Raw genomic sequence first — 224,493 nt, 5'->3', positions numbered from 1 at the left:
ACACACACACACACAAACACACACAAACACACACACACACACAAACACACACACACACACACAAACACACACACACAAACACACACAAACACACACACACACACAAACACACACACACACACACAAACACACACACACACAAACACACACACACACACACACAAACACACACACACACAAACACACACACACACACAAACACACACACACACAAACACACACACAAACACACACACACACACAAACACACACAAACACACACACACACACACACACACACACACAAACACACACACACACACAAACACACACACACACACAAACACACACACACACACACAAACACACACACACAAACACACACAAACACACACACACACACAAACACACACACACAAACACACACACACACAAACACACACACACACACACACAAACACACACACACACAAACACACACACACACACAAACACACACACACACAAACACACACACAAACACACACACACACAAACACACAAACACACACACACACACAAACACACACAAACACACACACACACAAACACACACACACACACACACACACACACAGCTGTATAAATGAATATATTTAGGAATATGAAGAGTTGATATCTTATTCTCAGATAATTTTTATCATTGTCGACTTTATTATTCAATATTTCATTAATTTTTTCGATGTATCATTAATATTACTCAGCAATTTTTCATCAGATCAGTTGCAATTGATTTTTAAAAAGACTGAATTTTAAACAGTTCATATATGTTTTAACATATGAATAAATAATTTTCGATTTATTGTAATGTACAGCTTGTTTGTTAAAAGCACTCTGGTTATTATTAATTTTTTTTTTTTTTGTTAATTGAAATCTGAATTCCAATGTAAACTTTTGAAAGAAGTGGAAGAACTTCATATTCTGGATGAAACTGATAATCTTTTTTCCATTGCCTGGTTTGCTGCTTCATTTTTGAAGAAATCAGGATTGTTGGAAAATGACAATCTGTATTAATTTTGGGTAATACTCAATAGTTATTTAAATAAGAAAGTCGAGGGGAAAACACTCGAATTTAGAATCCATGAAAGCGGCTGCTTCTTGTGAAAGTACAAAAAAAAGTATATATATATATATATATATTCTGATTATTCAAGAAAACAAACAGTTTACTTGCAGAACAGTGGCGTAGCACAAGGGTCATAACATGATATTTTCGCCACTTACCATCATTAGTTAACATGTGGCAAATGTAAATGTCTCGCATGCATTTTCGCCATTTCATCAAATCTGATTTAAAAAAAAAAACCTGATTTAAAAAAAACTACCTAAAGCGCATTAATGCTTTATCAGCATAGCACCTCCAAGACTGACGTCAGGGACACTTATGTTCTCTTTGCATTCTCCCCCCGATATCTTTGGCGATTAATTTGTTGAGAAAGAAATCGGAATTCCTGTCTTCCCTTCTTTTTTTAAATCAAATTTACTCCATATGAGAGGCGTGGGAAATTTGGAAGCCAAAGAGTTTGTCTAAATCAAAATAATCGTTTGACATTACGTAGCACTGTATTAAAATAAAATCATTTGATGTCAAGCAATTCATATTCTCTGGTTTTTGGATTGATTTGTACAGCATTTGAACTATCTTCGGTAATGAGATAAATATCACTGCTTTTATTTTCTAATATACAAAATAAAAAAGAGGAAAATATTGCAATCGTCAAAACAATTCGATGTTTTGGCATATTTTCCATTTCACACCCCCTTGAATCTGAAAAACGAACTTTTAGATTTATGCCTGCTCAACTTCTGTCCTTCTCTTTATGAACTACTAGCCGCTTTTGGCGATCAGGCGGTTCGCCAATCTTATTGCACGATAAATTTTAATAATTAAATATTTTATGGCACTCCCATTTTAATAGCTTCTTCATTAAAATATTTTAAAACTTCAAATTTTAATGGTCATATAATTCACTCATAATATTATAAAGGCCTTCAGCCATAACGTAGTATGTATCTCTCTAATTTTCTGTTAGCTCCCGTGGAGTTTATGCTTTAAATTAAAGTGGAAATGATTAAACTGCAATTAATATAGTAATATATTTTTTTTACTGAAACGAAGCATTTTTTTTTTTTTTTTTTTTTGAAGATGAGTACTGAAAACAGAGTCGCTGAGAATTTAAATCTTATGGGCACTAAAGAATATTTTTCTTAATTTATATAATATCTCAAGAAGTTTTCAACAAAATTTTCTCAGATTCATTAAGAACAGATCGATTCATTAATAATGTTTTGTTTTAAATGCATCAAACACTAAAAAAGTAAACAGAATCGTTTGAAATAATCTGTCAAAAACATATTAAGCCTTCAAAACCAAGTCCGTATCCGTTGAAAATAGTTGTCAACAATCAGAACACAATGCGCATGCGTGAATTTTCAACGCCAATTATGATAACGCAAATGCGTGAATTTTCTACGCCAGTTGGGGTAACGCTATGCAGATTAGACATTTCTAATTTCCTTTATTCTGTGTTATTTTTATTCAAAAGTACTTCAGAATTTGAAAGATCGATTCATTAACAATGTTTCATTTTAAATGTATCAAACATAAAGAAAATAAACAGAATCGTTTGAAATAAGCGGCAGAAAATTTGTTAAGCCTATCCTCTTTAACATGGAAAAAAAACTGAAGCCGCCTTACTCATTTGGTGGTGGGGAAATGAAAAGATTTTTTGGCAGGAAAGTTAGTTTTTAATTAATAATTAAAATTCTAATTAAAAATTCAAAAAAAGGGACCCTAGGGGCACATTCCCGACCTTCAAGGTATGCATGTGCCAAATTTGGTATCTGTAGGTTGAACGGTCTGGCCTGTAGAGCGCCAACACACACACACATTGAGCTTTATATGAGTGTAGATTGATGGACTTCCTTCTGTTTATGTACAAGGACAGCACTTAAAATGCAAAATTTTGGACCAAATCCGTGGAAGGGTTGACCATCTTCGGCCAGTATTTCCGTATGCATGCAGACGAATAACTCAAAAACACATAAAGATAAATAAATGAAATTTTTTATGTGTTATTGTGACTAATATTTTATTTATGTGCCTAATTTTCTTTTCAATCAATCAGGGCAAAGATGACCAAAATACAAATACTATTTTTGGGTACTCGTGCATTAGCCAAATACCGTGGATTAATCGCCAAAGACTCACGATAGATTCAGTGGAAATGCTGGATCCACGCCAATAATTAGTATTTCGTAACAATTGTTCGCCAATGAAATGCAAGGCGAGAGGGGTAAGGTGAAAAATAACATATTGTTACGGAATTTCCCGGGGTACGTTTGGATAGTGGGAGTTATATGGTGTGAAGAACGCTCAATCACCAGGCGGCAGTAGAAAATAAAACAAAGACGTTTATTTACACGAAGACACACAGGACAGCACAAAGACGACAACTATATATAGCACAGAAGACGATTATCTTCAGCCGAGACGTGCAGCAACAACAGCATACACAGCAGCATATAACAAGACTCTCTTCTGCAGACAGTAGCGTACAGCTGCGTTCAGCACTAGCTTGACTCCGTCGCTGCTCCGCTTATCTCTGGAAGACCAGTTCTTCACCGTCGCTCTCGACTACTCTCTGGTTCACGACTGCTCGGCATCTGCGGCTGCCTCCTTCTATAGGTTTCAGGAGGCGGGGTTAGAAGCCTCTCAACCAATCAGGAACGTTCGAGGCGAACTCGGTTCCTACAGGACGGATCGGGAAAATTCTCGATGTTTCGGGTATAATCTATTTTGGCGCCAAATTCGTCGCCAAGTCGCCAAGTTTGTCGCCAAGCTCTGGGACCTCCTATGGAACCAACTATGCTGGGAAGCAGCATCACAGGTTCGTAACAATATTGTTTACAGAGCATGCAAAAAAAAAAAAAAAAAAAATGGAGAAGGGAGCACTTTCGCTGATTTAACGATTCATTACGTTTCTAGAACAAAAAAATAGATCTAATAGGTGGGGTCTTCCTATTTGATGTTTCCTGTGCTTACTTTTATAATGCAGTTAAGACAATGAATATGTGTGCTTGGACTCTTCTCAATGAGCAGTTAGGCTACTAATTTGTTATGGAGTTACAGTTTTGATTTCAAAAACACCAAATAAATTTCATTTATCTAGCTTATTTGGTTTTCGAATTATCGACTCACATGCAAGCGGAAATCATGCATTTCAACCCATGCGAGACTTTTACTCCAAAATTATAATAAACTATAAAAATTTAATAATGATTTCCCTGTAAATATGATATACTGAAATATATATTGTTATTATTATGTTTTTGAATTATGGGGACAATGGATCAACAGACAGTATTCTCTTTGAAGAATTTGGCGCAAATTCTGACGCAGTTTTAAAGAAACCATATGATAAATTTCACCAATCAAACTCATTGTATTTTTGAGTTATCGAGTTCATATGGATAGATAGAGAGGTGGATTTCCGATATATGATTATATCTAAATTTGAAATAAATTTCCAATTTTGGACTAATAACGACTGTGTAGTTTATTACTTTTTTTTTAATGATCGTGTCCCCAAATAAATGACCGAAAAAACAGATATGATATCAAAAGTATAATCTATGATCCCGTGATGTCTAAACCGTTTAGATTAACTAAAATCTCGCGAGTTCGCAAATTGTACAGACTAAGTCTATGGCAAAGGATACCGACGTGCTCCGATTGGTTTAAGTCTTGGCATCTTTTTGGCAATGTTTTGCACTCATAATAGTGTAGTTTTCGCTTATTTGGATCAAACCTTGTACCTTTCATTAGTTTTATGGAAGATACGAGTGAATATCAACACGATCTAATTTTTATTAATATAAGTGTTTTCTCTAAATATTACTAGTAATACTACTAATACTAATCATTATTATTAATAATAAATATTGCTAATAATACTAGTAATACAATTAACTAATGCTGTTTATGCACAGAAGTATAAAAACGAAATGGAAGTAATTACTCAACATATGATGCAGCAATTAAATAATTCTTATTTTTCTATGATTTTCGTGCCCTTATTAGATAATTTTATGCAGTTATTGAAACTTGTTGCTGTACGTTTGTTACTTTCCCATCAACTACATATTGGGAGATGATTACTTAATGCATAAAACGTATAAATATGTAAGCTTTAACGGAATATGTGATTTCGTAGCTAATTTTTATAGTTATATCAAAATAATATTAAGAAGAAACACACTCAAAAAATATTTTTATTAAATTGTAATTTTTATATTTCCTGAATTTAGGTTTCAGGATTTGATCTTTTCTGCTGTATATATGTTCCAGATTAATATTACATGTGAACCGTAAAAAATAAGGGGGGGGGGGATAAATTCACAAATTTTATTTATAATATATTTCGGTATGGCATCTTTCAGGCAAAACATTGCCAAACAGATGCCAAGGCTTAAACCAATCAGAGCACGTCGGTATCCTTTGCCATAGACTTAGTCTGTACAATTTGCGAACTCGCTAAAATCTCCAAGATGATTTTGATGGTCACAACATTTTTTTCCCTTTGAATGCTACCTACACGAGAAAATAAGGGATTTTAATTATTACATGAGACAGTGCAACTTAATTCGACTTCCAAAAGAAAATACGTGCTTCGGTAAAATCTTCTGACGGTAAATTCTTTGGTAAAATCATTTCAAATGAAGTAATCATGATTGATTCATTTTGACAACTAATTTTTTTTCCGAGTTTCATCCGCAAGAAATACAATAAAAAAAAGAAAGAAAAAGAAAGATGATTGCAAAAATTTCGAAATTTCATTTTCAGTTAAACAAAAGTACTTTCCAACATAGAGAAAACGGAAGCGACACTTCCAAACTGGTTCTCACTGTCACACTCACTGAATACATAAACTTTATCTACCAGACAATCTGAATTTTCTCATTATAAGCGAAAACAGATGCTTTTAATAATCAGTAAAAATAAGTTTGCTTTCCGTCATCTTTCATCTTCCATCAAATGTCACGGTCGACGAAAAATACAAAGAGAAACTGAATGATGCAATCGTCAAGAAGATCGACCTCTGTGTCCCACGTGCTTAACCTGTATAATTTCCCCCACCCTCTGTCTTTAAATAAAAAATTGTTTTTCAGAATTACTGTCTGTTTTCAGATACGAAAATTGTTGGTGCTTTTTGAGCTCCAATTGGTTTTGGTTTCACCTACTCGGTTGATTCACCAATCGAATGTATAGAGTCATTCGATTTATATCAAGAAAGCCAATGCAAACATATTACAGTACACTCCTGATTGTCCGCGGAATTGGGTGGCGCGGCCGCCGCGGATAACAAAAATCGCGAATAATCCGAAAAAAGCTAAAAACGGGTATATCAAAAGAGATAACAGTCATTCCAACTTTCAAAAATCGTTTTATGTAGAATAAAACGTAAAATAAACAGCAGGAAATGTTTAACTAACGCTTAATATTTTAATATATCACTCAAAACTAATCTAAAATGTATTTTGTTAATGAAAACAGAAAAGTGCTTTGTACTTACGAGAGGCGTCAAGGATACACAGAAAAATGAATACATATGTACTATTTTAATACTGTAATGTAATTTGTAACTACAAAAGCATAACTGTAAAACTGCACCTTTTTGAAGAAATCAGTAAAAAAAAAAAAAAAACTTTGTGCGGCAGGCGCGGATAATCGGGAGTCAACTATATTAACATATTATAACATATTGTCGTAATCAGGGTTGCGTGTATTCTGTTGTGACTCCAATTATTGGGACGTTTTAGAAAAATAATTTTATTCACATTTTAACTAAAGAAATTAAACATTTGACTTTTACTACGAGCTTCATTCAAGCAGTGCGCGAGAGCGTTCCGAAGAGAAGGAGAAATAATAGCTTTTTTAAAAGCATACCCGGATCATGAACGGTGCGACAATTACGTCACACATAGCCTCGACAAAGCCTGTAGTTTACAGATATTTGATATGATTTTTGTGATTTATGATAAATACATATATGATTTATGATAAGCATTCACTACAATATTATTAACATATTAAGGCATATTATTAACAAATATTTGGATGCGATCAACCGCATTCCAGCGATTAATCACGAAATAACTCGCCAAGGTTGATACGATAGATTCAGCAAAAATGTTAATATTTCGTTGTTGTTTTTTTAGATGGATAAAGAGTTCAAACACGTGATACAACTCGAATGACGCTATGCATTTCATTTCTGCAAATACTTGTTTCTTAAAAATGGTAAAGTTTCATTTTAGATGGATATCAGTTTGGCAACACAGCACAAAGTATGATAATGCGCATTTCAATGTTAGATGACATATGCAGTTAAGAGAGTCTTGTAATTGTGACATCGCTCAAAATAGCCCCATAACGAAGAAACAAAAATGGTGTACGAAAGCTTTTAAATCTAAAGAAATGAGACCAGTGGAAGCGAGATTTTTAGTATATTTCTCTTTATAATTCCCGGAAATAATACTGCCCAAAACTAATTTTATTTCGTTTTAAAATTTAAAAAAAAATGTTCTTTTTAATTATACCAATTTAGTTTCCGTGCTATGTTTTTCTAAAAATATTCTTGTATAATATTCTACAAATGATCTCTTGCTGCAATAAAACTGAATTTGTAATGTTTGAAGTCAAGGAAGAAAGATTCTGTTTATTGCTTGCTCAGTTTACATGTGGAATCAAAAAGTGAAATCAGATTACTGCAGATGACAATATAGAATTTTAAATTGACTTCATAGGAACTTAAATTTTTGAAGTTGTTGTAATGCCATGGGACTGGCCACAGAAAAGTTTCTGTATATAAAAGGTAGGTATAAAATTATTAAAGTATCATGGTTTTATTTTCTTCACAGTTCAATACTTGAAGTAATTGTTAACATCAAATTTTGTTTAACGATATTTAATTGAAATTAAGCATAAGCAATACACATGGTGAACAAGTTGGTCATCAAAGACGGCTAGTAATCTTATGCAAGCTTTTTACACTTTCAAGGCTATTGCATTCGTATAAAAACCAGTGGTGGTAGCCTCCCAGAACTTTCTTGCATACTCTCTAATAAATTTGTTATGACAGAGAGCTCTTTGTATAGAATTGGCGAACGATACTTACGAAATATTAATCTTTAGTGTAAATTTAACATTCTTATTGAATCTATCATGTGATCCTTGGCGATTTATTCCTGGCATATTTCCCTCAAAACTTGAAAGGTATCTACACCATAGATGCTAAATTTATGTACTTTTTATAAAATCTCAATGCCATTTAGTTTATTCAATTTCTCAGGTATCAATTCCTAAACTGATGAACAGATAGGTTTCCCCTCGATGAATGATATTTAAAATTTGATTGAAAATTTACAGTTTTGATGCTAAAGCGGCATACCAACTTTCATTAGTCCTGCTTTTGCGGGTTTGGTTTATCATGCTCTTAAACAGAGGCATATTTCCAAAAAGGAAATTTTCGATCTTGAAGAGGTCTAAAATAAGGAGATTCATCAAGATTTCAAGGGCGAATAGTTCAAAGATTGTAATACTTTCTCTTTGTAGATTGCTCATACAAAAAATAAAATAAAAATTAACTTCAAATCTCACACGAAACAAGAAACGGAATTTTATTTTAAAGATGTCTTGCCTCACGAAGTTGCACATAGTTTGTTCCTTGTTAATGTTGAAATTGGAAAAGAAAATTTTGAAGATAATCGTTAAGAACAGAATCCGTTGTGTGGTTGGGAAAATTTCATGCATTTTTTTAAAAAAATGTTTAAATTAAAACCAATTTATCCACATTAAAATATCTTCAAAGAAAGAGGAAATAATTTATTATCTAAAACTGCCATTAGAAATTTAACTGCTAAAGGAAGAAAATTAAATGGGGTTTAGAAGCAACCTTGATGCTACAATAAGGATAAACTTGCATTAAAGAAAATTTTGTGGGAACATGACTAAGACGCAACGGCGGAGAGATCGTCAGTTCCGAAATTAGCAATGACGCAAAAAATATTTTTCCAGACATCACAGCTTTTGGAAAAAGCTACTTTACTGTTAAGTAACTTGAATTTAAAAAAAAAAAAATTTCGAAGCCATGTATGAAGCATCCGACTTACATGCATATAATAGTACAGATTGTTTCGAATCTGTAATATTATTTCCTGCGGAGAGAGAGATTTACAGATATTTTAATAGCCGCTGAATAGATGCCAGGTGAATAATCCTTGCCCCAAAATTTGGCGATCATTTGGAGACAAAATGGAGATTGTAGAAAATGCAAGAATTATGGCTATATCTCTATCATATGCCTAAATCCAAAATGAGTTCTAGAAAATTCCATACCCTGTCACGGAAACTATAAAAGCGGATGCGCATATGAATATCAATTCTCTTTTTGCAGCGTTAATCGCAGAAAGAGGTCTTTTGCAAAATTGTACTATTGATGCTGTTTAATAACAATTTCCTGTTTGCATCTGTGTTTATTTCTGTAAGTGTTGCTGTTTTTTTTTATTTATTTATTTGCTATTTTTATTTACTGTCCTATTATGGAAAAACGCTTCAGTATCCGTTATTGAGCTTGTTAGACTTCTCTTCGCGCCCTTCCTCCCCACCCCAGAGGTACCTCAGATTTAGAAATAGAAACTTCCGGAATGGTGGTTACAAAAATGATGTGGGATAGACTATCCCCCCTCCCACATTTAGATTTTCCCAATCATTTCATTTTTCCGTGTGCCTTCGAGGGGGGGGGGTTGGAATAACCGTTTATGATTCTTGCCGTTCACCCACTGCATGATTTCTATAATAATATTGACGTGGGATATCATGCAGTGAGACTTAGAGGAAAGTATTACGCATTCGTGCATTGCTCAGAATAGAACAAGGAAATATCCTGTACTCATCCCACCCGTAGCGAGGAATTTTATTTAAATTGACGTCAGTCTCCCTATTTTAGAAAGATTTGTGATGGGGGGGGGTGACTCATTATATGCTTTGTTGAAAATTCATGTTCATATTCTCCAATCATGATCCTTAAAATCCCAAATTCAAATGCGTTTCAGCCCATTAGTTCTAAGAAATTATAGTCTTCGTATTATATAAAAATCTTGCTTTCTCATTTTCGATCTTAGTTGTCTTTTGTATTGAAAATACAGGCTGTTCATTAATTATTGTCGGGGTTTCCGTACCTCATAACTTTCGAATAAAAGATATTACGCAAAAACCGATTACGTATTCGTAAATTACAACTCAAAGAATTTTATTAATGGTATTAAAGTGTAAAGCTTGCACAATTTGCACTTTGTAGGCATTCAGCTGAAGGCGATTATGTATTCGTAAATTCGCTGAACAAATTTTGACTCGAATTGAGGAGGATGAAAATTACCTTCGGAAATAGTTCTTCAGTGACGAATCCACTTTTCATGTGTCAGAAAAAGTGAATAAACATAACTGTAGAATATGGGGTTCGGAGAACCCGCACGATTATCGAGAATCGGGAAGAGATAGCCCAAAGGTGAATGTTTGGTGCGCTTTATCTCATACTGAAGTTATTGGACCTTTCTTTTTTGCTGAAACAACAATAAACTCCGTGACATGCCTTGACATGCTGGAGATGTATGCGGTTCCTCAGATGCAGCAACATCAACCAGATGTGATATTTCAACAGGATGGTGCAACCCTACATCGGGGAATGATTGCAGGCGTAATTAGATGCAGAGTTGATGCAGGCGTAATTAGATGCAGAGTTGATGCAGGCGTAATTAGATGCAGTTCTATTTAGAAGCGGATCTAATTTGATGCAGATCTGATGAGAGGTGCACACATGATGCTGTATTATTATCGAAACACAAAATTAAGATATATTTTTTATTATTTATAAAATACTGCACAACCCCGATATTCAATATCAAAAATAGATAAACAGAAACACCTTAGATTTCAGACATGATGTCAAACGGCCACATTTGCTTTACCATACAGCAACCGGAGCTAAATTTTGCCGTAATATTTTCGGTCAGAAATAATTTCAATCTAAGATGGACTTGCACCACTTTCAAAATAAACAGATTTTCAATATTTTTAAGAGCTAAAACTTTCATCTCCAAAATATTAGAATCTGATTTTTTTTTTTTTTACTTTAAACTGTTTACGCATAAAAAAGATCATAACAAGTTTTATCTATACTACTATTATCTCCATTTTTTTCAAAAATAGACTTGCCCCACTTTCAAAATAAACGGCTCATATGCTGAATCAGATTTACAAGGGATGCACCATACAAAATGTTGTACAAAAATTTGGTAGAACGAGATGCTGAATTTAAAATTATCGATTTGCCACCACAACGAGGAAAACCAAGTGATTTCAAAAATATAAAATTATCTTTTATGTATGAAAAAAAGGAGATCTGTTACATCTGAAAAATTCAAGGACAAGATGGATTTATAACCATATATACCTCTTGTTCGTCATGGACATTTTAAAATGTTAAATCCTGAATAAAATTCAATTTAGTAATACTTACGTATAAATTGAAAATGCATAATTTCATTGAAATTCTTAATAAAACTGAATTGTTTTTTGTTATGTTATATTTTCTACAAGAATATTCTTTGTTTTTGTTTTTTTTCACTTTTTATCAAATGCATAAATAATTGTAAATTTTTGAATAGTATTTTGTTTTTATTATTAAAAAAACAGACTGATGTAACAGAAATATTTCCCAATTAAATGAACGTTTAAAATAATTCATTAATTTTGAAAGTGAGGCAAGTCCATTTAGTTATAATAAAACTCTTATTTTTTTAGTCAGCACTGTAAACACCATTGGATTATAAACTTATATTATCTGGTACCACAAAATACAAAAAATATATCTATTAATACTTACCAATATTTTTATATTTATTGAAATGCAAATCTTTAAATATCTCGCAATAACAAAAAATGGACTTGCCCCATTTTCAAAATAAAAGGCTCAAATAGTTTATCTATATCAAATTTTGTACCGAACTGATCGGTAGGAAAATATCTAAAATGCACAAACGATTTTCTTTCAACCACGAAACTAAAGACAAAACACATCATATTATTTACGCACATGCAAAATTGAAAATTGAATACTTCTATTGGTGTATAATTTAGACAAAAACTATTAAGTATATTATATTTCAATTATTTTTTTTGGCCCAGTATGGTTTAACTCAAAACCTATTTTTGTTTTACGAAAATATTCCGGTTCTTTTATTGATAAAAAGTTTCCGATGATGCTATCTGATGGCAGCAAAATTTTGCATTTAATATATGATACGTAGTTCCGTAGGTTTTTTTCGCGGGAAAATCTCCGAGGGAATTTTTGACATTTTACTTTTCATAACCCTGAAAACCTGTTGATGTTTACAGTATCTTCACGTCTTTTGAAAGTAGCAACAATTTTCCACACAACTGTCATCGCCAAGGTTGAAAAGTTGGCGATGGAATTCCCATTTCTCGATGATAAATTTGTATGAAGTGTAGCCATAAAATGTCATGAGATATTTGATTATAAAAATATCTATACAGCCATGTATTACCAAATTTGCTCTATATACTATCCCCATTATGGGATTAGAAATTACCGAAACGTTTAAAATAATTGGCCAAAGTAAACAATCAATCCTTCGGTGACAGTTATTGTTCAAATTCGTCCATTTGTATTTCATATAAAAATGTAATTACCCTTTATACGACTTTAGTGTTTTTTCTACTCCTTGTCGACCCTAAGCTCCCAGAAATATCGCAAAATAAAATTGGCAAAGTTCAACAATTGGACCGATTTCGCTAGTTAACTTCATCCTCGTACAAACGTTGCTAACAATTCTCAATGCTCTATGCTATAACTTAATTATAACTCAATGTTAAAATATAGAAAAGTATTTTTATTTGTTATTGTAATAATTACTTTATCAAAGAAAGTTGATATGATTAAATTAACGCTATAAAAATGGTCAGTAAACAACTGGTAGTCAAGGGGCTATTTTAAAAATGTTACTATTTTCATCACTAACTCCAATATGGCGCTTCAGATGTATTTGACTGAAGAATTTAGACGAAAAAATTGCAGAAATTACAATTTTCAAAAGAAGTTTTGTTTTGGCATTATTGATACATATATATACACTTTTTACACAGATAGTGAAAGTATTATAAACATTTGCAATCGGAGTAACGATAATTCAAAAAGCGCAAACTAATATCATTGTTTGTTTTTTTTTTGTTTTTTTTTGTAATTTGAAATCCCAAATATGCGTTCTAAACCAAAGAGTTATCGTGTTGTTGTTTCTAATGTCACTTGTCGTAGACAAGCCCACTGACTTCAGAAGTCATTGATTTTAAGCCAAGAGTGCGTCTCTTACTTTTCAGTAGCGCCATCTAAAGCTAAGAGTACGACTTAGCTACACACATGTCACAACCCTTTTTAGGGGCGGACTTCATTCATTCATTTCATTCACTCTTCCACATATCGTAATTTAGACCTGAATCAGAGAACGATCACCCCTGATCCAGCACCCCTGGTGGTATTACTCTCGATATGAAGGACGTCGTGACCACGACAGATTTATATGTTCGCCAGCCACCACATATACGGAGAGTCTTCGGCCGGCGGGGTTCATGAGACGCGAATCAAACGCCCTACCAGCCAGGCTATCCCGGCCCCAAGAATTATCGTTTACTAAATGTGTGCGTGGATCTTTAACGCCTCAGCTTTATAAAACATCTAATTCCAAAGGAAAAAGAATTTTCATCAATCTTGAACCACTATCACCACATTATCAAGACCGTATTACCCTTTGGATTAAACTGTGTTGTATTTCAGGAACACCTCTAATCTCAAAGCTGTCACTGATCTTAATATAGATTTACCTTAAGTCTGAACATAAAACCACCAATACCAGAAAACATGTTAAAACGAAAAATAATATTTATTAAGTCTTGTAGCCAGTGATAATGATTTCGAATAGTAAAAAGCATTAAAAACTATTTTAAATTATCGCTTCAGCGACAATATTAGTTGAATTATTTATATATTTTATTGATAGAATGTAACATTTTAGAAAATACTGATCAAAGCAAAATTATCGATGAGTTGATTACAAATTAAAGCTTTAAAATTTTTAGATAAACATATTTCTTTCAAAATTATTAAATGAATTGTTATATTAGTTTACATTTTATTTATATTTATAATAAAAATTGAATGTGTGTTTGTTAGCGCAGTATAAATCAACCCGTTTGACCTACAGTTACCACATGTAGCACATATATAGTTTGGAGGAAGAGAATGTGCACCTCCAGTTGATTTTTTTGATTAATTAAAATTTTCACCAATTAAAAATTGATATGTATTTTGGCGTTTTTCCGCATTAACTTCTGAAAAACTTATTGCACAAAGATAAATTTTATAACAAATTTATTTTAATTTTTGAAAGTTCAAAAAATTGTTGTTTTTTTTTTAATTATAGAAATTTACTAATCAGGGAATTTTTTTCATGAATTTTGGCAATTTTTAAAAAAATATTTTTTTTTCTTATTTACAACGATAAATTATAATGTTGCCCTGAAATTCAAACAATTTTCCTTGTTTCATCAAATATTTAACCATTCGATTTTCTTCTATTATTGAAAATTAAAAAAAAAGATTCTATTTAATATCTGCTTAGTTTATAAAACAACTAATTACAATATCGTAAAATTTAAAAGGTAGATTTATTGGATATTTGCGTTTTTAATTATGCTATGATGTTCTGAGACTAATTTTCATTAGAAAGCCTCCTGTACAAAACAAATAAAAAGTTAACCAATTAAAATAATTTGGCATTACTGTCAGTAGATTTGGCGGAATCATGAACATGAATTTATATCTGAACGATATGTATAAAATTAAATATAACCAATATTGTCATCGAGGCAGGAGGTCGCAAGAGGCAACTCGTATTGCCTAAATTTGTGTACAATACACTCCCGAGTATCCGGTCTAATGTGGTGGAAGGGCAGGCCGTATAACAAAAAAAAAAGCTGGATAGGCCGGAGTTCTATATTGTTACGAATCTGTGATGCGGCTTCCCAGCATAGCTGGTTCCATAGGAGGTCCCAGAGCTTGGCGAAAAACTTGGCGATCATTTGGCGAGTTTGCGACGCATTTGGCGACTTTGGCGCCAAAATAGATTATACCCGAAACATCGAGAATTTTCCCGATCCGTCCAGTAGGAACCGAGTTACGCCTCGAACGTTCCTGATTGGTTGAGAGGCTTCTAACCCCGCCTCCTGAAACCTATAGAAGGAGGAAGCCGCAGATGCCGGGCAGTCGTGAAAAAGAGAGTAGTTGAGAGCGACGGTGAAGAACTGGTCTTCCAGGGATAAGCGGAGCAATCGTAATTTAGACCTGAATCGGAGAACGATCACCCCTGATCCAGCACCCCCGGTGGCATTACTCTCGATATGAAGGACGTCGTGACCACGACAGATTTATATGTGCGCCAGCCACCACATATACGGAGAGTCTTCGGCCGGCGGGGCTTGAACTCGCAACTCATGGGACGCGAATCAAACGCCCTACCAGCCAGGCTATCCCGACCCCAAGAGCTTTCATTTACTAAATGTGTGCATGGATCTTTAACACCTCAGCTTTATAAAGCATCTAATTCCAAAGGAAAAAGAATTTTCACCAATCTTGAACCACTATCACCACATTATCAAGACCGTATTATCCTTTGGATTAAACTGTGTTGTATTTCAGGAACACCTCTAATCTCAAAGCTATCACTGATCTTAATATAGATTTACCTTAAGTCAGAACATGAAACCACCAATACCAGAAAACATGTTAAAACGAAAAATAATATTTATTAAGTCTTGTAGCCAGTGATAATGATTTCGAACAGTAAAAAGCATTAAAAACTATTTTAAATTATTGCTAGGCCAATGTAAGTTGAATGATTTATGTCTTTTATTGATAGAATGTAACATTTTAGAAAATACTGATGAAAGCAAAATTATCGATGAGTTGATTGCAAATTAACGCTTTAAAAATTTTAGATAAACATTTTTCTTTCAAAAAAAATTATAAAATGAATTGTTATATTAGTTTACATTTTATTTATAATTATAAAAGAGGTGAATGTGTGTTTGTTAGCGCAATATAAATCAACCCGCTTAACTTACAGTTACCACATGTAGCACATATATAGTTTGGAGGAAGAGAATGTGCACCTCCAGTCGATTTTTTTGATTAATTAAAATTTTCACCAATTAAAAATTGATATGTATTTTGGCGTTTTTCCGCATTAACTTCTGAAAAACTTATTGCACAAAGATAAATTTTATAACAAATTTATTTTATTTTTTGAAAGTTCAAAAAATTGTTTTTTTTTTAATTATAGAAATTTACAAATCAGGGAATTTTTTTCATGAATTTTGGCAATTTTTAAAAAATATTTTTTTTTTCTTATTTACAACGATAAATTATAATGTTGCCCTGAAATTCAAACAATTTTCCTTGTTTCATCAAATATTTAACCATTCGATTTTCTTCTATTATTGAAAATTAAAAAAAAAAGATTCTATTTAATATCTGCTTAGTTTATAAAACAACTAATTACAATATCGTAAAATTTAAAAGGTAAATTTATTGGATATTTGCGTTTTTAATTATGCTATGATGTTCTGAGACTAATTTTCATTAGAAAGCCTCCTGTACAAAACAAATAAAAAGTAAACCAATTAAATTAATTTGGCATTACTGTCAGTAGATTTGACGGAATCATGAACATGAATTTATATCTGAACGATATACATAAAATTAAATATAACCAATATTGTCAACGAGGCAGGAGGTCGCAAGAGGCAACTCGTATTGCCTAAATTCTATATTGTTCTATATTGTTACGAATCTGTGATGCGGCTTCCCAGCATAGTTTGTTCCATAGGAGGTCCCATAGCTTGACGACAAACTTGGCGACCCTTTGTCGACTTGGCGACAAATTTGGCGACTTTAGCGCCAAAATAGATTATACCCGAAACATCGAGAATTTTCCCGAACCGTCCATTAGGAACCGAGATTCCTAGCCCCGCCTCCTGAGACCTATAAAAGTAGATGCAGCTGCCGGGGAGTGGTCGTGAACCAGGAGTAGTCGGAAGCGACGGTAAAGAACTAGCCTTCCAGAGATAAGCGGAGCAGCGACGGAGTGAAGCTAGTGCTGAACTCAGCTGTGCGCTACTGTCATTGCAGTAGAGTCTTATTATATGCTGCTGTGTATGTTGTTGTTGCTGCACGTCTCGGCTGAAGATAATCGTCTTCTGTGCTGTATATAGTCGTCGTCTTTGTGCTGTCCTGTGTGTCTTCGTGTAAATAAACGTCGTTGTTTTATTTTCTAATGCCGCCTGGTGATTGAGCGTTCTTCACACCATATAACCCCCACTATCCAAACGAACCCCGGAAATTTCGTAACAATATCTTTGTCCACCAATACCAGAAAACAAAATTTTTATACCTAAACTTACTGTTATAATATGTAAGTACTTTGTTTATCCCCAGTCTCGTAGAATGTGAATGCGGAATGAATCATGCCGGTAATGTGTCGAGTTAAAATAGAAGTCTCTGTACTGGTAGTTTATATATATTCATATACAGCAATGCACGTTTCAAGGATTTATAAGAGAAAAAGTAAGTTAAAGGATATAAACTGTTCGCATTTTAACATATTTTTCTGACTGTCTCCTAAATTAAATGCACGAAAGATAAAGAATGTTGCCAATGCAATGCCTTCCTCATTTAATCACGATAAAAAAAATGAGGCCGAATAGTACGGAAGCCAGATAGTCGCGAACCGGATACTCGCGAGTGTACTATAGTACTTTATTTAATTGTACTTGATTAATACTTTTGTATTATAAATTATACATATTTTTATATCTATCAAATGAATAAGCTTAGAAATGAAATATATTTATATACTTTTTTTTATGTAAAGTTAAAGTTTGAATATATTTTGATACTAGCCGCCTTTGACAACCAGTCGGTTCGCCAATCTTAATGTTCGTTTAAATTTTAATAATTAAATGTTTTACGCAATTCCAACTTTAATAGATTCTTCATCAAAATATAATAAAACTTCAAATTTTGATAATCATATAATTCACTCATAATATTATAAAGGCCTTCAGTCATAACGTAATATGTATCTCTCTCATTTTCTGTTACCCCTCGTAGAAATTATGCTTTAAATTAAAGTGTAAATGATTAATCTGAAATTAATATAATAATATTTTTTACTGAAACAAAGCATTTTTTTATAATATGATTACTGATAATAGAGTCACTGAGCGTTTAAACTTTATGGGCACTAAAGAATATCTTTCTTAATTTATGTAATATCTCAAGAATTTGTCAACAAAATTTTCTCAGATTCATCATGAACAGATCGATTCATTAACAATGTTTCATTTTAAATGCATTAAACACTCAGAAAATAAAATGAATCGTTTAAAATAATCGGTCGAAAACAGGTTTAAAAAAACTACTTAAAAAATGATGTACTTAAAACTGTAAGCATATACAAAAAAAATATATAACTAACATAAATACGATTTACTTACAAAAGCATGCAACTAACCTAAAAATAATTTGAATCATCCGTTGATAGTGGTTGTCATGACAACAATCAGAACAATGCGCATGCGTGAATTTTCTTCGCCAGTTGGGTAACGCAAATGCGTGAATTTTTCTACGCCAGTTGCGGTAACGCTATGCAGATTATACATTTTTAATTTCCTTTATTCTGTGTTATTTTAATTCAAAAGTACTTCAGAATGAATCTGAAGCATGGATTAACTAACAATGTTTAATTTTAAATGCATAAAACATTAAGAAAATAAACATAATCGTTTGAAATAATCCGCCGAAAAATGGTAACCCTAGCCTTATTACTGTTGGGAGAAAAAAAAGCTGTAGTCTTACTCATTTGGCGGTGGAGAAAATGGAAGATTTTTTTGGCGAAAAAGTTGGCGGTGGGGAAAATGGAAGATTCTTTTGGCGGGAAAGTTAGTTTTTAATTAATAATTAAAATACTAATTAAAAATTCAAAAAAAGGGACCCCAGGTGCACATTCCCGACCTCTAAGGTATACATGTACCAAATTTGGTAGCTGTATGTCAAATGACCTGGCCTGTAGAGCGCCAACACACACACACACATTGAGCTTTATTATAAGTATAGATTAAATAAATATGCAAAATGAATGCGATAAATAGAAATATAATATATCTCAGAGGAATATGGAATAAATCAAATGTTTTTTTATATATATATAATGTAACTATTAAAATTTATCTTGCAACTGATCAAGATTGACAGAAATTGTGTTTGCAGCCCCAATTTTGATAAGACTGAGATTTGCGAAATCATAAAGCTTTAATCAGAGAATTAATGATTACTTTGTTCCGCAGTTTCTTTTTTCGATTATTAATTTGATATTTTCATTGAGCCGCAGGTTCTTGAATTCTTAATAACGGTTCTGTGAGATTACCAAATTATTTTTAACAAAAGAGCTCAAATTTATTAGATCTTTTATATCAGAGCAGTCTTTAATGTTACCAAGCATCAAATTTCAAAGAAAAATAAATTTGTTGCCATTATATCTTGATTAAAAGAGAAAACGCGAACAGAATTTTAAAGCGCCCAAGATAACTATTTAATTATACGAACCGTGCATAGTAAATTAATTTACCGTGAAACCTTTAACCAGTTCTTACTTCCTCAATGAAACTTTCAAAACATCCTCCATCTTGCACTTCAATGAGGATCTACCTTATTGTTATCGACTTGGGAAACGAGTTTTTCAAACCTACCAGAGTCGAAGTATGCCGTTTGAAGCTTTTACTGTTTAAATCAGATCAGTTTAAATTATCGCTCACTGGACAGTCGCCAAATAAAACTGGCCGAAAACAAACCGCGGATTCGGACACGTGGACTGCGGATGTGACAGGTAAACTATTGCGCTCAAGGTCGAAATGTAACCTTTTTCGCGTGATTTGAATATTTATGCAATAAAAACGTATAGCAAAATGAGTAATATTACAGACGCCCACTCGTATATATAAACAGATATTATTTGACTATGGTTAACGTAAGGCGGTGATTTACCACTAGGTTTACCAAGTGGCTATTTCGACCCCTCTCAGAAAATTTTTCTTTAATTTTATATAAAAATTATTGTTGTATTTTATGACAACACTTTAATTAATTTTTACTTACATTTATAAGATATATAATCGTAAATATTTTTTCTTTTTGTTTTAGTTTCGGAGGAATATATATAGTATACCTACTTTTTCCGAAGGGGTCATTTTGACCATTCGAATAAATATTGTTGGGATTACATATATTTTTATTTAGATATGTAACGGCTTGATAAGGACGCACATAGATATAGGTATAAATAAAGAAACAAGTGTGGGTTAGTAAAATTTGTGTATATAAAAAGCAAGAAGACGAAGCCGAAAGTCAGTCAGATAGAAAGTGTTATAGATTGTTAGTAAAAAGACGTGTGAGTCAGTGTTTTGGTCGAAGAATAGATGGTCTTGAAGTCCTAGACTAGAAAATAAACATTTTTTTTTAGTAAATAAACAAAGAGGAGCTGCCCTTTCATTACACCACAACTCAACAAATATATTGAAAATATAAAAGTTTTTTCCACTTTAACTTCCTAATAAATAGGTCAATTTATTTTTCCTAATTAAATACCGAAAGGGTCATTTTGACTCCTTTGGTAAAAATAGAAATATGCCAACTCATGGTAAACCTAGAGTTTGTGCGGGTTGAGGTTCGAACTCGCAACGTTAGGGTTCATAGCCGAGTAACAAAGCCACTAGACAAAAGTGTACACTCTTCTCCGGAAGTTGTTAACTGGCTCATAATGTTACCACCACAAGTTAAAGAAATTTGATTTTATATGGCGATAATGATACTTTCACATCATCAGTACCATTATTATACAATTCTGATCATTTGGATGAAGTGATACAATGGATAACAGATTTCAATATGTGTAGTTTGGCTTATAGCTGTAATGCGGTCTCGTAATATTTGAGGAGAAAACTAAATTATTAATATAGAAAAAAAAATGGTCAATATATATATTAGATGAGAATAGTGGGGAATGTTGCATGTGGATATAAAGGGTGTTCATTAATTATTGTCGGGGTTTCCGTACCACTAACTTTCAAATAAAAAATATTACTCAAAAACCGATTACGTATTCGTAAATTACAACTCAAAGAATTTTATTAATGATATTAAAGTGTAAAGCTTGCACAATTTGTACTTTGTAGGCATTCAGAAGAAGGTGATTCTTTGAGTTGTACTTTACGAATACAGAATTCTTTGAGTTGTAATTTACATATTCATAATTCTTCGAGTTGTATTTGACGAATACAGAATTTTTTGAGTTGTAATTTACATATTCATAATTCTTCGAGTTGTACTTGACGAATACAGAATTTTTTGAGTTGTAATTTACATATTCATAATTCTTCGAGTTGTACTTGACGAATACATAATTCTTTGAGTTGTAATTTACGTATTCATAATTCTTTGAGTTGTAATTTACGAATACATTATCGCCTTCAGCTGAATGCCTACAAAGTGCAAATTGTGCAAGCTTTACACTTTAATATCATTAATAAAATTCTTTGAATTGAAATTTACGAATACGTAATCGATTTTTGCGTAATATTTTTTATTCGAAAGTTATGAGGTACGGAAACCCCGACAATAATTAATGAACACCCTATATATGCTACCGTCAAAGCATGAAACGTTGGCATTCTATAGAATGCCTAGGCATTGTATATAGTACTGGACGTGTTCAGGTATGAAATACGAGAATTATTGCATACTTTCCCTAGGAATTCTATATAATATTTAGGCATTATATTGAATGACAATGCTATTTAGGCAAATATGGAAAATATTCTGTTAAAGCTATTCTATAAATGACATGCATTCCACAAAAATACAAGTATTATTTTGAAAAAATAATGAGAGTGCCATTAAAAAATTTGTTCAAAATAAGTAAAGAAAAATGAAAACTGTACAAAACAAAATGTATGCCTTTCTTATTAAGGGAAATAAAATTCTCATATAAAATTAAAAAAATTAAATTAACCTACCATTGTTGCAACATGGCAGGCTTGAATGACATTTTGAATTACGTTTCATCACGTTTTTCACGGCCAGACATTTCACATTTTGGCACTTTGTTTCATGCATACATTTGGCGGATCCTTGACCACTTCCACTGGATTAAGCAATTGCAACTGACCGGAGAGGAATTTCGTAGTCAGCACTATCTTCAATTCTAAGCAAGTTCTTATGGCATAAAGTGAATTGTGATCTCGCATGTACTTATTTTAAAATTCCTTCACAATTTCCAAGTCGGTAGAAAATGTGGGAAATATGAGTCGTTTCATACATTGCCGGTTAGTTTTAGGTATTATATACAACGTTGGATTTCATGCTTCGCCGTCAACTATCATACGTTGGACAGAGTTTAGTTATAGTTATAGGCATATTTTATAACAATTCAAAGGCTATTTTCGGGCAGCCCTCGTAATTTTGGATCTTGGTCAGATGAAGATGACGGCAACTGATTCTGCCTCAAACTCTCTAAATTCTATGTCACGCCAACAGGAAGAAATACGATTTTAATAAAATCAAGTAACATCAAGTAGGGCAGTACATATATAGCCCTGCGCCCTTGGAGGAATTGTCAAGATTGCAACCCCTCCGTCCCCGTGCTACATTTTTGTTAATATTGATACCCATTGCTATCTCCCCGTCGCTTTAATACAATATTTTACTGAACAGATATAACAAATTTTATAACTCCATTAATAGATTCAATAAAAATAATGAATTTTTGAAAAATCATTTCTTAATTAGCTATATGCATGAAACTTGTTTATAATATAGCTAATCATACAATATAGCTCAACATGAACACAACAAATTAAATATATAGCAAATAAAATGCAAAACGTGAATATTTGAAAGGAAAAAAAATAATTATGTTTCTATTTATAACTGCTTTATTACTTGCGGGTTGTATAATAGTCTTCTGTTTTACCAGTTGTTTTGGCTGTCTGATTATTGGTGGTAATATGAATTTTCTAAAAATTTAAAGGAAAATAAGCATGCAAAGAACATACTTTATTTGCCTGCAAAATAACAGTTGTAGTTGAACCGACAGCGTTGAATACATCTGAAATAATAAGTATTTGAAGTCAAACAACAGCAAACAGCAATAACTACAGTAATGTCTAAAAGTTATTTATTACAAATATATTAAATAACCATTAATAAATTAAATTAATCAATTCCTAATGTAAAATTTTCATATATGTGTATTACGAATAACAATTTGAATACGTTATATATATAATTGGAAAAGTAAGATGAAAATACAAATTTATGTTTGCTTAATATTTTGCGAGTTATTAATAAGCATAACATATTGAAATTATGTTATTTTGGCAATTTTTTTTAACTAACGAATATAAAATTCTCACAAAAGTTGCTTAATTCTGGAGCAAACTGGAAAATGAAATTGAAGCTAGACATCTTTTTGCTGTTTCAATTTCCACTAAATTCAAGACAAGGACTTGACACTATGTGATAATATTGTTACAAAATTTCCCGGGGGTTCGTTTGGATAGTGGGAGTTATATGGTGTGGAGAACGCTCAATCAGCAGGCGGCAGTAGAAAATAAAACAACGACGTTTATTTACACGAAGACACACAGGACAGCACAAAGACGACAGCTATATACAACACAGAAGACGATTATCTTCAGCCGAGACGTGCAGCATACAACAGTCTCTACTGCAGACAGTAGCGCACAGCTTAGTTCAGCACTAGCTTGACTCCGTCTCTGCTCCGCTTATCTCTGGAAGGCCAGTTCTTTACCATCGATCCCGACTACTCTACTCTGTCGCTTCCGACTACGGCACCTCAATTCACGACTACTCTCTCCGATCTGGTTCACGACGACTCTCCGGCAGCTGCAGCTCCTTTTATAGGTCTCAGGAGGCGGGGCTAGGAGCCTCTCAACCAATCAGGAACATTCAAGGCGTATCTCGGTTCCTAATGGAAGGGGTCGAGAAAATTCGATGTTTCGGGTATAATCTATTTTGGCGCCAAAGTCCCCAAATGGTCGCCAAGTTTGTCGCCAAGCTCCGGGACCTCTGACGCGATACACTGACTCCGTCCAATACAGATGACTGTAAAACATTCTTTCCGATGGTGGAACCAACTATGCTGGGAAGCAGCACTACAGATTCGTAACAATATATTAACAAACATGTTACATCAGCAGATTTATTTCATGAATTATTATGCTGCCAATCAGTAGCTTCAATTTGCATTTTTAACTAGCTTCATTTGTCGACCAATTGATTGATTAGGAATATTGGTTATATTTAGTTTCAATTAAACCTCCTATACATGGCTTCATATACATTATTCTCTCGCAAAATAAAAGTTTTAAACATCTAAAGATGACAGAAATTAAAACCGGGTGAGTTTAATAATCTTACATTTATTCCGTTTATTTTGTATTTGGACTATCCTGAAACAATCGTGTCTCATGACTTCCAGGCGCTTAAAAACGTAATTGTCCGATTCTATCTTTTTACTTTCATGATGCTGTAACTTCACTGTTAAATTCGCAATATAAACTATACAGATATTAAACATTTTTTCCCCTCAGCTTTCGCGAGTTCGCAAATTGTACAGACTAAGTCTATGGCAAAGGATACCGACGTACTCTGATTGGTTTAAGCCTTGGCATCTTTTTGGCAATGTTTTGCCAAAAAAATGCCATACCGAAATATATTTTTATAAAAATAAAAATTTGTGAATTTATCCTCCCCCCCCTATTTTTTACGGCTTACATGCAATATTAATCTAGAACACATATACAGCAGAGCAGATCAAAACCTTAAATCTAAATTCAGAAAATATAAAAATTACAATTTACTAAAAATATTTTGTGTGTTTCTTTTTAATATTGTTTTGATATAAATAAAAAAATTAGCTATGGAATCACATATTCCGTTAAAGCTGACATATTTATACGTTTTGGGCATTAAGTAATCATCGCCCTATATGTAGTTGATGGGAAAGTAACAAACGTTCATCTACAAGTTTCAATGACTGCATAAATTATCTAATAAAGGCACGAAAATCATAGAAAAATAAGAATTATTTAATTGCTGCATCATATATTGAGTAATTATTTTCATTTTGTTTTTATACTTCTGTGCATAAACAACATTAGTTACTTGTATTATTAGTAATATTTATTATTATTTATTAGTATTAGTAGTATTACTAGTAATATTTAGAGAACACAATTACATTAATAAAAATTAGGTCGTGTTGATATTCACTCGCATCGGACATAAAACTAATGAAAGCTACAAAGTTTGAGCCAAATAAGTGAAAACTACACTCTTATGAGTGCAAAACATTGCCAAAAAGATGCCAAGGCTTAAACCAATCAGAGCACGTCGGTATCCTTTGCCATAGACTTAGTCTGTACAATTTGCGAACTCGCTTAGCTTTCAACCAAATAATTGAAACTGATGCGATTCAATATTTGATGAAACAATTAAAATGGTTTGAATTTTTGTGAAACAATACAATAGTTGTATTGTTTGTTTCTATTGCTGAAAATATGAAAAATCTAAATTTACACACACGACTATTAAATTAATACAATTAAAAAATACGTTAGTTTTAAGATTATAAAAATCGTTTGAGCAATAATAGTTTCGAGAATTATCTTCGATAAATGCTAAACTTTCTTAGTTTTTCATTGATAAAAATTCTAATAGAAGTTTCAAAAATTTCTCTTAAATATTTCCAATTTCCATTGTATCTGTATGCCAAATTTGGGAGCCTTAGATCTAACAGTGTATCATATACATATTAATCTTTATTATAGTTGCACATATGTTATTAACTAATTGATATAATTCACCTATAACGATCAACAAGGTTTTCGAAGAATTCTGCACGTTTTATCATTTGAGCTCCACAGAACTAAGTTTTAAAAATCTTCAGTTATTAAAAAAAAAATTCATAATTAAGACAAATGCCAAAAAATATTAATCTTATTGCGGAATGCAACAATTTAATTACAAGAGAGCTGTGAATAGGTTAATTGAGTTGAAAGACAAGAACTATAGATATACAGTAAAGCCACTTTTATATGATTGATGGAAATGCGGTTTAAACATTGTTTCGCCACAATCCCGAATTAATAATCATTGTAATGAAAAAGAAAGTCATTCGTACGCCGCAAAAGGCGCAAAGTTTCAGTTATACGTTGTTTCCTCGCCTGCTGAAATTCACACGTTAAAAAACTTTTAGTCGTTATTTTTTCTGTATCGATTTAAGAGAAATTTATTTAAGAAAGTAAAAACAGAACAGAATCCTTTTCCTATTATTAATTTCAGATAAAAATTGGCAGAAAGTATAGAACATTTGGAAACATCCTAAAGCTAGAAATTGAAAAAAAAGCCACTTCGCCAGGATGTCCTTCCTCATAAGTAAGTCTAAGCAACGAATCAATTTTGTTCTGAAAGTAATTAATAGCTGTCTCCAGCTCGATAAAATGAAGTGGACTATATTTTTCAATTCCTACTGTTAGCTCACACTCTCCCTATATATTATATATCTTGTTCAAATTTTCTGTCGTTAATAAAATATTTCGTAATTATCCACTCACGTTCAAATACATTTTTTTAAATTTGTAGTGGATGACACTTGATGTTAATACATTTTTTTCAAATATTAATTAAATTTGTTCAGTAGTATAGTAATAAGTAAATGCTAAATTAATCCATAATTTTTGTAACAAAAAGATTTAACAATGAAACGACAGCAGTTTAAGGAAATTACCAAGCAAATTTATATAAAATCAGCATGTAGTTATAGCTAAGAAAATACTACAAAAATTGACAGGGATTCATTATGAAAGTTTTCATTCCTCTTGATATTACTTTAATACAGTTAGAGGCCTGGACATTTCAATTTGTATAAATTGCAAAATTCCAGCGAACTATAATTATAAGCATCTGCTATTTATGTGGCATAAACTATGAAGTTTACAATTTCATAAAATTTAACAAACTGGAACAGGAAAAAACTGACAGGAAAAATTCATTTTCAAGTGTAACAAACAGATTTATTAACATATTGTAAAGTTACAGCATTATTAATAAAAAATTTTTTTAATTCTATTCAGAGTAAAATGTTGCAAAATAAATTTTAGAAACGCTTATTAATGTACTGAAATTAAAAAATTTTTTTACCTTTTATTCTTCATTAATGAACTTTATATTTAAAGGATATTGAAATCAAAAATTTCTCGAAAAATAATCTATTAAAGTCATTAATAAGCAATCAAAATATAAATTGATCGATTAATTTAATTACAAGTATTAAAATAGTGCATTGACAGCAAAAATGCACAAGTATACAATAAAAAAATTCAACAGTGAAAAAAAAAAAAAAATCAACAGAATTACATCTTTGTAAGTATGCAATATTCATCAATTTTAAACACTTATTAAAAGGCTTAAAAACTCATTTTAAAAAGTTCTAGAGTGAACATTTTAATATATAATTCATTATTAAATATGAATTAATCTTTAAAAACTTAAATACAAAGTAGCACGGCTAATATGAAAAAAAAAATTACAATTAATTGATAATTAGGCAGTATTAAAATAGTTTAAGACCAATTCATTTGACCGTGCATGATCAAATACACAAAATTCAATATTATAACGCATGATAAAAAGGAAGAAAAAAAATCAATTCCAAAATTTAATCTTTACAAATATGAAACAAATTTGATAAAAGCAGATGAAAATGTAGAGATGTATTCAGAGGGCAAATATGATTAGAAAGTCTGATTTTATTGTTTTACTTAATGCAAACGATAATGAAATATTTCCAAAAAGAAACATTGATTGAAAATAGTCAAGAACGAACGAACAATTTTTTTTTAAATTTCTATGATGATAGTGAAACTAAAACTCAAGTGATTTTTTTTAAATTTAAGAATATTTTCCAAAAGAAATTAAAAAAAATTATGTAAATTCAATAAAAGTTCTTGCAAATTTCACATGTTTTAGAACTGGCATACGATTAGGATTTAATAAAGATAACTAAAAATGTGTGTGTGCCATTGCCATTCTTTGCATTTAAAACATTTTTTTTTTAGAAATGTAACAATATTTCATTCTTCAAAAATTATCCATAAACATTTATCTTACACGTTTAATTGGTCATCATGCTGATCAGGCATGATGATCAATTTTTTTAATTAAGGGAATATCCGATTGACTGGCCGGCCGAGCCAATCGGACATTTCTGCGCGAAAACGATTTAAAACGAGGGGAAAAAATATTAAGACTAATTTTTAAAAAGCAATATATATTTGTGAACGGAAGCAAAAAATGGCAATATATTTTAATTTACCTGCATAAATTATAAAGATTTTGAAAATTAGGATTAGAGGTTTTTGGACGAATGTATACTGAAATATTATTTGAACTTAACCGCTGTTAATATTTTTTAACTTCTAGACAAATTACTATACATTCTAAAATATCTATCTTATGATAAACTTCACAAGTATAAAACCTCGAAGTATTTGCCAAAAAATTTTCAAATGTTTACAATCACTATCTGAAACTTTAACGGTCTTTAAAATAATCTGCAATTAACAATTCAAATAAATTCCTAACATCCAGCTTAGTTTATGTAAACTATAAAAGTTTTCTTTCTATGCATTTGCTTATTTATGTTTGCATATTTACTATGCGAATTATTTGCAACAAGTTTTTCAACAATCAGATGTTATTATAATAAATTTTTTGTTTCATCCACATTAGAAACAATGAGTTGTCCAGTTTTCATCATCAATAGTTCTTCCTTGATTAAAATAAACGATATAAACACCAACTTTTAGAATTGATGCTTTCAAATAAGATTTTATGATTCTAACAAATTAATACTAAAAATTTAAAGATCAAACAGCCGACTAACCAATGGAAACAAAAAATGCACTTAAATACATTTGAGTTTTAAAATAAGCAACTAGAGGAGCATGAGAACATGTCAATAAATGAAATTTATAGTCAAATACAGATAAAAACCTCTAAAAAATTCTATATTTACATAATTTTTTACGAATGCAGAAATTTACAATATTTTATTGGATATTAGGCAATTAGAAGATTTACAAATAAAAAAATGTTAGTTACTAAGTGAAATTTTTTTTAAAACTTTAAAGCTCCAAACGATGCTACTTTCAAAAATTTTATATAATGGTAGATAGCAAATAAGAAAAATTTTTAAATCTAATTTTTCCCATACAAGATTTAATCTCAAAACTGCTATCATTTGCATCGATTTTTTTAATTGTAGGCTAACACGACATTCAATAAAATACGGAAAAAACCGAAAGACTGCTGAGAATTAAACGAGTCTGATTCACGCAACAATTCCTAATCTAACGACAGCTATACAATTGGTGCGCAAGTGCACAGCTATCTCAGGAGGGAAAATTCCCATTCTACTGGATTACATTGAAAACAATTTCAAACAAGGAAGTGCTTGACAGCCGGGAAAACAAATGCTTACATTGTTTGTTTTAACCATATATTATCGTAGTTCCAGCTAGCTGCTTTTCTTATTGGGTCAGCCAGAGCTATGTTTAAGGATTGAATATGATTAGCAGAAAATTTATTCAGCGCATGCTGAAACTTAGAATATCAATTATTACTGCGTAGATAAGTTAATTATTTCATCCGTTATTAAGAAAATGCAAGACTGATACAATAAAGAAAATTAAAGACTTTGTCAAGATTCAAATTTTAAAATAAGGTGTACCTGCCTCATAACTGAGCTATACAGTTTTTCTAAAACGAAAAATTCTCTCCGTAAGTTTAATAGGAGCTTCTATTTCTATTAAGCTTCAAGTTTTAAACCAGAAATGTTATTTTAACCAAATATTTTGAGTGAAAATCGGAATTGAGAAACGATTGTTTCTTGAAATAAAATATACATATTTTCAATTTTTAGACAATTCAAACACATGTAGGCTTCTAAAAGAGCATTAACATAAATATTGTAGCGCACTAGGGAAATTTAAAAAGTTAATATTGCAAGAAACTCAGAAAATGGAGCATTCAAATAGGGTCAATTAATATTTCAAAAGCCTAAATTTGCTTAGAAATTACCATAAAAAGATTGTTGACCACAAGGAACATATAACAGCTCAACTTTGGATAGGTTATATATTCATTTGTATAATTGATTCATATTGCTGGCTCCTATTTCATTTTTGGTATAATGTCCAATATCACATTTGGACGAGACACTAAGCTATTTGATAGATGAGGCCCTTGTGTAATTCCATTTATATTGTAAATTTAGCATATGACACTTGTTCGTTTGTGTCGGTACCTTCAAAATTGGACCCCTAATCCATAGCTGGAGCAATTGACACGCAAATTCGACACTACACTAAAAATGCCATAAGATTGCACATCTGTCAGCACCAGGTTGTTTATGACATTCTTCACTTCTTATGTTGTGGCAAAGAACCGGAATAGCAAGAAATCGATGATGTCCAGAAAAAAGTCTTCTCAGCTGTGTTTGAAAAGATCCAACTGTATCTAAAGACCGTGCCATCGTGCATAAGCCCAGCTTTCACGAGGCATGCGGATAAGTTCGTCTAAAATCTCCAGACTTGATAACTCTGAAAAGGATTTTTTAAAAATTAATGCATCAAAGCGATAAAAAGAAATACTGTAGGATATTATGCAGTCACTAAACTGATTATGGTTAAGTTGAATCAGGATAAATCCTACTGCGAGTTCGCAAATTGTACAGACTAAGTCTATGGCAAAGGATACCGACGTGCTCTGATTGGTTTAAGCCTTGGCATCTTTTTGGCAATGTTTTGCCAAAAAGATGCCATACTGAAATATATTTTTATAAAAATTAATAAAATTTGTGAATTTATCCCCCCCTCCCTATTTTTTACAGTTTACATGTAATATTAATCTGGAACACATATACAGCGGAAAAGATCAAATCCTGAAACCTAAATTCAGGAAATATAAAAATTACAATTTATTTTTAATATTTTTGTGTGTGTTTCTTCTTAATATTATTTTGATATAACTAAAAAAATTAGCTACGAAATCACATTTTCCGTTAAAGCTTACATATTTATACATTTTGGGCATTAAGTAATCATCTCCCTATATGTATTTGATGGGTAAGTAACAAACGTTTAGCAACAAGTTTCAATGACTGCATAAATTATCTAATAAAGGCACGAAAATAGAAAAATAAGAATTATTTAATTGCTGCATCATATTTTAGGTAATGACTTTCATTTAGTTTTTATACTTCTGCGCATAAACAACATTAGTTACTTGTATTACTAGTATTATTAGTAATATTATATTATTATTAATAATTAGTATTAGTAGTATTACTAGTAATATTTAGAGAAAACAATTATATTAATAAAAATTAGGTCGTGTTGATATTCACTCGTATCTGCCATAAAACTAATGAAAGTACAAAGTTTGAGCCAAATAAGCGAAAACTACACTATTGTGAGTGCCAAACATTGCCAAAAAGATGCCAAGGCTTAAACCAATCAGAGCACGTCGGTATTCTTTGTCATAGACTTAGTCTATACAATTTGCGAACTCGCAATCCTACTGGATATTTTTTCGTATACTTCCTAATAACGGTGTTGCCACATCCCGCCTAAATATTGTATACCTGAAGACAGTTATAAATGCCACGAAAGCTTAGATTTTTTAATTTTACGTTTCAGTATTATAGTAAGGAAAATTGATTATCTAATTTTGTAATCTTATGTCCTCCCGATTGAAACCAAAAATTGATGCAGAACTTCAGTTTTAGTAAAAATCGCATACCAAATTTCATTTATATAAGGCGTTGCGTTTTTATTTCTCGTCTTTACACGCATATGAATTACAAGCCGATAGACGATCAACGAGTTGATAAATTTCAAAATTTGACATGCATCCGTCATTTAGATCTTAAAACTGTACCAAATTTCATCCACTTAACTCATTTTGCAGTTTTAGTGTTCACTTCTCAGATTGTAAAATTTCTTGAATGGATTGGTCAAAATTGGATAAAAATCTGTAAATTTGGTGTAAAGACCAAATACACGTTATCATTCGTCTAGTTCAAGGCCTAATTTCGGGTACAAAAAGAAATGGAAAATTCCAAAAACTCATTTTTCAGAGTCTGGATTTTTTTTATATATAACAGACATTCGTTAAAATCTCGAGATCGAATTTTTTCGTCGATTACAGTACTTTTGTGTACACCTCAAAAAAAATATTAGACACGATAATTTTTTTTGATGATATGCTGCATTTATAGCAAACTTCTACAAATTTTCCCTCTTAAGATCCAACTCCCAGTTTTCTAAATCCAGCTTTACATAAAAAGACTGAAAATCAGGAACAAATATAAACTTTTAATTTTCTGATCAGATTGCTTCCAATTTTGATTTTAAAAAAGACGCTTCTTTGGCGTAAAATCCCCACTCGTTTGAGATTTCTTAATTAGCAAAGTTTTACAGTTTTTACTAATATCCAAAATTTTTTCTCCATCATAATAGGTACTTTTTTATCATGGATTATCATCATGGACTTAAATTTGCAAAGAAAACTTCATTACTAAAAACACCTCGAAACTTTACACAAGGAAATTCCCACCCACTTAGTCAATTTTTAAATTGTACCTACCTCATCTTGCTTCTTCAAAAATTTATAATTTCAACACAATTCTGGTAAAGTAAACAAGCTTTGGTCATCCTGCAATTTAAAGAAAGACAGTTAACATAAAAATTTTGGAAAACATCCAAAACTTTAAAATATGTCAAAGCATTAGTTACAAATTTTAGAAATTAGAAAAATTTGTTATTGAAAAATTAAACACGAGACAGCTCTTAAAATATTGATATTGACTATTTAAAATCGCATATACAATTACATAAAAGGAAGGCGTTGCTATCAAATTGTGCTTAAAATTAATTCCTATAAAATCTTTATTATAATCAAAGAAAAAAAATTGATAAATAAAATTTGTATCTGAAAACAATATTTCAGACTAAACCATGGATTCAAAAACTATTTTTTACATTAACACTAAGAGTTTATGAAAAGAAAATTTTCGATCAATTTTTAATTATAAATCTAATGAAAAAAATTTTAAATAAGAATCTTCTACCCAAGAAATAAATGCGCCAAATTTGGTAATTATAGACTTAAGGATTTGCCTGCAGAATGCCTTTATCACGCAAGATGCAAAAAGTTATTTACAGGTATATCAGCCTATAAATACGTCAAAAAAATTTAGTATTCAAGTTATGCATGTTACCCGAGAGTAATTATCAGATGAGACTCCGGCAACCAGAAAGTGACGTCTTGTCTAGCCTTGCAAGTTGCTTAGGAGACGCATCAGGACCCTAGTTTGGTCCAATGTTTTATTTCATAAAAGCCCGTCTTCTTTTAAAGCTTCTGCTAATATAGCTTGTCGATAAGTTCTTTGTTTTAACTGCTCAGTTTCATCTCGTTCTTTTCAGCTGAAAAGAATTATCCTAAATAGAAAAGATAAGATCATTTAGGCTTTTCTTTGTTAAGATAATTGGTTTCATTTAATAAATGGTTACAATGATACTCTTGTTGAATAGTGGATACTTGTATCTGAATATTTCGATTGTTATTTTCAGTTTTCTTCCAAATGAAGTTTCAGCATCCATTTAAGATCTGAAAAAATAAATCAGTTTGGTTATTCAGAACTCGTATAAAATTAATAATCATGAGAATATATCTCAGTTTATGTCAGTAACATGCGGATTTATTCGAGATGGAATTTGCCATTTCATTGTTAAAGTCATTGATCAGAAAAAAAAAATGAATTTAAATTAAGCGTTTTGTCATCTATATTTAAAATATAGTTAATTCGTTGTGAAGAAAAGTTAAACACATTGTAAAACATTTTTTTTAATTATACATATTTTAGAGAAAGTATAGTAATCGTCAAAAAATTCAAAATCTAGATTTTTCACGAATCTTCCCGCGTTCGAAAAGCACATTTTTGTAAAATGTCCGCCCGTCTGTCTGTGACTAAGATAACTCAAAAAAGCTTTGAGCTAAAAAGACGAAACTTGACAGGTGGTCTTAACATCAAATTGGTAGATTTCTATCAGATTTTGAACCAATTTCGTTTAAAGAAATTCTGTCTGAGTGGCTGTTCGAAATAAGTTAACACGATAACTATAAAGCGAAGAGAGCTAGATAGATAAAATTTGGTACAAAGATTTAACATCTATAGTCTATACACCTATAGAATTTTGAACCAAATCCAACAAGGGTTTGGTTATCTGTCGGTCTGTACTTCTAGAAATAGTTAAATGCGGTAACTCAAAAACGTAGTGATTTAAATACATCAAATTTGGCGTGTGATTTTGTGGCTACAAGTGAAATTTTGGATCAAATTTGTTTCAATCAAGTGGGAAAAGTGCATCCAAAACACAAATTCGGTTCTCGGGTAATATCAAACGCATTCCAGAGACTACTCGTCAAAAAAACCTCGCTATATTCCATAACTATTGTAAGCCGGTGACATACAAGGGTTCTCCAAGTTAACACCTTTATTAGAGAGTATGCGAGAAAGTTATGGGAAGACCATTCACGATGGTTTTCTAATCATTTAAAAAATTAAGTTCTTAGGAGTTTTTGATGCATTTGTAAACAATTATTAAATACTTCATAAAATAAAAATTAGTACTTTAAACACTAAATGACAAAATATTTAAATATAACAATTTTCACATTATCTATAACTTACCAAGCTTTTGAACTACCGAAGCTTCGATACGAATTCTGAAAAGTATTTCTTGAATATCCAGAAGAACAAAATGTCTACTGATGACGATGAAGAAGTCATTGAGACTAGCGTCGTGTCCTTATCCAAGATGACATCAAGGAAGGAACCAATCTCGCTTTTAAATTCTGGTCTTATCAACAATACAATAATTGATAGCAATAAGGCAAGTTCTGTACTTGATTTTTCTAGCATTACATTTGATTAAATAAACAATACAGGGAGTGTATAATCCTCATTTCTTATGTCAAAATCTCGACAATATTCATATAATCTTGCTGTCGAAAATTCAAAAGCTAAAATCCTTTATTTTATTCTATTCTACAAAAGCAGAGCTTTGTTTTCAATTTATGCAGTGCATGAAAAGTAAGAATTAAACGAGGATTCTAAATGAAATCTTGAACCACTGGATTTATAATTATTCACACTCAACATTATTCAAAACCAAATACACAATTAAGCTTACGAAGTGAATTTGTAAAAAGGCATTCAAAAAATATCCAAAGATTAATATTTGCTTCAATTTTCCTACTGCAATTTTTACAGTTAACAGTCCTAAAATGAGTTCAAAGACTTTTTTTTTACTTTCATTTTAATTACACGTTTTAGGAAAGATGCAATATCTGAATATCAGTTTTTTTTATTAAACACAACAACTGCATTCCTACAAATGACAGTTTACAACTTTTTCTAATAAATACTGGAGTATTTGTTGTCCAAAGTGTTTGCTAAATTCAGTATGATTTTATTTTAGGACATTTCTAATGCGTTTAAAATGCTCATTCAGTTTGCAGTATTTTAAGATCACTGAGCCAGCTCTGATCCTTCAGTTTTTCACTTCGGTTGATAGAAATTTAAACAAAACTAAATGCACGTATTCAATGCTTTTTGGGATTTGAATTTGAAGCTACGAAGATAAGTGGAAAAATCCAGATTACAAAGAGGTATTTCGTGCTGACAAAAACAGGAGCGATTATTCAATACTAAGTTAACAATGGCGGCTACTGACTAGACCACATTTTATATTTTAAAATGGGAATGGAATTCCAACACTTTGAAAGGAGGAAATTGGCTATGTTTATGAGATGTTTCTGACCATTCTGAAAGGACAATTCAAGTAGAAATTACATAATGAAATCAACTGGAATGTCCCACCCACCCCCCTTTGATCTCCTCGGAAGAGATTTACCCTTACCAAAAATTTGCAAAATGTTCGTTTGTTACAACCTAAATATTTTTAATTGTAACTTAGTCCTTAATTGTTTAATTTATGTTAGAAAAAGGGACATTTTAAAAGCTATGCATGAGTTTTAAGAGACCAACAAAAGATTTTTATCTGCTTATCTACAAGACCTAAACCGGTAGAAGGAGCAAGTACTGAAATTTTAGAAAATAAAGCAGAAGATGTGAAGGCCTATAAGAATTGCATGAATCGTCTTTTTGGGACTGTTACGAGTTGAATAAAATCCATGAGGGCAGCGAAATACATCTTGATTTCCAAATCCCCGAACTGTCATTCTAAAGAATGATTGTTTATAAAAATAATTTGCTAGAAACTCAAATATAATAGCACTATGCTTCCAAAACAACTAAATAAAGATATTACCAAAGAAATTATACTGTTATAATTTGGATATGAAACAATTTACTCATGAAAGAAGAAAAACTGAACGATCTTTTTCCCCAAAAATATTCTTGTGGAATTATTTTAAACGCACGGAAACCATTCTCGCCGAGTGAAAATTAAATGTATTGAATACCTAACGTTTTCAAATCAACTTACAGAAAATGAGCGAATGTTACCTGCGACATAAACAGAATAGACGACTCGGACAAAGGAATAGAAATATTTATCAATATAGAATAAATATGCCTTTTCTGAAACAAGGAAAGCTACTAAAACTAAAAACTTCTAGTTCCCATTGCATACCGTACTCCAATAGTATGATCCAAATTCTATTCAAGGCCGGGTATTCTCACTACAATTAAATTACTCAATCCATTCATGATATCCACACTCAACACTGCTGTAATCCAGCAAAACTCACTTCATACTTAATGGCACTCGAAAGTTGCATCCTCTAATAAGACGCGCTATTGCCAAGCCACGAGCCATACACACGCCACTTTTCACACCAAGACGTACACACCTCTTGCATTCCACACACCTTTTCACACCGAGACGTACACACCTCTTGCATTCCACACACCTTTTCACACCGAGACGTACACACCTCTTGCATTCCATACACTTTCACTTTTCATACAACTAAATACACACTTCTACACTTCACATACCTTTGATCTTTACACTATGCAACACACATTACACCTTTCGATCGATTCAATACATATGCTTCCATTTTTCACTTCTTGCAAAATATAGCATTTCAATCCACAGTTTTCACATTCCACAAATTTACTTCCAAATTCAACTTTCCAAATGTTACGTCCCACAACACAATTTTCATATTACATGTATTGCCCGCTGAAGCAACAAAGTGGCAGGCGGCACTCGCCTCAAGCATTACCCATTCCAACAAAGTGGCAGGCGGCACTCGCCTCAAGCATTACCCATTCCAACAAAGTGGCAGGCGGCACTCGCCTCAAGCATTACCCATTCCAACAAAGTGGCAGGCGGCACTCGCCTCAAGCATTACCCATTCCAACAAAGTGGCAGGCGGCACTCGCCTCAAGCATTACCCATTCCAACAAAGTGGCAGGCGGCACTCGCCTCAAGCATTACCCATTCCAACAAAGTGGCAGGCGGCACTCGCCTCAAGCATTACCCATTCCAACAAAGTGGCAGGCGGCACTCGCCTCAAGCATTACCCATTCCAACAAAGTGGCAGGCGGCACTCGCCTCAAGCATTACCCATTCCAACAAAGTGGCAGGCGGCACTCGCCTCAAGCATTACCCATTCCAACAAAGTGGCAGGCGGCACTCGCCTCAAGCATTACCCATTCCAACAAAGTGGCAGGCGGCACTCGCCTCAAGCATTACCCATTCCAACAAAGTGGCAGGCGGCACTCGCCTCAAGCATTACCCATTCCAACAAAGTGGCAGGCGGCACTCGCCTCAAGCATTACCCATTCCAACAAAGTGGCAGGCGGCACTCGCCTCAAGCATTACCCATTCCAACAAAGTGGCAGGCGGCACTCGCCTCAAGCATTACCCATTCCAACAAAGTGGCAGGCGGCACTCGCCTCAAGCATTACCCATTCCAACAAAGTGGCAGGCGGCACTCGCCTCAAGCATTACCCATTCCAACAAAGTGGCAGGCGGCACTCGCCTCAAGCATTACCCATTCCAACAAAGTGGCAGGCGGCACTCGCCTCAAGCATTACCCATTCCAACAAAGTGGCAGGCGGCACTCGCCTCAAGCATTACCCATTCCAACAAAGTGGCAGGCGGCACTCGCCTCAAGCATTACCCATTCCAACAAAGTGGCAGGCGGCACTCGCCTCAAGCATTACCCATTCCAACAAAGTGGCAGGCGGCACTCGCCTCAAGCATTACCCATTCCAACAAAGTGGCAGGCGGCACTCGCCTCAAGCATTACCCATTCCAACAAAGTGGCAGGCGGCACTCGCCTCAAGCATTACCCATTCCAACTACCAAGCGACTCTCGCCCCATACATTACCAACTCCAATAACGCATAGTCACTCACTGCAGCAGCGAAGCAAAGCTCTATGTATTACTCATTGCAATGTTTGACCCACAATTTACCCATTCCCTCAATCTAACAGCGCTCTTCCCACGCATTGCCCATCGAAAGTCAAGCAAAGTTTGTCCCACGCATTACCCACTCCAATCCGCTAAGCAGCACTTCTTATGCATCACTCGCATTTCAAGCTACTTTGCATATCCAGTTCCACAATTCATAGCTCCCAAATTTTCATTGGCTTCTATTCTATCAATTTTTCTATTTTAGACATTACTTACAGCCATCGTCTTAATGCTCAGATCCCATACATTACTCACTTTCAAGACTCAATTGTCTTCTTTCCACCAATGTTTAGTCCAAAATTTGCCACCCTTATCCACAAATCTTGTGCAGTATTGCATTACATTATCCTTATAAGTATCATCATCTACAGTTCTTTTGCTCCAAATATTAACCATTGACAATTTACTGTTCCCCTATTCTGTATATTGTCAGTGGATTTTTCATCCCTCATTTCCATTATAGAGCAAAGCATTGACTATATATGCGTAATTCTTGACGGTATTATAAAACAGAGGCTTCAAAGAATTATTTCATACCAATACCATCTACCCCCTCTGCATGTTTGACCCATGTTATCTCTGACTACTTCTATAGAAACATTCGCCTGTTTCATTTTCCGCATATGAATATCAGAACGAATTCTATATATTTACAAAAGCTACCTACAGAATTTTCTGCTTATTGAATAAGCTTTTACTGATTTAGAAAACAAAATATTGTGAATGGGCGATTGCTTTTTCTACAGACATTGCACACTATAGTTTTAAATTCGACTTACAAATGTCATTTTTAAACTCATCTCAACAGGGAAACATTTCAAAAATAAATTGTTCCATAATAGACTAGTTTCATTAAAGAACTTAAGTTCGTAAATAAAAAATGCTTGTTTACATGGAAAAATTACTGCTACGTTTAATCTGATTGTTGCAATTACAAAGAAGTATATTAAATTGATCCATATTTTTAAAATTTCCACCTTCGTTTGATTATATCCATTATTTTATTGAAAATTACAAGTTTTCTCATTCCACCGAACATCAAGTACTCCTGAAAACTAATCCCTTATATACATTACGCGTTTGACACGAATCGAATTACTGAATTTTTAGTTTTAAGTCTGCAACTAAGCGACAGAATTAAGTATTTTAAAAAAGCAAAAATCACAAAAATGTTTCAATATCTCAAATGCTCTTTATATTATAAGAATCAAAATAACAAATGTAAAATAGAATGTCATCTAATTAGTCAAATTCGAATGTCAAAGGTTTAAAGAATTTATTACATTATGGAGACTAATGTGTAATTTCCAGTCCTACAATCTTTACAGACATTTGAATCTAAAAATTAAATTCTTAGAATCTTGTCATCAATATAAATACGCAAATGCATTCAAAATGTAGGGCTTGCATGCTACCCGAAAAGTTTTGCTACTCGAATACAAATATTCCACATATAGGTACTAGTACAAAATGCTGAAATCAATTTAAAAATACAGCCTCTTAATTCAGTATCTAGAGGACAAAAGACAAATTTGAAACTTTAGATCAAGTCTTCAAAAACGAATTTGACATTGCAAGATATTAGAAGATCAGGAATATCGTTGCTATTAAATTGTCAATTTGATTTTATTGGATATCAAACTACTACACAATACGATAAATATTTCATCAAATTTTGAAATTGAAATTTTGAATTATAGTTAACATTAAGCCAGAAACAAAAGAGCCATTGAATCAATAAAATGATGCACCTCAGAGAATACCTTAAATTCTAAATTCGTTCAATTAATTGATAACTTCAAGCGATAATTATGATTACTATATTTTTCATTGAATATATAGATACACTCTCCAGTTATTTTCAGAATTAACATTAAGAAATATTTAAACATTCATATCGATTTTACAAAGACAAAAATTCAGATTTCGATATAATTTTTTGGAATTACTGGAATTTAATTTCGAGGAAGTTTCCTAAAACGAACTTTCTTAAAATTACGTTCCCTGAAACTTTCAGCCTAAGTTGTATACAAAATTATAAATTTGATTTCTAACATTTCACATAAAAGCCTGCAAAATTTTTGAATATACCTTATTTATAAATGCTATACTCATTCCAAAAAATTAGTCATTAAGATCAATTTCTAAATTTTAAATAACTAGTTTTTTTCATTTGTAAAAATATTGTAATAACAATGAGATTTTGAAGAATATCCATTCTTGGATACTTCTGGAATACCAAGAACATTTTGGGAATTATTTCTATGTGCGAATTCAATGACTTGAAAACGCAATGAGCTAGGACATTCTTTTCATGACCGTTAGACCCAGGTTGTGTATTTTTAACAAATTTTGCATATTCTGTTTACTGAGACGTTCAACTCGTCATTCTGACCGTTAGCACATCAAATGAACAACACAACGAGCTACATCGAAGAAATTAGGAATACGAATTTATCACAAGAACTGTAGATGCACCAATTTCAGATCTCATTGTCGAAGGTACGTTTTTTAATACTCCTACAAGTGCGAATGTGAATGCGATTACTTAAAAGCAAAAAACTGAATTTTGGAATAGGAGTTGTATTCAAAATGCAATGTAGCTTTAATTTTGGGAAATTTGATAGACAGTATCTGCCGAACATAATTTAACTCATAAGCAAGATAAGTTGATCTATGATCTTATCGCCAATATCAGATCTATATCGAATATTGGACTAGATAAGCGAACAGGAAAATGTTCAAAATATGCGATTCTTTTAACTGTAATACGAAATCTAAGAGAAACCTTTGAACCTTATTATGCACGCGTACGAGAAAGTCGAAGGAGAAAACATTCCAATTGATTTCATAATGTAATTATTTAAATTCTCTTTTTAGAATGTTCAGAATTCTCATAAATACAGCCAATTTCTTGCATTAAAGTATTAGAATTTTATTCCCCATTTTAAAATCTAAATGTAGTCTAGTTGGTACACCTTATTGTTAACTTAGTATTGGTTAAACGTCCTTTTATATACCAACACTGATCACCTTTTAGTAAGATGGATTTTCCCACTAATTTTTGAAGCTTGAATCTCAAATCCTAAAAAGCACTGAATACATGTAGGACTAGGTGGGACAAAATGCCCATTCAATCCCATTTGGAACAGTGTCTAGGGTACTAATTAAGAAACTTAAATAAAACAAATAATTTACAGTAAATACGATTAAAAGAACATTAACAATTAGGACGGGAAAAGATTATCTACATTAAAGTTAGAAGTAAAATATTTAGATGGCACAAAGGGCGAAGCCTAACAAGATGTCTGCTCATAGCTAAACTATGCAACGCTCCTCTACTCTTGAGCGAATGCCAACAGCTCGTTTTATATAAAATTTATGGTCACGTGACTTAGCACTTTCGATTAGTAGAACCCATTAATTAAAACTCTACATACATGTATCAAATTTTATTAAAACTGGAATAAACCCAACAGAGGAACCCAACAGGGAGCCAGGATTTTCAGAGCCAAGATGAAACTTATTGACCTCAAAAGGCCTCAAACTTAGGGAGTATTTCGAGCATATTAGAAATGTCCCGAAATGAAATCATTGAATTTAACTACCTCTTTGGACAAAGTATAGACTAGTATTTTTTAGAAAGTTGGAATTAGTTGCCATTTGCAGAAATTACCGAAGACTTCTAAAAGAATCGCGCAATTCTTTTTACCAAGCCGAAATTTTAAATTTTGAAAATCCTTTAAAGTGTTTAGGCTACCGATTATGGCAAATATTAACCTTTATTTCAACTGAGTGGAATTAACATTGCACCATTTCCAGGATTCTTTTTACTTGATAATTAGACCACACTTTTTATCAATTCTTATTTTGTCCATTTTAAGTTATTCGAAAGTTCTGACAGTGATCGACGAAAATTCCAAAATTGAGCTATCTTACTTGATGTGGTCCGTTGTTAGTGGAGAGAAAGTAAGATACTTCCATTGGGAAACTATCAATTTTCTGTCAATCAGTTTGCATCCAGTACTTGGTTGCGAATCGTATATTTGCAAGTACACCACGGTTTGTAGTGACGTCATTCTCGTATCTTGATAGCATTACGACTCCCACTCGAATGCTTCTCAGAAATATTTAGATGTCTGATCTTCCGGTTATATCCCTTTCTTGCGAAGTACTAGAACTGCAAAGAAGAAATTGCATTAATTATCAGGAAGATTTTGAATAGAAACATGTTCTATATACTCACTCGCTACTTTTTAAAAAATTTAAAAAATAGGAAAATTTGATAGAAAAATTCACATGCGTATGAAAAAGAAAATTTCTGGCACAATTCGGTTTTAAAAGAGACCAAAAGGCACCAAGAAATGATTTCGCCGAATTATGAAAATATACTCAAATGAATTATTACGAAAAATTTTGAACATGCGAATCACACGAGTTTGACGGTTGAAATCGCCAAATTGGCAAAAAATTCTTGGCGTTTTTCGGCCACTTTTACAACTGACAAATACAAAACTTAAAAAAACATTTTAAACTAAAATTAAATATTTCAACATTAGCCGCGAATTAACCATTTGCACTCGGATGGTGCCAGTCAAGACCAGCATCATTGACGTTTTACTTTTAATTCTGATTGTTAAAAACGCCTTCAGAATGGTAAGATGAAATCAGTCTACAACTTAATACAATTATATACATTTTGCGGAACAATAAACAAGCCTTTATGCTAGGCGATGAATTATGCATCTGATTACTTTTCTGAGTATAAAGGGTTAATATTGGCAAATGTAATTACTAAAAGCGAAACTGTTAGGATGTTACAATTATTTCCATTAGTTATTTGAAATATTTGTTGCCAGGAGACAGTGGAGTTCCACTCATATCCCCACTGCTATCATTGTTTCTATAAAGAATAAATAAATTTAAAAAATAGAGTTGAAACAAGTTGCTTATATAATCATTCCGATTGAAAATCTAACTTATTATTTTGCATAATAGTATTTTTCACATAATGTATTTTCGGAAATACGCTTACTTGGGTGCATTGCCATTCCATACGGCGCTATTTTTAAATTTTAGTTAAATCCTACTTTAGTGTGCCTCTAAATTTGTCGCCAATATGGTAACCCATAAGAAGCAAACAACAATTTTACTAGTAACCCTAATACTGCTTTGTTTACATTTTTTTTCGCTTTGAGTTGTACATTCACTACAGCAATTTTGTAAGAGATGAAAATTAAAAATAATCGACAAATAAATATCCATTAAAAATTTAATTAAATTATATTTTATAATTGGAAACATTATTACTGCTAATAAAACATTCAGTGTTATTTTTGAAGAGAACTATGAACATACAGTAGACTCCCGATTATCCGCGCCTGCCGCACTAAGTTTTTTTTTTTTTTTTTTTGCTTCCAAGCAAAGAGAAAATGCCCCCAAAGCAAGAAGCAAACACAAATGACTGATTTCTTCAAAAAGGTGTAGTTTTACAGTTATGCTTTTGTAATTGCATAATACATTACAGTATTAAAACACTACATATGTATTCATTTTTCTGTGTATCCTTGATGCCTCTCGTAAGTACAAAGCACTTTCCTGATTTCATTAACAAAATGCATTTTACATTAGTTTTGAGTGATATACTAAAATATTAAGCGTTAGTTAAACATTTCCTGCTGTTTATTTTACGTTTTATTGTACATAAAACGACTTTTCTCTTTTGCTATACCCGTTTTTAGCTTTTTTCGGATTATCCGCGATTTTTGTTGGCCGCGCCACCCAATTCCGCGGATAAGCGGGAGTATACTGTATAACATTTATCTTTTTCCAATTCTTATCGAATTGTTATTCTAATTAAAATCGTCTGTTTAAGAATTTTGTCAGAATAGAAAATAAAAATGCAAAAACATCTGCTTGAACTTTTTGAATCGTTTGGCTTTATTTCACACTTTTTCATTTTAATATCTTACCATTCTAACGAAATTCTTTGCGATTTATTATTTTCGTGGATTTCTCGTGATTATCCGGTAAGTCTGAACATTCAAAAATTCGATGTCTGATAAATGGATAATCACAAACGATTATTTTGCATTTGTGAATTCCATGTCTACATTTCGAAGTATATATGACGCCGATAGAACGACGTTTGCATCACTGAAAAGTTTTTTCTTTTATGGAAATCATTTCCGGCACAAATGAAGAATTAATTGAACCAGTAAGTATTTATTCCTTCTTAAGAAGTGCATCAGTGGAACGGATGCTTTCACTTTTTTGTGCCGTTTGTTATTCTCAGAATCCTTAAGTTTAATAAGCTAACGAAGTTACTAGGTCCCGCTTCCGCTGCTAGGAAAGACAGGATTTTTTTTTCTATGTGCCTTTTTCAGATGGTAAAAGAATCGATTTTTTTTTTTTTTTAAATCTAAAATACATACAGGATTGTCGATTTGCAAAAGTTCGTTATTTCAGAATTCAAAGGAGATTCAACAACTGTAACCCATAAAGGCTCAAAATGAAAAGTTCTTAGATAAAACAGCTGTAATCAATAAATCTCATATTAATAAAAATGGTTGGTAAACCAATTGTTTCCAGTATTTTTTTGGTCAGCTATTCTTGATTGGCGACTTTGTACTGCTGGCATCCTTGGCGAAATAAGGGACACATTAAACTACGGTTTCACCTATATTTTCCCTTTTACTTAAGATATTTAACCACTTAGACAGCAGCAACTGATCTGATGTAGTAAATATAGTCGATTTCACAGATAAAGAAAACAAACCAGCCTACGAATTGTTTCTTTAAACATTCAAAAAATTTTAACTAGTAGGTTTGCTACTATATTTGCTGATAAAAATGTATTTAAAATGCCACATTGTTATTTTTTCATCTAATATTTTTGGTAAAAATTAGCTTGAATTTGAATTTCTGAAACCATTGCCAACCCATGGCCCATTTTTGGGAGAGGAAAAAAAAAAGTCGCAATTTTTATTTTCACAGTTTAGTAATTTTTAGTTTAGCTTTGTTAATTTTTTAAAACTATGTTACTGTCAAACATTGAATAATATGAAATATTTGCAGGATTTTATTCCAATATTGTCTTACGACCATGAATCGCAGCTTTAAAAATACTGGCGTATATTTAAATACTATGCCATATTAGAACTTAATGTCATCCATTATACTCCATAGTAATTCAGTCACCCCATAATAATGTACTTCATAGTAATTTTAACAATTCAGGGGAATAATTAAAAATAGAGCATCAATGTAACTTTCCTTGAGGGCAATTTTAAATACTTTCGGAACTGAAAGAAGTCTCAAATCAATTTTTCGAGAAAATACAATTGCATATTTTAGCTTCTCGAAATTGAGCTCCAATACTAAGTGAATAATTACAAGCCCAGTTATTTTCCTAAGAGTAAAGTAATCGCACGAAAGCAATAGAAACATCGAAATTAAATTTCGTTAATTGCAGCAATACAGATACTCAAAATCATTCTATTTTCTTTTAACAGCTTTAGATTTTTTTTTTTTTTTTTTTTTTTTTTGTCATTTAAAGGCTTTAAACTGGCAAGCACCTAATTTTTAAATAAGAAAGTTTGAAAAAGGTTTAAACCACGATCCAAAACCATCGCAACATATTAAAAAAAATTTCTTCACCTTGACTGATTCAACTTTTGATATCTGCAATTAATTTTTTACAATATGCAATTTATGAAAAGAAACGCACCTAAAGATTAAAAATGCTTATTTTTAACAAACTCTTTACAATTTTAATTATTTGCTCAGTGATGTATATTTCACTCTTAGAGCACAATATTTTAAAATTTTTACTTTTAACTATAACAATATAATGTGCATATAATGTATTTAATATTTTGTAAATGCAAGTAAATATAAATCTATTAACTGAAAATTGCTAAAAATATAGTATAGTTTTAAAGTTTAATTGGAAAAGGGATGTACCTGCTCAGATAAATTCCTTACTTTAAATACACATAAAAATCAGTATTAAAAACATTAAAAAGTAATTTAAGATAAATATCTAAATATATGAAATGCCAAAAATTATAAACTCATATCGTCTTGGAATCGGGGAAAAAAACCTTTTCAAGAAGCAAATGGTTTCTAGAAGTATTTTGAAATTTCGCACTATTAGCATAATCAAAACACAATCTCATTTTTTTTGTTATAAATCCAGTGCAAACTTTTTATGCGAGCTTCGATTCATTGTTAGTTTTGAGCTTAACAAAACGCTCCATTTTCGCCGGAAAATGTTCTAAATATTGGACATTCTCCATGTAGAATTACTATTAAAAACAAAGCTTACACTTTTTTAATTCGTTGTGGATAAACTCCAGTAAAATGAAAAGTCTGATACGAGTTAAACACACCGTTCGCCGTAAGCATCTTTAAACAATTGGAATGCCTATTACAGATAAAAAATCTGTGGCAGTTTCAAATGGTTAATTTTTTTTCTTGATATCTACAACAAAGCATCATTTATGTGTTTTAATTTATACGACGTTCCATAACAAATCCAATTCATTGACAAGCATAAAAGATAAGATACTACTTAGTTTATACGATTCAAAACTTGCTTAACACATTTCACCCCTTTCTAAAATACACACATTTTTTGCCTGTCATTATTTCTCTGTTCCTTTAAAGATATGACTTGCATATCTAGAAAAATTTATAACAAGCTTTTTCTTTCTTCTATTTAATTTAATCTATCATAATTATCCCATTTTTTAAAAAAGTGGGAAAGAAATTAGCCGTTAAACTTGTCAAAATACTAATGAGAAGGAATTTTTAACGAAACATAATGTGTACTTAAAATTCAGACAATCAATACTCCAGGCGATTATTAAAGATATTTTATAATTAAAAGCAAGCGTGTATACACATATTCTGAAATTAATTATGTTAAAAAAAAGTCTCATTTTTATCATAAAGTTTCATTATTTTCAGTTCTACTTAAAGTATTTTAGTACTACTATATGGTATCAAACTACGTTGTAAACACCAATTTCCAACCACTTCGGTGAAAAAAAAATTGCCCGTTTTTGAAGACCAAATTTTCTTTGCACTCTTTGGGTTTTCCATAATGTATCAAGAAAATAACAATTGCAATATACTTTAAAGCAAAACCAAACCGGAAATAGCATTTCGAAGCTGAAAGAGATCTTAGAAAGGAAATATTTTGCTACGTTTCCTTTTCTGCATATGATACTGTGAAGGACATTTATAAATTGTGAAAAAATTAGAAAGTGTTGGACATAAAACATTTGGTATATATTTATATACATGCTTCACTTTAATTAGGTTTGAAAAAGCTGTATTAATTATTTTAAGTTATTTAAGTTTGATAATCAAAAGTTGCATAGTAAATAGATTGGCATTAATAGAAAATAACCATTTAATAATTCGAAAAGATATTCTCAGCCAAAAGCAATAACTCAAAACTTTATCCAAAAAATAAATTATAACAAAATGAAAAAAAAAAAAAAAAGGAATGTCATATCTATCATTCTGGAAAATTTTAAACTCCTGTTGTCACAAAAAGCACGTTTTTCAAGTGAAGAAATTATTTAACTTCAATTTTCTCAAAAATTTGGGGGGGGGGTCCCCATAACATTTCTTTACCATTGATTTGTTTCAAAACCAAAATATTTTCGGTGATAATGAAAATACAAATTCAACAAAAAGTATTCAACACAGCAGTAAAAATACTTAACTTTCATGTTTTCTACATTTAGAATTTCACCTAGAGAAACTGCATTGTTTTTCGAAAATTTCGTTTAATAATGATATTCAAACTCATAAAAATAAAAAATTCCTCAATAAAATCGCATTTACTTTAAAAGGACGAAAACAAATTTACAGATTAAAATTATCGCCATACTTAAAAACAAATAAAATAACTTGCCTCATCCGAAGTATTCGAATGTCCAAATTCCAATATGGAGCCAAAAAAAATTAAATAAAAAGAGAGCAACTAACTAGTTATCGACACTCCACAGAAGAATTAACAAAAAATGAATGAAATTCAGTGCAGCCATTTAAATTTCAATCGATTCCTATACAACTCAATAAACATCAAAAGAAAATATAATCCGTAGTATTGCTCTACAGGATGAAGATAGCTTTAACTGAAGTAGCGTTCACATGAAGCCGACTATTGTGCATAATCGAAAACCACGCCTACCCCAGGAAAATCACGTGGTACCAGTGGGACAGTAGCAAATAATTGTCTCATCGGAAAAACTATTTGCCATTGTGCCATTGCAGTCACGTGATCTTCCTGAGGTAGGCGTGGCTTTCTATTTCACACTACAGTTGTCCACGTGTAAAAGCTGCTTAATTCGTCATTCTCTTCTAGAAATTTCTATAAGGTTGCCACTCAGATATCATGGAGAATTTTAAAAAAATCATAAAAAGATTACATGTTTGGGTTCGAACTCTAACAAAGTACAGTTTATATGTTTAAAGATTTTAGTTTAGTATAATTGTATTATTATTCTAAATCGAAAGAACACAAGAACATTTTGTTTTGTGGTCATATAAGCAGTATATTAAGTATTGTAATTATCAAAAAATTCAGAGGGTTATTGACAAATCGACAAATTTCAGATCGCCACAAATCCGAAAAACACATTTTTGGAATTATGTCTGTGAACACGATAACTCAAATATTCTTTGGACTAGATGATTGAAATTTGATATGTGGCCTTGTGTGTTAAAATTGCAGATTTTTTTATTATTTATTTATTTTATCAAATTTGAACGAATTCTATTATCAAGAAATTTCTGTGTCTTTTCACTGCAAGGGAACTGATAACTACAAAACTTAAAAAGTTATGATAGATAAAATTTAGCACATAGTTTCAGCATCCAAATTCTATATCCTTGTCTCATTTTGAGCCCTGCATGAATTGACTATCTGTCAATTTGTACATTCTACGTCACAACTTAAAAATGCAATGATTTAAATGGCTGCAATCTCACATGTGATTTTATTACGAAAATTCCACGTCAGTAGCAAATTGGGGTTTTCGTCGGTTGAAAAAAAAAAAGAGGCATCCAAAATTTATATTGGATTTTTTCACTTTACTACATTAGAAACTACATTGAAAATTAAAATCTGAACACACGAGGCGTTGACGTCTTTATTCAATCTCTTGAACACGCGGGGAAGAGGGGAGCAGTTTAGTTATATTAACGTCACTTACAGTCGCTCAAAAAAAATATATGAGCACCGGCACCCCTTCTGTTTTTAACAAAATCCCTATTTTTGACCAACCTTTTCTCACGTAACGTCCCATTGGCAAAAGAGGCTAAATAAAAGAAAAAGACATTTCGTTTCGACGGCTCGTTACCTAGGGTACTTTGAATTCAATAACGACAGCAAAAAAAAAGAATCTGTAATTACTAACCACATATGTTTTTGCCGACCTCGGTAGCTAGGCAACGACGAGTTTTCCAATACATCGTTGATAAATAAACCTTCTATTTCTTTTTTTTTACACGCGAAATTCGATGACACAAAAAAGATTGGATCGATTTCGTTTAGAAAAAAAAAGTCTATCTACATAGGGTCCTCAGAAACTACAGAGATGTACATAAGACTAGAATGTAATCGAATCTGTCAAACACGCACATGAAACTCAGACGACATTGCAATTATAATAAGGGGGGTATAGTTTGGTAATCGAGGAACAAAAAAAAAAGACAATTTTAATCACGCAATGTAGTAGATAAATTACTTTAGAATTCTTATTCGAGTTTGTAAATAAAATTAATCGGTATTTTATCGAGTTCGTTAAACTGAAAGGTAAACAACAGTAAAAAAGTTTTTTTTTCTAAGTCAAGATTGAAATATCTCCTAAAAAATAAAAATTATTAAAGTGTTTCTAAATGCATTTTATCAAGTTTGTTAAACATTAGTAAAGTTTTTTTTTCTAAGGCGAGATTAAAATATTTTTCTCCTAAAAAAATTAAACAATATTAAAGTGTTTCTAAATTAAACATTAGTAAAGTTTTTTTTTTCTAAATCGAAATTGAAATATCTCTCTCCTAAAAAAAAATTAAACATTACTAAAGTGTTTCTAAATGCATTTTATCAAGTTTATTAAACATTCCTAGTTAAATTATCAAGTTTTATTTGCTAAAAAAAAACATGTAATGTAATACTTTATAAACACATAAAAAGAAACATTTTTTTTAAATAAAAATTTATTTATTAACAAGCAAGCATGGAAAAAAAATTAAAGTACAGGCATTTTTTTTTTGTTTGTTTTTAGTTCATTTTTTACAATTTTGTAATTGTTTTATTTTTGCTTGCAACTCTTTGATTTGTTTTCGTAAATCTTCGATCAATATCATTTTATTCAAACTCGTACCACTGGGAAACTGGGGTACCGGTGACTGCATAAATGGCATATCTGGGGACTCTGGTGCTCGAAGCTTCGACGAACATTTTGAGGACTCTGGTGCAGGAATCTCGGAAAGTTGTGAGGACTCTAGTGGTTAGATGAAAAGGAGATACATGGGCAGACATTCAAATTTTCACATCACACCACCAAGACTGATATCGGATTTAAAATCCACATATACGGCAGATCAAAGTTGTAATAGCTTGAAATCTCAATTTGCTAGATGATTTTTATGAAAGATTTATATGCAGAAAACATTCTTTTAAAAACAAAATATTAGTCAATCGTAATAGAATCATCATAATAATCAATAATTTTTATTGAAATAATTCTTTTTGGACAAAATGAATTATTTCATAAAATGTTAATCATTTATGTTGTTTTAATTAATAAAATAAAGAATCTGAAAACTAATATTTTTATGCCATAGATTGCTTTTATGCTTACTTTATAAAAAGATTTTTAGAAAATACAGGAAGAAATAGATTACAAAAATAAATAGCAATCTAAAATAGAATTGATCAATATTTGAATTTGTTCATATAAGATTATGAAAATTGTTGTTACTTTTCAATAATCTCAGCATGGTTTTTGAAGACAGCACATTTATTGGACATAGAAAACGAAAAGAAAAGAACACAGGTATTGACAATTACGCACACAGCATCTTGTTCGCGGGAGGAATGGTGCCGGAACGAAGCGCCAGAAGCGTAGTCACACAGATATTCCTACGCGAGAAAAACAGTCCGCTCGCTTCATCCCAACAAAAATAAAAATAAAAAAAAAAAAAATGTTCAAAGATTAAGGTTCAAAAAAGTTGCCAAAGGCAAGCATTGTAAGTATAAATATTGTTACAGCTTGTCAACCTCAATAAAAAAGATTAATATTATGTAACATGCATTTAATATATCACATTAAAACACATAGGTATTATTACACATAAATAAAATGTTTAAAATATCTCAGTAAAATATATGGTATAGGGTTATAAACATTTAATATATCACAGTAAAATATGTATGATGTAAAATCCTTTAAAAATCACAATTATAAAAACAATCTTGCTAATGATGCACTTGAAAATAAAAGACTATCTGCAGAAAAAAATGTGATATTTTTTCTTGCCTGTTATATCACCAGTATATTATTATTATTATTTTTAAAATCTTCTAATCATAATTGGCTTTCAAAAGTAGCATAAGCAGAAAAATATTGTTTCTCTTTGATATACGAATCATCTATCCTTTCAGCACTTCCTACTCACAATACCACTGACCTAAGAAAAACAAAACAAATTCTTCTTATAAGAAGGCATAAAAACATCTCATGATATGTTCATTTTATGGATGAAATTCAAGAAATCAGACATCAGAAAGAAAAATAGAATTGTATGATTAAGGAGAGTTATTTTTTAAATATTAAAAACCACAGTTTTTTTGCAATAATTTGTACTCCACATTTAGTAATGAAGTTTTAAGTAAGATGCAATTGTCAATTCTCATAGTACAAATATTTTGAAGCGTTATTATTTCAAATTAAATGAAAGTTACATGTTTTAATGAAATTATATATAATTTTTATGTCAGTTTTTTTTAAATGTTCATGACGGAGAAGAATTATTCGTTTTTACTCATTACTTTCAGGTCTCCTTATCCATTTGCCAGAACAAGTAAATGGCTGAGATTCATCTTCTTCAACTGAATTTCTATCAATTAAATCAACTAAATAATCAGAATAATTTGTCATATCAACCTTATGAATTTTAAAGGACTTCTCTAAGTCTTTTAAGGTTAGTTTTACTCTGTGACTGTGTCGAGTGAATTGATACGCAGTTCTAATGACTTTTCCAAGTTCCTTTCTACAATCATTATTTGAGTTTAATAGTTGTTCTTTAAACCCTTTTACACAATCACTATTTTTGCTTAGCAAAATACTATTAAGTAATTCACCATTCTCATGTCTTACATGAGAAGGAAAACAGTCACTGCCAGATGCTTGAATAGAAACTGATTCTGAAGAAGGCAAGAAGTCACTTTTAAGTGACTCCCTACAAAGTAATCTACATTTTATACCAGGAACAGAAGAGCAATCACTGTCAGAAGACTCAGTAACAGTTAATTTATGCTTTCTATGAGAAGATGGATTGTTAATTTCAGGTAACAGCATTTCAGGTAAATAATAACTTTCATTTGGGGAAGATAAATCAATTTCAGGTAATTGCATATGAGTAATTTTACAGTTTTCTGGTATAGAAGAGCAGTCATCTTTTGGCAATTGAGGATCAGATAACTTACGTTTTCTATTCGGTGAAGAAAAATCATGTTTATGAAACTGAGAAGAACTTTTTCTTTTTAGGGAAGAGCAGTCATTTTCTGCAGACTGAATACAATTTTCATCAAGTTCATCAGATTGAAGAGAACAGACATTTCCAAGTAATTCAGTATTAGTTAAATTATGTTTTTCACTTAATGTAGAAGAATTGCCATTTTTCAGAGCTTGGGTATAAGCTAAAGTACATCTTTCACTTGGACAAGTGGAAAGATTACTTTCAGGCGACTGGATATCAATTAAATTAATTTTTTCAAATGAAGAGCAGTCACTTTCGTCTGGATAATAAGAACAGATATTTTTAGATGACTCAGCATCAGTTAATTCATGTCTTTCCTTCAGAGAAGAGCATTCATTTCCAGGCAATTGAGCGTCAATTGGGGAAAACGAACAGATATCTTTAGATGACTGAATATTAATTATTTCATGTTTTTTACCTAACTTTGAACTGTCACTTTTAAGTGATTGAGAGTCAAATGACAAATCAGAATAACTAGTTTCATATAATGAGGTATCATTCACCTCATGCTTCCTATCTGAAAAAGGACAATCATCTTTGAATAACTGGGGGCCGTAAGTTAACAATTTTTTATCTGGAGAATGACAGGCACTTTCAGATAATTGTGCATTAGTTAGTTCAAGTCTTTTGTCTGGAAGAGAGAAATAATTTTCAGATGCTTGGGTTTCAGTCAATTCCTGTATTTTATCCAAAGAAGTACAATTATTTTTAGATTGCTGGTTATCAATTAATACATGCTTTTCATTTGGAAATGAAAGATTACTTTCAGATGATTCCGAATAACTAAATTCATGTTCTTTATCTGAAGAAGAATAGTCACTTTCAGATGACTGGGTATCAAATAATTCAGATTTTTTATCTGAAGAACAGTCGCTTTCAGATGACTGGGTATAAGATAATTCTGAATTTTTATTTGAAGAACAGTCGCTTTCAGATGACTGAGTATCAGATAATTCAGATTTTTTATCTGAAGAACCATCACTTTCAGATGACTGGGTATCAGATAATTCAGGTCTTTTATCTGAAGGACAATCCCTTCCAGATGACTGAGTATCAGATAATTCAGATTTTTTATCTGAAGGACAGTCCCTTTCAGATGGCTGGGTATCTGATAATTCTGAATTTTTATCTGAAGTATAGTCCCTTTCAGGTGACTGGATATAAGATAATTCAGATTTGTTATCAGAGGAACAGTCACTTTCAGATGACTGGGTATCAGATAATTCTGAATTTTTATCTGAAGGATAGTCCTTTTCAGGTGCCTGTATATTAGATAATTCCGATTTTTTATTTGAGGAACTATCACTTTCAGATGACTGGGTATCAGATAATTTAGATTTTTTATCTGAGAAACAGTCACTTTCAGATGACTGGGTATCAAATAATTCAGATTTTTTATCTGAAGGACAGTCCCTTTCAAATGACTGGATGTCAAATAATTCAGATTTGTTATCTGAGGAACAGTCACTTTCGGATGACTGGGTATCAGATAATTCTGAATTTTTATCTGAAGGATAGTCCTTTTCAGGTGACTGCATATTAGATAATTCAGATTTTTTATCTGAGGAACAGTCACTTTCAGATGACTGGGTATCAAATAATTTAGATTTGTTATCTGAGGAACAGTCACTTTCAGATGACTGGGTATCAGATAATTCAGATTTTTTATCATAGGAACAGTCACTTTCAGATGACTGGGTATAAGACAATTCTGAATTTTTATTTGAAGGACAGTTCTTTTCAGGTGACTGGGTATCAGATAATTCAGATTTTTTATCTGAAGAACAGTCGCTTTCAGATGACTGGGTTTCAGATAATTCAGATTTTTTATCTGAAGAACAGTCGTTTTCAGATGACTGGGTATCAGATAATTCAGATTTTTTATCTGAAGAACAGTCGCTTTCAGATGACTGGGTATCAGATAATTTATGCTGTATGTGTAGGTTGGTGACAGTTAGTTTTTTATTATCACTTTCAGGAGCGTTTAAATTATATTTTACATTTTGAGAGCCACAGTTGCTTTCAGAAGAATGAAGAGGAGTGAATTGAGTATGAATAGTATTATGTTTCGGTTTTAGGAAAGAAGAACAATTATTTTCAGGAGATTGTACACAAGTTATAAACTTTTTTACTGGACGAAAAGATAGCTTTTGATGAAATAATTGACTGTCCACATTTTCAATGTTTTCAAATGAAGAAGGAAATTGGTCTTTTCTAGATGACTGTGAATCATATCCTTCATTTTCATCTTCAGAAAAACTTGTATCTGACATCTTTAGGTGCTAAAAGAAATATTAAAAATATATGAAATAAGGAAACAAAGCCTGGTGAAACTTAATCACACATATAAATAAATTTAAAATATATAAAAAAAAAACACTGCCAATTAAAATCAATAAGCATCATAAAATAATTTATTCAATTATTACTATATAAAATTAATGGATTAAAAGAAGATGAAAATTTAATTTATGGATTTTTTGGATCAACATTTAAAAAATATATATATTAAAGAAAAGAATTAATTAAAAATTCATAATGATAACCAAGAAAAAAAAGGAATTCATCAGTTAAATTTAATAAATAAATTATATAATTTGCTCTAATTTATGCATTTCAGGATATCATTTCAAGATTATAATTTTCTGTATACAGAGTTTCAAAAGCTTAACTAATTGTTATGGAAGATAGGAAACATAAAAACAATCTAAAATCACACAGGAAACAAATGGTGCTGCTTGTCACTATGGCACTTGATTTTTAGTATCAATGATTTAAAATTCCAAATACACAGAAGAAGCTACAGTTTATGAATGTTGAGGTAGTAAATATTCATATATATATACATAAAACGTTAATTGCAGTTATTACTTATCATAGAATGGCAACAGGCAAATATAAGCAAAACACTATATGAACATTTCAGACTGTTTCATTGAACATTTTTACAGATACATTTCATTAAGTATTTTGTTAATTAATGATGCTGCAGAATATTGTTCTGAAAGCTTTAGAGAGGATTCATCAATATCTATATTCATTCAGAAAAAATCAGATGTAAGAGAGAAAAAAAGAAAAATGGGCATCAAACAAATCTCAACTAAGTGTAAAATAGGCTTAATCATTGCCAAATGGGTAATCGCTATGACTTATTTATGGAAATTAATGACCATATCAACCAAAATCTTTATTTCACAAAAATGATTTTTACATTAGATTACAATTAGCTTTTTTAATAATATCAATTTTATTTCAGTGCAATATTTTCTTAATTTTTAATAAATTTTTTAAATGTAATATATAATTTGCAATAGTTTTTAATGATATAAAATTTAAACTCCTCCAGCAAAACATTCAATTGCATGCTTTTGCAACATTCAATTGCTTGAATTGCATGCTACATTAAGAAAAGCTTTCTTTGGATATTAATTCTGAAGTAGGATTTTCACTTTCACTTTTATTTTGTAATATATATAATTTTTTTAAAAGTTGTACACATTATAATTTATTTTGATTTATTCAGTTAAATCGATGTTTTTTTTATTTTTTGGTGTTATCAAGTAAAATGGTAACAAAAAAAAAAAGAAAGTCATAATAGACGATTAGAAAGTCAAAGAAGCTTAGAAAGTCAATAATATGGATGAACAAGCTGGTCGCCGAAGGTGGTTAGTAAACTATAAATCTTGGAATAAAAGTGCATAGGGCATGTATACACACAAAACATTCATTCTGACAGTATACAGAATGAATAGGCATGTATACACACAAAACATTTGTAAATTTGTATCAAATTTATGTAAATGTGGAGTACTCTGTATTAAGTGTATAAGCACCTTCTGCTTAAATATAAAGCTTTGTCAAGCAAAGAAATAACATTTGTTATGACATACAATTTCTGTTTACATAGAATGATATACCATAACAAGCAGAACCGAGTGTATTTTAGGTAATTAATTCTTAATGTGATTCTTATTTATTTTTCTCATTTTTTACTTACTTAAAATCTGGCATGTTGAATTCTAAATCATCATGTATGTTCATCATTAATAATATTTAATTAAAAAAAACATAAATGTATTGATGGACAAATACACTATCTAAAATCTTTAAAATTCTACAAAATATTTTTTCTTCCTTATATTTTTGCAAAAATTCATAAACAGTTGTCAGCTTATTATTCTTAAATACAGATATGCAATAAACAAGAAATTTTAATTTTTATATAGTAACTGTGGTTTGAACTGAATTTTGATAACATTATCATTTTATAATAATTGAATTGGAATAAAATCAACTACATTTTTATCATAATAAGAGAAAGGGGGGAAATAACTTCAGGTCTAGCTATAATTTATTTCAAAAAACAACTAAATAATTTTGGTTGTTGCTTATTATTAATTATTCTTTAGTCATTAATTTATAATTCAACTGTCCATACTTGCATGATCCTTTTAAAATGTAAAATGATACCTGGTATCTGAATGGTGATTCCAGTTTACAAAATATTAACCTGGATTGGCTCATTTCAGAATTGTTAGAAAATTTCTATAACTTTCTTTTTTGTTAGAATTATAAAACATTTATTTGCTAAGACTTGCTCACAAAAAGTTCATAAATTTTCAATATTTTACCAAGAGACTGTGAAATTTTCAACTGTACCACAGAGTTGTATTGATATTTTCAGGGTAAACTTTTGTACCAATAAAGAATTTCAATTTTGTCTTGAATTTTGAAATCAGTTCTTTTTTTAGTCATTTAGCTTTCATAACTCAATCACAGAAACAGTGATTTATGGATTTCAAACAGATTTCAAGCCAGATATGGTAGTGAAGTTATTCACTTAAATCAATCCATATCATGAACCCTGTCCCATGGAAAGGTGATATTCAGATATTTCCATGATGTTATGTTTAAATAACACAAAATATTTTCATAAATTTCATTTTGACCTAAAATTTTGGAAGAAAAAATGCACCTACAAGTTATCTGCAAATTGATTTTTATTCAGAAATATGTGGTATTCAGTTATACCACTTTATAAAATTTACAGCGAAAAAAATTTAATTTACTTGTAACTTAAAAGTTAACTATTAATCAAAATTTGAAGCTGTTTTGATAAAGTAAGAGAAGTGACATCTGTGAAGTAAATATTATTAATTAATAAGAATTTTTAAAAGTAAAAATGCATTTTAAATTTAATCACTTTGAAAAACAAATTTAATAACAATAAAATTTGGATTATATTAAATCAAAACATTAGAATTAATGTTGTAATTTTTAGAAAATAATTATAAAGTAAGTTATTTTTGTATTAAGGAATTGGTAGATTCTTGAGAGATATTTATCCAAAAATAATTAAGAGAAATGTAGTACAATAAAAATAGAAAGTTAAAAAGGACTGTTATAATACTTAATATGCAAACATTCCTTCTAAAATATTTAAAAATTTATTTCATACTCAAATATTTAGAACATAAAAATATAAGAATATCTAACCATATTTTTAATCTGTATAATTAACTATTGAAAAAAAAAGCATCTAAAATAACCTAGATAATTTATGGGAAAAAAATGTTGATCAGCCATAACTAAAAATGTATTTCTTATTTTTTAATGATTTAAAAGGTATAATATAAATATTACTTCTTTTTTTTTTAGTTCTAGGCTTTTAATTTTATGAAAAAAAAAATATGTTTTACTCTTCAAATCATTTTTAATAATATAAAAGGTACAATATAAATAATTACTTTTTTTAATTCCAGGCTTCTAATTTTTTTTGAAAAAAATGTTGTTTCACTTTTCAAATCATTGCAATTAAGTAAAAAAGACTTATGTACTCATCACTAGTTTCTTATATTTCATCATTTAAATAAAAACTAAAGAAATCTTCTGTGTAAATTGATATCTCCTATGCAATGGTTTCATGTATATCAGCCATCATTTCAAGAACCTATAAACAAAACAGATAAATTAATGAAATAAATTGAATCAAAATTGTTTTTAAAACATATAATGGAATCACATAAAAAATAAAATTTGAAAAGCATGGATATGAAATAAAATTAAATAAGCAAAACCTATTATTAAAATATTAAATATATCAACAGTTGCTTTCATTTGCATTTTGATTTTTATAACAATTAATTCCTACATGGACAATGTAAGAATTTAGAACTTTATACTGGCTATTAATGCTTATCTAAGGTAATTTTGATACACATTAAACAATGTTTTATTTCCTGCTAAAACTTACATCAGAATAAAATTAGTCTAATTACTATTATTTCTAGAGCACAATATTTAAGTAACATTTTATTATTTTTAAAGTGCAGAATATACATCTGAAATTTCTGGTACAAACAATTAAATTTCTAAGCATTATTTCATTTTTAACAAGTTCTGAGGCATGCATAGACAGCATTACTTTACAGATAAATAAACAAACATCCTAAAATAAACAATGAATCCAACATTTGACCAAGATGGTTTTTGCAATTGTTTTCAATAAAACTTTCTCCATAAATAAATTTAATTGGCTTTTAATTACTTTTAACTTTTCAGAAATTCTGTTTCCACTGAAATTGTAAAAGATTACATGCTATTTTTTTTAAAAAAAGAAAGAAATGATAAGCATTTATAATCATAGAGAAAACATAATTATTGCTTTGCTAAAAAAATAAAATTTGTTCATTATATTCCATTTGTTAAACAGAGAATAATTTTATCCCAAAAAGTTTGTTATTTTCAAAATTATATTTCAATTATTTTTGCAACTTAGTATTGAAAGGTTTTCTATATAAAACATTTTTTTTAATTAATCATCAATCTAACAAAAAAAAACAGTGACAATATAATATATATATTTTTTAATTTTAATATTGCCATATATGAATTAGATAAATTCTGTATTTCTTCATATTAATTATATATTCCCTCATTTTTTTTCTTTTTAGTCATTTGTCGCAAAGACATGTTTTTTAAAAAAGAAGCAAAATAATAGTAAATTATAAAATAATATCAGTTGATTGTTAAATTAATAACAGAAAGAAATCTTCATACAAATAAAAAGTAATCTAGTACTCTTAAGGGCTTATAGTTCAAGTACATTATTTACGTAAACAGGTAAATTTTCGTAATACGAACATTTGGAAGAGATCACAAAAAAAATCTATTTTCGAAAGTCATCTAAAAAAAAGGGTGGGGGTTAACACTAGTTTATAACGAATCGGAATTCAAGAACACTCAGACGAATGTCTGAATTGATAAATAAATTAAGAATAATATATTTTAAAATTAATGTTTACATTTTTCTTCCATTTCAGACAAAACATATGACACAATCTTGGTGGAAAAAAAAGTTGAACTTTACAAACTTTATAAAATAAACATCAAGAAGTAAAATAAGTGTAAATTATTAAGCGTTAAAAAAAATAATAGAAAATGTGCTTGAGCTATTCAAAATGTAGAATTATTACATAAAAAAATAATCTATCTCACGTTTGTAAAAATTCGATTCCGAAAACGCTGACATCTACTGAAATATGTTACGTCTGTATTAAAAATAATTATTTTTCTATAGATATACATATAAAAAATAGTATAAATATACTTACTGCGCGGAATCGATGTCACAGAAAAGAAATCTTGAAATGACACACAAATTTTGTATATACAATAACAAAACATGCTTTCCTTGAACTATATAAACATAAAAAGTTTGATTGTCTGATTGACGTAAATTGACAAAGAGAAGGTGGCTAAAGCTGAAGAACAAAGCAAAGTATTCGAAATACATATAATAAATGCAGCATCAATTTATTTTACTATTTTCTCATTAGATATGAACGTATGCGGAATTTCAAAAGTATTGAAAATGTTTGCGATAAAACATTAAATGATTTCTGACAAGTATCTGAAATCGTATTGTACGAAACACACAAGGATAGTCTGATATCTGTCTCAAAGAAAAAAAATTGAAATAAAATGATATTTTATGTGAATGAAATTCAAAATAGCAGATTATTTATGATGATTGGAAATAATGTTACAAATTACCTCCGGCAAATTAGCAGTCACACAGAAAAGAAAAAGAAAAAAAAGGAAGTTAATAAGTTTATGCTGAGTTACTTATATGTCTACTAGAGTCTGTTTATTTTCTAACTAATGACATCGCAAAATCAGAGAGATGAGTAATCCACGATTTTTTGAATAACAAATAATTTTGCTATTGTTATTTTTAAATATTTGTTCCACATATCTGTTGTTTCAATCATATTGTAGTGATCGTAGCGCCATCTTTAATCATGTCATTCTAAAGCGCTACCTATCTACTTTCCCTAATACAATCTATGTTATTACTTCTCCCGGGGAATCCCCGTTCTGTGTATACGTGCGCTAAGCAGCGATGTTCGATAGTAGTTAGTGTAATAAAGAGTTTATTTTTCTAATAGCGATGAAATGCTTTATACTACACTCTACATGAACATCACCACAAATGGTGACCCGGATAATAAATCACGCATCTCTTTTGATTTAATTTGATTAATATTATCTTACTAAGTTTCGTTTTGAAACGAAAGCGCACTTCATGATGGAGGAAATCTCAGCTGTGAAGATGCCTAACTTCATTCCGTCAGACCCTTCACTTTGGTTTACGATGGTAGAGTCAACATTTGAATTGGCTATTCCAGAGCCAATTACAGCTTCTCGCACTAAATTCAACTACTGCGTGAGCACTTTGCCACCTGAAATCGCGATAACTGTGCGCGATATCATTCTTTCGCCAGATGCAACTGACCCTTACAGCCAACTTAAATCTGAGATCATTTCCCGATGCGGAGAATCAAAATCTCAGGAAATTCGTAAGTTATTGGCTGGAGAGCAGTTGCATGATAGAAAGCCGTCCGAGCTGTTAAGAATTATGCAAAGACGTGCCGAAAGTCACAATATTGCCGATTCTCTTTTACTGGAATTATTTCTTCAGCAACTACCATCTAATGTGCAATCGATTCTTGCCTCAATACAACCTTTGACACCTCAAAAAGCCTCTGAAATTGCCGACAAAATACTGGATATAACACCAAACCAGGTAAGTGCTGTTTCAAATGTAACTGCTACAGCTGATTCTGAACTGTTATCAGAAATTAAAATGTTGCGTAAAGAAATTGCACAGATGCGTCGCCATTCCAGAAGTCATTCACGGAATCGCCAGCCTCGTTTTCGACGGAAAAGCCCTGCCAGTAATGATGATATCTGTTGGTATCATCGGAAGTACGACTCCAAAGCGCAAAAATGCATTCCGCCTTGCAATTATCAGCCAAACCACAACGGCAAGGAGTAGCGGCGACATACGCCTCGCCCAGTAGTTCTCGTCGCCTTTTTGTTCGCGATAGAAAATCAAATGTAAATTTTCTTGTTGACACTGGCAGTGATTGTAGTTTGATTCCTGCGACTAGAAATGATAAACTGTGTATTCCGATTCAAAAATTCTTTGCAGCAAATGGTTCCATCATAAATGTTTATAAACAAAAGTTATTATCTTTAGATTTAGGTTTAAGAAAACAATTTGTTTATCCTTTTTATGTTTGTGATATTAAAACTGCAATTATTGGTGCAGATTTTTTACATCATTTTAATTTGCAACCTAATTTAAGAAATCGTCGTTTAAATGATATGTATACACATATAAATGCTCATGCTATTCTTTATAATACTGATGTTCATTCTGTAAAATCTGTATTTTGTAATGATGATTTTTCAAAGTTATTGAATGATTTTCCTAATATTGTTAAAGCTCCATGTGCAAACCAAACTGTAAAACATTCTGTTATGCATCATATTGAAACTTTTGGTTCTCCTGTTTATGCAAAACCTCGTAGGCTAGCACCCGATCGCTTAAAAATCGCTAAAATGGAATTTCAGCATATGTTGGATTTAGGCCATATGCGGCCATCTAACAGCAATTATGCCTCTCCTCTACATATGGTTCCGAAAAAGGGAAGTGACGATTGGCGTCCTGTTGGTGATTTTAGAGCTCTTAATGCTCAGACCAAAAAGGACAAATATCCGATTCCCAGTGTTTTGGATTTTACTAGCGAACTACATGGAACCACAATTTTTTCACATATTGATTTAGTAAAAGCTTTTCATCAAATTCCGATTGCTCCCGAGGACGTTCATAAAACAGCTATTTGTACTCCGTTCGGACTCTTCGAGAGCACTCGGATGCAATTTGGTTTGTGCAATGCATCAAGTACTTTTCAGAGATTTATTGATGAAGTTACTCGAGATTTAGATGGTGTGTATGCTTTTATTGACGATTTATTAATTGCTTCAAAATCAATCGAAGAGCATAGACAACATCTCGGAGCTCTCTTTTCAAAATTAGACCATTATGGACTTACAATTAAATCTTCTAAGTGTACATTTGGTGTTCCTACCCTAGATTTTTTAGGATTTAAAGTTTCCAAAGAAGGTATTTCTCCAATTCCTGATCGAGTTAGTGCAATTCAAGAATTCCCACGACCCACTACCCTTACTCAACTTCGTAGATTTTTGGGTATGTTTAATTTTTACCGCAGATTTCTTCCCAAGGCAGCTCACATATTATCACCTTTGATTAAGTTTCTTGAAGGCCATACTAACAAAAAGAAATCACCACGGCCAGCAAAAAATCTGAAACTACTCTGCAATGGTCTGAGGAAGCTGACAAGGCATTTTCTAATGCTAAGAAAGCTCTTGCCGAAGCTACCCTACTCAAACATCCGATTCCTGGAGCTCCTTTAAGTCTGTGGACTGATGCATCCTTATTTGCTATCGGAAGCTCTTTAAATCAACTTTCAAATGGAATTTGGGAACCTATTGCATTCTTCTCAATGAAACTTTCTAAAAGTCAAACTAATTGGTCAACATACGACAGAGAACTTCTTGCTATTTATGCTTCCATAAAAAAATTTCGACACATGCTTGAAGGTAGGGAATTTTCAATCTATACTGATCAAAGACCCCTTACTGATGCCTTTAATTGAAATCAATTCAATTTCAAAGAAAAATTTAAATTTTAATGACATCTCACTTGCACAGTTAAATGATTCTGAACTTAAAGAATATCTGAAGTCTTCAAATTGTAAAATAGAAAAGCAATATTTTCCCTTAGAGGATGTAACCTTGTATTGTGACTTATCTACTAATTCACCTCGTCCGTACATTCCAAATTCTTTTCGTTCAATGGTTTTTGAAAATATTCACAATCTTTCTCATCCTGGCATTCGAGCAACAAGGAAGCTGATTACTAAAAGTTATTTTTGGCCAAACATGAATTCATTTATTAAAAATTCTGTTCAATCTTGTCATAATTGCCAACGTTCTAAAATTCAAAAACATACAAAATCTCCTATAGGCACTTTCGCTTTGCCAGATGCTCGATTTGCCCATATAAACATTGATTTCATAGGACCACTCCCACTATCTGATGGTTATAAATATTGTATGACAATAGTTGACCGATTTACCAGATGGCCGGAAGCTATTCCTACTTCAGATATAACTGCTGAAACAACATGTAAAGCCCTAATTCATAATTGGATATCTCGTTTCGGTTGTCCAGTAACTATAACTACAGATCAAGGTAAAAATTTTGATTCACATCTATTTAGACATTTTAATAATATTTTGGGTACAAATCGAATCCGTACTACGTCCTACCATCCCCAATCCAATGGACTTGTAGAACGTTTCCACAGGGATCTTAAGAGTTCTATTATAGCCCATTGTCAACCAAACTGGACTGAAACTATTCCCATAGTTTTACTCGGAATTCGATCTGCAATTAAACCGGACATAAATGCCACATGTGCTGAATTAGTCTTTGGTACAACTCTCAGATTGCCTTCTGACATTTTAACCTCAAAAGTAGATCTATCAGTACCAACAGATACTTATGTATCAAAATTCAAAGCACTAATGCAATCTATAAATCCTATCTCTACGTCTAGACACTCGGTTAAACCTATTTATATTCATCCATCCTTAAGTACTTGCTCTCATGTATTTTTGAGAGTGGACAGTGTTAAACCTCCTCTTTCACCTCCTTACACTGGTCCACACCTTGTAATCAGCAGGAAAGGTAAAACTTTTGTATTAAAAGTTAATAATAAAAATGTAACAGTTTCCATAGACCGTGTCAAACCTGCATATGTGTTGACAGGATCTAATGACTCGTTACCTTCTATACCTGCAACTATTCATAAAACTCAAGGTGAACTTTCTTCTAAAAATGAACAATTACCGACAAAACCAACTACCACTCGTAGTGGACGTCATGTCCATTTTCCAACGAGATTAATTACTGAGATATAAATTGTTATGCATATATATATATATTGTAACTGTAATTTTATGTATTTCATATATTATTGCATCTATTTACTTCAATTTCTATTTACCATTTGAAATCATTATCCTATATTATACTTATTGTATTATGTGATGTTTTATTTTTATGCGCGTATAATTATCTTGTATTATCACATTTGTCGTTCTCCTTGTTCACTAGGGGGATACTCATGTAGTGATCGTAGCGCCATCTTTAATCATGTCATTCTAAAGCGCTACCTATCTACTTTCCCTAATACAATCTATGTTATTACTTCTCCCGGGGAATCCCCGTTCTGTGTATACGTGCGCTAAGCAGCGATGTTCGATAGTAGTTAGTATAATAAAGAGTTTATTTTTCTAATAGCGATGAAATGCTTTATACTACACTCTACATGAACATCACCACAATATTATTAATTAATATTAAATATAAAATTTATTAATTGTAATTAATACTTAATTTACTAATTTAAGTAACGTGTGATTGAATTAATTTATAAATTTGATTTTTTTTCAAAACTATTTATTTAATTTCTTTATTGGAGTAAACCATTTTCTGAAAAATTGAATTAAATATATATGTCATTTCTTTAAAATGTTTACTTTAGTTCTCTATTCTACCAATAGATGGCGCCAGCAGTAAGCAGAATATATGCAATCAAAGTCATGTCACAAGCAATTAAAAATGATCCTTATAGTGCATCGTCAAATGCGAATGTCGGAAAGTCAAGGTCACTCCCATGAAGTAGAGCAGCGACTTCACACTTTCCAGTGAAGTCACCGCTCCAATAAATTTCAGTGATATGCAATTCAATGATACGATTATTCCAAGAATAACCGATCTGTTCACTTTTCAACCCATTCATTTCAACATTCAACCCAACAGATTTCTCCTTTTCTGTTTTGTTCGAGAGCTTCCATTGGACAGATCGTATTGATTGTTACTTTCTATCGTGATCCAAAACCTGTAATTGAAATATCACCAGTAAGATCGTATCAAGGATTTGAATCACACCCCTCTTTGAAAAGTATTGATCACTGGTATTTGTGACTTTATGATATTGGTTACGTAATAATCGCTCGTAAAATATTCGTCATTTCTACTAACGACATCGTAAAATCAGTTCAGTCGTTGTGAGTCGAAATTCGTAACTTTTCAAAACTATTTTATTCAGGTAAAATATCAGGTGTTCTGATGAGCCACCCGCATTAGGGTGGAACGAAAGTGGCCTTTAATTTTTTTTTTTTTTTAACTTTTAGTTTGATAATAGTGGGGAAAAGTTACTTTATAGGTTCAAAAAATATTAAAAAGTTTGGTTGCAATATTACATTATCTTGAGGTGCCACAAAGAGCTTGAAGTTTGTAAAAGAATTGAGAAAACTGGCAAATTTTAAAATGAACCTTTAAGAAATTTATTTAGATTTTAGATTGTTAATAATAGGGAAAAGTTGCCCTTTAGGTTTAAAAGGAATTAAAAAAAAGTGTTCGTGCAGTACTACAACATCTTGAGGTGCCACAAAAAATTTAAAGTTTGTAAAAAAATTGAAAAATTATAAACTTTGATTTTTTTTTAAAAATTATGAATTTTTTCGTACATAAATATTACAAAAGATGATTTTAAATACATATATAAGTATTACAATTGGAAAACATATATAAATATTACAATTGAGACGGCCGGCCTTTTATAGTTCAAGGAAGGAGGGCAGAGAAGGTTCTGGAACAATCAGGCATATCTCGCTTCCTATTGGCTCAATCGTTAAAATTCTGGAATATTTCAGTATTATCTATTTTGTCGCCAAAATCGTCAACTTTGTAGCAAAGCCTTGAGATCATTGATTCGGTATCCGATCAGTATCCAACAGAGCTAATCGTAAAATGGTCTTTCCAGTGATTGAACCAACCATGCTGGGAAGAAACATTACAGATTTGTAACAATATCTATTGGGCATACACTCGTATTCGGCATTAAAATTAATCTGAGAGCACTAGTCTTTATTTCCATAGAACTGAGGACAACCATAGTCACATTGCTCCTTCGTCACTACACGGCTGGTTGTGCTTCTAAAATGGAACTGAAAATAAAAAAAATATATATTGTTACGAATCCTTGATGCGGCTTCTCAGCATAGTGGGAACCATAAGAGGTCCCACAGTTTGGCGACGAACTTGGCAACCATTTGGCGACTTGGCGGCGAATTTGGCGACGAATTTGGCGACTTGGCGACGCATTTGGTGACTTTGGCGCCAAAATAGATTATACCCGAAACATCGAGAATTTTCCCGATCCGTCCAGTAGGAACCGAGTTACGCCTCGAACGTTCATGATTGGTTGAGAGGCTTCTAGCCCCGCCTCCTGAGACCTATAAAAGGAAGCAGCCGCAGCTGCCGAGTCTTCGTGAACCGGTCGTGAATTGAGTAGTCGGAAACGACAGAGAAGAGAGTCGTGAACCAGAGAGTAGTCGAAAGCGACGATGAAGAAATGGTCTTCCAGGGATAAGCGGAGCAGCGACGGAGTCAAGCTAGTGCTGAACTAAGCTGTGCGCTACTGTCTGCAGTAGAGAGTCTTGTTATATGCTGCTGTGTATGCTGTTGTTGCTGCACGTCTCTGCTGAAGATAATCGTCTTCTGTGCTGTATATAGTTGTCGTCTTTGTGCTGTCCTGTGTGTCTTCGTGTAAATAAACGTCGTTATTTTATTTTCTACTGCCGACTGCTGATCGAGCGTTCTCCACACCATATAACTCCCACTATCCAAACGAACCCCGGAAATTTCGTAACAATATAAAAATTTGAAACTCTGACAGAAATTGAAATGTTAATCATGTTCATTATTGCAAAGTGTTTCTAAAATCATGACACAAACTTTAAAGATATAGAGCATTAGAAAACATAAGTCTTTAAAGATGCAAAACAAGTCATTTTTATTAAAAATATGAAATCGAGATGCAAAAAAACGGCTGCTGCAGGGGACATTTTGTTAATAAATGACAATCTGATTATTTAATTAAAAAAAAAACACTTTGATGTTAAAGGAGACTTGCATCCACACCCACTCACTTAATACACACACACACTTAAAAAATGTAAAACACTGTAAAAGGTTTTGCTGCTCTTCAGCTTTTCTAACCTTAATAGGTTTTTTTGTCCCTAGTCTGTGCTTAGCGTTGGCGTCTTTCATGCTATAAGCATTACTTCAATGCCATTTGCAGTTTCATTATTGTGGAGATAACACTATAATAATAATAATAAAAAAAAATTATCATTTGAAATATTAAAATTTTTGTCACTATAGCTGCAATTATGATAGCTGACAGTTTATGACGTCATTCTCTATTACATACTTTAAAATACCTATACAACAAATTTCATTCCATTCCATTGAATAATATAATCGCTAAAATATCATATAGCACAGACAGCACAGCAGCACACTACGGCAAACAGTTGCCCACAAGTAGTAATCGATCACAGCACAAAAAGCGGCCAGACAGAATCCAGTAGGAGAGGGGACCCAAGGAGCTTCGCTCTACGGTTTCTCCAAACGGCTGAAGTTCTCACTGTCACCTCGCTTTAGCTGTATCCAACTGCCGACTCACTACCACACGACTGGCTACTCCACACACAATTTAATGTTGCTTCCACAATAGACAACAGGACTCGGCACACAACCCAGTTCAGCAATAGCTTGGAATCCACACAACACTCCGCCATTGCTTCGCTATCCTCTCAAAGACTCGTTACTTGTCTACGATTTCGATCTGGTTCACTGCAGCTTGAGACTGTCGGTCTTTTATAACTTCCGAGAGGTGGGCCGAGAACCTTCTGGGCCAATCAGGAATATCTCGGCGTATCTCAGTTCCTATTGGATGGATCGATAAAATTCTCGAAGTTTCCAGCATTATCCATTTTGTCGCCGAAGTCGCCAAATTCTTCGCCACGTTGGTCGTCAAACTCTGAGATCACTGGCTCGGCACCCGAGCAGCATCCAATACAGATTATTGTAAATCAATCTTTTTGGTGATAGAGCTAACCGTGCTGGGAAGCAACTTTACAGACTTGTAACACTATATATATATATATATATATATATATATATATATATATATATATATATATATTTGCTTTTATTAATAACTTGGTTAACTTAAATAAATGTTCAGAAATATAAAACTAAAATGGCTGTAAAATGTATTATTTGAAGGCTTTTATTTTCTCGTATAAGTAGTATAGAGAAAGAATAATAATCGTCGAAAAATTCAAACTCGAGATTTTGACGAATCTCCACGTTTTAGACCATCCTAAGTTCAAAAAACACATTTTTCGAAAACGTCTGTATGTCCGTCTGTCACAAAGATAAGTCAAAAACGCTTTGAGCTAGAAGGGTGAAATCTGGTATACGATCGTTACACCAAGTTCGTAAAATTCTACCAAATTTTGAATAAAATCTGTTCTGAGAAAGTCCATCTGTCCGGCTGTTTGAATATAAGTTACGATAATCACAAAATGAATAGAGTTAAATCGATAAAATTCAGCCCATTTAACATCTATAGAATAGGTATTGTCAAATTTTCAGCCACATGACTGTATGTCCGTCTTGAGCCGAGTTGACTGTCTGTCAGTCTGTACTTTCAGAAATATATAAATGCAATTACTCAAAAACGCAATGACTTAAATATATCAAATTTGGAATTTTTGGAATCAAATTTGGAAGATTTTGTGACTACAAGTGCAATCATGTGTCAAATTTTTGTTTCAATCGGGCTAGAAAAACGTACCTGAAACACAAAGTTGGTTTTCAAGTACTATTAACCACTTTTCAGGGATTAATCGCCAAATAACTCGCCAAGGGCCAATAGATTCTACAAAATAGCTAAATTCATGCCAAAAGTTAATATTTCGTGACTATTGTACGCCAGTGCCATGCAAGGCATTCTCTGGATAACACCTTTATTAGGGAATATGTCAGAAAGGTTTAGAGAGATCACTCACGTTGGTTTTTTTAAACAAATTATATTGCCCACCATCTTTTACCCTGCATCTCAGACGACGTTTGCACATCCCTGGGGCAAGGTAAATTTAACACACGACACTCAAAACAGGGGGAAAAATGCTTTTATGAAGTTTTGCATCGCATAAAGTTTTCTGTATTTGAAGCCAGTTCTAAAAAACTGAATTTTAAAATTAGATTTTTATTTTAAATTTTGAATCGATTTGCAATGAGTTTTTATGAACGCCAAGTATCCTTTTCAGAAACGCAAGCAGATATGAAAACGGTTTCCCAGAAAAGATTCAGTAAACTCTTGCATCGTGGTGGCACAATATCCTTCAAGATGAGATATTTGCTGCTCTTTTTTTAAAAATTCGAATTGCATTTTTTTTTTCTTTTTTTCTTTTCCAGACTATGAGAAAATTATAGTCAGAACTGCAGAAGTAAAAATTTCCAATGAATTCTGTCTCTTAACACCAAAGGAATACTTTTTTTTCTTTCAGTCTTCAAATTTTTGTTTCCTTTCAAAATTTTAAGTTTTTTGAGTTAGCAGACAGCAAAATCATTATGAGATTTTGATTTTATTTGACAACGAATTCTAAAATCCTCCGCGCTTTTGCGTCTGCGTTAGGATGGGTTTATTTCGTCAAAATAGGGGTGAGAGGGAAGATGAAAGGAAGGGATGTTTACATTTAACAATATAATAAACTCGGATTAACAGCAGACTGAATTAAAATACTACGGTCAGAAACGACATGATATTCACTCGTGAAAAAAAAAATAACATAAAAAGAGCTTAATAGGGCGAAAATCAAGGTCAAAGAATGACGAAGAATTCCGGAAATGCCCTCATCCTTCGATATCTCTCCCCTTAATTAGATAGAATCGTCGAAAAGTTGTCGTCTCAGAACATTGAAATGAACAGTAACTTTTTTGAGATATCCGCTTTTATAGTTGAACTTATTATTTACGAATTTTTAATTATTCTCATAATCCTAATTTAATTTGCCAATTGCGTTTACTGATTTGGATTTAAACGATAAAAATGAGCTTCCGACGAGGATGGGATTCGAACCCACGCGGGCAGAGCCCAATGGATTAGCAGTCCATCGCCTTAACCACTCGGCCACCTCGCCTCCTCAGTAACATTAGGAAGTTGTAGACTTTTTCAGCTACTCTAGAGCTTCCATACATAAAGCGTACAATGTTAGAAAGCCACAACATTAATGCATTTCCATAATGTGCGCAAACAAGAAGGAGACAAGTATGGGGTGTTTAGGTAAATGGGCTTGTGTACTTCAGATGCCTTTTTTTTGGGGGGGGGATATCCGCTTTTATAGTTGAATTTACTATTTACGAATTTCTAGTTATTCCCAGAATCCTAATTGAATTTGCCAATCGCCATTTACTGATTCGGATTTAAACAATAAAAATGAGCTTCCGACGAGGATGGGATTCGAACCCACGCGGGCAGAGCCCAATGGATTAGCAGTCCATCGCCTTAACCACTCGGCCACCTCGTCTCCTCAATAACATCAGTTAAATTGTAGACTTCTTCAGCTATTGTAGAGAGTAGAGATTCTAACATGAAGCGTGCGATGTTAGAAAGCTACAGCATTAATGCATTTTCATACATGTACGCAAACAAGAAGTAGACAAATATGTGGTGTTTAGGTAAGTAGAATTGTGTGCCTCAGATGCTTTTATTAGTCATGAGAGGAAACTAAAGCAAAATCCTTTCCCTTCCTTTAAAAAATTGTTCTACTGAATTTTTTTTATTTATTATTATTATTACTTTTTCGTATACGAAGTGTACAAAGAGAAATATAGTAACAAAAAAAGAAAATAGACTTTGACGAATTTCCTGGTTTTATACCACCTTGACTCCAAAAAATACATTTTTAGAATTATGTTTGCCTATATGTTAATAACATAAACAATTTCGGATTTCTGATTATGTAAAATAGACAAGTACCTAGACAGCTGTATCGAAGGTAGGAAGTTGCAGACAGTTGAATTAAAAAATGCTATTAGTTTAGTTGTAAATTAAATAAATTCATATGAAATTGAAACGTTTGTGAATTTGAATATTAAGATTAAAAACTGTTAAAATTATAAATTGAGGTAAAAATAATAATTAAAAAATGGCACATTAATATGTTTTACTTTTTTATTCATAAAATTTGCATTTTTATTTATACATAATTTAGAATTTTGTAATTCTTTATTCTTTGCTGTTTTTTTTTATGAGTGTTTTAATTTACTTTGTGGTCAGTGTTTCTTGTGTGTTTTTGATTAATGCTCTCTGTAGTGTGCTTATTTAAAATAAATAAACTGATTAAATAATTGATGTGAATTACTGGCGGCAATCAATGTATCGATTATTCATTAAGTGGTTATGTTATATTTTACTTGGCAGTTCCTGTAAAATGATATATTAGCTTGATATTGATTATTTCTTTATTATCTTTCATATTCTGATGCTTTTCTTATGTTATATTTGTAAGCAAGAAAACCATTAATTAATGTTATTATTAATTAATGATTTTAATTCATTATTAATTAATGATTTCAATTTATAATTACTTAATCATTATTAATTAATGGTTTCAATTAATTATTATAAATTAATCAATTGTGATTAATTTTTGAAGAATTTTGCAGATATTAACCATTTTTTTCCTTAATATGAATATTAAAACATAAAAAGAACATTTACACAATATTCTGAAATATTTCTTACGCAATGTTTACACAAAGCCTCTGAAATAAAAATAAACTAAAGAAACTCATTAACCTGTTAATTAATTAAAAAGCTGAAATTTTGAAGTATTTGCTTCCTCAAAGTGCCTAATTCTTCCAATGGAATCGTATAATCTTTAAAAATTTATAGATCGCTACATTCTTTTAGCGAGAGGGGACTTGGAAAAGGTACAATCCTTTTCATCTGACTACAGTTCATTACTATGTGCTCCGTCTTACAATAACTTTCTTGTAACTTGAAAAGGAGACGTTAATCTAAATAAACTAAATCAGCAATTTTATATAGTATAAAATAATAAGAATAAGTCATCTTGTATAGCAGCAATTTTTATAAAATACAGGGTGTTAATTGATTATTGTCGGGGTTTCCGTACCACATAATTTTCGAATAAAAAATATTACGCAAAAACCGATTACGTATTCGTAAATTACAACTCAAAGAATTTTATTGATTCTTTGAGTTGTACTATCCGAATACATAATTCTTTGAGTTGTAATTTACGTATTCATAATTCTTTGAGTTGTAATTTACGAATACGTAATTCTTTGAGTTGTAATTTACGTATTCATAATTCTTTTGAGTTGTAATTTACGAATACATTATCGCCTTCAGCTGAATGCCTACAAAGTGCAAATTGTGCAAGCTTTACACTTTAATATCATTAATAAAATTCTTTGAGTTGTAATTTACGAATACGTAATCGGTTTTTGCGTAATATTTTTTATTCGAAAGTTATGAGGTACGGAAACCCCGACAATAATTAATGAACACCCTATATCTTTCAAAAAGGAAAAAATGTATTGAAAGTCTTATGTGTAAATAATATGAAGAGGGAAATAATTTAAAGTGGAGAACTTTCATTGTTTTAAATCGTAATTATTTTCTTGCATACATTTTTTTTTTTTTTTTTTTTTTTTTTTTTTAGATCTACTTCTTTAACCAACGAGAACGGTTCCCCAAAACTTTCTCATATGCTCTCTGATAGTTATCCTAGAGAACGGCTTACATAACAGTAACTTACAATAGTTACGAAATTTTATGAATCTACTTATAAATCTATCGTGTCATTTTTGGCGATGAAATTCTTTACACCGAATTTGTAGACTTATATCAAAATTTGAGCAAATTCCATTAGGAGGAATCTGTCCGTCCTTCTATTCGAATATAACACGACAACTACAAAAGGGAGAGATATTGATACATCAAGTTAGGTACAAAGATTTAACATCGATTGTGTAGACATGTGTCATATTTAGAGCTAAATTCAACAAGAGGTTGATCGTCTTTTGATTTGTGCTTTCAGAAACATGTAAAAGCGATAACTCAAAAAGGGAATGACTTTAATATATCAGATTTGGTATGTAATTTTGTAACTACAAGAGCAGCTTTGTGTCAAATTTTTGTTTCAATCGGTTGGGAAAAACGCATTGAAAACACAAATTTGATTTTCGGATTCAATTAACGGCATGCCAAGCATTAGTCGCCAAAAAACTCGCCAGGCATCATACGATAGATTCAGCAAAAATGTTAAATTAATGTCAAAGATTCAATATTTCTTAACTATTGTACGCCAATGCCAAGCAAAGCGTTTTCTGAGATGACACCTTTATTATAGAGTAAGTTTCGGGGAGACAACTTCCTCTAGTTATTAAACCAACATGATCACCATTTCGTTTGCTTTAAAAACATTTATGCAATTGAAATATTTTATGAGTAATTTCTTTTTTTTTATTTTGATAATATTTGTTTTGAAATATCTTACATATATAAAATTCAAATAAATAAGTAGGTATCTTAAATATACGTATATAATAAAAACAGACAATTGGTATTTGCATATAATCATAAGAGGTAAAAAATAAAACAGCAGAAAATGCTTGCATTAATTTGTGACAGACAGTTTTCAGTTATAATTATTTTACCACCTATTTCATAGAAAGCATTAAATTGTCTGAAACGAATAAACAAAAGCCATACATGTTATTTCAATAATATAAATTGAATCAAATATTCAAAAAATGTTTTTTTTTATCTATTAATAGGCATACAATTAAAATAAATACAGCTATCAAATATATTTAAAAAATGTTCTTTGTGTGAATAGAATTCAACGAATAATTTTCACGAGTATTCAAGTTTTTATAAAAAATTCTTTATTAATATTTCAAAAAAAAAATCAAAATCACAATTTTAAAATAGCTTCTTAATTTAAATCACAAATTCTGGATAAAAGGCAAATATTTCACACATATTTTACAATAGATTTTAAAAAAAAAAGCTTATATTAGAGAAAAATTAAAATTCAGTCAATAATATAAATTTGAGTGATTTAAATACAAACAAATGATCAGTTTTCAATAGATATAATTTTTTAGTGCAATGTGAAATTTTCGATTAAAAAAATACGAATAAACACATATAAATAATATTGATTAGATAATTCTGTTAAAATCCAAACATCGTTTATTTATTTTTTAGTATTAAGCCAGTTGTTGTTTTTCTAGGTTATATTGAAACAACGACCTTTTGGAACTGCCTATTTTAAAAACTACAAAAATACCAGACAGCAAATAATGACACAAACAATAATTTATTGACAAGAACAAAATAAGTAATCTTCTTATAAATCCAGATCATTATTTAGTACCACCATAATGGTACTCAATAATTCTCTCTCCGCCCAACTCTAGCATTTTAATCCTCCAGCTGCATATCCCGCGATTTCCGCGGGTTTGTAAATCAGTCTATTTTATGTTGCATCCCGAATTCTTAGCAGTTTGTTTATTTTTACGATTACAGATTTTTATTATATTATATTATTATCGTATAACATATAGTATCAGTTCACTTTTTTTAAAAGATATTTGAACTTATTTGCAAACATCGCATCTAAATAGTGATTTTAAGGAATTAAGCAGCCAGAGGGTTAACCCTATTAATTAAATGTATCGATTGTACTTTGTCATCTGATACATTTCTAGGTACTGAAGGCACTGTTTCCCTATGGCAAATTCATCTCTTTCCAAAATGTCAGTTGCATATGAAGTAAATGGTTATGATTGTTTCTATCAATTTTCATTGTTCTTACCAGGTCCGATTTTATCGCTAGTATTCCTAGGTAAAAGCATAGGAGAGCAATAACAATGGGACTACTATCCAACACGTATAGGTCGGTTATTCTTTTAGCTTCTGCCTTTTTGATAAGTATTGAATTGCAACATATATTACAAATTATGTTAATGAATTATTAATGCTTAAAAGGCAACTTAATGAATATTACTGTTTTAGTTTTGCAATTTAATTGTTGTTTTTAGCTCATGGGTAATATGGGAATTAACATTTTAAATCTAATTCATTATACTCGCCATGCAAATAATTTTTATTTTCATGTATATTCTAATTTGTATGTATTATTTGTATTTTCATAAAGCCATGTAAAACATTTGTATGTAATATGCAAATATGTGATGGTAAATCAGACAGCTAAAATTGGGCGGAAACAGAAAAAACAGAAAACCAACATTCTAAATATAAAATAACATTTGTCAACTATAGAATATTTTATAATTGAAAAAAAAAAAAAATCTGACAAATTATAAGCAAATGTTAGACACAAAAATTAAATCAAAACATCTTTCTATATTCAATACAACCGTTCTGTACTTCAATAAATATTTTTGAAAAATAAAAATTCTTAAAGCATCTGTTTTCGAGGCATGCTCGCGTAAGGCACGAGCATCCATCAGATTCAAAATAGTCCATTGATAATTCCATTGAAAGAATGCTTAATAATTGAGCACTGTTACAAGAAACATTGCTGCTTTGTAAGCAGATGACATTCTGTTTCGAATGCGATGACTTTCTTCGTAATAAATTGTTGCCATTTCAACAATCAAAATAGCTTATTAAAAAAAAAAGGATTTTATGATTTTAATTTCATACTCTTTATAGCAATAAAAGTATCGAAACTGCATTCCTAAAATCAACACACTTTATTTTGTATAGCAAAAGTTCAGCCATCTGGAAGTCTTTCATGTTGATTATTAAAGCATCTGCTTTATAAGCATGTAGTAAACACACCTGCTTTTAGCTCGTCTGATTCGATATTCCACTGATAATTGATTCCATTTCGCTGCAAGAATTGTCAAAGATAATTGAGATTATTTTTATTAACTATATGGTGTTATTTACCTTAAACATCTGCCACTTTAGCATTTTGAAAATAAAACTATAAAGTTAATTTTTGTCAGACTTTTGATCGCACTAAAAAGTCTTGAAAATGCACTCCAAAAATGTCAACACATTGTAATTATATTTTAACACATTATATTAGTTCTGTCCCTTGAAGTCTTTCATGAATATAACAGGAATGCGAATACAGATATTTTTTCCCACATTTGTTAGCACATATGTTAAAAGCACATGCTTTATCGAAGTCTGCATAAGATGAAATCTTATGATGGTTATCAACGTTATTGGGATGTAACATGAGTGGTCCTTTGTAGCACATTATAGGTCCATCTCGAATGTCTTTAGATTCATCAGAAGTTCACTCACAATAAATATAAATATTTCGCACATTCTTATCACAATGCAGCATCACCACTGGCCATTCGGTATCCGTTTCTCTCATTTAAAGGTTCTTTTTCAGGGACTTCCTGAGGTCTTTTTCGTTTGAAAAATCCAAGCTAAATGAGACGAAAAGTAAGAATTAGTATTTCATATAAAAATAAACTATACTAATTGAATCTATTTATGTTTTAGTTTGTATAATATTACGAAAACATACTTTTTTTTTTACGGACAACGAAAATATCCAATTTATATTTTTTATTAAAATAGACATTTATACAATTAAAATATACATTTTGAGTTAGTCGGTATTAGAGTTTCATTTGTTTAGAATTATAATAAGTGTTTTTTTAACAGTTTCTTATTTGAATGAAAAATCGGTTCCAGAATTTTACTTATAAATATTTAAATTATATTAAAATATAGATTAGATTTAATGTTTAAAAAGTGAGAAAAATATTAATAAAAAAATTAATCTTTAAGTTTTTGATATCCACATAATGTAACAAGACATCATGTTTTAACAAGGATAATCATGATTTACATCCTGGATTCAGAATTTGAATTAAATGTCCTACATTTTCCAAATTTTCACTCGTCATTAAAGAACTCATTAAACTAATTTAATTAAATTTTTCAAAAATGGCGCTTATAAAGCATTCTTCTTCTAAACTTTTATAGTATAAAGAATATGGTTATTTTGTTATGCTTAATCTGGATTAATTAATCTAAAAAAAGGTTAATTAATAGCATATCGCCTTTTTAAAATCTATTCTCAGAATGTAGTTCATTATATTATTGTTTCAGATGAAAAAAAAAATATTTATTCATTTAAAAAGTTTAGCCGTTTTGTCCAATATCTCGTTACGTACACGACATATATCATATGCCCGGACAAATAACAATGGGCTGCTTTATTTAAATTAGATGAAATCGTAGCTTTTATTCCTTTTTACAGTCACTTTTATGAGCTATAAATATCAAAGTGCTTCTTAGTGTGTGACGAGGTGGCCGAGTGGTTAAGGCGATGGACTGCTAATCCATTGGGCTCTGCCCGCGTGGGTTCGAATCCCATCCTCGTCGGAGTAACAATTTTCTGAAATCTTCTATTTAATACCTGCAAGTTTTGCTTCTGTGACGAAGCATAAATCAATGTAAATAACGGTGTATCCATGTAGTCATTAAATCGGGCAAAAATGTTTTGCACTTGTATTTTTTTTAAGAATTTCTAATCTCAACAACGAAGTCTGATAAAGTTATTGTGTTAAAAACGTTATTTGTTTTATCGTCTGCGCTTTCACAACACTTATTTAGTCGCCATTTCTGCAATAAATCATTTTGAATTCATAAAATTATACCAAAATAATACAGAGTATTATTAAATACTTCCCTTAAATTTGAATTAATTTAAGGGAATTTTAATTTTTCAAAAATTAAACGAAGGGAATTTCAATTAAATATTAATTGAAATTAAATGTTTTGGAAATGTAAATAGATTAATTTTTTTTTCAATTACAGATCATATTTTAAATCCAGACACATCAAATAATCTATTGTGCATTTCAATATTGAATGAACTTTTTAAAAAATGGACCTGTTACAATAATAACATTAAAAAAATATTTATTTGTATTTTAATGTCATCCAAAAATTATTTTTTTGAGCGATAAAGAATTCCAACTCTATCTCGGAAAAACAAATTTTTAATTAATTAAAAATTTAACTAAAATTTTGAAAATCTTTTCTTATTAAGTATTTAATGCTTTAACAAAATATGTGCTGAATTTTTTTCAGTACTTTTTGGACGATTTTTATATCGAGCAATTTATGGATAGTACACCACTTTGAAAACACTATCTTGTCAACATTATACCTAGTGAAAAATAATAAACGCATTCATTACCTTCCATAATAATAAAGCCAATAGGGCTAAAAGTAGAAGACCGATGCAAATGGCCAATATTATCCACCACCATGGAATCATGTACGGGGCCAGTGCAACATCGAGAAGACTGACTTTAGAAGAAACCTAAAAATAAAAAGGATTTAATATTATAAAATTTTCCAAAACGATCCGAACGAAGTTTCTGTTTTAAGCTTGAATAATTCCGAAATATTGCATATTGACCTTTACTAAAATCATTTCTTAATTAAAACCATGAAATAGCGTTATTTATAATTAAATGTAAAATGCAATCCTGTTCTTAAATATGATACAACTAGAATAAAGTATTAATTCTTTCTTTTTTAATAAAAAAAAAATATTGAAAATGGTCTTTTGATATGCATTTTATTTTCTTTATTTGAAATCAGACGATAAAATAAAATAAGAAATAATAATTTTAAAAAAAGCAGAAAGTTGGCCTTAATTAATATGCAGCTTTGGAATAAATATGTTGATAAAGCTTGAAATTAAAATAAATAAATAAAAAGTAAAAGATAAATGTCATTTGAAGACGATTAATTGATATTAAATTAAATGCATTAAAAAGTGAGTTTGTTTTTTGTAGCAATATTGAAATTAAATCTCAATTAACTCATTCGACATCAGATTATGTTTCAACTATAATGCTTTTCAACTATTATAAAACAACTCCAATTATAATTACTAGATTTTCTTATTAGCGTTTAATTAAATATGAAACATCAACAAACACATTTCATGTTACAAGCTTCGAAATTTTCGAAAAAGAAATTCCAAACACTTTTAATATGAATAAAAAAAAATAGCATAAATGTAATAAAATTACAAACCACATATATCTTGTAGGGAAGATAACTTGGATCAACGCCATACGGAAGCTGTGTAATACGGGTTACCAATTTTGAAGAAGTTTTCACCTCACTAAGTCCAAGCTGCAAAGAAATGGAGATTATTCTAGTAAATTTTTAGAAAAATTATAAATAACATTAAAAAAAAAAGAAAGATAATTTCAAAAAATTACGTACAACTTTGGAATCGATATTTTATTTTCTTCATATTATGTCAAAGTAAATAACTGTACATCTTCAAGCCTTTGGAACTTCTTAATTTCAATTAATCAGATTAAGGATTCGGATCGTGTTATAAATTTAAATTCTTTTTTGTTACATTTAATAATGTATCTTTATTATCTTTAGAACAGCAAACAAATTATTTATTAACCTTTGCATTAACATTTAATTATTTCCTTATGGTGGCTTATATTGCATGCCAGACGAGTTTTTTTTTTTTCTATCATGCAAAGGTACATGAAACATGAAGTTGTAAGGCAGGTGATTACCTTAAAAGTGTTTTATTTTATTTTATTTATTTTTTGCAGAATTATGAATTTTTTTTTAAATTTAATATTCTTAATGTTTGAGCAGAATTCTTTATAAAACAATTAGAATTTTGTTTCTATTTTTTGGGAAATTACACCGATTGTTATATTTGCATTTTTAATGCTAGTTTACAATTTTAGAGGCTATTTTCCCAAATACAGAATATGATAGAATTTTCTTACAAAAAACTTCATAAATAAAAATCTGAAGCATAATTTTTTTAGTGCTTCACAATGTGAAAAAATTTGAGAATTTTGTGTTATTTATCAGTCGAACCCCAATATTTAAAGAATCAATAGAAATATAGCTTATTTTTTATTTCAGGAACAAGATAATAATTTTTTTAAGCTATCTGCAAAATTTTAAGCAAATCATTTGATAAGCCTCTAAACTAGAAGATTTTTATATCTCTTTTGAAACAAAAAACGAGACATCTTTTTCAATTTTGAAAAAACTTTGGGCACTTAACTGGTATATTTTGGTTTCATAGATGGATTTTTTTTCAAACTTTTTGATGTAAATATTCAAAAATATAACAATTTTCGAATGTTTAAAAAAAAATCATCTCGAACGTAGTTACATACCTTAAGGATGGTTCTAATTAGAGTATATATCTTATATTACAGTAGACACCCGATTATCCGCGGGCGGGTTAACCGCGCCTGCCGCACTAAGTTTTTTTTTTTTTTTTTTAATTTTTTTTTTTTTTTTTTTTTTTTGCTTCCAAGCAAAGAGAAAATGTTTCCAAAGCAAGAAACAAACACAAATGACTGATTTCTTCAAAAAGGTGTAATTTTACAGTTATGCTTTTGTAATTACATAATACATTACAGTATTAAAACAGTACATATGTATTCATTTTTCTGTGTATTCTTGACGCCTCTCGTAAATACAAAGCACTTTTCTGTTTTCATTAACAAAATGCATTTTAGGCTAGTTTTGAGTGATATACTAAAATATTAAGCGTTCGTTAAACATTTCCTGCTGTTTATTTTACGTTTTATTGTACATAAAACGTTTTTTTCAAAGTTGAAATGACTATTTTCTCTTTTGCTATACCCGTTTTTAGCTTTTTTCGGATTATCAGCGATTTTTGTTATCCGCGGCGGTCGCGCCACCCAGTTCCGCGGATAATCGGGAGTGTACTGTATATATATTTTGTATAGTATTTTAAATCTTATATTATCTTATGTATGATAGCTAAATCATTTTATTAAAGAGAAGAGACTAAAATTTTTAGACGACTTCGTGGAGAGTTGCAAATATGTCTTTTCATCTATCGTCTATAAAAGAGAGAAAATTTGATGTCTCCATCAGATTGGCTTTGGTATGATTGAGAAAAATAAATCAAAGTTAGAAAGTTATGAGTTCTATTTTCAGTATGTGGTTCTAACCATCATTATATAACACATGGTAGGTTGATAACCCCGAATTGGACAAATCCCATGACAGTCCATGAAGGCATATCGCAACATTGGAGTTATGAATGCTTTCCTAAGTATGTACTTCGATATTATATCTTGGAGTTTCAAGATCTATTTGACAAACAAATTATGGAACATTTTCCTTTTATTTTGAATCCTTAACTTATGAACTATATATATTCTCTCTATATATAGTGATATATATATATTCTAAGCCACATAAAGTTGTAACAAAACTATTATAAGTATATATACTCATCCACCATCATCTGTAACACTGGTGAAATTTTAAAAAATCCAAACTCTTTTTTTTTTTATATGATTATCGGCTGTACAAGTCCTTACTTCGGTTTTGAAGGCAAGCCATTCTAGGAGAGATTTTTTTATGTTTAAGAAATCATAAGAATAAAGGTAATAAGAATAAAGGAATAAAGGCGCGAATAAAGGTAAGCATGAATACAAATTAGTAATGGGAATTATTTATGGGATAATAAACTTCATATTTATTTACTTTTTTTTATGCTGTAATGTAAAAAAAATTAATAGGCAATACGATTAGAGTAGATCCCACGGCACGAAAACATAGCTTTTAATGTTACTATATATTTACATTTAAATTGTACTACAAATAATATATTTTTTTTATTTATTTCTTAAGCATTGAATGAAATAGTGCTTGAGATTTCCTAGTGCAACTTTCTTAGTTTATCTGTGACAATTTGCATCCGAAATACTGTTTATAGCCCATCTAGAAGGTCATGTTTTTTAATTTATATCGAAAAGCTGAAATACGTTTGAAAAATTAAAAACATTTTTCTCTCCCCTTAAGAATAAATTTTAAAATATTATTTATTTATTTTTAACTAGCATGTCACTTACCTCATTGTATGTTTCTCTCCAAAGTCTTGACCGAATGCTGAAAATAACCTGGTCTCCTTTTTCGAGATTCGATATGGTACAGCGAATCTGTGTACACAAAGTTGGTCCGCAAGACTGAAAAAAGAAACAAAAAGTGAAGAAAGTGAAAGATTTCTTTATTATGAAAGCTCAGAAAGAATAATTTCAGATTGACTCCTAGGCAATTTATCTGGAAGAGAATAAAAAATTTGGCATGCAACTTTTACGGAAGAGTGAAAATTACTAATAAAGAAATTAATTTTTTTTTTAATTATATGCATGTAGTATTTGTAAGAGATGCATCATCTCTAAGTGTACTTTGTTAGGAAAAAAAAAGAAAAAGAAGATTCTAACTGATTTTTCTATATTTTAAAAATAATTTTTTTATATCAGTTAATTTTATTTCAATATTTATTAAAATCCCACTTTATACATTTCTAAATACAAGACAAATCAGTTGGTTTACATAGTAACATTGAAGAATATGACAATTTATCATTAGCCCATGAAGAGTCTCTAAATAGACATTTTAAACAGAAAGGACATTAACTTAAATTAAGGATTTTTAAGCATTTCTTCCACCTCAAATTTAAAAAAAAATTTAATAAATGAATGATAAATTAAAAAAAATTAACTATTTTTAATTTTAAAAACACGCTTTAAATTAAGAAAGAAAAAATAGCATAAAGCAGGAAAAATAAATATAAATTAATTTTAAATGCGAACAATTATAAAATTGGAAATAGTCTCTCGATAATTGTTTTCATTATTTTTCCTTACTATTGTTGAAGAATTTGGCAGACTGCCAAAATTTTTCGTAGTAGTAAATTTTAACAACGCGACTACATTTGCCCATGGCAATAAAAATGGATTTACAATCGGCCAAGTTATAAGATTCCAGTATGTCACTCATGTGCAAAAGGAAGATTGCGCATGCTCTGAAAGAACGGACAATAGCAAGTTCTTGTGTTGTCTACTGCTACTATACAGTTTCTGCGCATGCGTAGTCTTATTGGATGGATTGTAACTGATTGAATATAAACCGTACTTAATAACTGAAAACTATACAGCTTCTGAAATATACGAGTTTAGTATTTCCGCAACTGCCATTTTGCGCATAAACGTAACAGAAAATTTAAATTGTAACTGAAAACCTAAAGGATGTTTTACCAGCTCATCTTGAAATGCATCTTCTCCTTCATCGCTTAAGAAATGATCCTCTCCTTCATCAGACATGAGATAATCGATATCATCTTCTCTCTTTGATCGCCGATGATGAACAGAATTCGCAGACTTCGAGTGCGAATTTTTGCTTCTCCAATCGCCTATGAGCAGCTGTTCTTTTAGGTCTTGAATGGTAATGTTGTGATTCCTCGGACGGCGACGAACTTCCTGTAAATTGAAGGTATTTGTAAATTAAAAGTACCTGTAAATTAAAGGTATTTTCAAATTGAAAGTATTTTTTGTAAATTAAAAGTACTTCTTGTAAATTAAAAGTATTTCCTGTAAATTATAAGTACTTCTTGTAAATTAAAGGTACTTCCTGTTAATTAAAGGTTCTTCCTGTAAATTAAAGGTTCTTCCTGTAAAATGAAGGTATTTGTAGAATACAAGGTACTTCCTGTAAATTAAAGGTGTTTGCAACCAAGCAATTTTGAAAATGAAACATGAAAAAACGGTGATAGTTTAAAGGGATTTTTTAAATATATTTCTTGGCATTCTAAAAATTTAAACTTAAAAACAAATCCAGTTTTCTGTGACAAAAACTGATCAGTTTATGAAGATCTGAATTATATTATTTTAAGCCAATCAAAAATCACTTCGAGTAGTTGCCAGGTTTTGCTTAGTTGATATTCCTTGTGATAATCGTGATGATGAAGTTAGAATCGGCCACTAAAATTGCTTAAAATCGCCACCTGGAAACGTATGCTTATATCTGAGGGTTTAGAAATTAGGATATGTTCAAGATTACAATGGATAGACATTCTTTGTATTCTACTCTAAGAGTATTTTGTATTTTTAAATATATATTTTTTATTTTATAATTATTATCATTATTTTTTTATAATTATTATATTATATTTCTATAAAAATAATATTTTTACCGAAAAAATTTCTTTCTGTTAAAACATTTTTTTTTTTTGTTGACATTTTTGAAATGTTTATTTTTAGAAATTGGACATTTCAGACAGACCTAATTGTTCTCCTAGTGATAGAAAATATTTCAATAATTTATGATATAAAAACGTGATCAACAAATTAATTTTTTAAGCAATATCCAACAGTAGCTTTTAAACCCTTCATGTTTATACCTACCTGCAAATTGAGAGGATTAACATCATCGATTCTTTCACATTGAGCATTGCCTCGAACATCTGGTTGAGCCATTAAATACAGCAACGATTTCCCATCCAAAGTATAGGTAGGCCACAAAATGTATACCTCTGCCTGTTTCACCGAACTTGGGCCTTGATTTCCAACCTTAAATGCAAAGCAATATCGATACATTATTCAGAACAATTGGATATTGATCGTTTCTAAAGGGTGTCCCAAGATTTAAATTTGCCACCATTCGTTCATAAAGTATTGGCAACCCAATTAAAAAAAACGTTTGACAGCTGATAGTTTAGGGTTAGTAAAAATGGAGCGTTACGCGATAGAACAATGCGTTTTATTAATTGAACAATATTTCATAAATAATGAAAATCTGGCGGCTACAGTTCGAAAATTTGAAAATTAGGCCCCTAGATCGTGTGATTTAACACCATTGGATTTTTTGATGGCGTTATTTAAAGTTTTATGCCAACAAGCATCTGTATTAACGAAAGTCAGCCACATTTATACAAAAAGGTCATGGAAAATTTCGACAAAAGATTGCGAAATGCCCTATGTGTTATTCCATGCATAACCTTATTCTGTGTGCTTTACAATTCAATAAAAAATTTAAAGAAAAAAAACTTTTTTTAAAAATGTAATTCATATGTTGCGTTAACACGTTATCCTATGGTATAACGCTCTATTTTTACTAATCCTAAACTATCAACTGTCAGATGCTTTTTTTTCAATAAAGTTGCCAACACTTTACTGCACGAAAGGTGTCCCCAATAAATGTTGCCTTTATTTTCGGTCATCCCTTATATAATGAATCTGCCTTTGAATTTTAATTGAGTAATTTTTCAGAAATGGAAAAATTAATGCATACCTCATAGACATGTGTTACTTCTGGACCAATATCTGATTCTCGAACTAACGATGAAGGTATTTCTTCAGACTTATTATAGGTTATGACTTCGGGAACTGAGATTCTAAATTGGAAGAAAGGGAAACAATTAGAAAATAAATTTATATTAGTTCTTTTACAAAAAACATTTCTAAATCATTATTAACTCTTACTAGGGCCATGTTTTTGCATACTAACTACCAAATTCATCCATTTTTGGATGAAGTTATGTAATAAGTTCTGACAAATTTTGCAATAAGACAGAAATTTAGCTGCTCTAATTCCTAATCAACAAAAAGGTTAAAATCAATTAAATTTATCTTATAAGCTAAATGAATAACTTTTCTTAAGCCAATCTTTGCGGCCTTAAGCAGTGCACATAATACCTTTTTTCTTAATAAGATGGTCAATTTAATTTCATATTTTAGTACATTTTTAACACGTTTTTTATTTACTTTAGGTTCAAATTCTTAATCTTGTTAGCTTTGTGATTATGCACTTATCTTTATTTATCTGTTCTTACTTTGGACTGCCAGTCATCCATATCTGTACACAATATTGTTACAAACCTATAATATTGCTACCCGGCACGAATAGAGTCATCGTAAAGCCGCGGTCCAACGGCCGGATGGTCTTCACAGATGTGGTCATAAAACTGTCACCCTTCCTTCGTGGTGCCACCCCCGCCTGTGGCAGCGGACCCACGACCAGAGAAATCTTCAGACGGCACGCGTTCCCCTTTCGACCGCTCAAAACCCTCAGTTTCTTTGACTCCCTTCCCCCCCCCCCATAGCCCAAACAAATTTTCCGGCTCTTTGATGTTTATCCATCTACCGACATTTTGCGGGAAACTACAGGCGTACCGCGGGCGATGGGGGAGTGTGGTCCCCTAGTGGGTTGGATGTCAGATTTATGACCAAATCCGTGAGGTCGCAGGTCGTTGGACCGCCGCTTAAGAAAGACCGTTGTACGATCGGTCCTGTACGTGCTGAGATCAATGAACTTAGAGCTTGGCGACAGACTTGGCGAGCATTTGGCGGCTTGGCGATAAATTTGGCGAGTTTGGCGACTAAATGGATAATACCGGAAAGTTCGAGAACTTTCACGATCCATCCACTAAGACACGAGGTACAGCCAGCTACGCCCTGATTGGTCTGAAGATTCTAGCCCCGCCTCCCGGAGCTATAAAAGACGGGAAATCTGAAGCTACGAGGAAGTCGTGTGTATCGTCGAAGAAGTTGTGTGGATCGTCAAAAGTTGTGTGTGTGTGAGAGGAGTCGGAGTCGCCGACAAATAAGAGAAATTAGAGGATGAGACAGCAAGAAAGCTGCTGAACTAATGAACTATTAGAGATTAAATGCGCTGCGTCATTACGATTTATCGGCGGTATTTATTGTAGAGAAAAATTTTTGTAACAATATTATTGAAGCAAATACTCGGTTTTGTAAATATTCTAATAACTAAGTGATCATGAGAAAACATATAGGAATTTGATCAATTATATTTGATATAGTATTAATATTCTTCTAATATTTTTTCATTTATAGAATTTGTTTTTTTATAAACTTATTTAATTTGGAAACTAGGAAAATTAAGTTTTTAATCGACCTGCTTGCAGCCCCCTAGTTAAAGGAAGCCACCAAGTGATTTCCAAATATTTTTATCAGAATTTTAACAGACAAGCAGCAATAATTAGAAATAGTTAGTTATCAAAAGAATATTATTCTATAGCAATCTGAAATTGTTCATGTTTGTATTATTTCTGTCAAATACATATAATTAACAAATGCCAGGGACATCAAATTAAGACATAATAAAAATGAACTGAATTTCTAAAATAATTTAAGGCATTCCCATGAACTAATTTTTCAATTAATTACAACTCTTTAACTCTCTTAGCAAATTCTAATTAAATACAAGTCTTTCAAGTCATTCATAATAGCAACCTCTTGGGTCATCCACCGCAATAAAACTTTGCGACATTCATATTTCAAGAACAGCGCAATCGAATATCACGAAAGAAGATTTCTTTTACGAGCACATTTAAAGTTCTTCTTCAATAGTGTCTTCCAATAGCCAAATCAAATATTTGACGATTCAAACTTCGCTGATTAAAGATATGCTTCGGCTTATAAATAGATTCGTTGAATAAATTTGTAGTTGTTTTGAGAAGCATATCGATAGATTTTCAGCACCTGCTCACACCATTTCGGAAGGTAAATATATATATATATTTCCCTGCTGCTTTTTTATACAAGAGCTTCCTTAACGTTAAAGCGAATTTCCAATAAAGCAGCTGTCTAGGATAATTTAGACGATCCTAGACAGGCTGTTTAACAAATGATATGAAATAAACTGCCAAAAAATAAATGAATGAAGAATTCAAAATTTACGATTTATCAAACATTAAAACTGCATTATGTGTTTACTACATTGTTGAAGCATTTGTGTATTTCAGCCATTATTAAATAAGTTAAACGATATTTTATTTATTTATTTATTATATATTAGAATATGAATTATTCACTTACGTGACATTTCATTTGACAGGTCAAAAAATAATTTTTTTAAATGTTATATTTTGTCTGAAGTTTATAACTTCCTTTTAATCTATCTATTATTTAAAAAAACTTTATGTAAAAAGTGCGTTTTATTCGCTCTGTGATTGGTAGACAACGAGTCACCTGACTCATGATATTTGAGGTTTGTTTTGCCAGTATTGTTCAAAATATTTAATAAAAATTATTATTACTTCGCAGTAAGCATTTATATTGCATTTGAGGTGGAATGGTGACAAAAAAAGAAAAAGAAAGAAAAAGAAAACTTTAATTAGCATCAAATTAATGTTTTCCTTTTACTTAATATTTCACTTAAAAATCAGCAAATGAGTTTAAAACAATATTATTTACTAATTCTACTTTTAGGCACACCGTTTGTGGCAATACCAATGAATAAACTTCCAGTTAATTTTTCTTTTTTAAGTAACGGAAATTTTTTGCCTTCTCGTTGGCAATCGTCTGAATACCTAAACAATACACGTGTTAACCCTTCATTATTTTTTGAATAGTAGTGGAGCGTCCTGCGATATCAGATGAAAAAATGCCAAGGAAGACCGAGCGAGAATCTGGCAATTTGAAAAGAAAAATTTATCGTGAAGTAGCTAAATTGGTGGTAAAATGATAAAAATCTATTCAATATTTAGATATTGGAGATACAAGCAAATATTGTTTTCATTGTGGGGTTTTGAGTTGGAAGTATGCCAATTGGAAAATGAAAGTTTTCCTCGTAGAAAGACTAAGCTTCCAATATTGAATGAATGGTCAGTGGGATTTAAAAATTTGCTAGCTGGAACTGACGAACAGCGCGTGCAGTATCAGACAAATATCGGAGTTGGCGAGCGAAAGTCACCAGGTGACAACCCCTCTAGTCTATAATTATAATAAAAACGTCCTTTATTTGTAAGTAAATGAAATCAATAACTTATAAATATGCATCATTTTTACATTTTAAAAATTACATGAACATCTTTTTCATAATATACACTGGTGTGCAAAACCTAAGCAACAACGTAAATTTTAAGCGGGTAGCCATGAAATTGCAGAAAAGGGGTTATTGCGATCAGTACAGTGAACACACAATTCTGTAGAAAGGTGATGCGTATGCAAATGTTAGTAACAAAACATCATAGGCGACGTGAGTGTAAGCAAAACGCGCACAGTCACAGCGCTCAGCTCAAGACACAAGGAAAGGAAGGAGTAGGAGCAATTAAAGACATTCGTTGCAAGTACAAGTGAGTTTTTTCGTGAAATATGGCTAGAAGAAAGCACTTGGACGACTTCACACGTGGAAGAATGATCGGAAAGCTGGAGGGGCGTAGTTTGACTAGTGTAGCTGAAGAGTTCGGAATCAACAAAAGTGTCTTTTCGCGCGCTTGGAAAAACCTTCCAAACCATAGGTATAGTTGTTAGAAAGGTTAGTGGTGGCCGCCCTAGGAAAACAAATGCAGTGGATGACTGATATATCGTCCTGCAGGCGAAAAGAGAATCGATACCAGTCAGCAAGCGCTACTGCTCAGCAATGTGTACAGCAACAGGGCGACAAGTATCGCGGTTTACTGTGGCCAAATGCCTTCACAAAGGTGATCTATTCGCCCACCGTCCTGAACGCTGCATCCCTTAGAAAGTTGGCCATTGGTGGCACTTCTTAGAATGGTGTAAGAAGCACAAAAATTGGACATCTCATCAATGGAGTCGTGTCCTCTTTACGGGTGGGTGTCGTTTCAGTGCCACAAGTGATTCTCAACGATAGTTGATTTAGAAAAAGGTCGGGATACGGTTTCATTCCAGTAACATCATGGAAAGAGACTGCTAGGGTGGTCCTGGCGTCGTCCTCGGACAGGCTTTATGCTAAACGGGCGGTCTGAGCTCCACGTTTTCAACAGAGGTTCTGTAACTGTAGATCGTTATTGTAAGGAGATAATCCTTCCCCATGTGCGTCTCTCCTGATTTGAATCGCATAGAACATGTGTGTGATGATTTGAAGAGACGCCTTGCGGCACGATTACTTGCTCCGGGAAAAATCCAAGAACTGAAATAGATACTGATTGAGGAATGGACACTCTTACCTCAAGAAATGTTGGACAGTCTGGTGTGAGTATACGAGAGACGACGCGAAGCAACCATTGCAGTAAGTGGAGAGCATATTCCATACTAAGGAACATCTGCTTGTTGTTCTTTCTCTTAGACAGGCAATCATGTGTAGCGGTAGTATAAGTTCAATAAAGCTCTTTTTTTTGTTTGTTTGATTCCATACTATATGCATTGTATTCATTTTTGCGCAACTATGCTTTCGCCATTTTTTAAGTACAAAATGCTGTCTCGCATTTCTGAATTTTATGTCTCTCAGATGATTTCTCGAGGAGTTATGGCAAAAAAAAAAAGCACCTGTTGCTTAAGTTTTGCACACCAGTATACATATGGAAAGCAAATCAATACAAGATATATATTTTCCCCAAAATTACTAAAATAAAAAAAGTTAAATCCTTAACACTTAAGTTATTAGTGCGTTGAGGTGTTAAATTAAATTTATCAGTCATTAAAAGAAAGATCATTCGCCACTGCTTAATGTTATGAGCATTTTATTGTGAGATTTATAAAAATTAGTGCTTGTCGGTTGTAACGGCGACCAAAAAGCGCCAAGAAAAAATTTCGCCAATTTGACGATTTCAATCGTCAAACTATATAGCATACTAGCCGCCTTTGGCGACCAGCCGGTTCGCCAATCTTAATGTTCGTTTAAATTTTAATAATTAAATAGGTTGAACCGGAGTTTAACTCCCTTCTTCGCCAAGTTGCGATAACGCGCCAAAGCTGGCAATCTTTATTATGCACTATAATTGAACATCTGCTCTTTTGCTTTTGAACATTTCGCTAGGCCGTTGTTGGCGATTTTTAAAAATTGTGCCAAGCAGGGGGTTAAACTCCGGTCGTACCATTAAATATTTTACGCAATTCCAACTTTAATAGATTCTTCAGCAAAATATTTTAAAACTTCAAATTTTGATAGTCATATAATTCACTCATAATATTATAAAGGCCTTCAGTCATAACGTAATATGTATCTCTCTAATTTTCTGTTTCCTCTCGTAGAATTTATGCTTTAAATTAAAGTGTAAATGATAAATCTGCAATTAATATAATAATATTTTTTACTGAAGCAAAGCATTTTTTTAATAATATGATTACTGATAATAGAAACACTGAGCGTTCAAACTTTATGGGCACTAAAGAATATCTTTCTTAATTTATGTAATATCTCAAGAATTTGTCAACAAAATTTTCTCAGATTCATCATGAACAGATCGATTAATTAACAATGTTTCATTTTAAATGCATCAAACACTAAGAAAATAAAATGAATAGTTTAAAATAATCGGTCGAAAACAGGTTTAAAAAACTACTTAAAAAACGATGTACTTAAAACTATAAGCATATACAAAAAATATATATAACTAACATAAATACGATTTACTTACAAAAGCATGCAACTAACCTAAAAATAATTTAAATCGTCCGTTGATAATGGTTGTCATGGCAACAATCGGAACACATTGCGCATGCGTGAATTTTCTTCGCCAATTACTGTAACGCAAATGCGTGAATTCTTCTACGCCAGTTGGGGTAACGCTATGCAGATTATACATTTTTAATTTCCTTTATTCTGTGTTATTTTAATTCATAAGTACTTCAGAATGAATCTGAAGCATGGATTAATTAACAATGTTTAATTTTAAACGCATAAAACATTAAGAAAATAAACAGAATCGTTTGAAATAATCCGCCGAAAAACGTTAACCCTAGCCTCATTACTGTTGGGAGAAAAAAAATACTGAAGCCTTACTCATTTGGCGGAGGGGAAAATGGAAGATTTTTTTGGCGGAAACGTTGGCGGTGGGGAAATTGGAAGATTTTTTTGGCGCAAAAGTTAGTTTTTAATTAATAATTAAAATTTTAATTAAAATTTCGAAAAAAGGGACCCCAGGGGCACATTCCCGACCTCTAAGGTATACATGTACCAAATTTGATAGCTGTATGTCAAATGACCTTGCCTGTAGAGCGCCAACACACACACACACACACACACACACACACACACACACACTGAGCTATATTATAAGTATAGATGATTCGCAAGTTCAAAATTTTTCATAGTAAATAGTAATGCACTTAAGTATATTTTTATAATTTGGCGAAATTCAGTTAAAATCGAATTGTACCTACAAATTATATGGATGTTAAGGGATGGATTAATTAAATTAGTATAATTTCGGTTGATAAATACTCAATTAATCTGAAGGGTTTTTTTTTTGTCCCTATCTACGAATAAAATAATGGGAATTTTTTAAAAATATTTTTATTACATTTTTTTAAAAATTTAATATTTAAAAAATATTCTGAAAAGCTGAGATGAATTTTCGAAATGAATCCAGCGTTTAAACACGAGTCTACACATCGAATACGAGTCTATTTTGATAGTAAATGCTTAAAATAGCAGCGCGCAAACTGTGAATGAATGAAACAAGACACTTCCAAAGTCGGTTTTGGCAACGACTTGAGAGACCTTTTCAAAACTGCTCTCCTTTACTGAGATTAAAGAGAGGAAATAAAAAAAAAAAAGATGCTGGCCTTTGTCAAAGTTCCAAGATTTGATGGACTTATTGCCAAAATTGAATGTATGTATGTGGAAAAAGAGTTGTAGCAAATGATTTGAGATTTACGGTACAAATTAAATATTTAGAGATAATTAAAGTGATATTATCACGAATTTATGAACCTTAGACTTAGATCTTATGTAGATTTCGCCAAAACAGAATATACTTTTCCGATTTTGAATATTTCATTCAACCTCAATAATTGCATATCAATGAATGAACTGAATGAGAATTTACGGTAACTCAATATACAAATCGTGCACGCCATCTAGTAGAGAAAATATCAACTTCTTAATAATAGTTTAAAACAGAATACAATCAAAAATTCAAAGCATATGTACATTTCAATTACTAATTTAAGATGTATATTAATACTATTTTACAAAGTGTACAAATAAGATATATTATAATTGCTGAAAGATACTGATCTCGAATCTTTGATTATTCTTCAAAATTTTGATGCCTCTAATCTGGAAAAAAAGCTATATTTAGAATTAGATCTATCTGTTGGTCAGTCTATCTGTACACATGATAATCCAGAAATCATCTTTAAAAGAATAAATAAAGGAAATCATTATTTAGGTCTGAATTTTCAGTAAAGCGTCTGGCGTTACTGAAAATAAGGCCAGTCGCTGGACTTCCGAATAACTGGCAAACTTACCCTCTAACTGCTAGTGCAACTTCTACACGAACAGGCAACTCGATTTCGTACATATTGTTGAACAAAGTATCGTTCTTTTCTGCATTTGTGCTGTAATGAAGTACGAAAAAAAAATGATTTAGTTTTGTATTGAATTTATAAAATAGTCGCTATTTCTAATATAAAATTACTTTTGAATTTAGTATTGTCAGATATTATTTATTTTATTACCTGTTTACGACCATTGTGAACACCAGATCGCTTGTGGAAGAGACTACCCGTGACGGTTCCAGAAGGATTTTGAAATTGAGCTAAAATAAATGATGAGATCAAATAATTTTGAAATCTGTTATGAGTTTTGGTTTCAATACAATATAGAAAAATATTTCGTTCCATTAGAGTTTTAGTAAAATTGAAATTTTTGAAATATTTTTTGCCCTTTTCTATATCATAATTAAGTCAAGCGATTTATAAGTTTCATGCAATTATTAATTTTGCATCTCGGATGAAGTTAATTTTTTAAAAAAGTCGAATTTGTTTTAATAAGTACTCTCTTCCAGATTAGAAATATATATTATTAGAAGAGTTTCTTCTAAATTATCATTTTTCTACTATTTATTTGATTCTCTTTAGGAGGGAAAAGAAAACTCAAAAAGCATATATATATATATATATTGTTACGAAATTTCCGGGATTCATTTGAATAGTGGAAGTTATATGGTGTGGCGAACGCTCAATCAGCAGGCGGCAGTAGAAAAAGAAACAACGACGTTTATTTACACGAAGACACACAGGACAGCACAAAAACGACAACTATATACAGCATGGAAGACGATTATCTTCAGCCGAGACGTGCAGCATACAACAAGACTCTACTGCAGTCAGTAGCGCACAGCTAAGTTCAACACTAGCTTGACTCCGCCGCTGCTCTGCTAATCCCTGGAAGACCAGTTCTTCACCATCGATTCCGACTACTCTCCACCGTCGATCCCGACCACTCTTCACCGTCGATCCTGACTACTCTTCTCTGTCGCTTCCGACTATGACTGGTTCACGACTACTCAATTCACGACGACTCCGGCAGCTGCAGGCTGCTCCTTTTTATAGGTCTCAGGAGGCGGGGCTAGAAGCCTCTCAACCAATCAGGAACGTTCGAGGCGTAACTCGGTTCCTACTGGACGGCTCGGAAAAATTCTCGATGTTTCGGGTGTAATCTATTTTGTCGCCAAAGTCGTCGCCAAGCTCTGGGACCTCTTATGGAACCAACTATGCTGGGAAGCCGCATCACAGATTCGTAACAATATATATATATATATATATATATATATATATATATATATATATATATATATATATATATATATATATATATATATATATATATATATATATATAAAATTGACGTCGGTTTATATCTCGATATAAGAGCAAAGTGCCAGAATTTTTTCCCTTCATTGATTTTACTATAAGATTCTGATAGGGATTTCTTTGACGTATCGGCGTAGGCAAGGGTATTTTAAGTATCTTTAAAAGAATATCGTAAGCATGACGGATTTTCAATCCCTTCACTCGAATTGTGAGAAAATGCTAAAGTCAAAATTTTTCTAACGCGCGTATTGAAAACAATTAAATAAAAAGTGGTTATGGGATTAGAAAATAAGAGAACATTTTAGAATGAGGTTAATATGGACTAATTTAAAATAAAAGTTAGGTAATTAATTAGAACTTAAATTTTATATATATATATATATATATATATATATATATATATATATATATATATATATATATATATATATGCTAAATAAAGACATTCCAGAAAAATGCACGTTGAGAACTCTAAAAATATGAAAATTTTATGAATTATAAAACATAAGAACTATCATGACTTCGACAAGTAGATTTAGTCAGGTACTAGTTTGTTTCATACCGTCCACTTAGTATATTATTTATTATAACCTAACATATGATTATATAATACTTTGTGCAAACATAGATAATATTCACAGTATTAATTCACAGTAAATCATATTTATTTTTGTCAAGTTACTGCAATAAAAAAACAAAATTAAATAATATACATATTAATTAAATTAAAAGTGTGTAGAATGTGAGGGAGTGACAAAGGGATTATTGATGTCCAGTTGGTGACAGTTTATTGAAACAAAGGTTTTTTTTTTTTTAATTTAAATATTTTTAAGTGGTGAAAAAATAATATCGCCTGGAGTCTCATATGTATTTACTAAACCACTGATATAGACTGGAGACACTGAGCGCCTGTTACATTATTATCTGAAATTTGCTGCTGGGTGATTTCTCAATACTAGTTTTAGAATAATAAAGCAGATTAACATAATTAGAAGTTATTAATATAGATAAATACAGCATTTAAAAACAACTCTCACACTATTAATATAATATGGGGGGGGGAGCATTCTTATCAATCGTTTTATAATCCTGCTTTTTAAATGTAAAACCAAAATGTCATGTTTATAAAAATAAATGCAATTGCTTGCATTGAAATATCTAAATAAATAGTTTATCAAAATGTTAAAATAAATAGTTTTTTGAAATGTTATATAGGCGAAGAAAAAACAATTTTCTACATTTTTCTACAATTTTCAACATTTTTTCTCTAAAATATAAGATTATTTTCTTACCGTTTTGTTGGCAGGCAATGGATTTCCAATATCGCATTGGAGAACATTTTCTCCAGTTAACTCTGGATGAGCACCACTACAACTCACAGGAAAATCCTGCGGGGAAAAAAAATAACCTCACTAGATTCAAAATCATTAATAAAATGTAAAAAAAGTCACTAACAATTTTTAGAAATATCATTTATTATTTGAAAAAAATAACCTCACTAGATTAAAAACCATTCATAAAATGTAAAAAAGTCACTAACTAACAATTTTTAGAAATATCATTTATAATTTGGAAAAAATAACCTCGCTAGATTAAAAATCATTCATAAAATGTAAAAAAGTCTCTAAGTAACAATTTTTAGAAATATCATTTATTATTTGGAAAAAAATAACCTCACTAGATTAAAAATCATTCATAAAATGTAAAAAAGTCACTAACTAACATTTTTTAGAAATATCATTTATTATTTGAAAAAAATAACCTCACTAGATTAAAAATCATTCATAAAATGTAAAAAAGTCACTAACTAACATTTTTTAGAAATATCATTTATTATTTGAAAAAAATAACCTCACTAGATTAAAAATCATTCATAAAATGTAAAACAGTCTCTAACTAACAATTTTTAGAAATATCATTTATTATGTGAAAAATTCAGAATATCATTTATTCATCGAACTTAAAATTTATATTTATTTCAATGATTTTATAAAAAAATATTATATTTACATTTTGTTTCTAATATAAAATTTCCAACATAGTGATTTTACTCAAAGGATATAAAGAAACGCAAATTTTTATTCTCTTAATGTATTCTATAATAATAACTTGTATTTATTATTTCATTAATGTAAAAGGTAATGCATAAAAAAATAGGCAAGTCATTAATTTTTTTTTTATCATTTGATGAAACTTCTCTGTCTTTTGATGAAAAAGAAATAAAAATATGTTGTTGTTTTTTTAAATATTTGCTCGAATTTTTAAAAATGTTTTTTTTATGTACATTTCAATTTCATACTATTTGCATTTGTTATTATTGTTAAGTAATATCATCGTTTTCTTTGACGTACATAAATGTAAAAAAAATTCTGGAAATAATAGATTAGAAATAATATTTTTGTTTTTTAATTAATAATATCGTATGCAGCACTATACTACTTAAATACATGTGTCAAATAATTAATTATTAAGGAAATGTTTCCAGTTCTTGCAACAGAATTCAAATTTCGACTTGTTTATTATTATAGAAACAAATATCGCTTTTACTTTATCGTATTTGTAATACAGAGAAAATATAGTAATCGTCAAAAAATTTCAAACTCGAGATTTTGCAAAATCTCTAAATTTTAGACCTATCTGAGTTTAGAAAGATACATTTTTAGAAAATGGCTGTCTGTCTGTTTGTTTGTCCGTGACAAAGATAACTCAAAAACGTTTCGAGCTATATGGTTGAAATTTGGTATAGTTCTTATGCTAAATTTGCAGATTTCTATCAAATTTTGAATAGTTCAGAGGAAGTCCGTCGGTCCAGTTGTTCGAATATAAGTTAATACTATAACAACAAAATGAAGAGAGTTAAATAGATAAGATTAGATACAGATTTAAAATCTATAGCTTAGACAGCTGTCAAATTTGGAGTCAAAACAACAACGGGTCCGCTGTTTGTCTGCCTGCACTTTCAGAAACACGTAAACATGATAATTCGAAAGCACAATGACATAAATATATGAAATTTGGTATGAGATTTTGTGACTATATGCGCAGTTTTGGGTCAAATTTTTTGTTTCAATCGATGGAGCGAATCGTCCTAAACCACAAATTCGATTTTTGAATACTAATAACGCATGCTAAAGATTAATCGGGATATAACTCGCTAAGGAGACACTATAGATTGAGTAAAATTGCTAAATTCACATCAAGATAATATTTCTTAACTATTCTACCCCCATGCCATGCAAGGCGTTCTCTGGCATGACAAGTTTATTAGAGAGTATGCGAGAAAGTTTAGAAGAGACCACTCTTGTTGATATTTGATTTGCATCATACCGTAACGAATGATCTGTTACTTCGTAAAGTAAAATATTAAATCTTAATAATATGTTAACAAATAAATGAAAGAATAAGCAGAAAAGTCTTGATGAATTTGGAAGTGAGAAGCTAATATTAAAGCGAGTTCGCAAATTGTACAGACTAACTCTATGACAAAGGATACCGACGTGCTCTGATTGGTCGATTTCTTTCGCACAGACTTTCTATGCTGTAGCTGTTGCAACCCTGTTGCATTGTTTGGTTTCTACGTATTTTTTTGCCTGCCGTTTTTTCAAAATGGAGGAATTAAATCTTCCAGAGAAATACAATTATAAAATAATTGAGATTGATGAGAATAGAGCTATTTTTCGTATTTCAGATCTTGTAAATAAAGAATTAGCACAGGTAGCAATTTTTCTGTGAAGTATTATTAAAATAAGACTTGAAAATTAAGCTTTCATTTTACGGGAAATGATCGACCAATTTTTTTGTTAAATTTTCACATTAAAATCATTACCATAAAATATTTATCTGCAAATATACTATATTTATTAAGATATTTAGACGACATTAAACGGAATAGAAATCATTGTAATTCTTATTTAATATTCATGCAAAATAAAATAAGGAGATATTTATTTATTAATTTCGTATTCAAATTATTACCATTAGATGTCTATCTGCAAATGTGCTATATTTGTTAAGATATTTAGATTCATATAGTTATTAACAATCTAATTATTAATCTTGATATTTGTTATTAACTTAATATTAAGATTTATAAATATATAAATAGTTTATACATTTCTTTTGAATACTTATATCTTGCATTTCTGTAACACATATTTTAGGAATGGATTCAAGAATATCAATAAAGATCGGAAACAGTTTGGCACAGTTTTGCAAGGTTTGAGCCAAATAAGCGATAACTATACTATAATGAGTGCAAAACATTGCCAAAAAGATGCCAAGGTTTAAACCAATCAGAGCACGTCGGTATCATTTGCCATAGAGTTAGTCTGTACAATTTGCGAACTCGCAATATTAAAGACCTAATTTTTAGTCCTTACCAGTTTGGATTTTTCGATGTTTATGTAGTTTACATCTAAAGGCATCTTCACATATAACATTGATTCAAAAGCGTCTTCTCCGGCATTTCGAATGGTCATATCCAACTCTAATCGCTTCTTTGTACCAATGGAATACTGTTCCATATTTCTGAAAATAAATTAAATGTGTAGCCATTTACGATTTTATCCTTAAAGCAGCAACTAACTATTATAATCATAATAATAACATCACGATTTTTTGGCATACATTAGAAGCGATAATAATTGATTTAAAAGACAATAGCAAAATACATTTTTGTCGAATTTTAAGTTACTTAAGTTATTTTATTAGTGAAATGTTGAGGCAAATTTATCTCTATGCATATGAGATTCTCTAAGTAGTCTAAAAATTTGTTCTTTTGATCAATAATGTTTTGAGGTATTCTGAAATAATTCTGCTACTTAAATTGTAAAGTTATTATTATTATTATTTTGCCTGTGTAAAAATGCACATATAATAGTAAAAAGGGCTTTATCACTTCAAATCATTATGTTTTTAAAAAAAGTAAAAACCTTTAAAGAAACACTGTTACTAGCACCAGTGATCACCAAATTAAAATATTGGTATCAGTGGTCACCAAACATTGCATTGTTACCAAATATTGGTGGTCGTATAATATAAATAGTAACCAAACATAGAAGACAAATATTGATGCCAAACCTTATTATGTTAACGCTGTTTTCAAATAAACATGGATTCTCGTTGTCATGTTAAAATAAATTTCGCTAAAGTAAATAATTGGCTATAATTTAAACTGGCGCAAAAACACACATGTAATAAGATAGAGAAGGCTTTAACACTTTAAATCCTTATTCTTTAAAAAAGTTAAAAAAACAAAAAACAAAAAAAAACACGTTGTCATTACCAAGTTAAAATGCTTCTGCCAGTCGTCACCAAACACTACATTGTTAACAAATATTGGCGAAAATGAACTAACAGGATATAAATAGTGGCCAAATATTGGCGGGAATGAACTAAAGTAATATAAATAGTAACCAAATATTGATGGTTATATAATATAAATAATAACCAAACATAGAAGCAAAACCTTATTGCGTTAGCGCTAGTTCCAAGCAAGCACGGAATTTCATTGTCATGTTAAAATAAATTTCATCAAAGTTGATAACGCCACCAATTTAAATTGGCCCTAAATATTGATGACAACAATGTTACATTACATAAATTGTATATAAATGTAGCAGGTTAAAATATCTCCGCTCCTTTCACGAGCCGATCCTTCTCTGTTAATCCTCAGTTCCCTTTCAGACCTTACCCTCTTCTGAACAAAAATTGTGTTCTGTTCTAAGTCTTAGTCGATCGTGAGTAACGGCGCTAAGGGACCGTAGGAACCACAAAACTTTTGTCCACGTCTACATAGTAGCTGTGGCGGATTGGTATGAGCGAGGATAGAACCTGGAACCTTGTGGTTTGCAGCCCAGTAACATGACCATGATACAAAAGCAATTGCTCGGGTGGCGTAGCTGTTAACTGGCTGATAAGCTATTCACTACATAGCCAAATATTATTAGCAGAAATTCGTGTCTTAGCTCTGGTGTCTTGTTAATGAAGAAATCGCAAAAGATATTTTTGTAATTATATTTGTCTGTAAATACAGTGGGTGAACACCGATAAAATTTTGAAGATAAAAGGTTTTTTTTTTTGCACCGAAATTTGAATCTTGATCAGATTTTTGATATTTTCCCTTGTGCTACGGAGTTGTATGTAAAAAGAACATATTATGAAAATGTGAGAAAATATCGACTGGAAATATCACCGCCAGGGGGTGACCCTTGAGAAAGTCTTCAGGCCGGATTCATAATTTTTTTTTATTCCTTTTGCTTATTTTAATTTAATATTTTTACTAATTTGGTTAGGTTTATTTGTGTTTTAGTAGTAGCAGTATTAGTGTTCTCTAAATACAAGTGTTTCTTTGTTAGTTTGATTCAAAAATCAATTTTAATTAAATTTCATAATGATTGTATTTTTGATTTTTCTTTATATATATATATATATATATATATATATATATATATATATATATATATATATATATATATACACACACATTGACTTCGACTTCAATGATAGGCTTGTTGGAGCTCCCGTCCTTGGAGAAGGACTATCTCCTTATTGATGTGACTGATAGAGCTTTACTTTTATTATATTGCCATGAGTTTGTTGGATTATTGGGGAATTTTCTTTAATTGTGTTTCTGGGTGAAGCTAGCGTTGTGATTGTTTGGGATGAGGAAGATTATTGAATGGCGTAATGCTATTGGTTATTACTGGTGGAGTGGGTGAGTGGGTATGCTGCCAGAGGTAAACGGGACTTTGCGATATGAATCTAGTGTAGGGTGGTTTACAGGCTTTTTTTTGTAGCACTAGATGGCGCCATGGGCATTGTCTGTTTACATTAATTTGGACAGGTGATGTTAAAGGGTTAGGATTGTTAGCGAAAGGGTTATGGGTTTACAGAAGTACGTTTTTGGGTCTTTTAGTTAGTGGATTGGGCTCATATTTAGGGATTAGTTCTATTGCTTCATTATCTATATTTGCAAGGTTATTATAATAGTTAATGGCTATTTTTTGAACGAATTTTTTGAGTGGGGGATATTTGATTGCTTTATAAATTTCAGAATTGGAGAAGAGTCTGGTTTGCTTTACAGATATTTTTTATTATTTCATTTTGTTGTTGATCTAATAGTTTGAAGTTACTTTTGGCAGCATACCCCCACACTGGGCAGGCATAAGTGAGTACTGGACGCAAATAGGCTGTGTAAATAAGTAATTTATTTTCCCTATTCATTTTGGAATTCCATGATATTAGGAGGTAGAATTTTCACGCTAGTTCACGGAATTTATTTTTGATGTAGATAAAGTGGGGTTTCCATGTTAATTTCCTGTCTATAATTACTCCGAGGTATTTCCAATTCTGAGACCACGGAATAATTTTGTCGTTAATTTTTAGCTGGGGGTAAGATTTATTTACAGGTGATTTGTGAAAAATAATAGCTTCTGTTTTCGTGACATTGATTGTAATTTTCCATTTTTCAAACCAGCCAATAAAAAGTGATAAGGAATCAGATGTTTAAATAGTATTTTATTGTGAATTTGACAGTTATTTCGCTCTCAAATTACTCAGTTAGTGAATTAATGAGTTAGAAATAAAATATTCCGAAGAAAGAAGTTCGTACGAAATCTATTAAAAACTTAATTAAGAATAACATTTTTTTTCTTCTCAAACAGAAATGGTAAAAGTAAGTTCAAAATGTAATTCGTCTTACAACCACTGACAATTGATTTAATCTGAAGAGAAGATTATAAAATATTAACTTACGAAGCAGCTAACAGTTGTAAATCTGGAATGCATATATCATCTTTTCCACAATTCTTTTCAATATTTATCTGAAATAAAAAGAAAAAAATTCGTAACTAATAAAAATGCATTAAATTTTAAAGTTGAAAACATTCTTAAAAACAAGACTGGGGGATGGGGTGTCATTATGATTTTAAATAAAGCAATTTACTTATTAGACACCACGAATATACATATATCACAAATCTTGTTAGATATCACGAATTTAAATCTTATAATTTGTTTGAATTCCCCACGGAAAAAAAAAAATTAGTCGAGCCAATCAAACGGGGAAAAAAAAAAATTTCATAATTTATTTTTTGGGGAAAGCTTTTACTAAAAGCAGGTTAAAACAAAGGAATATATGAAAGAAAATTTTGATACGAGTAAGATATTAGGTATTCAATTAATGCGATATAAATATTATACCAACAAATTTTGGAATATCCAAGATTTTTTACCTCGTTTGTTGCAGCTGTTGGAACATTTAGGTTCAGGATCGGTTTTAGAACATATCTGTAGGGCTCTAAATCAATAAGTTCGTAACTCGTTTTTATTTCTATAGGAGTCAGCTTGTCTCGAATAGCGTTCTAGAAATATGAAGAATAAAAAGTCAGAAAAAGAAAAATAAGTAATACAATGCATTTCATTCTAAAGATTCAAACTAGTTAAAAATTAAAATTCAAAAACTGACTTTGAAAACTATTTTTTTTTTCTGATTATACATTATTAGATTAATTTTCTTATTATTTTTTCTTACCTGAATGTAAACAGTGGTCTTATTGCAGAATTCGACGTTCTTTTTTAGTCTGATGTTGTTAGTTCGACTAGACACTTGATAAGGGTTGGCATCTAGGAATAAAGCTCTTGGACTCTTTAGATTGCCGTCAAGGGTGTGGTTTAAAGCGAGATCTAAGAAAAAAGCAGAATGATTAAAGACTTTCAAACTGTAGATCCTGAATAAACAAATACTGATCTAAATTGATTAAACTAAATAAAAAGTATTGCATTAAATTATTTATTTATATTGTTAAAAAATAATTAACAAACCTATTTCTGAAGCTACACCGATTCCGTTGTACATTAAACACAAGGTGGCTTCAACACTAAAAATAAAGATTCAAACATAATAATTATTAATTCATAACAATTTCAGACAAAATGCGTTTTTAAAATACGTCAGTCATTAATTTATATAAATTACGGCTGTATTTTTCTTTTCTTTTAGCATTTATTGCACATTTCAATTTAATCATGCTTGTAAAGATAAAACTTCTGATTGATTTTTCATTTAGTTCCCGACATATTAAAATTCTGAAATTTTCTCTGTTGAGTACTTTTGATTGCAGTGATCTATTTCAGTGTTTTCAACACTTAATCTGCTAATCGGTAATTTCTTAATTAAAATTTGTTTTCATATGATTTGTATTCTCAAGAAAAGATATTGATAAAAATTGGTTAAAAATTCTATGATAATTGTGAGTGAATTATGAAATACATTGGAAATTAAAACGTCGTGGATAATAAAAATAAATAATTTTTTTTTTAAAAAATGCGTTTATTTTATCATATTGAAAAGTAGATTACAGATTAATCTCTTTTAGATCTTAAAAATCCGGAGATTAAAAAAAAAAGTGAATTTATGAGACGCCGAAAATAATTCGATGAAGCAATTAAATCACAATTGAAATCATAAAAAAAAGGTTCTTAAACATAAAAAAAAAGAAAAAAAAATTAAAGTTTCTGAATGTTTCTAAAATTATAATACGAACTTTAAGTCAGACATGGGAAAAAAACTCACTTTTAGATGTATATATTGTTACGAAATTTCCGGGGTTTGTTTGGATAGTGGAAGTTATATGGTGTGAAGAACGCTCAATCACCAGGCGGCAGTAGAAAATAAAACAACGACGTTTATTTACACGAAGACACACAGGACAGCACAAAGACGACAATTATATACAGCACAGAAGGCGATTATCTTCAGCCGAGACGTGCAGCAACAACAGCAGCATATAACAAGACTCTCTACTGCAGACAGTAGCGCACAGCTTAGTTCAGCACTAGTTTGACTCCGTCGCTGCTCCGCTTATTCCTGGAAGCCCAGTTCTTCACCGTCGCTTTCGACTACTCTCCGACTCCACTGGTCCACCATTGCCCGGCAGCTGCGGCTGCTTCCTTTTATAGGTCTCAGGAGGCGGGGCTAGAAGCCTCTCAACCAATCAGGAACGTTCGAGGAGTAACTCGGTTCCTACTGGACGGATCGGGAAATTTCTCGATGTTTCGTGTATAATCTATTTTGGCGCCAAATTTGCCAAATTCGTCGCCAAGTCGCCAAATGGTCGCCAAGCTCTGGGACCTCCCATGGAACGAACTATTCTGGGAAGCAGCATCACAGGTTCGTAACAATATTGATGCTTTGACCGCCAGATGTTTGAGAAAGAAAATTCCAAACTTTGTAGTTCATCCATAAAAGTCTATTTACAAACACGTTTATATATATATATATATATATATATATATATATATATATATATATATATATATATATATATATATATATATATATATATATATATATATATATATATATATATATATATATATATATATATATATAAAGTTAATTTTTCAAGATCATTTTCTTCTAATAAATCATAGCAACAAATATCTGAAATCTTGATACTTCCACTAATAACACAAATTAATGTGTGCGTGTCTACATGTCAAGCCGTTTGATCTATACTTATGAAATTTGGTATATGCTTTGAAGGATAAGAATATTCACCTCGATATGTTTTACAAATTTTATTTAGAATTTTAATTAATGAAAAATTAAGTCGAATTTTGCAGATTTCTTACGATAACACCCGAAAATACTATTGCACAATAAATTTTTCTTCCACCATTTCCTTTTTTTTTTTAAAAAAAAAAATATCTTTTAAGTGATAATAATTTAAAAGTCTTGCAAAATTTTCATAAATTTTCGTAATTTTTAAAATAATATTTTTTGTTTAGTTTCCAATCATAGATTACATTTTTGTCCTGAAATTCAAATTCTTCGTTTAATCAAATAATTAATTGCGTGATTTTTTTTCTACTGTTGAAAACTAGAGGAGAAGAAATCTGTTTAATATCTGTGTAGTTTACAAGAAGAATGAAAAAAAAAGAAAAAAAAAAAATTGCAATATTGCGAAATTTAGAGGATAGACAAACCAGACAGTTACATCTGCAATAGCGCTATAATGTCATCTGATTAGCTTCTGTTAAAAAAGATGCATGCATAAAATGAACAAAACATATAAGATGATTAAAACAGATGACTTTAATATCTAAGACACTTTGTTACTTAAAAATTATTTCTTGGCAGAATTATGGGCATGAAGTTAAGTCTAAGAGATTTAATTGACATTAAATACAACCAATATCTCCAGTAACAAAACTAATCGCCAAAGGCGGCTGGTTAATTAATAAATTATGTCGCCAAGAATTTTTGAATATAAAAACAAAACTTACCAAGCTACTTTAGTTTTATCTTTAAGAGTACATGTTTTGTCCTCCAGGCTCAATACATCTTTATTTAGTTTCATACTGGATGTAATATTCACTACAGGACGTGACCTACAGATTTGAAATACATTATATTTTTATTAAAATATATAATCCAAAAACATACGTATATTTAAATATTTAATTTTGTAAAATGTTATGTTACAGAAATAGTGAGATTAATGTTTAATCTCATATAAAGCAAATGTACACATACTTCATGAAAATAACACGCTCCGATTCGTATGCTCCAAGAACAATATCTAAAATAAATAAAGAAATATATTATGCAAAATCACTCTTTGTTAGAATCATTTCACAATCTTATTTAAATTCTGAATAAGCATTGGTTAATTTTGATTACCTGGATATTCATTTGAATCCATATCCATAGATCCAGAAACAGCAAAGCCTAACGTATTCAGTTCAACACCTGGAAATTCCTCTGGAGTAATAATCTGCATAAAATAAAATTTAAATTCTTTAAAATTCAATATGGAAATGCAAGCGGTTAAAAAAAGATAAAAACATAAACAACTGAAAAAAAAAATTTTTAAGCATGTATTGCTGCTAAAAATCTTGTTGTTAACTAGTTGCCACAACAAGCCAGATGGAATATGGTATTAGGCTTTATAGTAATATTAATAGTATAGTATATTAGAATTATATTGCTGTTAATTAGTTGCCACAACAAGCCAGATGGAATATGGTATTAGGCTTTATAATAATATTAATAGTTTAGTATATTAGAATTATATTGCTGTTAACTAGTTGCCACAACCAGCCAGATGGAATAGTAATAGTATGATATAATAGTAAGTCATAATAATAGTATAATATAGTATAGTAATAATACAGGCAATAGTATATTCGAATTATATTAGAACTGAATAACATAAATCTAAAATAGAAATGCAAACGGTTAAAAAAATAAAAATATAAGCAACCGAAACTTTTTTTTCCATGTATTGCTGCTAAAAATCTTGCTATTAAGTGGTTGCCGCTACCATCTAGTTGGAGTATGGTACATGGCTTTATTGTAATAGTATAGCATAGTGTAGTAACAGTATAGTCAACAGTATATTAAATGCAGAATCAATTCATCCATAGTTAACTGTCTGTTGATCCGCTTCTTCATTGACATCTGCAAACTCGTTAATTTCACAACACAACAATCTAAATAATGAATTTTAATATACGACATGCAATAAAACTGCATATTTGAATTAAATTTTTTTCTTGACTAATCTACGAGAAGATGCTCGTATTCCCCGGCTGTCATGAGTTTGCGGTTGACATTCAACTTTACACATTTGCTGTGAGGGGAAAAGTACAAAATCTAAAACAAGCAGCAGACGAATGACATGTTATAAATAGATGACATAACATGTTATAACATAGTGGTGGTGTTTAAACACAACAATGCTCATGCTTCCTTATTTATTAAATAGACTCATCTGATATCCAATGAACTTATGATAGACAGTCACCATCTTCTGAAAGCCATGATGTAAAACGTAGTCTATATTTTCCCCTTTATGATGAAGTTAAATATAAAACTCCTCATAATATGAATGTATGAGAGAAATTCGACTGCAAAACATTTTCATTGGTTTTTATAGATTTATAAAGCCAATTGAAATGTCATATTTCATTTCACCTGGGACGGTTTGTCTCTGACTCCACTGGCGCTGCCATGATATATGTAAACGATTCCTTTGCCATCTTTTCCTGCGTATGGTGCTCCAACGGCAAAGTCTGAAAAGCAAAGTAACCAGTTAGTACATACATTAATTAGACAATCAAAGATATTAAACCAAATATATACAGAAATCAAATATTATTTTCCCCACTTCTCTTCCTTTTATAGGGGCCGCGATGGCCTGGTGGTAAGGTCTCGGCTTCGGAACCGGAGGGTTCGAGGTTCGAGACCCGATTCCACCGAAGAACTGTCGTGTAAGGGGATCTGATGCACGTTAAATCCGTCATGACCAAACGTCCTCCCGCTGGTGTGGTGTGGAGAGGGAGGTGCCAGCTCAGGTGTCGTACTCGTCATCTGACCGCGGTTCAAAATTAAGAGGCCAAAATTGCATAACCAAACCAAACTTTCTTGTATATTTAGTATAAAGAAAGTATAGTAATCATCAAAATCTTTGAACTCGAGATTTTGACGAATCTCCACATTTTAGATCACCCTGAGCCCGAAAAATATATAATTAGAAAATGTCTATCTGTCTCACTGTGACAAAGATAATTCAGAAATGATTTGAGCTACACGGTTGAAATTTGGTATACGGTCTTTACAGCAAATTTTCAGATTTCTATCAAAGTTTGAGAAATTCTGATCAGAGGAAGTCCGGTTTTTTTAATGTAAATTAGCACGATAATTGCAAAACGAAGGGAGCTAGATAGATGAAATTCGGAACTCAGATTTAATGTCAATAGAGTAGATATCGTTCAAATTTTGAGCCAAATCCAACAAGTATCTGTCTGTCTATACTTTCAGAAATATGTAAATGCGACAATAGAAAATCGCAGTGACGTAAATATATCAAATTTGGTAAGAGATTTTATGACTACAAGTTCAGTTTTGTGCCAAATTTTTGTTTCAAACGATTGAGAGAAACGTGTCTAAAACACAAATACGGTTTTTGGATCCTATTAACCGCATGCCAGGGATTAATTGCCAAGGCTGGAACGAAAGATTCAGCCAAAATGTCAAATTCATGTCAAAAAATATTTCGTGACTATTGTACGCCAATACCATGTAAGGCGTTCCCAGGGAGGACAACAGACAGTTTGAACAACAGTCTACATTTTCTACGTTCTATTAAATTGATGCTTTCTACTTTGCATATTAAATAACAACATAGATGAAATCTAGTTGCACAACGCCCAGAAAATAAATCTCTTTGTCAGTTGTTTTCTGTTGTAAGATTTTCCAATAAATAAACCAATTTTGACATATCAGTGATCAGATAAATCAATCATTGATTAAATGAGTTGAATAAATCAATCAAAACTTAACTGAATCAAACAAACAAACAAGTGACGAAATTTAATGATGCTGGTAAATCGGTTTCCAGGTAAATGAAATTATAAAAAGTATGATTTAAATCTTGGTCGAAAAGTTAACAACCTTGTTTAAAGTTGTTTGACAACATAAAGATTGATGGTTGGGTTGACGGGACGCCTAGCCCCGGCAGGGGCTTATCCCCGGTAAGGAGAGACTTCCCATTGCTTTGCTGTCTATACTTTGCCATGGCCATAAACTTCACTGCAGCTTGATGGTTGGGTTGACGGGGCGCCTAGCCCCGGCAGGGGCTTATCCCCGGTAAGGAGAGACTTCACAGTTCTTTGCTGTTTATACTTTGCCGTGGCCGTCTTCGACGAAATTTGGAGATGACGAGTGTCAGGACTCATTGTGATTGTCTGATATTAGGGTGAGGGTGGGGGTGAGGGGGGTACGCTGCCGTTGGGCTTAGTAAGTTTTAACTGCTTGTGAGCTAGAATTGGCTATTAAGATACTGTTTAATTTGGGTTTGAAAAAATAAAAGTTAGGAAGAGAAACTAAAGGGCTGAGATAAATTAAAGTAGTATATTACGGGGTCTTCTAGAGTTTGTAGATGGTTTATATTTAGGGATTTTAGCTATTGCTTCATTTTCATTCTTATCCATGTTTTTAAAGAAGTTAGTGGCTAGATTTTTAATGACTTTTTTAAGAGGGGGATAGTCTAGGCATAAGTACATATTTGTATTGGGCATGTAGTATTTCATATTGCAGAAATTTCTAATTAAGTTATTTTGCTGGCGTTCAATAAGTCTAAGATTAGTCTTGGCAGCATATCCCCACACAGGGCAGGCATAAGTTCATACTGGACGCAAGTAGGCAGAGTAAATAAGCATTTTATTTTGTCTACTCATTTTGGAGTTTCGAGAAATTAAGAGATAAAATTTACGAGTTGACAACATAAAGAGCTAGTAAATACTTATTTTATTGATTTAGTTCTTTAGATCACGACGACATTTGAAATTGCTTCGTTAATCACTCTTGTATCATAAAACTATCTCCCTCTTTTTTTTTTTTCTTTTCTTTTTTGTATATGAAGCATACGAGAAAATACTGTGATCGTCAAAAAATTCTAACTCGAGATTTTCATGGATCTCCGAGTTTTAGAACTTCCTGAGTTCGAAAAGACATTTTTGAAAAATGTCCGTCATTTTGTATGTCTCTCTGTCTGTAAAAAAATATAACTCAAGAATCCTTTGAGCGAGCTAAAAAGCTGATATTTGGCATACGGTTTTTACAGCTAATTTCTAGATTTCTATCAAATTTCCAGCAAAATCCGTTTAGAGGATGTCTGTCTGTACGCATGTTCGAACATAAGTTAACTCGATAATTACAAAACGAAGAGAGCTAGATGGATAAAATTCGGTACGCAGATTTAACATCTGTAGCGCAGGCATTTATTAAATTTTAAGCCAAATCTTAAAAGGGATTGATCATCTGTCGGTCACTACTTTTCAAAAGCATGTTAATGGGATAGTTTAAATATATTGTTACAAAATTTTTCTTCTACAAATATCGCAAATTAATCGTAATAATGCAACGCATTTAATCGCTATAGTTCAGCAGCTTGCTTGCTGTCTAATCCTCTAAAATCTGTTACTTGTTGGTGACTCCGACTTCTCTCACACACCACTTCTGACGATCCACACAACTTCTCTGCAGCTTCAGAGTGCCCGTCTTTTATAGTTCCGGGAGGCGGGGCTAGAATCTTCAGACCAATCAGGGCGTCTCTGGATGTATCTCCGTTCCTACTGGATGGATCGTGAAACTTCTCGAACTTTCCAGTATGATCCATTTTGTCGCCAAATTTATCACCAAGTCGCCAAATGGTCGCCAAGCTCTCAGGTCATTGACGCACAGAACAGATCTTACAAAGGGTTTTAACGGTTTTTCCCAGGATGACACTGTTCGTACCGGGTAGCAAAATTACAGATTTGTAACAATATAATGACAGAAATACATAAAACTGGATATGAGATTTTGTGACTACCAGTGTAATTCTGTCTGAAATTTTACTTGCAGTTGATTGGGAAAAACGCGTTTAAGCACAAATTCGATTTTTCGAATGCTTTTAACCGTTTGCCAGCGATTGATCGCCAAAACACTTGCCAAGGATCGCATGATAGATTCAATATTAAAAAAAATCCATTCCAATAGGTTAATATATTGTTACGAATCTGCGATGCGGCTTCCCAGCATAGTTGGTTCCATACGAGGTCCCAGAGCTTATCGACAAACTTGGCGCCATTTGGCGCCAAAATAGATTATACCCGAAACATCGAGAATTTTCCCGATCCGTCCAGTAGGAACCGAGTTACGCCTCGAACGTTCCTGATTGGTTGAGAGGCTTCTAGCCCCGCCTCCTGAGACCTATAAAAGGAGCTGCAGCTGCCGGGGAGTGACGATGAATTGAGTTGTGAACCAGTGGTGAATTGAGTAGTCGGAAGCGACAGAGAAGAGTGGTCGTGGACCAGTGGGTCTTCGTAGTCTAAACCGACGGTAAAGAACTGGCCTTCCAGAGCTAAGCGGAGTGAAGCTAGTGCTGAACTAAGCTGTGTGCTACTGTCTGCAGTAGAATCTGTTGTATGTTGCTGTTTTTTATGCTGCTGTGTATGCTGTTGTTGCTGCACGTCTCGACTGAAGATAATCGTCTTCTGTGCTGTATATAGTTGTCGTCTTTGTGCTGTCCTGTGTGTCTTCGTGTAAATAAAAGTCGTTGTTTTATTTTCTACTGCCGCCTGCTGATTGAGCCTTCTTCACACCTTATAACTTCCACTATCCAAACGAACCCCGGAAATTTCTTAACAATATTGTAACTATTGTACGCCAATGTCATGTAAGGTGTTCTTTGCATTACCCGAAGTCCACATTTTTCTTCACGGAGGGGGGAGGGGTAACATTTTTATTAGAGAGTTTGCGAGAAAGTTTTCGGGAAACCATTCTTCCTGATTTCTGCAAGCTTTCACACAAAAGAAACAGACACACACACACAAAATAATTCTGATAATAAACAAATAGAAATTAAAGGCCTAATTATTTTTTTAATTGATTACGTTAATTAAGTCATTCTGATCAATCAAACAATTTCTTTTTTTAACCTTTTTTCCACTCTGGCTGATTCTATTTAAATTTATGAGCCAAAAATAAGATTAAAAAAAATTGCTGGTAAATAAATAAAGAGATATAAAAAGCTAAAAAAATCACCTTCATATCCATCTTTGTTGATATCTTTCAGAGTAGCCAGAGACAGACCAAACCGCCCTTTTGTGTAGGTTCCATCCAATATGCTTCTGCCATCAGTATCAAAATGGTGCTGATGGATAAGACAATGAAATTAGTTAGTCCACATTTGTAAGCAAAAGTTAGTGATCTGCTGATATTTAGTTCATACTGTTCACTCTAGGTGCAAGAGTGAAGAATTAAACAAATGGAGATGCTAACAGCAAGACATGTGAGAAGCCTATTGTAATGATTCAGCTTCTTCCCTGTTTGATCATGGTGACGTTTCTTTTCCCACGCTCCATAATTAGCATCCAGACAGCAATATGAGCAATTGGGACGCCCTACCGCAGTGTAAGTGCTTCCAGAAGTGCCAGGTGGTCAACTCCTTTAAAGTAAGGACATCTGGGCAATTAGTGCGAGTCCAGATAAGGGACCCCACCTGCATTGTATTTGAAACATATGTAAACCTGCATTCTTTACATTGTGGAGGGTGGCTCCCCAACGCATTCCCACGGTCGACGGTAGACCAGTGAAGTTGTTGCTGAACGATTATTGGATAACCGGGAAAATGGTCCGATGTGAATGAGGGTGGGAACAGGATAAAAGTGCGAGGAGATTGGAAGAGGAGGATCGTGGACACTGAGGCAGAAAACGGAGTGTCCGACTAGAGTTCCACCCGAAAAGATTTGGTGGATCCCTGGAGCTACGCCTATTTGCGAGAACGCTAAGAGTCGGCGAGCAGTTTCCTTGGAAGGTTTCTCCGAAAGTATTCGAGGAACTATCCTTGCTGTGTCAAATAAGAATCATTTAACCTAGATGATGAACTGTAAATTTATGTAAATAAAGCTGTAAATAAAGAATTTCATCATAACGCTACCTTTTATTGGATCGAGACTTTACAATATGAAGAGTGATTATAAGATATAAGTATTGATGCCTTATCTTGAAGATTAAAACACACAAACTGAGGATACTTGGCAGATATGAATCTTGATCACACACTCATGAGCTGAAACTTATAAGGTCATTATATTTATGTACAATAATACTTTAAAAATGATGCTTCCTTCGTATTTATTATGGCCAGCGAATATAGACTACATCTTAGAAAAGGCTTGGCGCTAATCGGAGGTGAAATGCTAAACTAAATAATGTTTATGGGAAAGACTGCAGGCCAGTAAAAAGTTTATGAGTTGCTAGAAATGTTTTTCCAATATACAGTACACTCCCGATTATCCGCGGAATTGGGTGGCGCGGTCAACAAAAATCGCGGATAATCCGAAAAAAGCTAAAAATGAGTATAGCAAAAGAGAAAACAGTCATTCCAACTTTGAAAAATCGTTTTATGTACAATAAAACGTAAAATAAACAGCAGGAAATGTTTAAGTAACGCTTAATATTTTAATATATCACTCAAAACGAACCTAAAATGCATTTTGTGAATGAAAACAGAAAAGTGCTTTGTACTTACGAGAGGCATCAAGGATACACAGAAAAATGAATACATATGTACTGTTTTAATACTGTAATGAATTATGTAATTACAAAAGCATAACTGTAAAACTACACCTTTTTGAAGAAATCAGTCATTTGTGTTTGCTTCTTGCTTTGGGGGTATTTTCTCTTTGCTTGGAAGCAAAAAAAAAAAAAAGTGCGGCAGGCGCGCGTATAATCGGGAGTCTACTGTAGTTATTAAAATTTCCCAAAAATGTAATACACATTTAATAATTAAAACAACTAACATAATTTTGCCCATATATGAAATATGAAACAATTACTTAAAAAAAAACTTTGATGGCATCAATGGAATGGAGATTAAAGAAATGTCTTTTAATTTTGATATCTAAAATATTAATATTTAGATCTGCATTCTAAACATGTAAATTATTTTATGTAGAAAAAATGAATAACATCTTATTAATAAAAAGTTATTTATTTGATTGAAAGTTTAAAAAAATACCTCCCTTTTAAATTTAAAACAAGCTCTCTTTTATCGTTATATTTTTGCAATCAAGTGTATCTTAGTGTAACGTCCTAAATTAATTGAAAAATCAACTAATCCTTAACATACGATTTGCTACTTACCTTGCTATCTTGATAATGGACATAGACTCGGCCTTCTTCGTATTTGCTTTCTTTGGATTGCAAATCCGTAAAAAGAGGAGCTCCAACAACAATATCATCCAAACTGTAATGCAAATTTACTTTTTATATTATAGTTACAGTAATTAAAATATAAATAAGTTGTTTAAAATCTGTGGAATTGCATTTTTGAATGAATAAAAATATTTTTTTCTGATTGTTTCGTGAGATGGCAGTGTTAATGCATGACTTGCAAAGAATTATTCAGTATGAAAAGTGTATGTTTGAGCCATGGGTTGTGAAGTAGCAGGCCACCACGCGGTGTACCCTGGTTAACACTAAATCTGCTACGGCTTTGCCTCTTCCTTTGTGTCTCCGACATTTTACTAAGAATTTTTGCAAGATGTGTAAGGTTTTGAGACAGCTTCAGTAGAATGTTGGCTGCCTCTAACATAAAAAAAGGACTAACTCCTAACTGTTCTTGTTTTGGCTTGGGCTTTGTGACTCTCCGTTGTGTCCTCTGTGCAGACTTGAGCAGATTAAATTTTTGATGCTACTAATCTTGACTCGTGCTCTGCACTTGTGTTTTTAAACTGCAAAGTTCAGAAATGTTGGAAGGCTAGAGATCTAATGGCGTCATAGCCAATCTTCTGAGCATTTGCAATAGATAAATAAATGTTTTGAGCCAAAAATTGAATATTAAGATACTTGCAAACAAGAAAAAAGTACTATTAAACGTTGTTGTGATCTTTAATGGAATATTCTTGCTTATATGAATATTTTTACTTATTAATTTGTAAGTTGCATTATAATTACTTCATTTTCTGGTATGTTTAAAATTATTTTTGAAAAAAGTTGAAGAAATAATTTTACAGTGACCATTTAAGTACTGGGTCATTATAAAATATTGGAAGCGTCTATTTTATCATTTTTTTTCTGTTATAGAAATCTTGTCGCTTTAAAACGCTTGTATGTATTTTTATGGTTCGGACGAGTTTGTAGATTGAATAGACTCTAATTAAAATATACAAAAGAAATTTATTTATGGTTATTATTTACAGTCAATAAAAGCAAAAAACAGTTCGGTCCACAAAAGATTACAACAGTTCAAACCAGTTCAGTTGACAGAGTGCTGAAAAAATTCAAACTGCCACGTTGTAAATCAGCTTAGATTCTCGACCAAGTTCAACACTTTCATCTCAGTTTCCGACGATTGCGTGTTACCAGTAAATTCAGTAAAAGCAAAACAGTTATAGAATGACAGGTGATTGTAGAAAGACATTTATGCACTCTCAGGAGACTTTCACATTTTATGGAAGAGAGTAAAAATTTTGGAATTCAAGTCACCATATATGTATCTAAGTCTCTAGGAAAAAATTATCGCCAAAGTGTGGAACATAGCACCAAAAATCTCACCAAAAAGTCAAAATACATTCACTTTACAGAATTTGTAACAGTATATATCAAATACATGAAACAAAGCGGGAAAAGAATATACTAGGCGGTTACAATCATTGTTTTCTCTACTCACCAACTCCAATATCATATTCTGATTCTTTTGGGATCACTATGTGATCTCTTCTCCCTTCGCTCACCCGCCGTATAGTGCGTAGTTTTGTTTCTTGTTCAGGAAAAGAATTTTGTAGGTAACTCTAACGGAAGCTAAATAATGTAGGATCAACGATCCCTCCTTCACGACATGGCGATAAATTTAGTGACAAAAAAGTAAACTGCAGTAACTACTGGACATTTGGCTGCATCTCGATTAGGAGCGAAGATACTATATCTTTCTACAAGTTCTGTTTGCTTTGTCTAGGAAACTATAAAAAATCGAAAGACAGAGTCGTCCTGTTAAGTTTAGCTCAAGCGAGTATCTGAGCGAGTTTCCTATAAGTACTTTCTTTCAGAACTTCGTGCTGATACAATGTTTTCTTCTATTGCCTTTTGCTGTTGTATATTGTGCAGTGTAGTTGCTTTTCCTGTGAAATAAAACGTCACTATTTGCTACAGAACCTCTTACATTTTTCATTGAACAACCCAAGGACGGGTTTTGGATTTTTTCCTATCTGTAACATTATTTACAGGAAATCACTTAAAAACAAGATTTCTATCATACCTTGTTGATGTACAAGTGCCTTACTAAAATACTAGATTTATTTAGTAATTTTATTGTCTTATAATATCATATTTCCTTTCAAGTGGTATTGATATCGTATACCTCGATAATTCTAATTCTAGACATCTATTCAAGTAATTAAGTTATCCTTAACATTATAGGAATAACGCTCTACCATTTTTCAACTGACTTTTTCTCATTATTTAACGCAGTTTCCGAACCAAAACCTTCTAGTTTAAGGATTTGCCACTAGGTGAATTGTGGTCATTCTCGGGTGATAGCACAAGTCATTTTAATATAGGCAGCTATATTCTGACCTTAAAAAGATCCTTTCCTAATTTCAATATAAGAAAGATATTAATATACATTATATTTAGTCCATTTTTACTGATATCGTATATAATCTCACTTACCCATCACCGTTGATATCGGACACACAGACAGAATATCCAAAATAAGATCCCATTTGCTCGCCACTGATATTCTGTAAGTTTCGCAACAGCGAACTATAAAGCACTGCCTGAGGGAGAAAAAAGAACAAATGATCCTTTGACTTTTCAACTCTATTCAATTAATTATTCAACAGCATGAAACTGAAAGATTTGATTAAAATCGGAAGTGAGACAGTAATTGAATGTAATGGCATATATTGCTCACGGAAAAGTTGTAACTCAAGCAGGCTGAGCTCACCTTTCCAGTCAGGTTATTTCCTCGTGGCATACCAACCACAATATCCATGCTTGAATCGCCTGTAAATTCGCCTGCTGCCGCAGAATACCCTAATAAAAAAGAATTTGAAAAAGAGAAATAAAATGTTTTGTCATTGAAGAAATAGGAGAAATGTATAAATATATAACAGATGCATTCGGTGGTAGAATAATTCTAATATTGCGCTCCATTAAAGAAATTGGAGAAATTTATAAAAGATGCATTCGGGAGTATAATAATTCTAATATTGCGCTCCATTAGAGAAATATATAAAAAGACGCATTCGGAAGTAGAATAATTCTGATATTGCGCTCCATTAGAGAAATACATATACCTAGAAAAGTTGCATTTGGAAGTGGAATAATTTTAATCTTGGGCTCCTTTAAAGAAATATATAAATGATGGCACTCGGAAGTAGAATAATTCTAATACTAAGCTCCATTTGAAAAATATATAAAAAGACGCATTCGAAAGTAGAATAATTTGAATATTGCGCTCTGTTAAATATATATATAAGTATATAAAAGCCGCAATCGGAGGTAGAATAATTCTGATATTGCGCTCCATTAGAGAAATACATATACGTAGAAAAGATGCATTTGGAAGTGGAATAATTTTAATCTTGCGCTCCTTTAAAGAAATATATAAATGATGGCATTCGGAAGTAGAATAATTCTAATATTGAGCTCCATTTGAGAAATATTTAAAAAATATGCATTTAGAGACAGAATAATTTTAATATTGATCTCCATTTTATTGATGGTGATTAGAACATGTATATATTGGTTTCACAATCTCCAATTTTGAAGGACGTTTAAGATATTACTGGTATAGTTTTGTAAAAAAGTTAGCGAAATGAGTGATTGTTTAATAAATATCCAGATGTAATGGAGAAGTGCCTTTATTTTGATGGCTATGTTTGTACCAAATTTGCGTGAATTACGCTTTTTCTTTTCCTTCTGAAATTTTCTAACGTTAATGAAATGAATAGATGACATTAAAAAATAATAATAATGAACAATTTAATAAGTTTCCTTCAAATAAGTAAATAGCAGAGTTTGATTTATTTTTATTCTTTTTGTATACAGACTCATAGATTTGATTTAACCCGAGATAGGCTTTAGGAAAAATTATTAGCAGTATCAATATAAATATTTTTAAAAGATTGACTAGCCAGTGAATGTTTTACAAGTAAAGTTTCACATTTTTCAGAAATGTTTTTTCAAATTGCTCAAAAGTCAATATAGTAATCCACAAGTAATTAATTAAAAAATAATCCCCGAAGAAAGTTGTAATTTAAAATCTGGATGTGAAAACGAAAATGAAAATTTTACATAAATAAAATCTTTTTACTCCCAAAAGGTATCATATATTAATGATTAAGAGTAAAAAGCCCCCCAAAAAATTATTTTAGAAAAACCAATAATTTCCGAAAAGATCCATGTTTCCAAAAGTATTATTTAACCCGAAGGCCCTCATAAGCCCAATCTTCCTTTCAATGCTCTATTTCTATAGCTTCTGTGCAAATATCAAATTTAAATAGCCAACAGTCTTATGAAGCTTGGCGCAGTTTAGACAAGAATGGCTCCTGCACCAAAAACGCATCAAAGCCAAATCAATTTTAGAAAAATCCATAATTCCCGAAAAAATCCATATTTTCCAAAGCATTATTTAACCTGCGGGTCCTCACAAGCCCAGTCTTTTTCAGTGCTCTATTTATACCTCCTTTTCCTGTACAAATATTTTATTTCAATGATCATTTGTCTCACGAAGCTTGGCGCAGTTTAGAGAAGACCCTTGCGCCAAAAATATCAAACACACTATCTTACCGAGAAAGCTGTCATCATCAGACGCTGGTGATTCCCTGGTTTTCCTCTCTTCATCCGTAACCAAATCTTTGGAATATACCTGCCCTGAAAAACAATCCGATAAGTTATTATCTTCAAATAAAAAGTTTCTAATGATATAATAAAAATTATTAGAATAACAGATCACCTTAAAAATTTTATAGATACATTTTTACATTAAATTATAAAAGGTTATATACTTTTTACAAAATAAAGGATGACCCAAAATTAACGCAAGATTTGAATTTGCCACCATTCGTGCAATAAAGTGTTGGCAATCGTATTAAAAAAACACATTTGACAGCTGATAGTTTTGCTAAAAATGGAGCCTTACACGATAGAACAACGTGTTTTCATTGTTGAACAATATTTCAAAAATAATGAAAGTCTAGCAGCCGCAGTTCTAAAATTTTAGAACTGGCTCCTTAGATCGTGTGATTTAACACCTTTGGATTTCGTTTAATGGGTTTATTTGAAGTCAAAGGTCTATGTCAACAAGTCCACAAGCACATGTGCATTGAAGGAGGAAATTCAACGAAATTTAGCCACATTTATGCAAAATGATTATAGAAAATTTCGACGAAGGATTGCATATATGCCAGCAAAACCGTGGGGGCCATGTGCCCTTATGTTATTCCATATATAACCTATCCTGTGTACTTTACGATTCAATAAAAATACAGTACACTCCCGATTATCCGCGGAATTGGGTGGCGCGGCCGCCACGGATAACAAAAATCGCGGATAATCCGAAAAAAGATAAAAACGGGTATAGCAAAAGAGAAAACAGTCATTCCAACTTTGAAAAATCGTTTTATGTACAATAAAAAGTAAAATAAACAGCAGGAAATGTTTAAGTAACGCTTAATATTTTAGTATGTCACTCAAAACGAACCTAAAATGCATTTTGTTAATGAAAACAGAAAAGTGCTTTGTACTTGCGAGAGGCGTCAAGGATACACAGAAAAATTAATACATATGTACTTTTTAATACTGTAATGTATTATGTAATTACAAAAGCATAACTGTAAAACTACACCTTTTTGAAGAAATCAGTCATTTATGTTTGCTTCTTGCTTTGGAAGCATTTTCTCTTTGCTTGGAAGCAAAAAAAAAAAAAAAAAAAACTTAGTGCGGCAGGCGCGGATAATCGGGAGTCTACTGTATAACAATTTAAACAAAAAGAAAAAAAAAAAAAAAAAAAATGCTTTTTTTTTTATCTAATTTAAATCCTGCGTTAACACGTTGTTCTACCATGTAATGCTCCATTTTTACTATTTTTACTAACACTAAACTATCAGTTGTCAAGCGGATTTTTTAACAGGGTTGCCAACACTTTACTGCACGAATGGCGGGAAATTCAAACCTAGCGTTAATTTTGGAACCCCCCTTTATAATATTTTTATATTGTATAACTATAATGGATTTCGATTTCTAAGAATAAAATAATAATAATAATAATATTTTTTAATTTAATTAATTAATTAATTGATTGATTAATTTTTTATTTTTCCCCCTTTAAAAATCTTTGTCTAGTATTAAAGTTCCATTTCAAATTAAAATCAAAGAATAAATTTTATACTCTGTTCAAATTCAAATCATCTAAACAATTTTTTGAAAAAAAAAAGTTTAATGTTGAATTTAAGTAAATAAAATAATCAACTGATTTAATATTTAAGGATTGAAACTGTTTGAAATTCTTAAAAAAAAAAAAAAAAAAATGTCTGTTTTTATTACCTTGCCAATACCAGCTACCAGGAGCACCAACAAAAAGCTTTTGACCGTCCTGAAATTGAATAGTTCAAACAATTAATTTCATTTAGCAAGATATAAATATCAAGAATTAAATTCTTCTGAACATTTTATTGATTTTAATTTAAGAATCAATTTCTTAACACTAATTTCATCCGAAAAGACATTCAGTGCCCAAATTCTGGTGGAAACGTTTTATTATTGAAATCCCAAGGACATGCACTCATATAATAGAATATTTATTTGTATTTTTTTTATTAATAATAAGTCAATCCTTGTGCACCACAAAGTACAGCACAAGGCTTACAGAGGTAAGTTGAAACAACTACATACATAGAAAAAAAAATATGTACATATAAAAATAAGGATAAAAACAACAGGAAAAATAAACAACAAAACTAATTAAAAATTGAAGCAGCAAAGGCAATAAATTTACAGAATGAGAAAAAAGCCATTTTGTTGTCGACCAAAACATGAAGCGGAGGTGGAAACTTAATATTACAGGCATCTAGATCCACAACAAAATCTCTTCTCCCTTCAGTAAGTTTGGAGCAATCAAAAAGCAAGTGTTCGACATTTTGAACTCCACCCACGCTGCAAGAGCACAGATCAGTGTTCGATAATCCAAATTTCTTGAGATAGTAATTGAAATTACCGTGTCCAGTAAGAAATTTTGTTAAGTGAAAATCACTAAAAAAATGCTTGTTATTCAACCTTTGAGAAATTGTGGGGAAAAATAATTTGGTTAAAGAGGCAGTTGACGAATTTTGGTACAGCTCGTTTCATTAGAGAATGGTCTTTTTGTGATTCTCATTACGAATGTGAGATTTGGGAATGCTCATAGGATCAATGATGTTTAGTTTTGTAGCTTGGATTTATTTGTATTGTGGTTCAAATTGCAAAAACTCGTATATCGGAAATTCCATTTGGTTGAAAATCCTCTAGCCGGATCTCTTTATGATCTTCTAAAAAAAGCCATATTAATAGTTGCCATTCTAATTCATTGACATTTAATGTCATCTTGCTTTATAAAACAGCGATTTGGAACCCTTGGTTACCTTAAAGGACACTAAACTAATGGATTTTTTGATATGCAACCTTTCACACTTTGAGAGAGACGATATGCAGTTAAGTTAGAACACAGGACAAAATTTTAAAGAAAGATAAAGCTCAACACGGCAAATATTTTTAAGTATAGGAATCTACAGTCATATATGCCCGTTGAGGCAAAAACATAAGAAAAAAGAGATTTTATGAAATTTAAATTGTTATCGTATAGTATCATTTACAAATACTTACAGTAATGCAATCTCGGAAATGTCATTGGAGTGCTGGTTATGCGAATATCTGGTCAAAGAACGCTACTAGTATCAATAATAATCAAGATAATACAACATTTAGTCAAAATGTGTGTGTGTGTGTTTTTTGTTGTTGTTGTTGTTAAAAACAGTTTTTTTTTAAAATTAAATTCGCTTATTAATATTGAAGAATTAGTTGCCTCTTTTATTTATTTATTTATTTTGGCAACACAAAATTCTTTTATTCTGATCTATGTGAAAAGTCACGAGCCATAGCTAAAAAATTCTTGACTTAGAAGAATAGCTTTAAGTTGACGTTTTCAAGATTTGTCATCACTTCAGTCATCTGTCTTCCTCCAATTCTGTATTTATTTTTTTTCCCCTCTCTCACATTCATTTTCCCCCCTTTTCTTTGTCTCTGATAGAGTGTTTGCTCATTTGTTTTAAAAGCAATTCTGAGAAAACATTTGCGGCAAGTTTAAAGACAAACATTGGCGAGAAAAAAAAGTTAGTAAAACCGAGTTAGATTGTCTTAGGCTTCATTTTTAAGCTTTGAATCTCTTCATAGGAGTTGAGATTATATAATTGCAAGATCAATTCCAGCTATTAATAGCACAAAAATTAGCTTATTTCTTAGTAATAAAATGAATGAACGTTTGTTGTCATTTTGATTCATATAAAATGAATAAAATAATAAATTTGATACTTACTTCTGCTAACGCTGCTGAAAATCCTGCTTGACAATAACCTTGTCGATGGAAACCCCAGTATGCTGTAAAAACATGCACACAAATTTATTAAAAATGAATGTTCAAATTAATTTAATAAATGTTCAAATATTTTTTTTTATATTGTTTAACATAGCTCAGCTGTTCTAAATATTTTTCCGTGCAAGTCTTAAATAGCAACACTCACGTACATGTACAGATATTCTAAATATTTTCCGTGCAAGTCTTAAATAGCAACACTCACGTACATGTACAGATATTCTAAATATTTTCTGTGCAAGTCTTAAATAGCAACACTCACGTACATGTACAGATATTCTAAATATTTTCCGTGCAAGTCTTAAATAGCAACACTCACGTACATGTACAGATATTCTAAATATTTTCCGTGCAAGTCTTAAATAGCAACACTCACGTACATGTACAGACATTCTAAATATTTTCCGTGCAAGTCTTAAATAGCAACACTCACGTACATGTACAGACATTCTAAATATTTTCCGTGCAAGTCTTAAATAGCAACACTCACGTATATGTACAGATATTTTAAATATTTTCCGTGCAAGTCTTAAATAGCAACACTTAAAGTACATGTACAGACATTCTAAATATTTTTCCGTGCAAGTCTTAAATAGCAACACTCACGTACATGTACAGATATTCTAAATATTTTCCGTGCAAGTCTTAAATAGCAACACTCACGTACATGTACAGACATTCTAAATATTTTCCGTGCAAGTCTTAGATAGCAACACTCACGTACATGTACAGACATTATTTTAAAGGTCATTACATACAAAGAATGAAGTGCTTTGATAGTAGTTTAGATATGTACTATTTTCTTCTGTCTTTTGTGGAAAATGGTGTACAAAACGGTCGCTAATTACCTGTCAGATATCGAAACATCACGGAAGATATGTGCGCATTATTCAACAACTATTAATGTACCATATCCGTTAATCATTTTCCCCGCCTTTTATCGCTTAAATCTTAAATGTGTACACTGAACCTAAGATTTATAGACCTTATCTTGATGTAATAAGAAGCAATATTCCTTTATAGTAATAAAACAGCAGTTTTATTACTATAAGGCAATTTATTACGGTAAGGTAATGTACCCTAGGTGCACAACATCAAAATCAGAAAGTAGTGGGTTTGCGATTCGCTTTCACCAGATACCCAGATATTTATATGCGCTGGTCTGATGCCTGCTAAATCCATCGGCGACGAAAGTTCCTTCTTCTAGTGTGGTGTGGAAGTTTCAAAAGTGAGGAGAGAACCTACCAACTATTGTCTTCGCCTTTAGACCATGGTTCATGATAATCTTTATGTAGCGTTAAAGTGAGATATTATTTTAACTAAGTCAAACTAATAATCCAAGTGCACAGATATGAAACTGAATAGATATATTTATGACAGTTTAATGATTAACATTTTGGTGACGGAACAAAATTAATTGTATTACGATAGTGTGAACCTTCATGCGAAATTTCGATGTTCGTAACGTAATTAACCCAATTCCATCATCAAAATATCCTTCTAAACATTACCTTTACATCGAAGTATGGGCGATTTTCAATCCTGTTAGCGAATCAAAATGGCGGAACACACACACACAGAGAGAGAGAGAGAGAGAGAGTGCTGATATAACTGTTCTCAGATCAAATAGTATCCCAAAACGGGAATTATAAGAAGAAATAAAGTTACAATGATAAAATTACAGATGATATATGTACAAAAAAAGAAGAGTAACTTATGACTTTATTCCTAACCCAGAAATAAAAATAAGAAAATACCATCAATCCAAATTATATCAGGATATGAGATATTTCTTTCATGCTTCCAAAGGGTTGAAAGAATGCGGGAAAATAAATGCATGTGTGGAGGAATTGGAACAGTTTATAATTATTTAAAGGAATGCATAGAAGTTTCGGAACTTAGAAAGAATCTAAAAGTTGGAAATAATGACTTAAACCCAGTATTAATGGGCCAGAAAATATTAAAATGCTGAAAGATATCATGAGGAAAAGTGACAGTTTTTTTTGTTTGAGTATTTGCCTTTCTTTTGTTGTGGAACGCACATTTGGAAGGATACAGAGAATTTTGAGAAGAATTTCTCAAAGCAGTGGCCTGTTCCTTGTTAAACAGGAGGATAAGTGTTGGGGAAGATGAGGAGGAAGGTCAGAGATTGACCACTTTGTAGCTGGGGGTCAACCGCATTGAAGAGGATGTCAGTGTGGTGAATCGGCCAGTAATATGGATGAATTATGATACAGACATCAATCGGCCCCAAACAAATCCTGTCCATACTGCTTCGTTCAGTGATGCCCAGGTGGTTGGCTGTACACAAAAGAAAGAGAATCAAAACTTTTCCCACAAATGAAAATTATTCCGAAAAGGATCATCACCTTTTGCAATGTGCTGCTTTTGCAGAGAAACTGAAACCGAAGTATACATTTTGATAATAATGCAGCGACCGGGGGTGGGGCATGGGGTTATGGATGCACAGAGCGCTGGGATTCGCGGACATCATGACGGCAAAACATTAGTGCTTTTTATGTCTCTTTTTAAATAGAAATAACACGAAGGCATCAAAAAATAAAACCATTGCTCCAGATACTGTTTGTTCTCGCTACAGTACTGTATCTAAAGACGAATTTGATATATGTTTTTTTTAAATAAATTATGTCAAATTTTGCTTTTTAAACAACCGAAAAGGGGCGTATTTCCTTTTCTTTACTACATTATAAAATTCTCGCGCTACCCCTTTGAAAATAAATATCTAAGTGAACGTATGTTCACGGTTTTAATCAAGGTCCGTCTTTCTTATAAAATTTTTTTTTTTTAATTTTCATTCTAAAACAGCGTTAAGTGCTGAGCTTGGCGCTTCCGTAAAAGCTATTCTTTCATTGAAAAGTTCCTGGAAAGACAATTCGCATCGGGTACACGATCTGTTTGCCGTGACATGAGCTGGCAATGAAGGTGGTGCGCAGAAAGACAAATTGAGGAAATGAGCTAGTTCGCAGGCTGCTCGCCAAGACCTTGGTTTCAGCCCGATGCTCGGTGCCAAAGCCAACAGGTAAAAGGGTCCATGGCCGATTTGGCACTTATTCATTTTCATTTTGGCAGCAAGATAGACAGACGGAAGCCGATGGCAGAACATTTTGTTTCAATCCATTTGACAACTTCAAAGTGCAAAAGAACCAGAAAAAATGGAGACACTTAAAGAAAAATGAGGATCATAGTTAAGGGGAATATAGATACGGAATTCTTATGGATAAAGAAGGCATTCTTCATTATAAGACATTTTTACAATGTATAATATTGTTACGAAATTTCCGGGGTTCGTTTGGATAGTGGGAGTTATAAGGTGGGGAGAACACTCAATCACCAGTAGAAAATAAAACAACGACGTTTATTTACACGAAGACACACAGGACAACACAAAGACGACAACTATACACAGCACAAAAGACGATTATCTTCAGCCGAGACGAGCAGCATACAACAGCATACACAGCAGCTCTACTCCGTCGCTGCTCCACTAGTCCCTGGAAGACGAGTTCTTCACCGTCGCTTCCGACTACTCTTCGACTCCACTGGTCCACGATTCAAATCACCGTCGCTTCCGACTACTCTTCGACTCCACTGGTTCACGATTCAAATCACCGTCACTCCCCGGCAGCTGCAGCTCCTTTTATAGGTCTCAGGAGGCGGGGCTAGAAGCCTCTCAACCAATCAGGAACGTTCGATGCGTATCTCCGTTCCTACTGGACGGCTCGGGAAAATTCTCAATGTTTCGGGTATAATCTATTTTGGCGCCAAAGTCGCCAAGCCTTGGGATATCCTATGGAACCAGTATGCTGGGAAGCCGCATCACAGGTTCGTAACAATATATTGTAAACTAGGCCAATTAGTTCCAGGGCTCAATGGGCCCAGCGGATTAAAAATTTCTATTACATATTTTGTATAACTATGTCTTAATGGGTTCTTCAGCAAAATATTTTTAAACTTCAAATTTTCCTAGACATATACTAATTTCAAAGCGTTAATTCTGCTCTGTTCACTCAATTTGCTAAAAGTTCTCATTCGATTCAATTCAGCTTTCTTCCAATTTTGCTAATAGTTCTTTTATGGGACTTGTTGATAGGATAAGTAGCAGATTGAAGACTAAATTATCTCTTGATTTCTCAACAGAAACAATTAACTGCAATCCTTCAATTAATGTGGGAAAATAAACAAACATACAAATGGCAATGCATATATATGGCAATGGATTTTGAAGATCATTGAGCGGTTCAAAATTCAATTCTACATTGGAATTTAAACAAAACTCACATTGTAAAGGTGACCTGGAATATTCATTAAATTATCTGTAATTTATATTTTAAAATGTATACTTTTAAATTTTACTCAATTCGACTCGAATGAGACTGAGCAAGCATTTAGGCGATGGGGGTAAAAAAAACTGGTTACCGAAGATGGCAATGAAATAGATAAATTTAATTACTTTTTAACATTTCATGAAATTGAAACGGTCGATATACGCATTTTTTGCAAGTGAAAAGGAGACAACACAGGATCATATCAGTTTTTTTTCTTTTCATTTTCATTTCAAAGTATCAATTATGAAGGTGATACGAAAGCTTAGACTACAGAATCAGTGACGTAATGAAGAACAGACTAAGAGAGTATAGATGTCCTGGGCGCCAGTTTTAACACATTGGTTGCCGTGTCACCCATATTAGGGTGACATGGCATGAGAATCTATGGCACATTCCCATGTGGATGACATGGCATGAGAATATATGGCACATTCCCATGTGGGTGCCATGGCATGCAATGTCACAGCTTCTGAATAAGAAAAAGTTCTCATTCAGAATAGAATTTGCTGGGAGTAGAATACGAATATATTTATTTTATAGCTCTTTGTTTTAACATATAGTTCATTATGTGAATCATCTATGATTCACACTTAGTAGCTGTTTAGAAATTCTCTTCTCTACTACAATTGAGAGATAGCAAAGAATTTAATGTCTTATTTAATAGTAGTCCGAATCAGCATGAATCGTGCTAGCAAACATGTTAAGGCGCTATGGAGGCAAAGTATTAGTGCTTATTTGTCACTTTTAAAGCAAAATGGGATGAGAAAACGATAGAATAATGCCACATCCAAGACACTAGTTACCCCGGTTTTATTACTAATGCTAGTGGAAATGAAATTAAGTTATCTTGAGCGCTATTTATTTTTGTTGCGCAACTGTGAAGAAAAGGTACCTTTTGTTGCTATTTAGGATTCTAGTCTTCTGTTTCAATCACTTATTGCTTCTTTATGAATTACTCTTCCAATAGACTGGAAACCAGAATTAATCGAAAGTTATCTGTGTAAATATTATTGAAATTTGATCCATGAAATCATGTTTAAAATGACCAGTGTTACGTACACGGCGAGTAAATGGTTAATCAGTAAAATTAAATCTCAAACCTCTATCCTCCAATCTCGAAACCTAAACCATAGTCCGAAAATCACGTTGAAGATTCATCGCCATACCGGATTGCCTCTTCTGATCTTATCTATTGCAACCTCAAATCTTAATCACTAAGTTGCAGATTTCCACTTCAATTACACTTAGGTAGCCAGGAAACCATAAATACTTAAAACAGATGTCTGTGTTGCACTTTCTGAGCTGTCGCTAATTGACACCATCCGTCTCTGTCGCATAAGATACACAAACAAATATGACCTGAAAATCGGAAAGAATCATCATGCAACTAATTTTAACGGTTGTGAGTTTCTTACTAAATTGAGACATCTGCTGTACTTCTAAATAAAAACAGTTCTTAAGATTAAGACCCTGAAGATAAATATTGCCACAAATGTATTCACACTCTCAATGCATTAATAACTCAACCACGCCATCCACATTTTGCGTCAAACCACCGGCAAACGGATGTGCAACTTTTTTTTAAAAAAAAAAAAAAAGAATTTTTTTTACCTCCATCTCCAAAAAAGAAAACTTTAAGAGAAGGAGGAGATAAAAAAAAATTGTCACGAAAATACGACGAGGAGTTTGTGTTCTAAAGATAGAGCCCTACCTAAGAAATTTTATCTGCAGCAGCTAAAGTCAAGTTCCACCTTTGCTGTCTTGGTTGGTGACTCTAAAGGTGAGATCCCGAGCAGATAAAAATATTTGGATGCGAGTAAAAATGAGTAATGAAGCATTTGGGGGCTCCCGACAATATAAAGGTCGCTTTGTTCTTCTCTGGTTCTCAAAAGAAAGAGAAATAAGGAGCTTTGAGATTGAATCCATAAGAATCCACTTGAAGAATGTTGGCAAATATATAATGAAAGATGGCAATTTATCTTTTATAAAATACAATGTCGTTCGAAAGTTTCAAAGTGGCCTGCTAAAAGTGGATTGTTCAGTGTCAAAAAATAGCTGTGATGCGATGAAAAAATGCTTTGGACATTATCTCTACTAATAATAAAGATGAATGTGTGAGCGTGTTGGACAGGACTACTGGACAGACTGTTTGACCTAGAGCTACCACATTTGGCACATAGACAGGGTGTTTATTTAGTCCCGGACCCATTTTGATGCTTAATAACTCATAAAATAATAAAGATAGATTAAAATTAATAACATAAATGGTTAAATAGACTCAAAAAGTTTCATGACCCTTGTCAATGAACTTTCACGTGTGCCCCCTTCGTCGCACGGAGAATATCAAGTCGATAGTGAATTTCACGCCAGGTAGCGGCAAGCATGTCGGCATCCACAGAGCCTACTGCGGTTGTAATTCTGGCTTTTAGGTCATCAATGTTCGACACTCTCCTCCTGAAAACGTTGGAGGATCTTTTTGGTAAATTCTGAAATTTCTCTGTGCTTGCACTATCGATTTCGTTTCTATGAACCACCATAAAATCTGTGCTTTCTCTTGTGGTGTATGCATTCTCATTAATATCCGCTCGAATAAAACATCACATACAAAAGTACTACATAGAACAAACACATCAAAAGTAAACATAACATAGCAATAGTTGCCAAAAACAAAAGAGAGAAAAATGCAATTAATAAGCAGACGATATTTAGAAAAGTACAGATATTTAGGCTGGAAAATGAAATTATCTGAAGTTAACCACACGCGCAGACGATATTTACAAAAGTAAAAATATTCAAACCTGAAAAGGAAAATATATGAGTTATTCCATCGATAAATGCCATAAGTTTGTTTATATCTTCATTATTTTATGAGTTATTAAACATCAAAATGGGTCCGGGACTTTATAAACAACCTGTATATTTCGGAAGGAGCAAATGTGCGTTTCGGAATTCGACTACTCGGATTTTTTAAAATTTTAATTAATTAAAATTAATCAAAGTTTCGACTTTTTTAATATAACTTCCGAAATTTTTACGGCACATAGATAATTTTTATAACATCTTAATATTTAAAAAAATGTTGCTAATTTTTCGCCATATAGTTTTTTTTTTCCGATTTTTGAATCAATATTTAGAAAAAATTTTAAGTGTACTTTATAACAATTTACCTCGTTGTTGAAATGAAACTCAAATCGTTTTGATCGTTCATATTTCACCTTGGGTTTGGATTTCAGTCAGTTGCTGCTGATGAAGATTTGGCTTATTTCTTCAGGTTGATTAGGTTTCGGTATAAGACATGCTTTTATTAAATTTTTGAAACATTATTTTACTTACAATTAAAGTTTAGTTTCATAATCAAGAAATGTGGAAAAATTATTAAAGTCTATCCATTTTTCCCATATTGCTTCTATTTCTTTTAGTGTAACTGGATGTATAAAATATGAGAGAAAATTAAAGAAATGCATAGCACATTAATCGAAATGGTGTAAGATTTCTAATTTAATCTGAGTTATATATCTATCAAAATTTGAAGTTTAAAACTGTTTTTCGGAGAAAGCTGTTAAGACTAGATTACAAAAATATTGAGATTTAGAATTATTAATATGCTTATTTGTGTTCATGCTGATTATGATTTTTAATCTAATTTTATTTATCACTTTAGTTTAAATAAAGGAAACGTGACTTGTCGTTAGTTCAATTTTGAGATATTTACTTTTGGAATTTATCTCCAAATTTAATGTAAAGTACATTTATCAAATTTCAAATTTGTTTGAGTTGTTGAGTTAGTAGACAGATTTAATGCCCAAAAATGTATTTTTCGAACTCGGTGAGATCTGAAACTTGGAAATTCATCGAATTCTCAAGTTCAGATTATTTGATGGTTACAGAACTTTATACTTTGTACACGAATAAATAAAAATTATTAAAAAAAATTATCAAAAGTATTATTTACTGTCTTTTTATTAATAAATAAAGAATATGATTTTTATATAAATTTATGTTTTATATCACAAATAATATCAATCCAGTTCATCCAAAACATCTGTGAATGTTACCTTTGTAGCGACGAATCTTTTAAAGAGCTTTACTTTAAATGGACTTTTCTCTTACAAGACCCTAGAGAATTACTTAAGTGACATACTAAGATTTAAATCCTTAACACGAAGAAATCCGTGAACATCTTTTTTGTAATCCACCTACTCACGTTCGAAATCTATTACACAAGAACCATATCACAAAGAAGCCGTTCATGAAGGCAGGACATTCATCGGAATGTAGTTAACACATACACTAAAAACCTAAAAGGCCGTCCTAACACGAAGTCCAGCGGCGTCGTAAGCATATTGAGAAACGACCAGCCAAAACAAGTATCCTATCAATTCAACGCTTTTAAGCACTCGAGTGCAAAAAACAAATTAATATAAAAGTGGATGGAAGACTTAGGGAGAAAAAAAGCAGTGAAATACGACAGTCCAGTAATGTTGGTTCTTGAATGTCCGCAGACATAAGCCTTTCGCTGAGTTGAATTACTGCCATCTCTTTCAATTAAGAAGATAAACGAGAGGACAATAATAATGGCAGACCTTTGCCACCAGCAACAACTCCGCATTAATCTGTATATGAATAGGAGTTCGCTTACAGTCCAGTTATCATTACTGGCACGGGCACACGTCACTTCCACCCTGGGGACATACTTTATTTTTTTATCCATAAATGAGAATTGTTTTGTAATTTTGGCCTAAGGTTAGACTAAATAGACGGCAGATGGTTTTGAAATTTTGTTTGTCATAAAATATCTATGTTTGGGAAAGAGAGAATAATTGGTCTATTGTGGAATTTCCTTTATTTCTAAACTGAAATGGCAGCGGAGTCGTATATTAAAATGATGGGCAGCTGATTTATTGTTGTGGTTGGTTGATCTAGAAAATTTTAAGTCCTTAAATAAGTAGGTTTCCTGGTTAATTAGGTTTTTGGAAGCTTGTGTCATTTGAAGTTTGGTATTTTCCCTTACATGGGAAGGTCGAGATATTTCGATCATGAAATTTCTTTTTCTCTAATACCTTATAAAGATGTAAGTTTTGTTTTTCAAGATAACAGTAAAGATAAGTGACGCAAAAATAAGGATGCAATTTTTTCCTTTCCTTATCTAAAGAGATACAGGTTTAAACTATTGTTGGAAAAACCAGGGAAATATGCAAAATTTTTTGGAAAAGTGCTTATATTTGTAATGTATTTATTGTTCCTTGCTTATAACTATTTTTATAACTCAACTATCCATTCATTAAATGCATAATTAAGAAAAAATAAATAAATAAATTAGAAGAAATAAACAACGGAAATATATTTCAAAGACTTGTTACAACTTGCCCAGGATATAGGGTCAATGCTTCATTTTGCAAACTAAGCAATCATTTTTTATAAAATTATTTCGCCATTTTTTATAAATCGGTGTTTTTTTAGTGTTCATATATACGAAATTTTTAATTTTATGAATGTTATATTCATAAAGTTAATGTTATACACATAAAATCAAATCAAAATAAAACAAAATGCAAGGTACCCCCAATAAATTTGAAACAAAAGTAAGGAAGAAATAAAAATTAAATATTTTTGAAAGTAGATTTAGCAAATTTTTAAATTAAATGTTACATTCTGAAACCTGAATCCATAATTAAATCGATTACTGAGTATCTAATAATCAAAGACTGGCAAATAATTGTAACAAACACTTATTGGTCAGTAAATTTTGAAATTTTTGTTTTCAAATTAAAATAGAAAAAGAAGTGAACTGAAAAGATAATGACCGTATTAGTGTTATAGGTTTTCTATTGATATATGTGTGTGTGTGTGTGTGTGTGGGTGTGTTTTGCGATAAAATGCTCGAAAGTGATTGAAAAAGATTGTTAAAATTCAGAAAAATTCAATTTTCAATTAATTTGATTAAATTTCAATAAAACGCTTCTCTAGAAGTAACTGCACGAATATAAATACAATGGTATGTCCTGTAAAGTATTTTGAACGATATATGTATTAGTAAATATTGAAAATTGGCGAAACTTGTCTTGAGAAACGAACGCTTTTTTTATTTTTATAATAGCCCTGGTATGCAAGGATAACAATATTATCATAATATAGTCTGTGTATATTCTGTAGGTGGTTCAAGGTCACATTTTTTACCGCGTTACTGGTACCAAACAACCAATAACGAGGTAGAAAATATGACCTTGAACCGCCTACAGAAAATACAGACTATAAAAGCGTTTTACTTACATGTTCTGCATGGTGAATATTCATTAAAGGTTGTCAGTGAATTTTTTGCAATCCAGCATGTCCCCACAGGCTCTCGCCTTTGGTAATTGATCGAGAAATAGACGTATCTAGGAGCACAAGCCTGAAAAAAAAATGAAAGTGTGAAAATCTATACTTATATAAAGCTCAATGTGCGTGTGTGTGTGTGTGTTGGCGCTCTACAGGCCAGACCGTTTGACCTACAGCTACCAAATTCGGTACATGTATACCTTGGAAGTTGTGAATGTGCACCTGGGGTCCCTTTTTTGAATTTTTAATTAGACTTTTAATTATTAATTAAAAACTAACTTTCCCGTCTAAAAAATCTTTTCATTTTCCCCACCGCCAAATGAATAAGGCTTAAACTTTTTTTCCCCAAGCTAATGAGGTTAGGCTTAAGATTTTTCGGCTGATTATTTCAAACGATTCTGTTTATATTCTTAATGTTTGATGCATTTAAAATTAAACATTGTTAATGAATCGATCTTTCAGATTCATTCTGAAGTACTTTTAAATTAAAATAAAACAGAATAAAGGAAATTAAAAATTTCTATTCTGCATAGCGTTACCCCAACTGGCGTAGAAAAATTCACACATTTGCGTTACCGTAACTGCCGTTGAAAATTCACGTATGCGCATTGTGTTCTGATTATTGACAACCATTATCAACGGATGCGGACTTGATTTAAATTATTTTTAGGTTAGTTGCATATTTTTGTAATTAAACTGTATTTATGTTAGTTATATATTTTTTGTATATACTTATAGTTTTAAGTAGTTTTGTTAACCTGTTTTCAACCGATTATTTTAAACGATTCGTTTTATTTTCTTAGTGTTTGATGCATTTAAAATTAATCGATCTGGGCATGAAACATTGTTAATTAATCGATCTGGTCATGATGAATCTGAGAAAATTTTGTTTACAAATTATTGAAATATTACATAAATTAAGAAAGATATTCTTTAGTGCCCACAAAGTTTAAACGCTCAGTGACTGTTTTCAGTAATCATATTACAAAAAAAATACTTTGTTTCTGTAAAAAATATTATTATATTAATTGCAGATTAATCCTTTCCACTTTAATTTAAAGTATAAATATAAATTCTACGGGAGCTAATAGAAAATTAGAGAGATACATATTACGTTATGACTGAAGGCCTTTATAATATTATGAGTGAATTATATGACTATCAAAATTTGAAGTTTTACAATATTTTGATGAAGAAGCTATTAAAGTAGGAATTGCGTAAAATATTTAATTATTAAAATTTTAACGAACATTAAGGTTTGCGAACCGGCTGTTCGTCAAAGGCGGCAAGTATTATATAAATAGCAAATCTTGTTTTATTTCGAACCAGCTGTTCATTTAGAATATCGATTGCGTTTGATTGTCATTAATTCATGTATAACGATATTTATTTTTTAAGAAAATTAATTTAAATATTAATATTGAGATAGAAATTTAAATAGCATTAGTTTAACTGCCTTACAAATCAGATCTGTTTTTTTTCCTTTGCTTGAATCTTCTTAATAATGTCGAGTCAAATTTTAAAATCGCATAAAAACCATAATTCTCTGCATTTTGTAGCGCCTAGTTACACGTTGTCCTAAGCTGCTCTCTAACTTCACTTTCTTACTCCCCATGAGATGTTGATTGTAAAATTAAATTCGCTGCAGTTAATATCTGCGCTAACCAGCATCTAGCTGGATTCAAATAAAATGAAAATAAATAAATAAAATAAAATAAAAAATGGCAGATACAATCATTTAACATTCTATCTAGTATACTTAATAATTTTGTGGTCTATAGTTACAGATTCCATAAAAAAAATGAAAGAAATAGAAATAGAAAGCTAGATTAATAACAAAGAATAAGAAGATATATGACAGAATTTTCATTTTAGGGTTGCTTTTAATTAGGGAAGAAAAACATATGATTAATTATTATTTTATAAAACTATAAAAATGGTCTGAACTTCATTGCAACATCGAAATAAAAAGTGCTGCAAATATTGTATTAAAATATTTTTGAAATTTAAGAAAATAAGGAACGAAATTGTATCAAATAAAATTGGCATCAATAAAAGATAATTTTTTTATATTTCCAAACTGCGGAAAAATAAATTTTGTGTAATAATATTTTTTTGTTGCAAAAAAAGTGCCAAAATTTCGTTTAAATTTAATTCATTAAAATTCCCGTAAAAAAAATCAAAATATCGTTCCAGATGAACATTCCCATTTTCCAAATTATATTTGTGCCAAATGTGTTTGTCCTAGATGAAATGCTCCATTCTGTACAAAGTCAACAGACACACGCACGCACATTTAAATATATTCACACACACGCAGACACTTTTTTATTAGAAGATGAACCACAATGGCGAACCATGATACACATGGAAATAGTTATCGAAACAGGAAAAAAAAAAATGAAAATTAATAATATTTTCTGAAGAAGTCATTAAGACACAGTTACACAAAATATTCAGTTAAATTTTTAATAACTTTTAATCCCGTCAAATTCATTGCTGTCCAAAAGCGCTTAGTTATTATACGAAGTTAATAAATATTTATAGAATCATTCATTTTATTTTTAGGTCTCTTGAATAAATTATTTAAAACTCTTCTAAAAAATTATTTATTTAGTGAATGGCCAACGAAGGTTTCGACTAATAAATGTCGTCTTTAACTTTATTACACAAAATAATCAGTTCATCAACTGCACTTAGAGAAATTTAGATTAATGTTTTAAAAGAAAGTACTTGCCCATAAAGTGGAGACATAATATGTGTTTCACTTGGAATGCCATCATATTTACAAAAATTAAATTCATCTTTAAACGGTAATGCACATAAAAAGTTTCCACAAATTTAGATTTCCCAAAATAAATAAATAAAATAAAGGAAATTTTCGAAAGATTTTAAATATTTCTGACAGAAGAGTACTTTCGTATATCTTGACTTAGATTTAGCATATTTACATATCCAATGAAAACTATGTTTTACTTATTTCCGGTTTTAACCTCGTTTTTCAGAATTTATGACGATCATGTGAAAAAGAAATTGATTATGAAAATTATGTTTCTTTCTTTATTTCGTACATTTCACGAAATATGATTTGAATGTAAACATTTTCTTAACACTGCCGTTATTTGAAAACTAAATAAACAATTAAAATTTTCATTAAAGAAATATTTTAATTGGAAGTGGAAGCATACTAAAGAATGTTGCATGAACTATCACGTGAAGCAAATTGCAGACGATACTATGACGCATATCTGCAGAAGAAAGGCATTCATTTTAAGTAGATTTAAAAATGATTTTAATGTAATACCCTCTCATGGGGGTTTATATAGCTGTATGGGTTATTTGGAAAAAAGAAATTAAAATCTTAACTATGATTTCAATGCTATTTTTTGGTTCGGAATTTTAAAATTCAACTGCTTTTAACATTAAAGTTCGATAATTTTCTGAAAGACAAAGATGCAAATTTAAAAAAAAACCGTTAATGTGCATAATAAAATATCTCCTAATTTAATATGCTTTTATCATGTTACTGCCAATAGCTAAAATATATTTCGATGCATTATTATTTATAAAATACACATTTTTACTGGATTTTAAATGTTTATAATAACATATACATACACAGACGAAGTAGTTGTTTTATGCTTTCATATTCTAGTAAAAATCGTTTGGTTTTCGTATAGATTTATTTTACTAAGAACTTGCTGATATTGCTAGTGAAAAAAAATCATGTTTTTAATTAATAAAAATGTAATAATTTAATTAATTGTCATGAAACTTTCACTAAAACCTTTCATATACTTCATTATCTCTGCAGGAAATGTTAAGAAAATATTTTTCAGTAATTTGTATTTCTACAGCAAGCAAACGATTTTTTAACTTACTTTCTATTTATACAGATAAAATTATTAATTTCAAGGTTTCTTTCATTTATGCAATAATAAAAAAAATTAATACACTGATTGTTATGAAAAAATTAATTTACGCAAAAAAATCCCAAAGGTATTTGTTTATCCAAGAAAGATAATTATAGTTATTTGAGTTTTTTGTATGGAATTTTTTATTTATATACAATATCCATTATTTTCTGCATTTCTATTTAATATTTTATCTTTATCTTCAAAATAAAAAAATAAATTATGAATTGCTGTGATTACTTAGAAATACAGAAAAACCATTCTAAAAATGTTTTTTCTTTCTTTCTCTCACCTTCTCTCTCTCTCTCTCTTTTTCTTTCTTTTTTTTTTGTGATGAATTGGTTCTTGTTCGGGTTTTTTTTATCACAAATAAAATCAATTAATCTATGATCAACAGCATTTACAGCTTATGAGGTTCAAAGCAAATAATCCGACATATTTATGTAATGTGGAAACTAATTTATGCAAAAAAATAATAAATAAATAAAAATAAAATAAGAAAGATATTTATTTAACCAAGAAAGTTAATTACAGTTGCTTGATTTTATTTTGTATAGAATTTTTTTATTTATGTATAATATCCAAAATTTTCTGAATTTCCATTTAAATATTTTTTCCCTTTATCTTCAAAATACAAAAATTTATGAATTGCTGTAATCACTTAAAAAAATACAGAAAAGCCCTATTAAATCATTTTTTAATGATAAATTAGTTCTTTTTTTTTTCACGAATGGAATTAATTAATCTACGATCGACAACATTTACGGCTTATAAGATCCCAAACAGATAATCCGATATGTTTTCATATATGTGGAAATTAATTTATGCAAAAAATCCCGAAGGTATTTACTTATTCAAGAAAATTAATTATAGTTATTTGACTTTTTTGTTTAGATTTTTTTTATTTATATATAGCATCCATAATTCTCTGAATTTCCATTTATTATTTTTCTCTTTTTCTTCTAAATAAAAAATTTTATGAGTTTCTGTGATCGCTTAAAAATAATAAAAAAACCATTCTAAAAGTATTTTTTTATAATAAATTAGTTCTTGGGTTTTTTTTTTTCTCGAATAGAATCAATTAATCTATGATCAACAACATTTTACAGCTCTTAAGATCCAAAACAGATAATGCAACATGTTTTCATATTATAAGAAAACTAATTTATACATAAAATTCCGGAGGTATTTATTTATTCAAGAAAATTAATTACAGTTATTTGATTTTTTATGTAGTTTTTTTTATTGGTATATAATCATAATTTTCTGAATTTCCATTTATTATTTTTCTTTTTATCTTCAAGATAAAAAAAGGTTTATGAATTTCTGTTATCACTTAGAAATACAAGAGGACCATTCTAAAAGCATTTTCTGAGGGGACAATGGATTCTCATTGACACTTTTGCGAATTATTCACTTAAGGTTATAAAAATTTTTATGCATATGCAGGGTGTTCATTAATTATTGTCGGGGTTTCTGTACCTCATAACTTTCGAATAAAAAATATTACGCAAAAACCGATTACGTATTCGTAAATTATAACTCAAAACTTACGTAAAGTTAGTAACTTACACTAACTTTAATTTCTTCAAAAATTAAGATATCTGGAACATTTCAAAGATATTGAAATCTAATTACTATATGATTTCGGGAAAAGTCATTAAGATATTCTTCTTTTACATCTAGGCCCTTCAAAAATTCATTCTATTGAACATTTTACATTTACATTTATAACACTTATTTTTCACTTACAATACACTTTATAACACTTTCAGTGGAATATAAACATATATTTTGGTGATGAAACGATAAAATTCCATGTATTCGTCCACTTTTTGCTTATTTCAAAGTCCGCTGTCCCCTTAATGATATATTTCATTTTCACGAATAGAATCAATTAATATATGATCAACTCTATTTACAGCCCATGAGGTCTAAAACAAATCATCCGACATTGACCTAATACTCTTTCAGCTAAGTTCATGACTAAACCCATCCTTCATAACGGTTGATCGCTTTGTTGGCACATAAAAAATACGGATCTGGCATGTTGACAGGGAGCCTTATCGTGGCCACAACTGGGTGCATTGTGTCCCGAATCAAAAAAGATCCGACGTCAGTGTCAAGAGTTAACAAAACAAGGTCCACGACGAATCCATCGCGATCTGTCCTTCTGCCATCCATCAGGAAATGCTTCAGGAAGTGTGTTGAGACTTTTTTTTTTTTTTTTTTGCCATTCGAAAACACACACCTAAACTCGTGGGCGATGCTAAGGCAGACTTTTTTTTTGGTCCACTTCATCGTTATCCCCAGTATCATCATCAGCTATGTTTCAGATGAGGAAGGGAATGTTGGCTTTGAAGATGATAACAGAATAAAAATACTCCAAGAATAACATGGAGGAAGGATATGGAGCGAGGTATCAGTAAAGATTTGGTACCGTTCAGGTGAAGGTAGTGATGAGGCGACTGGAAGATGTGGTGAGAGATGTCTTTGGGTTCAGGAAGACTTATATAAGAAAATAAACAAGAGGCTGAAGCTGACAGTTGACAAAAATTAATGTATCAACTTTCACTTTGAAAACCAGTGGGAATGTTCTCTTGAAGATTTTCTTATATAATTTTACAACACAGAAAATTTTCTGTTGGAATGTGCATATTACATTCCTTTCCATTGGTTATTTGAATCCAAAATTTGATATAGATATAATAATTTTATGTTAAGTCGACTTATGGTTTAGTTTTAGTTTAGTTTAGTTATATTAACGTCCCGTTGTAAAGCGACACTAGGGCTATTTTGGGACGGACCTCGTCATTTTGAACGCGGTCAGATGACGAGGACGACACCTGAGCATGCACCTCCCCACACCACACCAGCGGGAGGCCGTTAGTCGACTTATGGAATTTCATTTATCTAGATTTTGATCTATTGAATTCACATGGGAATGAAAAAAAGCTATAAATGCCGTTTAATATTACTTTTGAAAACTTAATGATAAATAGATTAGTTGTTACCTTTTAAAAATGAAGCAAACTCTATTTCTTTTGTGTTGTGAAAAATGAAAAGGGAAATTCTCCAAAAGCTGTCTTTAAGAAAAAATCTAGTCACTCTTTTTATGAGATATGAGTTATTTTATTGACAAATATAGATAAGATAATAATCTAGGATGATTAATAGAAATATGAGATAATTTTTTAGTCCTGGAAAATTTTTCAAAAAGCGATAGAGGCAAGAATTGTCATCACTAATTCCGGGCATTTAGTCATTTTATATATATATATGTCAAAAATTGGAAATGAGAATTCTTGTTACTTTTTATTGTCTTAATTTAAAAAAAAACTGAATCAGCTTAACTTCTTTAAATTTGATATGTTTATCTACATTTTTAGATAAACAGTCGTAATTCGGAATTCTCCCAATTCATGCAGGGTGTCTGATCTGGGTCGAATTAAACTTTTTAAGAATTCTTACACAACTTTAGTAGCTCTTTTAACTCCAACTCTTTTAACTTGTAAACTAAACAGATTTCATTCTTTTTATATAAGCAGTTTTCATATGATCTATATAAAGACAAATTTGACAAATACAATATTTAATTGGTGTTTATCTTAAAGACAATTAATATCAAGAATTTAATTTGAAAGTACTTTTGAAACCAAATTGTAATCAAAAAAATTACGAAGCATTTTATCGTTAACTACAATAGCAACGATTGAGACAGAGGTTGGTTAGTGAATGAATCAGCCAACTGCGAAAATAGTTGAATCATAATAATGTGTAAGCATATTTGAAAGCCTGATAAACTTTCTAAGAATAATTCTCTGAAATTTAAACGATACTTTGTTTCAATTTGAATAAGTTCTATCATCATGTGAATTCATGAATGGAAGCACAACACCAGCCCCCTGAAAATATTGCAAAAATTATCATCTAGGTTGTTATTTACTTTGTCTACTCGATAACATGACCCTGCATCTAACCACTTTACATATACCGATTCATTAGTTTCCCAGTAAAGTAAATGCAGTGTCAATACCACTCAAAATACTTTCGATTTTCTCACAAAGAACTAGGTATTAAGTAATTCGGCTTAGTAAAGAATCTATAAACAACATTTGGGAGACTTTAAAAGGCTTAATAGGGTGAAACGTGTGCTATGAGTAGGCGTCGGACAGTGAGTTCCTTAGATTATTTACAGCCATACGGTGGCTGACAAGGCAACAGGTGGGCAAGCGAGTTATGAGTTCCCCAGTGAGATTTTTACGAGTGTCGTGAAAAGGCTCCAAGTGAGCAGCATAGCTAACTAACACGTAGGTAGAGGAGGCATGCTCCTTCTATGGGAAATTTGAGGACGAGGACTTCAAGTATTTGAGCTCTCTATCTCTAACTTTTAAGTCTACCCACTCCATCCGAAACACATTTAGTTACCCAGGTGGAGGAAGAAAAGATAATTTAGTGCTTCAAAATAGTAATTCTTGTCGTATTATTAAATCTAGCCTGAAGCGGTTTTTAGGTTTATGTGTGTGTGTGCTATCCTAAAGTAAACATAAACTTAAGTGCCTACGGGCGCGTGTTTTTGGACATGAATTTGTAAGGAAAACTTTAGGGAAATGTTACAATTTCATACTATTTTCTATATTTAAATTTGTATTATATATTATCAATCGAGGGGGGGGGGTTCTCCCCTCTGGTTCTTCGTATACTTTATCAGCGTTGTGCATTTTCTATTTAATCTCATGGAATGGAGAAGAGAAGAGAATCGAGCATCATTTTGGAATAGTATATATTGGAATAGTCTTATGTTTAGTTTCATACTACAGAGAAAAAAAAATAGAGTATGCATCAGGGAGCATGAAGGTGTAAGGAAATGTTATAATTTCATACTATTTTCTACATTTAAATTTGTATTATATATTATCAATCGAGGGGGGGGGGTTCTCCCCTCTGGTTCTTCGTATACTTTATCAGCGTTGTGCATTTTCTATTTAATCTCATGGAATGGAGAAGAGAAGAGAATCGAGCATCATTTTGGAATAGTATATATTGGAATAGTCTTATGTTTAGTTTCATACTACAGAGAAAAAAAAATAGAGTATGCATCAGGGAGCATGAAGGTGTAAGGAAATGTTATAATTTCATACTATTTTCTACATTTAAATTTGTATTATATATTATCAATCGAGGGGGGGGTCTCCCCTCTGGTTCTTCGTATACTTTATCAGCGTTGTGCATTTTCTATTTAATCTCATGGAATGGAGAAGAGAAGAGAATCGAGCATCATTTTGGAATAGTATATATTGGAATAGTCTTATGTTTAGTTTCATACTACAGAGAAAAAAAAATAGAGTATGCATCAGGGAGCATGAAGGTGTAAGGAAATGTTATAATTTCATACTATTTTCTACATTTAAATTTGTATTATATATTATCAATCGAGGGGGGGGGGTCTCCCCTCTGGTTCTTCGTATACTTTATCAGCGTTGTGCATTTTCTATTTAATCTCATGGAATGGAAAAGAGAAGAGAATCGAGCATCATTTTGGAATAGTATATATTGGAATAGTCTTATGTTTAGTTTCATACTACAGAGAAAAAAAAAATAGAGTATGCATCAGGGAGCATGAAGGTGTAAGGAAATGTTATAATTTCATACTATTTTCTACATTTAAATTTGTATTATATATTATCAATCGAGGGGGGGGGTCTCCCCTCTGGTTCTTCGTATACTTTATCAGCGTTGTGCATTTTCTATTTAATCTCATGGAATGGAGAAGAGAAGAGAATCGAGCATCATTTTGGAATAGTATATATTGGAATAGTCTTATGTTTAGTTTCATACTACAGAGAAAAAAAAATAGAGTATGCATCAGGGAGCATGAAGGTGTAAGGAAATGTTATAATTTCATACTATTTTCTACATTTAAATTTGTATTATATATTATCAATCGAGGGGGGGGTCTCCCCTCTGGTTCTTCGTATACTTTATCAGCGTTGTGCATTTTCTATTTAATCTCATGGAATGGAGAAGAGAAGAGAATCGAGCATCATTTTGGAATAGTATATATTGGAATAGTCTTATGTTTAGTTTCATAGTACAGAGAAAAAAAAATAGAGTATGCATCAGGGAGCATGAAGGTGTAAGGAAATATTATAATTTCGTACTATTTTCTACATTTAAATTTGTATTATATATTATCAATCGAGGGGGGGGGTCTCCCCTCTGGTTCTTCGTATTCTTTATCAGCGTTGTGCATTTTCTATTTAATCTCATGGAATGGAGAAGAGAAGAGAATCGAGCATCATTTTGGAATAGTATATATTGGAATAGTCTTATGTTTAGTTTCATAGTACAGAGAAAAAAAAATAGAGTATGCATCAGGGAGCATGAAGGTGTAAGGAAATATTATAATTTCGTACTATTTTCTACATTTAAATTTGTATTATATATTATCAATCGAGGGGGGGGGGGTCTCCCCTCTGGTTCTTCGTATACTTTATCAGCGTTGTGCATTTTCTATTTAATCTCATGGAATGGAGAAGAGAAGAGAATCGAGCATCATTTTGGAATAGTATATATTGGAATAGTCTTATGTTTAGTTTCATAGTACAGAGAAAAAAAAAATAGAGTATGTATCAGGGAGCATGAAGGTGTAAGGAAATGTTATAATTTCATACTATTTTCTACATTTAAATTTGTATTATATATTATCAATCGAGGGGGGGGGGTCTCCCCTCTGGTTCTTTGTATACTTTATCAGCGTTGTGCATTTTCTATTTAATCTCATGGAATGGAGAAGAGAAGAGAATCGAGTATCATTTTGGAATAGTATATATTGGAATAGTCTTATGTTTAGTTTCATAGTACAGAGAAAAAAAATAGAGTATGCATCAGGGAGCATGAAGGTGTAAGGAAAAAATATTATAATTTCGTACTATTTTATATATATATATATATATATATATATATATTTCAAATTCTATATTATGAATCAAGGGAGTGTTTTCCTCTCAACTTTTTCATATACTTTCACAGCATTGCGCATTATCTATTTAATTTCATGGTATAGAGAAGAGAAGAGAATAGAGCACGCATTTTGGAATAGTATATGTTGCCTTCGATCAATTGAGACGTAAGTCTTTTGCCTTATAGTATAAAAAAGAGAATTATGTATACATTTGGGTGCAAAACTTTTTTTGCTTTAAATAATAGGGTCCTCCCACTGGGAAACACCTAAAAAATGAGGATGAGAAGCTACCGGTATGGTGGTTGGTTCTCGTTGCCCTGGTGTGTACAGAAAGAGGTGGGGGTTGGCTACCTTTCATCGATGAAGGGGCGAACTTCCCAAGGGAAATTTTGTACCGTGACCGGTGATGGCCTTTACGATTCAACTACCGTTCCCACCAGTGTTGCTGTCGCGGTAGTCTGATCATTCAGTTTTATCCTTGTACTTTTGGGTGAGTCGAAGTAGCCAGCTTGTGATTAACTAATTGGTTCCTGAAGCTTATGTTTAGTTTCATAGTATAGAGAAGAAAACAAAAAGGGATCGAGTATGCAATTTGAAATTTATTGATTTTCTTTGATTGATTTGACCCAAAGTTTAGGTTTATTTTCATAGGAAAAAGAAGAGAATTAAGAATGAAATTTGGAACAGTATTTATAGCTTTTGATAGGTTATTAGGAAACGCGTTCAGTTTGAATGTCTGATGCACATTGGACCATCTTTTTTGAGACATTAGATAAAAAATTTAAATATTCAGTTTAGTCTCATAGAAGAGAATCATATATGCATTTTGAAACAGTATTTTTTTCCTTTAACAGACTATGTCTAATGCTATATGTTTAGTTTTATAGAAAAGAAAGATGAGACTAAAATATGACTTTTGGAACAATATTCTTCCTTTTGACCGAATGGATATAAAATGGAGAATATTTCAAATATAGGAAGAAGGGGGCGTATGGTGCATTAAACATTTAAGCAAATTCTTTGAAAATAATTTTAAAAAATCGCAACATATTTTATATGATAGAAAGAAAAGGATTTGTTTGTTTGTTTAGTTATATTAACGTCCCGTTGTAAAGCAACACTAGGGCTGTTTAGGGACGGACCTCGTAATTTTGAACAGCGGTCAGATGACGAGGAAGACACCTGAGCTGGCACCCCCCTCTCCACACTAGCGGGAGGACGTTTGGCCTGACGGATTTAGCGTGCAACAGACCCCCTTACACGACGGTTCTTAAGGTGGAATCGGATCTCGAATCTGAAACCTAATGGCTCACGAGCCAAGATATTACCACCAGGCAAACGCGGCCCTAGAAAGAGAAGGAAAATTTGGTAGTAGTACTAGAGGAAAAAGCATAATGCATTCAGATGCATGAAAACATCTGAAAAAAAAAATTAGAGCTAAATTAATCAAATCAGATTCAAAAATAAATTCCAAAACAAAGTTTCTAAAAACAAGCAAAAAATTCCATCGATTTAAAATACAAATAGAATTAAACTTTTTTAAACTATAAATACTTTTTCTTACATGTTATATTCGGCCAAAATTATTGAAATAAAATTTTAAAGTCTATAAAATATTGCGAAACTTACAAATACATCGACTTACAATTCAGTTTGACGACATTTTCAATTATTTGTCTTTTTTAGAACGACTTATTTTTATCTCTCTGGGAAAAAATACAATTAAATAATCCGATTTGCGTTATGCGTAGAGTTGAAGGCTTAAATAAAGCAAAGGAGTATTTTAATTATAAAAAGATTACTAAAGTACTAAATTTTATATATAAAAAGAAAACATTTTAAATCTTTTGGCGTCCGTCTGGTAGTCTCTAACACCTAATTCCACCCAGTGAGAAAATATAAGAACGGGCATATTGACTAACGCCGTCTGACATACTGAAGACGTTATCAGGTTCGTGAGATTGAAAGAGAAGACACTCGATACAGTTTATCACGTGCTGAGCGTCTGAAGTTAATCCATCATTATGATCCGGAGGATCCTGGATAAATCAGCTGGATTAAGAAGATTTTTTTTTCTCACCAGCTGAGATACGCTTCGTGTTTTTATAAATTGCATCTCCTGATGGCTATTTCATCTCCGTCTTAATCATATTATTAGATGGTGTGAGCTATGTTCATTTGTTGGTTCAAGCAGGAATTGGGCAAAACATGATATGGATGCAGAAAAAAGGATTGCAAAGCAAATGAAGGCGCGTGTCCTCTTTTTTTTTTTTTTTTTTTTGCGTTGTTAGAAAAAAAAAATGCGGAAGCGTTTAGTGAAAGATAATCTCTCGCCCAGTTGCTACTCGGTGAAAAAAACAATTTCGGGTATGAAGGGGGGGGGGTGCAAATTCAAACTAAAGAAGAAAAAAAGAAAGAAAGGAAGAAAACCCTTAATATTGTATAGGAACTGATGCCTTTATCCATATTTCCAGTTCTTGAATTTGTTTATAGACACTAAAGAATTCTGGAGATATATGTATAAAGATTAAACATATGATAATCATGTAATGAAATGCACATATTAAAGAAGAAAAATATATGGAAAAAAACATCTCGAGGCGGTGTTATCCCGTTCCAGGAAATTATGGTATATTGATTGTCAAAAAGGGTAATATTCCGTTGATATTCAAAATGTTTTTTTCTTGAGTAATTTTCCATGAATTAATATTAAAAAGTGGGCCTACCCCTCCAAAAAAAAAAAAAAACACTGTCATGAGGTACACTGCCATCAAATAAAAAACATGCATACTGTCATCAAATAAAAAATATACACAGAGAAAAATAACAAAACATCGAAACAAATTCCGCAAAACTGAATTATGATTTATTCCATTGTACTACTCAGTGCAATAAAAACTAAAGGAATAAAATGAAAAGTAGATAAAAGATAAATGCAAAGTATGCAGTAAAAACTAAAGGAATAAGATGAAAAGCAGATAAAAGATAAACGAGTAAGGTTAAGTACTCGAAAATGATAAATAATAAAATTATTTATATGTCAATCTCAAAAGCAATCTTATATCATACAAAATAAATAAATAAATTATTGCTTTTTAAACGTGCCAAATTTTTGATATGCGAGTTACTAGAATGTGTGATTTTAGTTTAATTTTCTTACCTCTTTTATATCAAATTTTTTGATAATATTTCATAATTTAATTTTTTTTTTGTTTCATAAAATTAGATAAGTGTCTAAAGAGTTAAAGCATTTTCAATTATACTTTTTTTCTCCTTTACTTGGTGGAATTCAATAAAATAAGAAAGCTGCAACATAATGAAAGTAAAATATCTCAATTCTGGCTATCGATGCGGGAAACAAGACCTATGGAAAAATTCCAAATACAGCCATGTGTGAAAGGTTTCAAAAATAAACTTTTACCAAGAAAACATTTTGTAGTTATAATAAGGCATCGAATAAGCCATATCCATTTACACAAAAATATTTCTTGTATTTTGATTTTGCGCCGATTTACATTAAAATTGTAAGTAATTGTAATTTTAACTGTAAAGTATATCCAAGTGTAGATGCTGAAATTTTAGTACACAAAGAAAATTTATTTTTGAGCAATTATTGCTAATCTAAATTATATCATAGACGTTTGACAATTTTCATTCGGATATTTTTTTACCATTTCAAAAATATTTCTTGCCTTTTGATTTTGCGCCAGTTTGTATTACATGTAATTGTGTTTTAACTCTAAAGTATATCCAAATGTGGATTCCGAGGTTTTAGTACACAAAGGCAAGCTTATTTTGCAGCAATTATTGTTAATCTAAATGACATGGCTGACGTTTGACAATTTTCATTCAAATATTTTTACCATTTCAAAAGATATTCTGATCATTGTGCCCTCCCCCCCCCCAAAAAAAAACCAAGCGAATATTTTTAAAGCATCCAATCTGTCTTGAAAAGATGTTGAAACTTCCAAGAATCACGTGATAATATTCAAATATTTGCATATTAACCCTCCAGCTGCTTATCCTGCGTTTTCTTCTGGTTGATAATAAGTCCATTTTCTATTGAATGTATCGTTTTTAGCAATTTAGAGTATTTTATTTTTACGATTACAGATTTTTATTGTATCATATTATTATTGTGCAACATATAGTATCTGTTCACTTTGCTTGAAAAATATTTGATTTTATTTGCAAACATCACATCTAACAAGTGATTTTCAGAGGATTACGATTAAAAGGAACAAAACAAAACAAAAAGAGGGATTTTTATTTTACAAAATTAGTGAGAAATTAGGTCATCAGAACTTGTTCGCTATTCACTCAAAACGGTCCTGGAAATAAGTCATACAATTGTTGCCACTTTTCAACTTGAAAAACTGAAAAACCAACAACTTCTTAAATTTTTTTTTTTTATACTTATGATAAAAATAAAGGAGGGAAAAAAACCCATCAAAACATTTTACAACGCCGAAATTAAGAATAGAAACAAACCTTCTATCATAATTATACTCTCGGCGACCAGATCCCAGACAGAGGGCTTTTTAAGACCGAATTTACGTCTGGAGCTAACAGTTTTTCAACCTCTGACAGAGTTGATTCACTACTCGAGAAGTAAGCAAATGCAGTTTATTTATAGCAACTCAGTCCGGAAAGAAAGGGTGTGAGGTTACTACTCGGTTGCAGATTAATTATTCCGAGTAGCAGTCGTAGCTGTGATGTTTTGCCTGAGAAAGTTTCCCAAGATACTGCAGAAAACCTAGCCGCTTCTTTCTTGGAAGCGTGTTGTTACAGAGCCTAACGCAACAACTGGAGTGAACAGATTTTTAATAGTCTTTAAATGGAACCATAGAAAGAATTGTAGGGAAGAGAAAGAACTAGTTCTCGTATTTCAAAACAAACCAAATAGTAACAGTGCGTTAGTGTTAATGTCGAACGATACAAAGCGGGGATCTTAATGGAGGCATTTTTTTGCTTGTCATTGATTCTTTTTTACTTCCTCGTAAGTACTAGTAATGTATAAAGAGAAAGTTTTATAGTAGTCGAAGTAGTCGAAGTCGGAAAAACACAAAGAAAGTACAGTAATCGTCAAAAAAATTCGAACTCAAGATTTTGACAAATCACCACGTTTTAGAACTTCTGTTCTGTTCTTTTCTATTTTCAGTCTGTTCTATGAGGGTATATTTAAGATTGAATATTTCTTTCACTGTAACCGCCTTAAATCGGCGTCCTCTAAATGAGAATAAGGGCATATATTAAAATTTTAAAGTCGAAGCATACTACTGAAAAGACGGAATAAGTCCCAGTATCTTGAAAATATACGGATCGGCCACCTAAAATATTTAGAGTTTATTATATTCATAACTTATTTCTTAAGAGATCGGTCAACAATGTTTACAACTTTTTACTTTATCGTACACGTAGCGTGAAAGCATAGTAATCGTCGAAAAATTCGAACTCAAGATTTTGACGAATCACCACGTTTTAGAACTTCTGTTCTGTTCTTTTCTTTTCTATTTTCAGTCTGTTCTATGAGGGTATATTTAAGATTGAATATTTCTTTCACTGTAACCGCCTTAAATCGGCGTCCTCTAAATGAGAATAAGGGCATGTATTAAAATTTTAAAGTCAAAGCATACTACTAAAAAGACGGAATAAGTCCCAGTATCTTGAAAATATACGGATAGGCCACCTAAAATATTTAGAGTTTATTATATTAATAACTTATTTTTGAAGAGATCGGTCAACAACGGTTACAACTTTTTACTTTATCGTACACGTAGCGTGAAAGCATAGTAATCGTCGAAAAATTCGAACTCAAGATTTTGACGAATCACCACGTTTTAGAACTTCTGTTCTGTTCTGTTCTTTTCTATTTTCAATCTGTTCTATGAGGGCACATTTAAGATTAAATACTTCTTTCACTGTAACCGCCTGAAATCGGCGTCCTCTAAATGAGAATAAGGGCATGTATTAAAATTTTAAAGTCAAAGCATACTACTGAAAAGACGGAATAAGTCCCAGTATCTTGAAAATATACGGATAGGCCACCTAAAATATTTAGAGTTTATTATATTAATAACTTATTTTTGAAGAGATCGGTCAACAACGGTTACAACTTTTTACTTTATCGTACACGTGGCGTGAAAGCATAGTAATAGTCGAAAAATTCGAACTCGAGATTTCGATGAATCACCACGTTGTAGACCCGCCTGAGGTTGAAAAGCCCATTTTTGGAAAATGTCCCTCTGTCTCTCGGTCTGTGACAAAAATAGCTCAAACACGCTTTGAGCTAGATGGTTGAAATTTGGTATACAGTCTTTACACCAAATTTTGAGTAAAATCTGTTCAGAGGAAGTCCATCTGTCTGATTGTTCGCATATAAGTTAACACATTACAATAAAACGTAGAGAGCTAGATAGATAAAATTCGGTACACAGATTTAACATCTATAGTGTAGACATCTGTCAAATTTTGAGAATATCCAAAAGTGGATTGATTGTCTGTCGGTCTGTACTTTCAAAAACATATCAACCTGATAATTCAAAAACGCAATGGCTTAAATATATCAAATTTGGTATGGGATTTCGTGAGTACGATTGTAGTTTTGTATTAAATTTTTGTTTCAATCGATAGAGAGAAACGTTTCTAAAATACAAAATCGATTTTCGGATGCTATTAACCGCATACCAGGGATTCATCGCCAAATAACTCGCCAAGGATGCCAAAGCGGATTCAGTAAAAATGCTAAACTCAGCCAAAAGTTAATATTCCGTAACTGTCGTACACCAGTGCCATGAAAGGTGGTCTCTGGCAGGCCTAATTTATTAGAAAATATGCGAGAAAGTTTTGTGGAAACCAGTCCCGCTGAGTAGTATTATGCCTTTCTATTTATTATCATGTTAACTGAGAAACGTAATGAGCAAAAGAATGTATTTGATATATGATAGATTTCAAAAATTTTTAAACAATATTCATTTATTGGAAGTCTGTTTGTCTGTCTGTTCGTTTGTCCATGTCTTCTATATGAACTCAAAAACTCCTTAAAATGCAAGTTAGATAAATAACATTAAGTACATATATTCATGTTTGGAATTTTGAAATCAATTTTGTCGAAAGGTTTACTGTCTGCCGTTCTGTATATGTGCCAACTTGTGAGCACAATAACTCAAAAGCGCATCAATATTAGCAATATTGTATCAAAATTTCGAAGAAAAGATACCAAACATAAGTTGAGAAAGAAGTTTCTCTAAATCCATATTCATTTTCACTTTCTCATGTACTAAATAACGCCAAATAAGAATAAACTCGAGATTTTCCCAAACCTTCACGTTTTAAACCTTCGTGAGTCCGAAAAACAGATTCTTGGATTTATGTCAGTCTGTTGTTTTGTCTGTGCATATGATAACGTCAAAAATACTTTTAACTAGCCGCCTTTGGCGACCAGCCGGTTCGCCCATCTTAATGTTCGTTAAAATTTTAATAATTAAATATTTTATGCAATTCCTACTTTAATAACTTCTTCATCAAAATATTTTAAAACTTCAAATTTTGATATATAATTCACTCATAATATTATAAACGAATTTGTCAACAAAATATTCTCAGATTCATCATGACCAGAACGATTAATTAACAATGTTTAATTTTAAATGCATCAAACATTAAGAAAATAAAACGAATTGTTTAAAACAATCGGTTGAAAACAGGTTAAAAAAAACTACTTAAAAAACGATGTACTTAAAACTATAAGCGTATAGAAAAAATATATAAAACTTAAATACAATTTAATTACAAAAGCATGCAACGAACCTAAAAATAATTTAAATCGAGTCCGCTTCCGTTGAAATGTAAACAATCATAATACAATGCGCATGCGTGAATTTTCAACGCCAGTTGCGGAACGCAAATGCGTGATTTTTTCTACGCCAGTTGGGATAACGCTATGCAGATTAGAAATTTTTAATTTCCTTTATTCTGTTTTATTTTAATTCAAAAGTACTTAAGAAGGAATCTGAAAGATCGATTCATTAACAATGTTTAATTTTAAATGCATCAAACATTAAGAAAATAAACAGAATCGTTTCAAATAATCGGCCGAAAAATCTTAAGCCTAGCCTCATGACTGTTGGGAAAAAAAATTGAAGCCGTACTCATTTGGCGATTTGAAGATTTTTTTGGCGGGAAAGTTAGTTTTTAATTAATACTTAAAATTCTAATTAAAAATTCAAAAAAAGGGCTATCCTATCTTTTAAGTTAGATCAAACTGCACACGGTGTGCAAATTTGATTAAAATCGGTTAAGTAGTTTAGGAGTCCATCGCGGACAAACAACGTGACACGTAATTTATATATATTAAGACTAGACTAATAAAATTTGATAGTTGTTTTAAAATCAATTTTCAACGAAATCTTTTCACATGAAGCTTGTTTGTCTGTCTATTCGAGAGCTAGTTGAAAACCATAAGTATAAAACGCACAGTTTTAAAGTTTAAATTGAAGATGTATATCACATTTAGGGAGAAGGTCATCTAAATCTTTCTAAGAAAAATGAAATTTGATATGTTATCTATCTGTTAAAATTATTTTTCTTTGCTCAAACTAGAAAATAATATATGGAAATCAAATAATATATAAAATAAATACAGAAAATAATATATGGAAATCAAATAATATATAAAATAAATATAGAAAATAATATATTTCTCTTTTAATTTTTATTTATGGAAGATTTATTATTATTTTTCTTTGTTTAAATTATTAATTCATTTATTAATTATTAATATTTATTATTATTATTAATATTTATTATTATTATTAATATTTATTATTAATAATAATAATAATTAATTAATAATTATTAATAATAATTAATTAATAATTATTAATAATTAATAATTAATTAATTAAATTAAAATTATTTTTCTTCGCTCAAACTAGAAAATAATATATGGAGCCTTTTCTCTTTTAATTTTTATTTATGGAAGATTATAAGACTAAATTTACGAAACATAGAAAACAGTTTGAATTTCATTGCAACAAAGAAAAGTAACACTGAAAACCATGTAAAAAATTATTAATAAATTCATAAAATCAATTAGCATGGCAATTAAATTTATATCATTAAGATATAATTTTTTTAAATTTTAATATTTTGTAAAAATTATTTTTGCGCAATAATATTTAGAAAAACGCGTAAATATTGCGTAATTTTTAACTAATTGAAATTTTTAAAAATTGCTCCAAAATTTCCACCCTTCAAAGTATATATATATATATATATATATATATATATATATATATATATATATATTTGTTTGCTGTACGGTCTGGCCTGTAAAGCGGAAAACATGCTCATTTTCCTTTTTCCATGCTCGTTTTCGTAGATGTGTAATTATGAGAAATAGAATAAAGAATACTTAAGGAAAAAAAAATCAAAACTTACCACTACTAGTCCATTTTCGCCAGAAGTTGCAACGGTTGCCCCAAACCATTGATTGGATTTGTCGTCCTTGTATTGTCCCCTACTGATGCCTGGATTGTGACCTATAAATAATTTTCATAACTATTATTATAGCGACAGCGGTAACAGAATGCTATAATTACTCATATTTGTCATTACTCATTTCTCAATGCTATAATTACTCATGTTTTTTACTCATGGCACTTTATAAGTCCGCTGACAGTTTTTTGTGAACGATTTAAGCCGAGTGAGCGTCTCTCGTTTTTTCAGTAACACCAAGAATACAACTTAGGTATTCAAACGTCACCACCCTTTCATGCATTTCATTCATTCATCCACAGATCGTAATTTAGACCTGAATCAAAGAACGATCACATCTGAACCAGTACCCCCAATGGTATTACTCTCGACATGGAGGACTTTGTGACCTCGACAGATTTATACGCGAAACCAGCCACCACACACACGGAGAGTCTTCGAGGTTCGAACTCGCAACCCAATGAATGCAAATCCAACACCCTACAAACCAGGCTATGCCGGCCCAACTTACTTAAAATGATAAGTACTTAAGGTCACACTTCAACTTTCAAAATTTTTTGAGCATTATTTTATCATTGGAAAAGAAATATAAATCAAACCTATTTATTTAGTAACTTTTTTATAGCGATTACCTCCTGAAAGTATGCATTTCTGAGATCTTTCATATAATTATATGCGTCTTTTTTTTTTTTTTTTGTCACTTTACCCTTGTATTTATTATTGTAATTTTTCACAGCATTCCACAGACTTCCTTGACCCAAATAATTTATAATCCGGCCTTCGGGTCTATGGAGGTAGGCCCTCCATTGAATATATTTGAAGATCCGGCCCTTCGTCAACTAAGTAGGCAATTGCAACATTAGAAGGTCTCTAAATTTCTATATATTGTTTGTGTTATTTCCTGAGTACATTAATGCTATGCTTTGCACATTACACTCGAGCTGATTCAAATTAAAATCCAAAAATAATTTAAATGTTAAAAACATTATTCTTATATTCTTAAATACTTTTCTTCTATAAATTTTATATGAAATTGTTTAAAAACTTAAAAATATGCGGGTTTTTTTTTATATATATATATAATTTAAACAAGTCCGCTTCTATAGTTAAATAGTATTTTGATTGTGTTCAAACACTTATAAATGACTTTTAATCATTGCTTTTAAATTTAAATCTTGAATTTTTTGGAATACAAAACGTAGAAACTAACTTTTGAAGTGGTATATGATTAAATGCCCAAGTTTATGAGGATTCGCTACAAAAAGCGCCAAAATTTATTTATATTTAAAATATATTTTCAAAATTCCGGAGTTTTTCTAACATATTACCATATAACACGTTCGATTTTAATAAGAAAAAAATTTACCCAAATGAAAAAAAAAACCAGTTTGCTAGGTTTTTTTTCCCCATAAATTAATCACTTATTGAGAATTAATCCATTTTAAACTACATAAAAAGAATAAATTATTTATCAATGAAAATATCGTAGACTGTATTTACAAAGCTTTGCAAACTAAATAAAACATCCAGCAGTTTTGTAATTACTCATATACTGAGCTTTAACTCTCTGATATTTTGATAATATTTACATTAACAAAATATCAATCACTGTGGAAATTGTATGAGCTGTGTCGAGTAATAAAAATTTCCCTTTATTGTACTTTAAAAATTGATATATACTATGCATACAATTTTGGAACCATTTATATTTAAAACAAAAATTTAAACGTAACCTTCCTAGAAATATAATTCATATTTTGCATCAAAATGGACGATTATCATTTTTAGTTCAAATAAAATAAAATAAAAATTTAATTAATGCATTTAATAAGGTGATTCTATTCTTCTGCCACTCTCGGGTATGCTCTCTCATTGGACAACCAATTAGAAGTTATCGAATTCAGTAACTGAATCATCTTTGTCAATTTGCTAGTATCGAATAAACAGATTCTATGATATGACCGGGTATTCACAAAGTATTTCAAACAATAACTTGTCACAATTTCAATTTATTCCTATAGCTACTATCCTATGTTATATCTAGTTTATTTTTTTCTGGGAACCATATCGCTCGTTTTAATTATTACTTTGGTAATTTGTTTCTACAGTTGCAATCATTTGAAAAATTCCGACTGGTTTCAAACATATTAGTAATATGTTGTCGGCTTGATTAAAAAATCGTGTAATTTGAAGAATGGAAATTTTTAAGAAGACATTAATAACTGTTCAAAATGTGCATTAGGAGCATCAGTTCTATGAACTAACTTATGATAGTTTTAAAATAATATTTCTCGATTTTTTTTCTGTTAAAAAAAGTAGTTCATCACAATTTAAAATATATATATATATATATATATATATGAATTTACGAAGTTTTAAAATCAAATTGGCGATATTGTTTTTTTTTAAATATATTTATGTATTTCAAATGTTTGAGGCTAAGAAAATACATCAATTGTTTATTATTGCATTTAAACTTTTTTCTTTCTATCTGACGATTTTTATTGCTATTTATATTTCATCTTATTTTTTGCCCAACTGGCAACGATTCAGTCAGAAATAAATCTATTTCAATGCAAATAAAAAAATCGTTTGGAATTTTATTTTTCTTGTTTAAAATATTCTTATTTCAAGTTTCGTATTCTTTTTTTTTTCTTTCATTTTTTATTTTTTGTCTGTAAATGAATTGTTTACATCCACAGACACCGACTCCTTTCTTTTTATCTACAAACTTGCAATACATTATTTATAACTTGCTACTTATAATAATCAGTCCATTCGTCCGGTTTTGTTCAATTTCAATTATGTCTTTTATATATAACTTGACGTCCATGATTCCTTCAACAAAAGAGAAGCTTGCTTCATAAAGTTGAGTGACACAGCATCATAATAAAACATACGTGTCGTGTGATCTGCTTCAAATTATGCTCTGACTTTCGTGGGAATGTAATTTCACTTTCTAATTTCTGTCACATAATAAGTAGAATCTTTTTGTACTTAGTTTTCAACAACAGAGGAAAAATGCTCAATTAAACAACGACGAAATAATTAATAAAGTTTACATTTCATTGAGGAAATGAAAACTCATTACAATTATTAGTCATTCAAAATTATACAAAAAACAAAAACGAAATGTTAAAACTCCAGAAAAAAGGACAGCAATTAAATTGATATGCATTTAAAAAAATCGAGGGAAGGAGGTTAAGATTTTTTAAAAGTTATTTCAACACAATAATATTGCAGAAAAAAGCTAAAATCTCGTTTAAATTTTAATTAATAAAAATTTCAAAAAAAAAATCACGTTAAATTTCCTTTCTTTTCTTCAAAGCATATATGTGCTGCTTTGGTAGCTCTGAGCAAATGTTCTGCCTTAAAGAACACTAACACTTGAAAGACACACACACATATTCTTCTTCATTATTAGTAGTAGTAATTTTGGAAAATTATAAGAAATATTTCTTTAATAAACGATGATAAACAATGGTGTAAGACGAAGCACGTTGAAAAAGAAAACATAGAAGTTACTTGACAGCTCATCATGTGATCTTGAAGAGAGGCCTCTTGTTGGGCGCAATAATTGGTTTAACGTTAACTCGCCTTACCACAATTTCGCAATTTTTTCTGTATGATACAAATAGAAATGCATTGCCCATACACAATTATTTCAACACTTCATTCCCAAAATTTGTAAATAATAATTTATGTAGGTCAAAAAGGGTGTTGATTTTAAATCATTTGGATCAAAGCTTAATCAAGATTTTTCCTTTTTTCAGCTTACCATCTTTCATCCAATTATTTTGAAACAAGCTTTAACGAGCACAGTGTGTTTAACTGAAACAGTAGTCGAAAATCCTGAAATGGCATCCGTTGCGCGACCCCATACCTTGCTTACATACATATGGATGTCCTATTAGTAGGAAATGAAGAAGTCTCACCTGTCAAATCGAAAGGTACTGGCACGCAACTACCAGTGGATTCTACTCCACACCTGTAGACTGCACCCCCTGCCGTCACGTTGGGCTGGTTCGTCTGGGCTTTAGGTGCTCCAACCAGAACCCTAGAAATAGAGGATAAGATTTTAGATTGTAATAAGAAAGTTGAAGATTATAATAAAAAGTTTTCTTTGTGTAATACTTACGCGATTGCAAGTATTATACAAAGGAAAGATAAGAGGCTAAATATAGAAACATCATAAAAACATTTTTAAATTGGAATACTGTTATACATTGAATTACAGGAATCTGAATTTATGGGATTCTTAATTTTCCCATTCTTCTTTCCTCACTTTTTCATTTTAGATAATAGTATAAATACAAAATTCTGAAATAAATACAAAGAGAAAATTTTATTTATAGATTTTTTTTTCTTATGCAAAGTGGAGCGATAGGAACAGGTTTTAAAACTGGAATATTGTAACACTTTGTCTTACACGAATTTGAATTTGTACGATTCTTAATCTCTCTCCCCCCCCCTTCTTCCTTTTCTATTTTCCCTTTTAGATAATAGTATAAATACAAAGTTCCGTAATAAATACAAGGAGCAGAAATAAAGAGAACAATTTGTTGATTGATTTTACTTTCTCGTATAGGAAATGGAACGATATGAACACATTTTAAAATTGCACGAATTTGAATTTATGCTATTCTTAATCCCCACCCCACCCCCCTTCTTCCTTTGTCCGTTTTCCCTTTTAGATAACAGTATAAATACAAAGTTCCGTAATAAATACAAGGAGCATAAATAAAGAGAACAATTTATTGATTGATTTTACTTCCTCGTATAGGAAATGAAACGATATTAACACATTTTAAAATTGCACGAATTTGAATTTATGCCATTCTTAATTCTCTGCCCTCTTCTTCCTTTTTCTGTTTTCCTTTTTAGATAATAGTATAAATACAAAGTTCCGTAATAAATACAAGGAGCATAAATAAAGAGAACAATTTATTGATTGATTTTACTTCCTCGTATAGGAAATGAAACGATATTAACACATTTTAAAATTGCACGAATTTGAATTTATGCCATTCTTAATTCTCAGCCCTCTTCTTCCTTTTTCTGTTTTCTTTTTTAGATAATAGTATAAATACAAAGTTCCGTAATAAAGACAAGGAGCATAAATAAAGAGAAAAATTTATTAATTGATTTTACTTCCTCGTATAGGAAATGGAAAAATATGAACACCTTTTAAAATTGCATAAAATATTGTATTATTAAAATATGCATTGAATTTGAGCTGTTAGCAATACTAATATTTTAGTTCGTCTCTTTTTGCAGACGCTCGTGGGAGTTTCATGCATTTACAAGAAAACTCGTTAAAAGCAGAAATGATAAGAACCGCATTAAAAACGAGTTAGAGTTCTGCGTTATTTAACTCTGCGACTAGGTTCCCCCTACCCCGCTTCAAAAATAGTTTTGACGGGAAGTTCTCACCACATTACTCTGTCCCTGTTGCAATTCGCGCTCGCAAGATGTTGCGTGTTGTCGCAGACATCGACTCCTGCGCTTCTAAAGGGATGTACGTGATGAATAGCAGAGCATTTGATGAAAGGTACTCACCATTGTCACTGAGATTTTATGCTTTTTTTTATATACTGAGGACATGTGAGCAAATATTCATCGCTACCTAATATAGGGCCTAGCGAATTCCCCCCTTCCGAGTTTATTTTTTTAATGCAGAATCCTATTTGTGCACAAAAATATTGCACAAAAATGGGAGAGGATCATTTTAATTAGTTAAATAAGTTTCCAGAGTGATGAAATGATAGTTTCAATGAAAATTGAGAATTTTCCTTATCAATAAAAATTAGCGAAATCGTCCCGGCTATTGAAATTGGAAAACTGTATCAACGTTTTATTTTGCAATATATCTCAAAATGGAAAGAAAGGATTAGATGACCATTGATGACTCATAAAGAGATCATGAGTATTTATTTAAAATAAAAATATGGTACTACGGTTGTAGCTGGGAACACTATCTACATTTTTGTCCATCTGTACAGTGAAATAGGATTTTTGTGTTTTTCTCAGCAAAGAAGAATGGGGGTGGGGGTGGGAGACGATAACTTATGACATATCTCAGGGTCATTAGCTTTCCTCTGAAATTAGAACATTCGGAATCGTTCCTAAGATTCGGGATGGCGAATTCAGTCGCATGTTTTATCTATAGTCAATGTACAAAGTAATAGTATGAAAAAGCAAAAGATATTTTGAACATTGATGCGTAATTAAAACATAAGTAAATCACAACAAGTATTTTGAAGATTAAAAGCCTATGTATTTGAAATAATTTAGAAAACTAAAGAACGGTTCTCCGGCCCTAATCATTGAGACGATTTCATCAGTTTTTATTTCAATTGATAGCTCATGATCCTAAGATATACCATTAATGATTACATAGAATATGGAGAAATATGCAGGGTTTTTTTAATGGCCTGATATTGGACAGTGGTTAGATTAATCTGCCAGATAAATTTTTTAATTAAAATTTATGTTCGCGCCGTTAATAGAAAGAATTAAAATTCTGTACAGATAGATTATGTTAAAAATGAAACAACGAAGAAACGTTTTCATTTTTAAAAATAATGATAAAAAAATGTAAAGAAAAAATTTTTTGATCCTTATTTTTTTTTCAAGCTCGCTTTCATCTCCCCTTACTCCATGATAATGTGAAAATTATATGTGAAAAGAACAGGTGGAAGGGGCGGACCTTTGCAATTAAATTTTTCTGAAAATCGAGGGGGGGGGCTGACGAATATTAATTGTCCGAATAGAAACCAGTACCTATTAATGCTGGCATTGGCTACTGGGCACTATTGGCAATTGCCTACTTTGCCTGTTTGAAAATCACTGATTTTACACAGGTAAAGTAGGCAATTGCCTAGGGTGTTTGTTATATGTGCAATAATTAAGTATTGCTAATTCAAGAAAAACACCCTTTCCTAAAAGATCCAGAAAAACTAGCAGATAAGCATTCGAAAACAACTGGCATTCCTGGAATATTTTGGAAATACTGGGGGTTCCTTTAACAACTGATCCATCCCCTACTTTCCGATATCGTCCAGAGAAGGTTGAATGACATAAAATGGGCTGCTTTGCCCATCAAACACAGTTTAACAACCCCCTGTGTACGAGAACACGCCATTCGTCGAAAACGGCTTGTCATTCAACGTTTTAGGTTAAACGGAATGCCTCAACCCCTCGCAATCCCACACGGAAAGGGTAGGGGTCAAGGGAAGAAAAAACATACCACCCAAAAAGCATTTGTAACTTCTCTGCAAATTTATCAGTTTGTCAGACGTACTTTCTGTGTTGCATTGGGATTTACGAAATGGGTAAAATGAGATGTCTTAGCAATTTTTTTTTTACTTCATTATTAAAAATATGTAACATCATTTACAATTGGCAAAAAATTTTCTCAAAATTTGTCTATTGTAACTTTGGGAAAAACTCAACAATGTTTGATAATACATTTTTAATTCCTTATAAACGAAGTCAGACAATGAGAAAATATTGCAAGCGTCAAAAACCGTTTTTTGCTGTGATTACTCCTGGCGAACCAGCTGGTAGTCAAAGGCGGCTAGTTAAGAGATCAATCATTGCCAGATATATAAGTTATAATTAATTTCCACTAAATCTCTTGCAATTAGCTTGATGTTCAATAGAGGCTTTTTAAATATAAAATTGCGAGAAAAACAATGATTAAGTCATAGCCTTATACCTGATCCGCTAAATGTGTACATGAACATTTCCAATGGAATCGAAGTCAGCACAAATGTTCGTCTGATAATTCATTTCAGAATGCATGGTGTCTTTTGAGGTAATGTAATTTCTGTGTCTGATTCTTCAGGTAAACTTGGTAATAATATGTAGAATGTTTCTTTTTTAGTTCTAGACTATTGGAAAACGTTGTGCTGTTAGAAATTTGGCAAAGCAATAAAAACAGACTTAATTAAAACAATGAAACTCATTCTTAAAAATTCAGCCAAAATTAAAAAAAAAAAAAAATGTCAAATTACGAGATGGAAAATGAACATCTGTTAAGTTTGTAACATTAAAAACACAATTTTCACTTGTATGTTAAGCATACAAAGAAAAAGTATTGCATTCGTCAAAAAATTTAAAAATTTGAAGTTTCTGATGAATATTAATTTTTTAAACCTTCCTTCCTTTTTTAAACCTTCCTCGAAAAAATCATTTTCGGCATTACGTCTATCTGTCTGTGAATAGAATAAATTAAAACATTGAGAGCTAGGTAGTTGAAATTTGTATATGGATTAATACCACATTTATAGATTTCTATTAAATTTTGTACTAAATCCATTCTGACCAAGTACATATGAACACGATAGCTATGAAAAATAAAGAGCTAGATAAATAAAATTTGGCACACAGGCGTAATATAGATTCGTATCAAATTGGAACCAAATCTGTCAAAGGGTTAATTATCGGTCGTTCGATACTTTCAATTTCATGTAAAAGCAATAATTCAAAAACGCATGGATTTAAATAAATGAAATTTGGTATGTGACCTTGTGACTATAATTATAATTAAATGATAATTTTATGTTTGAATTGGTTCAGAAAAAAAGTGTCTGAAATGCAAATCCGATTAACGGCATGCAAGGGGTTAATCGCCAAAAAATAGCCAAAAATCTCACTATAGATTCAATAAAATTGCTAAATTTGAGCCAAAAATTTATAATCCATAATTATTTTTCGCCAGTGCTATACAACGCATTCGCTTCATTACCAATTTATTCCGTAATTTTATGAAGTAATGAGATAATATCTTAATTAGAGACAATGTAACGAAGGTTTTGTGAGACTACTCTCGCTGGTACAGTATTTTTAAATGACGTAAAAATCAGTTATGTGCAATTATATTTTCGGTAGTTATGGAAAAATGCCAAAATCAATAAATCAATCGTAATATTCCTCAATTAATAATTTTTAATTAATTAAAGCTAGAAATAAAATTTTAAAAAATATTCGGAGGTTTCCATTTCAATTTTCTGAAGTTCCAAAATCCAAATTTGACCACCATAGGTCAAATTGTACGCCCTGAAGGTCAAACAGTATGCCAAGATGCACACAAAAATATTTGTAGATTGCTTTATTACAAAAATAAATTTGTCATTACAAAACATACTATTAAACATATGGGTCAATTAGTATACCGAGATACATACAAAAATATTTGTAGATTGTTTTATTACAAAAAATAAATTCGTCATTATAAAACTTATGTACTCTTGTTTAATTCAGACAGAGCTAAACTCGCCGTATGAAAAGCTATTTTTGATGTACAATTCTTGTAACTGGAGGTTTTGCGCCTTGAAGAATAAAATGTGTCACGTTTTATTTTCTTGTTTCATCAGATATGATTTACTAGCGTCTTGATCCTCGACAGCTGTCACCTCTTCCATTCCACTTTCTCCTCCAGTCTCTCAATATATAAGCAGCTTACGAAAATAAAAATCGAGAATTTTCATCTTTTATCTTTGGGTTTGTGTAGTTTGTTAGTTTTATGTGACCTTCCAAGCAATTATGCGAGCTTGACTATTCAGAAAAATTTTCCCAAATGATTTTCCTAGCTTCCTGTTTCAATTAGTTTTTCTTTGAGCCATATTCGTTATTAGTTTTTTCCATGTTTTAAATTTCTAGTATGAGATGCAATACAAAGAATACTGCTTATAATATTTCGGTTATTATTATTCGAAGATTTTCAAGGTTAACATTTGAGGTTATTCTTTTTCTCTAAGCCATATTTGATCTTTAGTTCTTTCTATTTTTCTTTTTCCTTTTTATGACATCAATAAAAAAATTAGCTCTTCAGTATTATCAGTTTCAACAAATTTTCCCAACGTTCTTTTAATGATACATTTCTTGCTTTTTTAAAGCTACTCTTTTATAATGTTACGTAAAATCTATCCGGAAAGAAAGACAGTTCGGTTACTCTGGTCCGCTCTATGGCACACGAATAAATCTGAAGGACCAGAGGTCGTAGCAGCATTGGTGAGAATTGTGGTGAAGTCCTAAGGGCCATCACTGACCACGATACAACCCTTCCCGTAAGAAGCGTTTTTCGTCATGGGTAAGCCGATAAAAAGTTCGATAAAACTCAACAGCACAACAGCGCTCGGAATAAAATAATTGGATATCTTGTTCACGACTCAAACTCCAAAAGGGGAATTCCCTCGATTGACTAGCTTTAGCTGTCTCTTTCGTTTTTGTAATCTCCGGAACAGGGTATCGAATTCTCTAGAAGAATCCCGGATCTTGGCTCTAACAAAAGTATCGGCGGCAATTCTTGTGAACTAAGGAGTTCTCATTGTTTTACTTGCCAAATCCACCGAGTTCGCCCTATGTTCAAAACTTTCTTACTATGAAACCAATTGCAGGGGATAGCAATATTACAAATTCATAACAATAGAATTTTATATTTTTCCTATAAAATGAAAAAAAAAAAATCGTAGAGTCTAAAAATAAATAAATCGTATCTAAAATATTTGTGCCTAAATATAACAAATATGTGGTTACATAGTACTCTATAATTACGTAGTAATATTATATGAATGACAATGTAATAAATAATGTATAAATTAATGCTTCAGAGTTAAATTTAAATGTGCGCAGCTTTTGCTGGAAAGTGTATAGATTGTACGAAGTACAGTTAAGTAGTTTCATCCGAATGTAATTTTTTTTCTAAATGAAATGTATATTCGCTTACATAATATTTTGTAATTATATAATATTAGTATGTAAAATGATTACATAATATCTTGTGAAGAAGTATTTCATCTAAAGTTAAATGCACATGAAATAGTCTCTAAAAGCAATTGGAAAAATATATGCTGATAAAAAAAAAACCCTGATACTTATTGATACAGCCGGTTGAGGTGAACGAAAGAAAAACAGAATTAATTTAGAGAACATAAGTAAAACAAAATTGATTAAAAAGAATACAAGTAAAAAAGAATAAAAAATAAATAAAAGTAAAACAAAATAAATTAAAAAACAATTATGTTTTTATTAATATTGTGATTGCATTTTCTTCGCTTTTATTAGCTGTAGATAATTTATAAATAAAATGCATAAAACAACAAGCGACTGCAACCTAAACACGAAGGATTCGTTCCCACTTAATCCTTGAGCATTTGTTTTTAACTGTGATATCTTTTACAAATCGGCAATCCTCCAGGACAAGGAACGAGCTACTTTCCATGCATTACCAGGGTTGATGATTCATCGATGACTTTTCAGAGCTGAGTAGTTTCATCCCAATAAACAGGGGGAAACATTTCCTGGTGTTGTGTATCTTCGTCGTTGTTCCTTAGACAATGACTCTATCACCCAAGATTACAGCTCTTGGAAAAAGATACAGAAAAGGAAGGTCAGGAAGAGATATCCAACTATTCTGGGTTAGATTATAAATTTATATGTTTTTTAAATATTGCCCATCTGATTCACCAGCTGTTACGAACACTTGTTAATGAAAGGTCACGACAAAGAAGCCTTGATACCATATATTTGGAGCACGAAGCAAAATCCAAACGCATTTCTTAGGATTCGTATGCTTGGCATATCAAGATTTGGGTAGATTTAGGTCAGATTTGGCCAGTCTGATAATAAAAATCAGGTCTTTAAACGTGTGGGAGGGGGATCAGAGCTATGCTCTTCCAAAATTTACCTGGAATTAGTATCTAAATATCTTATTCCTTGGAATTGATTCCTTGAAACGTTACACATCGAACAATGGAATGTAAGTGTTTTCTTAAAGTAATTATTTAAAAGTTATATTCCTGCACTGATGGAATAATTTTTTGTTCCTGTGCTTCTTTCAGATACTCGATTTGGATCATCCTATCATCAAACGAAATCTGCTTTTTTAATCAATCAATAAAAATTTAATTTCTCAGCCGGATTTTGGAGGGGCAAAACATGTGGCAAATGATTGGTAGGAAGGAGCATTGAAATTGCTGAGTTCTAATCATATATGTTGTATAAGTATCACAAGATTTGTTCACATAGAAATTTAATTGAATAATCAACATAAAACCAATGCAATGCTAATTGCAGCTTATTATGGTATTAGGTAGGATTTCTGCTGCAATCCTTTCTTCATCTACTTCTTTGAATCTAAGACAATTTGAAAGTATTGATACAGGGAGCAGTTCAGAGGATCTATTAGCATCTACTCATGAAGCAATGGCTTTCCAGATAGTTCTTTAAGACCAAGCATTCAAATTCTTACTTTCAAGCAGTGTCTTGAGGATTGGAAACCAACCTTCTGTCTGATGAAGGCATTTTTGACCCTCTCTTTGATGATTTTTTTTTTCATGGCTTCGAAATGAACAATCATGTACATATAACAGTTCTCACTGATAGCCAAATCATCAATCTGCCAAGCGATAGAAAGAAATGACAGATAATTTGAACTTGTCATGTTTCTAATGGCAAATAGCTCAGTGTTTTAAACGAGTCATCCAACAATAGATAATCAGAAACAATAATCAAATCACTCATATTTTTACCATCCAAGCTTAATCTGCCAAAATATATGTCGAAGAGAATAGGATTTAAAATTTGATTGTTTACGTTATTAATGATTAAGGGTGTTTGTTTTTCTTTTATGCTTTTTGGCTGATTTTAATTTCTAAAGCTTTTTACAGCTCACTTATTATATTTGTCAACATTACTATTCATTAGTTTAAGTTGAAGATGCCTTCCAAACATGGATAGATATTTTATATCCTCTTCGTAATATTATCATGTTTAATAACTATCCGCCTTCGACAACCAGCTGTTCGTCAACCATATAGTATTAATTTAGCCATGACAGCAAAATTTGGGGAACAATGTGAATTTTAAGGCAAAAATGTAATCTTTTGTTAAAAATTAGGTAAAAATATTTTTTTAAAAAATTGCCAAAATTCTGGAAAAAAATTGCTCGACTGTTAGATTTGTTTCCAATGTTGAAAGCTAAAGAAGAAGAATTCTGCTTCATATCTGTATCCTTTATTAGATAAATAAAAAAGTAAAATCATGATATTATGGCGCTGTCTCCATTCAAAAGGTTCATGCACACAATAAACAGAACTTAAGCAAGACAATACGGTGTTAATGTCTGACAGTTTTACGAAATCATAGGTACGAATTTAAATCTAAACGATTTATCTGAAATGAAATCTAATAAATATGACCAAATGAAACAGCTGATCGTTTTTAGGCGATTAGTAGATTAAAAATTTGAATAGAACTCATTCTACTTGAGGAAATACTTTGGAAAAGGAATCAAGGAGGGGGTTAAAACGCAGGTTGATCTTTCTACTTCTGTTTTTCTTTTTTATATTGACAAAAGATGCTCTTTTGAGAGTTCAAGACTTCACTTCAGTCGAGAGACCACTTACCTTATTCAAATTAACACCTGAAAGTGTGTGTGTGTGTGTGTGTGTGTGTGTGTGTGTGTGTGTGTGTGTGTGTGTGTGTGTGTGTGTGTGTGTGTGTGTGTGTGTGTGTGTGTGTGTGTGTGTGTGTGTGTGTGTGTGTGTGTGTGTGTGTGTGTGTGTGTGTGTGTTTTCTGTTGTTGAATTGGAAAGTAGAAGGTCATCCTATTTTAGCCCACTGTCATCTGTTCTAATAACATTATAGATTTGTTCAAACTTAAAAATAAAAAAAAAATGCTTTGTACAAATTTATGTTTGTTAGCCTATAGCTCAAAATTTTTTCTAATTGATGAAATTGGCTTTTGTGACATGAATTGAAATGAATTTTTTTTACTAAATGTATAACAATATTTGAAAGAATTGTAATAACATATTTAAAAGAATAACAATACTCGAAGAATATTGTTTGTAATATAATATTTTTAGCAATTTTCATGGCTAAAATGCCAAAATGTCGCTTAATTTTTATTTGAAATTTCTTAAATTCGTTTTTCTTAGACGCATATTCTTACAATCGAAAGTATATTTGTGCTAAATTTAGTAATTTTAAGTGAAACGACCTGCTCTATATAGAGTTAGCACACATACTACACTGTCAGGCACACATCCTCTTTTATTATAAATAGAGACAGGTAGATCAGAAAGATTACCTACTACAATGGCTAGCATAAAAACGTAAACCTACCTAAAAACGTAAAACCTATCCTACCCAAACTATCCTAACTATTTTGACCTTTCTATAGTCTTGGATTCGAGATTCGTCATGTAAAAGAGATTGGAATATTTTACAGACAGAAATATTTTTTATATGTCTGTGATCAACCAGTAGCGTAATGATCGAGGGGCAAGGGAGTTAGTACATGACCCCCTCACTTAGTTTTGTCACCATGGTACTAGTGGTGCCTTGGTGACAAAACATAAGCGCTTTTACGGCATTTTTTCCCAAACCAATTTTAAACCAAATATGACGAAAGATCGAAAATCTAACACTGTGCGCTCGTGACTTTTATACTTGCTATTCTTCTAATGATGACAAGGGGCGAAAATATTATGTTATAACCAGGCCTCCACTTGCCTTCGCTATGTCACTGAGATCAATCCCCGTTTAAACCCATGTATGTTTATTGATTTCAATCACCTGGGGGCACTCTTCCCTACGGAAACCACTACGGCAATTTGCAATTGGTCCCTAGAGGGGCTTCTCCTGATGTTATCTTAAAGACAAGGGGAGCGACAAAGAACAGGGGAATTTATTAAGGGGTGGTAGAAGGTGACAACTCAAGTGGGTGGTGTCAGGAAGCAACGGGAAATGTCAGTTAGGAGCTTAAAACTTGAGAGAGCGGTAAAAAAAGAGAGAAAAGAAAAAAATCATCTGTTTTGTTCCAGCAGTTGATTCAACTAGAGGAATGAGAGGGAGGGGGGGGGGCGGAATCACGTCTGTTCGATGGCTCTTCTAAACAAAAAATGTAAATCGTGACAAAGTGCCCTAAAGGCTGTTCATGGACTATGAGGGAATGTCTTGATTTACAGAAAAGCTTGTTGTTTAACTCCCCCCTCGTATCATGTTAACGGTTACTTCTCGCACCTGTTACTTTGCGGATTTGCTATTTGATTCCAAATAAAAGGAAACCGACTGAAATCTATTTTAAGGAGTATAGACATTTTTGTTTAAAATTTTCTCTATTTAGAGAGGAAATAATGAGATTAATACTTATAATGTGCCCTCTATAGCATCTATTAAGCTGTTTATTTCACTTCGTTTTCTCTACATTTTGTGCTATCCCCAAAATTGCTGAAATGGATTCTTAATATGCATTGAGACAAATGTTTGTTTATTTATCTTTTAGACACATGTACAATTTTTGTCCAGTCTTATGAAAACTGGCGTATGGGCCCTTTCAAAACAAGAGAAAAGTCACTGTCAAATTTCCAAATACTAAAATTAATAATTTAAAAATTGATCAAAATTTGACGTTTTCCAACTGCAGAAAATATTATCTGATAAAAATGGGCTTTAAATTTTCTAAAAGCGTAAAAATTTACATTTTTAATAATGTCAATTTTATTTCTGTATATTTATTCAGTATTTTCTGAAATTTATATCATTTTCTAAAATTCAATTTGACATATTATTTATAGCTATGTTTTTTTTTTTTTTTTTTTTGTTGTTGTTGTTAAGAGAAAATTCGAACTAATTTCATTTTCCCATAAAAAACTTATTAAATCCCATGTATTCGTTTATATAAAATTCCTAATTTAAAAAAATACTTTCATTGGGCCTTAACTCTTAAATAAAAATTTCGCTGCCACTTTTATTTCTTAATTTATACACTTTTTAATCAGTAGTAATTTGTAGTAAACTAATTCCTTCTATGTTTCCCAGGCATGTGAAACAAGCCAAAATTTAAGTAAAAGTTTTTCATATTTAGCTACTAAGAATCCAATTTTCCGTGCAAACAAGCTGTCGCCAAAGGCGTTTGGTCAGACATTAATTTTGGCCAACCATCGCCAAATGTAGCTATAATTCATTGTATCTATTGCAATATAATCTGTAGTGTAAGGTCATTATACCAACGAACATACTAATTGCGTCTTGGATGGATCAGTAACTTACTTCGTATTTCAGTACATCCATGGTTTAACGGATTAATTACAGTGAACTAACGGATTAAGTTCGTTAAATCGTGAATAAATTTCATAATTCACTCACAATTTAGCGAACTGTATTTACAATTAGGTAGTCCTAGATGATTGCGTAAAGTCGCAACAATAATGGAGTGGTTATCCGTCAACGAAATTGTCATTTGTTCGTTATATCTCCAATACACACACACACAAACATAATGATTTGCAACACATATTTAAATCTAATTATCAATGTATTATTACTTATTTTAATCTATTGTCGATTTTTAAGAGAGAAATTAATAAATATTATTGAACATCGTTTCCTATATGTGCAAATTAAATGACATTCTGTTCATTTAAAATAAGAAAGAGCCTTACAAGTTTTAGTTCTTTTACTAAACTGATCTGGAAATGTGTTGGGTTACATTTATGCAAATTTCTTGTCCGCATAAAATCAGAAATCCAACCGTTGATAATCTGAAGGATTAATATTTTTTTTAAAAAAATTTAATGTTTAGGCCTTTGATAACTATGATGCGCTACACCTAATAATTTCGAAGAATTCCTCAGATTTTATTTAAGATAGAAATAAACCCTTTTAAATATAATGCAGGATCAGCAGACTTCTATAAGCGAACACATTGCTGATTATGACAGAAAATTCGAAACATAAATAACTGCAATGAAAAAACTATAAGTTTGTATCAGCATAAATTTACGTGATAAGTGATGCAGTTCCGAAAACTTATTGGGTAATATTAAAAGATGAGTATCTAAGAGATGACTTTTAGGCAATTTCGAAAGCCTATTGGGTAGAATCGAAAGAAAAGTGCCTAAACGTCCAAAATTTTGATGAATTTTTTTCTCGATTATATTTGCCACTGAATGTATACTTCTGCGGGAAAAAATACAATAACTGGCTTTTATTTCAAATAGATATTGAACTAACTGACTGAGACTCTAGTAATACTGACAGAATAAAGATGAGTGCGAAAAAGACATAAAAGATAACGAATCCAGATAAATATTTTTTTCCTCAGATGTATACAATTCAGTTTAATTGGTAAGCAGGTGATGGAAAAGCTTTCTGTTTTTTCCTTCATTCTCTTATTTTCGAAACACGTCAAAATCGCGCACCGCCACAAGCCAACAGTAAATCTTTATGTCACGCCTTACTTAACCCACGCTAAAATGATGGGTATTTGATCCAGATTGTAACGCAACTCTTGTTGGTAGTGCTCTTCAGAAGTTTTTTTTGTTAAGCCAGATGAACAAACAAAAATGTCACAATCATTTGAGTGAATGAAGACTCTTAATGAAAAACAAATCTGGCTGAATGCCTCTAAATAAGATTAACTCAAAAACTCAGTGACTTAAATAAATCAAATTTGGTATGTGATTACAAGCGTAGTTTCGTTTCAAATTTTTATATCAATCAGTTGAGAAAAACTCGTCTAAAGCATATTTTCGATTTTCGGATGCCTTTAACCGCAATTCAGAGATTAATCGCCAAATAACTCGCCAAGGATGTTACAAAAAACGCAGTAAAAAGTAAATTCACGCCATAGGTCGATTATTCTGTAGCCAAAACCATGCAAGGCTTTCTTTGGTAAAACACTTTTACTAGAGTACATGCGAGAAAATTTTGGAGAGACCACTACAGCTAGTTACAAAATGAACATACTACATCCTTTATCCCATAATTAAAAGTAGCTGATGGATTTAATTTGTCCCTAAATGAATGTAAAGAAAGAAAATAAACAAAGAACGCAACATTTAACTTCTCGAATAACCTCCCCGAAACTTTCTCGCATATTTTCCAAACGTCCCCCTTTCCTCCCCCCAATAAAAAAATAGCAACGTCAGTGTCGTGATGTTTCAGAATCCCGCGATGTGACAAGTGGTCACGAGCACCTCCACATCATAATATGGAAAAACAATTATAATTTGTAAGTTTTATGGAACGAATAAAAATTAATTGGGTAGTTTAGACGAGCTCATAAAGCTCAAACCCCATGAGAATAGTATTTTTTTATTTATTTATTTAATAGGAACCAATTAATACTAAAAATAATGTTTTAATTATTTATGGGGAAGTGGAGAAATTTTATACAATTACGTTACTCGCACCTTCCTATTGAGAGTGGGGTTGGTTTATTAAATTAAATTGCTTATTTATTTTGAAGAGCTTCTAAAATAACAGCTTTTCGTAGTCGGTAGGATTCGAACCTACGCGGGAAGATCCCAATGGATTTCTAGTCCATCGCCTTAACCACTCGGCCACGACTACTTCAGAGACAGCCATCTCAATGCTGGATTTGAACAGTAGGCTTTCAACACATGTGTCAATACCGATATGTGGACCATTATACATTCACTCAATAAAAAGAAGACCGTGGGTTCAGATGGGAATACATTGCATGGCGAATAATAGCTAGGAAATATAGATTATTTTGTTATGAATCTAATATTTTTATTAAAGTATTCTAGTATTATTATTTTTATCATGCGAATTTGTATTTTGAAACTTTTTTCGTCAACTGATTAAAATCGAAGTTTGATTCGGAACTAGAGCTGTAATTACAAGGTTTCATACCAAATTTCATTGACTTAAATCAATGAGTTTATGAATAATTAATTACAAGCATACGAGAAGACCGACAGACGATTCACATTTGACTAAATATTTGATATGAATGTATATTTTAGATGCTAGACCTGCCTACCAAATGTTATCAATTTAGCTTTTTTGCATTTTATAGTTATCGAGTTCAGTTGCATTGAAAGATGCCAATTTGTTTACCTCATAATTGCTTTTTTAAAAAATCCTTTAAAAAAATATTTTACATTGTTTTTCATTTTTAAAGTGAAACTTAAATAGTTTCATTAGTATTACTAATATTTCACTCAAAGTTTTGTTTCCTTATTAATAATCAGAATATGAAGATTCAGCTTCGGTCTGGTCCATTTTTAATACGTTGAATTACTATGTCACTCACATTCGCGTGCCAGCAATACTTCTCAGTCAATGTAGAATTGAATGCGAGTTGAACAAGCCTACGTTTAGTTTATATCTTCTTGTTTTAATATATTTCTCATTAAGTGAATCGCCTGTGATTCATGCAGATAGATATTTTATATATGTATGAATAGATATTAGAACATATAGATTTAAAACGTTGCTCATTATGTGTCATTTATTTGCTCATTTGTTTTAAAATGTTGCTCAGTACGTGAATCACCTGTCATTCGTGCATATGCTATTTTATATATGTATGAATAGATATTAGAACATATAGAACATCTTATTTGAGCATACAGATTTCTTTATGTTCTAATTAGATATTTTCTTCTCAACTACAATTAAGAGAGCAAATGAGTGAGTATCTTATTAGGTCATGGTCCGAATCCCAGGCATCAACCATGGCAGAGCACGCGTTAATTCCAATCCAAAGGGAATATACGTGAATTCTAATGAGAAATTTTTTTTCTTTTTATTTAATTTAGAAAGAAAAAAAAAGAGAAAAAAACTGAAGATGAAGGTCATGTGGAGAAGATTCTTCAGCAGCCAACCAAGACCGAAGATCCCCAAAGATAGTAAATTTTTCCTAATTAAAGAAAAACCGCAGGGTGTTTGCAAGAGCTTCTTGAAAAGAGTTGCATTTAGTGCCGGGGATGTGGAGACACATATTTAAGTGTCTCCCACCGCGAAATTTCCGGTGGGCACGCCAACATCTGGTCGTGATCTCCCCCCTGAACGGAAGGATCAAGGGATGACAACGGAAGTATTATGGGGTCGGGGGACGAGGGCTATCTGTGAAATGCCTGTCTCGTGTCGACTGCAATTTTCTTCTGCGTGATCACAATCCTGACGTGCAGGGTCCCTCTTCTATTGTTCGAAAGACAATAGACGAGCAAGACAGGTAGATTGTAAATTTTAAGATTGACTGGAATTGTAGCGTGAAGTAGTTATTTAGAATTAGTTTGTTAGAAAATTAAATCAGTTTATGCAGAATTTAAACTGAAACTCACTAATATTTACAAACACAATATTTGCATACGGTTATAAAGCTGTCGTTAATACAGAGACAGATTATCAAATAATCACTGTAGACAACTGCCTAGATTTCATCTGCCTATGAAACGGTAACGAAATGGCAGACCTTTTGTGAAATTTCAGAATAATATAATTTAGGGTTTAATTTGTTAAAACTGATTTGTATGTAATATGACATAATTCAGAATTTGCTTGTCAGGAAATTAAATCAGTTTATGCATAATTTAGACTGAAACTCATTAATATTATTTACAAAAATAATTTCTGTATGAAGGTATATCTGTCGTTTAGATAGGGTCAGATTATCAAATAAGCAATGCAGGCAACTGCCTAGATTTCAGCTGCCTATGAAAGGATACAGAAATTGCAAATCTTTTGTGTAGTTTCAAGGTAATCTAATTTTGGGCTAATAAAACTTTTTTTAGACTGGAATAGATTATCAAATGAGCATTGTAGACAACTGCCTAGATTTCAGCTGCCTATGAAAGGGTCCCGAAATGACAAATTTGTTATGAAGTTACAGGATAATTTAATTTTGGGCTAATAAAGCTGTTATTTAGATAGGAACAGATTATCAAATAAGCAATGTAGGCAACTGTCTAGATTTCAGCTGCCTATGAAAGAGTCCCTAAATTGCAGATCTTTTGTGTAGTTTCAGGATAATCTAATATTGTGCTTTCATTTAATTCACAAGAACTGTGTTCTTGAACATATTGAAATTAAAATGAAGTGTCATATATAAAATATTGTATTATATTTAGGATTTTGCTTTCCTTTTTTAAAATTTGCTAGTAAACCAGTGGGGTTTTTTTGTAGTTGTTTAATTAATTTATAAGTCGGTAACCCTGAAAAATTTTATATCTCAATATTTAAAAAAGAATTTTTTAATTATTTTAGAATTTTGTGTTAAACATGTTTCTAATTTAAAAATTTAATTTTTATAGTCGAGATACTGACATTAAATTCTCTTTAGAATGACATTAATTTAAACAGTTTGTTTTTCGTTTAACATGTCCTAGATGTTATATTGTCTAAACTTCTCTATGAAGCTTAAATCGAAATTGGTTTTCATCAAGAATAAACTAACATTATTTTTAGCTTCGAAAACTTTTAAATGCTACAGTTAAATAGAGTCTAGTGTTCTAATTAGAAACTTTGCTTAGAATACTGACTTTCAGCTTCATATTTTATGCTTTGTTTTAGAAATATGTATATTAATTTTCATGAAATTTGGAATTCGTTGATATACTCTTAATAAATATTATAATATAATCTAGTTCTAAAATTTAGATAAGAAATAATATTTAGATTATTTATAAGGAAATAGAGAACTTCAATGGATTTAAGTTGAATGTGCCTTACTATGGTGATTGATTTAATTATCTATTTTGGTGAGTTATCTCCGAAAGAAATTCAGAAAAATTTCACATGTGTAGCTCATTGTAACTATTTAATGTTGAAACAGAAATAATTTTGAAAATACTTCAATCCACCAGATTGGCAACTGAGTTAGAAATTCTCGGTCTTTTTACAGACAAGAAAATTAATATAAATATTGTCAATTGCAATCTTAGGTGTTTTCTTAGAGCTGGGCACAGCAGGATCATATGCTGGCAGTTGAAGTAACTCGTTGCGAATCTGGGGTAATTTTTCGAAGAACTTAATTGATGTAACTCAAATATGTCCACTGACCTAAATCTGAGGATTACTACAAACCGGAAATACAATAGGGCATCATTAGATTCGAATAATATAAGGAAATGCAATTTCTGGAAACTAAAATTATCATTTCATGTCTGTAATGATAAATCCTTGTATAATTAATCTGAAACCCAATTCCATAACAAATACTTAATATTTCATATGTGGAAAAGCACATCGAATTTGATAACATCTACAAGGGGTGGACTGAAAAGTGCTCTTCATCTTAATAGACTCCGGTTCCCCGCTGCTATCGTGTTCTCAGCCAGTCAAACCGAAACTAAATCGTTCTGAAAAGACCCCGCTGCGATTCTTTCCATTAAATTCAACAATATTTTATACGGGCTGACATTTGACGGATGGGCCAGAGATTAAAACGAAGGAAAGGGCAGGGAACGTTTCTGAGAAACGGTTGACATTAACGCCACCTATCTGTCAACTTAGTTTATCCTCCAAGAGACGTGACGAGGTTTAAAAATTAACTGATCATAATCTGTTTTCTAGAAAGGATAGTGAAAAAATAGAGATGCTAGGCATATATTTTGTTATGGAGACAGTTCATGCCGCGTATTTCTTATAATTTCAGCAAATTGCATGAACTAGAACTGTCAAATTTTATCCAGGTATGTTTTTATAAGCATAGATTTGCAGTGTCTGTAATCATTATTTTTTTTAACGTATTATTAAGAAATGCTGAATTTTCGATCGTTTATGAATTAGAATGAAGCTGGTCCTTTGTTTATTGTTTTAAAATTCTATAACAACAGTTTATGTTTCAACTTAATTGAAGGTTCTTTTAAACCATGTGATAATATTAAATGAAATAGTTAGTGATATCTTGAATGTTATTGTCGTTTTATCAAAAAGTCGCATCAGGTTTTCCGAAACATTTTATTGATGCAAGACATCTGTATAAGTTAGATACATCTGCTCTCAAAGTATATGTTGACACAAAATGCCAGATGCTTCTCATTATTTCAGCTGTTACATTAAAATTTCGAATTTTTTGAGTCGTATGGTTTTTGCATATATTTTAATGGCAAACGATAATATGAATAAGATTTTTATCCAGTTGAAATTAAACTCTCTAATAAATAGGAATATTCAACGATCTCAGCAATTTTAAGAATATTTAGCTACTTCAATTGACTTGGCTGCATCAGTTATCTGGAAAAATTTTCCATTCCCCCAAAATCGAAAAATAAGTTTATAATGAAACATCGATTAATCAATATATATAGTATATAATATTCGTTTGCAAGAATTTTATACAAATCTGATCTTTTTGTCCGATCATGGTAAAATTTGGAGCATTTATTTTTCAATACAAGGGAAAGGTCACTGTTATGTTTACCGAGTCCGAAAATTAATTGGGATATAATTTAATTCAAAATTAACCAAATTTTTGGCGTTTTTCAGCTATATCTTTCGAAAGTGTCAAAAAAATATTTTTTACATTATCTTAAAAATAAAGTATTTTAAACAAATGATACTAAAATTAAACCAATTTTGTCTCGAGTGTTCATAAATTATAAAAATTTGAGATCCAATTCATTGTTCCATCAAAACATTCAATCGTGTAATTTTACCAGATTTAAAGTTGAGATGAAAAAAACAAAAAATGATTTCTTTGTACTTGAATCAGATGTATGAATTTTATTTCCGTTTTTATTTCGATGTATATACAGTTTAGTTTGTACGTGCAATGATTTAAATAAGCAAGTTCGGTTGAAGTGTAGTTTAGTGTGCCCCCCGAGTTTGTTGCCAACATGGCAACCCAACGAACGATCTTCTACCAACCCTAATGTTGTTTTGTTTACTATTTTTTTGCAATGGTTGAGTTGTACATGAACTACAACTATTTTATGAAAAATGTTAAATTAATTAATGTTATTATAATTAAAAGTTTTGTTATTACTAATAAGGCATTTATTGCAATTTTATTTTTAATGTGAAAACGAACAGAAAATATTCATTCTTTTGCAATTTTTAACTGTCGGTATGCGCTTTAAAAATCGTCTGTATTCTTACTTTAAAAATCTTCTGCAATAGAATTCCTTGCAATTTTTGTGCTCTGATGATTTCTTGATAATTTGTTGTATCGGTAATTGTGCAATAATGGATGTCTGGTGAATGGGAAAGCGGGAAGTATTTTGAACCTGCAGAATGGATGAAGGGTGAGTGGAATATATATATTTTTACAAATTGATGAAGTTAGGAGAGAATGTTTGTTTGTATGTATGTATTGTTTCTGTTATCCACACAGTCCTTATGTTGAATGTGCTAGTGAAGCTACTAGGTTCCCGCTTTTTTTAAGTTAAAAAATTCTGACCGGTGTCTTCTTCAGATGCTGAAAGGGCATAGCATGGTCTAAATTTTGCTCTTTACACAACAGACCGGCGCAGCCAGTTTGAAAAACTTGATTTCAAAATTGTTAAGATAAGCAGCGATAGTGATCCCAAAGATTTAAAAAAAATTAAATAAAAATCTTAGATATAGATTAAATAAATCTTAGATTAAAATAAAAGTTTCAATACTTATCAGTAAAGATAATAATTTTAATGTAAGAAGTGGTAACAGTCACTGTTTCATAGAAATGTTTATTTTGTCCGCCATCTTTATTGGCGATTTGGCATCCTTGGCGCAGCAAGGGGCACACTGAATTACACTTTTACCGCAAGTTCAACTTAATTATTTAACTGCTTTATTTTCTCTACTATCTATTTAGATGTATATCGTCTGCTCTCAATGTTTTACCATTTTTTTTATTATTTTAATTTAAATAAATTCTTAAAATACTTGATGTATTTATTTTGTAACCTTTATTTATTTCCTCTTATTCAAATTTCTACAAGGAGAAAGTATTGTAATCATCTAAAAATTCGAAATCGAGATTTTAACTCACAAGTGCATTTATTAGATAGTATATGAGAAAATTTCAGGGAGCTAGTCTCGCTGGTTATTATAACAATTATGGACGTCCTAATTGTTGTTTAAAAGTGTAAAAATCCGCTAAATCGATGCACGGGCAAATCACTAAAAAGTTTAAATAGTTTGTAAATAATTTTAAAGAATATTTCAGAGTATTTTTTTTTTTTTTTTACTTAATAAATTTGCTTCTGAATATAGAAGAATCTGAGAGAGGATGCACATCGAATGCCTTTTCTACTCAAAATCTGTCTTGCATCTCTCTAATTAGGGTAACATAACACAGAACAGTCGTGTCATCCTTATTTTACTGAATGTAATTCATATTTTATTGATAATACTGAAAACGGACAAGTTGTTAAATCAAAAATATTCAAATCTTTGTTGCATCCAAATAATATCGATACCGAATAAGAAAATATAATCTATGATCTACCAAAGAAAACAATTAGAACAGATAACGACAATTCAAGGTGCAGGACGCAGGATAGCTCACACTTTATCTCAAATTAATGTTAATCTATACTACTATTATAAATGTGAAAGTGTGGATGGATGGATGGATGCTTGTTAGTCAATCACGCCAGAACGGATGAAATTTAGCACAGAGATAGATTATAGTCTGGAATAGGACATAGGCTACTATTTGTTCCGGTTAATTGAGTGGTTAACTTTTTATTAATTAAAAACTAACTTTCCCGCCAAAAGTCTTCATTTTCCCACCGCCAAATGAGTAGGGTTTCAGTTGTTTTTCTTTCCCATGCTAAAGAGGCTAGGCTTAATACGTTTTCAATCGATTATTTCAAAGGATTCTGTTCATTTTTTTTAGTGTTTGATGCATTTAAAATTAAATATTATTAATTAATCAATCTTTCGGATTCATTTTGAAGTACTTTTGAATTAAAATGAAACCGAATAAAGGAAATTAAAAAAATCTTAATATATATTGCATTTCCCCAACTGGTGTAAAAAATTTAAGCATTTGCGTTGTCCCAATTGGCGTTGAAAATTTACGCATGCGCAGTGTGTTTTGATAGTCGACAACTGCATTTTTAACGAGTAAGACTTGATTTTGTTCTTTTATAATTAGATAATCAAAATTATTGCCAAATATTGTTAGATGAAATGAAGTTATAATTCGTTCCACTTTGAAATGGTCATAAAAAGAAAACTGCTGGACCAAATGTTATCCAACTTGGTAACAGTTTGAAAAACGTCATGGGAATTTTTTTCCCCACCAAATAAAAAGTTCAAAAACTCACCACCAGGAGGGAAAATGGCGCTGTAACCAATATTGTTAAACAAAATAGGACAGGAAGATAATGTTTTAAAATGCGTTCAATTGCTTCTGAAATATGTTACAAAACATGTTCAATGTGACATTCATTATTTTCTGAAAGCAAGTTAAATCGCATTACTGCATTCTCATCAAGAGCTCTTGCATATCCCTCGGCAGTAACCTCTCGCTGAATGATACCTTTGTAAAGCACACCAATTAATAATTATTCACCATATAATTATTCACCATATCGCATTCATTGCAAAATTCAACGAGAAAAGCATGGTCTTGCATGGTTAGAGACATTGTCGATTTCTAACAATGATAACTCTGACAAACAGGCTCTTTTTTTATCTGGAAAACCAAATGACGTGTAAAGGGCATCTGCATAAAGCATTTACTTCTTCCTGCCGTAAGCCAATTACAAGACACTGCAGTTTTACAAAACCCCAGAAACGATTAAACACATTTTAAACTGATGCCTACATATCTTATTTTGCTTAACAATATTGCATACATCGCCATTTCCACTCCTGCTGGTGAGTTTTTGAACTTTTTTGGGGGGGGTGGGAAAGAAATTCCCATGACTTCCTTTAAACTATTACCAAGTTTGATAACATTTGGTCCAGTAATTTTCCTTTTATGACCATTTTAAAGTAAAAATTTTATTATAACCACCCTGTATATTAGAAAGTGGCTCGACGATTATTACCAACTTAATCTTTTTGTGGAAAAAAAAATTGTTTTTGTCAAAAATAGTGTAATAAACTTGCAAAAAAAAAAAAAAAAAAAAAACACTGTGAAAAGACTTTTGGTTATTTCGAAAACTTGCCTTTTTCATATGCAAAATAAGTAAGAGTAAAATAATTGGCCATCGAGATCTTTAAATGAGTCTGCGTTTTATAATGCATCCGAGCCCCGAATTTTTTTTAAAAAAATGAAATCTTTTTTTAAATATGATAACTCAAAAACACAAGCTGACTAACAGATGAAAATTGATAGATATTCTTTATATCAAAATTGTGGACTTCTATAAATTTTGAAAGAAACTTATACATGGGAAGACTGTCAGTCTTTCTGCTTTTATGATTACTAAAATAATAATTAAAAGAAGAAACGAGATAGGAGTTGAAATTTGGTATATGGCTTCATTATTAACCCTTTGCTCTAGGAAGAGTAATTGGATGCATAATTATTCACCTTATACAAAGATTTATTGCTGAAAAAAAAATATGCATATACAATTGTTTTAAGTCGAATTTCTTTGAAAAATTAATCTATATCTTTTTACCATTCTGTAAGCGTTTTTAACAATGAAAATTGAAAAGTAAATAAAACGTCAAAATGATGCATCATCTTGAATGGTGAGTGAGAGGCAACATCCGAGTGGTTAATAGTAGACGTTACTGAAATTTTGAAAAAATCCATCTATGAGTTGACTATTTACCGATTTGACTATTCGGACCGATATGAACGTCAAAAATGTTACGAATAGAATATAGGACACTTGATATTTGACACCTAAATTGCATAATTATCAAGTTTTGGATCAGTCGGTAAAAGGCAAGATAAAACCGGAAATATCTAATAAATTGTCAGCGTTTTCTTTATTGCCAAACAATGCTATACAGATATAGGTCCCAAACCTATAATGGAGATTTTTCAATACGAAATCTTCCGCATAAAGACGTATTCCAAGTTCCACAGATGGAATTCGTCCGAGTCATAATGTGGTGAAAATATATCACCACTAGCTGGAAAATTTCTATTATTAAACCTAACACGAGCATTGAGACCACCCACCAAGAAATAAACTGTCTATCGAAAATGTATATTATTGATTCGTGTAGCGATAAAGTAACTATAATTCATTTTATTTCTTTTACAAATGTTAGATGCAAGCTTTGAATCGGCAATAAAATGTTTGGTAGTCTATACTTTAAAAACGATTTGTTCTACCTTACCACTGCCTTAAAAGAGGAGGGCGTTTCAAATGAAGAAATAGTTTCTTTCAGCAGTATATGGACCCCACATATTGAAATTTAATGGCAGAATAATCTATAAAATCTGCTTACGTTTTGGTTTGTTATAAAATAATTCCAAAAAAACTTTTCAAACTGCGGTATTCAGCGTTTTATGTCATCAGATTTGAATTTATTTTATTGATTATTTATTTAATTTTATTGATTTGAATTACATAAATGAGAGTATTTCATTTGTTTTAGGAAATGTAAACAATTTTTAAAAAGGAATTTTGGTAAAATTTGCATAATAATTGTAAATAAAGTTTATACAGTCCATTAAACTACTTCGAATTCTTCTAAAAAGGCTTAAAAATGATTTATTTCACGGACTAAAAGCACATTTTGGGGAAGCGGAATTTATTATTTTACGCACGTTTCACTTGGGGACAGGTACTCTGTTTTCTTATTATTGATTTTTTTTAACCCTTTATACACATTTAACGGCTAAAATTCGTTCAAATAACCTTTTTGCTTAGATCATGGATGATGAATTTAATTCGAAAAATTCCTACACAAGAGTTAATAACTTTTATAATTATTTATTTGAAAGAAGTACTGAAGTATTCCTGCATATCTACAATAACTAAAAAAGTTGAAATAAAAAGAATCGAATAAAAACAAAAAGAAAAAAACTGTTTTATTCCATTCGGAAAGTTTCCTTTATTTGACATCCTTAAATAGACTTTGTTTACATAATCTCTTTGCAAATTCTAATTGTACACTTTCTTTCGTGGTTTAGTTTAGTTATATTAACGTCCCATTTTTAAATCAACACTAGGGCTATTTTGGGACGGACGTCGTAATTTTGAACTGCTGTCAGATGACGAGGACGACACCTGTTTCTTTCGTGGTACTGCAGTTTCAATTTTTTTTTTTTTTTTTTAATTTTCTCATATACAAAGATAAAGCATTGAAATTGTCAAAAAACTTCGAACTTGACGAATCTCCACTTTGATATCTCCCAGAATTCGAAAAACAAATTTTTGCCATTATGCCTATTTGCTGGTGAACCTGAAGAAGCAGAAAATCGATTATAGCTAGATGGATGAGATTTTGTATGTAAATTTAACTTGAAATTTGTAGATTTCTATCAAATTTTAAGCGAAACCCATTCAGAAGATCTCTACATTTCTGCCTGAAAACAAGTGAACATAATAATGAGAAAATGTAAAGAGCTAGATAGCTGAAATTTGGTATGGAGTTTAAATATCTAAAATATAGATCCGTATCGATCCAATCCAAATCTGTCCAGTTGTTAACCGTCTGTTGGTCGGTATTTTTGCATGCTGTGATGCCGATAAAATCGCTGTGACTTAAATAAATTGAATTAGTTTATGATTACGATTGTGGTTCTTTGGCAAATTTTGGTTTCCGTCGGTCTGAAAGAAGATGGCTAAAATACATATTCGGTTCTTGTGTGTGTGTATCAATAGTATGCTAGAGATGAAGGGAAATGATGATGATGTCGTGTCCGCGTTACCACTGAAAGGGGGTGCAGTAGTTTCTGAGGGTAAAGACCCCTGAGCACCCGAGGGCAGAAGTCTGACTTCTAGTTCATATAAAGATGAAACTCAAACATTCGCTTGCACAACCCCTTTTTACAGGGGGGAACATTCACACACCTCACAGATAGAACACAGATGAAGAACAACCATGCCTGAACCGGGTTTCGAAGCCCAGATCATGGGGAAGATGCACTACCCCTATGCAAGGACGTCGGCGATGAAGGGAAATATCACCTGTATTATAGAGTATGCGAGAAAATTTTTGGAAAACCACTCCCGCCTAGTTTTTTCGCACATTTACAACTCAGATAACGAACGGGACATTTCTTCCTTCGATTTAAACAATGGGAAAAGATCACACTATTGAATAATTGATGTAATACAATGAGTACGGGTTAAATTTATTTGCAACAACAAAATATATTATAAAAACTTACGCAAAAGGGTTTTTTTTTTTTAGATTTTAATATCCAGAAAAAAAATGCACCGCAACTAAATCAGCAACATCAAAAGGACAATATTTTAAATTTTTATAATGTGTTAAAATATGTTATTTATGATATTTTCGTAAATAATGGTGATAATATACCAAAATTTTACTTTAATTTTAACCAAAATTTCAACAAAAAAAAATCACATGTACATTTCTGCCTTCAAAAGTTTATTAATGCCAGAATTGGTAGCGTTAAATCAATAACAGTTTGGCTTATACAACACCAACACACGCACATATTCGTTTATTATTATTATTAGAGGTAGTAGGCACGGTATTGACTTCCCAAAACTTGCATTATAATTCACCATCACTAGCCTTCATCCAAAAAAAAAAAAAAAAATACAAAGAGATTCTAAGAAAAGCAAAGTGCATAGATTTCACCACTTATTATATAAATCCAAATAACTCCCATATCAGTTTTCCTAACCTCTCGACATAACATCTGTCACGAGCAAATTAGTTCCCACCCTCCAAAAGTGCGAGTCCAGGAGGTTACACGCCACAAAAGAGCTCGACGCAGCAAGAACAGAAAGAAAACTCGAAGAAAGTGAATTTCCGCAAGATAAAAGAAGTGTTTCTCAACAGTAGCCAGGCCATTTGCAACAAGTCGGGAGATAAAAAAAAAAGGGGTGACGAGGGTCCCCATTCAGAAAGCTACTGGAATGCTCAAGAACAGAGCTACCAGAATTGCAGGGCCTCATTTTATGGCCATGATGATAGAGGAAAAACGATTTTTCATAATTCCTTCCTACACAGTTTTCCCAAGTTATTGGAAAATAAAGAAAGAACGCGTTCCATATGGTCTTGACGCAGTTTTCTGAAGAAATGGAGAGATCCGTTTGGTGAAGTAAGAATGTAAGACCAAATTTATCTAACCACTATGGGTGACCTTCATTTGACATTTTCGTTATACATAAATAATGTCGGTTTCTTATCCATCGGAGAAGCGAAGTTATATATGTATTGGTTTCTAATTGCTGGGAGTACCATGAAGAAAAATACTTCAATGAGTTTATACTACTTTTTTAAAAATTGTTAAAATAATCAGGCGGTGCGACAAACAGTTTTATGGTTCGGAATCTTTTAATCTTTGATGACAACAGGGGCGAAATCAGGCCCGAATATATCCTTCTGAGCCACAGTATATTGTGGTGCATTCTGATGATGGGTTTCCAAATTTGATGCAGATTTACAATTTTGGCATCGCGACTACATACCAGATTTTCCTTTTTACTTTGTTGTATACGAAATATACATAAAGTTTTATAATCGTTAAAAAAATTCGACCTAGAATTGATGTCGTATCTCCACGTTTTAAACCCCACTCCTTTTGTTCGAAACGCGCATCCTTGGAATTATGACTGTCTGTCTGTGAACAAAATAACTGAAAGATGCTTTGAATTAAATAGATGAAATCTGATATGTACCAAATTTGTAGAATTCTGCCAAATTTTAAAAGAAATACATTAACAGGAAGTTTGACTATATATCTGTTCCGAGTACGATAATTGCAAAAGGTAATCGATACGATAACTACAAAACGTTATGGGTTAAGTTTACAAAATGTTGCACGCTTTTTATCTAATACGTAAAAATGAATGTTGTTTGTTCATATTTTATGCGCTGCTTTACTGTTCATTTGATGACGATGAAACTTTGCCAATTTATTGCTTGCGCTTGAGCGAAGATTATAGCCATAGTACAATTATTATATCTAATACATAAAAATGAATGTGATTTGTTCATATTTTATGCGCTGCTTTACTGTTCATTTGATGACGATGAAACTTTGCCAATTTATTGCTTGCACTTGAGCGAAAGTTATATGCATAGTACAATTATTATATCTAATATATAAAAAAGAATGTTTGTCTGTTCATATTTTATGCGCTGCCGTACTGTTCATCCGATAGCGATAAAACTTTTGTCAATTTATTGCTTTGAACCTAGAAACCCATGGGCATAGAACCCCATGTATGTTGGATGCTCACGAGTCGGACAACCGAAATATTTGTTTTTATTGAAGACGGAAAAACAAAAAATATCGTCTACCCAAAAGTATACTCGAATAAAAAAAGTTATAAAAATAGAATAAATATTATTTATACTTCTCCTTTATATTTTATTTATTTTCGATAAGGAAATAGATATCAATCTTTCTATCATTTCTAATTAAACAAGATAGCTATTTCAAATTCCAAAAGATATTTCCAAAATTATTTCTTCTGTTGCAGCAATGCGCCGGGTACCAGCTAAGTGTATTATAATTTAGAATCCTCAGCGAATTTTGAACTCTATTTACCGATAGTTTGGTGTAAAGTTTATGTACTAAGGTCCAGTCATTTAGCTGATTGTGTTTTTGAGTTCATATACTAATAAACGGATAAACTAATAAACAAATTAACTCCATTGTTCTTTTTCGAACTTGAGAATTCTAGTCCTGAAGATTTATTAAAATCTTAAGAGCGAATTTTTTCACGACTACTATACAGTCGTTATGCATCCAATTTGATCTAGATACTGATAGGCATTGGCATTTGAGGTAAAGTTTATATGCTAAAATCCTGCCATTTAGTTGATTCCGTTTTAGGTAGATTCCTATAGGAAGACTACCTATTGCAATGGTTCTCATGACAAAACTTCGGGAAAAATTTTTTAGTTCTTCACCGATCTTGTTCCTAGAACCCAAAACCATTCTTCGTTCAAGAGTTTATATAACACTTTGCCCATGTTATCTTATGAACAGGATAACTAGAGTAATTTTGTTTTGTTTTTTAACCGGCTGGGAATATGTTGTTAGAAATGTAAAATTCTCTGACGAGTTCCTAAATGGCCCATGTAGTTCAAAGAAGGTGGAAATGATAGGGGGGTGAAATTTTCATTTTGCTATAACTTTCTTAATATTGAAGATAGAAAAATCAATCCAATTAGTCGTATTAGAGCCTCATTAAGGCGAACCACTTTTGCATTCAAAGTTTTTCGATAATTGAAATATCTTAGAAGTTAGGAGCTGAAAAGTGATTTTCAAGCCCTAATACTGACTGTTTTTAACCTCAAAAAATTTTTGTTGCCAAACAGTAACTTAGATGTAAAGGAAATCTATCTGCTTTTGCCTTCCAGCTTGCAGAGAGTACTTTTTGAATCCATAAATTCACAGACAGATTGATAATCAAATATAACTTCATTATTCTTCTACGAACTTGGGAATTCAATTCCTGAAGATTCATCAAAACCTCAAGGTCGAATTTTTTCGTGATGACAATACAGTTGCTCTGCATCCTTTTTCATACTAGAAAACAAAATTGAGAGACGAGGGAGATTTCCAGCTCTTCAAGGAGCTCGTTCGTCACTCGAGTATTAATATCTGAATTACCCGCCATAAATAGTGCAGCGGGTAGGAAAAAGATGAGAAAGAGTCTTTGTTCGCGACGTGTTCAGATGCAGAGAAGATAGCGTTTTGTTTTTGCTGCTCTCTTGCTCTTGAAGCACTACTAACGAGGGAGCACTTTCTCCCTCGCAAAAAGGAATTCCGCGTGCATTTTTACTAATATGTGCGCAACTAAATCTCACTCTTTGTCCATGTTTTTGCCACAATCTTTGTATTGTTGTAATTTCTTTTAAAATAACTTTTTCAAACCAGCGGATGTAGTCGCCTCAGAACTTTCTCGCATACTCTGTAATAAAGCTTTTTGGACCTGTATCATTTGATTCACATTACCAAGAAAGATACTTAGTTGAATGGACTGAAAGATGTATATTTAAAGTAATAATGGACGCCCATCATAACTTTAGATTAAACTCTTAATACTAAGTGAAATGTTCAGTTAAGTGGACTGTAAATTTCACTCATATTTAAACTGATCAGGGGCAATCATCATTAACTCCAATTTAAATTCATGATGGATGCTCTTTCTAAAGCAACCGTGCAGATAAATTTCACAATAGGCTCTCAAAAATACATAGGATTGAATAGATCCCACATATAAAACTGCCGAAGTGGTCACCCCAAAACTTTCTAGCATACACTCTAATAAAGATGTTACCACAGAGAACGCCTTGCAAGGCATTGGCGTACAGTAGTTAGGAAATAATAATCTTTGGCGAGAATATAGCATTGTTATTGAATCTATCATGCAATCCCTGGCGACTGTTTTGAAGATTAACCCCTGGCATGTGGTTGATAATATATGAAAATCGAATTTGTGTTTTAGACAAGTTTTCCCGACCGATTGAAACAAAAACTTGATTTTTTTTTTTAAACCTGCACTTATAGTCACTAAATAGAAATCAAATTTGTGTTCCAATCGATTGAGAAAAATGCATCTAAAACCCAAATTCGATTTTCGGATACTATTAACCGCATCCCAGGAATTAGTCGCCAAATAACTCGCCAAGGATTACACGTTAGATTCAGAAAAAATGATAAATTTGCGCCAAAGTTTAATATTTTGTAATTATTATACGCCAGTGCTATGCAAAGTGTTCTCTGAGATAACATCTTTATTAGAGTATATGCGAGAGAGTTTTTAGGAAACCACTCAAGCTGGTTTGTTTTGCTTTTATAAGAATGTTTGATGATTCCAATCCTGTGTATTTTGAAAGCCTTTTGTAGCATCAATCAAGACGATTGCTTTAGGAAGAGTATCCATCATGAGTTTAAGTATGTATTCTTCAATCCATTTAACCAAGTATTTTTTCTTGGTATTAAGAGTTGTGAATTAAATGATATAGGCTTCAAGAGCTATCGACGCAACAATTTCAATACTTTTCTCCTAGTATTTCACCCTACGTGTTTCGAGAATGTGAAAATGTTGAGTCCCCATTTTATGAGCATGACGTCAGAGAAAGATGATTTTTCATCTTCTTCATTCACAGATTTCTCAAGTCATGGAAGAAATGAAGGGGATGACATGTGGTGATCCTGATAGTTCTAAGTCGATAAGTTAGATTTGAAACATATGTTTGCAACTATGCCGCTTTGTCTGCAATTGAAGACTTCACGCAAGAATGAACATCACTATCCGTTCCCTTTCACCACTATTTCACTTGCTTTTTCGGTTATCTTTTCTGCAGAAATGGATACAACTGCCACAAAAGCAAATAGAGTGCAGGATTTCCTTTAAGAATTATTGATGTCTATGGAAGAACTAGAAACTCAAGACATTCATTTGATGAAGAAGCATTAATAACAGGATCACTTACTGTTGATAATATTGAAGGTGTAAATGAAATGAGATTAAGAAGAGAGAGAGAGAGAAACTGCTTTTTAAGTGTTCAGCATGAAATAAGAACTGACTTTAGTTTTCCTTCAACAGCTGAAAGAGAAACATTTTTCCTCTTTTATCAAAAACACTGCGAATTTAAATTTGAAGTATAAAATACTTCGTTTCGTTTCCTGTTGTTTATTTTGGTTTTTTGCATTGCATATACTGTTCGTATCAGTATCCTGAGACGACCACTTTTCGATGATTTCATTTCACTATGGGATGAGACGCGGAAGAACGCGAGATTTCCAGAATTTACTTTATTTTTAAATCTAAACTTCTCTTTCTTCCATCTTTCCTCTCACTCCTGTTTTGACGAATTAAACCCATCCTAACGCATGCGCAAAAACGGAGAGCATTTTAGAATCCGTTGGCAAACAATACAGGGTAGTCACAAAATCTTTCCCTGGCTTTAGAAAATCACTGTAAAAAAATATTAGAATTTGGCATATAAGTGTTTAGATAAATTGTAAAGATGGCACTAAGGTTAGGTTAGTTTAGACGGCTTTTTAGGTACTTTTTAAGTGGCCTTTTCTTATGACCAACAACACAAGAAGCACTGTCTTTACTTTAAATTTTTGAACAAGTGTGAAATAATCGCTATGTTATAATCTAGTATTAACCCTTTTCACTCGAATGTCTTCTCTCAATCACCATTCAAGACGATGCTTCATTTTGACATTTTATTTTATTTTTACTTTTTCATTGTTAAAAATACCTACAGAATGTTAAAAAAAGACATAGATTCCTTTTTCAGGAAAACTCACTTTACAACAATTAGATGTATGTATTTTTTAGTGTAATAAACAGGTCCATGTATTAAGTGAATAATTATCCATGGAATTATCTTTTCCGATTGCAAAGGGTTAAATTAACGTTTAGTATAATGGCCGTTTCCTTTCTGCAAGTAGCATTTCCGCTTTACAATTATCTTGTGAATTAGTTATACATTTGTTTCATTAAAAAACAACTATTTACTACATTTGTTCCCAAATAAAAGTAATAGGTCGAAGAAATTAAAAACGTCAATCAATGTCATTAGACAAAATTATGTTCTTCACATTCATTAAGAACTTTAATATCTGGCATTTTCAGATACTCATTACTACCATCTTCTATCATAATTAAATTCTTTCTTATCGCACGAGAGATCTCCCAAGTGCCCCATTGACCTAAACCCCCGCCGCCAGACGCGATGTTTGTTGTCAACAGCTTGTTTCGGCCCCTTCCTTACTTCCGAAATAATTCTTGACTCGGGCCACATCTTGAACCCATTTAGACAAGTACTTACTATTTTAGGCCCGCAGATGAAGGTGTGGAAACAATTTCATGGAGGGGAAAGCCTCCTTTTCGGTTTTTAAGTACATTTTGCTACTAAACCGTAACTTTTCCCCTCCCTACTTCAGGTTAATGACCAGTTTTCCCAGTTAAGTCTTTCTGGTAGCACTGATTCAAGGGCATCTCCCATTATTATTACAGGATACCCGAAAAATCCCATTGTATATTTTTTGAAAAATACAGGGTGTTTATAAAGTCCCGGACCCATTTTGATGTTTAATAACTCATAAAATAATAAAGATATAAACAAACTTATGGCATTTATTGATGGAATAACTCGTATATTTTCCTTTTCAGGTTTGAATATTTTTACTTTTGTAAATATCGTCTGCGCGTGTGGTTAATTTCAGATAATTTCATTTTCCAGTCTAAATATCTGTACTTTTCTAAATATTGTCTGCTTCGTTCTTTCTTTCTTTTGCATTTTTCTTTCTTTTGTTTTTGGTAACTATTGCAATGTTATGTTTACTTTTGATGTGTTTGTTCTATGTAGTACTTTTGTATGTGATGTTTTATTCGAGCGGATATTAAGGAGAATGCATACACCACAAGAGAAAGCACAGATTTTATGGTGGTTCATAGAAATGAAATCGATAGTGCAAGCACTGAGAAATTTCAGAAGAATTTACCAAAAAGATCCTCCATCCAAAAACAGCATCTTGCGGTGGAAAAAGAATTTTCTAGAAATTGGAAGTATCGAAGATAAGAAACGTTCCAGACGTCCTTGCACAAGTGATTTTGATGTTGAGCGTGTCAGAGAGACATTTTTACACAATCCTAGAATATCTGTGAGATCAGCGGCGACAGAATTGGATATGCCAATTTCGGCGGTGTACAAGGTTATTAAGAAAAAATTAAGACTGCATGCATACAAAGTTCAAGTTTTGGAACCGAACGATAGGCCTAGGAGGATGGCCTTTGCAACAGATATGCTAAGAAGGATAGAAGATGCTGCTGATTTTCTGAAGAGCATAATGTTCTCCGATGAAGCATCCTCTCATGTTTCTGGCATTGTTAATCGCCATAAAGTGCGCAAATGGCTCTGTGGATGCCGACATGCTTGTCGCTACCTGGCGTGAAATTGACTATCGACTTGATATTCTCCGTGCGACGAAGTGGGCACACGTGGAAGTTCATTGACAAGGGTCATGAAACTTTTTGAGTCTATTTAACCATTTATGTTATTAATTTAAATCTATCTTTATTATTTTATGAGTTATTAAACATCAAAATGGGTCCAGGACTTTATAAACACCCTGTATATTTAAAAACTAGTGAGAATGGTCTCCCAAAAATCTTCTCGCATACATTCCAATAAAGGTATTATACCAGAGAATGTCTTGCATAGTATTGGCGTACGATAATAGCAAAATATTAGTCTCTGGCGTTAATTTAGTATATTTATTAAATCCATCGTGATCCTTGGCGAGTTTTTTTGGCGATTAATCCCTGGCATGACGTGAATAGTACCCGAAAATCAAATTTGTGTTTTAGACACGTGTTTCCCAACCTGATGAAGCAAATAAATTTTACGCAAAACTACACTTGTAATCACAAAATCTCATACTTAATTTGATATATTAAGTTACTACGTTTTTTAATTTACACATTAAAATGTATCTGAAAGCACAGACCGACAGACAGTCAATTTATCATGTAGTCCTTGACGAGTTTTTTGGCGATTAATCCCTGGCATGCGGTTAATAGTATCTAAAATAGAATTTGTGTTTAAGACTTGTGTATTTCCCAAAAGATTTTTTAAAAAAATTGTCACAAAACTAAACTTGTAGTCACAAAATGGCGTAACAAATTTGATATATTTAAACCATTCATTTTTTGAATTATCGCGTTTATGATTCTGAAAGTATAGAACAGCAGATGGCCAACCCCTCATTGGATTTGGTTCTAAATTTGATAGATGTCTACACTACAGATAATAAATATGTATACCAAATTTTATCTATCTAGATGTCTCCGTTTTGAAGTTATTGTATTAACTTACAATTCATACAGCAGGACAAATGAACTTCCTTTCAACAGATTTTAATCAAAATCTGATAGAAATCTGCAAATGTGATGTAAAAACCGTATACCAAATTCCAATCGTCTTAACCAAAGCGTTTTTAAGTCATCTTTGTCACAGACAGACGGACTGTTTTCAAGCATGTATTTGTCGAATTTAGGGAGGGCTAAAACGTGGAGATTCGTCAAAATCATGAGTTCGAATTTTTTTGACGATGACAATATTTCCTCTATACTTTGCATAAAAGCAAGTAAAAATAGTACGCCATTGAAGTTAGTATTATTAAAAAGATAAGTTATTGCTTTAAAAATGTAAAAAATAATTTCTTGCCTTAAAATGTAAAAAAATTAGAAGAAAATTGTGCAATAAATTTTTCTTTTGGTCTGTCGAGTAAAATTCAATAATTACTTTTGTACTAGTTACAGATGATCTATTTAATTAGCTTTGAAACACGAACATTTTCCTGATCTACTTGTATTTATATATAATATAATTACTCTTCATAAATAAGAAAATTTTGAGCAACATTTTACTAGTATAACAAAACATTCTCCCTCCACCTCCAGTCTGTGATAATGACCGGTTATTCCAGACGATACTGATCGAAGGTCATCTTCCATTATTGGTAATTTTATAAATGAATGATTCATCTCATTAACGTTCCGAAATGGGTAGGAATTACATGATCGGAACCATTAGATCATTAGTAGACGAATGATTCAACGTTAAGACGATTACTTGAGCCGCTGGATTTGTGCTAATCTTAAAAACCTTGACAGGGATAATGTGTTGCAGATAACGATTTAATGAATTGCTTTCTTCAAATCTTGTTTGAAGGCGATTCGTCATGATTAAGAAAAGACAAATTTCAACTATTTTTTTATTTATTTCTTTCTTAAGATGAGATGTATGATTATGGATCGATCATCTTTAGAGATTAGTTCGAAACGTGTACTACATGAAAATTTATAAGTAATTCTAAAATAAATAAAATTCCTCTTGGAAAGGTGAAGGCAAAGGTAGATTCTTTTACTTTTAAGTCACTATCTGGCAACATAAATTGTTGATGTTAGAAAACAGTCAAAATTAGTGCATGAAAAATCACTTTTCAGCCCCTAACTTCTAAGATATTGCAGTTATCAAAAAAATTTAAATACAAAAGTTGTTCGTCATAATAAGGCGCTAATTTGGCTAATTGGATTTATTTTTCTATCTTCAATATTAGAATTGAATTTATTCTTTATCTTCAATAAGCTGTCTCTCTGTAATAAACTTGTCATGCCAGAGAACAGTCTTACATGGCATTGTCATACAATATGAAATATTAACTTTAGGCTAGAATTTAGTGTTTTTACTGAATTTATCGTGTCGTCCTTAGCGAGTTTTTTGGCGAATAATCCCTGGCCTGCGGATAATAGTATACAAAAATCGAATTTGTTTTTTAGACGCGTTTTTCTCAAATGATTGGAACAAAATTTTAGAACGAAACTTCTCTTGTACTAACAAAATTCCATACCAAATTTGATATATTTAAGCCCTTACGTTTTTGAATTATAACGTTTATTTGATTCTGAAAGTACGGACCAACAGACAGTCAACCCACCGTTGGATTTGACTCAAATTTTGACAGCTGTATATATATTGATAGCTGAATATAGTTGTTAAATCTATGTACAGAATTTTATTTGCTAAGCTCTCATTTCAACCACCTATCTCAAAGTGCTTTTGAGTTATTTTTTTCACAGACAGACGGACATTTACCAGAAATGTCGAAATCAGGGAGGTCTGTAGAACGTGGAGATTCGTCACAATTTCGAGTTCGAATTTTTTGAAGATTACTATATTTTCTCTATATTACGCATATGAGAAAGTAAAAGTATTTAAATATAATAGTTTTTGTCGATTTTTCACATTGTCAACATCAATTGCATCTTTTTACTAAACCAATCATAAGTAATCAATTGACAGTTTTCATTGACACTTATATTGCATTGGTAATATATCAGTATATTTATTGTTAAAAGGATTTTTAGCACACAATTTTAGCATAGAAAGATTATTCATTTGTTAATATTAAAAAAATAAAATTACATTTCATAGGGCAGACGAGCTGTAACTCTTGACGAATTCCCGTAATGAACTTCTTGACTTCAAATCAAAGGGTCAACATACGAGTTGATGTATAGTAAAAATAAATACGACTGCAGAAGAATTTTCTTGCTGTGCAGAACAAAGGAATGACAGGCGAAAAAATAGTAGTTGTTACTCCTCCCTTTTCATTCGACTTAAACTCCACCCTTAAAAACAATCAGTTAAATTGTAGAGCGTAACTTTGGGTGGAAGACGGCAAGCTGGAAATATGATAACGCTTGTATGATAACACTTAGCCAGGGCGGATCCAGACATTCCTTTCTGGACCGGGGCATTTCAGTCACATTGTTATAAATGAAATGAGTTTTCTTTAGTAAGAGACATTACTTTCCCATTTTGAGAGATAATGCAGTCTGTTAGAGATAGTATAAAAGAGCGCAATTCCAAAAATGTAATTCATCTTTTTTGATAAATTTATTTATTTCATCAAATTATTCGCAGTATACGTATAATGCTTTTACAAAATAAAAAAAATAAAACACTATATATGGAAATATTAAACTAAATTATTCTATTCAACAATTAAAATCAAAATAAATATACCATAGATTTAAAATAAATTCGAAACTAATATTACGGTTTTGTTAATAAAGTGTCGTGAGACTTTTCCCATTGCTTTTAAAGATAACATACCAACCATAACTCAATTATTACGGTTGATATGTTATCTTTAAAACCAGCGGGAATTGTCTCTCGACATTTTATTGCATCATACTCTCAATAAAGATATTACGTCCGCCCACCCACGCCTGCATTAACTTGATCAAACTTGAACAAGGCAGTGCGTGACACAAGCGCTCAAATTTTTATTTTCGAAGTCCCACATATGAGCGTTTTATGCTTCAAAGCATTGTGAAGAAAGTCGAGTATGCATTTCCGACTCTTCTTTCTGACAGATTGATGTAAAATTTGAAACAGAACTGCAGTTTCAGTAATAAGATTACTTATACAAAACAAATTCTCTTTACTGTTCATTTCAGTATCCTGACACGACCACTTTTGGACGATTCTATCTCGTGATTCTGTTGAATGTAAACATCCCTTCTTTCATCTTTCTTCTCACCCCTATTTTATCGAATTATTCAACCTAATGCATGCATAAAAGCGCTGAGTGTTTTAGAATCCTTAGGCAAACAATATCTGAGTGGTTGCTTTATCGATTTTATTGTTTGACAATGGATTCTAAAACCCTCCACGCTTTTGCGCATGCGTTAGGATGTTAATTCGTTAAAATAAGGGTGAGAGGAAAGATGAAAGGAGGGGATGTTTACATTTAACAATAAAATAAACTCGGATTACTCGCAGACTGTATTAAAAATAATACGGTCAGAAACAACACGCTATGCACGTGGAAAAAAAAGGTATCAAAGTAAAAAGTAAAGTATTGAACAAAAAAGTATCTAATAGGACGAAAATCAAGGTCAAAGAATAACGAAGAATTCCGGAAATGCACTCGTCGTTCCGCGTCTCTCTCCTGAATGAAATAGAATCGTCGAAAAGTAGTCATCTCAGAATATTGTAACGAATAGTATAGTTCGTCAACGGATTCTGAGACGACCACATTTCGACGACTCCATCTCATTAAGGGGTGAGACGCGGAACGATGAGGGCATTTTCGGTATTCCCTTTGACGTTGGATTTTCCCCATCACATAATAATAAATGTAAACATCTCCTCCTTTCATCTTTCTTTTCACCCCTATTTTGAAGAATTAAACCCATCCTAACGCATGCGCAAAAACGCGGAGGGTTTTACAATCCGTCGCTGAACTATACATGCATGTGAATATATAGACAGACAGACGATCAACTCGTTGATGGGTTTGGTTTAAAATTTGATGCAGATTTACCGTTTAGATGGCAAAACTGTACACTAAATTATATTCAATTATCTCATTGTGTCTGTACTATCGGATTCACCAACGTTAGGGCAGACAGACTTTCTCTGATAGGATTTCGTTGAAAATTTAACCGCATTTTTGACATTAGTTTCCTCTAAAAAATGTCTTGTTAGTTTAAAAGAATAATTAATCAAAGTTTTATCTTGAAGCTGAACAGGTGGCAAAATAAATCTAAATAATGGTCTTTTTATATTAATTGTATTATTGTTAAAGATATTTTCCCCTTCTTAGCAATATATAAATTTTAATCAAACGTCGTTTAACCTTTACATAAAGAAAGTTTAATATTGATTAAATGATAATAGCACTTAAAATTTTACGAAAAGTAACCAGTGTGAGCTTCGTAATCAGTGAATGATATTGATGAAAACCAAAGAAATGCAAAATAACAAACTATCTTCTAAATAATAAATTCACATATTTTGGACATATGATATCTGCATTTAATTTATATATAAATAGAACATGATATCATTTCACCATACGTTCTGCAAAACATCGCTCGTTTAGTGAATCATTTTGATTTGTCCGTTATGCAGAGTCACTCATTATGACAAGTATTCTTTAAGCGATAGTAGTTTCTTAGAGAAAATAGAAAATATATTTACATCTATAATTTTGCAAATTGATATTTCTGTTTTAATCCATATAATTCGTGAATCTAGTTTTTAAACCGATAATTCTTCCTTTCTAATGTCATTGATGTATTTCATTCAGAAATTTACCTTCGAAAACATTGTTTTTTATCATGTGAGAACATGATGTTGTTTTGGTTAGGGGGTTTTAATGCTCGATATCGCGTAGGCAATGAATAAAGCACAAATGGCAATTTTCATCCACATCTTTTAATCGCATATATTTTTTTACCTGCTTTTATCAGTATTGCATTATTATTGTGTATGCTTCTTTGAAAGCAGATGCGTTTTTAAAAGATTAACGTAGAACTATGACATCACAGCTGTTATTTCATCTCAAAATGCGAGTTCGCAAATTGTACAGACTAGGTCTATGGCAAAGGATACCGACGTGCTGATTGGTTTAAACCTTGGCATCTTTTTGGCAATGTTTTGCCAAAAAGATGCCATACCGAAATATATTTTTATAAAAATATATAAAATTTATGAATGTATCTGCCCTCCTATTTTTTACGGTTTACATGTGATATTAATCTGGAACACATATGCAGCAGAAACGATCAAATCCTGAAGTCTAAATTCTGGAAATATAAATATTACAATTTATTAAAAATATTTTTTGTGTTTGTTTCTTCTTAATGTTATTTTGATATAACTCAAAAAATTAGCTACAAATCACATATTCCGTTAAAGCTGACATATTTATACGTTTTGGGCATTAAGTAATCATCTCCCCATATGTAGTTGATGGGAAAGTAACAAACGTACAGCAACAAGTTTCAATGACTGCATAAATCATCTAATAAAAGAACGAAAATCATAGAAAAATAAGAATTATTTAATTGCTGCATCATATGTTGAGTCATTACTTTCATATAGTTTTTATACTTTTGTGCATAAACAATATTAGTTACTTGTATTACAAGTATTATTAGTAATATTTATTATTATTATTATTATTAATTAATATTAGTAGTATTACTAGAAATATTTGGAGAAAACAATTATATTAATAAAAATTAGATCGTGTTGATATTATATTCACTCATATCTTCCATAAAACTAATGAAAGGTACAAGGTTTGAGCCAAATAAGTGAAAACTACACTATTATGAGTGCCAAACATTGCCAAAAAGATGCCAAGGCTTAAACCAATCAGAGCACGTCGGTATCCTTTGCCATAGACTTAGTCTGTACAATTTGCGAACTCGCTCTCAAAATCGGTCGAGCTTCAAAACTTTGCCAGTTAGAAAAATTGAAAAATAATTAAATTAGTTTTAAATAATTAATATATATATATATAGAAGGAGAGAGAGAGAGAGAGTCTTGCGATTGTTTCAAACTGGTTAATGACTTAAATTAATGAAGACAAATAATGCCTTAAAAATAATAATGTTTTCACATAATAACTTGAAATTTCCGATAGTAATTTCATTAATTTTTTTTTTAAATTTTACCTGCAGTTTGAATATTCATCTTTCTAATGTATCTCGCAACAAAATGAGAATAAATAATATATTCCTACAGATTATATCATTATTATTCTACAAATTAAAAAAAATAAAGTTGCTATCAGAAGATTGTGAAATAATAAAAGGATAAATTGAAAATTTTAATAATTATTTTTGTTGAATTACGCAAGAGCCAATAAGGAATTGAAGTGAATTGTTTTAATTCTTACTACTTTCTAGCACGTGGCAATATTACTTGTGTAAAAAGAATGAGATTAAAAATATTTTGTAATACACATGTGCAGTATCCATCTCATTTTATCTGAGCAGACTGTGTTATTTTATAATCATATTTATAGTAATCTCTCGTTTATAATTTAATGAATGTATATTTTTAAATTTCTCGTTTTAATTAATATATCTTAATATTTATTAACTTATATAACTTATTTATATATTATATTCATTAAGTTTACATTTATTCGCTTTTGGGTAAAGTTCGTTTCAACACACAATTAATACTTTCCAGGAAACTATGCATTTGTAGAGAGATAAAATTCTAAGAACAAAATTTCGTGTCGCTTTATTCACTATGCTTCCTGTAAAATTAAAAAAAGAAAGAAAAAAATTATTCTTATTTCTCATGCTGAAAATGTTTTGTCTCAACGGAAAATTCAACCGCATTATAACATTTTGGGTAATTTCTTTTTAAAGTTTTCTTTTTTATATACATTATGAATGTTCTGAATAATATCTCAGTAAAAATTCAATAGTGATTGATTTGCTTACGGACTGAAGATAGAGCCCAAATTTATTCGATTGCGTGTTAAAAGTTAACAAATAGTTTTTTTAATAACTTAATAAACAGCGATTTCTGAAAATTTATTCCTGAACCAAATCTAATCAATTTATTTAACCCTTATGTTCATTTTGTATAGTATACCATACATACAACTTTATAAAATTATACTACCACTATAAAATATAATAATATAAAATATAAAAAATATAAAATATATACATTTTTTTTTTTTTTTTTTGCTTTTCTTCAAAAAAGCTATCTTGCCACGATAAGGGTTAATATTGTTGTCAGAATGCAACAAGAAAAGGATTATAATTCTTGTTTTAAATTTGGGGAAAGATATTCTCAGAAAATTCGGATATAGTGAAAATTATAAATAGTAGTCTTGGGAAAATTGCATTTTGCATTTTGAATAAAAAGAGAAAGAGATCTAAAGAAGGTATTTCTTCGCGCAGAGAAAGAATTTAATTGGATAGACTTGAAAGCTTAAGTAATCTTACATCGTTCATAACATTTTTTTTTTTTTTTATCTATCGATTAAATGAAAAGAAAATATCTTGTGTGCTACTATATTTTTCTTCGCATATTTTTCATTGCTTCTACAAAATATATGGTAATGACACGTTAAACTCATAAAATACAAATGTTTTTATTCTTTGAGTAGCATTTATATTTCAGTAATTAATGTAAAGCAAAACTTTTTTCATGTGGGAGAATTAAATAAATATTCTTAAAATTGACATTGCTTGAAAGTAATAATTATTTATTAAGCCTTAGTTTATTTTAATACGTAAACAAGATCAAATTATTTTGATTTTTATACAAAAGAATGAATACGTCATAATTAAAAAAAAAATTTTGACATTTAAAATGGGTTATATCTTTGAAACCGCAATAACTTATTTAATTGAAAACTCAGTTCTGAAATCTGGAGTTAAATCCAAAATACATATTTTATGAAAAAGATATTTTAGTAAGGCATAGCAAAATAATAATTAATTGATTGAATACTGAAGCTTTATTTTTTTCTAAAATTACTATATAATTCATTCCTATATATATATATATATATATATATATATATATATATATATATAATCCATTCTGAAACTAATTAGAGTATATTTAATTTTGCATAACAAATTATGAATAGTTGAGTGTAAACTCTGAGTGGTTATCAAAATGCCCAAACCGACGATTAGTTCTGGAATGAATAAAGTCATTTTCTATAATTATTTTATTTTAAATTATTTCATAACTCATGAAATTAAAGACCGAATATGTAAGAGGTTTTACTTTTTTGCCATTATAAGATTTTAATAGGCTTTTCGAGTCTTAAAAGAGAGAAAAAAAGCAATGACTATTAAAATCAAAGTCGGCTCATTTGGTGTTTCCCCGCGCCGTCCGAATAGCGGTCAAGATCCCGAGCCAGAGGGCAAGGGGAAAAAAAAATATTGCGAATCAAACTTGTTGACCTTAAGTGATGAACCGAATAATTTATTCTTTAAGTTCAAAGAATGAGGTCGCTGTAACGGGATCCTTTTATGGGAAAAACATTTCAAATATTTGTTTAAACTTAACTGCGAAGTCCTATGTCAACTTGAAATAAAATTTTATGGTCTAATACAAAAGTAATGAAATATAACATTTGAGAAATAAGTTTTTAAATGTTATATTCTTTATTTAAAGAATTCACAGCATTTATTTTTTTACAGCGTCTCTAATGAAGGGTGTTCCAAATTAATGCAAAATTTGAATTTGCCGCAATTTGTGTAGTAAAGTCTGGATTATTTTATGCCTTATTTTTATTTCTCATAGTTTTAAATAAATTCCCGCACACATAAATCAATTCAGTGATTTTCAGTAAACCAAAATGGTCATTTAAAAATAAAAATTACTAGTACATTTTTTTTTAGTCTCGAATAATTTATTGGATTTATGTTTGTTTTTCTCAGTCAGTATAGGTTTCGAATTTCTATTTTTATTTAACAGAAGTTCAATGTTAAAAAATATTTTTACTTGAAAACGATTTTTTTTTTGTATCTAAAACTGTAAAAAAATAAATTTTCGTTCCTAAAATTTTGAATACTTATTATTTTACTATGCATTTTCTGTTTTTCTTTTATTTATGTTTTTTTTAATAAAAAAAAACACTAAGTATTTTTCTATTTAGCAACTTGAATAAAAATTACAATTTTTCATTATATGTTTGGTTTACTTTATATCATTTCGATCACATTCATACAAAATTTACCTTCTTTTAACTGAAGCGTTTTTGTAAAGCATTACATTACATATTTAAAAAGATCCAACTGACATTTGTACAATAATAATAAAAAATAAAAATGAAAAGCAGCCAAACAAGCTTTGTGGTGTCTAATCGAATATTAACAGTTTCATTTCAGACATGCACGTCTCTGTACAACATAAGAGCTTCAAAGCAAACACTTTTCTTAGATTGCAGAGCCTTATCACTTCAAGCACCTGAAAATACATTTAACCCTTTGAAAGCTGTCTCCACTTTCTTATCTAATCGTGACAAATCCCACGCCTAGTCACTTATGCGGTTTGTCATTTTCATTTCTGAGAATAAGATGTACAGATGGCATCGGATTTGTAAAAAAATGACTCCTTGTTTATAAAATCTGACTAATTTTGAATCTTTGAACAGCAGTGACTAATTTTGAATCCTTAAATTGACTCATAACACATTATTGCTATCCATGTATATATTATCACGAATGAAAAGCATATTTCAAAGACAAAGTATATTGGTGATAACTGTATTTGTAACTGTATTAGGTAATGTTTGAAAGAACAAACTAAGATTTACAAAAAAAAAAAAAAAAAAAAAAAAAAAAGTCTACTTTCCAAGCATTTTTTTTTATAAAAGATGTTTGGATATTAGACTTCTGACTTAAATGCATGGATAGACTTAGGTGCTTGGTGCATTCCATTAATACATCAAAACATACTTTTATAGTGATAACTAAGCTTTGTCTTTATGGACACTTCAAAGGTTATCGGAGCATTTTTTTTTTCTGTGTAAAGGCACATTCTGTGTACAACTTTTGTACGACATAAAAATTCACAATCCTGATGCATCAAGACATGGCATGATTGGGGTATCGAGGGTTAAATTTATGGGTTCCATCCATTAGCTGTCTTTTTTCATCAGCATTATTCAAAGACTGATAGAATGACTGCATTTTCGCAACGGATGCTCATTCTAATCGGGCTATTACTCGAGGTTTTCCTATATCTACTAGAAAAACACAAATGGGGGACAATTTCTCTTGAAAATTCTCCTGGGTTGTAGTCCATATACGCAACAGCAGTTGATCAAAGTTTCTTCCTTAGATGCTTCAAGGTTATTTTCATCAAGAAAAGATAAAATATTCACCTTTTTTTTGTATGAATTTTAACTCGGTTTTGGACTCAATATTCTAAACAACATACTATTAAAAACCACCATTATCACTAAACAGTTTCAATCTCTCTATGTATGAGATCTGTAATTATTTGTCCTTTATTGTAATTATTGTACCTTTAAATGTCTTTGCCGCTCTACTTTGTTGCACCACCACATATGCGAGATTTATCGGGATTGTTAATAAGGGAACATACGAATGATCGAAATGAGCTGCAAGCCCATTGAGCTAAAAATAGAGAAATCACTTATTTTATCTCTTTAAGAATGTCCATTTTAAAAGAAAGTTTTAATATTTCACTTATCTATAAATTAAGAGCATAAACCCGTATAAATCGAATTGATGGTTATAAAGTTTAATTTGATGCAATGAAAAGTACCAGAATGATAAAATTGGCGCTTTGAGGTTTAAAAATGTTAAATAAGCATATCTTTTTACTAGTTACTGAACAATGCTAGTTTAAAATACAGCCAAACAAGACGCTTGGAAGTTTGAAATTTATTCTTTCGGCTCATACTTTTCAGGTAGCCATACCTAAAACCACTAAGCTCTGGTGAGCGTGTTAAGTATGAAACAGCAAAGTATCGATATTCAACTTTTATTTTACAGAAAATAGGATAATTTCACCGATGGAATATGTTGAGAAATATGTATGTAGCAAGTGAATAATATTATCTCAAACTGTAAGTATACCCTCTAACATTGGTTACTCAGTCATCAATAGCTCTTCTTACCGATATATAACATTACATCAACAAATTATTGAAAAATGGATATTTCCAAAAAATGTTTACTAATCAAAATAAATATTTGCGAATATTGTTAAACCATATTTAGCAGACTTTTGTCATTGACTAAATATATAAGAGAAATAATTTTTAAAAAATCACACATGATTTTATTGATCAAATATTCCTTAGACATTTATAATTTTATTTCAATCAATGGCAAGCTTTTGCTTTTCTTAAGTCATCATTGCTCAGTTTAACATCATTAAAAAACTCCCATATTCGTTTTCTTATTTAGAAGCAACTCCAATGTTTTTGTACTCAGGCTAAAACAAATTAAGCTTTTTTTTTTTCAAATTTTATTTATTTATTTTTAGCTTTCTATTCTTTTTCATTATAGATCCTCAATTTCGTAGTTTCCATCCAATTTCCCTTGCAACTAAGGAAATTCCGTTGCTGTTGGAGGGTATGTATGAGTTAATACTGAATTTCAAGATAAATAAATAAATTCAGAAATTAAATATGATGACATTAAAATATTACTTCACGATTTTATATAAAAAGTTATCGTATTCATTTTGAACTATTAAAGTTATTAAAACACTTCATAAAGTATCTAAATTTTTAGTGAACTGAAGTGAAATTCCAGATCTGAAAACTTTAATAACTTTTCGGAAAGTTAAACGTGAATAAAGTAAAATTTGGAATCATATTATCATTTTGCAAATTAAATTCTTTGGAAGTATACTTCTGTTCATTCAAAGCATAATTTAAATTTAGAATCTAAATACACGTTAATGAAAGCATTTAATCATTTCTAAAATACTTTTAACAAAACAGAGCAGGAAAAACAGAACAAAAACTTTTTTTTTTAAAACTATTAATTCTTTTATTATTAGACGTCTTTATAAAAAGCATTAAAATAAATTTCATAATTTTTAATTTCAGTTTTCAAGTTTGTTGTTACAAAGTGAAATTTCAGAATTAGTTCTTGTAAAAGATCAAAAATATTCTAGTTGGATTTTTTTTTTTTTTTTTACAATTAACATTTTTAACAAAACGCTTTATCAAACGATTAAATGATTTGAATATAAAATTTTAGTTATAACTCTGTCAAAATAATGATTCTTTTTAGTTTGAAATGATTATGAAATATATAATAAAATTGAAATGGGTATTCAAATTTTTCCTGGAATTCTCCATTTGAAATTCAGTTTGAAATCGCGCTAAATAAATACGGAATTTCCTAGAAAAGAATAATGAATAAATGACTTCTGAGAATAATTCAGTTATAAAAACAAGCGAAATTTTGGAACTTTTCTTTTTATACATTTATTATCTATTTTCGGCATTAGAAAATCTTAAGAACAGACATATAAAAAAAATTAAACATTATTATTATTATTGGCCATTTTTAACTCTCTGAACAGATTGAAATTCATATGATTGTCAATATTTTAATTAAATGTTTTTTACTCTCTAACATTTCCCAATAATATTATTTAATAATAATTAGATACGCAAATAAATAGGATTTTATTTTTCATCCTACAAAAACACTTAAAAATAACATATTTTAGTTATTAAATTTAGTACAAGTAAAATTAGTAATAGTAATTAGTAATTTAGTAAAATTATAGTTTTTTTAAATGTTAGTACAAGATTTATTTATATTATTTCATTCCTTTTTTTTTTCTTCTAATTTTTGACATATTTAAAATAATCAAATATATTATCTACAAAAATAAAGAAAATTTCACTAATGCTTATAAACTAAAGACTATAATTTTTCTTCTCAAGTTATTTCATCCATTTTTTTTTAGTTTATTATTATTCTTTTTTGCTTCTCATTAGAACAATTATTTAATTCTGATTCTTTAAATAACCAAATTATTCCAAATCTTGATTGAATTATTTTAAATGATCATAATTTATTAAAAAAAAAGCTCATTACGACTACAAGCGATCATAATAATAATAATAAAAGTCGGCCTTTTAAATCTTCAATGCAAGTTTAATTGGACTTCGGCATTGAACTACAAAAGAGCTGCGCCGATGTCGTTTTCATAATGAATGGTGAACCTTCTTTTGTGAAGGTCGGTCTGTTTAAGGTGAGCTGTTGATTTTATTTTGTAGCAAGATGAATAATATAAGGCAGACGATAAAATAAAACGATTAAATTATAATTTAAAACAGACGATAAAATAAAAAGATTAAATTTAATTTAAAACAGACGATAAAATAAAAAGATTAAATTATAATTTAAAACAGACGATAAAATAAAAACGATTAAATTTGTTTCAAATCAATGAATAATTTAAAGCAGACGATAAAATAAGAATGATTTAAATTTACTTCTTATAGAATGAATTAAATAAAATTTGTGAGAAAGTATCAAGTGATATTTAAGCAAAATCTAACTTACATGAATACAAATAATGCATTTGAGAAAAATCACTGATTAATTTAATCTATGTAAGATATGTCACTATTTAGTAAATTATTTTAGCATTGAAAATTTTTAAGTAATAGAATTGTGCTATTTCACTGAATTTTAAAATGAAATATCGTGGCATGATTAAAATTATGGTAAAAACAGTCATAAAAATATTTTACATTGTTAATTTTCATAGGCATTTTAAAAAATTTTGTGACCAATTTATCGCTCTGCGAAACATCGCGACGTTGCTGTTTAAGCGATATTGGTCACTTGTGGAAAACAATTATCTTTCATTTCAGGCGAGGTCATTTCCTGGAGACCGACGTTTATCTTCTATTCCAGGCAGTGACGGTCACAGGTGCCAATGGAACAAATTTAGTCCAACAAAGTTAGAATTAATACGACATAACTTATTACAATATTTGGTTACCACGTATCCATCAAATACCAAAAATGGAAAGATTAAAAAAAGTGCAGGAAACATTTAATAAATTTATTACATATGATAATTATTATTATTCTAAATTATGTACGCATTTCAAGGACAATCACTCTTTGGGTTCTGCAAATTTACTTAATATTTTTGTTACCCTTACCTTGTTTGAAAACAAAAACAATTTTTTCTGCATGTTTTATTACTTTGTATATAAATAATCGTAATTCGTAACAACCGCCGAAATGAAATTGTACTCTGATTGTGCGCCAACAATGAAAATTGTCACAGATAAAGAAATAAACTGTCAAAAATTTTAGTTACATTCGAAAACAATAAAATGATTTTGGTAAAATTAAAAAAAAAAAAAACAATGAAAAGTTTGCGATAAAAAGATATATGTTTTAAATATATAATGCAGATTTGAATCGCTATGCATATGAGGATTAAGCTGCCCCTAGTCACATTACGTTGATATTCGGCCAATAATCATATAATTGGTGAATTAGAACAATTTTTTCAGGCGGAGCTCTTTTTTTTTTTTTTTTGACATGTCAGTTTAACATTGCACAATATGTATTTGTACTTTCTTTTGCTACTCAAATGGCATCAGAAAACAGACATAATTCAAACTTACAGACAGTATTTACTTATCAACGGTTTTTCTTTTCCAGTAAAATTTGAGTTATTTGACAGCAAATATTTCAAGCAGTTCCATAAGAAATCGTTAAACAAAACCAGAAAGATAAACAAAGGCTACTTACCAACTATTCCCCCTATCTTTGAAGAGAGCGACCGAAAATCCAAACATGGATCCAGGTGTACCCCTATGAACAACAGCACTTTTTGTGTCTATATTAAAGCCTCCCACAATGTCGCTGGCTACCAAAAGACATCCCAAAACAGTACACAGAAAAACAGTTGCGGTCCTTGTATGACTTCGACTGGCTTCCATATTCGAAAATAAAGTACCTCTCACCACAGAAACACGATTCGCTTTTTTTTCCCAAAAGAGCGGCACAATAACGAGTTGTCTTTTCCACCTACTTGGGGATTTTGTTTACAGGGGACGGGCCATCTTTTTTCGGCTTACACGTCAGTGGACACAAGGCTTCGGTTGTTTCCAGGATTCGTTAAAATTTTTCTTCACAAATCTTCGACATCTTTCTTTGATGTATGTTTTTGAAGATCTCGGTTCTACAGAAATGCAATTTTTTTTTTTTACTAACAAGCCCTTTGAAGCCAAGAAATTTATATGTTCATGAGATAATCCAAGATCTAAGAGGTTTCCTTTGGTGATTCCAAAATTTGATCCAACTTATTCTGGTATTAAAGACTTTTTTTTTTTTGTAATCAAATTTGTAAATTAAATGACAATCGATTTCAACTCTGAAATAAAATCCACGTGTTCTTTCAGAACAGCTTAAGTGTTATTTCTTCTTAAAAAAATTTCACGTCACTTCATTTTAAAATTAAATTTATATTTATTTATTTTTTCGTTTGCTAATTGAATTGAAATTTTAAAAAAATAACTTCTTTTCTTTGTTCAGATCATTTCTCAAAAGGAATAAAAAAAATCTGTCAATCAAATATCATAATTTCACACTTCATCGTGACAGTTCCAAATTGCCAAACGGTAACAAATGTTCATGCGAGAAATAAATTAATTATCGATAAAGACAACAGTTTCCAACTCACGTGATTAAAATCTGTTGCAGGAAAACAAACAACACAGTGCGGAAGAAAGTGCTCGAGTTGCGACAAAGCAAAAGAATAAATAAATATAGGAATAAATAAAAACGAAGAGCACAATCTATCTTTAAAAAGTGGAGCACATTTGAGGGTTTCCCGCTTCAGAGGGATGCGAGCACGAGAGTGAGGAACTGATGTGGCCCGCCTGAGCTCTCGCTCCCAAATAAAGATAAGCGTGTCATGTTCTTGCGTTGGGAGGGTGCCAGTGGTGGTGACGTCCCGTCTGTCCGCCCTCCCCCGTCCCCCCTGCGGTGATCTTCGTTTTCTTTTTCCTGGGAGTGGAAGGGGAAAGGTGTTTTGCTTTCGGACATGTGTCCAGTGTCAGGGCTGTAAAAGGGGAATGTCTTGTAAAAATATTTTATTGCTTCCTTTCCGGTAGGGTGTCGATTTTAATTGTTTTTGCAGGTGTTGATTTTTGGGGAAATGGATTTTCAGTTGGAAATGTTTTCTGATTTGGGGTAATGCTTATTTGCGATGGGAGTTTTCCCACGTTTATTATTTCTGTTTTATTTTATTTTATTTTTTAGTTATTCAATTTTCATACAAGTTTGATATATAATATTTAAAATCATTTACTAACAGTTATTTATCTATTGATCTTTCTTAGATGTCAAATTGCACATGATGAATTAATAAGAAGAAAAAGGCAAAAAAAAAAAAAAAAAATGTGCATTAAATTGCTATTATATAATCAATTATGAGATGACATTAAATATATTTTTTCGACATATTTCATTTGTAGAAAAGCAAAAGATTAAGTTGAAAGAAAGGACGGAAGAAAGAAACAAAAGCAACTTTCATTAAAAAAAATATTTTAAAACAGTTCAAAGTCGTTTGCAATTGCTACTGAGTAGCATATATAAACAACTTTGAATTTTTTTAAAAATATTTTTTTATGTCAGATGTTTTTCTTTCTTTTTTTTAATTAAAAATTTTATACCTAGTGATAAAAACTAACTTATGAACTCAACTTTGAATTTTTAAAAAAATATTTTGTTTATGTCACCTATTTCTCTCTCTCTCTCTCTTTTTTTTAAAAAAAAGATTAGCATTTTTTAATGCGTAATGATAATAACTAATTTATGAGTTCACAAAGAACTCCTTTGTTTTAAAATAATCAAATTCTAGGAATGTGTTTCAAACTAAAAATATCACTGATTGAATAACATTAAAATTTTTTGTCTAAATATTTGTCATAAGTTATTCAATTTACTTACAGTTATTTGATGAAGTCATGCCTTTGCTAGAATGAATAACACTAAAATGTTGAAATATCAATTAATGAATTTTCTTGTCAAAATTTACTTTATCATATTATTTAATGAAATAATGTTCTCACTAGAATTCGCATTCTCTAGAATTTAGATTTAACCATGGCCGACACAATAATGAGAGTTACCTTCGCCTCACTATTACTCATAGTACAACTAACTTTGCTTATTTTAGGTATATTCCTATAGGAAGACTACCTATTTCAATGGTTTTCATGACAAGATTTCGGGAAAATTTCTTCAGTTCTTTACCGATCATGATCCTTTGAACCCAAAACCACCTTTCGTTCAAAAGTTATATATGTATGCTTATAACGCTTTGCCCATGTAAACATTATAACTAGAGTTATTTTATTTGGATTTTAACTGGTTTGGAATATGTTGTTAGAAATGTGAAAATCTCGGACGAGTTCGTAAATGGTCCATGTAGCTCAAAAAGGAGTGGAAATGATAGGGGTTTGAAATTTTCATTTCGCACTAACTTGCTTAATATTGAAGATTAAAAATAAAACCAATTAACCAAATTAGCGCCTCATTAAGACGAACCACTTTTGTATTTAAAGTTTTTCGATAATTGCAATATTCTAGAAGTTAGGGACTGAAAAGTGATTTTCAAGCCCTAATATATTTATTGGTTCTAACATTAACAATTTGTGTTGTCAGATAGTAACCGAATTTATGTAGCCAGATTCTAGATGTAAAGGAATTTACCTTTGCCTTCCAGCTTATCGAAAGGGATTTTTTCGAATTGTATCTGTCTACTACGAGTATAATAACTCCAAAAGTGCTTTGAGCTAGATAGATGAAATATGGGATATAGTCTTAACACAAAATTTGAAAATTTCTATTAAATTCATAAGCAATCTGGCTGTTCGAGTAAAAGTAAATTACCATAAAACTTCCCAAAAAAAGAGATAAACGAATAATATTTGGGTTTTCACCTTTAAAACATTGGTCATATCAAACTTTGAATCGAATCCATTTTCAGGTTGATAGTCTTCGATTTATATATTCATATACATATAAAAGCGGTAACTCAAAAACGTAGCAGCATAGAAAAATGAAATTTGTTGTGTAATATCGATTCAAATCGATGTCAGATTTTATTGTTGAATTTATTCACTATATTACTAATTTTTCCATTAATCATTCAATTTTATATGGAAAAAAAAAGGAGAGATTCCTCTGATCAGAAAAAGATCGGAGTCAAGTAATAATAGAAAGAAATGTCTGGATATTCTTCTTATGATGGCACTTTTCTATAATCAGGTGTTAGAATGGAATCCGAGGAAGCAGTTTTGAATTCTCGAACTCTAGATTTTGACTAATCTCCACTTTTCAGAATCCGATAACACATTCTTCAAATTGTACTTGTCTGTGAATATGATGACTCAAAAATGTTTTGAGCCAGGATGAAATTTGGTATGATTTTTTTTAAACCAATTTTCAGATTTCTGTCAAATTTCGAACGAAATCCGTTCCTCGGAAGTTTGTTTATCCAGTTTTTCGAATATATTTTAACACGAGAACTACAAAACGAAGAGAGCTAGATGGATAAAATTTGGAATATAGATTTTTCTTCTTAATTATAGATATGAATCATATTTGGCATCAAATCCGTTCCAAGGGATCGATCTGTAATCTCATAAACATGTAAATGTGAATATTGTTTTAAATTCGATTCATATCTTCAATTATAGAGGAAAACGCAATGACAAATAAATATAATTTAGTTTATGATGTTACTATTAAAATGATAGTTCTGTGTCTAATTTTGGTTTCATCGGCCGGATAAAAGGTTTCATTATTACATATTCGATTTTCTGGTAATTCAGTATTAGTCGCATGCCAGTGATCAACGCCAGCAAAAATCGCAAATGATTGCAAGTTAGGTTTGCGCCGAAAACCGATATTTCGTAACCATTGTTCTCCAATACCTTATATTGGATTTACACATGTTCCATAAAACACACAAAATTAAAAAATCTGCGCTCGTGGTGATCATAGGCTGTGCCAAATTCCATAATTTTATGCTCGAGGAGGGGTGGGGGGCAGAAATAGTACCACAGCCTGACTAAGGCAGAGGCATACGGGGCAGTTGCTCCGGGCCCCATGTCAGTGGTGGGCCCCAAATCGAATAGAAAGTTTATTTTATGTTTGCTTACTTTTCTAAACTTTTTTATGAACTTTTTTTAAACATATCAATCAGTACAGTGTAAAATCCGTCAGTTTTATGTTAGCTTCTTCATTAATCTATCGTATGAACACATACACACACACAAAAAATCTATATTTCGTTTTTGTCAGATTGCATTTTAACCCTTTAAAGGGCCATTTTTTTCTAGTCATATTATGTTAAAATATTTTTAGGCTTGAAATTAGAATAAGAAAAGGGATTCATTTAGCTTATTAGATAAATTTAATTTGATTAATTAATTAATCTGGTTAATTAATAATTAAGTAACAAATCAAAACACATCATTTTGTCTGAGATAAAGAACTGAAGCATCTTAGTTTCTGTTATACTAAAAAAATTTGTCGGAACTGATGCCAACCTACATAATTTCATACAAACATTGATAAATTTGGTGGGAAGCATACTTCCCACGGCCCTAGAAAAGGTTAAATTGTGTGATTAAATGCGGTATTTCGAGTTAAGATTAAGAGTGTTTTAAGTTTAAATAGCATTTTGAAATAATTAACGAAAAATATTTATATCTTATTATTATATATCTATAATGAGGTGAAAAATTTAAATACTCCATAAAGTTCAGTTCTTGATTACTGAAGTAGCAAAGCAGAGCGGGGTCCCAAAGAAGCTTTTTCCCTGGGTCCCAATTAGGCTTAGTCCGGCCCTGGATAGTACCTTTTCTGGAGAGCAACCCTAATAATCACTTTCGGTGAATAGGCATCTCCACACCCTGCTTGCAACTCCACTGCATATATGGAAAAAGGTTTAAACTAATAGCAACAGCTCTGCGTAAAGTTTTAAAAGGCCTTTAAGAGATTTATTAAATATCACAAATTATTTGAGAAATGTTATATGCGTTTATAACATATTTCAGTAATTATTTTTGATTCTGGTAAATGGAACGCAAGAATCTGACGAGAGATAGTACATTTAATTTCCGGAATCTAATTTTGCCCTGTACAAAAATAAATCTTCAAATGAACATGATCTTTTAATCATCTTTATATAAGAAAACATTTTTCTCAGGTAAGGTGCTTTTGATTGGATTTAATATCCTAGTTTTTGTAAATAAATACTAAAATTTACACCAAAATATGCTTTTTCTTCAAAAGCTATATTATAGTTACATAATTTCATTTTTATTCATCATTTTATCTTTGTATTAATAAATAATAAATTAAACATCACATAATAATAGTTTTTTTTTTTTGAAAAATCTTTTTTTAACCCAATCAGACATCTTAAATTCAACGAAACCAAAATCGTGCTTAATATTAGGGTAGTTTATATCAAGAATCAAAAAGTGGCGATACTTTATCGCGAAAACATATTTCTTCTTGTAGAACTACGATGCCATGGGTCTTGGCTCTGTTAGGATGGAATTATGAACTCAATAAACAAAACAAGTAAAAGACAATTAAAATAAGACATTCTTAAAAAAATGATAATTTTTTTAGGTCTAAAAATCTTTTATCAAATTAATCCTTTATCGAATCATAAACGCCATGCCTAAGAAATTTAATTGAAACTAAATACAGCTAATATAGTTGATCCCCATAGGTGGCTTATAATAATAATAATAATAATAACGATGATCAAACTTAATTAAGCAATTTTATGATGCATTTTTCTTTTTACATTTAAATATTCATAAAAATTTATGAAATAAGGGGGGGGGGGATCTGCCGAACCGTTCCAAATATAAATTATTAAAAATAATACATTTTCGAAACATTAGGTTTAAATTTCGTATAATTTCAAATACAGGATCCTGTATGAATTTCAAAATTTCACTAATTACCATCAACCTAGATTTTCAAACGGAAAAAATAAATAAATAAATAAAGTGACATATTTAAAAAAAAGACACAAGGTGACCATCCAGAAATTTATACATTTCACTGCCATAAGAAGTCTAAATACACGTCTGCTCGAATTGTTCTGAGTCATTATCATTTCTTTTCCTGTTTAGAGAGACTTTCTCCCTATATACTTCCTTTGATATCCGTTTTTGTCAGATAAAACACTGAGTTCGTCCGTTTTGTGGTTTCCTCGTCGAAACAGAAGTGACACTCTTTTCGCGCGAAAGTCGCAATCGAATGAAATATGGGTTAATTGCTTTACGTATGCAGATTTCCAGTTCACGTACTAACTTAGCAGTCATCAAAATTATCTTAACTTGATCACTATCTTTAATGCGCAGAATTTAATTCCCACCAATCAGAATGAAATGAATTTAAAACTGAGAATGTTTAATTTATAAATTTATATTTGCATATTTATCGGATTGAATTTTAGAAATGCTGCTGAAATTTTATTTAATAATCTCATCGTTCAATTAAAAAAAAATTTCTTTATAAAGAAAATTCGTGAAACATTCCAGTTCATGTACTAATTTAAAAATCATCATATTAAAATTATTTTATCTTGATCGCTATATTTAATATCTAGAATTCAATTTCCTCCAATCAGAATGAAACGAATTTAAAACTGAGAATGTTTAGTTATGAATTAGATTTGAATTTTGGCAGACGATAATATTTCTCGGATTGGATTTTTGAAATATTGTTGAGGTTTTATTTAATAATCTCATCGTTCTATTAAGGAAAACTTCTTTATAAAGAAAATTCATGGAACAGAAATTTGTGAAGTAATTTTCAGTCCTATTTTAAATAACTTAATTATAAAAAAACTATTTTTCATTTTAAAAAATTCCATACTTTTATAAAGATTGAAACCTACCACTTGTATAATATTCTTGAAACTGTAATTTCTTTTGTATTGGCATTAAATACTTAGCATTTTTTAAAGTGGAGTTTTTTTATTAACCTTTTTTATTATCATCTTCATCGTTCTCGATGGTGTTTTCATTACACATCGTAACATTTGAAAAATGTCATGATTCTTAGATTAGTCAGCAATCAAAATGTCTCTGCGAAGAAAATTTGCTCTAACTTTCTGCAACAGCTCCAATGTTTGCAGACTTTTTTGTGAATTTCAAGACAAACGTGAAGTCATGAACTGTTGCGTCGAAACGAAAATTTGGGAGAAAAATCATAAAACTTTTATGTTAGTCTTTCATACTATTCGTAATAAATAACATATAGCATTTAAATTGAAGGTTCTGTGAAAGATTTCATTATGTAGCAAACTCCGTTAAACGAAAGTTCTTTAAATAGATATTGTAAAATCTTAATGCATTTACAGTGGCTCAAAAAATTGAGAGTACACCTTATTTTTACTTGATAAATCCGACTTGCAATGTAAATAACACATTACCGGGAAGTGCAAACCTGTTTTTATTTTTACACATAACAAATGGTTTAATTTAGAGTAAAAATAAAGAAAAATCAACGAAAAACTCCTATATAGAAAAATTTCAGAAGCATTTTAAACAAACATACGTGGAATTTTGCCTCAAAAAATTGAGAATACACCAATAAAATGTATGTAATATCACGCATAGAAACAAAGTGTCACTATTAAGTTGCATGTCTTTTGGCTCTTAAAATGGCCTCTAAACGCATGGTAGCGATTCGACCTATTATTGGTGGTATCTGAAGATATTTTGCGCCTTTCTTCTTGCAACACTTGTTTTAAATGAGTTTTGTTTCTAATTTTGTGTGTTCGGACCACTGCTTCGAGTGTGGTCCACAGATATTCAATGGTATTGATGTCGGGATACTGTGGTGGTGTGTTCAATTGCTGTTTACAATAAAAAACATCGTATTTTGACGTTACGTGCATTCTGTTTGGGGTCGTTGTTCTACTAGAAAATAAAATTTCTATCTAAAGGCAAATTTTTAGCACTTTGCTTCAGATTGCTGCGAAGTATATCCAAGAAAACCATATCGTTTACAATGTCGTCTATAAAAATTAAATTTCCTACCCCGTATGAAGCCCTGCAACCTCAAATCATGACGGCGTCACGATCATGTTTAACTGTAGGATGTAAATTGTTTGGATCCAAAGCAGTATCAGTCTTTCTCCATACAGTATTATGGCTGTCACTGCCAAAAATGTCGAGTTTTCTTTTAATACTAAGTATAGCTTTTTTCCATAGATATTGGTCTTCAATTGATGAGTTTTTGCAAACTTCAAATGCTTTTTCTGAATTTGCAAGCTGATAAACGGTTTCTCTCTAACAATGCGACTTTTATATCCAGCTTGTCTAATGGCATTTCGCCCAGTTTCAGCACCTACACTTCTGCTTATGATTTGAAAAGTTTCTGCAACAAGTTGGATTAATCATATAGTCGCAGCAATCTAAAGGAAAATGTTAAACATTTGAGTTTAGATGGAAATTCCATTTTCCAGCAGGACAACGACCCCAAACAAAATGCACGTAGCGTCAAAATATGGTGTCTTTTTTATTGTAAACAGCAGTTACACACACCACCAGAGTACCCCGACATCAATACCATTGAATATCTATGGACCACACTCGAACCAGTGGTCCAAACACACAAAATTAGAAACAAAACCCATTTAAAACGAGTGGTGCAAGAAGAATTGGGTAAAATATCTTCAGATACCACCAAAAATGGGTCGAATCGGTACCACGACGTTTAGAGTTCATTATAAAAGCCAAAAGACATGCAACTAAATACTGACACGTTCTTTCTATGCGAGATATTACAAGAATTTCAGTGGTGTATTCTCAATTTTTTGAGGCAAAATTCTGCGTATGTTTATTTAAAATACTTCTGAAGCTTTTCAGTTTAGAAGTTTTCCATTGGTTTTTCTTTATTTTTACTCTAAATTAAACCATTTGTTATGTGTAAAAATAAAAACATGTTTGCACTTCCCGGTAATGTGTTATTTATATTGAAAGTCGGATTTATCAAGTAAAAGTAAGGTGTACTCTCAATTTTTTGAGCCACTGTATATTTAGGAAGAATATCCAATCAATGCAAGCTTTGAATATTAACTTTGATTTGTTAATACAAAATGTGACTATTTCGCTTGCGAAGTTCAAAGAATTTTTATGTTCATATAATCGATTTCAACTCCATGCCTAAAGATTTCGCTCAAATTTACTCAACAAGGGGTTTGCCAAAAATAACCAAAGAGATAAGCTGGAAAAAAAAAAACATTATTCAATATCTAGGTTAATCCTTAATTAAAATGGCTAGTGTACAAAGTACGCTAATTAATTCTTTCTTTAGACTACCTCTCCCTGAATTTTCCACCCGCGTTTATTCTAATAAGAACATTCTCCGAAGACAAAGTTTCCTATTTCACTTCCAAAAATTACCTGAGTAAAAGAACGTTTATAGAACATTTTGCAATGGACAATCTAAAGAAGATGAAGGCTTTAAAATATTTTCAGTTTTGGTATTTATCATATATAGGATCGGTTTCGTATTCCGTTTCCATAAAAAGATTTATTATTTGTAAATAAAATATCGTTTTTTCGACTTTTCTGCAAAAATTAATTTAATTCGAAGTGAAATTTTTCAAGTTGCGGATATTTCATTTCCAGTTGCGTAAGTTCCTAATAAATTTTTCTTTTTCTGTATTTAATATCATGTTTTTCATCATTTCTCTTTAATAGGATTATTAAATAAAGTGAAAATTTGAAAATAATAGGTGAAAAATTCAAGCAGAAGATGGAAAAATCAATTGACAAACTCTTTATACCGCTTTTCCCATATTTCATCATTTGCCATTTCTCTTCAATAAAAGGCTAATCAAAATAGCAGAAATTGTATATCTTGAGAGGTTCTGTCGGTTTGAAATTCTCTTGTAGAAGTTATATTCTCCCAATGGAAGACCCTCGTAAGTGTGGATAAGCTTCTGGCATGGTGGTAGGTACTCGCTCCCTTGTCGGATTCGCTCCTCCCATCGATGATGGTACGTACTTCCCAAGGGACGGATTGTACAGGTGTACGGGTTGCTGGTGATTGCCTTTAGAACTCAACCACAATTCCCGCCAGAATTGCTGTCGCGGCCGTCAGGTCATTCAGATTTTTCCGTGTGCCTTCCGAGGGTCGAGGTAGTCATTTTAATTTATAAAACATGCTGTTATATTTTTTAAGGCATGCTGTTTAACACTGATATTGTTGCATACTTTTTATGACGATTAAAAGTTTCTTTTAGTCATAATAAAATAGCTAACCTATTTTCAGCATTTTATTCTTTAATAACATAACCTTTAACATATACGTTTAATATATTTTATAAATTTTAATTTCTTTTATAATATCAAAAAAACTGACAATTTTGGAATTTTAAAATTTTAAGTCATTATGAGAGATCTCAGTACATTGCCCTTGTGTTACGTTTTGTTATAAAATCGTAATTTCTAGATTAAGCTCTCAATGATTTCATTCTATTTGAATTAGATTCATTTTTGATTGGGCAGCAATAATCAGTGACATAAAGAGAAAGGTATGAGGGGGAGGGAGGAGACAGGAACAGTGATATTTTGAGCGCTGGTCATAGGTGGGCAACAGATGTAAAATAATGCTATTTCTATATTCCAAAACATAAAATAGTCATTTTTAGGATTTAATGTAACCATTTAATTTTCAAAAAATATATTTTAGCTTATTATGCATTATATATATATATAATATATATATATGTTTATATTAATTTTATTATTATTTTATGTATATTATTTATTATAGCATTATGAACATGAACTTCAAAGTTCTTTCATAAATATACATACAAAATTTCCTTCTGATTTCAGGCTTTATAATATATACTATATGTTGATGAAAATATATTGTCTTTTGTCTGAATTCTTATATATAAACAAATTCGTAATGTTTATATTTTTAGATTGCAAAGATTTTCCTTATAATTTACGAATTTTTCGATTTATCCGCTTCAAGATCTAGAATCTCACAAAATGGTGGGAAAAAGTGATAAAATGAAATCAATAAAACAAGTTTTGAAAACGCCCATTTATTATTGAATTAAGAAAAGAGAATTTCTTTTAAATTATCTTCTACTTTTTATTCTTTAATTAATTAATCTATTATTATAAATAACACTGCCAATAATTACCAGTTGCATGTAATCGAAATTTTATTGAATTATTTGATTAAATGATATTTAAGTTCAGAAAATATCAAATCAAAGTTTGCTATCGATTAGATACAATTGTATAAAATTTCATAACTTCATCAGAAATAGTTTGAAAAAAACCAATTCAAAAATAACATTTCTGCAAAAGTGAAACTAACAAGTTATAGAAAAATAACAACTTTTCGTAGTCGGTAGGATTCGAACCTACGCGGGAAGATCCCAATGGATTTCTAGTCCATCGCCTTAACCACTCGGCCACGACTACTACGATAACCTGTAACTCACCTGTCCTAAGATTTCATCATAAACCAAATATTTGATGAATTTGCATATGCAGTTCTCAATGAAATATTATTTTCTCCCGAGTTGCTACTTTTTTACTTATTTATTAATTTTCGATAGATGGCGCCATGATCGCGTGCATAAATAACGTTTTTCCCTTTTTTTTTTAATTGCTTGAAGGCGTTATTTTTTGTGTATTTACTGTCATATATATTATTAGAAATAAAAAGTGTTTTCTTTTTTAATAATACAGTACAAGTAATAAACAAGTCTGCTACTTGATAACTCCTTTTTTTCCCCTCTTTAAAACATTTGATGACTTGAATTTTTTATTTTTGTTTAGAATAATTACCTTTGAAATATATATGAAAGGTGAAAAGGTGAAATATATTTAAATGCAATATGTTTTCTCCATTTTGATGTTTGTTTGTCTTTTTCTCACGAGAAGTGTGGGATTTGCAAAAATTTTCATTCTAATTCTATTTTAAATCTTTTTAGTATTAAACCTTTTGCCCCCAAACTCCGTTTCTATTTACAACCTTTTCAATTATTTTATATAATTGCATGCGCTTTGTTATTAATATTTATATAAATACATGCTATGCTTTTTAACAATTCCGAATTATATAATACTTTTAAAACGTTGTATTTAAGTAGCAATTAGCTACTCTGTAGACTTCTTAAGTGTATTCGCAAACATTGCATATAAATATCAATTAAAAATATTCAGATATCGGTATTCTATGATGCTGCAAATTTTTATGGAAATATCATTCATCATAATCAAATATTTAAACAAAAAAATCTTTTTAATCGAAAATGGGAATGCTCTTTTAGATACTTATTTAAGACGATTACGTATCTCGTTTTTGTTAAATTCTAGTGATTTTTATTCAAAAAAAAAAAAAAAAACTCACCACAATTCAACCAAGTGTTATTAAATATTTCAACAAAAGAACTTCTAAAGTAATTATTATAAATTTCTATCCAATCCATTTGTTTTAATTTCTCGAATACATTAACGGTTTTTCGAAGGTAATATATTCCTTAGGCTGAATGCTATAGCTTTCATCTTATTGTTTGCCAATGGATTCTAAATCCCTCCGCACTTTTGCGCATGCGTTAAGATGGGTTTCATTTGTCAAAATAGGGGTGAGAGGAAAGATAAAAGGAGGAGTTGTTTACATTTAACTATAAAATAAACTCAGATTACTCGCGGACTGAATTAAAATAATACGGTCAGAAACGACTCGATACTCACATACAAGTAAAAAAAAATGAAAAAAAAGTATCTAATAGAGCGAAAATCAAGGTCAAAGAATGACCTAAAATGACTCTCATCCTTTTGTTTCTCTCCCCTGAATGAGATAGAATCGTCGAAAAGTGGTCGTCTCAGAATACTGAAACGAACAGTAACTGTGGTGCAAAATGCGATGAATAGTACAATATTCAAGTTTACAAACCAGATTATTGTGCATTTACTTTTATACAGCCTTAATTTTTTTAATTAATGTACACTTTAACGTATTAGTTAGCTCGTTCATCAAATATTTATTTTTATTTTATATTTTCTTGCATATTTAATAAATTCTATTAAATAGAACATATTGTAAATTAGAAATGTAACACTTCTTTAACATTTGATTCAGTAGGTTTAATAAATCATGTTTTTGAAGCTCATCCACTATTTTTTTATTACAAGAACGTGTTAAAAATTTATATTTAATTTAATAGATAAATTTCATATCCTCAGGTTTGGAAAATGTTCACTGTTTTCACGTTGATCGAAATCGAAAGCTATGGATCTAGCCAAGATCTATGAATATAAACATTACAGCTACGGATATAAACAAGAGCTGTGGATATAGACATAACAACTGTGGATATAAACAAGAATTATGGGTATAGACATTACAGTTATGGATATAGACGTTGCAGCTATAGATATAGACATTACAGTTTTGGATATAAACAAGAGCTATGGATACAGACTTTACAGATACGAATGTAAACAAGAGCTATGGATATAGACGTTACATATACGAATATAAACAAGAGCTATGGACATAGACATGACAGTTATGGATATAAACAAAAGCTATGGACATAGACATTACAGTTATGGATATAAACAAAAGCTATGGACATAAACATTACAGTTATGGATATAAACAAAAGCTATGGACATAGACATTACAGTTATGGATATAAACAAAAGCTATGGACATAGACATTACAGTTATGGATATAGAGATTCCTGAGACCTTCAATCTTGCGCTTTTTAATAAGTAAGTAGAATTTAGATTATAATATTCATAATTACTTGATAACATAATTTCAGAGCAAAAAAAACATGGATTGAAAAATTACAGTATCTTTAATATTATCAGCTCTAAGAATCAACATTTGATTTGGAGATGGGGTTAAAAAAATAGTTTAATTTTGAATTCTGAGTAATTTAAACAATACTTTGATATATCGGTTCTATTTCTCCCAAAGAGATTTCATGTAATAATGATACATAAGGTCTAAGAATGTGGAGATTTTTAAAATCCTCCAATTTTATGGCTACTCGGTTGAAAATAAGTGTTAACAATTTTTATTTGGATGAATTAATTTAAATTTAGCAGGAATATGCTTTTTATGTAATCATATCACGCAAATAAATGCAGTCATTTTTTATAAGAGCCTTATAAGCCAAATTATGTTATAATTCATATTCAATACTTTAATTAGCTTTAACTCTTTATGGTTTAAATTTAATTTCGGGCATCAAAAAATTTTTTTTTTCTCTGCCAGTCTTATTCTTCTCTTAGCTGCCATACTGATACTAACTCAACAAATTTCGTAAATTCATAATTCGAAATAAAGTTTTTAAAATTGTATTTTAAAATTCTTAAAATATTTATTATTATTTATTCGTAAAATATTTTTTTTTTCATTTTATTATATTTTATTCGATTTTTGAAATATTTTTAAAATAACTAATACAATGGCAAAAAAGAAAATTACAGAAAGAAGAGTACCATGAAATGGAACGGATAATGAATCTGATTTTGACTCTTTGAACATATGAATATAGCAAATGGTAACAGCCATTTTGAAAATATTGCACTAGTGATTCAGGTATGACGTAGTTCCAGTAAATTGGCGCATTTTCTTCTATTTCCTTATCTCAACAGAGAAATATCCAGCGATAATGAAATAGAATAAAATAAAAATAGTAGAAATCTATGAATTGGACCAGTATTACTCCAATGTATAAACTTAATATGGCCGAAAAAGGATTAAATAGTTTTAAGGTAGGTAACTACGTTGAAAAGTCGATTTTTTTGTGGAATTATGAATTTGTTTTAATTTAATATTCTAAATGTTTGAACAGGTTTCTTTATAAAAATTGAACTAGAATTTTGTTTCTATCTGTGTTTTTTTTGGGGGGGGGAGGAAGTTATACGGATTTTTTATATTTGAATTTACTTACATTTTAATTCTCTTATATCTTTAGATATTATTTTTTCAAATTTAAATCTTTGATAGAATTTTTTAAAGAAAAACCTCATAAATTAAAATATAATGCATATTTTTTGTTCAAATTTGGTATAATAATTTCTCAATATATTCTGCAATTCCTGAACTAGAGAATAAGTAATCTT

At 31.1% G+C, this 224,493-nt stretch overlaps 2 protein-coding genes, 1 long non-coding RNA gene and 5 other non-coding genes across 8 annotated transcripts; 1 reads left to right on the top strand and 7 right to left on the bottom strand.

Annotated features, from left to right (window-relative positions):
• Positions 1-30,307: 30,307 nt before the first annotated feature.
• Positions 30,308-34,001, bottom strand: LOC129989254 (uncharacterized). Its single transcript, XR_008785743.1, has 3 exons — positions 33,631-34,001; positions 32,997-33,065; positions 30,308-30,949 (listed from the first exon to the last, which is right to left on the bottom strand). It is a non-coding gene; the product is annotated as an uncharacterized LOC129989254 (long non-coding RNA).
• Positions 34,002-52,337: 18,336 nt separating this feature from the next.
• On the bottom strand, positions 52,338-61,373 carry LOC129987763 (uro-adherence factor A-like). Its single transcript, XM_056095702.1, has 3 exons — positions 61,268-61,373; positions 59,402-59,604; positions 52,338-55,936 (listed from the first exon to the last, which is right to left on the bottom strand). The coding sequence occupies exon 3, from the start codon at positions 55,925-55,927 to the stop codon at positions 52,934-52,936; it is 2,994 nt and encodes a 997-aa protein (XP_055951677.1). The 5' UTR covers positions 55,928-55,936; positions 59,402-59,604; positions 61,268-61,373; the 3' UTR covers positions 52,338-52,933.
• Positions 61,374-72,073: 10,700 nt separating this feature from the next.
• On the bottom strand, positions 72,074-72,155 carry Trnas-gcu (transfer RNA serine (anticodon GCU)). The gene has a single exon. It is a non-coding gene; the product is annotated as a tRNA-Ser (tRNA).
• A 305-nt stretch (positions 72,156-72,460) lies between these two features.
• Positions 72,461-72,542, bottom strand: Trnas-gcu (transfer RNA serine (anticodon GCU)). The gene has a single exon. It is a non-coding gene; the product is annotated as a tRNA-Ser (tRNA).
• A 3,448-nt stretch (positions 72,543-75,990) lies between these two features.
• Positions 75,991-210,203, bottom strand: LOC129988230 (integrin alpha-PS2-like). The gene is made up of 30 exons (XM_056096401.1): positions 209,068-210,203; positions 159,577-159,698; positions 155,585-155,685; positions 135,218-135,338; positions 124,545-124,606; positions 122,522-122,570; positions 120,767-120,850; positions 118,920-119,008; positions 118,643-118,749; positions 116,117-116,219; positions 114,014-114,122; positions 109,400-109,497; positions 108,104-108,197; positions 107,957-108,002; positions 107,707-107,811; positions 105,241-105,296; positions 104,951-105,102; positions 104,652-104,780; positions 104,173-104,240; positions 100,797-100,944; positions 97,710-97,805; positions 95,281-95,360; positions 95,071-95,160; positions 87,182-87,284; positions 86,296-86,460; positions 85,150-85,371; positions 83,962-84,075; positions 81,110-81,211; positions 80,259-80,384; positions 75,991-78,471 (listed from the first exon to the last, which is right to left on the bottom strand). The coding sequence occupies exons 1-30, from the start codon at positions 209,256-209,258 to the stop codon at positions 78,370-78,372; spliced, it is 3,234 nt and encodes a 1,077-aa protein (XP_055952376.1). The 5' UTR covers positions 209,259-210,203; the 3' UTR covers positions 75,991-78,369.
• Positions 79,357-79,438, top strand: Trnas-gcu (transfer RNA serine (anticodon GCU)). Its single transcript has one exon. It is a non-coding gene; the product is annotated as a tRNA-Ser (tRNA).
• On the bottom strand, positions 173,926-174,007 carry Trnas-aga (transfer RNA serine (anticodon AGA)). The gene has a single exon. It is a non-coding gene; the product is annotated as a tRNA-Ser (tRNA).
• Positions 210,204-220,741: 10,538 nt separating the features above from the next.
• On the bottom strand, positions 220,742-220,823 carry Trnas-aga (transfer RNA serine (anticodon AGA)). The gene has a single exon. It is a non-coding gene; the product is annotated as a tRNA-Ser (tRNA).
• Between the last annotated feature and the right edge of the window lie 3,670 nt (positions 220,824-224,493).

Source organism: Argiope bruennichi, chromosome 10, assembly GCF_947563725.1.
Source record: "Argiope bruennichi chromosome 10, qqArgBrue1.1, whole genome shotgun sequence".
In the NCBI taxonomy this organism is placed as follows: domain Eukaryota; kingdom Metazoa; phylum Arthropoda; class Arachnida; order Araneae; family Araneidae; genus Argiope; species Argiope bruennichi.
This window is presented reverse-complemented; position numbering and strand designations above follow the sequence as displayed.

Excerpts from the sequence above, each read along its gene's own strand:
- LOC129987763 (XM_056095702.1), bottom strand. The coding sequence starts at position 55,927 with ATGTCAGATACAAGTTTTTCTGAAGATGAAAATGAAGGATATGATTCA.
- LOC129988230 (XM_056096401.1), bottom strand. The coding sequence starts at position 209,258 with ATGGAAGCCAGTCGAAGTCATACAAGGACCGCAACTGTTTTTCTGTGT. Across the intron at positions 114,123-116,116 it reads TCCATTATCAAGATAGCAAG|CACCATTTTGATACTGATGG; the intron begins GTAAGTAGCAAA and ends CTTATCCATCAG. Across the intron at positions 80,385-81,109 it reads TTCCCTACAAGATATATGTG|GTTTCTTCTAAAGTCAGTCT; the intron begins GTTTGTAATTTT and ends TTTTATTTTTAG.